Genomic DNA, 251,914 nt, shown 5'->3' with positions numbered 1-251,914 from the left:
GAATGGTGCTAAGTATGCCTCAGCTGCAGGAGCTGAGTGGAGGCGATGGAGGGCGATGGGATAGTGCCAACCTATTGGCTGCCTGCGGGTAATGCACTTCACTTTGCCCCCAAAAACATTCCCCCATTACAGCCCCCGCCTTTCAACACAGCACCTGCCACAGTCCTAAAATGTCCACCTGAAGTACAGGACCTCCACTTTCCTAAATAAAATTCATGCAGTCGTACTGCAGCAGGGGAGTGCAGAGGATGACTAATAGATTGTAATAGACTGCACTTTGCTGGAGTGAGGTGGATTTTCCAAAATGATTCAGGTTTAGATCACTTTCACTGTAGATGTCCTGTGCAACAGTGAAGCCAGTCTGTTTTATTTAAATGTTTCAAACTTTCATCATGTTCGTATATTGTATAGGTATTTAGGCTTCTTGATACTCATCAAGTACGTCTTACAAAAAAAGTATAACTGGAGTCACTCAGCATGAAGAAGTACAGACCCAGACTGAAAACTCTCAGAGGTACTAATTCAGCGTCTTGGCTTCTGCAGGAAGTTTGTGTTTAGAGCAGGATTACAAAAAAAGATTGTACAGGGCTGAAAATAGATTTGGTTTTGAACATACAGACAGCTTATCCCAATATGTTTCTTATCTGGTAGTTTACTTAGCTTTTATTCTCTGGTTATATCTTAGTGTATTTATAATTTCATTGATAATTCCAGTAATATGAAAATGACACAAAGTGTAAAGTAAGTGCCATAGCTGGTCAATGAGAAATTTCTTATTTAATGTTTTCAAGCTTTGTACGCAGTGGTAAGAAACTTCATGGAACTTCATGGTTTTCTACATTAATCTGTCATAAAACATGAACTGATCTTCATCTAAGTCAATTTAATATTAACAAATTAATTTAATATAATTCTTCCTGCTTTATCTCATATTCTCTGGACGTCTCGTGTGTGGCTCTCTTCAAGTCGTTCCAGAGCATCTCTGTTGGTTTAAGTTCTGGGCTCTGACTTGGTCACTCCAAAAGGTGGATTTTGTTTTTCTGAATCCATTCTGTTGTAGACTTGCTTGTTGTGGAATTATTTTTGTGTTATTATTTTAGGCCCATCATATTAGTTAATGTTCTTGACTTGAAAAAACAAAACTTTTCTTGCCACTGTATGTAATCTAGTACAGATACAACACTTTACTGAAAGTGTTGTATCTGTACTAGATTATTTTTTTCTCTAATTTCCAATTTTCACTACAAGATACATAGAATAACCACCGGTCCAACACTTCCATTCAGAGACACCTTCCAAGAAACACACATTCTTATGTAGTTAGGCATTGCATTTAAGCACATGACTGTAATCTGACTCATACTTATTGAATAAGATGCTCTGAACTGTGCTTTAATTCTTTTTTAGCATTATAATCAGTATATCTAAATGTAAACCATTATTAATTCATTACAGCTTTGTTGTATATGTATATATGTATGTAAACACTGTACATTACATTGCTTTCAATAACATTATTGTGTGGTATAAACCATTTATTAAATGTTTGCATACTGCTTCTAAATGCTAAATAGAGAAGCTTAGAGTAAAGTGCTAATGGAAGGCATACTTTTTTGTTTGTGTGCACAGCTTTAGCTTAGCTGTTACTCTAAGGCAACAGTGTAAGTGAAGGTAAGAAGTTATCAAGTGCACTCTGATTTTAGTGATGTCATCATGCTGCATAATGTGCTTTAATTACTTTTCAAAATGGCTACCACAAAATGTCCACTTCCTGTCTAAATGTCACATGATTGTCTGCTCTCCTCATGCAGCAGGACCCCAGGGAAATCCCTCTGGACTCCTGCGCTGCAAAGCTGAGTCTCCTAACCAAGTTTAATATTTGATGAAATTAGTTCTGCTCACTGCTTCTGCGCTCATACTCTGCTGAATGCCTCCTCGTCCATAATTGTGACCTGAATATTCCTTTATAGTTAATGGTTAGTGTGTTTCACCTGTAATAAGTAACGATTTCAAGCTACTGAATTCTATTCTATTCTATTCTATTCTATTCTATTCTATTCTTCCTTTGGAAAATATTGATTCTGGCAGCAGCCTCATTGTTGAACTGATAACAATTATTGTGAAACATTTATTCAACTTTCACAAGAGGTAGCTTCAACCTGAGCAAGTGTCCTGAAGGAGACAAAGTATGCCACACGTGTGTTTGTGTGTTTACCCGTGTGCAAGAGGAAAAGAAATCAGAAGAAAGGTTTCTTAAAAAGGCACAGAGCAGCTGTTAGTCAGGCGGAAATAAAAGAAAAACTAATAAAAGCTAATGAATTTAGCTGTTTACAACAAAACAGAAGAACAGAAACGCAGGGTTAAATACGTCGTTTCCACTCCCCCAAAAGGCTGAAGATGCCTAAATGTGTCTTTGACCTTTGTAGAGGTAAATTACGGTTATATAACATTTCAGATAAAAAGTTAAACAATGGCTCGGATTTGTTAAAACATTTTTTCCATTCATATTCAATCAACATCCTCTTCTGCGTGCCCCAGCTGGTCACTAAAAGAACACACTAAATAAAGCCACAAAAACATGTGGTTAAGGTTGTGGGTTTGGTTAAATGTTAATTAACTACACCATGTCTCACACTTCAAGTCAGTTTTTTAGTCTTAAATCAAACCACAGTCATTTCCTAACCTTAACCATAAGTGCTGTCTATGCCTTCACATAATCATGAAACATTTAGGTAGTTCTTTATTTGCTTCAAGTGGATAATATCCAAAAGAATTACAAATGTAGGAGAAATATTTCTAACTAGACATAATGTAGTCAGAAATATTTCTCCTACGATTTTAATCAACATGGCCCTCCAAACTAAAGTTTCAGGATGAGTAAGTGGCCTAAAAGGCTGATGTTTATTTGGAACAGATTGATTTAGTGTCTCTGAGTGGGACTGAACTACGTCTAGCTGCTATTAACTTCCTTGTTATTGTCCATTAGATGAGAGCCATGCCTCGGATCCGCGGAGCACAGAGGGAACAGGAGAATGTGAGTCTAACTCATGTTTGGATTGGAGTCTAGTGATTGATGCTCCGTAACCTCTGATCACTGGTCTGACTGCACTGAAAACCGCTCTACAGGAAACAGTCAAAAAGACATTTTCTTATTTAATTTTCTCAGTTTATCTGTCTATCTATGCACATACATTTACAAGTTGAAATTAGGATTCAAGATCTGCTGTTTGAGCATCTGATATAAGATGCAGCCTAACATCATCATGCGAACCTGACAACAGTAATGCTAACATATGTCATCTTTACCAAGTTCATCATGTTAGCTTGGTGTGGGTCGAGTTATGTTCTCTATTTAATGTTTCTCGCATGTTTCTGGATATAAACCATCGCATCACAGGTTAGAGTCCACAATGATTTGCTGAAACTTTAATATTGTCTCCACTGTTGCCTCATCTCTCACACCACAAAAATAGCATGAGGCCGCTCTTAGCCTGCACTTATTTCCGGCAAAAACATGCTTAACTGTCGTTGCAGTGCTCTGAAAGCCTCTTATGGTCAGTCTATATAAAAGGAAAATCAAAAGCATGACGTATTTCTGCAGCACAGTTGCAGTGTAGGTCTTAGACTACGCCGAATATTTTGGTTTCCTTCCATTTCTCATAAAACGGGCCAGTTGTAGGACAAATAAATCATTAGTGTTTTGAGGTTTGTTTGGTTTTAATCTACTGCACAGAGACAAACAAAACATGTGGAGTCTATGAATCTGTCCTCAGGTGAAGAACAGAGGAGAGAAACATGTTTAGAAAAGACTGGCTGCTTCAGGCCAGTGGCTGAAGTCTGTAGCACGACACACTTGATAGAAACATAATGAACACACATCTGACTTCGAATGTCTGTGTTGATAAAAGCTTCACAAACACACACTGTTAATCCAATAAGTGGGAGTGACCATAAAGAAGTCCCCATGAGAAATAAAGTCCGGCAGCACTTAGGACTCAAAACAGAACGTGCAGAACTCAATCACTTCTATGAATCACATGATTTGGGGAGTTTCGCATGTGAAAAAGTAGCTTTTCGCTGTTTTTTATTAGACCTAGCATCACTACACAGTTGTTATGAAGCTGTGTGTTTATAAGTGGCTGGAGGGTAGTTTACATTCCAGAGACTCTGCCCAAAAAACAGAACATGGCCGCGTCTCAAAGCTGAGCAAAAAGTGTCCAAACACAACTTAAATTCGCTGTAGAGGATTGTCTGCTCTGTGGGTGCCACTGAAAGTTCCTGCAGGCGCAGGGCGTCACAGTCACAGGCGAGTCTGATTGTTATCTAAAGGTCTTCCTGTATTTGAAATCCTGGCGTTGGTTGAATCTCTGCAGGCTGCTACACTTTCATTGTTCCTCATAATATAATTTATATATTACGGATTTGTGCGATACAATAGCACAGAAAACTCAGATTAAAGCAACCAGCAAGAGAAATCCAGTTTTTCGCTTTTACATTCTTTCAATCTTTTTAATTTAAGCTGCAGAGATTTCAGTTTTATCAAGTGCATCTAGTTTATTTACAGATCAGGAATCTTGGACAGAGGAAGCAGCAAAGTGGTTCTTTCCTCTGTCCACATATTCAGCACTGAAGTCTACGTTTCACAATATTTTCACCGTTCAGTTATGTCTACTGAGGAGGTTTGGTTTTGGTCCCAACTGTTTATCAGTTTGTTATTCAGCACAATATCTGTTACATTATAGGATAACATTGTGAGACATTTTTGGAAAGTGTTGATTGTTTTCCCGTTACACAGAAACCACACTGGCATCACACAACTGCTTACAGTCACATGTATTTTGAAACATTTTCTAAAATAACATATTCAGAAGATTGCTCTGCCTTAGTACCAAAGTACTTTCTAGTTTGTAGTCCTTCTAGTAGTTTCAATGATCTAAAGATTTTACAGTATGGGCCGGGTGTACTTGAAAAATGAAAATATTAATACCAATCTATGTGTAACGTATTTGAATATAATATTATTTTGAAGTTGTCATCCGCTGTCCATTCATCAGTCCATTCATCCGTCCAGCGCTTTTGCAGCAGCGGCAGCATAGTTTGCTTGATACACTCACTGATTTTCATTATGATCTGTGTAGAAGCACGCTGAAACCTCCCTGTGACGACTTCAAGAAGCTGTGCACAGGCCTCGTGCCCAGCAGTTAATCACAACAAACAGTGACTATATGACTCCTCCAAAAAACAAATAAGCACACGTGGACATTTTAAATCTTTGTCGGACAACACACAACTTTTTAATGGGCTTTAGACATGTCGGTAAACTAACTGTTCCCTTTTGCTTTCAGTCTTTCAGTCTAAGCTACATTGGCCACGTCCTGATTTTAGTAGAACACTTAAAGGTGCCATGTTGAGATTTATTTTATTTTATACTAGAATGCAGTCTTCTTCTTCTTCTTCTTCTTCTTCTTCTCACTGTCTTTGTTCAGGCATTGCTGCATTTTTATTTTTGTGCATTTGCATTACCGCCTCCTGTTGAACAGTGGAATCATGTAAACACTTAAGCAGCAACGTGCATTGCATCACCCGCTTGCATGTGAGAGACACACAAAATGGAGAGCCTCTGATAGGGGCCAAAATGGTCACACACACCTTTTTTTTTTTTTATTTTTTTAATCTGACTCTTGGGAAGAAAACATGTTAAACTGTTTGTGTAAGTGGCCTTCTATCAGAGAGGAATTCGGTGCTTCATGACGTTTCTTAGTAACAACAAAACTGCAGTTACTTCAACACTTCTGGCCTTTTTGGAGTCTGTCATGGTCAATAAGTCATGGTAACACATCATAACTTATTAGTAGATTGTATTTTGTATCATTATCCTGCATCTACGAAGCAGCTGGAGTGAAATTTTCAATGTTTGCCTCCAAATTGTGGTGGAGTAGAATAATAACTACATGAATATCTCAGGATTGAGCAGTTTAGACTTTGAGGGGTAGAGTCACATCATGTCTTGACTTCTGGATCACCGTTGCCTGACAAGTCCACGTTCCATGTTCTTTTCCATTTTCTTCTGCATCATTATCTCTTTTTTCTTTCTTTACTGCTTTCTGCGTTTTCCCACCCACTTCAAGCCCCCTTGAGAAACTGGCAGCAGACTTTCAGATCCCACTGACCTCTGGTAGCTGGGAATCTGCTGCCCTTTGGTTTAAATAGCATAACCCTCTGTGGCCCATATTCCATACACAAACAGGAAGTGAAGACCTTATTGCAGAGGGAGGTTGTTGTAAGAGTGTTTATTTTTGTAGTTTGTAATTACTTTCATAGTACCCCACATCAGCTGCTTTGTTGTGTTCATTTCTTAGTTACTTTAATTCTTTATTACATTAAATACACTATATCTTTGAATAATTCCTTTTTTATTTTACATGACTTTGTGCTTTGGGGTTTCTTTATGCATGTTTTTCCCATGTTGAGAAAAATCTCTGAGGAGTTTCTTTTTTACATGCTAGTTTAACTTATGAGAAAATGAGCACTCAAATAGTCCCTTTGGGTCTTCAGCATTTCCTCATGGTGGGAATGTTCAGAGTGGGAGTGCTTCATTGTAATAGGACACATAATACTTTGATATTAAGTCTGACTTTAAGTCTCAAACTCTGTCATTTTGTTTCTCCAAGATCCAAAAGAAAGTGTGTGAGAAAGACGAGATTAAGATTGCCAGAAATAAAAGAAAGATTTGTTTTTATTTCTGGGCTGCAAACAATATGTAACACCAAATCTCACAGTAGTCTTCCAGTCTGGCAAGTCGTTTGGAACATTTTTTAGCTCATAGTTTTGTTTTCTGCTTTGTATGAAACAATAAACACAGTCGCTGCTGGCACTGACTCTGTTGTCATTGTAGAAAACATAACAGTTCTGAGATCCAGGAGTGATGAAGGCAATGAACTAGGGTTACTGTGTTCAACAAATGTCAGGAAGGCGAATGGAAGATATTTTTGTCCTGAGTCAAGTTTTGATGCAGCCAAGACACTTTTTTTTTTCTTTACAAATGATTAATGCTGATGTGCAAAACACAAACACAGCCTGCTTGCATTCAGTGGTTTATATCAACGGTGTCACTGATAAATATCATCCAGAGGATTAGAGAAAGTGTTTACACAACGTAAACAGTTCACATTAAAATACAGAGCTCAAACTCTTGGAATACTGTGATTATTGTGCTTTTTTCTACAAAATGTGACACTTCCTCCAGGACTGCACTGCGTAGATGCAATTTAATTTCCTGAAGAGTCTGGTCTATGTTTCCTGACAATGTGTCGATGGTGAAATGAATTGGCCTTACTCTCTCCAAGCTGGTACTGGGCCTTGTGTACAATCTTCTCGACTCTGCGACCTTTCACAGTGGAGCTTAGGTGAAAGCTGTTTGTGATGAGCCTGTGTTATCTGTACCTCAAGTAGAAAAGTAAGTGGTTCCTGAAGTCTGTAAGTTTTCTAGATGTTCTTTCATACTCTTGCACCAGAAGATGCTCAGTCATTCACGGGAAATGAAATCATGAATCATTGCCATGGTTATGAATGACAGAGAATCTTCACAGACCCATAGAGCACAAAGAAATCATCATGTTATGGCCCGTAAACATATACATAAATGCTGATTTATTTTGATTTGATTGTTTAATCTTAAACATTAACTGGTTCAGTGTTCTCCAGTCCACATATTTGCTTTAAAACTGCATTAAATCATATTTTTCTATCAATGCTGAATTAAGTAACTTTTTGTAAAGTGAAAAAAGTTGCTTTTGATTACAAAGATACTTACATTACAAGACACCAACTGTTAAAGTTGGGATAATCAATATTTTACAAAGTGTCAAGTGACAATAAGAAATAACATGACTGTGAAAAAAGTTATTCATAACCTACAGAGAATTATCATCTGAATCTGCCTTTGGCTTTATGGACCTTTATACCAAGTTTCAGCTCATTGTTTAGCTGTCTGATAAGTACATTTATTGTTTTGGTTCATTGTCATTGCTCTCATTGTTTTCCACTGCACACTACATGCTCAGCACCAAACAGCAGACAGACACAGTTAGCAACCAGCTGGTGAACATATTAGAACATTTAACAGCTAGATCGAGACGGATACAATACTTAACAGACGATTTACACTATTTTTAAAAAACTATTTCAAATGAATGATTTTGGTCTGCAACTGCTAGATTTTTAAATAAACAAAGCTAACAAATTTACAATGTCAACCTAAAAGGTGCCAATACTGTATATTAATGTTTGCAGCCCTTTTCTACTGCCCCCAGGTGGTCAGAAAGTCAATTGTTGCAGCTTTAAGGTTAAGTTTTGACAAAACAACCTCTTCAAAATGGCAAACGTTGCTGTGGTTGTTATAATTGCATTGAGTGAGTGAATCAAGGAGTGGATAATCACTTCACTTGCTGTGACCTATGGTGACTATGGCCAATTATGCAACAGTAATACACATATATGTTCTACTAATAACCAGAAACAGGGCTGTGTTTGATGCCTGTGTCAGCAGTGCAGTATGTGAGTGCTGTCACAGCAGGTGTGACACTGTATGACAAGTGTTAGCAAAGGGCAACAGATAAAATGTGACAATCAAATGGACAAATGGTGCTAGAGTTTCACAGATATTATTAGTTAAAACTCTTCCAATAAAATAACCCAGTTGAACAAAGACAGATCTTCTATCATGACCATATAATCCAAGCTGAGACGACAGCTACATGTCTTTGATTAGTTTTAATGTATTTATAAAGAGAGCTATTTATTGGCCAAAGTATTCACAAAACATCATAAATGCATCCCACACCTCCCTCACTCTGTGTGTGGGTGAAAAAGCTTCAAAGTTTCCTAGGACCTCCAAATGGATGTTTGGCTGTACCACAGAGGATACGGAGAACACAAGCTAAGTGCTTTAGCAGCGGGGTGATGCTAACGCAGTAGGACAGGCTCAGTGTGGCGTGAAGCAGAAGAGTGCTGTGCGAGGTGACTTATGGGACAATGGGGCCGCTTTTCGCAAATAAAACATGAGGCTTATCCAGAGCCTCTGAACTATACAGTCTCAGTTTCTGTCAGGTGTTTGTTGGTGGAAAAAACGGAAGAGGGGAATCTGATTTAATGCTCCTAAACTGTTTGGATTATCTGGGTAATTCAGTGAAATATAAGGTTTTTGTAATATGCACAATCCCGTTAACTCCTTAAAATCCTCTTTTCCCACTTTTACTTTCCTCTAAAGTAGTTTAAATGGTGTTAAAACCATCTTGTTCCACTCTAATAGTAGTACATAATTCGTTTGAGCTTCTAGATGAACGTAGATGTTTAGGAAGCTTTATGTGAATTTATAAAATCATAAAAAAAACTACAAGAGACATCAGGGCAGGAGAGTTAACAGAAAATCAGAAATTCTGATGTTTTCCATTAGAATCATACATAATAGTATTTTATTTTGAAATACCACGATTCTATTATGAAAACTGGTGGATTTACAGTGTTTCCAAAGTGGCAACAGTGATGTTGGAGACATATAGCACTAGTTGTGAGGTCAAACATATTCAATCAACATATTCAAAGAAACACCTCTTGATTATTTTCTAGCTATAACGGCCTCAGCCCTCGATTATATAAAGCGTCTATGCGAACACTTAAAAGAAAGATGCTGTGAGTTTATCTCCAAACAACATGAATAAATCCTTTAAATCCAACCACAGAGACGTAGTTTGCACAGTACATCTACACAAATCTATTTTTGGCAGTGAAGATGTCACTGACATCCATAAGAGATTCAGAACTTCAGTGACTCATCTTTGGTTTTTAACCCTTTTTATACCAGGGCTTCATATTTGTTAACAGTTGCATTAAAGAAGAAACAGAGAATAAACAAAATATAAATATATTTGTGATGCTGGAAATTTATTTGATATTAGATTTTTATAGATTTAATAAAAGATCTAATTTGTGCAAAATAATAAATTAGATTTATTTATGGTGTACATATATATTTTTCTAATGCCAAACAATTTGAATAATCTGCCTTTGTTTCTAATAAATCCTTCATTAAAGTGGCAAAAAGAGCTGAAAAACATTATTTAACACTAACAATATTATTTTCTGATATACAAAATATGGACAGTGTACTCAAACATTAAATAAACTGATATTTAATTTAAAGTAATGAACTGTGTTTCACTGTAGTACAAAAGCAAAAATACACTGTTGAACTGCTCTGGATCATTCATTTGGAATACATGACAAAATGTTGGCAGCTGCAAAAACTGGCTAAGATCATATTATAATAGTGTCACATGTTAGAGTAGATGCAGTTGGATAAATTGTGAATCCATGGAGGAGGATGAGGGCCTCCTGCAAGTTACAATCTCATGGCACAGACTGCACAGGCTGTACGTGAATTAATTTATGATCACTCAGCAGCACAGTCAATATTTCATAGGCAGCGAGTGTAACTAAAATGACAAACAGAGCGTAATATATGTCATTCTTTAACATTCTTAAAGCTCAAGTGTAAAACAGCTGCTGACTGAAAGCAATGCACTCCCAGATCTCTGCAGATTTTCTGTATTTTGGGTTATTTACTTTCAACTTAAACTTTACCGTTCCCTAGGGTCATGTGTGTCTTGCAGCACAATGACTTGACATAGCATATAATAAAACATGTGAAACCAGTATTAAAACATCATCCGGCCATCATCATGTATCCTTAAAACAACATCACCATTATCAGCACTCTTATCTTTATTGGTTCAACAATGCTTACCTCAATTCTGAGGATGCTAGTAGCACAGCGGCTGTTTTTCTGAAAGAAGGCCTTCCGCTTCCCCCCATCCTTCAACAGACAGACAGGTGTACAGACGTGCTTTTAAAATTCCAATCCAGCATTATCTTATAAAATCATTTAGATGTGTGTATAAATCTGACATTAGTGAATCTAACTGAGCTGCTTTTTCACATAATTTCCTGTTGGACTGCATCTGACGATTACTGCTAACACGTGTAGTCATTGCTTTGACTTGCATCTCCGAAGTATGAACTCACTGCTGCAATCAAATACAATTACAGGTCAATAATGCTGCAATATTAGTTAGTTTTCATTGTTTAACGCTTTGTCTGAAATTAAAGCCTTGTGCATGCGTCTGCTTAAACAGATTTCCTCTCAGCAACTGACTCAATCACCCTTAGTCTTTGTATTTACACAGATTACACCACTTTGGTTCACTATGTACAAAACATGTCAAAAACACAGTGGACGTCACTATTTTTAGCTCCGACTGCTGAAGGAGTACACTGAGAATATGTCTGTTCACTCAGCTGCTTGATTGTGTTCCTATACAAAGTCAGGAAACTGCCTGGCCTTTGAGACCTGCCTTGTTGTGAGGAAACACACTGCGTGCTGGGCTCACGTCCAGAGCCTCAATACACAACACAGCCCATTTCTCCAGCCGTGGCACATTATTATTATTATTATTATTATTATTATTATTATTTGCAGTACATTTAAAAATGATTTCTCTAATTTCTCTGTAAATATCACTGTCAGCTGACCTGTCACATCCTCAAATAAGTAAAGCATATGTTCTTGGTTTACAAGTACACTTTGCAGTTTGGGATGTTTTTGTGGTACTAAGTGATGTGTTTTGTATTTCTGGGTGTGTGTTTATTGAGGATGTAAATCCCAGTTGGCTGCAGATTATCAAGATGAAGCTTGTTTTAAAATGAAAAAAAAAAAAAAACCCTAAATGCTGAATTCTACTCTGATACACGAGGAAAATCAGCCAAAATGCAAATATGATTTAACAAAATACACTCAATTCTAATCATGTGTGTGTAATTTCTGAGTCTTATTTATATTTATATTTACTGAAGTTAATATTAAATTTTAATATATTTAGTTATAAGTCAAAGTCCTGAATTCAGAAACATTCAAAAAAGGCTGCAGTCATATATGTTATAATATTTGGATGTTTACTATTAATACGTGAACAAATACGTAATTTAGGCAATTGCGATGTCAAACATTACCACTTAAAATACATTTAAATTAAATGAACAGAAACAAATAAACTACCGGTACTTCCTCTCATATGAAATATCACATAAAAAACATATATATTAGGCTTCTTATTGCAACAAAATACAGTTTGATGCATATTTGGCTGCTCTGTGATAATAATAATAATAATAATAATAATAATATAATAATAATAATAATAATCATTACTTGAATATTGTGTTAAATGACCATTGGCCCTTCCGGGTCCCATAGAAACGGTGATGTAGCGGCGCAGGGGCCGAGTCTTCCTGCAACAGCTGAGGCGGATCTGCAGCCTGATTAGGGCTCACAGCAGACTCCAACATAATTGATGACCTAATTGAAAAGCAGCAGGAGGAGGCGGAGGTGGAGGAGGAGGAGGAGGAGGAGGAGGGGGGGGAGGGGGGGGAGGGGGGGGGGGGGGGGGGCTCACACACGGACAGGAGGAGAGAGAGAGAGAGAGAGAGAGAGAGAGAGAGAGAGAGGCGCTCCAATGAGAAAAGTTTACTTGTTCTTCCTCCTCCGCACTCTCCCACAGCTGAGGGCATTGATGTGAGCGCAGAGGCTTTTCTGGTTTTTACGCGCACTTCTTTCCCCCCCATCTTTCACCCTCACACACGGAGCACAAATCCACCTTCTCACCTTTAGTTTAGTGCGTGTACGTGTTTCTTTTCTTTTCCTCCTTTCCTTCCTTTTATGAATGATTCTCTCTCGCAGTCCTCCTGCTAAATTGTCTGCGGATACCTCGCCGTCATCGTCTGCACCACGACCTCACCTCGGCACCTCTTGTCTCCTGAAGTTCAAACGCCACCAGGACTCTCACTGTAGCTTCAGACGCACTTGGGGGAAATTTCACACGACAAAGAAAAACTTGATAGTTTGTGCAGCAGCAGCTGAATCCACCGTCAACATGAGTCTCAAAGCTGACGCGGAGCCGAACAACAACGTTTCCATCGAGGAGGAGGTGAGTTGGGAAAAGTTTGATTTGGTTCCAGCGTCGGACTTTCACCCGATCTTGCTCATGTCCCCTTGCAGCCTTTCCAGCCATACATTACATTTCTTTGTAAGATTTGTTTTCCAGCTGTGTGTTGTTGTTTTTTTTTAAATATTGGCTTTTCGCCCCTGAAGCTGTTTGTTTTAAAAAAAGGAAGACGCGACTTAAAGGAGGAAACGTGGGCGCATCTCCTGTGGAGTCTCTCAAAAAGTTAGATCATGAGTGACAATAGTCTGCGGATATCTCAAAAAAAAAAAGCATTTCAACGTGTGGGTTATTAATTTCTTCCTAAATGTGTCAGCGACGTGTGTTTTTTTTTAAAGATTAAAATGAGGAGCTCCAGGTGCGCGTTATTAGCTCCAACAAGCAGCCATGAATATGGTCCCGTTCAGATGTCACACTTGTCTTTTTCTGCAGGATATTACTACTAAACTGAATATTCAGCAGCTTTTATTTATATCAGCTACATACACACACATGCAGGTTAAAATGTGCATTTAGTAAAAAAAAATGTTCTTTTAAATGCTTTAAATGAATCAAATCGTAGGGAAGAAATGAACTAATGTTACACACAGAGCTGCTTCTTTTACAATTAGAATTAGTTTTTTCCTCTTCCTGATCATCCTCAGGTTGTTGCCGTGATATTTCCCGTGTGTGTGTTTGCATTAAAGTGCCCCCCCCAAAAAAATAAAATAAAATCTGCAGGTTAAAGAGTGTCTGTGCTTCAGATTCAAGGATATTCATGTCCTCATCATATTAAAACCTAAAATGGATGCCACAACTGTTAGGAGACATTTTTTTATTTGCATCTAAATTATCCTCAATAATTATTAATTTCATTAATTGAATTATATCCTACATTGATCTATTTGTTTTATTTCTACACAGCTGTCACTCTTCATTTCTATGTGCCCAGCTATATTTCCTCTTTAATAACTCCTTATTGGGAGACACTGAGGGGAGTACTGGGCCTTTTGTTGGTCCTCCTTTGTTCCATTATCTTGTACCTAAGCCTTGTGTGGCCACTTGACTTTATTAGTTTCATTTGCTGGGGTCTTTTTTTTCTGCATTGTAATTAGGAGCAAAGATCAAGCAAACAAACCAGGAATTTAAAAAGCTGAGAGTTCCCCTACAAATCTAATGCTGTTTGTCAATAGTAGTTTTAATTGTTTCTGGAAATTCAAAATATGAAACTCATGCATTTTAGATTTTATTAAACGAGCTGCACCACTGCTTCAGGTTTTTGCACTCTGTGCCAGAGCGGCTCGATCAATGAGTAGTCGGAGGACAGATTAAGACGTCTCCACTGAGTTTGTGTATTGTTGTATGTGCTGACTTTAAAGGCTGAGAATTGCTGCTGTGCTGCACCTGAAAATTGCCGAAGGGCCGGCAGGGTTGGGGCTGTGGGTCAGAGGAAGGAAATGGTGTCACGCTGTGCACTGTTGTCCAGTGCTGTTCCTCTGGCAGCCCCATTGTACTGAGGGCCTCACCACTGGCTGGGAACTAATGGGCCCCGCGCCGCACTGTTTATTTCCGCAGCCACACTGGACTGTACACAGCACTGGTTCTCATTGTCTGATCGGGGCAAACCCAGGGGTCCCCAGCAAGATGAAGGGTTTTCATCTTCACCAATTGGCTTGTAACATGTTTTATATTACTTTTATTAAATATCACAGGTTTCACCATAGATGACGAGTTGTGCCGAGTCGTGACAAATGAAATCAAAGGGGACAGAAATCAGTTTTAGCAGGTGGTCGTCTGTTTAGGTCTGGACAAAGGGTTAACAACATGGGGCTCTAATAATATTTAAAATCCTTTTAATTGCTGGATAATTTCACTCTTTATTGCTGTATTCAAACTGAGCGACGGCATAATCACTGTGCAAACTGAAGAGTCAACAAAAACACTGGTTCTGAATGTAAGGTGCTTTAAAGGGTCAAGTCTTTCTGCACTGTAGATCTTCATGGTTTCAGCTCTTAGCATTCTTAAGGGCTCAGGAACATTGTTTTGAAATGCGTCATCATTTACGAGGGAGGTAAATTCTAGCTGCTAACCACAGGTTGGTGTTCTGGTTTTTGACAGGATGACAAAATAGAGTTGTCCTTTGTGTTTGCAGGTACGAACCCTCTTTGTCAGTGGCCTACCAGTCGATATCAAACCACGGGAGCTTTACCTTCTCTTCAGACCTTTTAAGGTAAGTCACAGCATGAAAGAAAAAGACGTACATCTTAACAGATGGTAAAGCCCTGTATGGCACAGCTTAAATTTTTGAGGCATAAATAAATGAAATGTGTTTTTCTCCCTTCTTAAAAATAAAACAAAGGTAGCTACTGTGTGTCATGTTGAAAAAGGGTCATGGAAAATGTCTCTAAAAGGATTATCTGCACAGAGAGGAAGACCTTCAGAGTTTGAAGGTATCGATGAAGCCACTGTAATACACTGTGCAGATAATCCTTTAAACCGTTTTGGCTTCAGCTCATAGAGTAGGATGTTTGCCACTGCTCCTTTTTATTGTTGTTGAAAGTCCAAATATTTGCATATATGGAAATGAGGCCACTTCATTATTTGTCCATTACTGTTTTTCGACTGTACTCCGGTTCTACAAACACCCCTCCCACCCGTGTCCTAACTAACCAAATTGAAAGTGGTATCTCTCACACATGGATGATCTTGTGGAATGTGTAAATGAGTAGCCCTCACGATTGGCCAGCCAACCCTCTCCGTGACCCAGCTCGCCAACACGTAGGGAAATTTGTTTCCTCTCGTAACAGTCGGCCCTTGTGAAACCATTGAAATGTTTAAGTCATTGTAACCATGTTACTTTTTATTCTAACAGTAGGCAAACACAGCACTGTGTGTGTTAAAACGGGATTAAATCTGATTCACTGAATCACTGTTTTATTTATTGCTGCTTTTATCCTCCAGTAAAACCTTTTTTTTTTTTTTTTTTTTCTTCTGTTTCTGAGACAAACCTTTTTAGTATTTTATAAAACTATATTTTATATATACTACTGTTTTTTCCTGAGTTGAAGCTAAACCTGGTCTGGACTCTAGCAGGGACTTTATCACAGCCAGTGGAAGTTGTTTAATTTTCCATGGCTGTAAATCAGGATCAGGACAGATCCCATCTATCAATACTCTGTTCAGGCAAAATTCAACTTTGTTTCTCAGGAATTCACTCATGCTTTAACTGATCCATGTGCTGTTTTTAACTTGGTTTAAAAGACTAGTGACCAGAAGTTAATCTGGCCCTCACACAACTAACATGTGCTGGTCTCCCCTTAAGAAATAGTGTTAGGTAGGTTTTATTTTCCCACAGCTGTGAGAATAATTATACTTTTTAATCTGTTGCTAAATCAGTAAAAGCTTTATTGTTGAGATTGCGCAAGCTTCACCTCATTTAACTAACTTAGACATGTAAGTACCACACTGTCACAGAAGGATCTGTGATGGTCTGCTGTAAAACTTAAGCTGAAGGTGCACACAAGCAGGTTTCTTTGGATATAGCAAGAGGCATTCATGCCTGACTTCCTGCATGTGACTCCAGGGCGGATAACGGGCTGTCTTTCTCCCTGCAGGGTTATGAAGGGTCACTGATTAAGTTAACATCAAAACAGGTGAGATTCCTTCCACCACTTTAATGTTATACTAAAATACTAAACAAAGGGCAGAAAAGTGATTTATTCATTTTATTTGTTAAATGGTTTTCTATATGCGTCTTAAATGTAGCCGGTTGTTTTTGAGTGTTGAGATGAGCTTCCTGTTGGTTGCTTGCAGTTTATTTCTCCCCTTTGTCTTCCAGCCTGTTGGCTTTGTAACCTTTGACAGTCGGTCTGGAGCTGAAGCTGCCAAAAATGCACTAAATGTAAGCATTGCCTTGTTTTATTGATACGTGTCGTCTTTGAGTCTATTGTCATTTCCCCCTTTTAAGAAATCCACTTAAAACATGTTGCTTTGTATTTCCTAGATATGTTCTAACCTTTTGTTTAAATCTAAACCTTAAATGATTGGGAGCGTAAAACATTCTTCAGTCAACCCATTTTGTCTTTTATAATTCAATGGCAGGGCCATTTTTGGAAAGAGGCCAGAATCCCGTAGCCTTACGGTAGTTTACTTTGACCTTGATACACATCCTTCTCAGTCTGGTATAGCTTTCACTGCTTTACTGTAATACTTGTTCTCTAGCCACATGTGTAGTGTTATTTGGACACATCTTTAGTAGTATAACCCCCTATTTTGTCACCAGTAGCCCACGTTGGCAGTATCTAACACTTCTCTCTCATAGTCTAGCCTTCCTTATTAGCATCACCTCTTAGACACACCAGCAGTCACACACACAAACACAGACATACACCAAAATACTACTCACCTGCATGTGGGCACAACGCTTAGGGCACAAGAACACAAGCAGGGTTAAACCACCTCAAAGAAATTAGTCGGTCTCACCAGTGGCCCTTTTCCTCGTCTCTCTCTCCTCCTGGCTTGTGAGCCTGGGTGAATTCCCCCGTCGCCTGTGCTCTTGATTTTGTCATGAGGAAAAAGAGATGCAAGCGAGTTGAAATATTTCATGAGTGTATCCTCAAGTCTGCCTTCTGTTTGTCGACCTTTATGGACAGTTATGGTTCAGTGAACGCAGTCAGGTGGAGAAGGTGTTTGTTAACCTCTCCCACAGAAGAACTGAATGGCGTTTTTGAAGGGAAGCTTGAAGGATACATCCTGAGTATTGAAACACAGCTTTAGGAAAGGAGGCCACAAGACTACTGAGCTTACAGCTACAGCCCCTCAAACTCAGCCCACCTCCCTTACGATACTCTGTCCCCCTCCTCCGTCTCTCCCCCAGGGTATCCGTTTTGACCCCGAAAGTCCCCAGACCCTGCGCTTAGAGTTTGCTAAAGCCAACACGAAGATGGCAAAGAGTAAGCTGATGGCCACACCGAACCCCACAAATATCCACCCTGCTCTAGGAGCACACTTCATTGCACGGGACCCATGTAAGTTGTACGGCTGCACCACTCTAGGCTCTCATCCACTCTCACCTTGGCAATGCCAGTACTCAGTTGCCCTTGTTTTTAATCTTAGGATCTAGTGGTATTAAAGATAAATGGGCAGGGGTTTAAAAACCAGTATCTAACAAATTAAGACTAACTCACCTCCACATGCATGTGTCATCTTGACTCTGATGCTGCTTTGCTTCTGTCCAACTGGGATATTTCCATTTTCACAGGGTTTAGTCAGCAGTGACAGCCCTGCGCTCTTTGCCGTAACACCTGCGCGATTCATTAGATTTGGTTATGGTTAACAGATCTTCTTTCAGCCTAGATTTAGTTTGGCAAAATTTACTGGTGTGGTGTGGCAAAAAGCAGAAGGGGAACCAGATAGGGTGGTAGACAAACTAGCAGGCTAGAAACAGGAGTATAGTAAATCGTAATAGTAATTATCAGACCTTCTATACACTGCATCCAAACATTTTTTTTGTACAGAAGAATATAATATAAATATAATAAAAATGTAATGTTCAGCCTGAGCGAGTTCAGATCCAGAAGTAATTGTCACTTATGCATGCATTTACCTCCACATAAATGCATGCAAGTGAGATCTGTTCTGGCTGTTTAGGGTTAGAAAAAAAAACTTAGGTAACATATAAATTGTATTTTTCCTACAATAAGATTAATTACTAGTCGGTAGTAAACCAGAAAGCCACACTGTGGTAACTCACAGCAGTAAGAAAACTTCTATGCAGGAATTTTTAATTACACATTATCAAATATATTTAGCCTTTGTACATTACGAACCATGCAAGCCTGTATGTTAAAGTGTAGGTCAGTCAGCATTCTGTCTCCCACCCCCGCTCTGTACTTCCCCAGATGATCTGACAGGGGCAGCACTGATCCCAGCATCACCAGATGCCTGGACCCCTTATCCCCTGTACACCACGGAGCTGACCCCAGGCCTCCCCCACGCAGCCTTCACTTATCCAGCGGCCGCTGCCGCTGCTGCAGCCCTCCACGCCCAGGTGAGGGACCAACCGGTGTGTGTTCTCATCTTCTATTTTTTTTAAGTATCCTTTAGCACACGAAACAGGAAACCTTGATAGGGGCACTAACTTACTGTCTGCAACTGGGTACGCTACTTGAACACATCATTTCTGTAACCGTGTTGCAGTATTTTATTTTTACTTTATCTTTGTCCTTCGAAGCAACAAAACTCAGGATATTATGACTTTAACAAATGAGATAATTTGGTATGCACCACTGCACTGTCAAACTTGATAACATGGATTGCTGTTGAAAGCAGAGTTTCAGATTCTTGAAACAGCCCCAGTGTTCCTGAGGTATTACAGTAACAAAACCTGTGTTGCTGAAGCCAATCCAAATATCTCGCCTGCATGTTGCTGTGGGCTGCACAACCCGTGGCTAGTGTTAACATTATGAAACGGGAGCTTATTGGCAGATAAAATTACAATTTTATCACAATACAAAGATTTGTCATTTTGAAATGGAAGGTCTTGACATACTCCGATGTGTAGTGTAACGTTACTGTGCACTTACCTTAAAAGTCCAAGACATGGACTCTGTGCATCACTATCCTGTCGGTGTGCTGGAGATAAAACATACTTGTTGATTTAAAAAAAAAAAAAAAAAAAATAAAAAATTGCTGTTTGGTTTACGCCATCTAAAGAGGCAGAAACTACAAATTACAGGAAAAAGTCTTGCATGGAGTTTGCATTTAGGCTAGGTGCACTTCAAATGCAGTTTTACTTCTTTCAACTTTTTGACATATTGTCTTTTCTTCATTCATTTTTGGTTTGCAAATATACAATTCATTTTATTAATTTCATCAAATCATTAGTCAGAGCCATGGGCTTACACTGCAAACTAATTGCACTCTAAATACTACAGCAAAAGTGCAGCTAACTCTGAGGCAGTGGACGGGGAATTTTGTAACAATAGCAATGGAAAATATTTCTCTCATTGGGTCATTTAAAGTTCATTGTGAGCTAACTTCCTCCTGCAATGTAGGAGCACAGGAATACTACAATGAAAAGTGGGCAGCTATGACATAGGACATTTTATCAGCCACAAGAGGCAGGAATGTGAAGTATTTGCTTGGAGAAATTGTCAAATGTGATGGCCTTTTTTGGAAGTGCCAACTTGCTGTGCATGTTCCTGTTGGAACGTAAGCTGACTGTGTAGCCACACCAAGGGGGCAAAAGCCTTTTTGATTACAATCTGATGAAAGATCCTTAAAATACCCTGAGTTCTCCTGCCACTTACCCTTGTCTTTGTTAGCTTGACTGTATGACACAGCAGTGTCACATTAAGAGTCTCCAAACAACTGTTGATAACCTCCTGAGTATAATAAGCTCTTTAGCCTCTGTTCTGTTTTAGTGCGTGTGAATGAAAGGCCTCATTCTGCCACAGGGTTTAGTCACTGGTATGGAAAGGTACAGGCATATGAGCACTTACCTAGTGGAAATGTTTAACGCAAGGAGAAGTCCAACTCTCCACATTTCCATGCCTGTTAATTACTCAAGGGCTATTGTCCTCAATGAGCTGCTACGCAACCCACATTCTCATGGCTTCAGTGATCAGGCCTTAAAGGGACAGTCATTCTAAACCTGCTGGTCAAAGTCAATTTCCAAATGTTAATGGATGAAATCTGCAGAATTGAGGCTTGAAACACTGAAGACTTGGTTTGGTCTGGTGTACGTGACAATGTTTATGTTTCTTTAGATGCGCTGGTACCCTACTCCCTCTGAGACTTCCCAGCCTGGATGGAAATCCCGGCAGTTTTGTTAGATATTTAGTGAGTAACCTTTGGTCCAACAATGTTTATTTTTAATATTTGCTAATAACTATCTGCTAGCGCGATGTCATGCAACCTGAAATTTGCCTAATAACACCAACACAATGGTGAACTGCAGGTTAACAAAACATAAATGAAATTGACTCAAATGACAAGAACTAACATGACTTTAAAAAAAAAAAAAAAAAAAGAGATATTAAACATGTGACTGGTCTGTATTTTCTGACTTCCCTGCCAGTCTGTGTCACTCATCCAAGACAATTTATTTGCACTAAAGATGTAAAGAAACAGCTGTAAAATGGCTGAATGTAGTTTATTCCTGTGCCATAGACAATGTGTTTTAATTCACATCGGAAATTAGTTCATAGCAGTTTAGAAATAAGTGTGCCCAGGTGTTCAGGGAAACTTGTGAACCTTGTTTTAACATGAATTTGTGAATTGTACTAAGATTTACATCTTAAACCAATCAGTTTGGGGCTGAGTGCCACAGCAGAGGGAATTTGCAAAGTACTCGGAGACCAGCACATGGTTGGTTTTAGTGCTTTCATAGAATATGACAGTAAGAAATATCCAGTATACACAATAAGCTTAGTTTAACTTTTTTTTTAATCCTTAGAAACCTTTTTCTAACTCCTTTTGTTGTCTACAGGCTTCTGGAAACCACACCTATGTCCAGCTGAAGTGAGGTTTGCCAAGCTCATCATTAATTTAATCAGGTTTATTTAATGGACAAATGTGCATTATTATAAACAGTATTTATATCTCCTTCCAAATGTCTCTGGGGGGAGTCTGAGTTGAAACCATCTTGCTGTCGACAATCTGAGCTTATCCTTGGCAACTGTTGCGGTACCATCTTGGCACTTCTAAAAACCTCATGCAAAGCCCAGTCAAACACCACGGATCATAATTGCTGAGGACAACCGACGCATTGAAGTTACAGTTATTAAGCTAGTCCTTCCATGGATTATTATTCCTGGGAGGTTTAAAAGCATCGAGTCATTGCATGTTAAAGTCTTTTTGGCATGAATTTAGAACGCAGAGTTCTGTGTATCCTAATTTTCTTAGTGTTTGTGTTGCCTCTTTACCTTGGACTAGACAGCGAAATGTTTTGTTTTCCTGTAGAACCTTGGTCTTACCTCTGTGAAAGCTAGGCTGTTGTGTAAATGGCTTATCTCGCATGGACCTTGTGAATGCATCCCTACGTTCTGACAATCCCAGACCTTTATGATCATATCAATGTCTGTCATTATTTGAAAAATGGAAAAGTACAAATATTTTTGTACTTTTTTGTGTAATGTATATTTATGCATTTTTGTGCAACTAAATAATGAACCTGTATAAGTTGGATGTTTAGTAGTCTCTTGTGTTTTTGGTGTTAATTTTTGAACCTATAATCCTGTTGGAGTAGTTTTAAAAAAAGAAAAAAGTGCAATTTGTTTAAAGGGGATGTAGGCATCTGTCAAAATTGAAGTATACTGAACGTGGCTTGTGCCATTCTGCTAAAATGAGATTGCTGTAAAACGATCTGTCAGAATGTGAAACTGGACTACAAACGTATAGGGTTGTTTTTGGGGGGGCCATCTTGAAATGGGAAGCAGGATTAGAGTAATGGAGGAATTTAGTTTGTGGTTTAGAAAATGTTTGTCTTTGTATCTGCTGTGCATAAGATGTAAAAAATAAAAACGTAAAAAAAATAAATAATCCCATCTTATGAATAAAAGAAGTGAATGCATTTCTGTGTTTGTGTTTTGTCTTCACCTGTGATGTGGTGGTTTGTTTTGGTTTGTTTTTTTTGTTTGTTTTTTTTTGATTGGTCACAAAAAAAAAAATTGGCAAGTGCTCAGACACTGTATTCTAACTCAAAGAAGTGAACTCTGTGGACATCAGATGTTTGACATCAATAATTCAGTCAACCTTTCATTTGTAAGAATCTATTGCATTAGTGTCTCTTTGCATCATGTGTGGCGCTGACCTCCACACTCTGCCCTCATCAGCTGATAACGTGCTCTGTTCAGCCAACTGTGTCGGCTCCTCCAGGGACTCTTAAGTGACTGTTCTCAATACAACCAGCTGCCTAATTGTAACTGTGACGATCCTGGTGGTTCAACATTTGTCCATATTGTGCTAGTTAAGTTATAGCATATACTGGATCGATGCTGCATCAAGTGTTGCTTTTTACACATTTCATGAATAATTTATATTGCTCAAGTCTACATATTGGTGTATATTAAACATTGACATTGAAGATAAAAAGCTTTAATATTGTAATTTTAACATCAAACATCAAGATTTGAGAATAATATATTTGCATCCCTTAATGCGTCACTGGAGGTCGAACAAAACTAATAGATACAGTGAAGCAGGATATACAGTGGGTAATAAAAAAAAAATGGTTCCAAGAATTAAGAGGAAAATCAAGAAATTTGCCCTTCATGGGAAAAAACAGGTCATTTAACATCACTTTCACACAGAACATTTGGATTGACATAAAATCAATACAGTGTGTGAAGATGGGGGTTGCTATGAGTTGGAAGAAAAAACATTTCTTTTCTGCTGTTATGTGTTGAAAGAACAGATATATCAGAGTCAGATATAAACCTAAACATAGTACACCTTCTGTTACTGAGAGTATAATATTTGTTCTCTCAGAACTGGGAGTCTGGGGTATTTTATTTATAAAGCAAAAAGATAAGTATTTCCTATAATGTCTTTATTACAGCTGCCATTTTCCCAGGCTGTAGTGGCTCTAAATGAAGACATCAAAATAAATCGGCCTCAAAACCAATAATTCAGGACTTACAGCAAAGTCAAAGAAAAATTAGTGCATGAATAAGTTGGCATTTCTATATTTCTGTGTTTCTGCCATTAGTTGGAGACATTATTTAAGGATGAAGCCCCCCTTTGTAGACACAGGAGGCATCGGTTTTCTCATCATGGTATGAAATAAAACCTTACAGTAATTTTCTGGATTGTTAATAATTAAAATAGTCAAGGTCATTGCCCTTAAGAGATATGAGGAGGAAAACAATAGATTTTCTTTTGTATTTAATTTTTTTTTTTTAACTAATGCTGTCAGATACATATCTATGAATTGTGTGTGTGAATTTATACTTGTATGCTTCTCAACACATTGTGTCCACTTCACAATTAACTGTGCTTCATGTCATTGTTACGGTCTCAAAAACAGCAAATAAATAGTCTTTCCAGTTTTTTTATAATGCCAATTTGGTGTTTAAATATGGCTGAAAGAAAAACATTGCTTCTATTATTTGGCAATAAACCAAAAGGGAGATCCAGCATAGAGGCCTGGAGATTTCGTTGTGCAGTACTTTGTCTCCCTCTATGGGCAAAACATCCACATCAACAGCAGCTGGAGTGAGCCAGCTGACCCCTCATGGAAATCAACTGGAAATTCAACTAAGTTGAAGACAGCAGTGACCTCTCAGATGTGATTAATGACAGAAATAATCCACACCCTTGTTGTTCCGCTGAAAGTGCTTCTAACTTGTCTAAAGCAACTTTCAGAGTGTCCAGCTCCGTAACAACTCTCAGCTATACAGTGTAGTTAATGGATGGAGGGATGAAGCTCATACTCATACATACCTTCATTTTTCCATTGAGGGCCAATTTTAATTCAAGTTTGAATAAATTTTAGGAACCATCTTGGAATTATAACCATTTTATTTATAATATATATCCATCCATTCTCATCCGCTTATCCGGGGCCGGGTCGCGGGGGGAGCAGCTTAAGCAGAGATGCCCAGACTTCCCTCTCCCTAGACACCTCCTCCAGCTCTTCCGGGGGGACACCGAGGCGAGAGACATAGTCCCTCCAACGTGTCTTGGGTCTTCCCCGGGGCCTCCTCCCGGTGGGACAGGACTGCATCAGGAAGTGAAATGCAGTTCATTTATATTTAGATCTGGTGAGTGACTTGGACATCGCAGTGTTCCCCTTCTTTAAAGAGAGTAAAGGAACACAGTGGTGAACTTAGAGACACAAAAAACAGCTGAGGTGTATGAAAGAAGAAATACCCCTTTATAACAGTGGTCCAGATCAAGAACACCACCCAGGAGATATATGTATAAGTGTCAGAGTCAATAGCCAAGAGGAGACTTCAAAATACAGAGGGGTTAACACAAGATGTAAACCACTGGTGAGCACCAAAGAGCATGAAGACCAGGTTATGGTGTTCAGATGGTGGAGTTCAGACCGAACTCTGACCGAACTCTGAACACCATTCTATGAACAGATGAGACCCACATCAACTTGTACTGCAAAAATGAGAAGAGTTTGGAGAAAGGAAGGAACAGCTCATGATCTGTGAAGCATTAGGAAGTTTGTGCTGTGGGCAGAGGAACTGGAATCTGTTCATGATGCCATATGAAAAAGCAGCGAGATGAATTGAAGTATTTAAACCTATGTTATCTATATGATCTGCTTAGATTCAACCAGAGGCTTCAAAAGGTTGGCAACAAGCATCACCAGGGCAGAAACCCAGCTTTTGGTGATGTCTTCCAGAGTTCCAGCTGTCAAATCTTAAGATAAGACCTGATGTCCAGGAGGGTAAATTAACCTGTGTGAAGTTTAATAACAACTTGGTTGATAGTGTTTGGAGGCAACACAGGAGGTGGTCTACAACACCACTCATTATCCTTTTACAATGCAGTCCTGACACCTCCCACAAATGTTCACACCTTGACTAACGACCTTAATGGTGATGTCTGGGTGGGACAACCACCTCAGTTACTGTGATAAGTGAGAGTTTCACTTTGTTTGAATCCACAGGTTGGCTGGGTGACCTTTTGTGTCGAGTTTCCTTCGTTTCCTTTTTGTGTCTGTGTGCGTTTCCACATGTGATTTTAAAGAGTGGTATTAGTACTTTAATTGAAGTAAAAGATCTGAATACTTCTTCATGTGTTTTTCTTCAAAACTCCAAACACCAAACATACTAAACTTTCGCAAATAACCGTAAAATCATTTTTCTTGTAGTCTTCTTAAAAACACATTAAGAACAATAACAGGCAGCTGAGGTACCTGTAGGCAGTACCTGGGACTAACTGGATGTATGTCAACAGCTCAGTTGATTTACCTATAACCAGCAGCTTCACATGTATCTCTAGTTCTATACCTCCCAGAGGCGGTGCCGCCGTTTTCACAGTAGTAAAAGCTGTAAGTCAATGAAAAAAAAAAGTCTTCTTCATCATGTGTCTTACGTATTCACACTGAGACAACAGCATCATCATGAGGTCAAACTGGAAAACACAACCTGTTATCAACTGGATACTGTAAATTCATAATGCTGTGATTTGTAAATTCAAAATGATTTCAGTGTTTAATAATATAAGCACATTTAGAGTGTGGTCTGTGCAACAAAAAGTTGTGACATAAAACTAAAAAGTTACCAAAAATATTTATGAAGGCACTGTTCTGGATGATTTGTAAGTCAGTAGGTTAACTGATGACAGGTGAGGGTGCATGAAAGAATTGTGGTTGTGAAATGTTTTTTCACTTTTTCGCTACTGACATTACAAAAAAACATGACAAAAAATAAAATAAATATATATATATATATATAATTTGCATTTACATAACGACTAAGTAGCTACATTTACATTTACTACATTTTTATTTATTATAATGTGAAATTCAGTATTTAAAGTAATTAGAATTATCTAGTAAATGTTACGATTCAAAACGATGATCATCAAATAATTAACTTTAGTTTTTTTACAGCTGCATCAGTAAATATAACATCACAGTCACTGCAGCTGCTTTGGATCCTGTGCTGCTCCCTGATCTCTGATCCCTGATCTTTGATCTCTGATCTCTGATCTTTGATCTCTGATCTCTGATCTGGGTTCAGGTGAAGATGCTCGAGCACGTGGTTTTTGACTCTTGCGGCCTGTTGCTTGATTTGAAGGCACGTGAACACACCGTGGGCCGCGAGCCGAGCGCACGTTCTTCGACTTGCGGCTAATTAGCGGCTGCTGCCGTCTTAAATATGAGCTCCTCGAGCCGCTGCTTGTTGTTGTTGTCACACTGAGCATCATGGCGTTTTCCCTGGTGAGTCCCAAACCAAACCAACGAGCTGAATTCATGCAATACTAGGAATAATAATAACAGGAGCTCGTCCGGCGTTGACCTCTGGTGTGTCATAAACCACCACCGACGTCTTATTGTTCGTCTAATTTAACTTTTTAACTCATAACCGTCGAAAACTTCCGTTTCATGTTGCTAAATTTAAACGAACATTCACCCTGACCTCTTTTCTTCTTAACTTCAGAATTAATTGTGTCCTTTCTTCTGGGTTTCTCCTGCAGAGAAATGATCCCCGCAGGCCGGAGAACCCCGACTCCGAGTCTCCGGCCCTGTCCACCTGCAGCAACGCAGACATCTTCCGCAGGATGAACACGATGCTGGGCAACGCTCTGGACTTCACCGGGGTGTGCACCACACCGAACACCAAAGGAAAGCCAGACCTGCTGTGTGGTAAACTCTTTATTTATTTATTTAGTCTTTTTAAATTATTTTTTTTTTACACTTGTGTGGGTGAATTTGGCCTAAAGTCAGTAAATGGTCATTCAGCCCTAAAATAAACACATTCGTTGGATTAATGTTTATGCAACTCACAAAGGAGTGGGCGCCATGACATGCACTTTAATGCTGACTTCAACCACTGAACATGGAGGATTTGGTTACTACAGCAAAGTGTGTATGCATAGTTACTCTGATACTGCTGGACAGTCCCTCTCCTGAATCTGAACTCTGACCAGGCCCCAAAAATGAAGTGATTAATTACTTGGAATTTTTTATTTAGTAACTTTGTTTTAAGTTAAGTTTTGGCCCGCACTTAGCAAATCGTACATAAAGGTAACCTCTGCAATAAATGTTGAAATCTTAACATGCAGTTAAATTATATTTCTCTTTACTACAGGGTTTTTATTTACAGATTAGCTTCAAAAATTAACAGTAATTTGCATAAAAAATGTAAAATAAAACTTTGGTGAAACAATTGCAATATACAATGTCATTAGTGTCATTGTCTAGTTTTTAAAGTGTTAAAATTATTTTTAAAAATGCCACTCAACTTCCAAGAAGGCTCATGTGGCATCTTTCTTTGTCATCGTGGATTACTTGTAGTCAAATTGACTTTAAACCGGCTCAATGTTTCTTAAATTGTTTATAAATGTACATCCTCCTATAGTTTCCTTTCCCAGAAAAGACAAGTTGGAGTTATATTCCCCAAGTCTATTGTTGCATTACCCAGCAGAGTTTTACGTGCACGAAGTTGTCTGTGTTTTGAAGGCTTGAAGAAGACACTTCTACTTTCTCTGCCAGAATTGGTTACACCTCTGCCACCTTGTCATTAACATTTGTTGCCAGCAGCTGATTCATGCTGCATCACTGGCCTGCAGCATTGCAGCAATTTTAAGTGTTGCTTTTATGCCTCATGAGCGAGATTTGCCAAGACTTAAGCTCAGCACAGTTCCTGTGTCCTTCCTTTGAATTGTTAATTTGCTTACAGCATGTCTGCACTTGTGACCAGCAGAAAATGTAATTGGTACTGTGCAGCGGTGAACTGTGCTCAGTTTGACATGAGCAGCAGTACAACCCAAATTATTTATCTTGGGTGAGGCAAAAGTAAACTGGTTCTTAATGCAGATAGAGCTAAACGTCTAGTATGGCCTCTCTACCCCATCCACCCCAGCTTGGTGTTGCTGAATCAGGGCTGCTACTGGCAGTTGGATGCTTTCCAGGCCTAGATAGGGAAGGGAGGAGCTGGTGGTGCATATTGCTCTGTCGTCAACATCTGATCAGTCAGCTGCTTCTCCCATGAGGTGCCACATGCCGGTTTCATCACTGTATGTGCATAACATCAGGAGAATTCTACAACCAAGCAGTGAAAAGACTTTAAATTAAATGGAGTTTCTCCAAGTCTGAAGTACTTGGAGTCTGCTGAGTCATTTACTCCCATCTCACATGCTGCCTCCCACCATGCTGCTGTAGCTCTGCCCTTCGCTCCCCCTCCCTCTTGCCTCTGTCAGCTCACTCAGGAAACAAGGCAAGACACGGTGTAAGCAGCAGCAGCAGCAGCAGCGGCGACTGTTTTCCCACTGAGTCAGACGTGCTGTGCCCACCAGAGAGGGGAGTACTTATATCAACAAGCTAACAGCTCCGACAGGAATTTTTCATTACACAGTTGTTAGGCAAGGAAGCAGGGAGGTGGGTGGGTGGGGGGGAGCTGATGTCATTAGCAGGGGTGTGTGTGCATCAGCAGCCATGTCACGTGCTGTTAGGTGGGTCAGTGATGCGGACGGAGATGCATGGCAGTTGCACCGGGCACAGAGGCAGCAGGTTAGCTCCCCTGTCAGCCAGGGAAGGGGAGATATGATGAGGGAAGTTACTCTTTTTGAGACGGGCGAAAAGATTTGAGATTTCTCATCATTGAAATTGTGTTGTGAGAAAGATTTTCCTGCTCTTCTATGTAACGCAGATTGAAACATTTCTTTTTTTTGCTGTCTAACACTACTTCTCTTCTTGCTACATCTGTGAACTGGATCTTGGACCGAAAAGAGTCAGAGCTGGCTGCTGTGGGCAGCAGGAGGATGCTCTTCCCCAATTGTGGTGGCATGCCCGGCTCCCAGGAGATGCCTTCATCCAGGGGCCCACCAGGTGTCACAGACCTGGGCCTGGGCCTCCAATCTCTTAGTCTCTCTAGCTGGGACAGACCATGGAGCAGCCAGGAGACTGATACACATGCCTCCCCTTCCCAGGTTCAGACCAGCTCACCCTCCAGTAAGTACCAGGCCTCTTGTTTACTTAAATGTGTTGAGGGTTTGCAGCAAAACATATGCTTGGTCTTCTGTTTTATACATGTCCCAGTGTGATTGGGGTGATAATTATGTATCATGAAGTGTGTCTCCTCGTGGCACAATTTATTTTGATATGACTGTAGATATTAGAACAGCTGAAGCTGTGTCTTGATTTGTGTGACCCTCATTTATATTGAAATGTGATGGATGGTTAACAGTGTCGGTCTGTTGGAACAATCTGTAGCGCCACTAGGGAGGATGATGTGGCAGTTTTGCTGTGCTGCATCTCCAACCGGCACAAACAACCCAGTAAAGCTACTTCTGTTTTCCCAGACCTTAACCCATTTGCCGTTTAGTTAATGATGACAGGATGTTTTTCAGACTGAATGCACAGTTCTGGCTAAAGGCTACAGAAACATGACACATAGTCAAACAGTTCAGAGGTAAGTGTCTCTGTAGAGACTTAGGACTGAGTATAATCACTCCCAAATTTGTCCTGACCCATTTGTAGTGCTATAGTTTTGCCCTATGACTAAACTAACTTGGCATACTCATTTAGAGCTTTCTAAACTGGGCTTGCAACAAAGTGGGACAGAGCTTTGAATGCGGCCTACAGCTGAATAATCCCCTCAGAGCCTCGTGTTCACTATTGCAGGACATGTCAATTACCAGCTGACTCACTTGGTTATCATGTCTGAAGGTGTTTGTTAAAATAGGAGTCACTAGACTTTCTGAATTCATCTTCAGTAACTTTTTCTATGGGAAGTGTGTGTGGCTTCTTTTGGCAGGATTATGTTTCAAATTGTCTTCAAATGTAAAATTGAAAATGCTTAGCATTTGACTCAAGCTTTTCAGTTTGCTGTTGCAACTAGTTTACATTCTGTACCATCTTCTACAAGCAAATTTTGGAAGCTTAAGTTTACGTTGCTGCGTTTCACTTCTCACAAATCGATGTCTGACTCAGCATGCGGACCCAATTTCCTTCACTTTGCTCATTTAATTCATTTTGGAAACCTGAATTTGCAATGTAGCATGCTGCAACATTCTTATATGCATTTTTTTTTTTTTTTTTTTCTACAGTGCTTGGTATACTGAACAGTCCCATCAGGAGCATCCTTGGGAAACCATCAGGCTATCTGCACCCTGAGTCCATGAGCATGACTGCAGACTTCCTGGAGAAGTTCCCCAGCATGGCTCGCATGGCAAACCGACTGGACTCAAGCTCCTTTCTGGACTCTCGCTCCAGCAGTCCTGAAGACTCAGAGACCAGCGGCTTTAGCTCTGGCTCAGACCATCTCTGTGACATGTTGGTAAGTCACGCAATACTTATTCTGTTACTGTTTTGTTTGCAGGCTTGTTAAGGGGTGGTGACTGTTTGCACATCTACCCACGAGGTGCATTTACATACACTTAAGTAACCAGGCTACATCAGCTTTTTACAAGCATGCCTATGCATGATAAAGGCTGCAGACACTTGCCACTCTACTTTCAGCAGATGGAAGTAGCTGGATGAAGGAACAGATCATTATGAAGTAATGCTGCCACCCCCACCCCACACACACACACACACACACACACACACACACACACACACACACAATTTGTGCAACTGCATTTTGTCAGCTTTGGTTTTTGGGTTTGACACTTTCTCATTCTCTGGAAATGTTTCTCTCCAGTCGACTTTGCGGATTTCCCCTCCCCTGCCTTATCTCGCATCAAACATGCAGAAGGACCTTCTGCGACTGGGATCCCGTCTGGACCCCCAGGACTCAAGCTCTCCAATGACCCCACCATCCAGTGCCAGCCCCGCTTCATCAGCCATTTCCCGCCGCTGGCGCACCAGTTCTCCATGGCCTGGTGCAAGCATGCTAGACCAGTCAGATGATGCATTCAGCATTGAGAGAGAGGCCCGCCTGCACAGGCAGGCTGCAGGTACATCAATCAAAAATACTTGCCATTTGGCATAAATTTATGTGGATAGAATTGTGCTCTGAATTTTGGCTCCTTTCTTTTTCATCAGCTGTGAATGAGGCCACATTCACCTGGAGCGGTCAGTTGCCGCCCAGAAACAACAAGGATCCTCTGTATTCCTGCAAGGTGTTTCTTGGTGGTGTGCCCTGGGACATCACAGAAGGTAACTTCTACTGCAAACTTATGGTTTTGTTTTGATTTCAGTGTTGGGTCACCCCCCCTTCTTAAAGCCTAAATTAAAAGGGTAGTTTGTAGTAAAGAAGACAACCTTTTTGTGACAAACTTTAAATCCATGCTCCCTTAACTTTAGTTTTTTGGTTCGAGGTTGTGCCCGATATTGTAGAGCGACATCAACAAAGCAGGGACATGCCAAAAGACTAGCAAGGCCACAAGTTGTCATATTTGGAGGACACCTGACTGAAAGTTCAAACGGCACAGACCTGAAATTGCATCTTGTTCCAAATATGGACAACAACAATAACTTACACAGCTTATATTGTGGCTCCATGGTTTTATATTTAGTGTACTCAAATGGATGAAAAAATACAAGGCTGGGTACAATTTGGGTCTTGGATGAAGAGATGTAGACATGACAGCCTGTAGCTATATAGTTGAAACTGTATTAACTTTAGGAAGTGAAGTTACCTTACAGGTGGTGATGTGGTTACTATAGGTTTCCCCCAGTGGTAACATCATGGTTTGACCTGTAGCAACTGTCATAAGACCAAGTTATGCAGTTATAACAGCCCGGGCATTTTATAAAACAAGTTCATTTCATATTCATAATTGAGACTACACACTAATGTAAACTATGGAAACTGATTCAAATACTTGTTTGTTGTGGCAAATATAAACATCTACATATACATCTTTTGGTTGCGTCATCCTTTCTCATTATTTCAGCTGGTCTGATCAATACCTTCAGTGGCTATGGCCCACTGACAGTGGAGTGGCCGGGTAAGGATGGAAAGCACCCTCGCTGCCCTCCCAAAGGTAATGTGGCCAAAGGTAACAACAAGCTGGTAGGATATTTTTTTTTCTTCATGGTTTCAGGGTGGCACTGTGGTGAGCACTTGGCATGTTGGTGAGTTACTGTAGGACCGGGGCGCTAGGTTGGTGATTTTTGGGCATAGCTGGGACACAAAACGAGGAGTGGAACACAGACACGCCTCACAATAAACCAACCCTGAAGAACATGGAAGTTTCTTGGTTTACACTGGGTTACAATCTCTGCTGTTTGACATTGACAGCTATCTCTAAAATACCTGAATAGTTCTTGTTTGTGTATATACGATCTAGACTCTATATTCGGAGATCATTTTGTGGGAATTACTAGGTCACATATTGAGCCCATCTTGTTTTAATTAGGAGATTGTAGCTAATGTTTCTGTTGTGAATGCAGTGTGCACATCAAATGTATAAACATAATTTAACAGCACCTGGTGTGTAGATGCCCAGATGTTTTTTTATTCTAATTTATATTGGCTTTGGAATCTTTGTCCCAACGTATTTTACGTAAAATACGTATTTTACGTAAAATACGTTGGATGTTATAAATTATCTTGTGCAACAGCTTTTTTTGTAAGGTGGTAATGGGTCTTCATGCTTTCCAAACATCAGGAAAGCAGTTTTGAAAGTCTAAATTAGGAGAATGACACTTGGGTCAATTGTGGTGCATTATTGGCCTTTGCATTCAGTGTCATGTGGTGATGTGATGCTACCCCTGCTGTCCAACCTCATCCATGTCATTGCACATGAACACAGCTACCTACAAATTCAACTTAAAATCCCAAAAATATGAATGTTTGGCCTATTTATTTATTTTTGCAGCTTTTGACTGAGGGCACAGCATGAATGGTCAATTGTATCTCTGAGGTGTTCAGGGATAGTACAGTACAGTACAGGGTGTGGACCATCAGTGTTTCAAAGCCCCTTTGGAGTACAGTCGGTGCTTAATATAGCAAATGTTTGGTGATAAAACCCAGCACCAACACAAGGATCCAAATGGAGGGTGGATCTGGAGAATCTTTACCTTTAGTTTAAATAAACTACATTACAGGGACCTTACTGCATTTTTCTGTTTGTAGGCTATGTTTACTTGGTGTTTGAAAATGAGAAGTCTGTGCGGGCACTGCTCCATGCCTGCTCCCAGGACCCATTTCACCCCGAGGACAACAGGGAGTACTACTTCAAGATGTCCAGCCGCAGAATGAGATGCAAGGATGTAAGTGGAAACTACACATGCAAGAAACAATATGCACTGCAATATGTTTGTCTGAGGCATTTATTTGCTACTGACTAATCCTGTATTTTCAGTGCATTTGCTCATGTGAAATGGATCTGAAATCTGTTAAGACTTGTGATTTTTATTTTGTCCACCTTGGTACAGGTGCAGGTGATTCCCTGGGTGATCTCTGACAGCAACTACGTGCGATGCCCTGCCCAGCGTTTGGACCCGAGTAAGACGGTGTTTGTTGGCGCGCTGCATGGTATGCTGAATGCAGAGGCGCTGGCCAGCATCATGAATGACCTGTTTGGAGGAGTCATGTATGCTGGCATTGACACAGACAAGCACAAGTACCCCATAGGTGAGACTGTAGGCTTAGATGGTCCAAAATACCTGAAGCTGTCATGAGCAGTTTCATATTAACCCGCTATGCACACTGTTTATACAAAACCTTTCTTGCAGGCTCTGGTCGTGTCACTTTTAACAATCAGCGCAGTTATCTGAAGGCTGTTTGTGCAGCATTTGTGGAGATTAAAACCCCCAAGTTTACAAAGAAGGTAAGATATGCATTATGTCTATTTCTAATCTGACTTCTGTGCAGCTGGAATGAGTGTTTTAACTAAAACAGCATAATTTAAATGGTGAAAAAACATAGAAATCTGCATGAGGGGAAACCTGCAGAACAGCTTGTAAGCACTGTTAAATGAAGGCTGTATTACTTTGCAAGGCACTGGAGGTTTTAAAAGACAGTTGACCTTTTCTAACTCTTATGCAAGTTTCATGCATCTTACAAAATTGACCTCAGTCAAGCAAAATGGCAAAGTTTTCTTGCTTGCCTGAGGTGGGTTCATGTATCAGACTAAATACAACAGAGTGCAACTGAAACATGTTTGATACTTCAGCTTCAAACAAGGGGAAATTATGACTGAGGACAATGGCTGATCTGTTTGGAGTGATGAGATCAGTGTCCCCACAATCTGGTGAGATGCTGGTAATCTTGCTGAGCCCTCTTCTGGTTTAAAAATAAGTGCCTTCAGTATCTGAAAGTACCACATGGAAACTTATAGTAACCTGCAATACTTGTGCTTTTGTTAATCTGTGCTACATTAGCGTGTAAATGTGACTTCTCACTAGAACAGCTGTAAACATGCTTTGTCTCTTCTCTCAGGTCCAGATTGACCCCTACCTGGAAGACTCAATGTGTCAAGTTTGCCTTCGTCAACCTGGGCCTTTCTTCTGTAGAGACCAGGTCAGTGCAAACTGTTGCAACAAACCTTATCAACAAGATGATTCTGATCAGTCCAGGGCATTAGCCAGTAGTTTGTCATTAAGTCTAGGTTAATATTTTCAAAAATCCTTTTTTTTTTTTTTTTCTGTTTTTGACACTAAACTTGTGAGCTTGACTAGACTATAAATGGAATAAACCAGTGATCCAACAATTTAAATGCATTAATGGAAATGTGTGGTTTAGTACATGTTAAATGCAGTTAAACGTCTGATCTTGTTTCAAAGAAAATGTCAATTAACACTGGTTAAGTTGTGGTTGGATTACAGCTGTAATCTTTGTAGTTTTGTATATTAATGCTAACTTTGTACAAAGTTGATCTAGAACAGTGACGTAGCAAGCAACTAAAAGTGATTCAGAAACCATCAGCTACAGTAGCCTATAATACACTAAGTCACTATTTGTTGACACTAGGCCTGCTTCAAGTACTACTGCCGCTCCTGCTGGCACTGGCAGCACTCCATGGACATCTTGAGTAACCACCGGCCCCTCATGCGCAACCAGAAGAACAGGGACTCCAGTTAGAGCAGATGGATCTAAACATGCTGAAGGGCACAAGGAGGAGCCCCTCTCTGTGGGGCGAGGCCGCCCGCCAAGGAGAGCACGTGTGCCGGACGGCCCTCGATACGAGGGCACCATGGCACTCTACCAGGCACTGGGGATATCACTGTAGAAAATGTTCACTTTTGCACTTGCTACATTTTTGCTGTTGTTCACAGTGGCACTATGCACAGTGACCTTATTGGGACAGACAAGGGGCCCTTCACACTTATGCATTTTCCAGACTTGTGGCCAGACAGAAAGATGGGAGTCAGCCTAAGGTTAAGAAGTGGATGAAAATGCAATTTCCTTTTTTCCTTTTTGTTTACATGTGTTGCATAGTGAAGAGCAATCACGCAAGTCTCATTGCCGTTCATTGGCAAACGCCATACAGTGCCTTTAAATTTTTATTTTTTTTTCCCCCCTCCCTCCCCTACCCCCGTTGGCATCTGTTTTTCCTGTGCAAGCCAACCGGTGTTTCTTACTTTTGGGAGTTGAATGTTGGGCTTCATTTAACCAGTCGCATTTCAGACATTTTACGCAGTTTTTTACTAATTTGTACACAAACGGTTTTAAGTCTTGACATGACAATTTTGAACAGAATTCTACCAGGCGGCTGTTTATGGGAAACCCCCTTTTTATTTTTCTTTTCTCATACATTTTTCTGTGGCTATTCTTTTTAATTTGCCCTCCCAAATCTCAACTGAATGGGCACAAAGTTGGAAGTACTTAAACTTTTTGTCCAGTTATATTAAATGTAACCGTAGTACTGGATATGCTTCAACTTGTAGTTCATCACTTCTCAAGTATCTGATGGATCCTGTTGACTGGAGTGACTGAACATCTAATTGTACATGGTTTGATTTTTGCACTTTTTAATTTGCACGTGTGGAGAGGTGGCAGTGGTTTTTAATCACTTTTGTACATCAGCAGGGGGACATGCCTATGTTGGAACAGCTGTTTGTTTCCTGTTGAATGTAAGAACTTCCACTTAGCTGATGATAAATTAATCTATCCAGAGCTTGAGTAGACCCCAGTAAATGATTCCATGCTTTCTTACCCCATTTTTGCCTACTTGTTCCAGTTGGACATAAATGCATAATAAGCTGTGTGCCAAAGACGAAGTGTCTTTTCTTTATCCATTAGGTTTGTCATGCTGAGCTTGTTGTCCCTTAGCCCAGCTGCTTTTTAGAGTTTTGAAAGTCTACCTCATTGTGGTCTGCCAAGTTTGCTGCTACTTACAGTTGTGGAGTATGTTCAGATTGGGCACAATAAAGGTGTTTAAGCATTATGGCAGAGTGTGGATCTTTAATTCTTCTGTTGTATTGGGGTTTACATTTTGAAATGTAAGAATTAAATAGAAGTTGTCACTTTAGACATTTTTCTAGTTGTGTTCTCAAGCTGCTTTAAAGATTAAAAGCATAACAAGAACTTTAAGTCAAATGTGATGTGTATGCTGGGCCTGGACTGATTTGGCTTTGTGCCTTGTGACAGTTTCAGCTTTTTAAACAATCTTATTAAATTTTTACTCTAAATAGGCCTGTAATGGGAAACTGACAATTTGAAGTCAGAGTTCAATTTTAATGTTAAGCCATCAAGTCTTAAAGCTTTTTACTGCATACAGGACATTTTTATGAAGTGAAGTTTTCAGATGTTTAGAATGGAATAAGCTGTGTTTAAGGGGACTTGAGTTTTAGTTTCACACCCATAAAGCTGTTTCAGTTCTGGGTGGTGCAGTAAGACACTTGGTTTGACAAGTCACAATTCTAATAAGCTCTATATTGAATATTTAAGAATGGCTCATTAATCTGAACGGGTAAACTAACTTGGCCAAAACTGTGGTTGACATCTGCAATGTGAACTCTAGATATCTTTGATGAAATTTAACTTACGAATTTCAAGATATTTGCAATTTTGACTAATTTCAGTTTGAGATTAACTGAATTTTAACCAGTCAAATCTTTAAATATTTTGGATAAAAGTGAAAAATGTCCAAATGAACTCAAATATGACAAATAGCTGCAATGTATTTCTGACTAGTCAAAACTAAAATTTAAGATACATGAAGCTACATTTTGACTAGTCACAACTTCAGTTTGATAACTGAATTTTGAATAGTATTCTTTGTATACATCTTTTAAATGTGCCAACTTGAAGGTATCTGCAATTGAACTGAACTCTGTAATTATCTGGAATCCACTGCTGATAGGAAAACTAATTGAAGATATCTCAAACACTAATTCAGCTGGTACAACATGGCAGGGTTTATTTTTCTGGTAACTTTCTCACTCAGCTTGATTTAAAGCCAGGGCATGCACCATGCATGTTTGCTATAGCACGCAGCTGACTGAAATAATTTAAATCCTAAATTTCATTCAGCTGAATTCAGATTTAAACTATTCCAAGTAGTGTGTGTATGTTTACTCTGTATTTATATTAGAGGAAAATATACTTCACATTTGTCTGACATTAGCACATGAAGCATCCGAGTATTTTACTGCTGCTAAAAGTATCCCTTCATCAGTTTGACACTCGGCTTTGCTCCGTGCACCATCTGGATGTGAAAATGTCCAACACCTGCCACGTAACAAAATAAATCCAAGCCTGCTACCATCTGTATCTTTATTGAAGTTTTTCACACATGATTTTACAGTCCTCGCGGTGTTTTGAAGTTCATTCCAATAGTTGGCTGAGTGACTTGAAGGTTGGAAAGGCCACCAAAATCCTACAAGGAAAATAAATTCATGATTCATGCAGACAGAAATATTAAAAGTCACAAGCAGTAAAACACAGTTACTGGTCTACAGTTATGCTTGGTCTTAAATGATCAAAAGGCGTTTTGTTTCTCAAACCACCTAAATGTCTGCAACAATATCAAAACAAAAGCAGCTAAATATTCAGATATTTTTCCTCATTTGTTTTAAGAACCAGATTATATTATATACATTACTCGGTGAACAAAAGAATTGACACCTATTTTTCCTGGTGATCCATTTATCACCAGCTGTTTCAGCTCTACCTACAATAGTTCCAAATATCTTCCATTTGAGAATTTACTGCATCTCCTTGCTGTAAGATTACAGAAATTTGAGTATGTTTCTTAGGTTTTAGACACTGGTATCATCTTCAGAGGGTTTTTTTTAGGTTATAATTTCCTCTATTTCCTTGACAGTAACACAGAGAATTTTGCACTTAAGTCTGTAACGAATCCACTTAATGTGACCAATTTGGGAGGTGGAAGCTTTATGTTGTCTCCAAACATCTGAATGTGTATTTGACTACCAACATGAAAATTTGTGAACCTATCCTTTAATGTAAGAAGCTATACATTAAATTTTTATGTTTATCTCGTAAGAATCAATAAAAAGATCTCTTTATGTTACAGGACAACTTGAGTTTTCATCCTTACACCTGTGAGTAAAAGTGAGGACTTTTACTCTTATCTACTTTCTCTACTTCCCAAAATTGTACTTGACAGTTTGATATTCTGATAGAAAATTTCATTAGCACTATAAAAAGCAAAATAAGTTTTACACGTACAAGCATCTTGAGCATTTCCTTTGTGTCTGGATCCACCTCGATGAGCTCCTGGTCTAGAGCAGAAATCTAGAGAATGAGATAAAAAACAACAAATTAAGCATAAACCTAATCTTCTCTACCATGTTCAATCTTTCATAAATGTACATTTAATAGCCACATGTGGAAGATTAAAAAAGTGCTCAGTCTGTGTCAGATACACCAAAGCAAAAATCATTATCCAACTGCCACAGCACTAAAAGAAAGAAATACACAAGCTTTTAAACCAAAGTAAGACTTTTGCATGAAAAAATAAAGTGTGATGAAACCTCTGGGACGTAGTTGTCCCTCCTCTCTCTCTCCTCCTCCTGCAGCTTGATGGAGATTCCTCTGACTGGACCCCGCTGGATACGCTTCATCAGGTGTGTCACATACCTGAGACACAAACAGGAACACATGGTTATTTTCAGCACCTATAAAAGGGTGCTCACCCCCTTGGATGTTTCATCCTTTTTTGACATCAATCAATCATGGTCAATAAAAGTTGACAAAGAAATGTCAGAAAAATACCCTTATTAAAGTCAAAGTGAAAACAGGTTTCCACAAAGTAATGCCAATATAAATAAAAATATGTAAAAAGAAAAGCATAAGTCGGGATGGATACAAAAAAATCTCGAAGGCACTAAACATTCCTTGGAGTTCAGTAAAATTCATCATCAAGAAATGATGAATATATGAATATGGCACGTGTCTAAATCTGCCTAGAACAGGCCGTCCACACAAACTGACCGTGCAAGAAGGAGACTAGTGAGAGAGGCCACAAACACACCGATGACTACTCTGAGGCAGTTAGAATTTGTGGATGGACTTGAAAAGGGTTGTTCACACCTGATCCCTACACAACCTGACAGAGCTTGAGCAGTTTTGCAAAGAATAATACTTTTTATAGACACTGTATGAACAACTGAGCTTAAAGCAATGACAGGTCTTCCAACTACAAACCTTACTAGAAACTCTGCAAATGATGTAGCACAGCAATGCAGAGCCCCGTGAGCTCTTATTCTCTTTACATTATATAACTGGGAAAGCATCAAAAGATTATTAAGAGGCAGAGTCATTTCCTGCCCATAGGCACATTGGCTCAATAGTTAATTGTTGTAGCTCTAAATAGTGATCAGGAAACAAAAGCTCCTCTGCTCTGTGTTACTGTGACATGATCACAGTCAGCCAGGTTATCAGCGAATCTATATAAACTTACAGATAAAATTACAAAACCGCCCTCACATGATTATTCTACAGAGCTGCTGAAGAACACTTTAATGTTTCATCCAAACCTGAGGTGAACTGAAAAGGCAGAAAACTGTTGAAGTTTCACTTACCCTGCAATTTTGTTGCGCAGTGGCTTGCTGGGGATAATGGCGATCTCCTCGCACACCCTCTTGTTTGTGTGGAAGTCATTGCCCAGACGTGTGTAGTACTTCTCAATGATGACCCTGGCGGCCTTCTTGACTGTCTTGGTCCTGACTCGACCCTGTTAAGAGAGAGAAACAATGATAAATACACAACTGGCAACAGGAGGCATGTGTAGTGTAGTATTAAAAAAAAAAAAAAAAAGGAATCACGTTATCTAGTGGACAAACTGGAAACCTTTTAATGTGAGAGAACATTTTACAAATTATTTAATGATAAAGTGCCTCTGCCCCATGAAAAGACAGATAGTAAAACTATCATCATAACACGTTTGAGTAGAGACATGTTGAGAGAGTGTGTGTTTGTAAAAAGTGAAAGGTTGAAACATTCATTTATTCATTTTCTGCTACTTATTTGGGTCTAGACCACATTTCCATTGCTAGGAATGAATCAGTGGGGAGGAACAAACTAAAATGTTAACTGATTCACATACTTAACATAAGTGTCAATATGTGACTCAAACAGGTTTTCTGCGGATAAATGTGTTTAATTATTGATGAATAAAGACCTGTGTGAGAGGTAAGTTAGACTTTAATCCGAACACAGGTGAGTGCACAAACCTGAGGATCTAATCTGTTCTCCTCTGCCTACGACTCCACTTAATGTATTTTAATACATTTTTCATACAAACTGAAATTCAAATTAATCACGAAATATTACAAGATCAGTTCAGTTTCAGTTATCCACAGTTTTCTGAGCAGAAAATCACAACACAGAAACATTTCTAACATTAGCCTGATAGCGACAGTTAACCCGAGAGAAGAAGACGCTGCTTTTTATCTGACACCAACACATTAGAGTGAAATGTGAAAAGCAGAATATCGTGACTGGACAATCTCTGCACATTAAAACATGTGTACCAGAGTCTCTCCGACTGTTCGAACAGACTAGTGGCCGGGAAGCTAACGTAGCTAACATGGGAACATTCAGCCTGTGTTTACATATATTAAACTTCAACCAAGTGCATCAAAACCCAGCGTTTAGGATACTTTGCGCCGTTTGTGAGCAGAGGGATGATTGAAAAAGCCTGTTGAACAGACACACAGTGATGATTAAAGAGGATTGTGCTCCCAGGTGAAGTGAGATGTTCTCTGTGTACCCACCATGTTGGCCCGGACCAGTGGAAGAGAGGCACCGGAGCGTCATACCGGAAGTTTATAGTAAACAGGCGGCTCGCTGGCGCCTCGCAGGCAAACACCGCCACCCGGCGGCGGGAGGTGAAACTGCGTGTGGTCAAAACCAAAGCTCAGCCAAAATATTTCCTACAAATTGTATTGAATCAAATATTAAAGTCAGTAATTATGTAAATATCAAGCATCAAATGTGAAACATCAAGACTGTTACTTATTTTATTGAATGTAAAACGATAGGCAGTGATTGGATTATCCATTAGCTGGTTTAAATAACATTCATTCATTTTCTAAATCTATCTCTCAACAATGTGAGGATTTTTCTGCTTTTCTTCGTCTTAGATGATAAAAATGAAATTGATTTGGTTTTTAAATCGAAAGCCAAAACAATTATATCAGGCGGCTGGTTAGTATAGTGGTAACATGTGGGAGACGGGGGTTCAAATCCCACCCGTGGCCTACCACCAGTAGGGGTCCTTAGGCAAGACCTCCTCTAAATGTAAATATCAAATTGCAAATGTTTGAGATCAGAATCCGTGATTATTGACATTTTAAAGACCAAACCAATAGATGAATCTGTGATTATAACAATCACATGCTCATTTAAATATTTGTCTCTGATTTGTAGTCAGGTAAATGTGAAAGTTATCACAAAAAGTACAACCAGTATGTATATCAATACACTACAGGAGGGCACCAGCTCATTACTCAGGGATCACTGGACAAATAATCACAAGTGAATTAAGTATTTACTGTGTCTACACAACATTCATATTTTTATATTCAACCTGAACTTCATGCGTCACTGTGCATTTGAATCTCATATTGTAAATCTATTCCAACATTTATCTACACCAGCTATATCCATCATCGTTCAATAATGTTAAAGCTACAAATCTGTAACTCAAATCATTATAAAATTACAATAAACAAATTCTGACTAAAAGTATTTGAATAAAGTTAACCACTGTAGCTTTAACATAATCAGGTTTTACATGTGATCAGTACAAAAACGTCGCACAAAAGACACAAGGTGGAGAGATCTTTTATTTTACATAAAAAAGGGTGCAAACTGGATTTTCCCTTTAGGTGTGGAGGGAATAAAAAGTGATTTTATAAGGTTCATGTGTGACACATTGTATTTTATGAGGCCAAAAAGGAGAAAAAAAACAAACAAACTGGCATTTCAGATAAAAAGGACCTTTACCTTTCTGCAAATTAAAAGCATGAAACCATAAAAAGAGGAAATGTGGGTCCTTCATTCTTGAAGCCCTTGACTAACTCATTCAAATACATTTTTGAAGTGACATTCATATTTCAACACAATAATATTTATTTACAGTTTTAAGATTTCACTTAATCATAGCTCTGAAAAAAATGCTGAGGGGAGGATAAACTCTTGGAGCTGTACAATTTGATTTTCCACAGTCTGAGAGAAAAAAAAAAAAAAAGAAGAAGAAGAAGAAGAAAAAAAAAAAGGGAGAATACATCTTTTATATGAATCCCAACAGAAAAAAAAAACAAGGACTACAATTGTGAACGCTGTACAATTTACAATTTTCAAATAATCACCACAATATTGCAGTAAATGTCACCCTAAACCCCTCTCCCTCGAAGAAAAATATACAGTAATCCAAGACAATTCTACAGTACAGCAACAAGGAAAAAGTGCCAGAGAACCCAAAAAGACCTAAGCCATTCATTCACACTTGAACTGTCCGTTCATCTGCACAACCTTGACACAGGAATGAATAACACACAACCTAAGCCATAAACAAGTCCAACTAAAGTAGTCTTAAAAAAAATTATAACGGGAACTGAAATGGAATGTGCTGTGAGAAGACATGAAACTTATTAATTCACATGAAGACTGGAAGCCGTAATGTCTCACTGACCCAATGGAACATGAGCCGTACAGGTGAGAAAATTCACTGGAGAGAGAGACCGCTTGCTGTCGTCTCCAGAATAAGCCATGCAGATACAAATCATACAGAGTGCTCCTACATGGCTCTGTACAAGGCCCAGAGAGTAAAAAGTAGGTACATCAGAATAATATATCTATATCTACCAATTCAGCTGCGAGCTAATGAGTGAGACGACCCAGTTTGAGGAACAAAGCAGATGATGCAAAGACGACCAGCCACAAATTCCAAGTAATAAATATTGTTGATGAAATGGCATCAGTTTCTTATGAGTTATAACCAAGAGAAACCATCAGAAATGACTAATAAAACACTTTTGCCAACACTTCCTGGTACTGGATTGAACCATTTTGCTGTGAGATTATGGACATGTTAAGTAAAGGTGGAATGCAGCGGTCAAAGAAAAAAAAACAAAACAAAACAAAATAAACAAAAAACATTCAACTATGTTTTCCTGGCACAGGTAAAAGGCATGGGCTAGCAGTAGTCTCAGAAATGGCACTCGGGGAATTGAAGAGGGAAACATTGAAGGCTGTTTAGTCCTGATATTCATCTCACTACACAGGAATACTTTTAACTTTTCTCAGTTGGCTGGAATGAAACAGTCCAGGTGCCGCTGATGCTTTATAGGGAGAATCCCAGGCAGCAGATGTCACAGGTCTGGTGTCAGAAACAACAAAAAAAAACACGCATTATAATGAATGTTTCACAGAGATTTCAACCTCCAAACCTACATCTAATTGTACCTCTCCTGGGTAAAGCCAATAACCCAAAATCTGTCGTTTCTACCAGCTGGCACAGGACTCAAGAGGTGAGCGAGACAAACCTCACCTGTCCAACATACTCACGAGGCACTAAGACATCTCAAAGAAACGGATACCAGTCATTCAAATAGCCATTCAAGAGGTTTCCCACCATTCCCCTTAAATCCTATGTGAGGAATTACCATGATAATGACCAAGAAGATAAAAAAAACAACAAAAAGAGTTAAACAAACAGACAAGGTCCCGTAGATTTTTATATTCAAGTACTTTCAATAACACAATAACTTAGACCCCGGAGCAAGTGACATGTCAAGGGAAAGAATAAACCAAAACCTATTCAGTGTAAATACACACAACAAGCAGGTTTACATACTGATTCATTGAGATAGTTTGCAACATCTACAACATTGTATTTCCAGAGATAATGGAGCAGGTCCCCAAAATGCAGAATCGACTGAGCATCGATTCATGTAGGACTTACTTGCGTGCGTGCGTGCGTGCGGGTGTGTGTGTGTGTGTGTGTGCGCGTGCAGACAGGGATTGGGAGGAGGGTGTCATGGCACAAAAAAAAAAAAAAAAAAAGCAGGTGGGGATAAAATCAATTTAAAGTATTCCCTGCACCCTATAGGGAAGGCCTAACACACGAGGCAGCTACACTTAAAGTAATAAGCACGTTTAAAGTACAGTATTAAGAAGGCAGGGTCTTGTCAGGGAAAGCCAGGGTCAACAAATGTAGTGCAGACATGGTTTTGAGCTTTTTTTTTTTTTGTTACCCTCTCTTTCCCCATAAAACCATGGCTATTTGGAATGGAGAAACAAAAATTGCATTCAAGAAATTCACATTAGCAAAATACAAAATAAAAAAATTAAAACACATGTACGGTGATTCACTCGCTGAGGATAGGCAAGCTGATGTATTGAGGATATTGTTTCAAGGCAGTCCTCCATGACACTAAATAATAAAAATGCTATGGACACGTTCACTTATCCGCCATCACTCACACTGACATTAGGTTTCCTCTCTCACCATCCAAGAGAGAGACCCAAACATCAAACATCGCTTTGTAGCACAGGGGGTCTTCAGACTGGACAGGCAGGGGCAGGGAAGTCTTAACACCGTTACAGATTATTATTACACCAAATTTTCCCATTTGGCATTGCTTTCATGTAAATACATCTTCAGAGTTACAAGGGAAGTCATTAACTGCTCTGAAGCTAGCTGGGAACAGTCCACAACCTTGGGCTTTCTGGATACCCTATAAATTGCGCTGTAAATGACCGATCATGCTACCAACTTTATCCAACTGGTCATGTGATGTGGTGGTCACCTGGTTGGGGTTAAGGCAGTGGACAGTAGCGTCAAGAAGCTGTGATTCAATCGCCAAAAGACTCTTCGCCAGTTTCTCTTGTCGCTCCAAAGCATCATCCCCCGATGTCTACTGGTGTAGAGGCATAGTTACCCATCACATTATTAAGATCAATGTCACAGAAGATCCACCCAACATACAATCCCCTTAGTTTTGGTCTTACTTGTTAACTTTCTTTAAACATTGGCCTTAAACTTCTTTACTGCAATCTCCTTCCCATGTGCACGAAGGTTTAAATGAATGCTCCAAAATCATCTACTTTTCTGTCCATACATTCAGTGTGTATGTTTTAGAATTAGTAAGAAAACTGGTGGCAACTAAGAGATAAATAGCATAAATAGTTTTTTTTTTTTTTTTCAGCCCCATCTACAAGTGTCAGGTCGCCGCTCATCATCACAAAGCCAACAGGAGCAAAACTGCATGAGAGACTGTAGTGTGTCTGGAGAGTGGTGTGGTTAAGGGGAGTGATTTAACCAAGCAGTATGAGCAGAAAACATCCTCAGAGAACACAGTGCAGGAGGCATCTCTGGTCTTCTGTTCTCTCAGGCATGGGTCCCAGTGCCATGGTTGACCTCTTTGGAGGAGGAAAAAAGGTGCACGAGCCAAATGGCAAACGGATGCTCTCTGCGCCTGTAAGTGAATATAGGCTTTTGCACTCTTGGCTCCTCGTGTGTTCAGGTTTACATTCAGTCCCATGTCAGGAATGACCAAAAAGAGCTTTGTGTCAAAATGAGTTTGCAGGCTAACAATGGGCAAACCACTTCAGACTGGGACTTGGAGGGGAAACGAAAACTATTTTGTGAGTCAAACTAAGGAAATCGTAGCACAGAACATGTTGAAGGTGGCAAGGTTCCACAGGAAGATCTGTCTCTTCCTTTGCAAAATGACAGAAGAAAAAGATGAGCAGAAGATCTGCCAAAAACGAAGAGAGAAAAATTACAAATGCTGGGTGTCTTCAGGATTATCCTCTGCAACAAAAACGTTCCCCGTTTGGCAGACTGGCCTGCAAAACATTCCCACACGTCTTGGAGAAGGGGTAAAAAAAAAAAAGAAAAAGAAAAATGACTCCCATCTAAAGACAAGTGTCTTGTACATCTCAACAACCCATTTTGAACTGGTCCCTCCAGAGGACAAGTCAATCAAGATCTTTCAGTTGTCTCCCTTTATAATTCTGAATGGGACCTTATTGATTTCTGAAATGACAATCAACTGAGCCGGTCACTTGGAACGTTCAGGCCAGTGGTGGACGATCATTTGTGCCTCTGCGTGTTCTTCTTCCGTTTTCGCTTGAAGAAACAGCAACACCTGCAGACAAGATACAGACATTAAATCGATATGTAGACGAGAGAAGCTTCAGATGAAGCAAAAGAAAGAACAAACACGAGCGGACTGCTTATGTTAAAAATCACAAGAGCTTAATTTGCGTCTTCCAAATATGGACAGATGCAGGTTTTGAACTGCAGCTGCCAAAACATATAAAAAAAAAAAAAAAAAAAAAAAAAAAACATCAGCAGTTTGTATGCCTTTTCCTCATACAGTAGTTTGTGATCAAGTCCTCTGACATTTTTCTGTACTTAAATACAAACTACTGTGGTAGTAGACTGAAGAATTTGACCTATGCAAACAAATTAAGCAGTGCAAACAAAGAGCACAAGACATAGTGAGCCTCAGTGATTAATAAAACATACATAGACAAGAAAAAAAAAAAAGCTGTGGATGAAGACATAGGACAGTGACTGGATACTCTTCGATTTACTCATCAGTGATAAATAACAGTTTACCATGCAACAAGAGTGTAAAAACCTTGAATCTGAGGCCAATGTGCTGTTGAAATGGGGCAGTATCTCACTGCTCTCAAATACTACAGGGGTCACATTAAAGACGGTTCGCTGCTCACATTGCAGTACGGTTTACAATATTCTTTACTCATCTGTTACTTAATATTGAGCGATAGTAGGAAAATAGGGCAGAGACTTGATAGTAAACATAGTACACAGTGTTCTCTGGGGTATATGGCACTATTGTACCAGTGAGAGTCAGTTAAATTTTGTAAGTAACTCCACTGGGCCAAGCCTAGGCTGGTCCACTCCCTGTCCCATGAGTCTGATGTGGACTAGCAGAGAGGGACTCACCACAGGTTGAGCATTTTCACGCAGCTACAGAAGAAGAGAGAGGAAAGAGTGTAAAGAGAAAAGAAAGATAGATTAATACAGCAAGACCAAGATGATGGGACCGGGCACATGCCACACGAACGTGCATACAAACACACCAACAGGAAACGGGTGGACACAGGAAGGAACAAATCGGAGAGGTTAAAAAGAGAAAGGATTATAGTTATATCATCTACTCTGCAGCTTATTGTGTCTCCAGAAATACATGGGTATGAAGGAGTTACACTGTTTTGGAACGGCTGATACAGCTGCAAGGTATTTTATACTTTTACAATTGAAATAAAAAAAAAAAACAAACAAACAACAAAAACAAGAACAACAATCAAAATATTAAGGATCAGTGTGACCAAGATATGTGTAAATCCATTTGGGTATTTGTGTGTGAAGTCACTATTAAGCTCTTAGCATCTAATTTAAAACAAGCTACAGTTATTGAATCTGGTAGGAGCACGAAAACTTAAGTCTTAGCTGATAAAACTTTTAGCAATATGATTCAAATTTACCTGTGAAGTCATGACGCTTCAAGTGAGAAAAAAAAAAAAAAACAACTACCTGAAGAAATAAGAATTCAAAAGTGTTTTTTCAGTGACTGAGCAGACAGTGTGAAGGACACTGCATGATGTCTATAGACGGTGTTCATAAAGAAACTATTGCTCACAAGAGAAATCAAAACCATACACTCTACAGTGCTTCCCAAAGAATTCGATTTTACTGGTGGTGACGACGGTAGGGCACTGCTCTGGGGTAGGAGGAGTGACAGGGTGACAAGCACACTACAGAGTCTTTGCTTACTTGATCAGCATCAATATTAAGTAAAATAGTAGAAATAAATAATGTAAATGATTTTTTTATTTATATTATTATATATTGTAATATATTTTATGTAAATAATGAGAAACATAGAAGTTATTACAATACTACATATGAAATCGAACCTTAGTAAATAGTAAAACTGAGTTCATTTTCCTTCACTTGTTTTAAATTAATTTTCCCTCATTTCAAGATCACCAGGTGCAGCGATGACAGATCTGCCATCATTTGCTGAAAAGACCACTTATTTAATTTCTATTTTTTATTTATTCCATGTAAATTCAGCTTACAATTGCTATAGATAAACAAATTGTCCAGTATTTTATTTCTTTATAACTTGCAGGTTCACAATAACTGGGTTGATCTATACTTTTATGGTCTTGCTTGGTAACAAAGTTGATGGAGCCAAATCAGGACAGTCCTCTCCCTCAATCGAGGTCTACTCTTGGAATAACAAGAGGAGTTTAGACAAAGTGTTGTTTTAAATTCAAATAAACTATCTGCTTATTGTAATTTTCAACAGTTTTAAATTGTAACTGCAAAGTATTCTACTAATATATTTTGTCGCAGAGCTCCACTCTCTCTGCTGACCGACAAGACATTCAGCCAGCAGCGCAGAGGGCAGCCAGCCATGCAGCATGGCATCACTCCAGCGACTGGTGCTGAAGACTGGAAACAACAGTTAAGATAAGCTAAAGCTGAGTTAATGAAAGCAGTGCTATAGGAAGTGCTTCTGGCCCTGTCCTTATGCGTCATTTATTTGTTTTTCTAGTTTTGTTTGGTGTGCCTCCGTTTGGGTGTGCAAGTGAGAGACTGTTTTATATGTTTTGCTTTGTGTGGCAATCTACAGCTGCTTTCAGACTTGCACTGGAACCCTGAATATAGATCCAGGGTGAGCTACATGTCAGAATGCAAGTGTCCCAGGCAGAGATCGCCCAAAGATTACTGTGACTTTATCCTATGAGATCTCTAGTATAGTACAAAGTCCACATAATGTCAGATTATAATCCCCACTGTGTGACACTATGCGTTGTGCACACTAAGAAGGATTTCTGCCCATGTGAGAACACATCTGACTCAGACAATCTTGTGTGTGTGAAGCACAGCTCCACACAATGCCCGGACCCGATTCTCCAGAGTTTGTATGTGAAAACAGTTTAGGTCATCCTGCCCGATTAGAGGCCTAAGGAGAAGCCCACCAGCCACTACTTGAACTGCTAAATCTGGTATTTAGGGTTTAATTTGGAGACCCTTTTTTCTATCTCATGTGGTACACTCCTTGTCCCTGGACAGTGGCATAACAGCCCTCACTATGTTTACTTCTTGTGGGGGAGAGGAGCATAAGTTTTATATAGGAGTCTAGAATATGCACCATTACAGTTGAATAAACTGGCGTCATGCTAATGAACAGCGTTGTGGTGTTTTTCTTTAAGATGACAAAGGACATCCTCAGCTGCTGCGAGGGTTTCCTAAGTGCTCAAACTACAGAAGCTGAATTTAATCTATATTGGCTTTCTTTCTATAAAAAAAATAAAAAATAAAAAAAAAATCAAATTGTGAGAACAGCATAGACACAAGCAGCAGTCAAGATCAAAAACCCACACAGTCAGAAGATAATAGAGGCAGGAGCAGGATGACAGCTGGGGGTGGGGGCTGTCACAAATCCACAGCATAGCAAAAGGTGGTGAGAGAGAAAGAGCAGTAGAGAGGACGGGCGAGAAAAGAGAGGAAGCGACAGATGGACACAGAGGAGAGGTGTGGCGAGTGTATGACACGTACTTGGCCTCGTCGACCACCTCCACCTCTGCCTGAGCTGTAATCGGAGCGTTGGAATGAGCTGCCAAGGGATCGTCTGCATTGAGCTCCCCGTTGGTTGAACTGACCACCTGCGGCACAGACAGGTGTTAGCTCAAATCAATCCACAAATTCTAGTATCAATCCACACATCAGATGCATGTGAGTCTGTTGGCCAGAAAAACAAGTACTGCTGAGATAAGAAAGCACGTCTGGGTTAAATCAAATGTTAGGTTATCACATTATTTCTCACAGTAACAAAGAACATGTAAACAACAGAAATGGAAATGTTAGTGGTTTGTGTTTGCATAAAATGTTAAAAAAAAAAACACTGCTGATGCATATTCTTGTCAGTACTTTTTATCCGTTACTAATGAGCCAGTCTGTCATGATTTGCTGGATGTCACAAATGCTCAAATACTCCACACTGGGGTTTTACAGCAAATGTGTGAAAAGGTTCATTTGAAATAACAAGAGGTAGAGGGAGTTTGAGAAGTCTAGAAAAATGCATTAGAATATCAGTAAATATATCAACTTCTCTCAGCAAAAACATTTTCAGGGTTATCCTCAGGTTCAGGTCATATGTTGTGGATTGTTGGGTTTTCGATATAATTCTGTATTCAGTTAAATAATTTAAGGTCCTAAACACTGTAAGTGCCATGAGATGACTTCTGTTGGGACCTGGTGCTATACAAATAAAATTGAATTAAATATGTAAGATTTTGGTTTTGGACGTTAATAAATTAGCACATTTATGGGTTGTCTGGTGTAGACTGAAAAACCTAAACATTTTATATGCAATGCAATGAGTTGTAAGATGTTTAAAGGGTCATGGTAGATTTTGGAAAGACTACTTACATAAATACTTTGCATCTTTATTTTATTTAAGTTCAGGATTTAAGGTGGAAATTATTTATAATTCAGCCCAAGTCACAAGTCTAATTTTTCAGTCTAAAATATATTGATATTCAAGCTGTTATAAGTGAAGTTACTTATCTATTACCATTTGCTCTTTTTATGAATAAAATTTCGATTTGAAGCAAACTTAACACTTAACATAAAAAAACAACTGTAAAACAATAGGCCTTTTACACATTTGAATAACACCATCAACACCACCTCTACAGCGTAAGACAAAAACAAGTATCAACAATCTGTAACAATCACAATATGTAAAAAAATTACTAATGAAGGATGGACATGGAGGAATTCACCTGTAGAAGAAATGTCACTGTAATTACTCTACAATGCATGTTGTGCTGTGTGCATAGGTGTATACACTGTACAACTTTACAATAAACCACTGTACTAATGCCACTATCTGATACAACTGAAACTGTTAAAATGGCCATAGCATGCCCAATTTAGGGTTCATATTCTATTGCAAGGCACCACTGATTCAAGATATTATTGCTACAATCTTTGTAACAAGTTGAGGTGAAGTCTTTTTGGGCCACGACCTATAAAGTACTGATCCTGCAGTCAAAGTATAATCAAACCTGGAGAGTGGATTTGCTGTCATTAACATCCAGGAATCATGGCCTGGTATATGGAAATACTTACCTATGTTGGGCAACTTTTAAATCTCCACCACACAAATGGGATTTAGTAGAATGAATAGGGATCTACTAAAGCATACAGTGTACACACCTGTGCAAACAAATTTTGTTGAAGACAGAGACAATCTCACAAAATTACACTAGAAAGTTCCTTTAATGACCCTTTAAAATATCAGAGCATGCACTAAGCTGGCTTTGCCATTTTATCCTGCCATGCAAAAGGCTTCTTGATCTTGCAAGGAATTTCCAAGCGCCATGAAACCTTGAGGAACCTAAGTTCAAAATGCCACAACTAGGCGTAAAGCTAAAAATCAAATTTTCACCATCTGAAGTGGGTGGCACCAGATGACATGCATATGGTGGTGCAGAAAAAATAACATTTCCCAGCCAGGGTTAAAGGGGTGAAGGAAGGTATATGGTTGCAGATCTGTCTCACCCACAAAGCTAAAATACAAAACAAGTGTTATGCTCTTGTAAAATGCCTACGTGCGTACAGAAACCTAACCTAAGTAAAAGTTATTTCAGAAATATCATTTTTTTATGTCACTTTTCCAGTAAAGACTTAATTCATTAGAGATCATGATAAGTCTGTATTGTTATTGTTCAGTTTTGAATACAAATGATAGGTAACTATACTAAAATTCATACAACACAAAAAGCCTTTGTGCTCTTGGCCTGTAATAAGACCACATGTGCAAATGTATTGATTGAGCGATTGACTAGATCCATGAGACAGATCTGACTCCATAGAGACTGGGAGGGGGCTGCTGATTGATCAGGTGAGGGATGTATACCTGTACTGAGCCCCCGTGCCTGTCCGCTGCTAGGTGGGAGGTCAGATAGGAGGAGTTTGCTTGGCGTGTGGGCTGCACCTCCCATGCTCCTCGACGATCTGAGACCGCTGTCTGCTTAGGAGTCGCGGGGGGCGGGGCAGTGATGAGAGGAGAAGTTGGATTGAAGGTGCAATGGAACAGGGAAGGGGTGTGTGTGATGAAATAATTGTGTAAGGAAAGATGGGTATTTGGGGGTGTGTGGCCAGGTACCATGCAAAGCAGCATGAGAAATGAAGAAGAAAAATAAAACGTAACAAAACAAAAGACTGAATCAAAATCAAAGCAAGGCTTCAGCCAAAGAACTGGAACTGAAACTTATGTGCCTGAAGCTACATGGAAGTACACTTCAACTAAATCTGAGGTAATCTCAATAACATTTAAATGACACAATGAATTAACCTAAATTACAGAGCAGAATTGTTAACCTTTACAAGTTTAAAGTGTTTAAAGTGTTTGTGGAGCAACCAACATTGACAGTTCACAGAAAAAGTTACAAAAGTCCTTCATTGGCAGAAATGTTCAAATGTTATTGTTTTAACTTAAATTTACATGTTATTTAACTTAAGTGGGGCAAAAATTTAAAGCAGAATGTGACAAACTTTGCCTTTAGGGCAACTGCACAAAAAGATATGCAAGGATTGACTGGACCATTGATATACCACAAAGCACATAGACTAACAGCTTCGCCCGTTTCAGTCTAAATGTGATCAAATCATTTCACTGGTATGATGAGTATGGCAGTGATTATAAAGAAATATCTCAGCCTATCAGTTAGAGATGCACCGAAATTTCTTGGCCGTTTTTTCATTTAATCTCTGACCTGCCAATTCTAAATTGAGCCAATTCAGATTTCCTGTCTTTTGAAGAACTATAATTAACAGTATACACAAATATTCTTATTCTACTTTTACATCACTTTTTTTAACAGAGCATGCGAGCAAAGCTGACTTTGGATATTGCTAAACCCAATCCAGAATGATAGCTTTGCCAGCTTCACTCCCCTATTCAAACGGCTCCATCAGCGAGAAGAGGAAATTCTCACCACTCTACTGTACTCTTGGGCGCAATTTGAAGCATTATATGCTTGTAAATGTGATCAGCCAGTCACATAGCCCAACAAGATTAAAACCAGACAAGTCTGACCTCCAGCCACTCGATCGGTGCATCACTAATATAAATGCATGTATGCTTTTGTCAGTCAGCAGAAAACTGATCTGAAATCACAATAATATAACTATAACACACAAATAATTAAAATTAATGGGGTCAGGGCCTATTAGGGGTGGACGAAGCGGCCAAAAAAGATCAATCATGACCTAAAATTGTCCAATTACCCACCGCTATGTTGACACAGACACTTGCCTCTTAATATAAAAAAATAAAAAATAAATACAAAATGGCCCTACCTGATTTCTGATTGGTGGGTGCTGTGAGGGCCTATCTCTATGAGGATGGCTTTCTCTTGTGACAGCAGATGCTCCAGAGTCTATGTGGACAGATCCTACTGGTGTAGGCTGAGGGGAACAAATGAAGCAGTCAAGCAGCTTGCTCAAAGATTTCAACCTAAAAATGTAGATGTTAACTTTCTGTACTTACTATCTGTCTGCCAACCCAGTCGTAAGTGTAGTCAAAGGTGTATCCTTTTCTCTCAAACAGTTCAGTGAACAGAGTCCTCAGATATTCATAGTCAGGCTTTTCAAAAAAGTCCAATCGTCTCACATATCGCAGGTAGGTCGCCATCTCCTCTGAACAGAACAAACAAAACACAATGCAAATGGTTTAATTTGGATGTGGATAACATTTTTATATTATTATCATTATCATACATTATTATTTTATTAAGCAACTCACTAGTAAAATAAATTAGACAGAGAGAGAGAGTAAGAGACAGAGACAGAGATCACAGCCAGCATCCAGATGTACAGTCTAATCAGTATACCTGGGAAGTTCTCACAGAGGACCTCAATGGGAGTATTTCGTTTTGTATCGCCAATTTTCTGGTATCGTTCTTTCAATGTGTCAGCCTGTAGGTGATTCAAAACAGAGAAACTTATGAAACAATTCCATTGTTATATTTTGCCTTTATTGGACAGGTCCCTGTGCAGTCCCCTGTGGATAGCACTCGTGGCATGCGGAGTAATCATTTAGCTACCAAGGTGCTCCTTAGGTGTTGTTCGAATCAATGAAGAGATTCCAAAAAGGATAAAAGTGATTCTCAACAAAGGTTTGAGCATGTAAACGCACCTTTAATCCTTGCCAAGGTAGACTCCCACGAAGGAAATACATGAACATGTGGCCTAAGGCCTCCAGGTCATCTCGCCGGCTTTGCTCTATATTAATAGATTTGATAACATTGTAATGAGAAACTTCAAGAGCTAAGAGCCAAGCGACCTTACATAATAAATATTTCATAACAATATATAACCAAAACCCAAGACAAAGCTATGAAATACTGAAATACCTTTGCCTAAATGTGTGTTGATGGACATATATCTGGCGGTGCCAGTCAAGCTCTTGTGCTCCCGATATGGAATGTGTTTTTTGGTCTCTGGGTCGATGTACTCTTTAGCCAGGCCAAAGTCAATGATGTGGATAATGTGCTCCTTTTTATTCCCTTGCCGTCCAATGAGAAAGTTTTCAGGTTTTACATCTCTATAGATTAGGTTTTTAGAGTGCACATACTCCATTCGAGAAATCTGGTGAAAAGAAAACGATAATGTCAGCAGTCGAGATAAAAAACAAACCATAAACAAAAACAAAAACAAACTCAGTACTGGTATTTTGGCTGCACAAATTATTGACAGTGTTGTAAGCTGCAAATTTAAATAGGCATTCCACCCATTTTACACATGAAGATCAGTTCGCTGGTCACAATAAGTACTAGGCAGCCATTTCAACCTTTATAAAAAGTCTTCTGCAGCCCAAAAGCTGGAAAAGTTGACAAACTAGTCTACATATTTATGTTGCCCATACAAATTTTAAACACTAACAATTTAGAAAAAAAAAAAAACAATCATAAAATCTCAGTAGAAACCATTTGTAATGTATCATATAATGCTCTACGCTCACCAGTTGAATTGCTATCATTAAGACAGTCTTGAGTGAAAAGGTTCTGTCACAAAGGTCAAAGAGGTCCTCTAGACTTGGGCCAAGCAGCTCGAGAACCATGGCGTTGTATTTGCCACAGGGCCCAAAGTAAAACACCTGGGGCACACCCTCTGCTGAAAAAGAAGAAATAAAAACACGTATAACACATATGTTAAATATACTATACCTGCCAAACTATAACTACTATCACAGCAGATACTTATTACTTATACTGTATTTGCTGAAATAACCCCATGTTATCTGTTTAACTACTGTATACATCTGCAAGTATCTGCAAAAGATATGCAAGATCACATTTAATAGCTTAGATAACCGCATAATGTCAGCAGGAGGAAGGGATATACTTAGGAATCAAATTCGACAAATAGGAGGCGGCGCACCAAAAGGTTACTGAAGACTAAGAGCAGAGAAAGCTGCTGGGTAAATATTAACTCTCAACTAAAATGCAACACTGTCTGCAACTGCATGACAGTCACAACATTTTTGGTGCCTCATACCACAACCGCCCAACTGAATAGTCTCCTTGCTGCTCTCTTAAAGTGATCACAAGGTTGGTGCTCTGATCTTTGCAGAGCTGTTCGTAGCACTGTTAAACGTCTAGAAAATTGTGTGAACTCGATGTGTAAAATTTGTAACGTAAGGAGACAGGCAGGCAGGATACAAACTATTTTAACTTTGTGCAAATTCTCATTTTCTCTTTTACTTTGCACAAGTAAACAATCCCTTTTAATTTATAATTTAATATATAAATAATTTTATACTGTATATTATTATTGGTTTGTTGTGTTCCTGACCACATGATTTCAAAGAACAGAAAATCAGGTCAGACAGGTAATTGCACGATTCAAAGTTTTCCTCTGCTTACTACAAGCCACAGTCCTATTTGAAAGAAAAAAAAGGTCCTCTTAGGAAACTTCAAAGAAATGCTGGTGCTTCACATCATACAGGCCTTGCTTTATCAGACTGTACTCAGTCTTCAGAAATATTTAATGGCATATAAGTTACAAAAAGAAAGAATGTAATAACTGCGTTTCATGGTCCTAGCCAGCCCTTTCACGTCTGCTGATTCCAACATTTAAAATATCTTTGGAAGAAAGTACTACTGTATATAGAGCAGCTTTGTTTGTCCTGCGTGTATACTTGGAGACATGCCTCTGTGCCACTGTATACATTTATGTACACGTGTCGAGTTTACTTTTATTAACTAAATACACCATATCCTCTTCCCCTCTGGAAAGATGATTACATGGTAAAATCTATTAAATGTACGCTCATTTTAACTTATCAGAGAATACTAATCCTAATACAATGTATTAACATATTTATATTGAATATGCTGCTGAAGACATTTGCCTTGACAGCTGGGTAATGGGAAATACACTGCAGCACGAAAGGTGGCATAAATGCTGTCAGCTAGCATATGGGCTCGTAGGAGTCATGCTGTGCTCCATCCTGTGTTTCTGGACACCATTATGCAGTTCTGTGGGTTGCTAATTGTACCATAGGAATGAGTGCTTTGAAACCCAGAGTGCCAGTGGGAGGCCTAAAAATGTGTCAGATTGGAGAGATGCTGTAAATAAGTGGATAAACGGTTGTTCAATTGAAAATAAGGTTGGTCACGCTTTTTACTTGCAAAAGGAAAACCAAGGGCGGCAGAACCATAATTTTCTACAGCAAAACAGTTCTTGTAAGAGATTCAATCTGTGTGTCCTGTACTGCACAGTATACCCTAATTGTAAAGCAAGACTCAAACTTTGATGGAAGCTACCAATTTTGACTTCTCTCATTCAATTTTCACAAAAAATAATGACAGCACTGCCTTGGTGTAGTACTGACTTTGACTACAGTGTTGTAAGCAAGTGACCAGCATGTGGCAAAGACAAACAAAGACAGGAGTTCCAACAGTATATCTTCATTGACATTCCACCGAGTGAACGAGCTGAAATGCAGAGTTAAATGAAGTGAAGACCGATTTACCTTTGCAGTTACAAAGAATGCTAGTATTTAGTTCATGGTGACTAAAGTTAGGCAATATAGACTTAAAACTGTATCATGATATTTTCTAGTATTTTTGCAATAATGACAATGAATGACAATTCAACAATATGTTTTGGGCCACAAGTTACATCAGCATACAGTCTCGGAGACTGGGGAAACAATTAGCAATCAAGTTTTAAATGCATGAAAATGCAGATGTTCCACATAGTAAAATTTGAATATTTGCTGCAATACATCACATATTTATCACAGCAGAACTGTGGTGAGAAAACAATAAAATATAAATAACTCATAACTCCAGATCTATAAACGTATGTTCTTTCAGCGACTGAATAAATGGATAAAAGAATGCGTAGTCTTACACAGCTGTAATCTAATAAAGTGCTGGCTCTGGACCTTCGCAACAAAAGGAGAACAAAATGAGTGTGATGAATGAATATGAGTGGTTTAAAAACAATCGTCCAAATCTCACTGTACAATACTATGTTTGGGTGCAATTTCTCAATCAGCTGAAAAAGGATCAGATCTTATAATAAGACCAGTCTTAAGCATAGATGTATGATTTTGACCATCTGCTAGAAGCCGTGCTGTTATTAATAATTAATGCACCACTGTGACAAAGAAGAGGGTTGCAGAAATGTACTACACTACAAAGTTTATTTTTACTCAAAACCATACTTGATTTCTTTTGTACCAAATATCTTGTGCCTAACACAAAAACAAACAAACCAAAAACAAAACATGATCGATCACAGAAATTAGACTGGGATTTGTGTGCGGCGTCTCTGTGTGTCTGCATGTTCTGCTCATGCCTGTGTGGGTTTCCTCCCACAGTGCAAAGAAATGGTTAGGTGAATTCGTGACTGTAGGTGTGCGTTCGAATACTAGTTTTGTTTTCTTTTTACTGTCTATGTGTATGTAAGCCCTATGATAGACTGGTCACTTATCCAAGGTTCACAGCAGCCCATTATTCACAGTATGCTGGAGCAGACAAACATAAATCATTTAGAGATTGGTAGATGAATTTTCGCATAGTAAAGCCATCGCTGCACCTTTTTAAATTTAAAACTGAAGGATGGAATCAGAGATGTGGAATAAAGACAGACACGGGTAGTGCCTATTAAGGAACAACAGCCAGCTCTTCTTACCTCACATGAAGTTTAGTGTACTGTCCTTATCGTTCCAGCCTGATTGGTTGCTCAGTTCTACACTCAAGTAAACATCCAGCTGACCGCTTTAAATATCCAACAGACATATTTGCCGGCTTACTTCAGTTCACCAGCTGCTCTCCCTAAACCTGCATTGTTAATTATCAATCTGCTTGTTTGTTAGGTCGTGTCTTGTGATTACTGTGCCATTTTGTTCGATTTATTTACATTCTATGCATCACATGTTTTTAGTTTTACTAATTTCATTTGGAACTATTAATTATTTTAAAAGTAGCTCTATTCAGTTGTGTTACTTGTGAACAGTTTTTGGGACTAAAATGTTTAAAGAGCTCGTTTAGTGTTTCATAATGAGGAATGTACCTTTAACAGTCTCCACCAAGCTTTGAACAAACCCTCTTCTGCAAAACTTTTTGTCTGTGCAACAGTATCTCATTGTCTGCCGTCTTGCAAAACCAAAGCAGCAATGGAACACTTACTGCACTGACAACAACTGTCACATTATAATAACAAAGAGATACTTGATTCCTTATTGAATCATCCTCATTAATATCCAGTGATGGTTGGTTATGCATCAGATAACAACACCTGATTAAGCAGCTGAGTCAACCACATTAATTCATAAAGACCTCTCAAATAGACACTGTGACGACCACATTGGCTGAGAGGAATGTGGCACAGCACACAGCCAAGAAGAAATGAGGTCACGTTATCCCATCTGGAGGAGAGGACAGAGGCAGGTTAGTGCTAAGAGAGGCAGACCCACTCTCTAAATATTTAATGAGTTTCCGTTGGCCTTTTCCCAGTCCTTGCCTTTGCAAAACAATATAACATTATACTCCCAGTCTGGTTTTCATATATGCAGGTAACTCCAAAAAGCACATAAAGGACCATAAATCCCAACAAACGTGAGTTTTTATTTTCCACGCGACCTGTAAGTAGCTCTAAACTGCAACATCACTGTTGGTAAAGAAAATATCTGTTAATAAGTTCAGCATGTTAAAACTCTGATCTCAGTTCCAGCTTAGGCGTATTTAAGTGACTACCACCACTATAAATATATACACACACATTATACTTTTACCAGAAAAGCAATGAACAACTATTAGAGAAGATTTTTCTATTGTCTCTGGACTTCCCACCCATTTCCTCTTGAACCGAGTCTAAAAAAGTCTGCCTTTAATTTAATTCTCTGTTGCAGTCATTTAACCTCACAGGATTCTTGTCAGTGGCTGTTGTCACAGGGATGTGTCACCATACCCTGACTAATCTTTTATGATGAGAACATTCTCAGGGGAGCAGAGTTAAGGGAGAGCAGCCCGAAAAGCAACTATTCTTGCATTGTCTTTCACTCTGAAGACTGAAAAATAAAGTGTAAAGGCAAAGACATATAAGAGGTTTGTGGAAAAGGCAAAAATGGTTATGTCAGTGTTTGTACTATTAGTGTTGACATAAGTAATTAATACCATGAACCAGACAATATAAGGTAGAAACTGCTGCCACAAGCCACCATGTGTGATCAGACATAAAATAAAAATTCAAACAATAAAACAATCCTTTATATTCTGTCACAGGTCTGGCAACTAGGAAGAACAAACTGTTTAACACCTTGGTGAAACCTGACCATCAGAAGCAATAAATGATTACTAGATGGGTAGTAAAATGACTAGCTTCAAAATTGTATGGTGTGCATGTTGGAACGAGATCCCCACTATACCATGTTGTCCCTACCACATGCTATACACAAGTGCCCCGGCCCCTTGCTGAAATCCAGTAGAGTTTCTCCCCAGGTGACAACTTGTCTGACAATCTCCTGCTGTGTGCTACACGTGTAAAGTCAAACTCAGTACAACGTCCAGGCCTGATTCTCCCGACAGTGGCTAGAGTTTATACATGAAAACAGCTATATGGTGTCAAGCTTACAATCCGCAGAACACTCTGCAGATCACATCAGACCTTATGCACACTGTAGAAGCAAACAATAAGGTACAAAAGGGACTAGCTCCTAGTTTGGTTTGCCAACATGTCCATGCAGCAACAGCTAGTTTTCATCACATGACCAAAAAAAAAAAAAAAAACCAATAAATGTTTTAAGAACAATTGAAATGCAATTAAATGCTTACATTTGGAAAGTCATTTAGTTTTTCACTGTGCACCTACACACTTTCCAGAAACCTTAAAAACCATACAGATCAACACTGAATCAGTAACACATAAAATACATCATATTTAATATAAGCTCAATCAGACCTTGGCATTGAACACTGTATGCAGAACCTAGTGCACACAGGCCACTACTTACATAAGAAAACAACAGAATACAGCAGTGAAAGGAACATCCTCAAATATAGCCTGCAACGCCTCCTGCATATTCTGCCTAGATAATGACAAGGAAGTCTTCCAGTGGATCATAAAAAAGAGCTTTATGTCAACTCCTTTTGTCTCCTCTGCACTACTGGTAAGTCTATTTTCAAGCAAGGTCACTGTTCAACACACTCCATGCATGTAAGCCTCCACACAGTCGTGTACACAAAGTTCTGCAGATTAAAGTTGCTGGCCTATCTTAACATCAATATGCAACCTGAAAAGATTAGTCACCTGTTGCAATAATGAAGCAATCTTCTGATCTGATCCTCCAAAACAGTCAAATTATTGTCACACTCACAAAGACACCACGAGGAATGGCAACCAATTCTATGAACTTACCTGTAGTTCCCAGTGTTTTGTAGAACCGATACTCTAAATGCAACTGTGGTGCCCTTGACTTCACTGGTTCCTGCACAGGGGACACAACCAAACCAGTTAATGACAATAATCCCACAAACAGGAAAAATACAGAAAAGACAGAAAAACCTGTGAAGGGTCAAAAATTGTATGGATGTTTCACCTCGCACCTAAGGACATATACAAACATGCCAGCCAATAAGATGTGATTACAGAAATTTGGACAAAACCAGGGAAACCCTATAATGTGCAACAGTAGTTTCTCTGCAAAACTAGCAGGCATTAGAAGAGCAAACACCGTCTTAGGTACGCATCTCTTGTAGCTCTGTAAAAAAATATGTTGTGTCACCTGGAATTAAAAAAACAAACTGTAGACGGTGAACTCCTACAGTACATTAAATGAGTCATCTTCAAATACTACATTCAGTCTCCATTTCTCCAATTTCTGTCTCACCTACTTCTGTATTCTCTGAAAACTAAATGTACAATCTGTCCAAGCATCTCGTTAAGTGAATAAAAATGTCAAACCTCATAAATGTTATTAACTAATAACATACTCCCTGATTTTGATAGTGCCCAAAAACATGTATCCCATATTTCAAACTCAATACACATGTGAAACAGTTCTTGGTTCTACAAAAACACCACAGTGTCAGCACACTATATGGTCGAATGAGCAGCTGAAACAGTTTGCCTTGGTGAGCTTAATACTTTGATACTGAAATTACAACTCTCTAGTGAGAAATAAGAGGCATGAGTCAGGAGGCATGATTTCCAGTCTAGCAGCCACTGGAAAGACACACCTAGTCAAGCATCTACACTTCATACACAGTATTCTCTCTAAGACCAGAACAGCTCAGTATGACACAAGCTTACTGTACTGGCCGGAGGCATGCGATGAGTATTCATTTGTAACACTACAAAATCAAAGGCAAATAACCTCGTAAAACATGCAACTGTTCTAACAGAAGCTGTAACAAAAATGTGTCTAAATCATTTGGTAATTGCCAGACAAATAACACAGCAGTGCATTATAGCTTATTTTAGGCATTTCTCTAAAATCAAGTACACCACGTTTACTCATGATTTTAAATGACTGTACCACTTGCACTGAACCAACTTCCACTGTCAGTTTACAAAAGAGTCTTTAATTCGCACAGGTGAAAAATGAAGCAGGGAACGAAGGTGGGCACTTACCAGTTTAATAGCTACATACTCGTTGGTGTAAAGATTTTTACCTGAAATAAGACAAGAAAATGAAGTATATCACTTAAGGTTTTACAAGAGATAGACTATGCTCAAATATACACTAAGCAACCAGTTTATTTGTCACAGCTGACCAAAGAGAAATGATCCCAAAACTCAACCCTGAATCAGTTAATGGTATAGTTACATTAATTTAAATACATATAGTACATATGCAATATGTACTATAGTAAACACTACAAATTACAGCCCTAAAGAGAACAATAACACTGAATATTATAATTTCCATGAATACAATTTATTGCAGAATTCACAGTATTCAGTAAACTACTGCTTTAGCTTTGATAAGGTGTGCCTAATAAACTGGCCATTGTGGATAGTTACACACAGAACAACAGGTAAATATTCAAAACTCACTTTGTGTTGAACCATTTCACACAGGATTTACACTTAACTTACCAAGCTTCAATTCACCAAAGTTTCCACAGCCAATTTTCTTGCCCACACGGAAATTTGGCCCCACCATGAGGACTCCAGAGGAGCTGGAGGAGCCAGATGGTCGGGACGAGTGTCCACGGCTTCCCTGGGAAATCTTGGTGCTCCTGGCAGGCCGATCACCATATTTATCTCTTTGTGGATCCATGGTGTGAGCAGCACAGGACAGTGGGAGCCGCCGGGAGTGATGTACAAAAAGGCCTCCTGGGCCAGGCCCACCACAGCCCTGGTCACTGGCAGTGCCTGGATGGCACAGTCACTCTCATGAGACAAAACCTGGCACAGCTGACCAACAGGCCTCGCCGTCCTCACTCTGCCACTGTTAACAGCTGTTGTACAGGCTGACCTCTGACCTCAACATTTGTTAAGGAAGGAGAAAGAGGAAGACCTGCAACAGAGGGAACATAAAAAAAGTTAAGACATTAACTTTCAACAGAGTAATAAATAAAACATGGCACAGTTCTAAGGAGTTGTCCTGTATTGAACTAATAAATTTTGCCGCTCCAAATATTATAGATATAGAGCAACTACAACACATAGGCTGATCTTGTTCAGTGAGTCCATTCTTTAATAAATAGGTTAAAACTGTACAAATATCTTACAGAATAATAAGATTAAAAAATACACAACACTTGATATTGAAATTACAATTCCACTTGACAGAATTCAATATCACAGTTAAACTAATAAGTGTAACTAGTGCCTCATGAAAACATCAGCTCTGCAAATATTGCAAATGTCAATTTAAAGTGGTTCTACATAGACATATAGGACATTTCATTTAAACAATGTTTCTGTGCGTCAAGAACAAATATATGCAAGACAATAAGGTAAAACAAAGCAGAGACTGTCACTGAAATGGCATTAGAATATCAGGGATATTGCAGATATTTTGTCATTTATATTTTATTGTGGATAATATGTAAGAAAAAAATGTAGTAAAATCTGAGAACAAAAGAGCTGCATGTTGCATGTGTGCACTGTTAAATTAACTTCATTCACTTTTGAAGGTTGGGAGTCAAATATACACACTGACAAGTAGACACAATCTCACTGCGGCTATAGAGATAGTCATCAAGTCACAGTGGTCACAGAAAACACAGCAACCAGCCTGAGCATCAACACAAACCTTAGGTCACAGTCTGTGCTCATGATGGCATCTCTCCACCACCCACAGCTACAGCGTGGCGGACAGTGTCAGCGGGGAATATTATGTAAACAATTATATAAAGCTACGTCTGCTCACAAGGGCGCCAGAGCTTAACTTGATGGACACCGATAGGATTTTGTCATGGGCTCAGTAAAATAATTGTTTTGTTTAACCTGCACCCTTTCTACTTTTGGCAAGAATGACTTAAACTATAAATGATGAAAAGATGCTTGTAAACTGCCTCTTTGGGGATTTCCTATTCTGTTGATCATCTTCAGCAAGTTAGTGACAAGATGCAGACCAAGTGTTGACTGTTAATTAAGCAGATCATCGTTACTATTAATTCATACCAATTCATCCTAGAGAGAAATGTATTTTTTAAAATCATGGTTTGTTTTCTAATAACAAAAACATATATATTGCACTTTCAATAAAATGTTCCTAATGTTTTCATGACAATGCCGTTATTCCTGAGCATGGAAAGGCTGCTGCTGTAAGTGTGTGTGTGTGTGTGTGTGTGTGTGTGTGTGTGTGTGTGTGTGTGTGTGTGTGGGCTTCCGGATGACTCATGCTCAGTATTGCCTGCACAGATCTCAGCATCAAAGACATCTAGTTTGCTCTCAAGGGCAATAGTGCACTGTTGCTATTACATAAAACCAGGAACAGAACAACATGCCTATAAAACAGGTTTGCAGCAAAGACCATTGGTGAGTTGTAACAGTTTCCATTGTGCAAATAATCAGTTGTAGGCCTCTTTAATCCAGTGTGCGCCAGTGTCGAGATTAGCTCAGCTAGGTGTTTTTCCTGACTGAAGGAAAGCTTACCATCTTTGCACACAGACTGTGTGGTGGATGCAGCATAATAAAACACTTTGTGTTCATTCACACCACATCATTCTTACTGATTATTTACTAGTTGCTGCCATAAAGTCTGGTCTAGACCAGACTCTAGACTGATCAGACTGGATTTAAATTCACAATACTGCTAAAGTACAGACTTTTACAGAACCCTACAATACTGCTAAACAGAGCTCTAAGTGCAATATTAATGTTACACAGATAATTTGATAATATTGTTTTAACTATATTTGAGTATAGGCACTAGTTCAAAGAAGAAGGGCATGACTGAATCAGACGCTGTTTCCGCTTGTTTTTCCTCTGGAAAGGTTTCAGCACATATGTAGAAAACTTTTACTTTAAGGTATTATGATGGCAAAATCTGCTATATTAAAAGCCTCCCTTATTTTGAGTACACACTTGCGTGTGTATATTGTTTAAAATGATAATGCAACACACAAGGTTTAAGTTGACTAAAGTTCTTTCAGTTTCAGTGTAGTTTTTTGCAGATCACAAACTAGTTTCACTTTAGAAAGGTGTTTGCACATTAAAGTCAGGGAGCTGTTTACTAATGTTGAAATTCACAACACTTCTGTTACAGGTGCAGCATTGTCTGAGAGAGAATGACCCATTTTGTACCGAGTGTAAAGTGAATAAGGCCAACATGTTTTTCCTCTTTTGGATATAAAACTGAACGTACAGTTTCTTGGCCTCCTTAATGCATTTGTTATGTTTTATGCACAAGATTACATCACCACAGCCACAAGGAAACTTAAAGACAGACATGCCTAACCCAAGGATTAGGGAAGAAAATAAAACATTAAAGTTGGATAAAAACTTAATTCATACTATAAAAGGCATCCAAACTACACTTTATGAAGAGCTGCAAAACATCTAAAAAAGGTGCATCACACTATGTACTTTCATGATGGCTCTACTTTATCTAGTTGTGCATCATTTCCTCCATCTGACTCGATGTGTGGATATATTATCACACATATATATTTTTTTTTGGAAAAGTAGTTAATCTTATATTTTAGAATAAGAGTCATAATTAAATGTTTTATTTAGCCGATATGGGTGAGCAGAGTAAAATCTATAGCTGCAAAATAATAATACATTAGTAATAGTAATACAGTCTAAACTAACGTAATCCCACAATGAATACCATCTTTGTAAATGTTTTCACCTGAAAAGTGTGTAGTTAACTCTTTAGAACACATTTTTGGGGGGGATTTACTAAGTGGCAGTATTGTTTACAAAATAAAAGACTATGGCATAAACCAAAAAACATCTATGCATTATATTTTACATGTTGATGCATGCTGTCCATGTAAATTCATCTTAGTTCACCACCTAATTAATAAAGTAAAGAACTATCTACAGGATTGTTCCTGGGGAACAGAAAACTGTGGGCTGCTTCAGTTTTGTAACATTGGGAATCCCCAGACTTGTTGTCACGTCTTCTAAAAAAAATTGTGCATACACACCTTTTGGCATCCTATAAAAGGTTTCTCAGAAGTATGCATGAAATAGTTCAAAAATGTTTTTGACAGCAATAAAAAAAGATTGTTTAAGATTGCTTAAAATTAGCTTTGCATTTACAACATTCTGTACCTGTCTAGTTTTGTGAAAATATTTTCTGCATATCCTCACATTACAATCCTGTGAAGTAGGACATGGCTAAGAATTAATAAAAGGACCAATTTTGTCAGAGCAGCACGGTTTTGTGCAGGAATAAATAAGTGGTAAATGTGACTGAGGACAGCATAGACTTATGGTAGCGCTGCTAACTCATATAACGCTTAGTTTGACTCTGATTTGACCTGCATGAGTGCTCCAGAAAAAGCATCATCATCATCATCACATGCATAAATGAATGCACATACGTAACATGTTTAAAATGTTTTGCATTCTTATCATTTATACATTAGATTTTCACTCATTTGGCTGCCTAGAAAACTGCAGTAATAACTAGCAAATTAACCTCACACATGCGCACAAGAAGGTGTAAACAAAAAATTCCATCCAATAATACCACTGCGAATTTTCTACAATCCCAAACATCTTTCTGTTTAATTATATCTGCCTCTCCCTAAAGTGAGACTATCCCACTGCTTTACACTGCTAAATGAAACTTATTCTTCATGAACAGATGTGCCTGTGTCAATCACCAATTACTTTAGCTGAAGCATCGCACTTTAATTTTATGGGAGTAAAGTCAATTTTAATATTTATGTTCCATTTGATAGCAATAATCAGGGGTATTTTCACAGTGCCCTTATAACGTTATAATCAAATGTGGAGAATGTAACAAAATGTAAAAATAAACAACTATTAATTACGCACAAAACCACAACACATAAACATCTCAAGAGCAAGTTAATGTACCTGTTAATAGATTTTGAAATCCAGCACTATTTGCTGTTATACTTCTTTCATTAAAACACTAAGGTTGCTGTGAAAACGTGTTAAAGAACCCAAATACCACCATTACGGTCCATAAACTGAGATACTTTTAGCTGATTAGCATCTATTTAAAATTACTAATTTGTTGACATATTTTCATTTTACAGAAACATAAAGGTTCTGAGGAGATGATTAACCTTCAGTGAAAAGATCAGCCTGAGAGGGGGGCCTGCCAACAGTGCAGACTCCTACTGTGGCAGTGCCAGCCAACAGCTGCCGCTTACCTCAAAGCCAGTTCTTATGACATGTAACTGTTGGGAATTTTGACTCCTCAGTTTTCCTTTTGCGTCAATTCATAGAAAACAGCATGCATGTATCTTGTTTGTATCTTTTAGGAATACACACCCATGACACTGATCCCAATTTTCCACCTAATGGTCTGATATGTTTGTTAGACAAGTTATAGCTTACTTGAACTTGACTTAGTCTAAATTGTGGAGTTATTAAGTGCAATTGGTGAAGAAGAAGTCTGTCTGTAAATAATGACTAATAATAAATATTATATTTATGAATAAAATGCAATTGCTTTACACAGCTAATACAATTCCAAGCTAATGCATGTAAACAGTAACATTGTTGAGGACTACATTTAATAAAATGTTAGCAGCCAGATATACTTTGTATCAGCCTATTCTATCATTTAGGACTTAAAGGATGACAGTAGTTAGTTCACTGTGGATGCACTTTAACCTATTTTAGGAAAAGGACCAACTCATGACATTTAGTGCAACAGTGCAATCTCCACTTCATAATTGCGATGAGCCGTTCTCGTCACAGCAGACATACTCTATTGATTCAGCTATCACGGAAAGCATTGAGGCAAACCTTATCTTTTCATATTTGACCACAAGCATGGAGAATGTTTACTGTACATAGACTAGTACTTTGACTTGGTATTACTCCCAACACCCGCACCTTTCAAAATCAATCTTGAACCAATTAGATAAATGCTTTATTAAAACTGTTCCACGGTGACCAGGCTGAAGAAGGCCTAGGTTAAATTAGCTAATTTTATAATCTGTCCCATCCTGTCTTTGCATCACTAACATTGCACAGGCACTTCTAACACCGTGTTGAGGTGAGGAAGTGTTGGGCAGAGGCAGAGGAGGCTAATATAAAGATAATCGATCATCTTTATGCAGGCCCTCGGAACGATCAAAACAAGGAGGCGAGTTGGCATAAATGTTTCACGGACAAAGCCAGCACTAGCAGCCCAACATTGCTGATGGTCACATCGATTAGTGAGCGAACTGCACCGTTAGCCACGTTAGCTTGCCAGCTTGCCAACCTACAACACAGAGCCATGAACGCTAACGCTAGCCAAACATCACTTAGCCACAGTGACTGCTCCGGCTAACGTTAAACACATTTTGTGCGAAAAACGCGCGACGCGGACATTTTCTTGCTAATTATAATATATGAAGAGTAAGCGGCAGCAAATTAAGTTAAACGGCTCATTGCTTGTTGTTACCGCCTTAGCTAACACATACAAATCGGTCAGCTAGGTGACAGTTGCTCCGAGCGCAACAAGGAAATTAGCTCCGTTAGCAACAAAAATATTAGCTACTAAATACAAGCCTACTATCAAATGTAGCTAGCTCATCCCAGGGAAACACACCAGGCTCACCTTCGATGTGCTAAATCCTGATGCTCCGGACACAGCGTATGAATTTGCCACGCCAACTGCACAAATCTCCGGAGCCTGGTGTAAGGTTTTCGGTGTTACTTGTTGTCACTGATGTTTCACGCTAACAGCGGAACATCGTTAGCAGCTCTCTCCATTCTTCGCTGCACGTCTGCCTTCGCTATCCGTTAAAGGTTCGAACACCCCGGATGTAGAACGACGGCACCGCCCGCTTCACCGCGGTCACTTCCAGGTCAGAGCGGGGCCGCTAGTTAACCATGAACCTGTGCCAAAACACATCACACACACAAACAAAAATAAAAAACAGTAGTGTAAAGTCATAAAATATAGTCCACTCCAACACCTACACTTATTTAAATATGATATAGTTTTGAAGTACATGTATTTAGTTAGTATTGAGCTAAATTTTACTTTTTTGTATTTCTAATTCTGTACTTTTACTCTGTTGTGCTTATAATAGCTTCGTTTCCTTTCAGATTAGGAATTTAAATAAAGAAATAAGTTTAAAAAATGCCACAACACTGACAAAAATTCCCCACACAGCAAGAAAACAAGACAATCTAACCTAAATCATATTACATGAACCTCAGATTTCTCTTTTTCGAGGTCCAACCTTTAGCGTTCATTTATTTATTTGTTATTATTAAATTAAATTCCTAAATAGATCTTTTTATTACTTGTATTTGGCCAGAACTCAAGGAGGTGCAGAGGATTTTAGTTTGTGGTGCAAGTGTTTGAAGGTTTTTGTATAACGTGGATCTTCTGGAAGAGTTGAGTCAGGTTTATCAGCATCAGCAACATTTCAGATGCAGTTTTCATCCAGCACTACCAACTTGGTTCAGGTGAAAAATGTTACATATACACCTTGAGATCAATGGCACTAGACCGAAAAGGGAAATCCCAGTCACCACAATCCATCCCTTCAAAACAAAAACATCAGATAGACAACTGTTCCCAAAGCTTAACCAATCATATTTATTTTGTAAATCTACCTGTTTAGCATTTCCAGGAAAATGTGTGTGCTAATTCAAAGTGGTTACAAAAATAAAGCACATTCTTACAGAAATATGACGTGACAGAAAACAGACATTTACAAATGCTGAATAAGAAAATAAGGGACCATGTCTGTGCCTTTTTGTTGTTGTTTAGCCAATTTACCAACAAATGTATGGTTAGTATGAAATCTGATATTAGTTGTATGATTAAAATACTACTAATGTACATTGGTACATACATGTCAAGTCATTTATGTAGACAGTAAACATTTTCTTCAGCAGGCCTAAATCTCTGACACCAAAAGTACTTAAATTGCTGTGGAACAAACTGATTAATAACAAATACAATTCTAGCAAATACATTATTGTAGAAAATATCAACAATGCAGTGATTGCATTTTTACAACTTGCAGTCACCGTAACCCAACATTTCCTTTTATTATTTTGTAACAACTTGTCTATGATCTATTAAGTATAGTGTAATACACAGTAACAATATGCTAATACTACTGGTAAACGACTTCAGTCATCAATAGTGGTCTTTCATTTTTTTAAAAACAGCTTTTCCAACAATGCATTTTAGTGCATCAAAACATTATCTGACATTCATCCATCAACATGAGCTGTTCGACTAGAATGGCTTACATATGTTTATCTTCTAATGTAAAATATAGGCAACATTAATGTAGGGCAGTACCTTAGTGTTAATACTTTAATAAAATGTATTTATGTAAACATTAATATATATCCCACTGACAGACAGTGGATTTTACAAATACTATGGCGGGGTTAATCTCATTTGTATTCCTGCTTTATTCAATAATAAAGTCAAGCACATAAACAAACAATTATGCCAAAGAAATGTTTTGTAAATATGGCAGCATATCATATCAAAGGACTGTACAAGATAAGAGAATACACTATGATTTAAAAGACAAAAGAAAATAAAAATGGATGGAAGTTTCTTGTGTTTCTATATCGTCCTCTCAGTTCCTGGTCAAGAGGTAAAGTGTTCAAAAAAGGCAGTTAGGGTCTTTCAAACAGTCACCCTCTTCATTAAGCTATTGCCTTTGCCTCAGGCAGGAATGCCTCCCAAAACTTTATAAGCTGGAATTCAATTTGGACAAGAATGAAAAGCTCGTTAAAACAGTGATATGGTCATTAAATTCAATATACAGAGAACTTTAATAAATACTAAGTTTAACCCATATTTATTAGCCTCTATCATAACAAAAAATATTAATAACATTTAAAGGAACACTTTGTTGCTCAAAGTAGAGCTGGAGGTGAACAAAGTAAAGCATACAGAATAAAGTGTACATGTTGAATATAATGCTTGATATAGTTCAATGATTACCCGTTGTTGAGATTGCAGTATCGCCTCCAAGTATTTGATTATCTGGCTCTTGAAGTCCTTGGCTTTTTCTTTCTGAATAGACAAAAGTTACATATCTCAAGTGGTGGACCAAATAAAGAGCCTGGGCATGTAGAAAAAAAATGTTGTCCTCTCTATCTGCCTTTAAACTAAACCTACAGATCCAATGTGTTCTTGCTCTTATAATAAAGTTGTTCTTGATACTTCAAGAAAAAGCCACATTGTACAACAAGGCCAAACATACAGAGCCCATAAAAAGCAGAGTTGAAATAAAACTCACAAAAAAATTAAACTTTGCAGTAAGATGTTTAAACATTTTATAGCATGTGTAGGTACATTAACATACCTCAAACCTGAGAACTTCCTTGCGTACAGTCATTGCAGTCCTGTCAAAATCTCTCTCGTACTGAGTGACCCTTGCCTCCCACTGAGGACACGCACAGGGAGAAATTAAAAAAAAAAAATAAAAAAAAGGATCAATATCTTGATATCCTCAGTTGTTTACTTATAGTAAACAATAAATAAATACACACATTTGCTGCTTAATCTGAACTACAGAAGTATTAAAAACTACACATTAACAACCAACTTTTATTGCCATACTCAAGGTCATTGTTGGTGGAGCTGTTACGGTGCTTCTAGTTCATTTGTCATGAGCAACATGAGCAACATGAAGAATCTGGAATAATCTCCAACAACACTGTATTTTTAAGAAAGTGTCCATCTTCTTCTCACTAAGGATTTGGCTGCAACTATAAGGTAGCTAGGTTATAATAAAAGGCTCCATAAAAGAGTTTACATGGAGTCTGGGAAATTGAAAAAAGACTTTCAGTCCTACAAATAGCTGTGGGGTCACTGTTACCTCGGTGATCTCTTCTTTGGCCTGCTGCAGTTTGTCCGGCTTGTTGGCCCACAGCAGCTTGGCCTCGGCCTCTCTCTTCTTCTGGAGCGTGCTCTGAGCCTCCTGCCACCGTTGCCACGCCCGCATGCGCTGGTCAAAACAGCCCTGTGAAGTAGTAGTAGTAGTAAACACAACTATCTGATCATTTAACTACCCACACAGAGAACAGGTAGCATGCTGACAGTGAAACTGTGACATAACAGTGTTTTTCTGGTTTGGTCAAGATCATTGAAGAGTGTCTCTGCTTCCATCTCTACTTTGCTCTGTAAAGATGCAAAGTTCAGGAGATGGTTGAAAATATAGTGCAATTGCCAAGACGAATTTTAGCTTATATTGAAGCATTAAATACTGACTCAGTTTAGTGATATTAGAATTTTAAGTGATACTGTGCCATTCGTATTCTGTATTTTGATGTCGTACACTGTACATGTACATTTAAAGGTCTGTTATGATTTACTTTTAACATATATTTATATAGGATAATAACATATTGCTCACTCAATTTGTTTTATTTTTTTTTAATTATATGAGATTGATTTCCAGATTTTGGTACCCAAGTTTCATTTTATTTCATTTTCTTACAATACGCGGTTCTACAACTGTTAGCTTACCCGCACTGCACCCAGAAGGCGGATGTAGTCAGCCAACAGCTCTGCAAAGATGAAGAAGTCACTAGCTGCCTGCTCCTGATGCAGCTGCTCCATCTTATCCTCCACCTCTGCCAGCTGTGACAGGGCTCGAGACAGGGCTGTATTGTCTTCGGAGTTTCCCAACATGGCCATACTTTTGGCAAATACTGCCGTATTCCCACACAGCTCTGGTGAGGAAACAGAAAACTTATAGTGTAGTGTCTACTTCGTAGATACACAACTGGAGCTGCACTCTTCTGCTTCAGCAGTAGAAACTATACGATAAAATCTGAGCAGACAAAGGCAAGTGAAAAAATGCACGTGTAGCTCACCCTTCCTGTGACTGACCAGGGAATCAACCATGGCATGAAGCTTCCTCAGCTGCTGCTCTTCATTCTCCACCTCCTGGAACTTGTCCTCAAACCACTGAGACCAAGAGCAAAAAGAGGACATATGAAGAGAATTGTTAATCCAACAATTCTTCTACAAAGAAACATAAAATGCATCTACTGGAATGTTTTACAACAGCTCATCCAGAATGTCCTCACCGTGTCAGACTCATTCATCTTGATGGTCATCTTGTTGACAGCATCTGACGCTTTATTGATCATTTTCAGGAAGCCAGCTCCACTTAGCGCCTGTGTGTTCACCGCCCTGGGCAGCTGAACACACACACACACACACACACACACACACACACACACACACACACACACACACACACACACACACACACACACACACAATTTCTTGAATTTATTAATCAAAAACCTTATAACTATAAATAAGAAAATATTTTTTATTAATTTAAAGTACTCACATCTTCTCTCTCCAAGAATTCACGGACGTCAGGATCTTGTATTAACAATGGGTGGCTCACTACTCTCTGAAGATATCTGAAAACACAGTGGCAGCAGGTTAAAGTGCGTAGCAAGAGGGGTCTCAAACCTACCACAAAGAGCATGCAAACAAAAACATAGGCACTAGTAAAAACAGCTAATATAGTCTTTTAGAAGACTCTATTAGGGTTGGCAACATCCAGATGAGAGGAAAGAAGCTGGCAATTTATCCCTTAATGATAATGTCTCTACCTGAAACACATCCTGATGCTTACCTCTCCAGAGCAGCTCTTCTTCTCTCCACAAACTCTACTGATGATGGGTCATCCATTCCTACCTTCACTTTGGTCATCCCTGTTGATCCCCAGTACATGTATCAGTAAATCATAATCATAAAACATAGAGGCAAAAAAGGGTGCAGAACAACCTCACAAAGACATAAAAGACTTGGGCACTCACCCACAACACTTTTCTCAGGTGGTGGTGGAATGATGGAGCCTTGGAGCGACTGCTTCACTGACAACTTCTCATAAAGACCCAGGAAGTCACTAAAACGCCTCCTGACAGAAAAAGCCTTACCCCTGAACATGGGCAATGAAGTCTGACAGCAGACACAGGGACAGTACCAAAAAAAATTAAGAACATGGAAACAATATAGAAGATTTTAACATATTAGCGTTATTAGGTGAAAAGTAAGTAAACAATAAAAACATGTCAACACGAGCTTGACTACAAACCCTGGTGGATACTTTATAGGCCACATATGCATTCATGCCATCTCCTAGAGGACAGAAACATTGATGATGAGAATTAATTAGGTTTGAATCTAAAGTTGATGTTTCACCATAGTTAAATAAATAAATTGCTATAATGAGCAGTAAGAATTTGAGATAACTTCTTATAAATAACCAGCTACTTTCCAAATGATATAATGTAAATGAAGTGGAAATCACCAATGTATCAGCTGAAACAAAGAGGCGATAAGAACCAGAGACTGACCAATTTTCTCAGGGTTGGTGACGGCAACATCCACATCAAAGCTATCCTTGCCTTCTTCTTCCTCCAACTGTAATTAACAACAAGATAAGTAACACAATCTAAACTCTGTAAACACAATTTAGACGGTCTTAACAGAACAGATAAATTACTTTGCGATTACAGAGAAGGTTATGCAAAAGCATGCATGCATTTAATTGTTTTCAAACTAGCTCAGCTGAGCTGTGGCCCTCTACCTGCTCCAGCGAGGCTGTGTGCACCACTGCAAGACCTGAAGTGAAGGTGGAACCAGGATGAGGGCCGGAGGAGGTGGAGATTTGTTTCCTATCAGAGCTGCCATGCTTGTCTGTGCTCAGCTCCACATGTGCATCTGAGGAAAGAAAGGGCCTTTAATTAATGTATACCTGCCTTCATCCAACAATAAAAGGAAAACAAACAACGTGTGTCAGACTGGCTCACACAAACTACTCTCTAAAAGAGAAGAACCACAGCTTTTATCTAGAAAAGTGGCGCTTTGGCAGTTATGACTGCTGGATCAAGGCTATTGCTGGTAAATACTTGCACAGCCCTGAATATCAAAAAGAGAGAGATTATGTGAACTGGCATTGAATTCTTTGCAGATTAAATATTCTAAACTGAAATCTATCACAACCGTGGCCACATTTAAAACTATAAACAACCGTTGTCATATTTTTGGGTTGGTGGTTGATTTGTCAATGTCTTTTTTTGAATGTGGGTAGATTTCTCTTTATCTGTCTCTCATTTGCGCTGCAGTTTCTTGTTTTTATGGATTTTACATTGTTATTTGTTGCTGTGTACGTTTAATCTAAAGCACAATGCATTTACTAGCCTTGTTTACTGTTTTCCTAAATACCCCATGATAAGTTCCTAAATCCTCCTCTGCCTATGACGAGTAAACTGAACATGATGTGTGAAGTCAGTGGGACACTCCTTTATGATCTGCCTTAAATAACATCTTTTAGGGCCTATAAACAAAGAAAAATGAAAAGTAGAATCTAATGGATGGAAAATTGTTGGCAGAAAATATCTCCAAACCAGCAAACAAGTCGTTATCATCATCAGATTGAACTCCATTGGATTTGGCGGTTGTGTTGCTGGCGTCATCCTCACTGAACAGATCTGGAGGTTCTTCGCTGACGTGGTCGGGTTGAGAAACCCCTCGACTCACAGCCACAGGGTTACTCTGCAGACAGGTCAGACATTTAATTAAGGAGCCACAGAAACACCAAAGGGAAAGGGTTATAGGGTCAAAGGACAGGTTATGTTCATATCTCATTACTGTTAATGTTTTACAAAAATATAAAGTGTTGGGAAGTGAGTTTCAAGACATACACAACATGTGTATTTTAGACATCGCAATCATTATATATTTCCATAGGAATCTGTATGCATCTGTAATAGGGCTGTGCTGTATTGTATCGTTCATATTGTGATATTTTTTTTTTGTGTGTGATTTTCAATTCAATTCGAGTTTATTTACATATCATAACAGAATCATCTGGAGGCATTTCACAAAAGAACAATGACAATGTAGCTACACAATAAAAGGTGATGCTGGGACAAACTGTGGAGGATTCAGGTGAATAATAAAAAAACGGATCACAGATACAGTTATAGAAATAAATCCCACTGATATCCTATTTAGCTACTCTTTTATTTTAGTGTCATATTTCTACATTTGTAGGTATTGTATCACTGATCCTTTGACTGTCGGGACGAGGAAAAACAACAGAACAAGAAAAGGCTGAGACCAATGTTTGTCTATGTAAGTTTGCGCGCAGCAAACTTATTCAAGTTCGTGAATGCATGTCGTTGCTTTTCTATTGACGTTTTTGCGGATCCCAGATTTGTCTGATTGCCGTGAATGCAGGTCAGATCAGATCAGATAAAGAAACTGACTTCTTTGCTCTGACTGCTTGACTTCGTGCAGAAATAACCATCACACGCTGGTCGCTGTTGACAAGACCCAGCTGTAAAACACACCTTACTGATGAAGATGTCCTCTCCCTCGTCGCTGTCTCCATCGGCCATGCCAGACAGTCCAGCTTCTGCCTCCTCTTCTGCAGGGAAAGGAGGAGGATTCCGATCTGAGCTGGCCGCCATGTTCCGTGTGAGGGCGACGTTGCCGGAAGTCGGGGGCGTAAGTAAACAGCTGCAGCGACACCCAGCGGCCACCGAGCGACACGACACCAGGCTGTCCATCCATCCATCCATCCATCCAGCTGTGCTGACCAGTTTATTAGGCATTTTTAATAATATAAACAACTGTAGAGTAATTTATGTTAATATCAGAATCTCTGAAGTCACTAGTAACATGTTTTTGTTGGGAATTTACTCTAATGACAACTGGTGACTCTGTTATGCTGTGGGAGAGATTTGTAGAATCAATACCTGGGAAAACTGAAGTTATTCTGGTTGAGCATCGTCGCCCAAAAATCTTTATATTATATATAAATATTATATTATATATACCGTTAATATGAGAACCTCTGAACATGTATTGTTGGAAACTCAATCAAACGACAGTTTGATGTATCAGTCTTTATTTCTCTTTTTTTTCTAACCTGCACCTCCGTTTATATTTATCAGTCACTTGTTGTGTTTACTTACCTCTTTCAGCCTTGATAATGCTTGTTGCTTCTTCATGTCTATCTTTTCCGACACACTGGTATTGTTACTCTGTGTAATTTCACTGAGAGCCGCTAGAAACCAGAGTCAAAGGTGATGCACAGCAATCACAGAGAGTTCCAAAAATGATTGTAAAATAAAGACGCAACATTACTACCAGTCTGTTTTGTGTTTTTCATGCCTGTGTTCAGGAGCACATTGTCTTGAAATTTGTCCACAGCCAAAGAGTCTTTTTGATTTTTAAACAGCATCTATTCATTAAATATTATTTCACAAAAAATGAAATGATTGATAGTCAATTTTACAAAAGTAAAATTTGAATGAGTGTTGCCCCGTCTATCTCCCATTTCAAATCTTTACACATCCACCTCTGCTCATGACTAGTAAGCCAAATGTGTGTAAAAGTGGTGTTCATTATTAAGCCTACCCTCATTGATAGGAACAGGGCAGACAGACTGTGGAAAATCATAGGGAGAATTGATTTAATATATATTATATTTTTGATTCGAGACACCATCATGATGTGAAACCAAAGTCTACATTGACCTGAAGCCTGAGCAACACACTGATGTGTAGGCCGATAGAACACGTCTAACTTTAGAAACATTAAAGCCCCTTTTCTAACGCCAAACACGCTCACCATACAACAAGATACTAAATGCATTTGAAGAACGTTTTTCCAAACGGTTTCAACTATTTCATGTGACGCACCATTTTCAAATCTCATGGTTTATTCAAATGTTTTGTGGTTTAATTCAACATCCCGCTACGCTTTCAGCAACATCGACTAGGCTTTGAAGCCACATGATGAGCGAGTCATCGTCGTCAAACACTCAGAGAGAAATGCAATTTTTATCCAGTCTCACATGAAGAAGATAAGAATAACAGAGCTGGAGATCTGATCAACAAAGGCTGGTTAGTGCAGTGCATATAAACCTGACAGCTGTTTGTTTACATTTCAACTGAGCGATGTGAATTTTTACTTCAGGGCTTTTCACTGTTGAATAATGGGGCAATATTTTCTCAATGAGTGAATCAACTGTTTGTGAAAATCTGAAATATTTAAATGGCTTGTTGACTTTAATGTCATATGTACTAGGTATTGTATATATTATATTGTATAAATATATACAAATATTGACACATTAGCAGCTGGAACTGGGCATTTTGTGACTTAACCCTGTTACTATCAGGATAACGTTGCAGTTCACACTTTAAATTGTGTATTATTAATGACATATTCCTGCAGATTTCAGTGTTCATTAAATACTGATGGTGTTGGAAGAAAAAAAGACAAACAGCAATCTTTTACTTTGTTAGTATTCATAATAGTTCGTATACACAATGTATAGGAGCACCAATAAAAAAAACATTTTTTTTTTCCAAACATTTTTTTTTTCAACATTTTTTAAAAAGCCACAGATTTTTTTTTCTACAGAAAGCAAAGAAGCTCTGTACATGAACAAGCAACAACAGAATTCCTCATCATCATCATGAGCTGCAAAGGAAACAACTTGGCTGCTCAAATTCATATCATCTCTGAAGCAAAAAATAAACATAAAAAACAAGACCAGCTGCCTGCTGCTTACCTAGGACACTACGTTACACAAACAGCTTTTGATATTTAAAACACAAGATATGTAAGAAATGTACTTTTTAAAAATTGTGAAAAAGTGCAATACAGATTCAACTGTTTACAACTAAATAGATCATTTCCCAAATGGAGTCCGGTCCTTTTTCTTCTGCCTTTGTTTTGAATCATTTTTTCCCCTAAAACTTGTTCCTTGTTTGTATCCATAGTTAAAATCTCATACAGTTATATTGACATTCATGACGATGTACATTTATGAGAAACATGGTATTCACAAAAGTAGAGCAAATTACTATGATTGCAAATGACAAATTTCTTTGGGTAAGAGGGTAATGAAAAACTAGTTTCTTAGATGAACTTTTTTCCTTTTTACATCAGATTTGTGTGTAGAACAAGCCTCGTTTTTCTTCATACAAAAACTACCATTTAAAAAAAATCTGGGAGTCCCATTCAAAAGGCCAACATCTTTGCATTTTTATAGGATTTGCAAAAGAACCAGGGTGTGGCGTTTGATGAAGAAGAGCAAGAAAAAAATACAAGAAACAGCAAAAACACCCTGCTGCGGGAGAATGCACACTTGGTTCAGCAGTACAGATGTCTGAAACCAAATATTGGTTTTTGGAAATGACACACACATTCGATCGAACTTCTTGTATAAAAGATAACTCGTCTGTTACAGGTGATTGATTGACTGAGTGCCATGTGAGGTTTTCTCTCTTTCTTTTTAATGAGAGGTGGTGGGGGGGGGGTCAGCGCCCTGAGTCCTGGGTACCTCTGACCTGTGAGGCGGTACTGTCAAGTCCCACAGAACATTATAGAAACTACAATGGCAGCAAGTGACAGCACAACTCCAAGCAATATCCGCGGAGAGCCGGATCATTTCAATGTACAAACACGTTGGTAAGGCTTTTAAAACGGAGCTCCCACAATAAACAACAGACCGAAAAAGAAGACATTTTAATGTACAAAGTGGGCGACACAATACCAGAGAAGAATGCACGGTAGACACACATGGGCGTCTCTCCTCTGTTGATGCAAAAAAACTGAGCTTCAGGACTCATTCCTAGTCCCACTTTCATCCAAAATAATAATAATGAAACAACGGGAAACATGAAAAGAATGAGGCAGTTTAGAAAAAAAAAAAACCTACACACAACGTATGTACATGTTTATAAGGATATGTGTGTAAAAAAATAATACAATAACATAGAAAATAATAAAAAGTCATGGCACAATATATGACACAAAGGGATTTAAAAAAAAAAACATGACCGCATTTATGAATAATGTAGGTTTGTAAAGGGAGATTGATATCCAATGTTCACTTCACTGAAACGGCCCAATAGATATACAAAATGCACAAAGAAAACACTAATCAAACAAACACTGTGTGTAGACTGCGCTGCATGAGCACCAACATCAAAACCAGCATATTTTTGGACTTTCTCCTTTTGACTTGACATTGAATCAACCGTTCGCTGCAAAAACCTACTGTATGCATTTTTGCTGAGGAAAAAATTCACAATCTTCCGGTTGAAAGCGACCAATCTTTAAAAGTTCATTGTCTCTGAGAATGGATCTTCATAAAAAGGTGAAGCGTCTCACTTTTTTTTTCCTCTCATGGCAATCTCCTTCCTGAGATTGAGCAAGGTAAGCCGAAAAAAGTTCCTAAGTTTCAGTCTGGAGTTTTTTTTTTTATTATTCTCTGCAGGGGAACATGAGAGTTTTCTTGGGCACAAGAAGCCATTTTGTGTCCATCAGCCGCTGGCTCCTGGCGTTTATGTTTTAGTGTGTTTGTTTGGCTTGAGTGTGTGTGTGTGTGTGTCTTTCTGTATATATGTGTGTCTGTATGATAGAAGGTGTGTCTATGTGTCTAGCTGTGTGTGTGTTTGTGTGCATGCTCATGGCGCTGTAGTGATGGCATTCAGGTCCTTCATGAGGCCCTCGAGGTGGGCCATCTCCTCAGTCAGCTCATCAGGCTCGTAGCTCTGAGGGAGAGGAACAGGGTTACTGCGAGGGGCAGGGGAGGGGCAGGGAGGGAGGGAGGCAAGCACCTGGAGGAAGGGAAGGATAGGGAAGGTGGAGAAGAAAGGAGAGGAGGAGAGGGTCAGTCAGGGATCTTTTGCGTCAGACGGGGGGAGTCATATGGATGGGGTGAGGTGAGCTGGGAGATGGGTCAATGGGACTGATGCATTGTATATGACAAACACAAAAGAGGCAGCAGACGAAAGCAGAACATCCATAACCAAAGAGAAACCATGGTCAGCCAGTCAAGGATTAGGGCATGGAGAAATGATTCGGTGGTAAAAATAAATATATATATATATATCATTCCAGTTATGAGTTTTGTTAAGATCAGTTGATAAAAGTTAAATGAATTGATTAAAAGGCAGCCAACAACACCACATAACATGACCAAATTATATTGGAAAGAATAAAAAAAAGAGAGAAAGAACAAACAGAAAAGGTGGTTACAACCAAGTAACTGTATAAACCAGTGCCCAAAGAAAACCTGACATGGATTTGAAGAAATGTGTCATTGATACAACTTCAAGACTGAGTAAATCTGAAATATTCACCACTAGTAGTAGGCCTGGCAAAAACCGGCTGCACTGCTACAAGCAGCCAGTGTGGGGCGCTATACTTACGCTGTCTACATCTTCAAGCATCTTGCTGGTCTCTGGCACATCAGGGGGCGTTGGGCACGGTGACGGCCATTGGTGTTCGTGTCCTTCCCAGTGTCCCAATGGAGGCTGTTTTAACAACGTGAGGGTGAGTGGGGGGTCCTGAGTGAGGAAAGGTCACACAAAATCCCCAAAATACAGCAGTCAGTGAAGGCAACAAATACCTGCACCTTGGGATGACTTAACCACTCGTAATGAATAAAATCCGCAAACTGGATTTTTCCAGTTTCTCCTGGTTTCTTCAGTCACACAAAAGTTCCCGACTCATCCAAAGTAAAGACGAGGTGAGAACTCGAGAAGACGAGATGACAATGAGGTGTAAGAAAAGCTCATTCTCACTTCGATTTCTTCATTCACAATTTTTAATTAGTTATAGATATTATTCATCATATATTGATTTTATATATATAAATTAAAAATACTCTTAAATATAGAATGTAGAAATTGTTGCATTATCTCATCATAAGTTGAACTTTACATTAATTTTATAATTATGCTAATTCCTTTCCAATGATATGGTCACACAATTAAAAGGAGGAAGACGTGCTTAAAACCTCTGGAACCACTAGAGGAAGGAGTTCGTGGTGAGAATGTTCTGTCAGCTGCTCAGAGTTGGAGCAGTATGACCCTGCAGCCATTTACCTCCTCTTGAGTCAAACTACAGATCGGTTGGACTTCATTTGAAATGTATAGACATACTCTATTTGAGAATCAATGTGCTTCCTGGTCCCACTCGGAAAAGCTTGTTTGTCATGTGGTCAGATTCTCACCTGATCTAAGTTTGTGTGTGTGTGTGTGTGTGTGTGTGTGTGTGTGTGTGTTTCCGCTCACCAGTCTGAGCGAGCAGGGGGGTGCTGGGCAGGGCGGGCGACTCATATGTTGGATGGCTGCTGGGTGGGATTGCAGGTACAGCGAAGCTCTTGAGTGGGTGGGCGTGGGTGTGCGGGTGGGCTGAGCGGTGTGGGGGCAAGTTGCTGGAGTAGCTGGGCTCCTCTTCTGTGGTGGTGGAGCCGTGGTAGCTGCTCTCAAGGTCGGCCATGATCTCTGAGGGGCAGGAGGCCTGGGAGGAGGCGGTGGCTGGGGGGAGAGGATCCGAATTGGGGGTGTTCCTCACCGACTCTGGAGAAGGGGAAGAGTAGTTTACAGACTTTCAAATTCAGTCACAGGCCCAGAAACACCAACCGGCTTCATAGAGTCTTCATACATGTAGTAAAAGAACTCTGTGTAATGAGATGTGCAGCGTTTAGTCTCATGACAGCAATCTACAGATCAATCAACTAATATAATAAATGAACTGAAGTCATTTTTTTAAATGTTTCAGCTTCCTCAAATGCGAGTATTTGGCCAAATGAATCAGTTTTATTGAATTAACCATCAAGTGGGATGGACACTCCAATCACATGTATGAAAGAAATATTGATCTCTCTGACTGATTAACTATATGTGCAGGATTGCATTATTATAAAAAACTAAAACCAGTCAAATATTAACATTTTAAAGCTGCAAGTAAACCGTTAATCCTGGATCGAATAACAGCCATAGTTCAATGGCTGGCACGTCTGAATGCATTCCTGGTTGTAAAGTTAATTTTATTTGTTTAACTGCTGACGTCAGTGCACCTGACCATGAATAAACCATGTGAGAGGTCAGGGAGGTCAAAGAGAAGAGGTTAGAAACACTTTGGAAAACTAAATAAGAATGCAAAAAGATGGTGGCGACAAGTGAATGTATGATCAGATGACAACTCAATGTACGACTGTCACAGTGCCCTGCGCGCCTCGCTACTTCTTTTGATGTCCAGCAGGTGGCAGTGTCTCACCTGTAGAGTCCACCCTGTCTAGATGAGAGATGGGGGTGGCACAGGCATGAGGGCGTAGGTGACCACTGCCCTGGTGGTACAGATAGCTGCGTGTTGGTGACGCCAAGCTGCCCATGTGATAATGGTGGTGATGATTATCAAGGGAATGGATGGGGTGAGCGCTAATCACAGCTGTGAATGGAAATGAACATGGATACACACACACACACACACAAACAGGATGAAATGTTTAACCAGTTGAAATCAAGGTGAAGAATGTGGAAGTTTTGCTGGTGGCACACACACACACGGATTCACACACACACACACAGATTCACACACACACACAGTTTTTGGTAATAAACAATATTCTTGCTGTCACTCAGTCACCAAATTAAATAAAAAAGAAAATCAGAAATGCAAACAATGAACATATTGTGGGAAGCATGAAATGGACTTATTTCTGTGAACAGTATAACTATAGCATAAGGTATATTTGAAAAGTGGTCATTAATATAACCCTAGTAGCTCTAACTGCTGAATTTTGACAAGCTTATCATATGGACCCATTCACTCACTCTCTCACACACACACACACACACACGCGCACACACACTTACGCTGAGGTGGCTGTGCGTCAAAAGGCATCATCATTTTAGGCCTCATCCCTCGTCGACCTGCTAGTGTAGACATGTTGTCCTCTGACTCGTGGCCTAAAACGTACGGTGAAGACCAGCCAATCAGAAAGAGCTACTCTACTGTTCTGTTTTTGTGAATGCTCCATCTGAAGACGTCAGCATCCTTAATCACTGGGTCTGATTGCATTTCTAAACGACACTCAGCATACCTTTGTTAAGAACTAATTACACTAGGTGGATCTCTTGAGTATGTGCTTGCAGCACTGCATCCATGAAAAGAAGTGGGCATTGTGTGTGAAGAGCATGAAATGTATTGCATGGTAATCACAGAAAACACACACAGCAAAGACAGCTGTTGACTTGAGAAAACAAAAACACCATCTCAAATTCTGCAAGACTTGTACTCCTGGAAGCAAACCTCATAGTACTAGTGCATTTCCTACCCACAAAACTATTTTATTAGTCAAACGATCGAACTGTGGTGCCCTGTCTGTCTGCCAACCTCCCCGTTTTTGCTCAGTGTTATTATTATGCATGCGAGCTCATGCAGCAAGGGTGAAATTTTACTTTGATCTATTTCCCATAACATCAAACTTTAAGTCTTTGCCCCTTGGGCAAGACTGACCACGGTAGGAGTTGCGCCTCTGCTGCAGGTGGGGATTGCTCTCCAGGCCGCTGTCAGCCGGCGTGATGTCCTGTGATGTGCGGGGGATGGGTGTTTCTGTCATGACCGGGTTGGGATCTGGGGACTTATCCATGGGTTTGAGCTCCAGCCTCTCGTGGTGAATCCAAAGATCAGGAGGCTTCAGGTCTTTGGAGTTTCCCTTGTATTTGTGGGAGCCATTTGAAGACTTTGAGGCAGCCCGCTTTCTGCAGAGACAAACACAGCAGTGATGGGGACGGGCCGGTCCAATTGATAGAGAAAAGGTGGCCGAGAGACATAGAGAGAAGGAAAACCAGATAGAATATCTGTTTGAGAAGGAGAATAAAGTATGAGAATGAGCTTCTTACTTTTTCTGGTGGGACGTGGTGCGGCGTGTGCACAGGAAAGCTCCCACCACCACCACTATGATGGTGAAGGCTCCCACTGAAATGATGATGACTATGACCAGGATGTGATTTTCACTGTTGCTTCCCACCCCTGATTTACCTCGAGGAGAGAAAGATGAAATTAGAGCAGATACAATAATAAACATCTCTCAGAACACGTGACATCTTTATTTTAGTGTCGGACTGCAGCTGAACAGAGCCGTTCAAACGGTGGGCAGGAGGAAAATCTTACCAACTGAAGTTCCAGAGTCCTGTGGATGTAGGTTGCCTGAAGGGCCTGGCTTCGGTGGAACGTTTGAGGCTGATTCAAAATGGAAGAAAATATGTTTTATTGAAACGTTCATGAGATACGTTCCTATCTGTCCATTTCTACAAGCACAAAGGGACAGTGATGCAGCCCAAGTCTTAATCAGCCCAGAAGATGGAAATCTTTTTAAAGACACACACACACACACACACACACACACACACACACACACACACACACACACACACACACACACACACACACACACACACGAGGTGCAGGGTCAGTGAAAGATAAAGTGTGAAGGGGGAGTTTACCTTGGTCATTAGCCATTTTGTCAGAGGACTCAGCTTAACAGGCCAAAGGAGAGCAGGGAGGGAGAGACAATAAAAAGCAAAAAACAGGTTAGCTGAAAAGAGCAGCAAGGGAGATAGAAATAAAGCGAGAGACGGGGACTGTAAAGAGGAGCAGAAGGCCAAACTAGAAGAATGAGGAATAGTGAGAAAACCAAACAGCAGGCAGTTCTACAGGCACAGCCAACGTTATTTCTAAATTAGAAATTAGGTTTCCTACTAATGATACAATCAAATTTATATTGTGCTAAGACCCCATGACTAAAGATTTAAGTCCGGTCACAGTATTTAGATTAAAAAAAAAAAAAGGTGCTCTGTTGAAAGTTTAGGGAGAGCAGGTTTTAATCTGACTATTAAACCTGCATTTCAAGATTTGAACATATTATCGTATCCTACAGCTGCTGTGGCATCCATTAGCTGTCAGCTAATAGTTACCTATTCACACATCCAGTAGACAGGGAGTATCATTAGTATTCATTTGAAGCTGAGTAAGCAGCTACCTTATGAATGCAAATCCTATTATTTCTATTCTATTATTACATTCCTATTATTTCTCTTTGTAGAGCTAGATGTAGAGCTTTAGCTGATAGATGTTTGAAATTCTCCACCAGCCAGCCCCTAACGTGAAGCATATATCACTGGCCCTCATCATGAATACTTACTTTTTGGAGTGCGAAAATGTACAGCTTCAGACATGGGGCCCATGCCTTTCGAGTTTCGGGCCTGGATCTTGAAGTAGTAGGTGGTGTCCAATGTCAGCTCCTGGATCTGGTGAGTCAGTCGGTTGCCCACCACTGGTTCAATAACCCAGTCGTGGACCTCGGCGTTTACATCTGTGCTGTAGTAGATGATATAGCCTACGACGGAGTGAGGGAGGAGGTCGGAAAGAGAGAAATGATTCAAACTCTAGTGCTTTTAATGTTGTGCAATCTGAGATTAGTCAGATCTATAGAATTTACAGTACATACATCACTTTCTAACTTTGTGTAGATCAATTGAAATGTGTCAGTGTAAAAAGTTATTACAAGATCTTAACCAGCATAGATTTATCTGTGTGACCACGAGTGTGTAACTTGTAAAAGACTCACCGGTGATCTTTCCATTGGCCTCAGACGGCGGCTGCCAATTGACAATGATGGTGCGAGGTTTGTTCTCTTTGCTCACTACAGTCACATCTTTTGGAGCCGAGCTGGGAACTGTGGAGGTTGTCAAAGGGTCAAGGTGTCACATGGTTTTGTATAGTTTGTATTCAATAACATGGTGGATGCACTAGTACCCTTTAGCACAAACCATGAGCAAACAGTGTGTCTATGCATGTGTGTGTAGCCTAGCACTTATTTTACATAAAAGATTTTCTCTCTATTTATATTTATGACTGTGTGAAATAAAAACTTGCTGTTCCCCAGTCTATTATAGAAACAGCTCTGTTTTGCTTTAATTTCAGGTTTATTGCGAAACATCTTTTAGATCAGCACTTACACTTGTGTAAAATGATTTATGGGTGCCGACACATTCCAGCTCGTAAATTTTTGCATCAATTAGTTAGCAGGACTGCTGGGATTCTATCCAAATAATGAGAGGTCTGCGTTTTCAATACTGAATTGCCGATGGATTTAAGAGGATGTCATGTTGCTCGAGTGACAGCCCTAAGAGATATTTTAAAACTGACATAGTCCGTTTATGCAATTTTGATCCAGCAGACTCAGGGTATCAGTAATTATTTACGTTCATCCCTCAGATACTGTGCCAAACAAAATGAACCAAATGTGCCAAACCAAGCACCCAGATAACACATCCAGCCAACCAGGGGCTTGTTACACTGGACATGGAGTAGGTTTAGGCCCCTTGTAGTGACATACTGTATATTTGGTGCGTATATATTTAGTGTTTTGTGGGTGTCTGTGTGTTTGTTTGCTCCTACTTGTCTCAAATGTGGTGCCCTGTGCAGTCATGCTCCACGTGCTGGTGCGGCGGCCTTTGGTCACCATGACAGAGAACTCGTATAGCGTGTTGGGCTTCAGACCAATCACCATGTGGCTCAGACTGGTGGTGTTGGCCATCTAGGGAGAAACCAGGAAAACACACACACACACAACATGATCAAAATGTCAGCGTGTATGGTGGCAGATTATATTCACTCAACACTGACAAAGTTGCTGTAGGAGTAAAATTATTTATACAATATTTTATACACTGGTGATTTTTTAAAATTAGTCTGATGCTTATTTTTCCTAATTAAGTAATACGTGTTCGTGTTTTTTAAAATGTCAGCAGTTTCCTAAAACCCAAGGTGAGATCTTCAAGTGTCTTCTAAATATGACTCCAGCAAAACACTCATAGATCGAAAGTTCAGTATCGCATAAGAAAAAAAATGCAGCAAATCCTTAAAAGTGAAAAGCTGGAACAAGCAAATGTGCAAACTCCTAATCAGAATAGTTAAAACCTTCTTAAAATGTCTTTCAATAGAAACTTATTGTTTTTGTTCTGTACTGTAATTACCTGTCTGAACATTTTGCAAAGTTTATAACACATTACATAAACTGACCACTGAAACCAGAACCTTTTACATTTTGTAACTAGGGTGCTCTGAAATACAGTGCCACACAAAGACAAGTGAAGCCGTTACAAATATGCTGTAAAAACAGTAAAAATATGACGAGCATGAACACTTTATTTGTTACACAAAACCACACTCTCTTAAACAGAGTCAAGGCAAATTTCAAATCTTGAGCAAGGTAACAATTTAACTTGGTCTCCACAGGCCCGAACTGGCAGGAGAAAATGCTTTAGCAACGCAGCATCAATGAGTCAGGTCTGCACTACAGTCCTATCTATGACATTGCGTGCTTTGACAGGAGTGTAGTTCTCCGGTGGGGGCTGTCAAACAGAGGGCAGTAGGGTAGGAAAAGGAAACACTCTGTTCTTTAGATACATGCAGCCATTTTGAGAGCCGTCGTCTCTTCAATAATGTACAAGGTTGTCTAGTTTGTCGAGTTAGATTCACTCTCAGAGAAGAGAGGACATGAAGAACACACAGCTGTGCGAGCATATACACACACACAGCAGGATGTGCGCGGACGTGGTTTTCAAAGCGTCTAGTCTGCTGGTAAAAATACCTCTCTAATAGACTTGTTAATATATTGGATTTTGCTAATGGGACACAAACATAATAACAGTGGAGCCCTTTAATTATTGTCACAGTGTGAGAATCCAACCAATTTGAGCATCCACTCACTGCAGCAGACTCAGTAGAGTGAAGCGACTTCTGTTTATAGTAGTAAAGTTGGATGAAAATAAATTATTGCTCGGTTACAAATACCAGCTTTGTGCTGCCACTGTGCTCTGGAGCTACTGTGGGAATACTTTATTATACATCATCATATGACATTACTTTTTATTTCTGGCACATCAATACTTCTCTCTTGTAAGTATAGGCCTGAAGGGATGTACTAAGTCCCACTGCACTGCAATACACAGAAATTGCACTGGATCAAATAAAGGCGCATCACTAACGTTTGAGAGTGAAATGATTTGAGATGTACTTAACTGAATCAAAACAAGTGAAAATGCTCAAACCAGAAAAAGACGAGAGCGCTTCAGCTCTACAAGGCTTCAACTCATTCTGGGTTTAAAAATGAAACTGGAGCTTGTTTTGGAGAAATCACCCTCATTTAAATAAATAGATTTTAGAACAACAACACGGTGAATCAAGTTATTGAACAAATGAGTAAACACATATCAAACAAGAATCTCCTACCTTCACTTTAGTGTTGGCCGGGATGTTGGTCTTCCACCGCACAGTGTAGTAGCGATTATCTGTGATCTTTTGGTTCTTGGGCAGTGAGTTGTCAGCCCAGGTCACCTTGATGGTGTCGTGGCTCAGCACAGAGGCCTGAACACCCACAGGAGGCATCATGGGGGAGGGGTCTGGTACTGGGGTGTATGGAGGATGGAAGAGTTCATACAGGTCAACATCGGGGTCTATGGGGTCTGCGCATCAGGCAGTAAACCCGCATGCATGCACACAAATTAAAATGACCAAAATTAAAACATAAAGAGCAGCGTGGCGTGATGGATCAGACAGTGGAGTCGAAACAGGATGTGGGGAGGGAAGGAACAGGAGAAAATAAGGTTAATGAGTTAAAATGAAGGACGACAACGAGGGAGGAGGAGGAGGAAATAGCAGGAGTGCCACAAGGATGGGATTGGGAGGAGTGAAGGGAAAGAGAGAGAAGATTTTATTAGAAAAACAGACACTGACCTCTACAATAAGATGAATCTACAGACTTGGCTGCTATATTCAAGCTGCTGTACAGTATGTGTTGTTCTATTAGTAGCTACTGTAGCACTACAGAGAGAGGGGAAGAGATCCTCCATTCAAAAGAAAAGATTACAGTAAATGGAAAACTAGAGTGAAAGCAGATACCCACAACCCCAGACCACACTTTCAAACTTGCACATTAGTGTGTTGGCCGAATGTTTTCAGAAAGAAACAATCCTGAAATGGAGCTTTTCACAAAATTCTACTGTGAGGTGGATAAACGGGACACGAGACACAGAGGGACATTTCCTCATTGCAGGGTCAAGTAGACAAGGTGCATTATGTCCTTGAAAAGAAAACTGAGGCAGTAAGTAATGGAACCTACACACACAGAAGAGGAGAGGGTCATGGATGAGCGTTGGCTCTGGTCAGATGCGTGTGTGTGTGTTTTCTAAGGCACTCTGTGGTCTATCTGTGGAGATACATCTTGGTCCTTCTCACTTTGCAAAGCTTCCACAGTGACTCTTTAGATGAATACGTGATAATGAATACTTTATTATCCACTAACAGAGACATAAAATTAACAATGTAGTTTGATTTATGACCACATTTGGCTGCTCTGCAAAAGAAAAGTAGTAAAAAAACATCGACATCAGTGGAAGTAGCTCAACAGACTCTGAAGACAAACCATACTTTATTTCACTGTGTATTTAATATTGCCATGTTTGTCTATTCAGCAAGTAAGCACCAAATTCGATTGTGAAGTTTAGTGCTATTCATTGTGAAGGGCCTCATACAAAGCACCAGTGCAGCACTTGAATATGATAAATGGTATGTTGTGTAACAACAACCTGTTGCTTAATTACCTATTTATGTAAGAGCGACAGTGTGCATATGTAAAGTACTGCACAAAAAAAAAAAAAAAAAAGACATAAGACGCCTGCTCGTTACATCCCATAAAGGCCAGCAAGTACATACTGGATGTTTGTCTAGAAGAAGGAAACAGAAGCTGAAACAAGCAGTTTCTAGGCAGTAAACTGAAGAATAAACACTTCAAGATGACCTCTTGATAATTGGTTTCACTGCTGCTGGTTCCGTACTTGGTTTACATGTCATGGTAGAAAATTCTTTGGTTAGTCACCTGCGATGACACCCCCCGACCACTTGTTGACCCTCTCCTCCCCGCCTTGCTCCATTTGACACCTCTCTGTACAGGACTTCCCCTTTCATATTCCCAAAACTCAGTCAGAGTGTATGTGTGTGTTTTAATGTGCATGCTGAAGATCCAAGCATTCATGTGGTTGTGGTGAGGTACTGAGGTTTTCGGAGTAGCGTGCAAGCTGCATTTCTTTTTACCCAGCTTGGGAGAATACAGTCTCCAGTGTTCACAAGTAGAGTACACTGCAGTAAAGAGGCTAACTTGTAAGATTTTACAGACGGGGTGAAATCCCTAATTTTCTCCTCTCCAGTTAAGATATTATATTGTAACACATTCAACCTAACACTCTCCTAAGTTCACCAAGTTTTCTCTTAGTTTCTTTTTTCCAAAAGTAAAAGTACTATGTAGGTCAGCTCATCTTTTTAATCCCAACTTGAACAAACTGGCAGGAAGGGAACACACCCCCGAGGATTCAGCAGCAGACGATGGTGGTGGGCTTTGGTTCTGCTTTGAGAGGAAACGTTTGGATCTGACGAAGGGTTGCCAAAGTCACCACAGGGGGTCTGTGTATGTGCAGAGTTGTGTGTATGTGTGAGGATGTAAGGAAGAGCGAGCTTCATAGAGAGAAGTGTGCGATATGACAGTGTGCGCGCGTGTGTGTGTGTGCGCGCACACTCAGACTGCCACCCTTCCTTGAATCATGTTGATGCGATTCATGTCATCGAGCATCCCTCCCCTCTCAAGCTCTGCAGCGCAATAGTGCTGCGACAAACTGGAGTGATCAAGGCTGAGCGGGAAGGTGGGGAGCTGGATGGGAGAGGAGGTGGTGCAGCCCACATTCTGGGACACACCAGGGAGCACGCGCTGGTTGTCTTAAAGTGTGTGAACTCGGCTAACGCACAGTCTAACAGGCAGTGCTTCACATTTTAAGATCATTTGTCAAACACACTGGATTGGGACTTAACTTCTACTTCTAATTGTTAACAAGATTGGGATCTGAAGCTGAAAGAATTATGAAGTGTCTGGCTGGCACTCGAACTGGATTGTCCGTGTTCTTTTGTGAACGCGGCGGAGCTGTCTCATTCTGTTGAACTGAGATAACTGTGAAAGCTGCATCACAGAGACCGATAGTTGGTTTCTGAGGCCAATGCAATATTAAAAAGATCAAATAACCTTAACCTTACATAACAAACTGTTTTGAAAAAGGATTTCTTACAGATGCTTGTGAAAGAATTGGGAACAAAAGCATTCTGACATGTGATGAGCTAAAATCACACAAAATCCCAGAAGGGTCAAAATGTTGCTTGATCCATGCCATAAAGTTCAGCAGCAGTTGTATAATCTGTGGATACACTCTGCTTTTCCTCTTCTGATCCTACTATGTTGGATCTTAGTCTAAATATAGGATTGGATATACCCATAGCTACTGTTCTGTAGTATATTTTTCAATAATGTGTGTGACTGACTATACTTTAAATGATCAATGCATGACCTGTGTATCCTCTGTAATTTAATATCAGGACAACTGGTAATCTAGAGGAAAAACGTGAGGGTATGGCACATTTGATTAAAAAGAGATGTATGAAGTATGAGGAAGAGAGTTAATTAGAGCAGTGAGACGCCCCAATGACCCATTATCTCCTTAGTAATTTGAAATCCAGACACATTCCATCTAATAATGATTTCAGGTTAGACAGAGCAAAGGATGAATGTCATGTGAGTGACTACACCCATACAGTCTGGACTGTATATCCTATAATACTGGATGTGGTTTCTGTTGTGTATCAGCTTCAGAGGCCCCAGTTAAAGGGATTATTTACTACAAACTGTATAAATGCACATGTTGAATTCTTACTTTCCAGTGTTTTAAAAAGTAAGACAGCTTCTGTTTTATTTCTTTCTTTCTTTCTTCGGGTAAATGTTGATCAGATTTGTGTGCAGATTTCGATGTGTCCAGTTCATACCTGACTGAGGTCTTGTGATGGCGCTTTCATACACTGGGATCCCCTCACCCACGTTATTGAAGGCCTTCAGTGTGATCACATAGTGGGAGCTGTGATCTGGAAGAAGAGAGAGACGGAGACAGAGGCAGAGTAATGAGGGAGATGGGAAGGCATAGATAAATTGATGCAGCTATCTAATCAAGCCAAAACTCATGAGACTCTCAACTCATAATTGCGATATTAGAGTGAGTATTTGAATACAATTATTTCTCCTACTGTGATTGTAATGAAGGCCTCAATTGGGCATATAAAGATATTTTGCAACAATTTGTAGCCCAAATTTCTCAATTTCCTGAGATTTTAGGCTTATTCCTGACATTCATCAAAAGCAGAGTGTGACCTACAGTATGTTATGGACACAAAAGGAGAAAGAAACATATTTTCTCATAGAAATAAATCTGTGGTTGTGCGTTTTTTGAAAGGTCGCTGATTGTTGATGAAATAAGAATTATTACAGCAGAATGTCTTGACTCCAATTTGCACTAAGAGCCATTGGAACATTTTAGTGAGGCAAAATCTAATGTTGATGTTTCCTTTGGTTTCATTACAGCAAGTACTAAAATCACCAAAACAAATTAGTTTTATTCAAATATTATGACCTTTAGCCCAATCTGTGTAATTAGCGTCTCAGTCTTGTGGTGAAGAGAATCTCATTAACTCTCTAAATACTCACTGTGTCAGTGTGTGTGTGTCTGTTTCTTCTCAAACATGATTACACTTTTGATGAGACTAGTGAATAAAGTACCAAGTCAGATATACCATTTATATATATAAGACTTTGTCCCACATCAAGATTTGACCAGTGCTATTGGTAAATTTGAGATCCACCAATGTGACGTGAAAGAAACACAATAAAACACATGCATCAGTACAGAATGGACAGCAGTGCTTGTTCTTACCGAGGTTCTCGATAGTGTAGTAGCGCTGCTTGTAGTCCACTTTGATGGTCTGTGCGTGGGGACTGCCGAGGCCATAGCCGATGGTGTAACCACGCACCACGATGTCCTGGTTCTCCGGTGGCGTCCAGCTCACCACGATACTGTTGACCAGAGGGCGCACATGGAGAGAGCTGGGCTGGTCTGGTACTCGTGATTCTGGTGAGAGAACATACGGGGAAAAGCCTGAGGGGGATTCTTCAACTTCAGGGAGAGAAACCGTTAATCAAATGCTGACTTGTTAGATAATAAATGCTGACGTAAGACCAAGTCCCTGAGAACAGAGTAAAGCAGGTGTTTTTACCATCCAGGTCACTCTCAAACGTTTCTGCTGTGATCCACTCGGTGGCTGGTCCCGTGCCGTTCACCGTCATGGCCGACACCCTGAAGGAGTACTCTGTCCCTCGTTCTAGACCTGAAAAGGCAACACAATCAGGTCAAAGCTCAGTTATTTATACTGAGCTGTGGCTGAACTGAATTTAAACCAGAAATAAAAACTCTCTTTCTCAGACTTGATTTTATAGTTTACTGGTGCTCTCCACTTGGCTAGTCAATTGGGGTTATGAGTCACAGATAGAATTTTAGATTTAAAAGCACAACCAAAACAAACATCCAATACTTCTGTGCAAAGTTAAAGAATATGATCTTGAAGTCGTCCTTTGGAAGTGAAGGTTTGTGTGGTGCATTCAGTAATTTTCCACTCAATCTTAGGCAAGTGGTGGAGACTTGTTTGTCACCTTTGATTAGCTTGTTCTGGTTGATAAAAATGCATTTACTGCTAAGAAAGAGTTGAAAAAGAATATATGTAATAGCCATAATAAAAAGTGTAACACAACAGGGCTACAGTGGCAAAAAAACAAAAACCAAAAAAAAACAAAAAAACAAAAGTTGGGTCTGTATTCATACATATTTTAAAGCCATGTCTCCTTCAGAAAGAGCCGTATCACTGGGTGCCAGCTTTGGTATTCAGAAAGGAGGGGAACGCCTGCTGACAAATGATTTGTTGTTGTATTAATTTGCTGCAAAATTTTTCATCATCATCATCACATCATCCCATTTGCACGCTACATGCTAATCCTGTCGTCTTTTCTTTCTGTACCCACTATTCTGGGCCACCCTTGGGGGTAGCTTCTGAAGACTGCCTAACCATCCATGCCTCCAAGGCTACAACATCTCCTTCTCAACACTTCTGAACCAACAAACACCCCTCTGCTTCACCCCCCAGAATGTTCTCAAAAATCAACTTTTAAGTGTATATTCTCTTTGATGCAGCACACAGCGTGAGGCCGGGCCACTTGAAAGTTGCTGAGACAACATCTAATATTAATCATTGCTCTGTGTCTCTGGTGATATTGTGCATATTTTGGTGGTAGCAGCGGGTGATGTTATGGTACAGTAAGACGTGTAACGCCATCTCAGGGTGTTTAGAAGAAATTTAGATATTGACTAAATAAACAGAGCTACAGCCAGACTGTCTCCAAACAGCGACTCCATCTTCAGTCTCAAGATCATGATTTTAAATATTGCAGCATGTCTGATACAGTGAACAGTATCAAAGATACATCCAGCAGGAATAAAACTGAGTCAGAGCATAAAAGTTTTAACATTCAATTCAGTAGAACAAAGAACACTGGATAGACCACCTATCATGTTCAAAGTGTCCATGCCTCCATAAATGCCCATGTCCATAAATTAGTTTGAATGTGTGGACTAGAGCTTATTCGACTGATAAAAAGTATTCTAACCATTTTGAGAGCACATTGACGCTCCACAGCAGTTTTGGCAAAATGTTTTGTGGACCGATAAGCTATATTGAACCATTTGGAAAGAACTCACAGCACTACATTTGAACGTAAAAGGGCCACAAGCAATGACATTATAAAACATCATCCCAACTGTATGTAAGTATGGTGGAGGACACATCATGATTTGGGCCTGCTTTGTTATTAAAGGATTCTTCAGGATGATGTGAGAATGTCTGTACGACAGCTGAAATCTGTAGAAATTGAATGAAAAAACACACAACAGAGTGGATTTAGAAAAACATAATCCACCTTTTGGAGTGGCCAAGTCAGAGTCCAGTTATTAATTCCAAAGGTTCAGGTACAGCTTGATGGTCACATTTCCCATATTTCCACATGCCTGGGAACACAGCATTAGTTGTGTACACTGCACTGGAGCACTGTAACATCTGATACATCAGGACGAGAAGTAAGAAATGTGTGATTCTGAAGGATGCTAATTTAAATCTGTGTATTTTAAAGAAGTTACCACGCTTTATGGTATTTAGGATGATTTAGGATTTTCTGTTTTATTTAACAAAAGTCACCATCGAGCTGGTAGGAGGCTGGTGTGAGTCCACACTGAAATGAAATCTGACACCAAGTGTTGGCTAAAGACAACGTCTAATGCCAGTTGTGAACTGCAGTCTGTGTGTGCCTGGATCTAGATAGAAAGTGGTTGTAACTAGATGTTAATTGCTATGTAGGAACACGGTCTATAGCTTCTCTCCACCTACTCGTGCACTAATAAATGCTCCACAATCACACCCACTTGCAGGAGATAATTGCAAGTATGAGAAACTGCAATGAAATCCAACAAAAGCTGAATACAAGTCTGTCAAAAATGACTATAATCAGCATGCAGGTAGTCAGAAAATACAGCGAACATCTCAGACTGATGATTCTGCTGACTGAGTTTTATTCTAACATTACAGTTGAGCTACACTAACTGCCAGGTCCCTGTCCATTACCGTCAATGAGCTTGTTAAGCTGGGTGCCTCCGGTGGTCTCAGCTGCCTCACTCCTCCGGGATCCTTTGCGGTATCGGATCTTGTAACCTGTGATCTCTCCGTTCTGGCTGTTAAGTGGAGGGGGCTGCCACCGAAGCAAGATGCTCTGAGGAGGGGAAATCAGGGCATGAGTGAGATGAAACAAAACATCATGTTTAGCACACACGAGACCACCTGCTTGTGGGTCTGCAGCTGTAAAGGTGACCTTGGTGTAGCGGGTAGCCTTGCACCTTCCCACACACGCCTCTGTTCGCCAGAGGCATTGTCTCACCTGCTCTGTGACAGTGGTAGAAATGGTTGGGCCCAAAAAACACACACATTGATGCATTAGGAAGAAATCCACACATGAATAATAAAACAAGGTGTCCTGATAAATGAGGTATAAACATGTGCACATGTAGATGTGTGTGTGTGTGCGTGTGTGTGTGTGTGTGTGTGATAAGGTTAACCCTGTAGAGACACCGAGGCAAAGAGATGGATGCAGGGTTTTGGTTTTTACTGGCAGGCTGCCGCACTGTTGTGGGATTCATGCTTCTGAGTTTTTGTGTGTGTGTGTTTAAAGAGATAGGTGGGGGGTGGCTCAGTGTGGGATAAGAGTTAATTAACGCTTCCCCACTGTCACACTGATGCACAAAAGCCTGAATACATGTCCAGGGCACACAACCGCTCCCTCCCCACCCGAGTTGAGGGAATTGCGCAAATTAAATTTGTCTTAAGTGTGTTCAATTATTTCTTATTACAGTGTCGGCCTTAGCTCGTTACATGTGTTGTTTTTTCGTCCTTATTCTCCCAAACTCTGAAAACCCGTTTAATTGACTTTTTTAAAATCACAAGGGAAGGCGAGAAAGCAAATGCCAAAAGAAAAAAAAAAAAGGTGCAAAATAAGATCAGAAAAACATGACTGTCAAGTCGCCTTGCAGGTGAAAGATGTGAGGTTCAGCCTGACAAGACCCAGAGAGGAGACTGAATATGAATAGCATGTTAATTAGTGTTTTTTTCTCCCTGTTCCATTTGGCTGGGTGTATCAAACAGCTAATTACATAAACGCTTTGTATCTATATAATTGAACCACAATTTCTGACTTAACAACTGTTTACATACGGAATTAAAGGAGATGACAAACAAAGAAAAAAATTAGACGACTAATTTTAATAATGTTTAGGAAGAAAGGATGCCAGATGCTTATTTCACAGCTTGAAATTGGGTTTGTCTGGGTCCAATTGGGGAGGGACAGCTGGATCTACACTATCCACCCAGAAAAACCATTCTTTCCTCAGAGTGGGCCCTCTTCATTTTGCTCTTAACATTAGCATGAGAGCGTTTTCTCTCCGCAAATCTCAGCTAAGATTCCCTCAGCATGGGTGGCCAGTTCTCACTCAAGCTGGGAGTGTGTGATAGGATTGTCTACCAGGTTTTTTTTTTTTTTTCTAGCCAGCTTTGACAGTTCTCGCTCACTCAGGCTCTGCATCAAGCAGGAAAGGGCTGCGAATGTTGGATGTAGTTTTTGTAGTCAATGCACATACCCTGAGGTTTTCCTATCTTCTCCTCTTGCTGTTCTCTGTTTGCGCTTCCTGCCTCACGTGTCATGAGTGAGAAACATCTTTTGTAAAATTTAATCCATCACTGGGGTGGGAATATACAATAAATAGGCCCATAGCTCTCTCTTTGAAGATCAAATGACTAAAAAAAGACAGGCAGCCGAGGTCAGTTTCCTGTTGGAATCTGGAGCTTGTTGTGAGCCTGCAGCCACCTCAGCAACTTTATCAAATCAAGAGTGTTATGTGAAGACTACAGTTTGTTTAACCGTAATAAATCTGACTCAACAACAGAACATAAAGAGTGGAAGAGACCAGGAGTTGTTTCCTGGGCTGTGAGAAATGTGATCCTGTTACCTCTGATTAAGAGAACTTGGATCTATTTATTATAATGCTTAAAAACTATCAAAATAATATTAATATACATCTAAAGTTAGTTAGTCTTCACTTAGTCATTCATCAGATACTTTAAGAGATTGATTTAAGACGACTTTAAGAATTAACTTTACTCCCTTGGAACCAAAACATGCCTACAAATCCCAGGTTAAAATCAATTTAATTTCTTACATGTGGCAACCGAGCTCTAATTACATATTAAGAAAATTAAAGCAAACAGGATGCACCTGACTACAGATAGGTTTTTCAGTGCTGATCTGTAAATGGCAGATTTCAGTTTTGGTTTTTGATTTCAAGCATTTCTAAAAACATGGTTTCACCTTGTCATTGTAGGTTGATGGGGTTGAGTGTAGACTGCTGGGCCCAAATAGCAGTTTTGTCCATTTAAGTGTGCAAAAATATGTTCTTTAAGTCACTCTCGATTTGAGCTGCAGGCATCTTTACCAGATACGGAGTGATGCAGAAGATAAAACCTTCTGACAGGCAAGTCTCCTGCCAATGAGTAGATCGATGAGGGTTCACACACCCTCTTAACCAGCTGCGGCTACAGGCCTCTGACACAGCTAATCACACAGAGAAACAACGGTGTTCTGACCTGCAGGCTATGTGTCTGCACAGCAGATCCTGTGTGTAAATCAGTGAATGTTTTTGGATTTGCAGAAGTACATATATAAACATATGTGTAGTTGCATTTATCGTATGTGTTGTATCTTTACAGAAATTGTGTGTAATACATGCAAACGTCAAACTGTGGCATCCTGTTCAGTCAGTCTTACCTTTGAGTTCTGCACCTCCAGAGTAAGGTTTTGAGGAGGACCACTAGGCACTGTGAAACACAAGCAAACAAACAATTTATTCAGTATAAAGCAAAAAAAATTTTTGTACCAGATATTAAAGCAAAGATGATGAATTTGATCTGAAAATGATGCGCACACATGCACATACTACATTTACATTACATTTACCATTTATCCAAAGTAACTTAAAAGGTACGAGGCAGAATAAGTAGAAGGAAGTCCTGCCTAAGGACCCCTACTGGAGTAGGATCATACATAATACTATACTATAATACATTATATATATTATAATGGTAAAATCAGTGACTATGTCATCAACCACAAGCAGTCTTGCTAGATTTCCCCTTTATCAACCAACTGACCATCAGACAGGGTGCGAACAACAATGTCGTCAGTGGAGACACCTGGACCGTGCTTGTTGTTGGCCACCACCCGGAAACTGTACTCTGTGTTCTTCTTCAGCCCAGTCAGGGTGTAGGACAGACTGTCTGTGTCAACGTCCTGAGAGATAGAGGGAGCAAAGAAGTGTATATTGTTTTATTTTCATCTGAAACAGGAAATAAATAATAGTGTTCACTGGTAATTCAAAATGTAAAAAAAGACACAATGAAAGAACAAATGATGTAAAGCTCAACAATTCAAGGTAAATGTGATATTTTTGACATTATTACCAACACAAATGGAAATAAATGTGGAGTACTTCCTTCCTCGCAGCACTGAATGCTGAAATACTACTGCCACTATACAATCTCTCAAAATGGCAAAGCTACAGAATGTGGTGCTTTGATCACACTTGCATCACACTAACATTTCAGCTTGTAATTCTGTGTAAAAATGTCATCTTCCACTGAGACACAGATTATGCCTTGTGTGGTTATGACTTTTTGCTTTACAAATTGGGCACGCTGGCACATGTCCAATTACTCAAAGTCGATTTGCATTCAGATCGCTGCCGGTGACATTACTGAATAAAAAAGCAAAGACTTTGTGGAAATCTAATCTTTGCTTCCAATGTGGTCCAGTATCAACCTCTGAACTAGGGTCAGATGATCACCTGTGACCTCATCACCCTTGAACAGGCATCATATGTTGTCCCTGACTGTCTTTCTAACTTCATCTCTGTTCTGCTCTTCCTTTCTTTCCACACCTCTCTCCATCTCTTTCTTTTTCAACCTCATCTCTGGCTCCCTTCTCTAGGGAGATGAGGCATCATTACTCAGTGCGCTGGCTGACGTTTCATCCATTATCATATTAAAGACTTTTTAATGCCTCACTGGTTTGCACACTGCTACTGCTGGAGCTGACTCAATATGTAGGCAGTGAGATTCCACTGCTCTGGCAGAGTTGGACCTACAGAGAAGGACCGGGGACTAAATCCTATCTGCTTTCTTTTCACACATTTCCCATTTTTGTGTGAGATGCATAATCAAGAGTATGCCCATAAAAAAAAAAAAACGTCTTTAGGCAAATGATTAGGAACCCCTTACCTCATCACAAATTACATTAGAATACACAGTCATATCCTTCCTCTAATGAACCCTACAAAATCAAGTGTCAGCTACAAGCTGTACTTCTTCTTTCCATTAGATAAATGTGCGAGTGCAGCGAGACAACGACATAAGCTGAATGCTTCTGGCCCAAATTAAAATTGATTTCAAGTGAATTAAATAATAATGTCATCAATACAATCACAGGAACATTGTAATGTAGAAAGTATCAAATATATCTGGTAGTTGAGTCAGTATCATTGTTTAATGCCTTCTTTTAAAACCCTGAAAGCTTGTACAGGTTTTACTCGGTTTATCTGCTTATTTAAGGTGGTCATTGACCACTCAGACCAAAACCTGTTTCGGCTTATGATACCTCAAAACCTTGGTAATCATAGTAACTCAGAGGGACGTGGTGTTTCCTACCTGTTCGTTGCCAACACTTTTGTCTGTGTAATACAACTTGTAGGTGAGGATCTCTCCATTGCCAGTGACGGGTTTGTCCCAGCTCAGAAAAACAGAAGTTGGTGTGTTTGGCACCGCCTGCAGGTTGGGAGCGGGGCCGGGCACTTGGACTGGTGAAACAAATAAAGAAGACATTAAAAAAAAAACCCTTCCCATTCTTGGCTACTTCAAAAGCACATTTTCCTGCATTAGCCCGAGCTCAGACTGCTGCAGCTCTGTGGAGAGTAAGCTGTCCCCCCTGGATTGAGCTGCAAGCCATGTTGATTTTCTTGTTATTCCCATGACAAACAAAACAAAACAAAATCATCAATGTGTGTCTTGCATTCCACCAACAGGTGCCTCTAGCTTATATCAAGTGTGGCAGTTATTGAATTTAGTTGAGACATATGGTAGGATCAGAGAGAGTATTACAATGTGTCCGTGCACCAGACTTAAACTACGATTGTTGCTCAGCTCTGTTTTTGATGGATAGGCAGAGAACGGCAGAGATGTTGATCTCGAATGTTTAACAAAAGCGTATAATATCACAAGAAGTCAAGCTGCACATCTGGCACTGTGTATTAAACCTGGCAGCTTGTAAAAATGTCATAAGCATAAGCATACTTGGTTATCTATATAGTGTATTAATACAGTATATGAGTTTACGTGAGCTTGTCTAGTTCATGCTAAAAATATGATATAAACAGGGCTATAACTCCTGCACTGTTCAACTAATGCAAACGTAAATACACTTAAATTGAGGATGGTAGTCAGCACTTTAACCTCAGAAAAAATATTTCATTTCAGATCCAATGTGCTGGAAGTCAGAGCCAACATGACAAAATATGTATCGGTGCCCTAATAATTTGTGGCTGTTGTATGGTGCATACAGCACGCTCTATGTCAGGACGAATACGGACATTTCTCTACTGTGGCACATTGGTTTTCAAATAAAACAATGGCTCTGGGATTAAAGTGTAGGCTGTCAGACATACACACAGATATATGTCTGCCCTGTATGTATCTTATAACCACTAGCTGCAGGTGTTCCTGACAGAAGAGACAAGCTCCATTTGTCAGTGTGTGGGTTACAGTGTGTGTGTTAAGTCAGTCTCCCAGGACACACTATACAGGGCAGTGTTGTTTGCACATGCCTGGGATTCAGACCCAGGTCAACAGTTTAAGCTCCAATTCATAGCATGCACTCACACTAAAAGTGCACATACACGACAGAGATATACTGCACAGGTGCAGCCCGCCCTCGCTGTTATCCCCATGAGTGGCTAGGCTCCTGCTGGCAAGCATTAAGGTGTGGTGTGTGTATTTCTGTGCGTACATCTGTCTGCCCTCCAGCCAATGACACAGGTAGAGACCGGGCAGCTGACCTACATAGTGACAGTGATGGAGCTATAGCCGAGTGTGGAGGTGAGGGCCGTCCACCGTGTCAGCGTGTTGGGAAATCCCCTTCAAAAACTGTGAAACTGAGAAATTTGGAGAAGGGGCGACTGGGGGCGTATACGCCGAAACACAAAGAGGAAAAGCTGAACCGCTTAATTTGTGTGTGTGTGTGTCCTCCACAGACAAACTCCAACTATCGTAATTAGTTTATACATAACATCTCAGAAATCTTGAAGACTAATTCCGCTCAAAAAGGCACGGTTTGAATCACCCGATAAAGACACACAGAGGGCTTATAGTAAATGTTGAGGAGTAAACAAGAAGCGGCTTATAGGAAGACAACGCTGCTTTCTCTGGTCTGCTGTTGGGTGGTCCACCTTAACACACATCTCTAAACAGCCCCTCTGTGTGTGTTTGGAGGGGGTGGTTCTCTGTTTGAAGTAAGGATATGCTGTATGTGAGAGGATATTTTGTTTGTGTGAATATTTATTTGCACATTTGTGTGGCTCCTTTTGAGTGCATCCTGTTTGCCTCAGTGTGCCAGCAAGAGCTGGATGCTTCCAACAAACTGGCTGGAGTTTCGCCTTATGTGTCCTGTTTATCGAGTACATATGAATGAATGGCTGTGGGTGTGTGTCCTCACCTTCAGCCTGGGTGGCCACTTTGAGTGCTGCAGAGCTCTCGCCCTGGCCGTTGCTGTTGTGGGCCACAACCCTGAAGCGATATTTGCTGTCTGGCATGAGGTTCTGGATGGTGACCTGCATCTCCCCTGGACGGCTCGTATTCACAACTCGCTCCCTGATGTGGACACACACAAGCAACACACCATTTAATGACTTTAATGCCTTACTTTACTTTACTTAACTTTAATATCATTTGCTAAAAAATGTGCATTCAGGTTTGTAAGAATTAAATTAAATTGACATTTCAACATTTTAATGAATTGTTCATTCCATTTCAGATAGATGTTCTCATATCAAGTGTGCAGGTCTAGTGCATTACACTAAATTATGTAGTATGTATGTCTGTTGACTCAATTTTTAATTTAGCAATTCATTCTTTGGTGTATAAAATAGCTCAAATTGCTATATTGAAATTGCTTCAATTATTAATAATAATATTGTTCATTCAACAATAGAAACACCAAATGTATTAAGTTTACAATCACTGAAAAACAGAAAAAAAGCTAAATGAACTATGAAAAGCAAATGTGCATTTGTGTTGATAAATGTCTCATCTTATTTAATCAGTTAGTTAACAAATTGACTAATGATAAATATAGAAGAATTTATCTGTGGTTTGTTGCACAGTATTAGTATGCTCCACGCCTTTTCACCTACAGTATAGTCATGTTTGCAGTTGTTCATAAAGCTCTCACACTATGCTCTCAATAATGTGGAAAATGCTTCTTAAATCTGCGTCTCAGTCATATCTAGTAAATCCTCAGCACAAGAAGCTGGTAAGAATCACAGTGCTACTAAAATGAAACTACTGGGTTTGAACTTAATTTCTTTGTTTATACTTCAGTCTTAAAAAGGTGATCCTTTGAGGAAAGAGGTTTTTTTTTGTTTTTAATTAATACACATTCACCACAACTTTATGTGCTTTAACTGCTTTAATTGATATTTTCGTAGTGATCTGAGACACTTACGCAGGCATGTGTGTATATTAGTAACCTGCTGATGCCGGTTCTAATGAGTGTGTTAGTACCCTCCCGGTAGTACCTGCTAGTTCCCTCCTGACTGTAGAAAACTGAATAGGTTAACTCGTCCCCATGCGGTTCGGCTGGTTGGCGCCAGGTCAGCTTGATGAAGCGGGTAGAGACCAGCGAAGCCACAACATCCCGGGGGGCAGAGGGGGTGGGTCCTGCTGGACTGGCTACACCTCCGAAGCCTGGCGTTACATGGTCAGTAGTGTTAGGAGTCAGTGAGGGGGGCGGGGAAGAGGGTAGGGCTACGTCTTTGGGTTGGGAGGAGAAAGGAGGAAGGAGGAGAGTGGGATGGCGGAATGGGTGTTGGGAGTCGGGAAGGGCGACAGCGGGACAGGAGACAGTGACAGCGTTGGGGGGGGGGGGGGGGGGGATGAGAGAAATGTCACGCAGAGGCGTCCGAAAGTAACAGGTGAAGGAGAGGGAATGGGAATGACAGTGAAACGAAAGAAAGGAAGGAAACAAAAAAAGAAGAAAAAACAAAATAACAACGTAACAAAAAAAAGACTTTTGGTGTGACAAGGAACCACAGAGATAAAACACTCCTACTACACTGACAGAGCTGACAAATAAAAGCACAATACAAGGGGGACTACACATGCAGATCTACACACAGCTTTCTAATGTAAGGGGAGTGGGGGCAGAACATAGAGTCATACATTTTACTTTCATAGACGGCATTCCCGCCAATCATTTGTGATTTAAAAACAAAATGATTGGGCGGCATTCTTGAGACATTTTTATTAACTAGGAAGTGGACAAACACACCTGCCAGCCCTAGAAAATACACACAAGAAAAGTGTCTATGTGTTGGGGGAGTTCATTTCAGACAGTAAAACAACTCAAGACTAACCCCATCTCCAAAACGCTGATTCAGTCTCTCAACTTACACACCATGATGTTTTTTATAAAAATAAAACTTTTGCCATCACATTCCACAGCCTCGCCACATAAATGTTTGTGATTTCATCTGGTGTGTTTTTTGTTTTTTTTCTTCCTTTTTGGAGGAACAATCTGCGGTTAGACTCAGAAAGATCTGCTTTCCATTTGCCTGGCAAGTGGGCGAAACGAAACCATCTGGAAAGAATGTCAGTCTGTATGACATTTCCATTTGTTTGCAGGTCAGGGAAATTGGCTGGAGGGCAGAGCTGAAATACAGAAATGGAGTGTTGTGTGTATTGTAGTGTGAAAACGCTCCATTATTACTGGAGGAGCTGTGTTGAAATGCAAAGCAGCCGCTGGTGTTTCTTTCTGTCATAGCATGCGGACTAACCGCTAATTTGGCCTTCAATATTTGTTTACGTTTCAAATTCCCAGAGTTCGCAGACTTTTATGATTACAGTGATGGGAGGGAATTGCAGTTTTTTTCTTATAAAGAATGATATAGTCCAGTCTCCTCGGTACATAAACGCTCACATACCCTGTTTATGAAGGACTGACACCCTGCAGTTTACACACACCATAAACTTCACACACTTTTTTTTTTGTTTTGTTTTGTTTTTGTTTTGTTGCCTCTGTGCTTCAGCCCTGTTAATTTTAACCGGAATAATTTATTCTGGAAGTATTGAGCTAACTCCCCCCACTTTGTGCTGATGGAAAATTAAAAAATCATAGCCTCTGTTTTCCAATTGAATCAACTGATACAATCATAAAATAAAAACTCCAACAAGCCATCATATCATATTCAGTTATAAAACATAAAATGTTGCTGGAGCTTTAACTCGCTTTGAATCTCCACTTGTGATGCTCTGCTGGCCCTGAATGCTGGAAGTCGACACTTTAACCTCAAAACCATTTCAAATCCAGTTTACTGCTTTAGAGCCAGCGACAATGAGCAACATATTATTGTGATACTTTCTGACTGCAGAGTAAATTACCAGATGCTGAACAATTATCCTCAGCTAGACAGTGCTACGCTGATATCGCACATCACGCTGGTGACAATGTTCTCACAACATGAGCAACCATAACCAGGCTTACAGGACAAACAATCGCCTAGAAGTTTGAAGCCTGTTCGAGCTACAACCTGCATTACTGAAATGTGAACACACAAAAGAACAAGGGGCTCGATGTGAAGCGAGAACACACAGCAAGAGTCACAAATGAATGTCCTCCATGGCAGCACTATCAAAAACAACAGCTATATAAAAAGCCTACATTTCTCTATAGACCCAAAAGATATATAATACAGTAATAGCTCTAACACGGCTGTTTACACACAGGAAAAACAAGGAGCTTTCCACAGGTCACAGCAGCTCGCAGACACTCTGGTCTTCACTACTGTAGCTCAGTAAATGTGTCCATCGGTACGGTATCTCTGCCCTCAACAACGAATGAACTGAAATAAGAAACTGAAGAAAATAAAACAAAGAGTACATCCACACGCACACACACACAAATAACACTGAAATCTGTTTCAAGCACTCTAAGAAATGCATTGTGGGAACGGAAATAAAACCATCAGACGCCGTTTACATTTTCTAAACCTTGTCAGCTGTAGATAATTGACATGCTGGGCAGTTTTCTGTGTCCTTCTGACAATCTGTCTTGTACATGCATGCCTAGAATTGTTACAGTAAGGAGGTGTCTGCCGCTGCCAAGCTCTATTCATAGCTGATTAATAGTGTCATTAGTCTCTGTGCCAGAGGTAATGAATGGCTGGCATTAAGGCTTAACGAAGGTTACTCTAGATCTGCATAATAAATCTGGGAAACCAATACGCAAAACAGTCCGGACAAAGGCATGCACTGTAAAGCATCTCAATATGCAGTAAAAGCAAAAGCATTTCTGAAATTTAAATAATTTGAGTGCCATTAAAATTCAGATTGAAGCCTCATAACCTCAAGTTTTATCTTGTGGTGCTAACTCCATAACCCTTTCCTGTGCTGCCCAGTGTGTGTAGCTGTAAAATGAGTCCACAGATAAAGAGAGTCTACCTCACTGGCTCAGACTATGCCCCTCCACCAAGAGGACATAAATCTACTGAATGCAGATATCTAGCAAAAGCACCCACTGCACTGCTACTACAGATAGCCCTTTCAAAGAGTATTCAGCAGCCATGCCAGGCTCTTAGAAAATGGATTTTCTCAGGACTAGTTTCCATGTCTAATGTGATTCTGCAATGATGACTACATAAGAGACAGATCTAGCACAATGCTAATGGACCATTACTGAGTCACTACTTTTATCTGCTGTAAAAAAATGAATGAACAGTGCAAGAATGAACAATGTGCGAGAGAACCATAGAACAGAGCCTTTAGAAAATCACCACAAAGCGGACTGTCAGTTAAAACTGGCAATGTCGTCATACGAACAAACAGCAGTCGCGTAAAAAAATGAAATGAATGAATCAATTAAAAGTACATTTCTGGGCTTGTAGTTTAAGTGCATGAAAGTGAATGCAGCGAAATCAAAGGTTCCAAAGTAAGATAAAAACTTTAATTGTTTCAAATGCGGTGGAAAACAGTTGGTTCCTTAGAGCAACTTCTGAAAACGATGACAGATTTCTTCCCCTGTGATCTTGTTCCCCTCGCTCTCTCTCAAGATAAGACAAGCAGACCTGACGGCTCATGACATTTAAGTAGCTCCTTAATGCGCCCACAGAGGAAACTGAGTCAGAAAGTGAAGACAAATGTTTCAAGTGAAGACACAGCGAGAGGCGAAGAGTGAAACGGTAGGAGTGCAAAAAAAAAAAAAAAAAAAAGTCTGAGCATGGGGCCTTTTTTTTTTTTGTTCTCCAGCTTCGTTTGAGCACCTTGTCGACAACAATAACAAAATCCATTTTTAACGCAATTTGCAACACTTACTAAGCAAGACAATGATACATGAAAGGCAACAATATAAACAATAAAAATCGGAACCATTCATCAACAGAGAATAAAAATGCTTTGCGCACAAGGGGAAAATAATTATACCCCTCCTCATTTCACTGCAGGGACGATGTTTGTTAGGAAATCTAGGTAAACTTTGGCTTGAGACCTCTTATTTCACTCTGTATTGAGTCCAGACGTCTTATCACTGGCCGTGGGGAAACAGACAAAGATATGGGATCAGATTGCTGAGGGGTGGAGCGTATCAGCAACGACACAAATTCCCTCTCACTGTAATAATCAGACTGTCAAGATTAAAGTGCAGCTCAAGCCTCACAAAGGGTTTAGCTGACGAGCTGTTCCAACTCACAGATGTAGTCTGAAAAGAAAAAGAAAACGTCCTTGCATCTCAAACTGATTCTCCAAAAGTGTCAAACAGTGACTCCTCCACATTTCTCTCTGCGACTTTCTAGGCCATTTTCACTGTGATCGGAAAATGTTTGAAATATGGCACGTTCCCCGGGAGAGAAATAAGTTTTAGTTAATTTAACAAAATACATGGCAGCCTCAAAAATGTATGAATTTTCTCCTCATTAAATCCTGAGTGCATTATATTTTTCTGGAACAGAAGTATAGACAACGATGAGCGCTGGTGCTGACGCCAGAAGAGACACATCAGAGTCAGACAAATGAAGAGCGATAACTTTGAGAGGTCAGTGCCTGTATGGTCATGTAGAGAATATAGAAAAATGTCACTTTGATTGTAAAATACTTCAACATACAGCGTGTAGATCCACAATTTGACAAATTAAACATAACACAGCTTCTCTGCCTCGAAGAGCACGCACCATAAACGCTGTTAGAAAGGGTTTAAAGTGGGTCACAGATGTATTCATGCCTCCACACTCCCTTAACACTCCTATAACAACAGAGACAAAATGGGATGTGTGACGACTCATCTGAAAGATCCATGGGATTCTTGGATGCCATATGGTGACGTGCAAATGTTTAAAACTACTTTGTTTTACAGCCTCTGGGGAAATTCAGGAGGCAGCTACACCAATGGAGGTGTAGAGTAGATGTGAATTTGTCAGGCGCTGGGGCAACTTGGGGTTTAGCGTCTCTTCCAGTGAAACTTCTGTGTGAGCCAGGGATCGAACCGCCGACCAACTGACTCAGGTGTGACTCCCAGCTGAGATATAAATGCTTTAGTAGGAGGCATGTGTTTCAAGGACAATACCTTTATCAAGCAGCTAAAAGAGCTTGTTCATGTTCGTGTTTATCAACTAGAAAGCTGCCCCATTGAAGCAATTTGCTCTTAAATGGCACCGTTCATTCTATTTCAAATTTATCTTCCTTTTCACATCCAAAATAAACACTCAAATTCCCTGTGGGCCTGCATAAACAAGTGGAAGGCATTTGTATGGGGTATGTTTTGGATGGGTTGATGGTATGTCTCTGTTTGCATCCACTCTTGGCCCTCCGGCAATTTACTTTCTGGTAATTTGGTTTTCATAAAGTGACAATCCCCGCTCTGGGTTCTCAAAATCAACACTGAGGAGAGGGTTTCATTTATGGGAATGTGTAAAATGCCATAAACGGAGACAGAAAAAACCCGGAGGATTCACAAATCCCAACATGTAGGGGAACACAAACACCCCTTTCTGGAAATCACGAGTGTAATTGAATGGGGTCGCACGTATAAAAAATTAACCATCCTCTGTGTATACATACAGCATCCCTTCAACATCAAACACATGTACCCCTCTGATCCACGAGCCACTGGTGACTTCATTTAAGTGTCATTGCTTTGTTACCCCATCGTAAGGCCAACAGCTGCTTGCCCAGGCCATGTATGCAAATGAAGCTGTACAGCTCCGGTACACCATGTAACCCCCTCCCCTCCCACTTTGACAAATCTGCATCACATGCTTCACTCGCTGGCTGTGAGTGAAGCCTCATGGGCTCATCTATCAAGCAGATCCAAACAGCCTGTGATGCTGCACATCTCCAGAGCATTTTGCCACCAATGCCCAACACTGGAAACATGCTTTTTCTTTCCGCATTGCCTGCCTCTCTATCTTTCTACCCTGGAGGTACACAAATACAATTCAACCTTTCCAGGGGAACGGAGCAAGCTTTGAATCAAGTAATTGATTTCAGAGAAAGCTCTGTTACACTGTTTATATGAGTGTATACGTGAACTTCCAACATTTCATGTATAAAGCCAGTGGAGCTGAACAACAGGAAAAGGGCTGAAAATGTCAAATAGGGTGTTTGCAGAAGTGGGAACAGCCACATCCACCTCGAAAGACTTCCTAACAAACAGCCCAGCTAATCAGACTCACACCAATAAAGCCGCCTCACTGGGTTAGACCCACTGAGCACTACGCTAGCAGACAGCAGGGTGCCCACAACCCACTGTGATGTTACTCACTATTCTACTTTTAGCTTATGGAAAGTGGGAGGCTCAGAGGATGGGATGGACGCTAACAGACAGAATAAAAGTTCCAGCTTCTGTGGAGCCACTCGCAGGGGTCTGCCCCGCTGCAGCTAAGGACAGGGTGTGAACGGAAAGCTGTGTTTTCGTGCCATGTCGCACTTCCAATTACTGCACCCAGAGGACTGTTCGCATCCAAAAACATCAGACCAGCATCCTGGATAAGTGTGTGTTGGAGGCGGACAGTGTCATATGATAAATAAGGGCACGTGTTAGTGAGCTGCGTAAAATAGACTGTCAGGAAAAAGCAGATCCCACACATACGAATGCAGTCAGGCCTAAAACTGGTGTTGATAACAAGACTGACCTTCAAAAAAAAAACAGCACTGACGCAGGTACTGAAGGCTATTATAATCCTGTTTTTTCCTTTCCTGTGCAAAATAACAGCAAAATTGGCACCTATAACATTTTGCAGTTAGCACTTAGACGACAGACCATTTATAAAAGAGGCAAAGCCTTTCACCATGGTTGAGTAAATACAACCCGTAGAAAAGTTCAGCCCATTCTGTGAGAGCCTCAGCTTATAAACATGCACATGCACACCGAACACCATCCCTGAGAGACAGAGTCACAACACAAACACTTACTTTGCCATCAGCGCCCGTAAAGACAGCAATTTGTGGAGGCTGATTTCAGTTCTTCACAATCAATTTAGGCTACAATCCCTCTGATCAGCTTCCTACAGCCCCCAGTGGGGGAACACACTCACTAATCGCTATCACTAATATGGTGTGGGTGTGCACGTCAAAGAGATTTCGTCTCTGTGCGTGTCTCAGTTGAAGAAGCTGCGTGCACATTTTAGAGTTTTCTCCCCAAATTTGAATTTCAGTATATTTTGCTACGAGGCAAAATTCTGTGAAATGCATTTCTATTTACATATAATTAATATTCTCCATCACCCCTCAAGTGTTTTGACATTGCCTTTATTGTGATCACAAAAAAACGAAACTACTATGTTCTAAAAAACAACAACATTATCATATTTGTTAAAGTACTTGACTCCCTTTTTTTAATTTTTAAGAATAAAAAGCAACAAACAGCAGGTAAAGTAATTGTTGCAGGACATCTGAAATGGACTGCTTTATGCTGTCATGCTGCATTTATCCAGCCCTTAGTGTCCATACAGTAGATGTACAGTGAGCAGTGTCTCTCTAATATAAGACACAGAGATGCTGTAGCAAACAAAGAGGGTCAAAGCAAGACAGAGCAGCAGCACTGACATGATCAGTACAGGTCTGAAGGAACAATGAGAAACTGTTTAGTGGACTCAATCAGTAAACATCATTAGTTTATGTCCCTGTGACCTCATGAAATCCTCCTCGACACCACACGGAAAAAGAAAGTGTGACCATATGTGCGCGCGGTGTGCAATGTACATCCCAGCAGCACATGACATGTTGTTTAACTGTCGCATTTTCACACCAGCACCCGCTGTTGAAGGTACACTTACAATGCCGCCCGTGCCAACAGAAAACACGGCGCGCCGCTCTGCACTGTGCTGACACATTCACATGCTCACAGCGTTACACGTTCGCTCCTGCTGGCCTGGCCGTGACCCTGCTAGCAGATGATGGAGCACACTGTATTCCCTGAAGTGGGCCGGGGCTTTTATTTAGTGCTGGTGAAGTCTGGCTGGAGGGAAAGGTCTTTTAGCAGCCTATTCTCACTTCTTGATTTGAACAGGGAATATGGGCGGTGCTGCGATGTAGTGGTAGAATCCCCCGCCTCTGGTTCGTCTGTTACCAATGTGTTAGGGGGATTTTCTTAAACAATTTTTCATGTCTACCCAAACTCAGTTAGTTTCTTTGCTTTTTAATCGTGATCTAGTTACATTTTATATTACACAGATTCACAATAAAGTGAATTTTCTTTCTTCAACACCAGCAAGAATGGCTGCAGTATACCACGCTGCTTTTGGACCGCAGCGATCCCCTTTTCAAGTACGTCTCTTTATCTTTCCCTCGACTTTTCCTTCAATATCGATTTGAGCACGTCTTTGTTTGTTTTAGAAGAGGACAACAATTGGCATCAGCATCAAGATATATTTGAACATAAAAGCCCTCTAGCATGCTTGTCTGCACACAACCGCAGCACTGGATCTAGGCTGCTGTGAGAATAGTCCATATGAAAATAATTGCTGCTTGTGTTGAGACAATACAGTTTCAATATTTGAGTGTCTCTTTGTGTTACAAAAGTGCTGCAAATATGAGTTCTGTTTGAATATTTGTCTCTTGTAGGCGTTAGGTGTAAGATTTTTGGAGCTTTTCTTTGCTCTTTGTTGTTCGCACTGTGAGCAGAGTTATTCCTGTAAACCAGATCGGCCCTTGACGACTGTGGTCAGCAGACAGCAGGCTGTTAGGGGCTTTTGAGTAATAGACTGTGTTTTTATGCAGTGGTTGTTTCTTATCAATAGTTTTCTCACTATATATCTGACAGATTTCATTAATTTACAACACTTGTAACGTTACTTGCCTTCTTTTTTCTGCATTCTGCATTATTTAGTGTTTTTGTTTGTTCAGACTTAAACCCTTACAAAGGTACTCTGAGATCAAATTTGTCTAACACCATTCTAGAAAATGAAGTTGTTATTACAACAGTAGCTTGTCTTTGGATCCCTTACACAGTGTTAAATTTCCTCTTCATTTAGTTCTAAATTAGAAACATCTAAATAAAGTTTGTGTGGGTTTTCTTGACGTCTAAAAACTTCCTGCAGCCTAATGTTTAGTAGGTGTTAAATGACTCGACCCAGGCCAAATCCAATGAGAGTCAGTGACTGCGTCTATTTTTGTTTATTTCATAATTTCCATAAAAAAACTCAAATAATTGATTAACTTATGAAGTTCAGATATGTGCAACTCTCTAAATATCCATTCCATTATCTCCCTGTGCCTGTCAAGCTACCAGGCTACAGCTTTGGGGACAGCACACATGTCAGTTCATCATGCCAGCACCCCTGATGTCTGCACTCATAAAATACACAGAGTGATGGAGGGAGAGGAAAACCAGGGTGCACAGTGAGCACTCAGGCGGTGATGAGGCATCTCCATCTCTCAGTGGGGGTCTGGGTCCTCTGGTGGCAGGGGAGGACAGGATTCGTCTGTTAGCTGCCACAGGTCTATGGTGTGTGTGTGTGTGTGTGGGTGGGGACTAATGGCAGCACAGACAGATAAGGGGGAAGGTGAAGGGAAGAGGAGGAAGGATGCAGGTAATAAGAGAAGCGCAGAGAAAGGGACGATAAAAGAGATGAAAGAGGGGGATGGATTGAGGAAGACTGCTCGTCTGTTTAAGCTTTTAACAAAAGCCTGAGTAAAACCATTTGCATCAGAAAGTGTCATCGTATGTCTTTATCATACAAAGACCTGAATTACAGATAGTGAAACCAGCCTACATGGAAAAAAAAAATCTAAATTCATACAGCATCGGGCATCATCAAGCTTTGACTAATGTCTTTAAATTGTGCTGTCCCTGATCCAAAGTTGGTGAAATATTTAGTGAAATGTCTCTCTTATGCGAAATTCACTTGCAACAGTTGCGGCTAAAACGGCAAGCCCGTACATCCAAAGGAGCTTTCAGACTCTTTGGTGAAGTACTTGACTTAGGCACTAGGAGGCAAAATGTCAAAACATTATTCCTGTGAGCTGTGGGAATGGATAGAGAAGAGGAGATATGGAAAGACAGACAAACTCAAGAGAGTGGATTTCCACACTGAAGCCAGCACAGCATATGGAAAAAGTAAAAACGGGCATTCACATGCAAATGTTAAGTGCATTTCTCTGATTTATGCAAACACACACACATATAAAAAGCGAAAGAAACATACACTTACAGGGAAATAGCAAAGTGAGAGTATCCAAATCTCTTTTGTTTTCCAACATCAAATGTAGATTTATTTATCAGGCTTTTTAGGTGCTTGAATCTTACAGTCCCCAGGCTGGTACATGGCTCTGAATGTTTAAATGTGCTGGATGTTTTTTTCTTGGGAATGTTTGTTTCTAAAATGTAAATTATTATAAGCATTTAAGCATCTTTTCGACTCTAAAGGACAACCCATGCCAGCTATCTTCAAATTCAAATATTTGTCTCGGCTCTGCTCTTAATCTGGCCGCTATCTAATGACTCAAAAAGCAACCGCAGTTTAACGACTTCAAACACAGTCTTACGTTTTTGCGCAGTAAATGGAAAGATGACAATCACACAAGCTTGGTGCTTTATCTAGGCGTGTACGACTTCAGAGTTGAAAACTGTGACCCGTTCCCTCTTCAAGCTGTAATTGCTGCCCACTACAGAATGATGCATGAATGTTTATCATGTGGAAAGGCTGCAAGCTGTTGCTATATACTGTCGATAGAAGACATGCGACTATAATCCCTTGAATGGCACATCCTCTGGCACTGACTTACCTCCCTCATCACCAATGTGATGACACTACTAGCAACACAATGAGAATCATCACAATGATTATTAATTTACAGTTCATTAACAAAGGTATGGGCTAATCTGCTGCTCAAGTCATAAGGCCTCTGCATATGTTGAATAGAAGTTGTTACTGACAACATTTGCTGATGTGATCAGTCACTTTATGTCAAACTGTAGCTGGAAGCTGGACTTGATGCAGTTACACCAAACAAACCACTTACTTTTTTTACATATGGTGCGATTTAGCTTTTATCAGAAATACCAAATTTAGCCGTTCCCTTTTCTGTGACAACATTAAATGACTACAGAAACTTACACACTTATACAAGATGGCAGGACTGAATATAGCAGCTTTACAAGCACCATTATGAGGCACTAACTTAGTCTCCATTACACTACATAATTATGTCCCCTTGAGGTCCACTTTTGGCATTTTTGCTCCTATTTTCCCCACATCTGTTTGCAACTAGTTGACCCATATTGCACATGACTGTGGAACGTCCAGGATAATTATCTGGGACTGTAAGGTCCTATTTTTGGCCTCCACCCTCCAAAAATTAGCAGCTTTCAAGGTTCTTAACATTGCTAAATCAAGAGTTCAATTAACTTTTTTCTGTTTATGCAGTCTGCTGGGTTTGCTAACCTATTGCCACCTACTAGAGTTCAAATGTGCATTGATACAAAACACCTATCACTATAAATAACTACCAAATTACTGTACATATGCTAACTGCTGACAGCTGACCTTTTTCCATTCCAAACATCACAAGTGGGAATTATCAGTGGAGCCACATTTAACTGCAGCTGGCAGTGTCAAGATGCAGAGATTATGACTACTAATGAATAATAGCCAACTTGCAGCCGCTGGGTGTTTGGATGCAGTTCACCCTCATTGATTTCCCTGTTGGGTGAAGACAACTTTATCCCTGTGGCAAGTCCCAGGCTTATCTCCACCGACTGCAAGGCAGCTGACAGACAGACACGGGGTGTTTTCCTGGCGCTGTTTCAGGATGATTCAAGCCTGGCAGGTGTGAGCAGAAAACCTGACTGAGGTGAAACACACAGGGGCACCAAAGAGCAGGGGGAGTATTTGTGAAGTGGACAAAGATGCCCAGCTGTGAGGGTGTAGCCATATAGGGGGAATATACAGGTCAGCACAATTACAACAAAAACCCAGTGTGTTGTATTATCACAGGGAGCAGGTGGTCGTGAAAGACAAGTGGAGAGGAGGTGGAGAGAAAGGTGGCAGATGGCCGTAGAATTGCATGTGTCCATACTCAGCAGCACAGGAGCGAAGAGAGGGAACTGAACAGAGCATAACCTCTAAAGGAAAAAGATATCACTCCACTAGCACGTAAAGAGTTTCATTTCAACCTCGGGTTACAGAGCCATTCCCACGAAACACAAACAGATGTAGAAAATGAGCTGAATCAAACATGTTCCCATTGATTCACCATTTGGAGCCATGAACTGCACCTTTGAGAGAGGAAATTACTTTGACACAGTGAAGTAAGCGTTTACGGAGGGTGCCGTAGTAGATGGGTCAATACGAGCCCTAAATGTCAGTAATTTACAGAACGAATAAACAGCATCATTGCTCCTTTCATTTACTTTTTATATCTACAATCAGATAATAAACTGATTGATAAACTTTCTGATTAATAAACTTTCTTGTGGCGAATGAGAAGAAAGAAAAAGATTCCTATTGATATTTAGAGATGAAAAGGGGAATTATGCCGTCGAAGCCTCACTTGGGGCAAATGCTGTGTACAGTGCCAGCTGCCGTAGTAATTCATCTCTTTTATTGTCGACTCAAACACAAAGGAATAGACTTGGGGAGATGTAAGGTGGCAAAACCCCTGTCAAGGGTATCAAACACAAATACACAATGAGCTGCAGGTCATCATTATTTCTGACTTAATGTCCTCCAATCAGAGGGGATGACACAGCTGGGGGGCCACCAGTTGGACACCGCTATGCTAATCCATTAGCCACCTGCTTCGAGCGAGGGGGAGTTCACGCTTGATTAAATTTTGTCATCTTCGGCAACAAAATGGGAGAGTCTGGGTCAGCAGTAAAGTAGTGATTATAATGTGAAGAACGTACATAAAATACCCCTTCTGCTGTGCTGCACCTTCATTTTCCTTGCAGGCTTATTGTTCCTCCATTTTCCACCTTGTTGTTTCATTTAGATTATACCTTTCAGTGTGTTGTGCGTATCATCTTGAATGCTTTGCTGGTTTCTTGTTTTACTGGCCCCACGTGTCAGACTGATGATGACTATGACTGTGCAACTGCATTACAATTTCTGCAATGATCAGATGTAATGAAACAAAAGTGCTTCAATAGGATGCTAAAATTATTTTTCACATAGGCTTCCTTTTTTCGGGCACTCAGTTTTGGCGCTTCTCGTTGCACTCTGCACTCAGCTGCTCCACTCTGGCAATTAGCGCTGAAACCTCTCCTTTGACTTTAGAGGAAAACACACCACAAGAAAGGCTCTGACTCAGTCCTCCAGGCACTCTCAATCCACCAGCAAATGGCTCATGTTTAGGTGAAGCTCCTTGCTAAAAGATGGCCTTGACCTGTTTAAGGATGCTGCAACAAGACACAGGTTGTGCGTCTGCTGTCCTGAAGTCCTCACAACATTTCTGTTACACTAAATGTGGAATGGACTGTGTGCACACCAAGCACACTCTGCCCCAGATACATTTCTGTTCCCTTTGAATCACCTCTGGTTTAAAAATATCCCAGTGGGTTCATTTCACTGTTCACTACACATTCTCATTCACTCCTCACACCTCTACAGATGTGCACAGCATATGGGTGTTGACGAATACGAAATACACCCTTGCTTTTACAAGTCTTTGTTGAAAGAGTATTGCTGAATATTTTTGTGCAACAGAGGATTTACTGTATCTTCAATTGTACCTCATAGTAATCTAATTTTAATTGGCATTTTATCAAAGATAAAACAATGGTGGGTTTGTTAGCCTCTTACAACTCCATCTCCATCACTGTAATGTCCAAATGGCTGTGAATATGTGTGGATTGCTCGCTGTCTGAGCAAAACTAATCAGACATGGTTGATCTCCGAGTCATTCCCGACCATTTGTGAAACATCTAATGATTTATGTGTGTCATCTTTTCAAACGGGAAATCTGGGGAATCTAGTTAACTAACATATCTGATTTGCACACTAGCAGGTGGTCCTAGTGAGTGGCGTACCGTGATCCAAGATGATGAGCTGTGCACTAGACTGAATGTTTCCTGCATCGTTTTCGGCAAGGCACTGGTAGAAACCCTCATCTGACTTGACCAGACCCAAAACCTGCAGGTTGTGCTCCTTCTGCAGAACAAGAAAGAGAAATGTTACAAGTAGTATTTTTAACCAATCTACGACACAGTGGTGAAATCATGTAAATGCTAATTAAAGTACAACAGCAGAAAAGGTAGAAATGAACCACTTCAATGAGAAATGAGATGAACTTACAATTATTTTAAAGTAGTCACTGGGGATAACAGCATCTCCATTCTTGACCCATTTGACAGTGGGGGCTGGTGACCCTGAAACCTCACACTCAAAGACAATGTCCATGGACTCATGAGCATAAATGTTCTCTGGCCGCTTGACAAACCGTGGAGGAACTGTGGAATATAGATGAAACAGAGAAGTCAGGGATGTTCAAAAATAAATGTGATATCACATCTGCTGTCAAAGTTCAGAGAAGTTCAGGGAACTGTTAAAGCAAAGCAAATTAGAGATGACTGAAAACGTGTAGGAGTCATATTTTCCTTATGAAATTTAGTAACTAATTTGTTAAAACTAACCTGGCACATCAAAGGACAACACTCTGGACTCTGCCAGGAAATGAACAAGACCAAATGATGCCATGCCTCCCCTTCAACTGCCAAATTGCCAGTTAAGGGAGGGTGGAAAGAACAACAAACAGCATCGTCTAACATTAACTTATCCTATTATTTTCATCACACAACTGTGATCTTTTTAGACAACTGTAACACTTAGATAATACACTGCCCGTCCAAAAAAAAAAAAAAAAAAGTCACACACTTCAACACTTGAAACATCTTTAGCTTTGATTACAGCACAGCACTGTGGCATCCTTTCAATAAGCTTCTGCAATGTCACAACATTTATTTCCGTCCAGAGTTGCATTAATTCTTCACCAAGATCTCGTATGAATGATGGGAGAGTCGGACTGCTGCGCAAAGTCTTTTCCAGTACATTTCATTTTTTGGACACATAACATCGCTGAACCGAGACCTAACCAACTCCAGCAACCCCAGATCATAACACTGCCCCCACAGGCTTGTACAGTAGGCACTAAACATGATGGGTGCATCACTTCACCTGCCTCTCCTACCATGATGCTCCCATCACTCTGGAACAGAGTAAATCTGAACTCATCAGACCACATGAGCTTCTTCCATTGGAGAGTTCTTAACCCAGTTTTAGTAGTTTCATCAATCTCCTTAGACGTTTTCTTTGCTTAATTCACAACAATAATTTGACTCTTTTGAAACAGATTAACATCTTTTCCACGACCACAGGATGTGTCTTCAGACATGGTTGTTTAAGAAATGAGAAGCTACTCACTGCATCAGTTAGGGTTAAATAACTTGTTGGCAGCTCAAACATCATCCACACAGTAATTATCCAATGGAAGGCTCTTACCTATATGCTTAGTTAATTCAAGGGGGTGACGTCATTTTTTGGACGGGCAGTGTATGAAGCATTTGATATAAAGGCCCAATAACCTCTGTTATCACTTATTCAGGCATAGGTGAAAAATAAAAGCTACACTGGTACAAACACTTGCAGATCTTCTCTAGTCCTGGTAATGAGGACCAGAGAAGAGTTATTTGATCTGCTGGGGCGATAGAGCGCCTCATCAATCTGTCCTGGAGCAAGGTCACTGGGAGTGCAGGGCTCAGGCCTCATCCTCTCTCTCTATAATTGGACTGTACGTGTTGTGAGGAGAAACGTAGGAGTAAGACAGACTGTGCATGTGTGTCTGGATGTGTATTTCTGTGCAAAGTGCCTCTGCTGCCTCTGATAAGCAGCGACCTTGCTGACCACCGTCTAAATGCTGCATTGTTAGTGTGTCGCTGTGTGTCAAGCTCTGCCATTAGACTCCTGGGATCTGTGAGCTACTTATTAGGATCTATTATGTGGCTATTCACATGGCCTGATTGGATACCAGTAGCAATTGTTGTGGGGATATTTTAACAACAATAAGAGAATTAAGACTCCAAAATTGATTAAATTAAATTTAACCATGTCCAAAAAAAGCTTTTGTTTGTGAAACCTGACGTGGGTGATGGCCGCTGTGCAGTGTAACTAAGGGTTGCAAGGCATAGACATACAGTATTCTTTCATAGTCCATAGGTTTAACTTTTTAATAGCAGAAAATTCACGGACATCACTCTAACAAAACAGAAAAAAAGGCATAATCTCAAACAAAAGTCAGCTGTACAGTCCTGATACATCAAAATATCTGTTTTCCAATCACGCAAAGTAGGAGAACAGATCAAATACCACACAGGTGGTTAATACAGCGGAGTACTGAAACCTTCCCTCGGCTTGTTGCTTAATGATTTGTGAGCTACTTAAACTACTGTGGTGAATATTGACGACTGAGACAAGGGTGAAAATGAGAACAGTGATGCTTGTAGACCGAATCACCGTATGATTGTAAAGGAAGCAATCACCTGCTCCGTGTGCATGTGTTTTGTGTGTCTGTGTGTGTACATGAATCTACCTGTGTGTTCCCTGCAGGGTGATATGTGAGCTGTGAATAATGTATTTCACAGTGTGGTGTCCCCTGGATATTTGCCTCTGATAGCTGTGCAGGTTAGGCAGGAGGAATCCTTGGTTTGCTTTGGCGTGTCAGGGACACAGTGTTAAGACACCAGTGAATCAGTGTGTGTGTGTGTGTGTGTGTGTGTGTATGCATGTCTGGGTGAAGCAAGTATAAATATGAATAATTTTAAACACGTCTGGATACTTGTTTCATCCCATCATTACTGGTGCTATGTGCCGTGCATAATTTTATTTGCTTCCTTCTCTGCAGGCCTGGGTGGATTTTGTTTGTGTAGCGCATGTGTATGTATGTATGCAAGTATGTGGGTGTACGCATGCATGGGTGTGTGTAATGCGATTGTGAGTAATGTGTGCATGCTCACTCTATTCATATCTGTTTTTGCAATACATCACAATGTCTGTCTGCATAAATATACACAGCATGAGTGTGTCTGTGTCTGTGCAGAGCCCCCTAGTGAGGTTTGCTGGTGACAGGTTTTGATGGCGACTGGTACCCTGCGGCTCCCTTTATCTCTCTCTTAGTCTCCCATTTTTTCCTGACTCTTAATCTTGCTTTAACTCCCTGTCTATCTCTCCATCTTCACCCTCCCCCTCCCTCTCTACATGCACCATTTTCTCTAAATGGAGTTCAGACATTTGGAACCTATTGGACTGAGCAATGAGTAGAAATGTCTAAATATACCAATAAAGCATGGGCGATGGGGTACGGGGTGGAGAAAGCTATCAGGACTCAACAGAGGGTGACGTGTGTGTCAGGGTGGGTGTGTGTGTGTTGTGTGTGTGTGGGTAGAGGCAACTGTCTACATACCTGATGACCTTCCTTAATTGGCTCTTTGTAGTATGAAACATGCAAATGCAAAGTTCAACTTTATTACATTTGCAAAAGGATCCAGAGAAGGCAACAGATTCTAGTTAATCACTTACTAGTGATGCTAGTTCACAAGTGTGAACCGGATTTAAAATCTTATCAAAACGGCAAGGTTTAAGCGCAATTGTGTTTTTTCTTCTGCTACACAGGACTGTTGCATAGAGCAGGTATGCATACATGCAATTAGATTATGTTTTCTATTCACTGATGTAGGAGGAGAGAATGTGCTACCAGCTGCTGGTCAACTCAAACAAAACTGAGGTGACTGTGGAAACATTAAATGTCTTTCTCAAAAATTAGCAGTTCATTAGTTCATTACCAGGACATTATAGAAACTCAGTGTTTCTGACCACTACTATTGCAGTAAAAAAATATTGTGTGATCAGTAGGCTCCTGCATTCTCTGTATAATCTGTTGAGTGCCACTGTGATAATAAAATGTAAACAAAAGTAGGACATATTTGGGGTCATACAAATGGCTCATGTTCACATTACATACAAAAATAAGGTATTCTGGAGGCATTTTTACTTGATTGACAGCTTTATTAGCCTATCACACTGCAAAGCTTTTGTTGCTTCAAGGCCCAGCTGTAAGTCTCTGCCAAATATGGATTTTCTATCCCCACTAACAAACAAATATTATTAAATCCTAAACATATGGATGAGGTCACAGACGGCACATCCATGTTTTCCTGTAGCACACACTTCACCAGATGAGTTGAATCAAAGCAGGCTGACCTGTATCGGAGCATAAATTGCACTCTGTAATGTTAGAACCTAAACAGAGACAGAAAACCAACAAGAAACTGCAGATACAAAAAAAAAGAAGGAGTGGAAGAACTGTGATGCCAGTTCTCTGTGACGGGTATTATCTCTCCAACCTTTAGCTTAGTAAAAGAAGCTTTAATGCAGACTTACACTGACTCTAGTGAACCACTAAAAGAGGGCCACAAAAAGGTCATGTGTGTGTCTTACTCTGAGCTTGTTAAAACAAAACCCCACCGGATTCCTAAAGGGATTTTGGGCAGATTACTTTACTTAAAGCTTCACTGGCAGCCAGGACTGAACTGAATACATGCATAGTGAGCGAAAAAAAAGAGTCCACTCTCGATCTATTGGTACTCTTGGGCAAATATTCCACAATATGTAGGCTACAGCTCTAATCTATTAAGGCTTTATGGAAGATTGTTGATGTTGAAGAAGCCAAATATGAAAGCCACTTGCTGGAGTCCAGTAAGCTTCATAAACAATAGCTGTTGGAGAGTCAGGGTTTACCCGGAGGTCAAGTGGAGTTCGGACGGCACTAATTACACATCCTAATCTTCCAAAGATAACAGGTTTACTCTTCATCCCGGCCAAAACAAACAGCTTCAGCAATTCAGCGGCATGAAAGATGCCCAGTGCTTCTTTTTGTTTCCCGAGCTCAGAATTACACCCTATTACAGGAAGAGTCATTGAGGAGGTGTTTATTTGTTGATGGTTTCAAACATTAATAAAAAATTGAGTATATAGCATATAGAGGAGTTTGAGGCAGTTTGTCTGAGGATCGGGGAGAATTAATTAAAACTAACAAACAAATGAATTGATCAATGATTATTTTACTTTCAAATTTACTATTAATGTCAGTATGTTGTTATACTGTAAGAGAATCTTTGGCAATCAGGTGCGTCAGTCACATGAATAATAAAGACATAAATACATTTGAATAAATCACCAGTTATCGGTGTAACATTTCCAAATGACTACAAACTATGCCTTCACTATAGAAAGGACAAATCATTGTCAAGAAGTGTGAAACTGAATTTTACAGTTGGACAAACTGAGTGATGACAGTCAGAAGCTGCTACTGCAACTAAAACACGTAATAAAAAGGGTCGAGCTGGGTTACTCAGAATAATGGAGTAACATGGGACAGACTAAGACTCTGGGAAAACAAAGCACTTACTGCAAACACACACGTACAGAGCACTTTCATGTTCCTGGTGTCATGCAGATCCGCCTCTATTAGAAACAAACCTCTAACCCTACTGCTTGAGATAATACCCCATACGGGAAAGGGAAAAGGTGTGTGGCTCAGAGTGCTGTTGCTTATCAAATTACTATTCTTTTAATAGCTAAACGGAAAGTTTCCGCTGTGTAACACTGGTGGAGAGAAGAAATATGGAGAGCAGCTTAGTAAAAGCACACCAAAATATCCATCCTATCTTATCAAATTCATCTGTTTCTCCCATGCACTTACCAAAAACTATTCCTGTAACTAGCTGGAAAAAATATTTGAGCACAGTTCAAAGAAAATCCCCCAACAGATATGTCAATATACGCTGCACATGCTTTGGCTTTTGGTAAGTTGCAGTCACCTGCACGTCTGTAGATGTGACAATACCTCTGCAGCTTACGTTCCTTCCTACAATTCTTGTGCTACAAAAGAGTAAAGACGGTGAAGTGGAAGTTAGTCTGTTTATGGTTATGTCTATTTTTGTGTATTTCTATATCAAGGTAAAAGCACTCCTGCTGTCTGTGGTTGTAAATTTAGTCTAGTCTAGTAAAGACATGAAACTTTTACAGAGGGCAGGGATTTCCTGGATGTGAGTGCAGCACACGGAAAGAACAATTAAGTTCATGATACGATAGCAGGAGGCCATGATAGATGAGGTTCAACTGCCCCGGAGCCCCGTAAAACTAAAAACATACATGTTTGTGGAGAAACTATTTCTGTCTTGCAAACACACGTACAGAGTCCGGGTCTGGGAGGTTCTCCTGTCAGACGAGAGCATAATCAAAAGCTGCCGTCTCCTCTGGCCTAATTTATCATCTATGCTGCCTCTAATAGAGGCTGAGAAGTCGCAGCAAAGTCACACTGATCGCCACACAGACTCGCAGAAAGATTTCCACTGTGGTAAAAACACAAGTGTCCATTAACTTCGTTAAAGATTTGGTTGTTGCTTTAATCCGCTGTCTCACTGGCACTCTGAGCTCGTGTGCCATTATTCTGTATGCACAGTTGTGTGTGTGTGCACACACCTGCTGCAGCCCTCATGCATCTCTCCTCCCACAGGTAAGCACCAGGTGCATCACAAACCCTCAAGCTTTCTCCAGGCGTTACCGAGCAGTGTTTTACCACATCAACTCCCAAGCAGGCTTTCTGCATCTCTTTCTCTGCACAAACTGTCCGGGGTTTATGAAGAGCCACTAGTTGTAAATGCACAATTTCTCCTGGTTACAGCAGCAAAGGAGACCCTAAGGTGTTTTAGAAGGACTCCGTCATAGGAAAATGTGTTTTGATGTTGGTATAGATTCATACCACATTGATTTCTATGAGTATCTTTTAAAGTGTTACTACTTCTTGAAGGAATCAATTGACCCTTCAAGTGTCACTTCCCTTGTCAGCGGAGCAAATCAATGCCACAATCTGGTTTCTTCATGAGTGTGGACAAAGCAAATGCAATTAGCTCTGTGAGTCCGAAACATAGCGACAAACAATGTTATTGTATTACTATAATGTCTTTCAAAAATATTTCAGAGGTCAATCCATCTTGTCACGTGGGACGTGTAGGCTGGCAGAGGTCGTGTCAGACATATGAAGGATATGAGAGAGAATTCGATAGACAAAGTTTAGGACAGAAAATGAGTGAAGTCAGATGTCTTCCTGTGAGCTGATGTGATTTTACATTACTGTCTCCTTTAATCACAGTGAGCGACAGCAAATGATTAAAGGGGGCCGTATGGGTGATGACGGCTGCGTGTGAAATGCAATGAACCCGAGAATGAGCCTCGGGGTGTTTCCTCACTCTAAAGTTGCTTCGCATCAAATACTGTGACTGGCTTACTTGACTTGGGAAAAACATACAAACACCCGAGAGACAGGTGTGTTCAGGTGCAGAACATGAGAGCGGATCATTGGATCCAGTCCAGTGAGTTCACTTAAATCAGCAGAACTTACTTTTATTATTGGTTATTTACATTTACTACTGGACCAACCACTGTGTTGATGACATCAGACAGATTTTTATTTACTGAAAGGATTTAAACTAAGCAAAGTAGATATTTTTTCACAAAATGGGAAATAAACAATGATGAAACATTTATACATGTAAATGATATATTTATGTGTTTTGTTAAACTTATAATTAATGATAGGCCTGAACCATCATTAACAAAAGGTGCATGTTGTGTCAGATACAGTGTTTAATGACACTAGGAGAAAGAAAGAACTATTCAGTAACAGTTTAATCCTTTTTCAGAGTGCTTAGTCAAGGTACTTGTAGCCTTTTTGCTTCAAGTTTATATGTTTTACTATCTTTACTATCTTAATGTTTGCATTTTGCACCAGGACTGTATTTATTATAGACCGGCCCTGTGCAAACAAGGATGCTACTGTCAAGTGGGACTTAGAAAGTGAAGATTAGTTGGTTTTCAGTCAGAAAATAGCAGCTGTTGCTTCTGAAAGAGTGATAATCAATACAAAAAAAAAAAAATCCAAATCCAAAATGTCGAGATTTCAAATGTGCTTATCAACGCCGACTGAGTGTTAAAAACGACAGCACAAGCTGTTTCTTTACAGAACTAACCCTAACAATGATGAGAAGAACAAACACCATTTGCTTTAAATTAAAGATGTAACACTATAGAAACAGTTGTTTGTGTAGTGCTGCTGTAGTGTTACTATGTGGGGAGTAAAACTAACGCACCAATAACAAGCTTTGTTTTCACTGCAGTGGCGAACACCGCACACATTGTCTGTCCATTTAGCTGCTGACAACACAGTCTACTGTATATCTCACTTTTTTCACGGTGCGCAGCACACCTCCATAGATCTGCCTATAACCACAGCCTCATTAACTTTTGTGCACCTAAAAAATGTGCATGCAAGTAGCACATCTTGTTCATTTCTGCTTTGTTTCAGGTTTGGGATATGGGCCCACACTGCATTTAATAAGCACATTTCCAAACATAATCAGCTGAAATTAGACTGGTTTTTGGTGGTTTGCAAACGCAGTCTGAGATTAAGTGTCCCCCTCCACTACGCTCTCCTCATAAGCTAATGCATCCTCACTTATCCCCAATTTGGGCCTTAATTTTCACCTATACTGTCATTTTGTTTCCAATTTACTGTAGGTATCGTAGTGGCAAATATATTTTTACAAATAGGTTTTATGCTTGTGTAAATTGTTTACACTGCATATGCTACGTTGTGAATCTGATCCTACAACAGATAATAGATGACGGGGTTGATAAAAGTACCTTGTACTGTGAGTTGGGTCTGGGTTTCAATGGTAGCATTAGAGTTGTCCGCCACACAGGTGTAGGTGCCAGCATCCTCTTCAGTGAGATTGAAGATCTGGAGACTGCCTCCTCCCAGAATCTCCACACGGCCCTCACTGGATCGAGAAAGACGATGAAGAAGCAGAAGAAAGAAAATGTAAGTGAATGAACTGTGAATTCTAGGACTAATTTAACAAAAGAAAACAATGTTTGTTTGGAGATTTGATACATGTAACTCTGTCTACATCACATGAAGGAGCTCTAACACTGCTGATCCTTTAACAGCATCTGGACAGAGCCGGAATAAAGCCGCAGTGCCATGTTTTAAGCAGACTTGTAAAATATGTATAATGTTATTATGGCACATTTCCCTCCTTCAGTACTTATTCAGACTGCTGAGTGGTAAAGGTTGCAGCCTCTGGAGCTCCATGTTCTCCTACTGACCTGAGTTTGACTCCACATCTCTTCATTGCTTATTTTGCTCTGTCACCTCTTAAAAACTCTGAATAAGTAAAAATATGCTAAAAGCAGAGGAGCTGCCCTGCAAAGAATGCAATTAGTATTTTCTCTCATCAATTATTATTTATAAGCCATCTGGATTTGGACATCTGGTAATGTAAGTAGCATTAGAATAGAATAAAACCTGATATTTAGTGAGCTTGTAGTGGAATCCAGAGTTTTTTAAAAGAGCTATTTCACAAGGTCTATGTAGGTAGGAACATATATTTTATTTATAGGCACCAGTTTAGACCATACATCAGATTATTGATTCTATTGAAGCTATAACTTTGCCTTAACAGTTGCTTTCATTTTCTTTCACGAGCGTTTAATTAACTGGGATGACATTTACAGAATAACAACAATCTAATCTCAAGGAGAAGTGAATCTGAGTTAAAGAACATCTGAAATAATCAAATAAAAATGATCATAAGGCTACTGAAAAACAGATGTGTTCACAGTTTATTTTCAGTTTACATTTACATGCAGCAAAGTGTTAACACTAGATGACTGAAGGGTAACTTATTAGACATTTGAGAGAAAGAAAACATAAATATTCCATGTTCTGAACTATTTACACCCAGTCCTAATATAACCACACATCTATTTGAATAGCCTCGCTCTGAACCAGCGAGCCTCCTCCATTTTAAACAGTCCCAACTTTGATTTTCCCAATAGGCCCAGGGGAAAGCAGCCTGTGGCCAAGCTCTGGCTTGATTCAACAACCGCTGGAGCACAGGAGTAGGAGGAGGCTGAGAGGAAAGAAAATAAAAATCAATAGCACACAGAGGGGAATGCTGCATTCAGAAAGAGAGGAACAGAGAGGCGGGAGAAGGGTAGGAGCAGTGGGTCACCTGAATGAGATAAAAAAACAAAACAAAGAGGGCCACAGCAAGCAAAAAGCAACTGAGCAGAGCAAGATCAGTGCATAATGGTTTTTCGAAGAGAAGTGGGGAAACATGCAGAGGTAAAGAGTGGACTGAGGAAAAACAACCCTACGCTGAAGGTTGATTTCGTTTTAAACAAACTGCTGACTAGCTAGAGCTTCCACTCAAGCTCATTTTTCTCTCTCCCCCCGACTAGTCGTGGATTTTGGCAGCACCGGCTTTTGTTCCATCTGCCCGTCTGTCTGTGCTGGAGTGGAGCATTCAAGTGGCGCTCCACCTGCTGTCACCAAAATGACATCATAGTTACACCAGGGATTAAATACACTATTAATCAACAATTATTTAACAGTTTCAACAGCTGCAGTTTCAGGTCACATGGGAAATCTGTTCTACACCAGATTAGGACTCGATCGCCCGAACAATTAGATAGAGATTAGAAAATATACTGGTCAAAGATTTAAATACAACGACAACGTTCAACATCAGGTTGTTATGATAGGTTAAGGCCATGACCCACACCTGAAACTGTACTTCCAAATTTTACTGATTCATTGATTCATTAACTTCTTAATTCTATAATCATCACAGTAATACTGACAACGCTCTCTCTTTTGTAACAACTCTGAGCAGTAGGAGACCGAGACCCCGCTCCAGGCCAGGATCGTGGTCATGAAGTCAGGTCAGAAGGGCCTTGTAGACCTGTTCAGACTGACACGTTAATCTCTAATGTGGTTTTTAGTGTGGCATAAACAGCACGCTGTTTTTTTCCTGACAGCGGTACATTTGACAATGTAGAAAAAAATAAACCTGGCAAAGAACACCGTGGGTCTTCAAGGTAGGGAAAGGTGTAACATGAACACAGCTTCTCTTTTGGTTCTGAGGGTGGAGAAATGCCAGATACCTAACTGGACATTGATTGCTTCTCTGAGCACATTAGAGAGTATGGCTGATCCTGTTGGGAGGCTCTGCATGTCAGATCCCTGCTCAATGAAAAAATTCCTCTGGAAGATGTGAGTGAGTTCATTGTGCCAGGCATTCCTGCAGTTCGCCTCACCAGGACAACTATTCAGACTCTTTCGGCCCTTGGCGCCGCATGCAGCATAAAGAGCTCTGACAGCTTCTTCGTGTACTTGAAAGAGGAACGTAGAGCACACAGGAAAACACCAGGCAAATTCTCATGCTGTTCAGAGTAAGACAGTCGTAGCTTTAGCTAAACTAACTAACTGAAGCAGTGAAAGTGCTCCGTGGAACAAAAAATGCATTAGTGTTTATTAACCACAAGAGAGTGAGATGACGTAAACTGGCTTGAGACGCTCTCTCTCTCTGCACACTGTGGTCATTTGAAGGAAGCTGCAGCAGCTGTAAGGATATGCCATCAGGTGAAGAACACTGCTAATTAAAACCAAACTACTCATACTCACCTACAAAGAGCTGTCAAACTGCTTTGATATCTCCACTGTCACATTTAGGTAGTGCACATGCATACGCACGAAAGTACCAGCAAGTAAAGAATACAGTATCACTCAGTTTCAACAACAACATCCTCCTGCTGCTCCTCTCTACTGTGCAACTGGCCCAGAAATGCGTTGAGAATGTCCTGTCAACAAGCAGAGGTCTCCAGCACAATCTTTTCCTCTGTTCTGCCATTCAGTTTTGAAGGCAGTGGCAGCCAGGGGACACCAGAGAAGGGTTTGTGGAGGAAAAGGACACATTCGGTGTGTGTGTGAATGGTGACTAAGCCTTCTGTAACACACGACGGTGGCAGGGTCGGTACACCTGAGTGCGGGGAAGCTGCAGCTCATTGAAGACCTGTGTGTGTTGATGAAAGCAGTGCAGTACACTGTCACAGACTCAGTGGTGCTCTGACAGTGGTTGGGCATGGGTCATGCTATCTGCAGCTCAAGGAGGAGACAGGTAGAATCACAACTGTCACAACAAAAAAGGCTGATTCATTAATAATGGATAGAGTGGCAATCTCTAAACTTTACTATGGAGATTTTTTTTCTTGGCCCCTCTTTTCTCATTATTTTCGTGTGTTCAGATCAAATTTATTTTCACTTTCTACTTTCCATTCAGCATCTCAAACCATCTCTCGCTCTCCCCTCACTGCCATGGACCTTGAATGTGAATGAATGAATGTTAACTACTGTACTGTTGAGGAGGTGTTGTGGTTCAAAGTAAACGCAAATTGAACCCCCCCCCCCCCCTCCCCTTTTTTTTTTGACCAGAACATAATCATAACAGTTCCATGAATTTTAATCTTGCTCAAGGTGTGAAGAAAGGGCTGGGATTTCATTTTCAGCTAAGGGTGCAGGGATGGGAATGGAAAGATTTGTCCTGCTTCCAAAATACATTTTTTCAGTCTGTGTTTCTGTTCCCATATGAACTATATGGAGAGGCATACTGTGAGGAGAGAGGAGAGAAACCAGACTAAAAAGGCAAATAAATGAATGAATAAACGATTAAAAATGAATGTGGAGCAGTCCAGGCTGGGACTTCTCAAGCGACTCAGCCATGAAAATGTTTTAGTTTTCCTCTGGCTCATAATGGAAAGCTGCAGGAACTTTGTGACAATAACAATTTGTCTTAAATACCTGACTTTACTTACCCCCACCTCCTACCAGGGTCCCCAAGAATAAACTGATTGTTTGATTAGCGAATATTACAAGGATGCCTGCAGCCTATAACTCATAATATACTTTTAGATTGGCCCTTCTGGGATGGTTAAAATAAGCTGAAGCCAGTGTGCCCCATGCTATACCAGGTTTACAAAACTACAGTACTCCTAAAGGTTTTAAAGTCTCTGAATAGGACATATAGCCACTTAATGTCTGGGAAAGAGCCCTAGTAATGAGCTGCAGGTAAACTGAGACAATGTGCAGATCCAGGCTAGCAGTGAATCATCAGGTCTATGAAGCTGCACAGTTTTAGCTTTTAAGGCTTATTTACAGTATGTGCATCTACAGGTTTTCTATAGATGTTTTAGAATAAACAAAAACTGTCACTGCATGTAGATGAATTCACTGGCCTCTCTGAATAATACACTAGAATGCAACAAAGTACAAGAGAAACTATGACAGGAAGCATACTTTGAAGAGAGCCAGTGAGATTGTGTGTGTGTGTGTGTTTGTGATGTGCTGGAGACTGAGGGACATCCATAAAACAAGACCTCCCACCCTACACTGCCAGAAAACCATGTTGCTTGTCTTGTTTTCTCTTCCCCACACACCAGCAAAGCCACTCCATTTCCTTAGCCCACTCTGCTGCCATCTATCATTTCACGATGGCCGAAGAAATTTTAGCACCTCAGCAGAACTCTAATCATATGGGCTTCCTGTGCACCAGAGAGAACGTGGGGCAATAGATATCTACGGCAAATGACAACATCTGTCAAAGGGCCAAGAGGAGTTAAAGTGACTATACATACCAGAACTTAATCATTTAATTCAGTTCTTTAATTCTTTGTGGCGTAGATACAACATACTGGTGGAAACAGAGATTTTGATAACAGCATCACTCTTCCACCACATCCTAAATATGTTCTATTGAACTGAGATCTGGTGACAGTTTAAGTACACTGGACTCATTAGATCTTAGCTTTGTGAGATGGTGCGTTCCCCTGCTGGGAGTAGCTATGCTAAAAGCATGGACATGATCAGCAACAATGCTCAAGTAGGCTGTGGTATTTAAACCCTTCTCAGTTGGTGTTTGATATCCCCCACACCATTACACTACCACCACCAGCCGGAACCACTGATACAAGACAGGACAGATCCAAGATATTGTGTTGTTTATGCCAAATTCTGAGCCCAACATCTGAATGTCACAGCAGAAACTGACTCATTAGATGTGAAATTTTGTCAAATTTATTGAACGTATGCAAATTGGTGCATTGATGTTTCCTGTTCTTAGCTGACCGGATTGGTATCCAGTGTGGTCTTCTAAGGCTGCTTACATGCCCCAAGGTTTGATGTGTATTTGTTTGCATGCTATCCTGCATACCTCAGTTGTAACAACTAGATATTTGAGTTACTGTGGCCTTTCTATCAGTCTGAACCAAAGAACTGCCTCTCACTGGAAAATTTCTCTTTTTCAGACAATTTTCTGTAAATCTTAGATACGGTTGTATATAAAAATCCCAGTAGATCAGCAGTTTCTGAAATACTCAGACCAGCATATCTGGCACCTTTAATCCCTATTCTGACAGTTTGTTTTATACTTCAGCAGATCGTCTTGACCATGTCCACATACCTTCAGCATCACGCTGATTAAACATTTACATAATACAGTGGTCGGTCAGTCCATAATTTAAGGGACTTCTTTGATAGTTGAAACGTTTGATAGTGCTGCACACATTTTTACTGCATTACCCATTCAGTGTGCTGTTTAAAAACAACATGTAAACAGGAGAATGCTGCGGAAAGTCTTATAATTACAAAAATCTGAAATGAGGTATAGAACAAACATACAGACAATTATAGATTGCATTTAAAGGATTGTTATCTTCAGTGAAAATGTAAATGGCAATGGCTTTTGCTAAGCCAAGCTGTATTTCAGTACGATCACTCGGATTATGTGTGCATGCACTATTGCCAGAGCTATCAAACTCTTCAAAATATTCACACCGGTAACCGCAGGTATTGTCAAATTAACCAGGGCTGTCTTGGAGGTGGGATTTTCAAAGCTGTGTAAAGGGTTTTATCATTTGGACTTAATTAGATGATGATATAGAGTTCTCTAAAAATTTAACTAACACCAATATCATGCTGAGCTTCTGTTGTTAAACAGTCATATACTATGGGCATCAGGGTAAAAAGCCATTTCGATTTCTGTCATGTCACTGTGGGTTCCCAGGCTAACTCACTAAAAATGAAGATTTCCCATGGAACCTATGCATTTATACGTGTGTGTGTATTCATTTTCTTCTCTCGCCCAGCCAAGTGAATAAAATAATGTGTATGTAAAAGGGTTACACTGCAGTCCAATAATAGTCCAATTGCAAACAAATTTCCCACACCATGCATCTCTCTTTATACACAAGTAAATGCAATATACACAATCATATTTAAATGAAGGCAAGAAGACAAGGAGGAGAGAAGATGGATGGGTTGGAGACTTTGGAAGGGGGTTGATTTACATGCTCTGTCAATTCCCTGTTGCTGGCCGACATGCATAATTCATCCATTTTATTGACTGCTGGGGGATTCTATTAGGTGAAAGAGTGATACTCCCAAGAACAAAAGATGGCTGTCCTCGTGAGTGTTATAAGGACCAGTATGTGTAAGAAATCCAACGGCATATTTCTCTGTGCTTCCAAGCACCTAGGGATGCAATCGATGACACACAGGGCATTTGCTATGAATGTATTTTCAAAATGTTGACTGCAAAGCTCCAAGTGTTGTTGCTGAGCTCTAACAGAATAAATGGTGAGCTTGGTGTCCTTGGCAATAGACTTACTCCAAGTCTAAATGAATTTGAGACTAGGATCAGGACACTGGTAAATGAATAAACAGAGTGTTTCAGCAGAATAAGCTATAGTGTCATAGGTACTAGATATGTCAGTCTTTTCATTCAAATGAAAGACGATACAGCATGTGGGAGAACAGTCTCAGAGGTAGGAATCCCATACTCCTCTATAAAAATACTATATTTAGGTTTATGAAAAACCATTATTAATTTCTAGCATTACAAATCATTGGCTTAGGATCAAATGCAGTGATTTAGTCCATACAATATCAACGGGATGACTGTCTAGACCAGCAAATGTAGAGCAGACAGCGTGTCTTAGGCTCGACAACTGCTAGTTTTTAATCTTGTGTAAAGAGTCATAGAAGAAGACAACCGTAATAGTGTGGGCACACTCATGCACTCTTGTGAGAGAAGCTGAAAACATAGCAAAAGCAAAATTATGTTGGTTTATAGCTCCTTCCCAAACTTGTACCTTACAGATTTCTAGATTTATATGACAATAGGGAATTGGCAAGGTCATATAAACTGGTATGATGTGCAACTATAATTGCCAAATCAAGTGGCAGTCTCACAAACCATCACTGTATAGGATGATCCTAGAATACTGGACAATTAACAGATACAGTAACTCAGCAGAGAAAAATTAAGTTCTCAACCACGGAGAGTTAGACAACCACCTGTTCTAAATTTGCATTTCAGATCCTGCTCCATCCCCATCTGTCATCACAAACATGAAAGAATTTTATAGCAGCCATTAAGTGCTACATGGCAATATGGACAGGTGATACAAAAAAACCCAGCAATCTCTGTCGTCTGACAGGTTATGAATAACATACTAATGAGATTCTTCAAAGACTAGCGACAGAAATCCAACTTATGGCAGAAATCTTTTATATGGCCTGTTTTTAAAAGTCTTTTAAGGGATTCAGCTGTCTTAAAAATGATCCTAAAGTACTTCTGAGGAGTCAGTCAGCTAGAAAAAAACTAACAAAGAATTACTAGGGAGGATTAGACATCCAAGAATCACTATTTCTAAAACTACCATACATCAGTTCATGTTGCACTCTGCATTATTTGTGCATCAACAGCAGAAGTTTAATATGGTAATCCTTGCTGTCAATGAGTCACTGCCTTCAATTGATAGTTCTGGCATACAGCATCTTCATAAACTTTCATCTCATGTCTGTTTCTGCACTGACACTTTCAAGGCCCTATTTGTGCTCCAAAGACCAATTACACTCTTTGCGGATACCCCTACACTGCATGCCACACCAATTTTTAATTGACAGCAGCTCTTCTATCTCTCATGTAATGCCTGCGAGGGACAGGAGACTCTCATGAAAAAAAGAAAGCTCCAAAAGAAAGCTATTCTTTTTTAATTGTCAATGTCGTATTAAAATCAAAAGAACAGTGGTAATGTATTCGCCACACAATCCATTTATTCTCCGAAGGCAGAAGCATGGGGTCCACTTCAATATCGCAAAGAGTTCCCTGGTTGTTCAGCGTATGCTTGCTAATTACCAATGGAGACACCCCAGAGAGGCAAGTATGCACACTGCATAGTGTGTTATAATTGATACAAGGTACATTAATAAGTACCTTTTCAGCCAGCTCCCACTGGAGGTCAGAGGTATTCACATACAATTCCATAGGTGTTAAAGACATTTAACTTGAGACACAGTGCTGTGCTGAGAACGAAATGTTGGAAAGTCTAATGATATTCTAGCTCACACCACACTGGAGCCTTGTAGTTACCAATGTGATGACCTAACATTTAATTTCACTGAAGACAGAAATCCCATTCTAAAGTGGATTTAGATGAATGGGCCCTACTTCAGCTATTTCTGTTGACCCAGAAGTTGCAAAGTTCTTATCCTACAGGAGTCCTAAAGAGGGGTAAGGTAAACAAAGTGCTTTCTTAATTGGGGAGAATCAAACTTCCCATGTCCACTGTAATTCTTTCTGAGGGATTTAAGCCGCTCTGGCTGAGCTAATGAGAGCCAGAGGAGTGAGAGCACAGGCGCTGTGACACTGTCTCTTGGCTCTTAATTTGTGAACTTCCCCTCAGCTGGCAACCCTGTAGCCTCAAGTCCTGGCTGTAGTGGCTCTGTAGGCACGTCCAGTGATCTCCCCCCAGGGCTCTCTGGGTAGCAGTGGCAGAAAAGCATTAACAACTTGGGAACCAAGCGCCAGGACAAACAGGTTCGCTTTTGAAGGCAAGAGGCACCAGGTAAAAAAGAAGCAGTACATTACAATCTGTGCTGCTTTTCAAAATGTTAGAAATGTGTGAGCAACAGGACTTTCAGCACAGCAGTGAATGACTTCAGAGTAACTACTGGAGACTTTGATATGGGCAGGTGCTTTTGAAAGGTGGGTTTTAAAAAGGAAGAGCACACAAGTTTCTACATGAGTAAGGGCAGAAAAAATTAAATATATTTTATTGCTAAAATGGTTCAAACAGGTATAGTAAAGCAAACTTCCAGCCAGACTCTATATTCTTACCTTTCTTCTAGCAGCTTGTCTCCAAACATCCAACGGACGTGCGGTGCAGGGTAACCAGTGACCACGCAGGGCAGCAGCACGCTGGTGCCCACCACCTTGGTTACAGGCCCAGGCTGCACCAGGAACTCCAGCTTCCTCTCTTCTCCAGTTTCTTAGATGGGAGAAGAAAGGTCAGGGTTAAGACAGAGGTTAAGGCTGAGGTGAGTAAGTGAAGCAGAGCAGCAGCCTCCTACGTTAACGGGGGCCATCTGTCTTGAGAACTTCAAAGGAAGTCGCGTATGAGGAGCAGTTGTTTCTGACACCCAAACCCTCAAACCAAGCATGGTCAGATGAATAATGTCCATGATGACGTCTGAGACAGCTGAGACAGCAAGTCTCAGCTCTTAAGGAGTTCAAAGTGATCCCACATAATTCCAGCTGCAACAAGCTGCCTGCAACAACCAGCAGGACGTGTGACACCAACACACAGGGTACGCAGTAACAATGGAAACGTTTTTTAAAATAATCAACAGGATTTTAATTACAAAAACATATATGAATGAATTTGTGTTGAATATCTTTCCTCCAAACACCAAAGTTACATTATTCTCAAGCTGATTTATGGTGACTTCTTTTTGTCACTTGACTACACATACTGTGATAAAGACTTTGCTGACCTTTGCTGTCTTTTTGAGATCTGATTTATGACCTCTAATATCTTCTCTGTGCCACCAGGAGCCTGGTGCTTAACAGCTCAGACAAATAAAACTTGTAGAGGGGTGCAAAGAAACACTGCCAGTCTGGAATTCAGCTCCCTTTTTGAGCAACAACTGAGTCACCACAGCATCACTGATAACTCCAATGGGAGCTCTCCCAGTTCTTCAGGCGTTCGACTGTCTCCCACTACAGTCAGTACTAGAGATAATGAACAACCCAGAGAGTGCACCTTGTACCTTTGTAACCGTATGATCCAGTGATCTACATATATCTATATCTATATTAAGAGGTTCTAAGATAACCTAGAAGCTCTAACCTAATGGCACTGTAATCAAGGAGGTAACAAGTAAGAACAAGCAGGCTGCTTTTTAACTGAAGTATAGTGCCCGACAAATCGTCATCCTAGGACTATGTAATCCTACATCAAGCAATTTCCTGATTCCAAACGGACAACATTTATTGTTTAACTTTATTTCCTCAAATTACCTGGCAGTATCTGGAGCTGGCCTTCATCACTGGACTTGGATGAACCCACATTTTCCACCAGACAGCGATAGAGGCCAGCGTCAGCTTCGGAGGCGTTGCTGATCACCAGGGCCCCGCTGGGCAGCTGGACCAGTCTGGTGCTAAGCTCTAGCGGCTGACGGTCTTTCTCCCACCTGGTAAACGGAACTAGATCTGAGTTGATCTCACATGCCATAACTTGACTGTCCCCAAGATGTACGGAGGTTGGTGCTGGTTGGCTGGTGAACCTTGGCATCCCTGAAAGAGAATGACAAGAATGTAAAAACCAGGGTAACAAACATTTAACAATAACATAAATATGCAAAGAACAAATAGGAATTTAAACAATACCAAATCCAGCCTGATAATGTCTTAGTTTTTGATCACGACTTGATAAATAATACTTATTTTTTCTCCCTGTATCATTTTCTGTTGCTTATTTAGTCATGAATATGTAATCTGGCAGAGAAATGCAACTTTCTAAACTGAAAATTTTATTTTAGAAAATTGTTTTTTTTTCTAAATTTAGTAAATAAATTATGAAATCAACTGAATTTAAAATGTAAAAATCTACCCATTTCAGACTAATTGTATTAAGGACAGATTTGACTTTGAGAAAATAGCAAATTCTGTAAACTTCTTCAAACTTGAAATTGAATTTCTTTTGAAAATGATTCTGGACCTTTAGCAGAGCAGCTGTTATCCAATCCTCTATTTTCAACTATGACAAGACATGATGCAGTATTTGGTCTAATATTTAGAGCGGGAAAACATTAACAGCATTGGAAAGCAGGTTCTCCAGAGTGCAAGAGCAACCTACCCTCTCGGACACACAAGTCCTAAAGCGCGCGCGTGCGCACACACACACACACACACACACACACAAAATCACCCACGCACAGTTGTGCAGCATAATCACTTATCCTCGATGGTGAATGTTAATTTGCCACGCAGAGCAGCAGACACACAGCACTAATTAAAAAAGGCTGGATCCACGGGCTGTTTGTGCTGCTGTACTCTGACTTTCATCTCAATGCAAAATAATTATTTCCTGCATTTGAAACCATTGATCTGAAACCAACACTAGCGGGCTGCCTTCGAAACAATCACACACAATGACTTCAATTAAAAAGAACTTACAGTGTGTAAATAGCAAATGGTATTCTTGAGTTTATTAGTGAAGAAGGAGAAGTTGTTTTTAAAAAGTAAAAAGGCCACTCCATCAACAATAAAAGGAACACCATGCTGTGTTATTACCATGGAGGGCCTCTTGAGTTTTTGGGCTGACTGTGGTTGTCTCCTTGGTAATGTCAGTGTGCGAGAGAAATGAATGGATAAAAATATGTGTGACCAAGAATGAAAGAAGGAGGTTGGTTCCTCTGTGTGTTTTTCTATTTATGAATGCAAGCATGCCTGCTGCAACAGTGCTTTTATGCAGCAAGCGAAGCTGAACACTTGCTGAGTGATGATTTGGCAACTCCCTCCCCTCTCACCTACAGACACTTCTTCAAATCCCCTGCCAAGAGGGGCTCTGGGGAAAATCACACTTTAAGATAAGGACCCAAAACCTGGCCCCAGTGCTTTTCTGACTTTATGTGAGCACAATAGTTTAGCTAATATGGGCTTAGCTGATGGCAATACGGATACATTTGTATGAAAGCTGCCAATCATTGCTTTATAATCATGGAGCCATAGAAAAAAACAATCATTTAGATTAGAGTCACTGAACCTCTTCATCGAATCAAATACCTGATCTTTTTTATAATTAGCAGCAATAGAGCAATGTGCATAATCAGTACAGCTAAAGGGAGAATTATGGGTAATACAGTGACTTCACAAAGTATTTGCACCCTTTCATATTTTGCACACTTTATTAATAATAATAATGATAATTATTGTGTCCTAAATTGGTTAGATTGCCTGTCAATGTATACTCGATAACTACTAATGTGAAATGAAAAGTGACAAACTTTCTGTAATGGCCTTGAGACTTGGCATTTGGCCTAAAGCGGTGACACGAGAGAGCCCTGAAATTAATCTAGAGACATGGCGAGGAATCGTGCTTCCACAAAGACTGAACCTTGTCCTCTTGCAACTTCCGTTCACATTGTTGTGAGCACTCGGACTCATCTGCATCACCTCTGCTGTGTTTCCAGCTCTCAATCGACTAATCCTTTGTTCCTCCAGCCTCGTTACACCTCTCCAGGCTGAGCTCAGCATTTTGCAGTGTCTAAGGGGTTTAATGCGTGTTTGTGTGTGAATGAGAGTATGTGGGTAGTTTAACTCACACAAACACGCAGTGTGTAGCGATGCCATTTCCTAAGAGCCTGTATTAATGAAGGGGAGGCTTCACGTTATGATGTCCCAAACATGAACATATTTGTGTTCTGCACACAACCTAAAGTGTACATCAGCACATTAGGTGCCAGGACAGTGTAGATGGGAAGTGGAGAGTGTCGATGCAAACGCTATTGATTCCAATTAATCACAATTCCCCATTTAAATCGACTGGATGGGAGGTTCATTTTCCACACCCTTGCTCAGCACCATCTATTGAACAGAACTGCTGTACTGCCAATCTTGACACTTATTAGCAAAGTGTGATGAGGCCAAATGATTCCAAGAGAGCAATAATGTCTCAGTGGTCAACATGCAAGAATGGGGAAGAGTTTTATGGTAATGAAAAGCCATTTTCAAACAGCATAAATTACAGCAAAATGTGACACCCACCGGTGATCTTACTGTGCATCCAGCCAACATTTTTGTAGAATATGAAGCAGTTAACCCAGTAGCGATAGCAAATGCCTCCTTTGTGAAGTGTGGTTAGTTAGATTCACCAAACTTCGTTTTTCTAGCAGAGCTTATGATCATATGAATGCTAATGAATGAATGTGTCCATCACCGAATAGAGATTAGAAAAGAATTGTGCTGCAGAGAGCTACAAAACAGAGTGTAACCATGCATGCACATACACAGACATACACTTAAATCACACAGTTGGGTCCCTTCTATACTTAATTAAAATCAGGTATAGAATAACAATGAGTAGCTTAATGCAATATGCAGAAGGCTTTAAGGATTTCCCTCTAGACTCAACTGAATAAGTAACTGACTGCTGAATGGCTGTCTTTCACCTTTGGTCAAAAATACAACTGTGCTTGATGTTACATATTTTCAAGCACTGCTGTATTAAGTAATTAAGGGAAAAAGTGAAACTGGCCCTGAGGGCTGTAACTTCTCATTTTGCTCCAGCCTGACAAAGTGTTTGTTTGTGTATGTGCGTATGCGCCCGGACTGGTAATATGAAATAACTGTTTATACAAAGGATATTTAACGGACAAGTCCTGACAAGATGAATGCGTTTGGGAGAAATGTTTCATTATAACCACCAGTCATGAGTTTTCACAGATAAATCTGCATAGTTTAACATATTCACGCAAATTTGTTATTTTCTTAAATGTTGAATGTAGTTAGAATATCTAGAACCCCTGATTTAATTCAGATTAATCCATGTACAACATTAACAGTCCAAATCCGTTCACCTTCATTTCTTCAAAGAGGATTTAACATTTTGCAGTCATGAACAATCACGAGGAAAAAAATGAATCTCAAAAGGAGGGAACATCCCAGTTTCTACACTTAATAGCAGAATCAGTTGACCAGACGGTAATACGGCCACAATTGGGACTCTCATTCTTGTCACGCTATTATTTCCACTACTGCTCTCCATCTATCTCCTTCAGTGAATTCAACAAGTTCACACCCATTCTCTTGGGACTAGTGAAAGTCATTTTGGGAAATGTTAAAAATCAATACCTGAAATTGAAGTACACAAGTCAGGTTGAAGGAAAATAGGTACACTAAAAAAGTAAATTAAAGCCCTTCATGTCAGATAATCCCTAGAATGCACTGATTGCTACGAATTGATATTTCATAGTGTATGGCCATCCAAAAGGAGCGCCTTTCTTTGCTTTAAAGCACAATAATGACAATCTTTCTAGCTCCAACACCCCATTTAACATTCACTTTTCAAAACATCTATAACAGCAACCCAGGAACAGATATACACAGTACATTAGCAGCACTATTGTTGGTGCATTTATGTATTTCACAGTGAAAGAAAGAGAGAGAAAAAGAACCAATGATTTTAGTCAATGAGGTAATAGATCCGATGCTGGTTGAAGAACAAATTAAACAGTGTGAAGACATCCAATTAATGGCAGTAAAAATCTGAGGCACAGAGTGAATAAGGGGGCAACAGGGTAATCAAGCAGTCCACAAAAGACAAAAATGTCTATTAGATATATGGGCTTTGAGAAGCGTATGCTTGGCTAAAGTCTAAATGTGTTACCCTGCTGTAAATTTTCTCTGTACAATATGTACTTCGCTTTATTCAGTTCAATGCTCCTTTCTGTTCGTTCACTTTAAGGCCGGCTGCAGCCTAAGCGATAATTAATTCCCTAATTGAAGGTTTCAGGGCTTCAGGGGAGAATATTTGCAAGAGCTTTCTCTAATGCAACATATCATGCTTTTCAGCTAACATACTTTGAGATACGTTGTTAGAGTAAAACAGTTAAGTATTCACATCGTATTGATATCATGTAGTTTTATTCTCACGTGTGCAATTTAAACAGAAACCCTTTTGTTCAAATGCAAAAGTAAACTTTAAAGATACTGACACTTAAGTTTAATGTTTAATCAACATTAGTGTCAACATAAGCTCAGCATTATTAGCTCTACAAATATACTGTCTGGTGGATACTATAAAGGCATCTCACACCTTGTTCTGTTAATAATTAGCTTTTGTGCAGATTTTATGGTTTTGTATGTGTCATAGTCGGAGTTGTTCAAATGCCAGACTGAATCTTTAGAAAACTAGAAGATCCACTTAGAACGGAAACAGCATCGAATTTCAGAGTTTTCTTTAAAGAATAGATTAAAAAGCCTGTAGAGGCCAATTCCTTCTGGGTTGCACTGCTGGGCATAAAAGAGGTTGTTGAGTACAATACACCTCCCGTTGGTAAAGCGTTGATTGTGTGTGATTATTAATACATTAATGCTCTTAATGTGCATACAAGCACATGTGCATAAACAAAGTCAACACCATGGAAGCTGACGAGTGCTGAAAACAATCACATGCAAAAAACCCAAAAAAGAAACTCCCCTGTTGGACAAATATTTATATTTCTCCTTTGGTTTGCACCTTTTCAAACTTATTTTGCATTGCATTGCAAAACTCACTCAAAGGCATAGTCTTGCTCATGTTATCACTCTTAATAAAGGCACTTCAGAGTATAAGGTAGATCAATCTGAGCAGAGATCTTTGTGAAAGCTGGGTGGTGCTTTGGAGATGTTCTTAAATGACAGAACTACCTAATAAAAATAGTATGAATTCTTTATATCCTACAACAAAAAGAAATTTGAATGAACTGTTTGTGGTAACGTGGTCAAAAATATAGATATAATAAATGCATATTCCTCAATTAATCTGAGAAACTGTGGGTGTTCATCTAAAAATACATATAGGCTTGTAAGTTCAAAGATGTACAATCAGCTAGGAGAAAAAAGGAGTTCACACCTTTCATATTAAACAAACCCAAGAGAAGTGGGGAAAACATAAACTTTGAAGGTCCTGTCAGTGTTGGAAAAGATGCTTGCTGATGTTTCTCACTCGCTCCCGAGTTTAAAAAAGAACAGGTAACAGCAACCTTTATCTTGCCAGGGGCTGACAGGTGGGAGGGCTCCCCAGATTGACAAGAAGGTAAACAGGATTAATTAATGACTATGTTGGAGTCTAATAAAGAAGTCACTGAGGCACTTCATCATGTATGAACCCTGACAAGCCTGACACGCCGAGGAAATGATGAAATGCACAGTCTGGCTGCCATCATAACATATTTGTCTCTTTCACCAACAGGGTGGAGTGACTGGGAGTGACTGCCATAACAGAAGAGATGTTGGACCATTAAAATAGTCCAACTTCATACATCAATTAGTTTTCAGCATCCAAACAGCTGTCTGTTAAAATAAACAATTAACAATGACGCCAGTTTACACCTGAGCTAAAAATACTATTTACTCCCAAAGACCTTTTGAAAGATTCAAACATGTTAGTAAAACATGTCAGTGTGAAGACTGTAGCTTGACAAGGTTGGTACTTTTGAACTCTGATACATGTGCAGAACAATGGCAACCGCAAAAGCACACACTCCCCCTAACACGGAAATACCTATGTTGTGTACACACATCAGAAGGATAGATGGAAGATGAATGAGTGGCGTTCCACAGGAGCAGGACTCAGATAGTTGTTCTTATTTTATCTACAGAGCTGTAAAAAAAAATGCTCTTGGATGCAGGATTTGACAGAACAAGCTTATCCTGACCTTGCAGCCAGACCGTGCCCTAAGAGACTACAGTAAAAAGCCTTAGAAGAAAGCCTGTGTCCAAGAATGACACACAAGTACACTGTTCAACATCTATTATGAAAACCCCAAGACAATGGCGGTAGGAGGCAGCCGGTAACACAAAATACAGCATTTCATTGTTGGAAACAAAGGTGCAAACAGCCTATTAGAGACATTTGTGCATTCAAAGCACCGATCCTGAGCCAACAGACACCTTTCAGTAAGTTAAACCAAGTCTGCGGGGCTTAACATCTTAACATCTCCGCTAACTCTCACCAAGGCGAGGGATATTTTATCTGCTAAACCACTCTGGGTGCAGACCAGATGTTGTGAATAGAACATCCTTCTAAACATTTATGACTATCAGCGGCTGGGCCCTGAGGCGCAGCTGCTGTTTAGAGTACAACTGAAGTATGCCGAAGTCACATCCACCTGATTACTACGTTTCTTACTCTCTGCAGAAGCAATTTCTCGCTTTGTTTTATGCAACTAATGTGTGCTTTAGAAGGCAATCAGGGAAAATGTCTGGCCCAGACAAATATCAGTAGCCAGCCTCACTACGCACAGTCTGACAACCTGCAGGTCTGATTGTTGAATTTCTACGCGTATATGCTAGTAAGCAATAAAAAACAGATCAGCCTACAATGAAATCACACACAATCAACTGTGTCTAGATGGGAAGTGACACCTCAGGATGAGGCTGCTGGCACAGTTTGCACTCTGACAGCTCGTGATTGTCTGTTGTACGAACAGACAGAGAAAGACTACAAGGAAGCTCGTGGATGGTGATGGATGGAGAGAAACACATGACAGGGCCTGGTCAGTTGCCATGGAAACATCAATGAAAGGGAAAACCCAGAGACCCTTTTCAAAATGTGTGTTTCAATTTCTTAACTGTGCATTTTTTTATTTATGTTAAATCATGTTTAGTAGTTAAATGTATGAATGCATTTTAAAGATAGCGGATTCAAAGATAAGCAGACCCTTAATCTTTGGGATCTGATTACATTAGGAAAGGGCAACAAATATAAGAATGTAAATATAATCCTCTGTCAACAGGACACAAGATGCAGTGTATTGTGATATAGTAAGTCTTCTGGAAAATAAACTGAAAGACTGTTTAGAGTATTAGTTGTTTTGCTAACCCAGCAAATGAAATGTCTGATAAATCAATATTGCAGTAGTAGTGCCTGTACTGTGTCATATTCCCCTATTCCAAATATAATTTACTAAAAAGATGCAAACTACAAAAACGACTTGCGTACACATGCAGAGCGTGCTTGCTCTAACAGGCAAAATGTTTCTGAGGAGTGCCTCCTTTCCTTGCAGACAAAAACTGTCAATAGTTGTTACGATCCACTCAGCCAGAAACCGCACCCACACAGCAGGAGTCCTTTGTCAGTTTTCGTGGTGTTACTGTGAAGCATGGCCTTGCAGATAAAAGCATAAATATATATATATATGATTTTTCTAAATGATATTAAGTAATTGGCGTATGAGAAAGATCATTTTTATCTGCTGTATATTGTTTTTTCCATTACTCATTACGAACATTTAGACTGTCAAACATTTCCATCACAATTTCCCAGAACATGAGGTGATGTCTGACTGACATCCAAAAGATATTCTGTTTACGATCACAGTCTGAGAAAAGCAGCAAACAATCAATTATTTATTGGGCTAACTGTTTTAGCGCTACTGGACTGTTTGTACATTCAACATCAGCTGTGTGCCCATCTTCACAGCGTACTTGTGTGAAAGCCGAGGATGTGGCTGTCTGTCTATGACCGGCTTCACAGATCTGCCTGATCTTCAGTTTGTGTGTTTCACCTGTTCATTCAGACCTCCAGCCAAGCTGACGCCCCCACAGTATCTAGAGGAAGAGAGCCCCTTTTCATTACAGGTAACTGAGTTGTAGCTCAGACAATAGTGATTACATTAGGGTCCTTAATCATGTTGATGTAGTTTATTTTATCACTGGGAATTTAGCTAATTCTTGGCCCATTTTGAGGCTAACCTTCTGCAGAGGTCGTTGCCATGGGAGACCGTGGCAGTGGCTGCTCCCATTACCCAAGTGCAGATAAATGTGTTGGCACTACGGCCGCAAATCCACTCGCTCCCTTATCAGGGAGAGGTAGGAGAGAGGAGGTGAGAGGCAAGAGATGATGTAGAGAGAAGCTCCACAGAGCGCCCTCCGATGTCAGTGGAGTCACCTGTGAGATTACGAAGGAGATGTCAATCAAATCTAACACAGGTGCCACATAAAACCGCAATAGCTAGCCATCATCATCGCATCCTTCATCAAGTGCTTGTTTCCTTAAGGCCCCCTCCCCTGGAATGAAGGGCCCCTCCACCCTCTACTACAACAGACCATCCAGATAAAGGTTCCAAACGCTCCCTTGTCCTGCTGTTGATGGACACAGATAATGAGATGAAGGGATAACCTCTCTCCTTCACCCCCTCCCTCCCGAAAGCACCGTGCATCTCTCCTTCCAATTTTTCAGCCTCTTCTCTGCCACTGGGCTATCTCTTTCTCATTCCTTGCATTACTCTCCGAACTGCATTCATTCAGTCCCCACCCAATCCTATCACCCCTCCCTTTTCCTTTCCATCTTCCCACCACACATTTCTGTGGGAGCTCTATTGTTTGCTAGAGAGGGGCATGCTGCTGCTGGTTCTTATCTGGGACTGTTGGCGGCACATCTGTAGATGCTATCGGCAGCCCTGTTGCTCTGTTTATGCTCAAGTCTTGCAAGTGCTGCTCGAAGGGAAATGAGATGGATGGAGGATGGGCCAGAAGAGAATCGAGTATTTTCCAGAGCAAAAGTGATGGTGTAAGGGGCAAAGAGTGAAGAGAAGGGGAAAAGGAGAGCGTGTGGAATGTGCTGTAGACAGTGAAAAGCAAAGATCTGGTCTGAAAGAATAACTACAACCTCAGCAGGGTAGCATTTAGTTTGAATTCTTCCCCCAATAGTCCACAGCAGAGCACCTTCTCTTGTTAGCCCTAACATTACTAGGTATATCTATTTATTTTACCACAAGTCTGACCTGTAGTTTATCATCATGATGAAAGAGGACACATTGTTAATTCTCCATTGATCTGTAAAAGCAAAATGCAAATGTCAAAGACTAAAAACATTCAGCAGATTTATTATTCAGCACAATTCAGTACCTATCGTTAGTGTAAGTGTGTGTCTACCCCAGGGAAGTGGAGTAAGAACAAAAATAAAACTGCATAGCTGATATTAGAAGTGACTATTGAGTACAAGCATTTGCACAAACAGTCACATTATGTTAGTTTAGTTTATTAGTATGGCCGATGCTATTGTATGTTACATATGTTATCTGTAGAGGCTATTTAGAAAAAAATACCAACATGCGTTTGTGGTATTGCTGAAAGTGAAATGTGCTGCAGACACATACATCAGTGTAGTTCCTGAAGTTGCATGTATGTATACTGTACATGAGTTAGGTTGGCAGCCTGGAAGAAGCAGATGTTTGTGAAGACACAGCTGTAGCGCAGGATGACACGCCACTCAACACAACCAGGCGCATTCATCATCGTTTAGCTCACTGAGAGGTGTGACTGTGCGACATATTAACATCCATAAGAAGGCCTCCATTCCTCCTCCACACTCGTGCTAACTACTACTACTACTCTCGTTTTGGTGACAGGCTCAAGTTTAATGAAAAGAATGGAGAACCTTTAAATCTGAGTGATAGACTGCTGGAGTTTAATCATGTCTGAGAAGCTAAAGGCGGAAATTTAATAGAGAAAAGAAAGAAAGAAAGGAATGATTAAAAAACGGTGTTACTTAGGCGCCGATAAGCCAGAATAAATTATATAGTTTAGTAGTTGAATACTATCAGTGACGAGAGCTGATTGCTTGTTACTGTCGGGGTTGATTCTTTTCCTGTTTTCCACGTTCATGTAAACATCTTTCCGAAATGCTCCAGTGAGCCTCAATAACAGGCCAAGTACAGCTGCTCACATTTCAGCAAGGGATCTGACATGATGGGAAGACCAATCTCTCCATGTAGACAAAAAACACAGCACAGTTTCAAAGTTCATTAGCCACGTCTGGGAAGATGCAGATGCCATGTATAATACAAACTAAACAAACCACAGCAAACACAGACATCAAATACAGCGCAACACACAGCACATACTGAGTAGGCTACAGGAGGGAAAGATATGTATTTGAATAAGGATCATGCAACGTGCAGCACTTATACTTTCACTGGCCTACACTACTAATAGATACACTGTTTATTTTGCTTAATTAAATGTGTAAGCAGGAAATGAATATGTTTACTGAGGGCAAATGTGCAGTAGCAGCTTTTCTCCAAATAGCAAACAGTGGAAAGCGAAGCAGAAGTACAGAAAGGATCATATCAGGCGGAGGGAGGAAGACAAAGTAACAATTTAATCAATAACTCCACCCTAATGGAAAAGGAGGCAACAGATCTCTAGAACATCTGGACAGTCTGACTGTGTGGCATTAGCCATTATTACTCCAGACAATCAGCAGTGCGTTACCTTCAAATAGAGCAGATGCTAAGCCAAACGACTACAAAATCCAAACTCTGATGAGTCTTAACTTTATGTCTGTGTTTTTCTACATGGACAACAAAGAAAACTTTTAAAGATTTGTTCTTGAGCATTTGCCTGACTACTAAGATAATGTGTGCCTGGCTGTGCCTGTGCAATCCATGTGTCCCTGAAACAAATTGGTAGGCATTTTTCTGTCCTCTAAGGCACAAGGTTGCCCAATATTTAATACATATATCCCAAACATCAAAGACAAATGCTTTGAAGCAATAGCTGGAGCTACGTTTGCTTTATGTTGCCTGGTTGTAAGTGTAGCACGAATTGAGACCTGAGTGTTTAAATGCAGTGCGTGCAGAGGCGAAAGGAAGCTAAAAGGTGAGGAAGAGGGAAGATAAAAGCAGAAGTGTTGTCAGTGTGTAGAATAAAAGCATGCTGTTGTAGTGCTGCTTTGCCTCCTCTGTCTGCCTGTGTGTGTGTGTGTGTGTGTGTGTGTGTGTGTGTGTGTGTGTGTGTGTGTGTGTGTGTGTGTGTGTGAGAATAAACAATAGGGGAGATACTCATCACTGACCTTGGAGTTATTCTACAGCTTGGAATAATGCGCATACACAGCCCACCACTCTGATACAGGAAGCAGTCAGTTGTACAAAAGGCAGTTCCATAATACCACACATCAACACTAACAGCAGGGAGTCTCTATTCGAACGCTGCAAGCCTTTATTTTTTTAATCATCAATCAGGCCTCATCAGACTCAACTCAGTGAGTCAAACGCCTGCTCGCCGCCCTGAAATCACGCATGTGTGAGACACACACAAAACCCCAAATCCCTAAACACCTCCGCTCAGTTTGCATCCACCAATCAAGGAGCTGTGAAGGTGCTACATTGTGAGGAGATGAGACATCTGAATGCAGCCCCTAGACGTGGATATGTCTATACGTGATACATTTGCAGGTATGTTTATGCCGTTCGTCTGAAGCGCTGTGTTCCTGTCTGTCTTGGCCAGCACACTCATGCAAAAATTCTTATTCCCAATGAGTTCTTCCTGGTAAAATAAAGGTTAATAATTAATGATAATAAATGGAGTTCGGGGTAGCTCTGTCGAGGAGACACACTACAGACACACTCATGAACCCTTTCACAGTTTCTTTACATTTACTTTCCCTACAAAAGCTGGTGCGTTGAAATAACACATCACTTTTTTTGCTCGCCATCTTCCTTGTTTGTCACCTTCTCCTTTTTCACACTTAGCTCTTGCTCACACAAGTCCCGTCTGCATCACATGTCATTCTCCTGCACATAAAGACAGAGTCTGTGCTTAAACAGGTCCGAGCAGGCTCCAACAGATCCCCAGTCTCAAGTCCAGATGAGGAACACATATGGTGCCCAAGCTTTTATTCCCAGCTTTTATTTTCATCCCCTGTCTGTCTGCAGATCATATAGGAATACCTGGCAAGCAGCACCACCCATTCATCCACCCTCTTCCACCCTCACCCTAAAAGCAACAAAATCCATTAAGGGCTGTCTGTCCTGGGATAAAAAGCATTTTGTTTGTCACAAAAGAAAATATATTGAATCAACCATCATTAAGGAAAATGGGGAACTGGAAAAATAAATGCTCCTCCTTCTTTTCCCACCAGCTTAAAAAAGCATTTTGGAAAAATCCAGTCGCCTGAAAGAGAGCGTGTGGGATATGCACCGAGTTGTAGCAGAGATAAATGTTTCGGAGGCGTCGCCTCTCACACCTTGAACATGTCTCTTTCAGTGCAAAGCCCCACCCCTCTAGTGCCATCATAATGTCCTCAATGCTTATAGAAACCTACACAGATGGTGCAAAAAAAAACAAAAAAACAAAAAAAACAGTTAATCTATAAATAACATTGGTCTCTAAAGCATAAAAAAAAATCCAGGATGCAAAGATGCACACCGACTGAGCACTTCACACTTTGGTTTCTTCTGTACACGCCAAGATGAGGCGTTCCTTTCAGTGAGCCGAATATGCAAAGAAACACTCACTGTTGCCCCCTATTCAAGCCAAGTAGAGTAAAATATGCATTTCAAACATATTTTATTTACAGTATTGAACATATTTTATTTAGAGCTGCAAAATAAATCCCAAATCTGTCACTCTGGAATCACACATTTTTTTATCCTTCATCTTTTAAAGGACGTCTCACATAAAAAATATGATGTGCTTGTCACTGTGGTTCAGAAATCAACCAAAAGAATGGATGACTTGAGGACAAAGGGGATCATCAGTATAGGAATGTATTTTTTCCTTTTTGTGAAACTAATCTCTGTAAAATCTTTTCACAGAACAGATGTCGAGTCTGGTGGCCTTGAATATCAAAAATCAAGGCTAGGTGGACTGTATCAATCTGGAATAAAAAATTTACCCACTCAGCCTCACTTTTCTTCCCACCCTGCGTGTCTGATGAACAGAGGTCTGTTTGAAAAGCTCTCCCTGAGGCATGGGAGCCACCAAAAAAAAAAAAAAAAAACAGTGAGCGTCAACTCTTTCAGGGTTCAAAAGCCCTATGAAGCCCAATTTAGCTTTGAAACATGGGGACATTTAAATATGAAAATCCAAAACGGCCTCATGCATGCATGCCTGGACCGACGCTGGGAGATGAAAGGATGCTGTGAATGAGCATATTGGTCTGTAACAGCACAGGTATCTCTATCTGTAGAACTGCTAGGAAGGAAACATGGACAAGGAATGTCAATGAGAGAGGAGATGATAAACAGAATTCTCTCAAGTGCAGTGTAGCTCCTTTTTATGCAAATTGAGAGAAACTTAAATGTATTTATGCATTTTAAGTACCAAGAGTGATAGATTGTCTGCTGCAAAAACTTTTCACCACTTTGAATAAGGCTCTCTCCAGGTAGTAAAACTGTGTGTGTGTGTGTGTGTGAATGTTTCCATGAATATCCACCCTGAGAGGTCTACTAAAGAGAGCACTGACCTTATGTCCTTAGGGCAGGACTGGATAATGAACCTTGGTTTGTGGAACTGAAAAGCAGCTTTGCTTAACCACTAACCCAACCATTCCACCAGCCCCAAATTAAATGCTATTCAGGTTAAAGTCAGAATGGCACAAGTAATTTGTTAAGATCCGCATAATTCAGTGGAAACTACTCTCCTTCAGATTATTTAGCGAACATTACATTCAGTCTTTGCCAAAACACAATGGCACAACATCATTATCATGCAATTGTGTTCAAGACTGTGAAGAACAGGAATCCGGCAGACTGGAGAAGGCTGTGGAAAATTTCAGGTTTGACTGCAGAGCAGTGAATCACTGACTAATGGCTTCATTTTACTCCAAGTTGTAAATGATCCATGTGTGCAAAGTTCCTAATTTCCACTTGTTGGGGAAGATCTTTGTGTTTTTTTATGGTTAAGTCCTGATTGTTTATTCCACATGGCTGGTTTATTTAATGTGTTGATATCTTTACTGGATTATTTTAGTAGAATGTGGAGAATGTGTCAATATTTGGAGAAAATCTCATATATTAACTGCAGATGCTGAGGGCAATTCAAAATTGTATTAGACCCCAAAATTATGCTACTCACGTGTAAGTGGATATTTTAGAACAGATGGCAGCAAGGCATTTATAAAGTACAAAATACTCGAGCTGATTAACATGTCATGCTAGCAGCCAAATTCTTACTGATGCTGTGACTCCATCCTTTGGGTCTGAAGTGAAAATGAGCGCATTTAAGGGAAATCTCTGAGGTTGTGTGGAGAGCCTTAAGCGATGAAAAATTGTCTTAGTGTGCAGAAACCTCACACATACTGGGACTGTGTACTGTAGTGAACAGAAGTTCAGGAGGTTGGGGAGTGGAGGTATGGTATGGAGCTTAAAAAAAAAAACAAAAAAAACAAGAGTACAGCGAGACAAGGAAGTCATTATGCACCAAGAGTTTATCTTCATCTGCTGACTGCAGCAGTCAATAATCACTCTCATTAGAACACACTAATTGCAGCAGCTCAAGCATAGTACAGAAAAATGGAAAAGGGTCTGAGTTCAATTGGACAGTGTCCCTTCATTTTAAAATCCTAAAGCAGCTTCCTCCAGTACTTGGATTTCTTAAACATAGACACATAGCACATAAGCCAGCACAGGCACTTTAACAAACCCCATATAAACCTAGAAAACTCTTAAGATATGAAATTACACTAGACATGATGCAGTTAAAGAATCAGTTTAATGGGTGATTAGTCTGGTTCCTGCTTGAAGCTGTCGTGGCATTTAACCAACCCTACTACATCACACAAACTTGCTTACCTTTACTGCTACATGGTTAACACTGGCCATTTCTGAACCTTTTAGCCATAACTATTATAAAATGATAATTTCACATGATTGTTGATCACAGTCTTTACATTCATCTTTGGCAACCACATGAAGAATATAAATCCTATACAGTGACAATATACGGTACTGCCCACTATTATATACATATATAATATATAATTTAATATATACATATAGGGTTGTATTAATTGTCAACAATTAATTGTTTTCCTATTTCATCACCCATTGGATTTCAGAGGTAATATTGGCCACGAACAAAAACTTCCAAACCAACAGTTTAAGTCATGTAGAAACACATTTAATATTACAACCTGAATAATGTTGAAAGACGACATCCCACATTCACTAAAAGTCTAGAAACATACAGAGACAATTAAAAGACATGGGTGGGCATTCCCACACACACTCACACACACACACACACACAAGGCACAGAGGTGTCTGGAGAGTAGAGATAGGGCCGTCTCCATCAGGCTCTCCACCTACCCAGAGGACCTAATCAGTCAGTGAATACACGTAAAATGCAGGCTGTCATCTACCTCCAGCCCCAACAGACTCCCTGTCGACACTTCTCTCCTGCTGTCGTCCAGAGAGGAAAAAAGATGGAGCCCCATCCTCAAACCCACGTCATATTTTCTCTGTACAAACTTGGCGTTTGAAAATCCTGTTTCTGTCTCCTTCAACATCTTATGCAACTGAACACAACGGCTCAAATACATGTTTTTAGTTTTCAACATATCATCAAGTTCGGAGTGAGTGTAGGATTCTCTTTGTTTTATCCACAGCCATTCCCATCTTGTCATCCTCCATCCCTCCTCACGTGTGCCAGAGACAGATGGAAATCAGGGTGATGAAATACTGCTGTGACCCCAACCCTGCTTCCAGGTCAGAGCTATTCGTCATGGCAACGACCCCAGTGCGCAGCACCTACACCTGGCCATATGCACACATTCATGGGCTTGTCTTTAAGCAATGTCTGCACCAAAGTGCATGTTGTAAATGTGATTATGTGCTTGGTCTCAGCAAGTTAAACCTCCATTCAGCTGCCTCTTGCTTTCCACAATAATGTGCAGTATAGTGTGTATTATTAACGGAACTTATTTGTTCTTAGTTGATTCTGTTGTCAGATAACAAAATAAGCATAACGCGCATAACACAGTGATTTGTTCACGGCTCATAAGTGGGACCTGTTATCCAAGTCGAGCAACAATTCCTGTGATGCGGCAGCCGATAGATCATATCAATTGTTTATGCTTATAAATGCAGATTAAAGACACCTGCACTGTGTGACCAACTGTACAGGTATTAAAAATACACATAACCATGTTAATCCCAGAGTTTGGATCTGAAGAATATCAACTGCAGCTGACAACAGTAACAGGACAGGAAGAGGTTACCTTTTTTAATTCAGCCAGCTTGTTGTGGACATAGTCAACACATCCACACACTCACAAACTAAAGATTACATGTTTTAAAAGGACATGGTTGGTGTATTTCTTTCTGGGGGTTCCTTTGAGAATGAGGGAGATGGTTTTTGTTGTTTATGAGATTTATTACTGTTTGCCATTTTGGCACTTTATGACTTGGGTGCAGTCACTGTGAAAGTGCAAAACGCGTGAACGTAAGGGTGTGTGTGTGTGGTTGTGGTTGTGGGTGTGTGTGATCAGTGGAGAGGCGGATGGCAGAAAGGATAATAAACAGAAAATGGAGGGCTGAGAGTGGTAGTAAAGAGGGTATAAAGAAAGGACAGGAAGTTGATTCAGTGAGAAAAGATATAGAAAGTAAGAGGAAGAGAGTGAGAAATGAAGTTAGAAAGATACCAGAGACTAGAGGGATGACTAAACATGAGTAGGATGAATGCTTACAGCTCAGTGAACTGTTCAGTCTTCAGCTCAAGACGAGCTAGTGTGTGCGATTGGTTAGACATCGTCTGATTAGGCACCATCTCCGTGTGGAGTTGGAACCAGATCAGCTTCTAAAGGGGTCATATCATCTTTTCATGTTCTGATGTCACATACAGTACAGTATATACTTTTTTAAAGCTTGGTGTCCATGTTACACATGGACGTGAAGGGATGTAGGACGGTGCTGTTCCATCTGTACCTGGTGGACGAGATAGATGCACTTTTGTATTAGGTATTTTATTACATGGCTCATGAATTATGTTATGAAACCAACAGGTGACCTGTGTGTTATGGTACAATGTGGCACACCTAATTTACGGAGCTAAACGCTAAAATAACAGATGTGTAGCACAGCACACGTTTTCGACCTTGGTCAGCATGGTAGCAATTAAGCATAATATTGCCACTATCACATCAACTGTGTGAAATATAATAATTATAATTATATATTGATGATGCTGAAACAATATCTATGCAGTGACCATTTTCTTTGTAAATTGTCTGAATTTCATATTTTACTGTTCACTTGTGGAAGGAGACTTCATTTACTCACTTTTCTTTTCATTTCAGTTTTTGTTGGAGTGGCCTGAATAATTGACACAGCTCCAAGTAACAATCTTGTTTCATCGTGCTGCATTGCAGCCAAAACGAAAAAACCCTGTTAGGAAAAAAATAAATACTCTAAGGCCCAGAAATTCTGTTTCTTTTTCTCTGTTGTCCCTCTTAAGTGCATAAGCGGATAAAGACAATGATTCTTTTTGTATACGTGACATTTCTGAAATCAGATGAATGTAAGAAGCACAACAGCATTAACTTCCTGGGCTGTTGATGCTGACAGGACCAATATATGTAACAACATCCTGTGTCAGTATTTTGTAATCCTGTGTGTGATTGCATGCCAATAATAACAGTACAGATATTAAACTACATTTGGCAGCATTTACATTTATTCTGAGTTACTGAAATGAGTATCTGATTACACTGAATGTGTAGCCATGCTAGATACTTATAGAACAATTTACTGAAACTCCCTACTAACAATATCAACCTGTATCTTTTATCCTTTCATGTCTGACATCCATTTTATGTAGTCAAAACATAATATTTGGCATAAAGATGCCAAATTAATTAATCAACTGTAAGCCCAACAAAGTGTCTCTGACAAAGCAACAAAGCGCTACCAATGCAACAGTGACGCAATCATCCTTTTTCAGATTTTCAGGCTGTCATGTCCTTGGGGGTGCGACGCCCGTCACCCAAACACATTAACATACATCAAAAAAGGGATTAAAAAAACTGCCGACACCCCTAAATCCTTCAAAGGGCAGCCGACTCTATCAAAGGATGAGCATGTTTAAATATGAGTCGACACACATGACACACAAAGCGTTCACTTTATATTTTCTACTACTGTGGGAAGGAGAAATAAGATTACAGAGAAATGTGATATCAAAGCAAAGTGACTTTGGTTATCTTTATGTTCCCCAGTAGCCTATATAGGCGAGAGGAAGAGGCAGCAGGAAAAACAGAGAGGAACAGATAGGACAAAAACCTAGAAGGTAATATATTTGAATAAAGAACGACCTCATCTACATATGAAGAGGTCACAAAGGAAACAAAGAGACTGCAAGATAGAGGAAGAGAGAGAGAGAGAGAGAGAGAAAAGGGGCAAAATGAATTCTCTATCTTCTCGTTTGGGGGTTTCCCTGTTAAGTAGCAGTGAGGTGGGGTTAACCTCGAGCAATTCTTCCAGAGGGCTGAGTTCAAAGTGTCCCGATGGGAGGGGGGAACTGCTGTGTGGGAGAACAGCAGACAGTTAAGATGGGATTTCTCATTACTTGCATCTCGCTCTGTGTCCTGGCTATCACTGCTGTTTACCGCTCAGCGCTGTCTGCCCCATCACTTCTGTCCCTCTCCTTTTCTCTTACAGAGACGCAAACTGAATGCATAAGGTTGGGTTCCTGAGTCTGGTTGTGTTTCCACGGTGGTTGCTTGTTGTGACTGCGCGCACACACACACACACACACACACACACACACACACACACAGGCTAAAACACACGGATGCAGACTGGATGACAAAGGACGAGTGAAGAGGAAACACCAAGCAGAGAGAAATGTTACCAAATGAATGTAACTTCAAATGTGATATCCTTTTATACAGAGATTTGATATTTTACACTTAACGCTCATATTTGATCATCTCAGTTTCCTGGACTCCAAGGTCATGCCTTCAACAATATTCAATTTACTATAATTAAATGTGAATAAAAGAAACATCTGAGAACCTGGTGCCATCTAAAACTAATAATCAATTATCAAAATAGCTGCAGATACATTTTCTTAATTACTACAAACAACAACAAACTAATTTGAGACTAGATCCTGCTGACATACTGTGCTGCGTAGTTCTATGACCTGTAATACTCAGCTCAGAAGAGAGCAGGGGTCTGGTGGGGTAAAAAGGTGAAGCTGAGGAGGAAATTGTTGTGGTTTTGATGGTGATGGCGGAGTCATGTGGAAGTGCAGGGGCTTCCTGAAGAAGAATGAACCGCACGTCGCATAACAATCAATCCCAGGTATCATCCCCATATTTGTCAGACATGCTCCCTGCCATGCAAGCCATCCGTGACTCATTCTATCATTAAATCCGAGAGGTCACGCCCACTCCGCCTCCGCCTGCACCATCATTCTTGGGTCTGATGGCGGCCTAATGGCCTGCTCGCTCTACACTGCAATTAACCTTTTTATTGGCCACCTGCCAGCCAGCTGGAGATACATCAGTGGTTGTGTACGTGTGTAGGTAAATGCAATAACTTAATGTGCTCAACACATACGTGTGTGTATGCACTTGCACTGTGGCTGAAGCTTTTATGCCTATTAATGTTCATGGAGACATTGTATCGGTGTGTGTCTGTGTGTGTCTGTGCCTATAACAGCTGATAAGAGTTCACCTACTCTACATTTCAAGTAGAAATTGACTGCATCAAACATCCCATCAAGGTTGACCCAGCAGTTCACACCGACTATGAGGCTGTCTGAGAGCAAAGCAGCTTGTGCAGCTTTAGGAACAAGTATCGGTGAAACGCTGGGACAGAGTGTTTTATTGTAATAATATAAATAGAAAATTGAACACAGTAACTCCTGTCTTGTTTCCGTTTCCTCTGTGTGCGCCGACAGTGAATCTGTTTTTGATTAAGGTCGGGAGAGTTGCCATGGTGACCAAGTGGCCCAGCAGAGTAAGAACAAGCCATGAAAGCTACAAACCCAAAGCCAGACACTAATGATCTACCGTCACATCAACATTAAGATAACTTGTGAAAAGGGCTGAAAATGGCCAAAGTGTGTGTTAATATGAAGAATTAAATTGTTTTTACAGCAGACTGATCACACGTTTCTGGAGCTGCTGGAAATGAAGAAAGTGAAGCTGCCATACAGAAGCACATACAGTAAACATATGTTCACCAAACCCCAATTGAAAATATTTTTTAAATGTTTTTTAATTGGAATTAGCTAGCTGCAAAGAAACTAATTAATTAGACATTTAAATGCCTGACTCATACGTGTCATCAAAGCTGGAAATATAAATATCAGACCTTTCGTTTTCCCACTTGCTGTTTTTTTTTTTATTAACACATATTGATATACTGCGATGATATTGAATGCATCTACGTTTGTGGAGAAAAGTAGCGTCTGAGGTACCATCATGCTGTTACACAACCGAGAAAGGAAAAATCTTCTCAATCTCTCCAGCGGTAACGTACTGCCTCATTAACTTGTAATTCAAAAGCCTATAAGAAACAGAATCTCAGTCAGACAGCATCTCCACGCAGGCACTCAGTATTCAAGAGGCTTATGCTGTACTATCCCATTGTCAACAAGAGGTCTCTCTCAAGCGCCTTAAAATCTGGCAGAGTGCTGCTGAGCAGAAAGCGCACAGTAGAAGCGTTCTGTGACTCCTCCAGCTGCAAATTGAATTTTGGGGTACAACTCAAGTCAAAGCACCTAATAATCCAATGCAACTTGCTGTTCTCACACCGAGGTCACATTGTAGGACTAGCACTACACAAGCGGTGCCGTTTACAGGCATTTATCCAGTAGGACAATGTGCTCAGGTTGCAGCGAGGTGAGAATGTACAAGTAGCTGAGCAATTCAAGGACAAAATACATTCAATAAGGGAAAACAACTGAGAAACATGTTCACACCTACAGGTGCTGGGTAGCTATTTTCAGCAAATTTACATTTCAAGGAAAGACATTTACATTGAACAATGTACTTTTGTACTCAGTGAAGTGTTTCTTAACGTAAGAATGAGAACTTGTAACAAAGCAACCACAAGATCTAGAGTTGTTCTTTCAATGGTACTTTTCTAATGCAATATGGTGAAAATGTAGCAGTAAACAAAGTTCTTAAATACAGCAGAGCTTACCTGCTACAGAGAGGCGTGCCGTGTGGCTGGAAATGGATCCCAGGTTGTCGATAGTGGCTACGCACTGGTAGGTGCCCTCGTCGGGCTTGTTGTGCTTAGAATGGACCACGTGGGTAAAGAACAGAGAGCCATCAGGAAGTATGCGTCGCCTCTCATCTGAAACCAGGCTCATGAAGGTGCCGTCTTTCTTCCACTCTATGCGTGCCGGTGTGGCCGCGTCGCTGTGGGCCGAGCAGTTGAGGAGTGCCGCGTTGCCCCGAATGGCCAGTGTGTCCTGGGGCTCCACTGTGAACCAAAAGGGGCTGAAGGGCTGAGCTGATGAACCTAGAGGACGAAAGGTAAAAGGAGAGAGAAGACATCTTAGTTGATGCTCTACACAAAGATGCTACGTATTGTTTTAAAACAGGACCAACATAGCAGAACTACTATAACTGCTTTGCACCAGCACAAATGAAGCAATTTGCTTGCTGCAAATGCTGTCTGAAAAGCTTTTTCATGACCTGATGAGATGCGTTAACTGATTAAATAACATAACTGCTCAAACAGATGGGTTCCATCAATTTAAAAAAAACAAAAAAACAAGCGTTAATTCTGTAGTTCATGAACGCTAGAATACAGTATGTTGACTATTAATCTGAAACACGTGAGACTATTGACTGCTTTCTGAGTTCGACCACATGGCAAGAAACTGTGAAATCACGTCTCCCTGACGTCATCAGCTTCAAGGGCACATTTTAAAACTCAGTCACACAAAATGTTCGGAGCTGAAAGGACACTACAGTGACCCGAACACTCAGTGAAATGTCCCTGAAGCAAAACATCTTTTTGTTCATTCTGTCTTTTCAGCCACTGTGCCTCAGTCAATCTCAGAGACTCCAAGAGCCTTTTCATTTTGAAACCACAGGCCCCACTGGAATTGGACGAGAGGAACTGATAAATTTAACCCAGTCTAGCCTCCCTGGCAAGTTAATATCACGTCTTGCTTTATTATAAGTAGAGTGTGCAGTGAAGGAGTAAACACTTTGGAACACGGTTGCCATTTTCTTTCCCTGAGCATAAATGGCAACATCGCACTGACACGGAGAGTGCCAAAGTCAGACTAAGTGCAATTGCTTTGCATTTATCCTCATCCATTATTCAAGAAATCCAACAAGAGAAATAGTCACACGGAGGTATTGTTTACATAAATAACACCAATTATCAGTTCTGCAGGGATGGGGTAGAGCTAGAAAAATAATTAAGAGGGTATGAAGGTATTTTAATAATGCAATGAATGGAGTGAAATAAGTGGCTGAATGTTAAATGCAGTTTAAAATATGCCTGATCTCTTCCAAGGAAATGGCACATCTCCAGGGGAGCACGAGAGCAGAAAGAGAGAATGAGAGGAAGACAGAAAATCTAAGAGAAAGAGAGATGCTATGTCAATGGTTCGGCTATTTAACTACTAGGAGGTAATTTCTCTACCTTGCGGCATCAAGTCCCCAGTGTGAGATGCAGTGAGAAGCAATATAATGCATGGCCCATTACGATGGCAATATGGCTGCTTGTCCTCAGTGCACTTAGTTCTCTTGAAAGCGCAAACAATTAAATCAAAACGCTGCAGAAAATGACTGAATTAAATAGATATTTTCCACTTTCACATTAGGGAATAAATGTAAGACAACATGACAGTCCAACTAAGCTGTGCAATTGTCTTCACATGAATTCACTAATTTTCGAGACAAGTGTAGACAAAGAGGAAAGAACAGCCTGAATGAACAGTTATGGGCCGATTTCTTTTCTTCACTGATGATTTACTTATCGTATCTTATGGCTGCAACAGGGATGGTTTTACAGAATTTAAAGGTTTTTGCAATAAACTAAATTTGATTTAAGCGTAAGAAATGTGCAGCTGCAGACGGGATGCAACTAAAGCAACAAGTCAGGATACCAAGAGAGGTTCATTAAATGCGCTAATGCAAACACCACCTTGTGCCCCAATATACAATATTTTTTTTGCTAATCCCTTCAGGCAGAAGTAAAATTAAGTGAATAAACAGTAGGAAGGAAAGTGATATCACACAGCCACAACACATTTTCAACTGTATCTCTTAACAGTAAGCGAGTGGTTTGACATTAGACTGCAGTAAGCAGCTGATTTCAGGAAATCAATAACTTCAGAGCCGCCCGGTGTACATATTGGGCAGCAAATATATTTTACTGATGGTGTATGTGACAGATGGAGAGAGACCAGAGTGGAGTGGCAGTGGGGGGAATTTGTCACTCCTGCGGACCAGAGGCATCATGGCATGCTTAATCATCTCTGCTTTACGCTGCTGGAACAGTGGGTGTGTGGGTTGGGAAGAGCTTCGATGCCCAAGCCTGGCTGGCTCCTTTCCAGTCAAAAGACCATCTTCGTCCACCCTTTATCTGAGGAGAAATGTGAATGGGCTTGAAGGTCCTGCGGCATCCTATCAGAGCCAAAACAGCTGCCTTTAGCAGCTTTTTATCCCTTTTTATCATAGGAGCAGTAGGGGAGGGCTTAGCTTCAGCTCTACTGTTGGACAAAATGGCGAACCATCTGCTTTCAGCTGCAGACACAACATCCACTGTCAGGGCAGGGGAAGAAGATTGGACTGGAGATGGGGATAAACCAGGCAGTGCAAAGGCTGATGGCAGCCTAAAAGACTGTGTATTGCTAAGCTACTGTCCAATTACTTTATTTTTTTTTTACAACATCCACATCATCTCCATTTGGAATAATTTCTCTTAAATACTATTAATACCAGTAGTAGTCAAAGTAGTGAAACTGCAGACAGATAAACAAACACACCAAGAAAGCAAAGCAACAACGATCCCACTGATAGTGACCAAAGTCCAAACTCCAATAAAAAAAGGAAGGTGATAGTGCATAATCAGTGCTGAACCCACTCCGTGCAGACTAAACAAATATTTTGATGAAGAGTTACGTCATATCCTAAAATGCATTCGTATTATTTCCATTTTTGGAGCATGCAGCGATACCAGTAAGGCAAAAACATCAAAGAATACATAAAGTCATTTCTAATGGCACTAATCAATATAGGTGTGTGAACTTCAATAATAAGAATAAGAAGATAAATAAGATATTTTAAAAGAAAGAAGAAGCTAGAAATTCATGTGCAAAAAATGTTGCACAAATTCAAAGTCTGTTCTTAGTATTAAAAGTTTAACGAGCTCAAGCTGCCTGAAAACAAGCAGGCAGGGTAAATAGGGACAATATATTCAACATCTCAGAAGGAAGGTCGGTTCTTTTTATCTACAACAATTAACTGGAAGCAAGTGGTTCTACAAAAAGCAGCCACCAGCTTCACGTTTTATGTGAGAGGTACAAAAAAAGTATAGTTTTGATGGCTATGAAGGTTGTGAGTTATAGGCCTGGAAAATTCTTCTGATGGTATGTAAGCACAGAATGAGCTGTGTTGTTTCTGAAACACTCACTGACTCAGCAGAGTGTGTGTTTCCATACATTATGAAAATGCTGAGAAAAAACGAACAGAACATTATGGAAAAATTAAAAGTGAATTTTACAACAAAGGAGAATTCTCTTACATAAAACATTTCGGATATGTAATGTATTAATCAAAAATATGCATGCGTCCAGATTACTTATTTACTAAGGAAGACAAAGTACACTGGAATGAAAATACATTTTCCCTTAAATGCTGCCATGGAAAACACACACATCTTTATTCCAGAATTTATTAATGCTGAAACACCGCAGGCATTTAACAACGCAGCTGCAGAGCAAAGGAAGGAGGTGTCAGAAAAACACATTTCAGTGTGGGAAGTCTAATCTATTCAGACCCAGCAGTGTGGGAGCCTCCGTTTGTCTTTGAAAAATAAGAGCCTCCACACCAGGCAGCCAGTGAGAACGAGGTAACGGAGAGCAACTGGCTAGAAAATGAGGTTGTCTGCTTGATAAGTATAGGCTGTTACCTGTGTCCCAAATCCACTTTGCTCAGCAGTCATAAAAGGTTTGGGAGCTCAGCTTAAGGTGGTGCCCCGACATGCTGCCTTGATCTCTCTCCCTCTCTCCCAGTTTCTGTCTTGCTCTCAGATGAGAGGGACAAAACGGAGATATGGAACTAGTGCTGGATTTCCCACCTTGAGAAAGTGCTCAAACCCACTTTTCAGATGTCACAGAGCTTACTATGAGGGCGAGGTGTGTGTATGAATGTAGGTAATGTGCTCACAGACTATAGGCCTCTTTGCTTGAGGGTTTGGAAAACGGATAAAAGAGGCTGTATCAACTGTGCCAAGAGCATCTAGTAGTAAACTCATTTTTGTGACAAGGATCAATTTTTGTTTCAGTGCCAACATAGCTACAGTTTACACTTCCTGTGGTGTGTTACACAGCCTTTCAATGTTAGGTGTAATATCCCAGGAAAGGCTGTAAAGATGAGATGGGTGAGGGTCTGCTCTCCACATAAAGACCCCCTGTTCTCTCCTATTCTACACTTGGCCCAGCAGGAAGCATCCTTCATTATTGCAAAGAGAGCCATATTGACTACTCTCTATTGACCTGCTCTTGAGACAGAACAGACCCCTCTAACAACAAGTCACATTTTCAACAACAGAGGCCCTTATGTGGCTTGGACTTGAGGACAGGGAAATACTGGACATGCTGAAGTAGAAGAAGAAAGAAGAAGTAAACACACTTGAAATGCATTTAAAACCATTGGAAAATGATAATTATGCTATTATGCATTAAGATTTCTCCAAGATCTTGTTTTGATGAGAGTCGGGGCACTGTACAAACTCTTCTACAGCACATCCTAAAGATTCCAAAGATTATGGTGGTGGTGGTGGTCAAACTATGTTTAAAAATTATGTGTCTGAACCACTGTTTCACAATTTTGAGCCTGATAAGTCCTGGTATTGTCATCTTGGAATATGCCTGTGCCATCAGGAAAGAAAAAATCCACTGATGGAATAATCTGGTCATTCATTATATTCAGGTAGTCAAGTATGTGCGGTAGGAACGATGGATACATCACTTCACCCTCCTCTCTTCTCTCCCTGATGCTTCGATCACTCTGGAACAGGGTAAATCTGGATTCTTTATACTTTCACTATTAAACATATCCGCGAGTTCTACTGTTGTTTTTCTACAAAACCCTGACCCTTCTGAAACACTTTGAACCTTTCCACGACCACAGGATGTGTCTTCCGACATAGTTGTTTAAAAAATGAGAAGTCACTCACTGCACTGTTGGGGTAAATAACTTGTTGGCAGAAGTATAATCATCCATGCAGTAATTATCCAATGGGAGGCTCTTATCTATTAGTTCTTATTATTTGCTTAGTTAAATCCAGTTGGTGACTCTTTTTCTTGGATGGGCAGTGTATTACTACATACAAGAAGGAATACTAATCTCAGTACTGGGTACTGTACTTCATGTTTTATAATGTATGACTGGATCTCTGAGCTGAAGGGCCTTGATAAGGGAACAAGGTGAGTACAAAATCATTAACAGCACATCAAGGATGAATGGAAACCTTTCACACAGGTAAAGACAGAGGCGGAGGGAAGACACTTTGTAACGAACCTGAGCACTTCATTCGCTGATCTGCTTATCTATTATTTCCATTCCCCCACTGTTTGTCCTTCCAACTTCAGTATCGGGGTCTCTTTAATGACACTAATGAAGAGGGTTGTGTCCGTTTCCCTCCCGCACTTTTCCCTTACTCTCCTTCATATTTAGATTCAATTCTGTGTCTGTCTTTCTCTGCAGAATACTTCACCTTCCCATCTCTCAAAACTCCCATCTAGAGCCCAGCTGTGCCCAAGAAACAACTGAAGGAAATAACAATGATAATTGTAATAGGACTTGAAGTCGTTAACAGAACAGGAGATGGAGCTGACTTTTTTCAGGTATGTATCTATTTAGGAGAAAAACAGAAAATCTGTCTTTTTCTAATCAAAGGACAAATACAGAGGTCCCCCTTAAGGATTCTGTTACTCGCTTAGCTCCTTTGATTTAGTTCAAATTAACATTTGGGCACTTGACTTGAAGTGTATCAAATAAGTGAAGATTTGAGTGGAGCCACCTTTTTCATTACGAGGCAATAAAAAAGAAAGGAGAAGGGGCAGATTGATTAAGATAGATAATGTTTTTAAATGTTTACTAAAAGACATCTATATTCTCTTTAAAATCGGTCAAAGAACTAATTGGTTTTGTGAGAAAAGACAAAATCCCAGGCTGGAGCATCAACTTAAAAGTCACAATGACAAACTGAAGTAAAAAAGATACTGGATGTCCTTTTCTTTCTTTTCTGTTAGCGTGGCCACACAAGTATTCTTCTAAGGGCTGATGGAAGATGTAATGCCTGCCATGCCTGAGGGAGGCAGCTATGATCAGAGATACCACAACCCACCCATTCTGGTGTTCTCAGCATTCCCGTCTGCAGTTGATAAAAATGAGTGGCTCAGGCCAAGTTATAAAGGGATGGACAAAGTGATTGGGATGCCTAGCTCACACTGGCTGTCCTGTGCTGGCGCCCACTCAACTGGCAGATTAAAAGAGGAAAGGATCCAAATTTGTCACCTCACAGTGCTCTGTCATTGCTGCTATCGCAAAGCTCTGGAGGCCCAGAGAAAACATGACAGGGTCAGAGGCGGGGCTGGGTCACTGCAACAACATCAGCTTTACTTGCACTGAATGCTGCAAGAAATGTCGTTCTAATACAAATGTCAGTCTCTTTTTAATCAGATGAAGAAATAGATCCCACTCAAATAATTAGCTGGTTGACAGGATTAGAAAGTGCTTTGAGCTCAAGAGTCTGGCAAAATATCAGATTTAAACAACTGTGTCTGACGTGCAGACTTATGGCTTTGTCTTTATTAGTCATGGTGACAGTAATTAATGAGTATCTAATCACTACACACGATTAGCAACTGTCCTACTGTTTGGTTACGTTGGAGACAGACTCTTGATTAGAGTAAAAAAATAAACTGGACAATAATGTAGAAGCTGAACCACAAGCATACAAGAAAGCAGAGCTGTAAAGTCAGACCAGAAAAATCCACAGTGCACTAAAGTGACTGGTCAACACTTTTTTTGTGTAAAGTAAAAATCCATGAGTGACTGTGCTGTTTGTTGAACTGGATCATTTTTCTTACTCAAACTCACTTTCTTTCTTTTTTTTTGACATCTCTGCATGTAGCACAAAGACCATCATAAAAGGTGATACGACATATGGCTACTCTGGAAAATAGGAAACAGCAGCTCCCCGATGCTGAGAGCTTCATGCCTTGCACTCATTAGTGTAGCATTAATTTTTCATCAGTGTTTGCAACGATTACATTTGGAACCCATGTTACAGAAATATGCAGTCGCATGTCTGTGCCACACTAGTGCATGTAAACATGTTAAAACCTGTGTTCTCAATAATGAGTCTACAAATACAAAACTCTTAATCAAAGTTGATCCCACTAACACCTACTAATTGGGCTAAGTTAGGCTACTGTCAGGATACTATTAAAACTGCAGTTACATCAGTACGTCTGCATATTTGTCCTATTGGATAAATAGTTAAAATGGTAAAATTCAATGACAAAGAACATGATCAGCTATATGAACATGTAATAAAAAATGCATAAATAAAAATGTTAAGGTTCATACTTCATTTAAAGTACTGCAGAAAATCTCAACAGTTATGAAAATAATGAATAAAAAGGAATAAATTATCATCTAAAGTGAAGGCCAACAAAATGTTTTAAATGATTAAACTCATCATGAAAGGATAATTACACAGGCCAGTAGAGTTGATTATTTGGAGTAAGACTGCACAAAAACACAGGGTTGCACCAAAACAGGGGAAAATAACACTTCAAAATTGGAAACGGAGACGGAGCTCGTAACAGACGAGTGTGTTTGAGAGGAAGACACAGATCCAAGAGGAGTTGGGAAGACAGGGAAACCTCTCTCACCTCCCTTGGTTGTGATAATTAACCAGCACTGATTGAGGCTGGAATACCCCTTCTTATCAGCCTCCCCATGGGCCCGCGATGAAGGATTGGCCCGCTGAGATGACAGCAACACAGACGGGCATACTGTGAGAGCTGGTTCAGAGATGGTACGAGGGTACAGTGTGAGAGGACGTGAAAAACACCGCCTCATGGTGAATAATTGCAAAGCTAAATAGCAAGAAACAGCACGTTTCTCGGGCTAAATGGAAACCCACAGAGCAATCAGACTAAAGGTTAAAAACATCACTTAATGTCAGGATTTCAGAATTGGGCTAACCTTTTCTGCTTGTAGAAAGTCTGACTATGGCAGCAGATGACATTATTGAGCAAAGACAAGGAAAAAGAAAAGGGGAAAAAAAGTCCTGAGAACTACTCTACGGCTCAGTTTGAACATGGATTATAGAAAAATGCTTTTACAGACAAAAATAATAACGTCGAATTTAAGTTTTGCACATGACTACATGGTCATAAAGTCACCGAGCAGGAAGTCGTCAACGCGCTGAGCCGAGTTACTCTATTCTCCACGAACAACAACAGATGAGATATGAGACATGAAAGCACATTCGTCTTGTCACCCAGCAGCTCCACCCCGTCCCCACTCAACCTGATACCAAAGAAAATCATGTGGCTGTAATGAGATATACTATAGATTTTTTAATGAAACACAATATTGCATTCTCTTGCCCCTGGTTTTTTGCTATCATACTCACTCACACAAACACATACACACACATAGAGGAAGGAAAATCAATACAATCCAGTATGCCTTGCAAAGTCAAACACCCAGCAATTTATCAGCATTGGGTTTCAAAGTCAGGGTCTTTGCCTATTTTGGCCTTGACTGCTGTCATTTTGTCATTTCTTGTGATTTCATTTGAAATCACAGAAGAAATAAATGGAAAAGAATGCACAAAGCACAATTTGGGCACACAGAGTGCTAACAGTTAAGTGCAGCATTCACTATGAATAGCTCCGCACAGGAGTGCAGCACACATCGGACAAGTCCGCTGGAGGTCACATTCAGCCGCTCAGTTGATCACAGTCTCTGGTTCTGTGCAGTCAAGTGTGGCCTATGTGCTCTCTGATAAGCTTGATGCCATTTACCACCCCTAAGGCACAAAATCCTTTCAAACTATCTCAATTTCCCCCCATTGTTAAGACAAACATCTGCATGCACATTCTGCTGCTCGCAAAAAGAAAGCCGAGTTCCACTCACCCCCTCTTAAACTTCAAAAGAACATTTTACAGACGCTGGTTAATTACTGTTTTTCAAATGTAACTCACAGAATTACTGTCCTCTGAAAAACAAAAAGTGAAAAATGAAAAGCCGTCCCTCAACAGCTCCTTCCTGTACAGTAATCCCACCCATCTGCCTTTAACCTCGAACACAACGCCAACTCTTGAAAACACACATACATAAGCAGTGAGAGGACAATATGTCCTGCATGATACACAGGATTTCTCATCATTTGCTCTTTTTTTTTTTTTTTTTGTCCCTTTCAGATTGATCTTCAAAGTGTGTGGAGAGAAGGTGCTGTTAGCCGGTTGCCAATAAAAAAAAGCAGCCAGTCGTATGTTCACAGCAATTTGGAGGAAACTATTTAACACTGGAGCACAGGAGAGATCAAAGCTTTGAAGCCATCACTGGGAGGGAGACTCAATTAGTAGTTTACTTGAAACCGGATGTCTCCACACTAAAAAAAGAAAAAAAAAAGGAAAACCGTAAAATAAGTGGACAAAATATCCAGAGCCACTTGGAGAAGCAAAGGCTCAGGAGGGAACGTTATCTGAAAGCTGAACAGTAATAATGGCGGAGTTAAGTGTGGCTACAGGGGTTAAGTGTTTGCACCAGGGGCATAGTTAGATTACAAAATGAAGAGGCTGTGTGAGGCATAAAGGGAAGTCTCTTAGATATTATTACTGCAGTGTACAAAACTGTCAAGTACCCTTTGAAGTAATAAAAATGTGTTTTTTTTTTTTCTGGATAGAAGCATGTTTTTGTGAAAAGGCTGCACTTGCATCACCTTCCACCTCCGGCACTTAACAGCACATCCCCTGGTCGGTCCACAAACGTTTCATAGTACGTGTTTGTTCTGTTTTCAATTTAGTTTGAATACTCACTAAATGCATTTGTGAGATGATGTTTTCTGTTGATTTCTACAACATGACAAAAGGATGTTAGACACCAATATGGATGAGGAGAAATAACATTTACTTATAACTGAACAAGTGACCTTAGCTGGTCTCGGTCTAACACACGTTTGAGCAGGTGAACCAATATGTGTAATGTGTTCAGAAATTACCATTATAAACTAAAGGGCCGTGTGCCCCGTCCTGATTTGGCAGACGGGCAGGGCTCATAAATCAGGCTGGGCCGCAGCGTAAAGCTCATCTAAGCTGAGTTAAGAGCCGAATCATTTGCAGGAAGTTGTTTGTGCTGATGCTATCTGTTGATCCTCTCGTCCCTCGTTTCCCGTCGCCTTCCTTCGGGACCGTCTGCCGTTTCATTCAGCAGGTCTCGCTTTTCGCACGTTGGTTTTCATACAGCTCGCCTACTTCTGTTCAAACCATTGCGCTTCTTTGTTTGCACTTTTTGTTCTGCCACTGCAGCCAGCTTTTCTCCTCTTCGCACTCCATCACAGTGTCGGGCCTGTGCCAGTCTCTGAGGGTGTAACAGCAACAAAGGAGCTTGGAGAGTGTTGTGGCGCTGGTGGCACAAATGGGAGGTGAAGTATGGCTAAATATCACCCATTAACAAAGCTTCACATCAACACACATCCTAACAAAACTGCATTCCTGGTCACAGGGACTGAGTTTCACATAAATACATGCATGCGGCTTGTGTTTATAGCCAATTTGCACTGCAGCACGATAGGGTCTTTCTTTTTCCTGCCCAACAGAGGCTGAACACTCATTACGGAGCGAGCTTATCTCTGCTCTCAGTCCTGTCGGCTCGGACAGCGGGAGCTGCACGGGCTGTTGTGGATGCTAATGTGGATCATATTGCATGTGAAGGAGAGGCACAGCGATGTGGCATCAAGACAGAGTAATGGGTTTTTTGTTGTGCAGTCAAGACATCAGTGGGAAAAACAGCAGGACACAGCAAGGTGAATGTCATTCACTGTGTGTGAGTGCATCCCAAGGAGAGGAAAAAAAAAATCGTCTCATTTGTTTACAAAGAGAATTATGGCTATGTGGCCTCAATCAGTCTGGCTTAGATAAGAGCTGAATGAAAGTCTTGTCTTGTATCCCGGCAGCCACAAAAGGACAGACTCAATCCCTGTGGGTATCATCCCTCACTGCCCAATCATCTTTGCAATATATATATGTACACATGATCTTTCTTAAACATGTTTTGGCGACATATTACTGAAAGATGGAACTGAAACAGGAAGACGAAAGAGCGAGAGTAACTGAATTCAGCTGGAAAATGTCCTGTATTCTGATGATGGTCCAGTAGTTTGTATTAATATTCATGAGTATGGATATGCAGAAGCTCCACATTTGTTTTGAGAAGCAGATATTAACTTTGTCATCCGTCTTTACTAACTAGCTGTAAGCTGTAGCTGTATGTACAGCTTCGTGTTGCTGCTCACAGCTCACCACAGAATGAGCGAAATAAATGTCTGAATGCGCTAATTTGTCCGAAACCAGGAGAAATACATTTCTGTCTCCTGAGTGGTAATAGTTGCTCATTTGTCTGCAGCAATTATACCATATTATCAGCAACAATTTGGCAGTGATCAACCGACAACATGGTGTGCGATTGCTGGTGTGTCTCAGAGTCATTGAGTTAGACAGATGAATCCCATTTCCTGTACATTGACAGATTGTATCTTGGCTTCATTGTGTGATGATTGTGTGTGCGTGTACAAAAATCACAAAGCAAGAGATTTTGCCCATCAAAGGCTCCCTCCCACCCTCCTACCCTTCCTTCTTCATCTATCTGTCCCTCACACAATAAAAAACACAGGAAGCACAGACCCTGAACACTTGACACAGACTTGTCCTGTGGCAGATTTGATCAGCGTGCAGCTGAAATTCCCTCTTATCTGTCAGCCAAGGTGTGTAAACAGTCAACCACTGAGTATGAACAGCTTGTGTGTTTACAGTGTTTGCAGCATATCGTAAGCAGACATAATCTTCTTCAGAATAGTCTGTAGTTCAAGTTACCCCCACCCCCCCTCACACCTCATTTCTGAAGTCAGCTGCATTCTCAATAAGGCTTGGGTGAAGTTTCATCACTATTGGCTCAAATGTGGCAGGCAAATCAGCTTACTGGTGTACATATTAAGCTCTCTTATCAATCTTAGCAGTCAGACTGATATCAAAGGAGCATCAATAAAAATGAGAGGATTATGTGTTTAATATGCTACATATAGCTTACGAGGTATAGTGGCCATAAATAATTCACTGGGGAGGTATTAGATAGGCTCCTGGGTACTGCTGAAGCAACACTTTCCTGTCATGTTGAGGTTCTTGTCCCAAATGAAATCTGCACCCTGATATGAGTTGTAAGAACTTTACTGAGAATAGACTTTGAAGTTATGATGAATTGGCTTTATTCAGCTCGACGCATGGACCCACTCAGTGCTCACAAACACGTTCCTCCCCAAACAAGTGTTTGTCAATGATTTCTTTCCTACAGTCCTGATGTATAATGAGTGGTGTTGTCCTGCGTGTGTGTGTGTGTGTGTGTATCCACAGCTCAGCCAAGCCAAGCTGCTGAGTAAATAAGTGGCTGAGTGGCAGCAGCTGATGAGCAGTAATGATTTGTGTGCAGTGCAATCTTTCCCCCTGAGGGTTTCATGCACACCCCACCAGCTCACTCAAACACCAGACCAAGAAGAGAGCTGCAACCTGGGGGACAGCCTGGCCCTGAACCCATCTAATCCTCGAAACAAGAATAAGGCCCCAGTAAGTGTGGCTGTGTGTGTGTGCGCGCGTGTGTGTGTGACTGTGTGTTTTTCATCGAGCATGCAGCAGCACCCCATGAATGTATAAATATAAATGTAGCTGCTGTCCCCAGTTGCCCAGTTGTGCGTGTGTGTGTGTGTGTGTGTGTATATATATGGGTATATGCTAGGCTTACAGAGGTTAAATAGAGAACACATTTGTTCTGACATGTTTATTTCAGCGATGTAGCCTTTGGCAACAATGAAAAATACACATGAACACTAAACTAAACTAAAATATATTAATTGGGACTCTAGCTCTGTTTACTTTAAGGTAGAGTTCATCTGTTGCTGAACGGAGCCACACAGGCTGCACGGTTACAACAAACACGGAGATTCAATTTACATCCAGACTGAAGTCACTTCCAGCCTAATCTGTCCTGATCAAACAATTTACCTTCTTCTCCGTCTGAGCGTAGTGATGCTGCAGTACATGAGACTTTAAGCTCTAGGAAAACAAAAACAATATTAGTCACCACAAATAGTTTTCATATTTAATAGCCTCTCTCTCTCAACCAGAGTGCTTCTTGCTGGGTTCCCTTGTACGCTCCATCACGTCTGAGTGTTTGGTTAAATTATTAATGTTGCCCTTACAGGCTGCAGGTTAGACAAAAGGCACGGTGGTAGTATGTAGTGCGCAGAGGCCACTTCAGTCCTTGTTTACATGCTTGTGGGGATTGTGATTGAGTGTTCACCTGCTAATCGCCCACAGTGATGTCAGTTGTGCTGACATTGTTGCTATGGATTTACTTGTGTACCCAAAGCATTTAATATACATATGTGTCCTGTATGAAAACGTAATACAGGCACAAATCCACATGTGGCATGCACCCAAGTGGATTGGAAATTCGAGGCTGTGGCTTGCAAAGGTTCTGTGATTAAACCGAGCACTGCAGGAAAGCTAGAATTGCACATGGTGCGACCAGCTGTGGTGAAGCGATATGAGGAGCGGTCTGCCCATTGGAATTAGCTCAGAACATAGAGCATAATTATCTTCACAGGCAGGTAACAGCTCCACTCTGTGCTGCTGGTTTGGGTCACTCACACAAAAGTAATCTAATCTTTTATTAGAATTTAAAAAAAGAAAAAGTTTTAATTCTCCGATGAGTTGCTGTCTTTCAAATCTCCCATAAGCTGACACATAATGACACATGACAATTTGACTGAGGAGGAAAAGAGGGTTGTATTTCATCTACGTCATACCGAGGCCACTATATAGGGCACTCAATTATTACCAAGAAAAACTGATATTTGGAAACCGAGGTGCCATAAGAGTTATGTCCCCTCTCTGTGCAGGCGAGAGCTCCATGCTGCACACAAAGAAAGAAGCGAATGTCCGGGCAGGGGAAAAGGGGATTTTAATGGCTTCATTTGACTCCTGTCAGGACTCTGGGTTGACTCCAACTCTGCCTTTGATGGGTGGTAGGGATCCAGGGAGCACCTTTGTTCAAGCGCTTAGGCTCTGGCACTTTAGAGAAAAGTGAAACTATGAGTGTAATTTGGCGAAAGCAGTGTGTGTTGTGTGTAAGTGTTGTAAGATGGGAAGGGTGGGGGGGCATGGGGGGGACTACTTTTATCCACATCCATTTGGTTTCCTGTCATGAGCACAGACAGCACAAAGGGGTAATGGAAGACCCGCTCTGACGGGGGATTATGGTAATGGGCACCTAAGCAAAACGGAGCAAAGCTAACCCTCGTTGCTTTGCCATGTATGCACACTCTATTACAGCAACATGCAGAAGAAAAACAATTAAACCGCCAATAATAAAATGACAAATATTCACAAACATCACCTGGAGGCATGGAACCATTGTTTTTAGTTTCTCAGTCTTTTCGACTGCCTTAACACATGCTACATTTTCTGTCATATGAACCTGTTTGTTCATGCCTCTGGGACTGGGATAATTAGCTCTGATGCATCTATTTTAGGGACCAGCCGAAGCACTGGCAACAGTGCACCATCACTGCTTAATACTGTACATGAAAGGCCTGAATGAATGATGAATTCATCCATTAGCGTGGGGCTTGTGGAGTGTTACAAGATGCCGGCGCTCTGTGTTCTCCTTTTCTTTCTACGTTTGCGGGGAGGGAGGAGGAGCGGCTGTGGTGTTAAAAGGCAGGGGTGATAATTGGACTTGGCTCTTTTGATGTGCAGACAACGCCATAATCCGCCCTAATCATATTAAGGGGACCCTTACTTGCGTGGCCAGCAAGGCCCGTCCAGCTACAGCCCAGATACACTCCTTGGGTTCCATCTGAACATGTAGTTAGAATCAACAAGCTGTCCCTCTAATTGGGTGTGATTAAGAAAATTGCCCTCTATTCTGGCTCTTGGTTGCTATTAATGTTCATATTACCCACAGGTGTACTGTATTCATGTCTGACATCATCTCAACGTTAACCCCCCAGCATTTATCATTATGTGTTCAGACAAAGAAAGCTAGGATATCCATCCTAAAGGGGAAAGGCTTGTTTTAAAAGGATTTCTTGGAGACATGCGGTAGGACAAAGGACTGAGAGAGGACACTGAGGCAGTCTGGGACCATGTGTCCACACCCCGGAGGTCCAGCCAATGATCTCACAGTCCTGGGAGGCCAATATGGCACTTCCTGTCTGCACCCTGGAGCTAAGCACTGGGCACAAGATGGGCTGTGTTGTGGGCATATGGCAGTAGTGGTTTCTGTTTTCTTCTATCACGCTCGGGATTCTCCTATTGATTTTCACAGCAGCAAATCTTTACAATTAGATGTTTGCCCCATTTTCTGAGCACAAATTACCACTTGCAATTATGTTTCATCAGCTCACGAGGGGAAAAGAATCTAACTGGCTTGATAGTTGGTAGGCATGTCGTGTAAATTAATTTTAGACACCTGCAAGGGACTTCAACACCACATTCACTGGTATCAGCTGTTTTAAAAACTAAAACAGTAAAAGACATAAACTGTGAAATACATCTTCCTAACAGCAGTTGTAAATAATGTTAACAAAGGCTACAGAAGCTGTCTGCGTATGTCCATGAGGAATATTCCTGTACAGTGCTCGGGCACAGTGGTGTTAATTCCTCAGCACCCCTCACATATCCCCTAGCACTGAAGCATGCAAGTCACAGCTACACACAGACAAACACGCAGGCACTAGGAGACTGGTGCAGCATTGTGGTGAGAAATGACTCCTCTTGACCACACATGTTGTCTCAGACAATCAAGCTATGAGTCTACTTCTCTTCATTCTTTTCTTTATTCTGAGATAAGCACAGGCAGACATACACACAGCCTTCAGAGAAAATAAGACTTCGTGTGTTGACATCTTTTTCTTCTAGCAAAACTATCCACAGAAAAACATTTACACTGTCAGTTAGAGTTCGGCATTACAGGTGCAAAGAGGTGCTCTCTGATCCCATGCAGGCAGTATGTGCGTGATTGAGCACCTGGCTTTACAATCAGCATCACAACAGAGCTGCTAAAAATACTCCTTTTGCTTTATCTAATATTGGACACTTTAATAATTTGTTTAACATGGAATCTTCTACAACATTTAACATAAAGACTGATGACTGCTTCGCTGCTGTACAAACAAATCTTTTCCATAAATCCACTGTCACTAAACTCCTGGATGGGGTATATAGTTTTCTACCAATAAGGCAGAGAGCCCTCATTACTTTATGTTAATGACTTTATTAGTTTACATTCATTACGATATTCAGTATTTTTTATTATTATTGTATTAATTATGAGATTTAAATTCATTTGCACACTGCCTTTTAATTACACAAGAATTAGCGTTTAATTCACATGGGCATTGTTAGACTCTTAAATCGGCTATGGCGATCACTTCTCCGAGATTACCCCAACGTAATCGTCTAGTTACACGGGCCTTGTTAGGACGTGTGTGTGTGTGTGTGTGTGTGTTTAAATGTGTGTATATGCATGTGGAGCTCAGAATAAGAGGAGGATGGGGGAGTAGTCGTCTGGCATTGTTGTAGGAATCAAATAGTGTTTCCATGGCGACCCTCTGGCAGTGGCAGTCTCTTTGCAGTAACCAGAGAGTAAAGACCCCTAGGGACCCCCTCACCTCCCTCCCCTCACCCCTCTAGCCTCCGGCACGTTTGTGAAGGGGTCGCAGGGATCCAACTGGGGGTGTCTGGCACTGATGAAGGGGATGTCCTTTGAACACACATCCACAGCCACCCAACAGCCCCTCTGTCTATTTGTAAGCCCTCAGCATCTCAAAAACGAGTTTCAATTTTCATCTCTGAGTTTGATTTCAAACACCAGCGTCCAACACAATGAGCCAAAACAAGAGCTGGAGCCTGTTGACAGACATTTGGTTGGCTAGAGGACGGAGAGTGGAGGGTGTAAGGGGTGGGGAGGCAGAGGAGGAGCCACACTCTGCCTGTTTGAGCACAAAATAACTAGCTCCGTGTGTGTGTGTATTTGTGCACATTCAATCACACACCCCAACCCCCTCCTCTGCCTAACACAGGTGGGTATTGTCTGCAGCGTGGGGCACTCCTGGCAGTCAGCCAGCTCGGCGCAGTCACTGGGCTAGTCCTGCTTCAGTCGACTGGTTGCGCAGGTCCAGCATGGCAGACTGACTAAACGTTCACTGCATAAGCAGCTTTTAACTGTTTCCTAACCTCCAGGGCTCGATTGCAAAGACTTTCAGGCGTGACTAGAATTTTTTTTTCATAGGTCAGAATTAGAAAGGGAATCCCATGTTGATATTGGTGCATAAACAATGTCTTTCAACAAATGTCCTAAAGCAGCCAAGAGCACGCTTGTTTGAATACTAAATTACATTTTGATGATGGCTCCACCGTGGAATTTCCACAGCTCTACATTATAGAGCTCGATCCTTTGATTAACCAGACTGCAGGGAGAACCCCGTATCTGTGAAAAGCATCTTTGATGCCCTTTTGTTCCTTTTTTGGTGATGTCAGGTCAGTATAAAAAGAACAGTCAGCTAGGGACAAAGTGAAAGAAAATGTGAGAGAACAAGAAGCAAGACCAGACAGGTCGCCCATTAACCCTTTAGATGACACACACGACACAGAGGCAAGTTTAAATAGCAAAAACTGACATATAAATCATTTCATATAGGATGATATTCTGTCTAGAAATTTTTGAAAATGCGTTCAAAAGAGTAAAAACTTTGAATGTGCTTATGTGATTCTGCCAAAAAAATCCACAAAGGTCCATGCAAGTCACTGAAATTAACATGTCAGAGGCACAGTAAACAATACTGTACATCTTCAAGTGGCTTGTAAGTGAAACAAAAATGACTCATCCTGCTGCGGCGCAATTATATTCATTATTTTACAGTGAGACTGGCCTGGTAACTATCTGTTTGCACACTTGTCTCGCCCATTTAAGGATCGGTGAAGCTTGTTGCTGGGGTGATGTTTTTGTGAGTATGAATATTCATCTAATAGCCACTAAAATGACTTTTGCTGCTGCAAGACAATGCTTTGGAAAAGGTTGTCAGAACCATAGCGGTCCGTAAATGATACCAACTATTTTAAAACAAAGGAAAATATTGAATTTGAGAGCATAAACATGTCCAAGTACCTAACCAATGATTTATTACTGAACCCAAGAGACCTGAGCTGTAGCTCAGGAGCCACAGGCTGTTTGTACCAAAAGATTATTGATGGAAGCATTGATTAACTGTCAAATTTAAATGTAAAAGGTTGTCAGACCATAATTTCAGATCAATCAACAGGACTCAATGTCAGCCTATAATGTGCGATGGTATGTGGACAACATGACAATCATTTAAACTGGTAGGAGGGTTAAAGATGCTTCAGGCTACAGGCAGTAAGACGGAAAAATAGGAGGCGGAAAAAGAAAGAAAAGCATCTTGATGATATTTCCCAGTGCTTCTCTTTGTACAAACAACATCCCAGTTAGAAGCAAAGAAGCGTTAGTTGATTATGTTTATTATACTTTGACAATGCTCCCTTTAGGTGAAGTTTGAAGTTGTAGGAATTACAGTAGTGACGTTTAATGGGTGAGTATGAGTGAACAAAGGAGATGGAGAAGCTTTTACTTCCCTCAACTCTTCCAAAAAAAGAAGAAGGAAAAAACTCTAGGCAGGCATTTGAAGAGGGTTTTTTTTTTCTCTCAACTTTAATTACAGGCTTCTTGTCAGACAGATCTCTCTCCAAGAGCTATAAATTGGAGGGAGGTGGTTGGAATAGAGACTGAGCAACTCTTTCCCAGTCTCTGAATCTCTTTCACTTTTCACAAACACATAACAAGCCGAAGCACGCAGAAGGAAATACATGTGTGCTATGACTTGAAACAATTCTTACATACAAAGAGCACATGTAACATGGTAAATGTGACATAACAATGGAGCCACTGTTACACACTCAAAGGGTTGATGTTGGTTCATTCAATAAAAAAAAAAAAAAAAAAAAACACCATGTAGGTTCTTTAGAGCTTCATATTAAACATTCACTCACACAAAACTAGGCTATTTTGTGGCAACAATCAACATCACTTACAAATTATATATTTTAAGAGCTGAAAACATTTAGTGTTTATGTATCCAAACAAGCGCACACCCATCAGACAATGAAAAATAGGCACGATAGCAAACAAGAAATGCAGATCAAACAGCAATATAGATCTCATTAAGATTCTCCCTGCAGAACCAAACAAATACTTGACGGCTCAGATCAAGACAAATGTCCAGACTCCTGTGCAACATTTGCCCCATGGGACCCTCTGTGCTCTTCTCTTCCATCAAATAAGGCTGCAAAATGAATAACAAATAGCTGAATTGCTATTTTCTACAACAGAGTGACACTCTGTGTGAAGTGGCTGTTAAATAAATGTGTAACTCTCGACATTCCAGTGTCATTTAACAATTTCTTCTATTTACATATGTCCAGTGACATGCTGTGTGTATAAATGCGACTGATATTAAGATCAACACTGAAATTGGAAAGGAGAACAAACATAAATCTCACACTCACAGCCAAGTGGAAAAGAACAGAATGAACCAACACTTGGTGTAGTACTAAGGTGTAGTCACACCTCAAATTAAATAGTACCAAGTAGTCAAAATAGTACTCGTCAAATTATTTGTTTCTGAATAATAGTAAGACAACAAGGTGACGAGCTGTCAAACTGCTGATACTGTGAGAAATGCTGCAATTACTAATTTGCTAAAATATATTCATTTGCATAATAATAAGAAAAATCCATTCAGAAAGAAGGACTACCACAGTGGTCAAAAATAGGCCTGGATTCGTTTTTCTTCCCACAATCATACAGGCTTCTCTAGTTTCTTCTGCAGCTCTAAGCTGTTTGTAACCAGAGGAAGAAAAAAAACCTGCCGCACATTCGCTGAGATCATCCAAACTGCTCTGTGGATTCTAGGAAAAATTATGGCACATCTCTGCTAAGCTGGTAGGGGGCATTTTTGGAGCCCACCACAAGATTACTGTAAAAACAGCCTGCCACAGTCCATCCCCTGAATGCGCCGTCTGCCATTCCAGTAGGTCCCAAAGCACCAAGCTGCCAGCCTGTTTCTACGCATGCATGATGATGGGTGACACTGAAAGTCAAAGGCCCTGTCGCGCCATTACAGCCATTGTCTGGGAGATTAGACGAAGTTAACTTAAGAGCCCACACAATGGACACTTGAATGTCAGTGTGTACCAGGCAAACAAAGAGGGTTTTTTCAAATGTTAGCATAAATACCTCTAATAAAAGTCTATATAGTTTTGTTTCACCTGCAACTAAAGGTAAAAACTTTACAATATGTGGTTTAAGACCATTTCTGATATTGAAAGTTTTATAAAATATGACTGTGGCTGGTTTTCATTCAGGCCTGTGCAACATGGTTGCCTTTTTACACATTTAAATACTATCCATCCAAATACACGGAGCATAATTCAAGCTCCTGAGTGAAAATCTGTATTTAAACATTTTACATTCACACTTGACATTTGGGGATTTGAGGGTGTTTTCCCTTACTTGTAGCTCTTTCCCTCTCTCCTTCACTCTTATGGCAAAACCAGCACAGAAACAGCCAATATCCTACTTACAACAGCCTTTTAGCCTGAAGCTACGGTGTTAAAAGTAGAGAAGCTGACAAGGTTTCTGCTTGCTCAGTACATTGCATGCCAAGGCGTTCATGGCTTTACCTGGTTCTTTGTACCCCGAGGTACATCCTCAATACTGACAGGAAACAGGGGCCCAGGTATCCCAGTCTAATGTTATAAGATGTCAAGAAGAGCCCTGTGCCTCCATGCCTGCTCATTTTTCCACCAATAAACTAGTGTGATATCTAATTTTGGCGTGACACCTTTGACACGCTGTGTAGCTCCCCGCCGTGAAATCTGTTTGTCTGCTGGGTTTACTGGCTAAAAATGTCCCACTGCGCAAACATGCGTGTCACATCCCTTCCCCCCCCTGACATTCTCTCCTGTGGCATGGGGTCCCAATTCCCCATGCATGATAATTTGCATCTCATTATCCACTGTGAAGCAAACGGTGTGTATGGTGTACAAGTCTAATTTCTGTGTCCAAAAGGATCATGTCTAAGAAGCAATTGCATATAGGTGTATGTGTATAGATGTCTCTTCCTGTGTCAATGAGGGTTAAGGCACCTGCTGCGCCATTTATTACAATGTCTAAGAGCAGCTCAGTGAGGTGTAATCAGGACAATGCAGGATGGGTGTGCTGGTGGTCTTTCCTCGCTTCGGCTCAGACGCCAACGCCATGTCAAAATCTGCCTTTTACCTGTATGTGTGTGTTCTTTGGCTTTCCACAGCTCAAATGCTCTCTTTGAAAACTGTCTGACTGTCCAACTGAGAGCAACATTATGCATACAAACAGACATGCAGGCATTCAAACATGAAACTATGTGTGCTGACTCTGGAACACAGGCAGACACAGACATAACCATGCCCACCCCGTGCAATAATGAACACTGGGATCTGAAACTCAGGAACATATGTTCGATGGCTTTATGCCTTTCACAGTACTACCAACAAGGTCACCTCATGAGACGTTCACAGGGACCCCCCTCCAGCCATTCTTGCTCATCATCTAATGTTCAATCAATAAAATGTTGTTGAATTACATTCAGGGGGTCAGTAAAACAAGGATACCAGCGAAGCAAGGTAGCGCCAGGCTGTCTATATAAGAATGCCATGAGTGTAATATCCAGTCTAACCAAAATGAGTTGGTAAAACATGGCAGGCATTGTGCCTTGTGAAAGTCACAAGAGACTCATCCTGGCATCGGCATGCTGCATGCTAGTTACACGCCAGACAATGAGAAAAAGCAGAATGGCGTGTGGGGGAGATAATCCGCCCTACGTACAAATAACACCGCCCCTCTGGCTTCCGGGGCCTTCCTTTTGTTGACAGGGGCCACAATGTCGCTCAATATTCGACCTGACAAGCAGAGCAAATCACCGCAACGAAGCTGAGTGTGAAGAGGAAGTGGGTTTGTTTGCTTATTGAGCTGGAGCAAGGAAGGTGGGAGGGAACGTAAGAAAAGGAATGAGGAGAGGAACTGATTGGGCAACACGGCAGATTAGAATAGGATAGCAGATCCTGGAAGTAACGCATACGAGCAGAATCTGACAAACAAAGAACAGAGGATTAGGAAAAGTCCAAGGAGCGGCATTCTGTAACTCACAGGGTTGTTTGAGTTTCAGAGAATAAAAAATCTGTCCAGGTGGTGATGATCTGAAAAGGAGCTATGAGGCGGCTTCAGTTCCTGGAGAGCCTCACCAATGCTGAGGGTGATGCCTCAGACACTGCTTCTAGAAGCTGCTCGAGTGGGCGTATATACAGTACGTGCTTAAGGACAGGAACCATAGATTTCTTTGTCACTGTACAGTCGGGAGCTCTACGTTTCATTTCTTTTCATGTGAAAGCCACAATCTCTTCAAATACTCTTCTCACCAAGGTAGGAGGAGCGCAAAAGAGAAACTGCGGATTGAAGGAGACCCCCACTGCACAGCAGTCTGCAGGCTCTTATGGGGAAGTTTCCAACTGACTTGCACAGCTGTCAGTTCAGGTCCCTAAAGGGAAAAGGGGGGTGCAAAGCCCAACGGGACCCTTCTAAACTCTCAGCGAAGAGGCTAATCACTTTACAAGAGTGTCAAGAAATCCAAATGTCCCTGATAGCCCAGTCATGAATACTATGATCACAGACATAATCCTTCTCTGCTTAAAATAATTTTGACGGTGTCATGGCATCAAGGGAAGACCAAAAATCAATGAGAGCGGAGTGACGTAATCACAGATGAGCTGGCCAGATTCTGCAGGCTGCTGCTGCTCTTAACTGTCTGACTGTTATGGCACCCCCTTACACAGTCAATTAACCAGATTCATTAACCAGCCGGTATGTCTCGTTCAGAATCAATTTGGCCCTCATCTCACTATGCCTGTTTCAAGCCAAATAAAACCAGCACATAAAAAAGCTGACACTAATCACACATAAATAAATGGCATGCATTAGGTGGACATTTCATGGTCTATGTCAAACCGTTCATTTTCTCATTTCCTGGGCCATTATCAGTTTCTCACTCCCAAGTTCACCAGCCAGCTCAAAGGAAGAAACATGGCAGGGATGCTGCATAGCAGGGAAACAAGTATGAAAAACATTTACATCGTAATTTCACAGAAAAATCTCCAATTTTTTAAAATCACGTTTTTCACTGAAAGTGTCACAATATTCTTATTTTCAACAGACTGTGAAAGACAAGGCAACATTGTGTTTGGTCACATTCAGTTTTTAAATGTAGTCTTGCTTAACCAGGGGGTGAGGTGCACATTAATTCACTTAAATCTTTACTGGGTTTACCAAGAAAGACCCTCTGTAATAACAGAATGCATATTACAAGGTATAGGACAGTCTCTCCTACTGCCACCCTTGTGCCTCCCCTCTGTAAGCATTTTTAAACTTGGCAGCTAAGACTGTGATGATGGAGCCTCTCCAGGCAGTAATGTGATGGTGGGAGACACTTCCAATTTGATAAGCATTTATCACTGCTTGTATGCTCAGCTCCTCCACAGCACATTCACTGGTTTCACTGAATGAGGCAGTACACACTGCTAAAATTATGTTTAAAACATATTAAAAGTATTTACAAATAGAAGACTAAAAATATACTTTAAAGGAATACAAATAAGACTACATTAACCTAATCACAATCAGCAGACCTGTGAATGTTACAGGATCATGTGCTAATGCAATAACACCCAGATTTGTAGCATCACATTACAGTAACTGATTGTGCACCAGTGCAATCTGTTTAGCCCGTATTACCTTGTCAAGGCTTAGAACAATCTCTTTTGAGGATTAAGTCAAGGCCTGTGCAATAGCATTAATCTAGCCTTCAGGAGCTGAGCTCTACACTGCAGGTAGACAGAGTAGGGTCAGAAAGAAACAGCAGCAGATGATAATAAGAGAGGGACCAACCTGTGCCATTTCTCTGAACTCTATTCCATGGTGGCCTGCGGGGCTGAGGCTGACTGCTCGGGTTATGCTGCCATCAGGATGACAAAGGCACGACTAGCCAGCCCTGTGACATTACATATGAGCAGTCGTTGTGCACAACAGGACACACAACTGGCCTATGCAAGCCAGTATCAAGCAAGTCAACTGAGCCAACAGGCTCAGGTTCTTGTTTCCCTTTGAATAGTAACGGGGTCACCTCGATAGCCCCACACCACCAGCATCCTATATATAACCTGCTGCTAGCCGGTGGCCAATAACAGATTAATATAACTTCAATGAAAGCCGATTTGCGTATGTGTTTAACTGATCCTCTAAGGAGCTGTTTGGTTTTTGTTTCACATCAAGGTGACTTACTAGAGTCTAGAGGATTTATGCAAAGGCTCTGTTGGTCAAAATACAGGAATTTCTATGTAAGAAACCTCTACTGTCCACCAGTAATCTATGCAATTGCCTGCTCATGCCTAAATATCAAAGGCTAAGCTGAAAGACTTCTTTAAAAGGGCATATTTAATTACATAAGACGATCGTCTGCTTGGGATTGACAGCAAGTGTAGCCCCACTGGTGGGGAAATATGTGCTTGGATGAAGGATAAGAGTAGGTTGACTAAGAGATACTAAGAACTAAGAGATTAAGACTTTTCAGAACATTTCCAGACCAAAGCCTTCAACAAACTCACTTAGCTTTGAAATCAAAGGAGACTGGCTCAAGTAGTCAACTAAAGCAGAAGATACATGTATACGGCATCTTTGTTTAATTTTCCTTTAAATCAACCCTTGAGGGTCGGCAGGGGTAGGTGGCTTGCCCATGCAAATTACACACAAATTGCACATTCTGCTTGCAATGGAAACATCACACCCATTATCCTCTCCTATAACAGAGACAATAGTGCATGGGAAGGGAGCAAGGATCGAGCATCCTATTTTCTGGCAGCCTATTACAAGGGACTGTTTGGAGCTTGATGATGAATAAATCATTTCAATACGGCTTTGGTGGAAGGGGCAATTAGACGCTGCAGCTTGAGGCTAATCAAATCCAAGACTCTCTTTCCATCCTTGGCATTCATTAGAATGAGTTGGGGGTGGAGGGTGAAAATGAGACGCTAAACATTAGTGGCCTCTGCCTTCCTGCAGTCACAGTGCTCATCAGTCCTTCCTATTGCCACATTTGTTTACAGCAACTCTATGGGGCCTGCAGTGTGTGTCTTATTGAAGTAGCACTCATTCAAGCTTAAGACAAACAAGGAAAAACTATTGTTAGCACAACCAGCGGGGCCAGTGGTAAGCATGTCGAGCAAACAATGGTTACTGTAACAGATTCAAAGCCTGAGATCACAAGCTTTTGTGCAGAAATCACAACAAATCATGTGGACACATGGCTCAGCTGATAAAGTTGTGCAGCTGTTAAGATGTTTCATTGGCAGAAACACTTGAAAAATCGTTGTACATTGTAGTGTTTCACCTAAAGTAATCATACACACACACACATATATACACTTTAAAAATGAATTATCTGTATGTTTGCCATATTACAGCAGAATTTCTCCAATGCCAGCTGTGATCTTAGTCAAAGCCTACTTACAGTCTACTTTCCTGTCTGCCTCTTTCTTTCTCTCAGCCCTCAGATAACTAACGATTGGCATTAATAATCCCAAGGATCATCAATAAATCAGAGCAGAAGTACTTTAAGAGGGCAGGTGATGGTCCATACAAAACCCCCAAGAGCAACTGAATTTGGCATGCTGTGAACGTAGCAGAGAAATGGAGCAGGAACTGGCCAAGAAAGATGTACTGTATGTACAGCAGAAGGAGAAACATTCTGCTTTGCTTGACCACTGGTTAGTGAGGAGAAATCAATGTTGAAAATTGATGGAGTCTACACCTTCCACTAAACCATTTCCATTCTTTGTATGAACCAACTGTGTAGCTTTGTCATATACACTATGTAGACTGTATATTTGTCTGTATTATCACCATCACGTAACCCCCCCACCAACACCCACACCACAAGCCCCTGTGCTTCAGTGTAGGCATACTCATGCTGAATTCCTAAGCAGGGGAGTCTGCCTGCCCTGCACCGAGGGAGTGAATTATTTATCGTAGGCCCTTTGCAGCGTGTCAGCGGCTCCGCAGGATGAAATGATATTTATGGAGCCCCTTGGGCAAGGGTGGGGAGGACAGAGGGAGAGACAAAATTAGGGGAGGGCATGGGGAAGGACTGGTGAAGGTACTAAAGCATGCATGTGTACAGTATATATGTAGTACACAGAAGATGGGTGGTGGTTGGTGGTCAAGACAAGTGGTGGTTGAGGTAGAGAGATGAGAGAAAAAGACGCAACAGCAGAGAAAACTGTTTAGTGCAGAGAAGACTATATGCTAGTAGGACATACAGAAATGGTACATTATGACCCACAGGAATTAACTTGGACTAGGACATGCTGTGTACTGCCTTAGTTAGTTAGTTTATTCTAAACACTCACAACAGGAAATATGTAGACAAACAAAGGGTTAATAGATAGTTAATCCTAATCTGGCAGGGTTCATTTAAATAGCATTGTAAAATGTAAACCAATATCAAATCCTTGAATCAGGAGCACCTAAAGCACAAAATGCACATAAAGCAACCATATTTTATTTGTAAGGCGATTGCAGACAGGAAAGGAAACAGAAATCTTGTGCAAAAACTCAAAACTTACTAAGCTAAACTAAACTTATAAGGCTTAGATACTTCGAACCAATAGGCAGAAAATCACTCTTTGGGATTCAAACACCAGGGAGTTTGTCCCTTTCAACCCCCCAAGCAAGATCACTTTCTCCACCAGTCAGAAAGTCATAACAAGACCACTTGGGTTTCAAAATGGAGTTGGGTTACTCTGCATCATAGCCTGCTATGTCAGAGATCATTGTGGTGAAAAGAGGAGAGAGCTACATAGACAGACAAGGGTGAGCGACAGGAGGTAAATCGGTATCAGGCATGAGAGGGTTCAGGCCACACAGCAGTTCCCTCGAAAGGAAATGAGCTGGTGAGTCTATGGTAGTAAACAGCTTCACCACTAGTCCCTGTGAAGCCCAGGGGCTGCAGCAACACATCAGGAGATGAGGAAGTAAAAAAAAAAAAACAAACAAAAAAAACAAATGGAGATGTGTGAAGACTCCAGCTCTATTTCTCTCACCTCATCTCTCTGTGGCATGTGCTTTCTTATCACTTAATAACCCTGCTGCTTCTCTTTTCTTATTCCTCCCCTATGCTTTCTCACCATGCCTGTCTGCATCCCTATCCATCACCCCTCCCCTCTCTTCCTGGCCTATCTGGTGGCAGGTAAGCTGCACAGACCGAAACAGGCTCACAGCGCCGAGCAAGGGAGAGTGAAAGGTCACATGATCGCACTGTGGGATTTCCTTCTATCATTAGGATGTCAATGGATGTCACTAAGAAAGGCATGGAACTGGTATCTGTACGTGTGATGATGTGTGTATGTGTGTTTGTCTGATGGCATTATGTGTGTGTGTGTTGACAATGTCTACAGTTCATGAGGGTGGGACATCGTGGCATTGTAATGGCAGCAGGAGTAATGGGATTCAGTTAATGACTAAATTAATTAAGGGTCTGATGCCAGTGGGCGCTGATAAGTCTTCTCTTTCTCTTTGTGTGGTTACTGTATGATAGTTGCAGTGTGTTCGCATGTGTGTGGCTTGGCTGCATTAACCTAGCCAAGGAAAGGATGGTTCCTAGGTGATAATACTCTCCACAGAGAGAGAGAGAGAGAGAGATAGGAGGGGGCAGGAAAGGTAAAGAAGGTGCAGCCCAGGAGAGAGAGGGAGGGAGAAAGACAGGAAGGGGGAAAGAGGCGGATTAAGAGAGTGTGGACATGCATGCCTGTGAGAGGCTGAGTACTGATAGCGCCTGTGGGATGAGTTGGTGGGTGACAGACATGCTAGAATTCACCACCATGCCACAGAGGATAATGCATCCCTCAGCAGGAATGTCTAGAATAACAACAACCCCTGCCTTTATCACTAACTGGACCTACTGTATGCAACAATGGCATTAAAGTGAGACCTAAATCCCCATTCGTCCTGGCTAATGTAGAGAGTGTATGCATTATAAAATACTGGCTTTGCTAAATACTTATTTCCAACCAGGTCAGGGATACAATATAATAGTAATATAATTTATGAACTTGTTGCCTTGCCTTGTAAAAAAAAAAAAAAAAAAAACTTCAAAAAAAGACAATTAAAATATGTTGCTATCACATCTCTGCCTTCACCTGCATCTCCAACTACTTCAATTCCTGTTAATCTATCCAGTGCGGTTGTGTGATCACAATGTGCTGTCAGTGCAGTGTATGAGGGTTGTGAGCCCAGACTGTGGGAGCACACATACTCGCAATGTGCTTGTCAGGAGGAGTAGAACCAGCTCGTTTTGTGTGTGGAAACAATCTCTTGTCCATATGCCACAGAATCCTCTCTTTTGTGTGCGTCTTGTGTGTTAAGTGCGTGTGCGCCGTGCTTTTGTCTATGCTGATCAGCATGCTCAAACATGAGCATCCGTGTGGCATTTGTTTGCATTTTTGTTTGCCCGCTGAAATGCATTTGTATCTGAGTGTGCTTACATTTGGTTGTGCTGCATGGAGAGGGTAGTCTGGTGTGCGGGCACTTCAAAGCTGCTGAGGATGGCTGATTGGCTGCCTGGCCTGTCGGCTGACTGAAAATCCCCACAGGCAAGCAAACCTCAGATTTGATTACAAACCCAATAATGTGAGCTTCATATTCGCAATGTGAACAGCGTTCATAACTCGATTAGACAAGTGATTATCTTAGCTCAGCCAGATAGACACCAGTCAAAGGTGTCAAGTGAGCAAAAGGGTGAAAGGGGCGGGTTTTGTACGTTCTTCTTGTCAATTATTCTGTCCTTCAACAAAAAGAAAGAGACTTATGTGTAGAGGGATGCTTATGCAAATGAAAAACTATTATTTCCCTTCACACATTCCCTCCCATCCATCCTGACTATAAATCACTCTCACATCCATTATTTTTCCCCCTTGGGCAACATTATAGTTTTTAAGGCATCCTGTCACCATCTTCCAACCATAGCAAAAACCATCTCAGCTCCCCTCTCCAGTGCTCAGACATATTTCTTGCCATTGTGACATTTGCTCTCAGAGAGTGAGCTCTGTGTGTGTTTTTCTCTGGGCCCTGATTTCGAGCCAGTGGGATGATCATTAATTACCATGGAATGGGCTCCTAATGGTTGTCTGCACCACTCTCCAGCTCCAACCCCCCACCCCACACGCCGTTCCCTGTCCTAGGTCTCCATGGCGACCTGTAGCTGAGTGGCTAGGGGCCTTTTACTAGGAAGTGGATGAGGTATAATGATTGGAAGGCGGGCTCGACCCCTGTGCCTTCGGTGCCACTTGACTAGGCATAGCGCTTATTAACAGACAATTTCTCTGGAACCTCACAATGGCCTTGATTTACTAACAAGTTCAGTAGGGGCTGAATGGAGAGATCTCGTCAGACCTTCCTAGGTTAAAGATTGGGAGTGTTTTCATGTGCATCAGGTAAACTTTCAGAAAATTACTGACTCTGCCATTGCTCCAAGGACCACATGCTTTCCTTCTGTGATTTTCACTGGGATTTATGCAAATTGTCTGCATCTTCTGAAAGACCTCAATATATCTGATTAAACACCGTATGCACTGGTGCAACATGGTACTGGAGGAAGACCTGTTGGTTGTTTGCATACTGTATGTCAAACTGAAATGGAATAGTGGAAAATGTTAACACTGTGGTTTTATCTAACATTTACCCACGAACTGAGGAGCCTTCCTGGCTTATCTCATCACTTAAAACAAATACAAATAAATGTGCTCAGCTGCCTCCAAAAAGGAAATGATGAGTCTACCCGGTAACCCATGACAACATTGGGGAGCATATGGCACACAACAAATTCAATATCAATGTAAATGAAGCTCAAATTAAAATACACTGGGTGGGAAAATGGAAGATAAAAGAAAAATTCCCTGCAGTTTCTCAAGGGTAGATGTTTAGTTTTCAGCCAACTCTACATATCAGAATTAATCTGCAGCAGCGTCCACCTTTCCTTTTTATAAGAAAACCGCGTGTTTGCAGCTAGATAGCAAGTTGACATTCACTAGATTGATTCTAAGCTGACTTCAGCTCAGCAGGACCACTTGATGGCAGGAGATTAAAATCCCTTGTTTCTATGTACTGTCCCCTTGAAAGGGTTTTATCATCAATGTGCACAAGGTCAACCATCTCAAACACACATCCATGACTGGCTGCACAGAAATGATACTGAAATTGTATATACACTCATATCCCAGTGGCTGCCTGAGTGTGCGGCTTTCATGAAAGTGTGCTCTTCCCTGTGAGCCAGACATTTTCTAAGCGCAGATGGAAGGAATCTCTGCTCTGAGAAAATATTTCTGGGCTAGATGAATCATTCCCCTTGTTCCATTTACACACTTTCTCAATGTCAAACAGCAGCCACTGGGCTCCCATCTCAGGCTCAATGGTCTTTTCTCCATATTAATGAGCGTTGGAGGGGATCAATAGGATGACAGGAAGACAGATCGCCTCGGGTGCGGAGGAGGGATAGCTCCCGTGAGGATAAGAAAAACAAATTCCGATGGGCAATGCTCCCAACTTCTAAAGCCCAAATCCCCCAACTGCTAAGTCCTATCTTCACAGCATCCTTGGTGTGGTGCTAACTTACTTTACTGGGAGCATAGATCCATCTAATAATATACCAGATAAACAACATTTTGGTTTACTGTGAAGAAAAAGGCCACCAATTATTAAACTGCACGTCAGAAGCCATTTGTTTATAGATTGTTAGCCTGACATTGCTCCCAACAGATGTGATGAACAGGGAGCTTATTTATAGGGTTAGCACAGTGTGAGGTCTCCGTTTTTAAAACCTAAAACCATGCAGACCGCCACGCTACTCTTTTTATTTCCTAGGCAAATCATAACTTCATCGGGGACTGTAGCAGATGAGAACGACCCCACAGAAGTGGACAGGAAATACGACTCCTCGTCTAGCAGCGCTGTAAACCTGTCTTTAATCTGTCAGCTGGGAGTCGTGCGACCCTTCACCTCTCTTTTTATAATCGATTTTTTTTTTTATTGTTCTCTGGTTTTGACTGTGACAATCGATGACGGGGGGATCCAGCTAGTCCTGCTTTCTGGTGTTATGAGCCTCATGTGTTTGTTGGTGTCTTTGAAGAGGAATTCACGATTTGCCACAGAGACACTAAACAAACAATGAGACTAAGTGACGTGAGACACAATGTTTGCTTTAGAGAACTACCACCTTTTCAGAAAGCCATGACAGCAGGCACCAAATGTGAGTACGCTGCACCACAACCTGAAGGACCCACAGTCTGCTCTGGTACCTCTTTCCATTCAGAACCCGTTCTTTGCGCATCGACAGCCATTGAATCAGCTCTTGTCTAGGAAACTGGTTCCAGGGTGAGCAGCCTTTGCTTTTTTAGAACCTTTAGAGTCTATAGTCTATATTATCATGACCAACAAGAACTACTACAATACATCTTCATGTCATTATTTGTTAGATTTGTTTAACTGTACAGTGATTGATAAAATACAGTTGATGCTAGTTGATGATTAGCTAGCTGAAGGCTAAAGCAAACAAGGGCTAACATTAACACAGAGTAGCACTTATTGCTTTAGCGTTAGTGGTAAAGCACAGACGTACACAGACGTATATACATAATGACACGGCTCTGTGGTGGAGCCAAACCAGTTCTCAGGTTCTTAGAGGATCTGCAATTTAAACCAACTCTGAACCTGAACTAGCACCAAGTTCATGTTCATTGAAAAAGGGGAAGGGTGGCGGATCATTCATTAAGATCTAAATGGATGTGCTCACTGCAGTCCTAATAAAATTATGGAATATATCCACATTAACAATGTACTGTAATGCCTGTTCAGTCCACACATGACCGGCAGGGTTATATGTACTAATGTGGATTTTCAAAACTGCTATATATAACGTTGCAGGTATTGTATTACACAAAGAAATTGAACCGAAAAGGACATATAGATAAGATTACTCTGTTTACTGCTCATCTTTGCTTTGTAAATCCTTCCTCTCTGTTATTTCCTCACTGATTGAGTCTATATCAAAATAAAATGTAATAGATGAGTCTGACTGATACATGATAATGTTTCAGCATTTTTAGAGAAACCTCCAGGGTTTTCCTTTGTGTCGATTCCTGGACTTGCTGCAGATAAAACTTCAGATAAACCAGATGCTGGGCGATGCATATTTACAATGTGGTAAAGCCAAGAACATTAAACGGTTAAAGCTTATGAAAGTTTATCTTAAGAGACTGTTATCTCATATAAGATGACAAATACAATGCTGAAGTGACAATCAAACAGGAAATAATATTAATAAAACATGCCTTTTCCCCACTGTGCATGCAGAAGAGTGTCAACAATAGCTTATATGCACGCCATCTCTTTCTCAGTATCTCTACAGAATTTATTTGTCTTTCATTTGTCATTGTCTCTGGGTTTCTGTCAGGAGAAACAAAACAAGCGAACGTCCTCATCTAAACCCAGATAACACCAACAGCTACAAAACAGCAAACCAAACACGCACAACTATTCAACAATGTTGTTTTCAACAATGTTGTTTCTCAGGCAGGTGGATCTGTCTGCCTGATGACTGTTTGGGTGCTGTGGGCTGTGTGGCCAGCGCCATGATGATGTATGCACACCTGCCGTGGCTCCTGGCGAGTAGTCTCACAGCTGAAACGGCAGGGGGAAGGGGGAAGGGGAAAAAGAGAAGGGTAAGGACGGGATGGAGGTAGGGAACATGGGGACAGGGAAAGAGGGGTAGACGCCTTTAGAGGCAATGCTTGGGGGGGAGGGGGAAAAGAAAGCAAAAGAGCCAGGGAGCTGTATCCATTATTAATGATAGTTTGGTGTACGGAGAAAGAGATCTAATGTGGCCATCAAGGTCTAGTGCGTGTGTAATTGACAAAGACAGCTTCTCTCACTGTGCCTCTTATTGCACATCTTTCCCATTCCCTACCCTTCTCTGTACGCCATGTTTCCTTTCTGCCCCACTGTTTCTTAAAAACACAAAAATGTCTTGAGATTATCCTCACACAACAGGCTACACAGAAGAGCCTCGCTAAAGTAAATTAGAGATCGTCAGTTTATGAGTGAATCAGATGAGACAAACATGAATATGACGAAATGGAATTAGAGCTTCACTTTACTGTATATCCATCACCTGAGTAAAACCATACTTCTGTCATTCTTTCTTTCTGTCAAGAGCAGACACACACTTAAAAACTATTCAGTCACTAATGGCAGTTTTCTTTGTGGGAGCAATAGTCAAATATTCCCACACTAAGGACATTCTTTAATAAATAAGCTGCTAATGAGCACAAGTGGGAAAAATGCTCAATAAAATGTTCAAGAAATGTTTCACAGCACAACTATGTTGCAACAAATGTTTATGTGTATTAGTTTATCTGTCATTTCCACTTATCTCCTACAACAGGCCTACTGTTGAGTTTGATTTTCAATGTAATCTCTACACTCGTGCCTCACATCCTGGTAAAAATAGAAGGATGCTGGCAAGAATTAGAATCATAAATAGGAAAATGATCTAGAATAAAGTACACTACTGAGAAACCAGCTGAACCACAACTTTGCCATGTCATATGGAGATAACTTAAACACTAAAGATACTTAAAATCAATGACTGTGCTTGCAGGTACATGAACGATGCCCTTTGGCCCAATACCAGCTGGGTCAGGCCAAATAATCGCGCCACCATGACGAATCTAATGCAATTACACACATTGAGGTGTTGCGGGGTTGACAGAGAATGATGAAGCCAACATCAAACACAGTGTTGATAAATGGAAGGCAGGGAGCGGCTGACCAAAGGAGGAGTCAGATGGGGGAGGGCGGTGGAAGGAGACGGAGGCTGGAGCTGTTATTGATTGTACTGCCTGTGTTTTCGTTGTGAGGAGGATGACGGTGGGCGGGTGTGAAGAATGGAGGGCAGGGTTCGCCCTGCGGGCAGCAGTTAAAGCCTTGTGCCCCCTGAGAACACACCAAGTAGCATCCAAAGAGCAAGCCATTGGTCACACTGAATTTCTGACTGACACTCACAACTGGTTACTACTACCAAGACCCTATCAAACCCATCCCCCTCAAATAAACACAACAATGCAACCAGGGCTGATTGAAATTCAAAAGCCAGCCTTGACGCCACAGGCATAGACAGCGATTGGCAGAAGGAGGGGTGGCAGTTGAGGCTCACTAGGGTCCTATAAAAAACAGATGCTAAATCACTTAACAACTCCTGAATTAGTTGCTTACGAATCTGCTGGGACGTGAGGAACATGACAGTCTGTGGACATGGTGTGAATGGGTAGTGCAAAGACATTTGGTGTGAAGTTTAACATATCACTTGCCTCTAAATGGACTGCAAGAAAGGTAAAATGGCTGCACCAGAGATCATCTCTTCATTTGCTAGTAAGCAAGTCACCACAAAAATGCATCAAATACAATTAGAGGGAGGGCGGCTGATATAGATAATGCATGGACTAAATGACATTGGCATTAGGTGACAAAGCAACACTCAGAAGGACTACCCCACCTGCCATTGCACGCAAAATCAATTTATCAGAAAAGAGGACATGAGCAGCTGGTGACTGACGATGCCAAGTTCGCATGTCATTTTCTCTCAGGGAGGCTTTGCTGTGGGATTTGTCACCACCTCTGATCTCATTTATTTTTCATATGCTAGTAAATCCCAGGTAAGGCAGATGTTTGGGATGGTACAGGGAGAGTGGCCAGAACACTCAAATTGGACTGAAATTAATCCAGGAAAATCCTCAATGCTAACCTGCTTAGTTGTCACTTAATCTAGGGGTAAACCAAATATCAATTACACTAAGCACAAAATGTGGGCCAGATAACCACTGATCCCTTACCCAACAATGAACCAGAAGGGCAATTTAGAAACTGGTTCATTTGATTCTTGATGTATAATTGGCATACATGACATTAAAGTGTAGCAGATGCTCAATAAAGTAAAGGCTAAGCAGGTGGGCACTACTACCACACACACACATTGAATGCTGTCTAATGAGTACTAGGGCTACAAGTAGACATAACCTCAATCCCAACTACATTATCAATCTTCTCTGAATGCAGGTCAGCTCAAATACGCTTACACTCAAGGACAAAAGGACTTTCCCCTGGAGGGTTCTCGGGAGACAACTTAAGTAGTACTGTCTGGCTGTGAGTCACACCTGCATTCCACAGAGAAACATAAGGATGCTGCACCCTGGTTAGCAAATAGCAAGTCTCACACAGCAAATACAGTACCACAGCAAAAGGCGACATGTTTGTTCTTTCCTATTTATATGTGGGCTACATGTTGCATGTGAGCATTGCAAAACTGCTTCAGGGAGTCAGATTCAAAGAGTTCCAGTTCAAACGAACTGGGTCAGTCAGGACATCACCAAAACAGCATAAACAATTATGCAATTAAATACTGCCTCGTTAGGAGCTTTATCTAATCACACCTACTGTATGCTATTTTTAAAGACTAATCAAGAGAAAAGTCTGCTTTTATAACCCAACCTAGTTTGGTCAATTAGGAACACAATGAGCATCCTGCATGCTCCTGTGTGAGTACAGTTCATTTCCTGCCTTTATTGTTACAAGTGCTGGGCTCATTCAAAAGTGGATGAAATGGGGGGAGGGCTCAGACAGTATTTACCCAGCAGGGAGAGACATGAGTCCCTGGCTTCCTAATGGCTTCCTGCATCTCACACAATTGTTTCCCCTCAGGAAATCTTATCGATACAGACTACCACTGTGTTGACCAGAAAACCCACAACACACGGACACTGTGCCTTAATTAAGTATCTGAATGGGAAGATGACTTTTTTTGTTCCTTTAACTACACATGTAGTTGAAGATATTAGACAATATAAAGCAATATGATTTAAAGGGGTAGCTGACATAAGTACAAGTAATATGTGCATATGTAACATATGTGCAGAATGTTGACATTATATGTAAAATGTGAATATATACACACACACATTATATATATATATATATATATATATATATATATATATATATATGTGTGTGTGTGTGTGTGTGTGTGTGTGTGTGTGTGTGTGTGTGTGTGTGTTTGTGTAACTGTAGCACATCTTGATAACTCTTAAAATAACAGCTGATTCTTTGATCTACTGGTAAATAATAGATGATAGGTAGCTAATAATGTTTACTTTTGAGAAAGACCTATACACAAGTGTATAATCACATAGTAGATTATACTAGAACTCCATATTAAATGCATAGAAACAGTATTCCTGTAAGAGCATTTTAGTAGCGTGGTAAATTAGATAAGACCTGTGAACACAGAATGATAATGGAACAAAAGCCAGCTGTATATTTGGATAACATTTCCCAAACACTGGCTGATGTGTTGTCATCGAGGTCAAGAACCACCAGCTGCATGTTTTTGTGTTAAATACTGCACAGGAAAGGGTTAACACAGTTAAGCTGTGATAGTATGCATGTGAACCGCAGGTATGCCTGAGTCTAGCAGGAAGACAGCCCATAAAATCCACCCTCAACCTCAGTCTAGCACGTGAGGAATGTTCTTGCTGCACTTCACTATCAGTGCTGAGCCAGGAGGGGTGATCCTCGCCTGTCCTTTGAAGTCTGTGTGGGAGAAAGGCAAAATAGGAAAGGGGCAGTAATAGTGAGTAATACGGCCAAGAGGCTAGATATTGCGAGGTCAGCCAATTTCTTTCTCATTAGAAATTAATTATCGTCGTAGCCAGTGCGGGAGCCGAACCGTGGTGTCGCTAGGCATCCCATGCATCGCCCCACTGGGAGCACTTGAACCCCTGACCCCCCTCACCACCACGGTCGTTTGGGGCCAAAGAGGGTGCGTGACATGGCCCTGGCCCAGAGACACTGCCCCGCCAGGCTGGGAATGCAGTGGCACTGTAGGGGGATTGGGAGAGAGACAAAGAAGGGGAAGAGGGGCTCCACTGGTTCAGGGCTTATTGGGTTAGAGAGCTTCATTATTAAGTCCCCTGTCACTCTGCAACAAAAAGCACCCCATGGGCTACCAGTGGCTAATAAAACCACCCTTTATAATCCAGGCTTGCTTCTGACATCTTCTTTTGAGGAGAAATCAAAGTGTGCAACTTGGTCCCCAGCTTAATGAAAGTATTCACATCTTTCAGCTGAATGAACTGTAGCGTCATGCTGAACATGGGCCGGTGAGAAGTGCCAAAACTGACTTGAATTAAGCTGCTTTCACACCTGCTTAATTAAATAATGTTGGGTGAATTTTCATTTAGACTTGCTACACTTCACTACGATATTACACGGCATATGGCACAAACAGACTGCAAGACATATTTTAGGATCTTGCTCTGTGTGTGTGTGTGCATGTGTGTGCTTTTTCAGTGAATCTGTTCAGCAGGTGTCCTGAAAGCTTGAATGCCATGCTTATGCACTCAGGACTAATTTAGACCACTTCAAGTAAATTAAGTATGAAAGCAGAAAAATCATTTTGCTTTTCTCCAGAACCAATAATTCAAGCAACTGGATTGTTGGTTGTAGAGAAAAAGCTATATGAGAATTCGATGTCTGTCACAAAAGAACCACATTAACATTCTGAATAATGATCCTTTCACATGGTTTTTACAGCTCAAATTTGTGGCATTCATGTTGCAAACAATGTTTGATTAGCAGAGATTCACATTTTACACAATAAAATAATACTTCTGCTGAATATGTATATCTTTGTTCGAAAAAGGTCAAACATTTTAAGTGTGTGGCCACAAAAACTGATTATGACAAACAATGCATCCACACTGTACCACCCATCCATGTCTTGCACTTCCCTTTGGCTCTATCGTTACTTAAAAGTGCCGAAACAATCGGCCAATGAGCCAAATTAACAAAAAGTCAACAATGTTGACAATTCATGAATAATTAATTTAATAATTATAGAAGCAAAAACAATTATAATCTGACTAAATTTAAATGTATGTTTAAATTAGTGGACAAACCAAAAATCAATCAATTCTGACTTTATAAACTAAAAAATTATTGTTGTTGTTGTAAGAAACTGCTGTATTACTTGTAAAAGGCAATTCAGACTAAATTGATAGGCTAAACTTGTCTCTCTTAATTACTGTGTGCCCCAAACCTGTCATGCACGTCGTCCTAGCATGATTAAAAAGGGGAGAATAAATGAACAGACAAGTTTGACTGTAGTCATTAATGTTCATCTCACTGTGTTCTTGATGGGATACCTCATTAAGAATCTGTTGGTAGCAGCTGGCTTGCTATCCCACCCCATTACTGCCCCACCATGCCAAAACCTCTGCCACTGGCCATCCCCCACTCCAAACATGTCCCTCGTGTCTCATATGACATCTGTGTCTCAGGGCCCTGTGATGGAATGCCGCTCGCCTGCTATTCCTCCGCAGGTGCTCCCTGCTGGCTGCCATCCATTCAGCAGCCATGCTGGTGCTGCGGCGGAACAGAAGTAGGGAGGGCGAGTGAAGTCAAGGTTCAAGGGACAATGCTTAAGGAATTGGAGGAAATGAATGCAGCTGCTTTCCATCGCTGCCCACTGCATATCCTTCAATCTGGATAAAAAATCCCCACCTTCTACTGCACTGCCTCCACCTACTTAACCTCCTAACCAAGCTCATCCTCCTCCCCGTCACACAGGAGAGGACTCTCATGTCTGTATTTAGACAGAGCTCAAGAGACTGTGTTGTCCCAGGTGCTGCTCTCAGGTTGTGCATGGCCTCATCAAACGGCAGCTCTATCTCTGTCTTACTGTAAAATACTTTTAGGAAAAAGAAAGTAAAAAAAAATATCCTCAGCCTTGTAGTCATCTTAACAATGTGCACACAAGAGAACTGCTCATTCATACTGTCACAATGTGAATATTGTGCAATCTTCTGCTTTATTGTACAATCGTAGCTGCTTCCCACAATCTTAAGTTTCATATCACAGTCAAACTTGATACTTGATCAGACACCAAAAAAGATAAAACTAACAGATTGTTACTGTATTCTCTCTGTTCAAGAGATGCGGGGTTCCATGTCAAAAATATGAACCACGCCGAAGACAATTCAGTCTCTTTAAAATGAATGCAGGCCTGGCTGGCTTTTCGCTTTTAGGATTTTTACAATGCAGAAGTTAGCTGGGTCATTTGCATTGACCACTACAGAGCTGCTATCAGAGTGAGTCTCCTCACTGATTAACTCCTTTAATCAGTGCGAAGTGCACTGACACAATCCAGACACTTGCTGCACAGTATATGTATTGATACATATAGATAGGTTATCGTCTGCACACCATTGTAATGAATCAATTAAGACATGAAACAGAACGACAGCGGCACCGGAGATATTTCTTGCGTAATAAACTTATGCCACTCGAGTAATAAGTACATTTAGAGTCCACAGGATCTTTGTCATAGGAAAAATTCACAACACCCAGAGTTAAATAAAGTGTAAGACTCATACAGAAGCTCCTCATTTCTACATCATAATAAAAAGACAAGCCCAAATACTTAAAGTTTAACAGTAAATATTTTCACCACAGCTGTACTATAAATACAATTTTAACATGAAATTAGCATTGTATATGGAAAAGCTGTGCAAGATTTATATGAACGAAGAAAAGCAATCACCTTTCATGCAAGTGCTGCTGAGGGCTACGCTTATTCAACTGTCAAGAGCCAAGAAAGCTGAATCAAAACGGCCCATTCCATTACATCATGTCAGTGTATTACAGGCTTACAGCAGTCATTTTACCATTTCAACTGCCTCTTCTGACCTCCGTCTGCTTTAGATGAGCTCAGAGCTAAGGAGGAACTGGTTCCAATAACACGGTGAGAAGTCAATGCAGAGAACCCAAAGCCAGAGGGGAGCTTCCAGAGGCACAAAGGAGCCTCTGTCTAACGCAGAACGTTTCAAAGAATCGTTTCAGCTTGGACTTAGCAGCAGAAACGTCGTTAATACCAGGAGAATTTTTTTTTTTCAGGGTCACCATAGCAGCAGGTGAAACCAAAATAAAACCTGGGAGGTTGGCTGGAACAGCGCCAAGTAGAACTGGGACACGAGTGGATGTACACATGACTAGCACAGAGCCTCCGCTGGTCTTAACTCTAAACCCGAAATTGTTTAAAGTTAATGTCTGACATTCTACGACAGTGTGCTGCTGTGCTCTGCGTGTTGAGACAGTGCCATGGAAAAGTACCGTGTCGAACTCACTGAACACACTGCACATTAAGTGATTTCTATGAATTTCCACTACAGAAAGCAGAGAAGCCAGATTCTGACTTACAGCAACTTAAAACAGTCTTTGCATCTCAGAATATGTGCTCAGCACTAAATACAGAATGAGAGACATCAAGGTTACATGCTGCTTCACAGGAATGGTCTAATTTTGCATCTTCAATGTGAAAGTAGGAAAACACTTTATTTTTACAGGGCAAGTTTAAAACTCTCTGAACCTTACTGATGAACAGCTGTTCGAGCCCAGATGGGTGGCACAGGGCTATACAAATACTCACCCAAACATACACACACGCACATCCCACCATGTCTAGGGCTGCCAAGAGCTACAAGGCGGGCACAAGATGATGGCAGCCAGCTCGACTGAGCAGTGCTCACAATTCTCTCTCTGTGACTGACTGCCCCCACACCCTGTCAGCACATGAAAAGTTCCTTTGACTGAATGAAGGCTGAGAGGTTCTATGTGTGTACACGGGGGTGATTGAGACATGGAGCTCGTATGCCACATGCACGTACTGTCAAACCGAGCACCAGTAACATGACGATGAGATGATTAGAAACAATAATATCAGCTAATTTGGTAAATGAAATTAATCAGCCAACAATTTGGACGTGTTCTGCCAGAGCGCAGAAGGCCACGTGATGCACGAAGAGGGTGGCGAGATGGGATTAACCAGATTCAAACAGGGCTGCCGATACTGTTACGATGAATTTAAAAAAAAATCATTTTACTGGAATAGATGGATCGACTCTTGTTAATCTCTGTTCTCTTTAAAACACAAGTTACTTAACACCAAGAACTGCAATAAGAAGACTTTCAGGTTTAGTCATTACACCCTTGGACGTCCTCCAAAAAGACGACGGAGTATAAATTTAGGTTGGAGAGCTGCAGGATGTTGGAACTCCACGTACAGCGCCACCAAATGAAGGTTATTAATCAGTCTTTCAAGAAGGATATTAGTCCCTCTTAATTTACAACTATTACAACAACTGCTTCCAGGAATGAAATCTACCACCTTAGAATTACATTAAAAAAACTCCACTAATTATGTCTAATTTTCAATTTTAATTTCATTTTCTTTTTTATTTTATAGCTCACAATCACTAAATAAAGTCTGTTCTACATCCAAGAGCCTGAGGGGCTCTTGATTCCTATCGTTTGCTTTCCCCTGTACAGTGAGGATTAACAGTGTTCTCAAACTATGCTTCACATTTATGTACCTGTCATGAGAAGCCACTGTACGACAGCTCCTCAGTACAAAATCCCTTTGTCAATATTGAAACGTCCCTCAAGAGATCCCATATCCTTTTCTCAAAATCAAAGGGAAACGCAGCTGAGAAACACTCAGACCTGCTTACAAACACAGACTCTCTTTCAACGATTTCAGCCAAAACAGCATATTTCAGGTTTTCATTGTAGGTTTCAGACTTTACATTAAATTTATCAATAATAATGAAACAATAATATAAAGTCACCTCTATTCTTCAACTGCTCATTGATGATATAATTTAAACTATAAACTCATACTTATACTGCAGAATTTGAAGTATTTAAACATTAAAAATTGCTTAAGACATCTTATTTTCATAAGAAAATGCCTGCAATATTCCCCCCAGGGCTCAAGAACCTTGCACTTATTAGTCCAGGCCCACCTGTCAAGCACAGCATGCACGTGCAGTAAGACTATGCAGCTGCCACTATGAACAGGAGACGCTGTGACACGAGCGCAGCAGCAAAAAGAAGAAGTTAGAGGAAAATTTATCATGGAAGAAAAAATCTTCACTGTCTTGAGCTTGTATAAAATGTTCATTTGGAAGTCCATTCCCTAAAGGTTCTTTGTGAATACCAGGCCAGGGGAAAATACTTCCTTACTCACAGTGCACTACTTAAATCGAACAGCATACACACACACACACACTCACTGCCAGTAGCTGTTGTCATGTTTGAGTTATAAAAGACATGCACTGAATCACAGAGGCTCGGCTTCAGTAGCTCTTCCATATGCTGTGAATGACTGGGTACTGCCACGCTGTCCGGAAAAACATGTCCAACTGTGATTGCAGCCTAGCAGAACATAAATATTATAGAATGTGCCATGCTGGAAGACAACTTTCTACCTATACAACCTTGACTTACTAGTCATTTTGGATATGGTGGGTTCTGCCCTGATAAAAGATTCAGTAGATGATGAAGCTACCAATAGCAGAACATGTATGACACAAGTCATCTTATAGCTGAAGGTCATAGCAACATAATCACACGGGCAATCTAGACTCTTATTGACATGGAGCCATTATTTCAGCTTCCTCCTCATACACGCTCTCCTCTCACTGCTACTCTATGTGTCAGCTCGGAGGAAACTGAAAAGACTCTGCTCTCCCAGAGGTCATTAAGCCTGAGCATCATTCAATCACAGCAGAACAGGAGAGTACAACAGCACCACGGTGAATTGCAAATGTTGTGTTTTGTTCTAGTTTTAAAAAGTCAAGGAAAAGTGGAAATCGGTGGCACTTATAAGAAGATTTCAGCAACAGCTCCAGCAAATGATAAATATGTCGCTGTAGTTCTCCTTGGGTTATCATAAAGTCTCCCACAGAGCGATATGGACAGATTCATGGCTGCTAGACATTATTCAACTTTTTTTTCAAACTTCCAGGAAGTTTTTTTTTTTTTTGCACTTATCTTTGTTTTGACATAAAAGGGCCAGTAGACACAAAGAAGGCAGACAGCAGCCAGATTGGAAATGCGCGTCTGACATCTTCTTTTTTTTTTTTTCTTTCCATAGACACAGCAGGAACACCTCTGAATCTGAGAGAAGTTCTGCTTTTAAGAGGAGTGCATTGATGTGAGCTGCTTTGTGTCAAGTGACCAATCATAGCATGGAGGAGACCAGCTTTCAAAGTACAGAGAAAGCTCGTGGTTCGGGACAACACCTACACCTCCTTTGTACCACATTAAATGAAAGGCTTTCCCCCAGGAAACCCTGGTCTCTGGACACATTGAGGAAGTGGTTCAGCGTGTTGAAAGAGCCCTTTACGCTATGCCAGTATGTACAAAACATCCCGATGAACTCGGTGAACCAGGAACTACAGCAATAAACGTGGATCATCTGTCGTTAAAATAGCAGAGCTGTGAATCCAGAATCTGGCCAAAGCTAAGTGAAGGAGTTTAGTTACATTTTCTGTTTTTAGTCCAACTCAGTGACATAAAACTCTGAAAAAATTATTACCCACAAATGTAGGGAAACTTAACACTGCCCCCAGACTTTGTTTCAAGTCCTCTGAATGTGCACCAGAATCAGAGGAGCTACAGAGACTGGTACACAGGCTGCAGTGGAGAGACAGGAAAGGCACATTTCATTCATGCTTCTCTGCACCAGGCTACTAGGAGCTCCTCTGATGGAGGCTAGTTCAACTTTACGAGGGGCCACGGAGTTGTCCATGATCCGCTCTGGGCTTTAGACCATGATGTAAGCTTGGCTTTCGTCCACTCAAAACAGGCAACCAGAAAGCTGGTCCAGTCTTTGCCTCAAATACACATGTGGCTCACTAAGCCAGTTTTAAACAGCATGCTGAGTAGCAATCAAACCTAAGGTAAATACTGGACTGAAATCTATAGAGCATGGAGAGAGAATTCAAGTTGCAGGAATTAAAGCTGCAGACTAAGAGCTGATGCACTGTGGACACTGTTTTAAACCACAGCAATATAAGAGCAAATTAACGAACTGAAGAGTCAGCGGTTTTATTGGTTCGCCAGGACACTGAACCTCTGAAAGATAATGGGTAAAAGTGAAATAAGGGGCGATTACACTGACCCCCCAACCACCAAAAACATGCAACAGCAGATGTCACTGCTGTCTATTCAGAGGATATTGATCCACATTGGCCTCAATTACAAGTGATAAACTCATGTGACAGTTAGTGCGAACGATTTCAATTATTGCTGCCATTTTAACCCCCACAAAACCTGCACCAGCAGATTCAGCTGCTGAAATAGCAAACAAACTGTTATTTTCAACTGTGATCTCAAAGCGCTGGCATCGCCGCGCCTTTTCTTATACACAGGAGCATCACACTGCAGCACAAGTCGCCAGCTGATCAGTAGCGTGGTTTCGTTAGTGAAGCAGATGAATCAACCGCTTGGCAATCGTCTCCGCCTCCACGGATGGAGGTCATTAGGACTTCAGGAGAGACTGGTGTCCATAAATAAATGATCAGTAAACAGCATTCTCTATTTGGCAGGGAGACCAGGTGACTCTGCGTGACGTCCCCTCACAAGTCATCACAAGACGCTGCAGACATGTGGAAATGATTCAGCTGTTTTGAGCCAGATCTAAAATGAATGTGTGTAAAATGCTAGATGAGAAACCTTTTGCTGAACTTTACATACAGATTACACGGTGAAATGAGGGGGGCGGCTGAATTATTCTTGAAGTTCATACGTAAGTACAGATCCAACTCGCAGGCTTCCAACTTCTTTTCCCCACAAACTGGGACGTCGGACCACCAGGGTTTCCAAAACACAAAGGTGGTAAATTATGTTCTTAGCGGCAGAGCCTTAAGAAAAGACCTTAAATGCTCCAACGAAAACAACTATTGTTTAGAACGTTTGGGCATTCTTGCATCTGAGGTGGTCTGTGAGGATAAAACCCTGGAGAGTGGTCCGTAAGAGCAGCGAGGGTTGCCAAATGTTTGCACGTTTCAGCAGGTTATTTGCATTGTCCGCTGGGAGACAATCAGCACACAACCTCCCAGCGGGATTGCAGAGATAAGACAGAGACTAAATGGATTTTACACTCCTCTAACAAGGACTTGTTTAGCAAAGACAAAGTCAGAGGCATTCTTTAAAAGTTTTAACAACCTGTGAGAGCAACGCAGAGAAGGACGTGAAGTGAGACGGCATTAAGAGCAGACCTAACTTTGACAGGTTATTCTGTCTCCACACCGAACAAACTCCGACTCTTTAAGTTGGAGCTGCAGCTCTGCAAACTTTGATAGGGAGAAGTTCTGGCCGCAGCCGGGACCTCAGAGAAATGTGTTTTGAATAAACAGATATTTGCAGAGCAGGGGACCCCACAATTAGTAATTTGAGACTCTCTCTGCGTGTGGGTCCCAGTCCAATTCTCTGGAATCAATCAAAGCTCCCAAAGGAACTCCCCGCTCCCCTTAATCTCCTGGTTTTATTACTTTCCAGACAGTCGGCCTGTTTCACCCTACCCCCTCTCTCTCTCTCTCTTTTGTACTGATCTCCAGCAAAGCCAAGGAGGGGCTTTTCTCTCTCTCTCTCTCTCTCTCTCTCTCTCCCTCTCTTTCTCTCTCCCCCCTTCCACCACTGCAGAGCGCTTTTCATGCAGGAGAGGGTCTTTCATCAGGCTCCACACGCAACAGAGCCCAACAGCTCGCAGAGGCCCGTCACTCCAAGGCCTGCCTCCTTTGCAACATTCATTCTTTAACCAGCAAGATACACAACAAGAAGCCTTCAAGGGCACATGCAAACCACTACTGACACACACACACACACACACACACACAACAACTATTTTGCATATCACAAGAATAAAACTGGGCCACGTTGCACAACAATAAGTCATATTCACATTTTTCCAGACCACATGCTGTTGTGTTTGATAACGTCCGCGGCTTAAATGATAAAGATGTGACTCTGCCACAATGGGGAGTGTGATAAAAGCTGGAACTGCACTCCAGTGACTTGCTAGAAAGACATTTTTCCCTCATGGCTCTCCAATTCATCTCAGGCACTCATGACTCGGAGGGTTTGTGGTGGCTTACGGTGGAACGCGTGGTCGCCTCTAACATCATGGAAATGTCTAAATACACAACACCACCATTTGGAATAAGACAGACACTGAGCTGCACACTGCAGCACAATGCCCTCACATCCCAACAATTACCTGAAGCAAATGAATTAGGATCTGTTTATCCATCAGCTAAACGTGTATTGACGCCCAGGTAATGAGATGTCTGCTGGACTGATGATACTAGCTTATTACCTGACAGTTACCTGACAGTAATGACTCTTCGCTTAGTGCATTTCTCACATTCAAGTTACTTCCATTGCCTGCATCTGCAGGAGCACTGAGCTCATCGGATCAGCCACAGATAGCAGGATGGCATCAATCCACCAAAGCAAATGTGTCATTTAGCCCTCTCAACCCAAAAGGGTGCCTGTGAATCAACTACAGTGTCTGTGTGGGAATCATGTGAAAGAGCTGCCAGCAGTTCTGCCTCAACAGATGCAGACAAAAGGTCTGGAGTGGAGAAGCATGTTGCTTAAACCAAGGAGGGCTGGTCTGGGGGAGAACAGTGTGCCAGATTCTGGAGAAGTGGGTTCACTGTGAAAGTTAAGTTAAAAAAAAAAAAAGGCGAAAGCGCAGCACGGGGATCTGCACCTATGGCCCCGCGTCTGGTTTCCAGCTTCTCTTTAGCAACTGGCGATTCAACATAGGTGAGTTGTGCCCTCATGTTTTCAGTCGACTCGTGAAAGGAAACAACACAACCAGCCGGGGAACCAGTGTCGGACGCGTTTACCTTTGTCGCCATGCTTCGCCGCGGAGCTCTGCGTGTGGAGAAAGGTGAGACAGAGGAGAGAGAGGAGCCACAGAGCTCCCCGCTCGGCCATCACTTTTCACAGATCAATCTTTGCAGGCTTCAGGAACCCCGGAGAAGCGTTCAAAAACCAAAATCCTTACAATCCACCGCCGCCTCCTCTAAAATGCGCAAAGAACCAAATTTATAAAAAAAAAAAAAAAAAAAAAAAAAAAAAAAAAAAAAGTTCAAAGTCCTGTAATGTGTGGAAACATCCGGAGCCAGGTACTTTTAAAACTGGCCGGATGAAACATGTAGCTGCAAGGAGAGAGCCGCAGGTTAAGCACTGTTTTCTCAACTTGGGTGAAGCAGAGGTCGGAAAAACCACTGAAATCAATCCATGGCCACGGAGGCGCAGCGCAAGGACGAAGCGATCTGCGGCCGAGTGAGCAGCAAAGCGCCGACTTTACTAGTCCGATGTGTGCCAGGCGCGTAAAACACCGGGAACCAGCTCAGTCGGAGAAAAAGATAAGGACCCAGAGCAGAAGGAGAAAATCTCCGTCGTAGCCAGCTCACAGCTCACGGACGGGACGTAAGAGAAGCAGCGTGTTGAAGGGCTGGATCTCCAGCGGCTCCCCGGAAAACAGGATGTGGAGTCACACGGAAGTTTGGATCGTGGCTGCTCGTGTAGTCAGGCTGAAACTAAAATACGGTGTGGGATTCAGTCCCAGGTCAAACACCTCAGCTCACAACAGACGACTGCGTTTATGTGACGCTGAATGCAGCACAAACACCAGGTTAATACCGAGTCACCGTCTGCACTAATAGTTCAACAGCTTCAACAGTTTCATTAATCAACTGAGGAACACTGATCAATTCATTCAACGTCTCTCTTTCTCTAATTTAATGATCAGTGTACTTCCTCTTAAAAGGTCTTTTAATTTTAAATGTTTTTTTTTTAATAAAATTAGAGTTTGAAGTGTTTCAACATTTTCTGACTTTTTACAAACCAAACATCAAGTCATTAAACAGAAACACTAATCACCAGATTAGTCGACACGGAAAATAATTATCAGGTGGAGTCTTACACACATTACATCAAAATGAGCTCCACTTCAACCAACTACAATAGCAAAATATTCCTTACACAAGAATGAAGATGGGATGTGAGCATGTGATGATGCAATGATGTATTATATTATAACACAGGGGTCATTGAGTAATATGGCTTTTAATACTACATTTTTAATTATACTGTATTTATGTAACATCATGGTTGTACTGTAAATATAAACCTTGTTGAATGTAAACATTCTGCTACTTTATATATCAGTGTGTAAAGTAAATTTTACATATGACTTGTCAGTCTACACCAATAATTAATAAACAACTAAAATAAAACAACTAGTCAACATGTCTAAGGTTCAATCTGCAAAGTATCTTTGTTGAGAAATACTAAAACTGAAAAGCTTCAAAGTTGGCAACACTTAGCCCTATTTTGAAAAATGTCCACATCTGGATAGATTTCTGTCAAACTGGCAGAATGACAGATTGTGACTTTTCACAATAATAAGTGTATCTTCTTCTTTACTTTAGTACTTTAGTACTTTCAGTATAAGTACGCTGAGCTGCACTAATAGTTGGTCTCTTGCTACACACTGACCCTCACAGCTGGATTCAATAGGTGTCACAACAACACATTTTCTATTCTCTACAAGGACAGTTCTATGCTAAAGGTTGAATAGTAAATAGTTGTATTTATATAACAATATAATAACAATGTGGCAAGCTAATGCTAAATTCTCATTACAGTGAAGTTTTTCTGCCCTTATGGTCAAACATTGCTCAATGCTGCTAATGATTTTTAACATGGTGTCCTAGAAACAACATGTTTTTTTTTTATGTTACTCTAATCGGACCTATTTCTAGAATAATAATGTTAGGTTAAATTAGAAGGTGGGCAGACTCATGATAAAACATACATCAAAATTTCAAGTTCTTACAATCGAATCCTCTGATTAAACAGCTTTCATACAATAGACGTAGAGCAAGCTGCAGTGATGCACTCATGCCCACTGTAGCAATCCTCCTAACTAGTTTATAGCCTAAATAATGTGGAAAAATCTTTTCCTGTTTAGAATAATGTTCACAAAAATCCAAACAGATGCAGAGGCCAACATCTGTAACTCGATTCCAACAGATGACGTCACATGGTGGCTGGAAATCAGAAGATGAGATTAAGTCCCTTAAGTTTCAGATCAAGATGCTTAAAATAGTCCTGGGCATGATGTGTATTGTTATAGGACGGTGAATGAAGAGGGAGCTAAAGTAAATACCCTTGTTTACTGAGGATGGGGAATTTAAAGAGAATTCAACCGTGGTGAAAAGTCTGGCATTTGTGACACTCCCTTTTTTTGAGGAAGCCTATGTGGAGCAGCATTATGAAAGCAAACAAAACGTCCTATATTCCCCTTCACCTTGTGACTAGGCTTTAGGGATAAGTCAAAAAAGAGTAACCTGTTCTGTCCTCACTGACATGATAACGCTGCTGTTTCTCCCAGGAAAACAAAACCTTTCTCTCAGATACAGGGAATTGCTCCCCCCACTGGTTTGAGGAATTCATGTCATATTAATCATCACCATTTCCCCCCATGGGCATGAATGAGCCTCTTTTTGTTTGGTATTTCTGTGGTTGGCTTGGACCTGGTCTAATTTTAACTGTCAAACAAAACATTTTCCTTTTCAATTAATTATCCTTTCGTTCTGCTTCACTGATTGCATGGTATGCCTCAAGGCTCACGTCTTGGACCAACGTTTTTCTTTATTCCTTTGTCATATTTTTCTCCGCACTTGTCATTAAGCTACAAATATAATCATTCATAGCCACTGAGTAAACCAAATTATCCCACTAAACTGTGAGTATTAGAGCTATTTGGCTTTTGTCACAGACGTCTATAAATACTGCAATGATTCGGTGCGCAGTAGAAGGTGTAAATGAACAAATGCACCGATGAAGGAATGAACAAATTAACAAATTAAGAGAGGTCACATTTAACAACATTGGACTAGACCTGCAAATGTTTTGTCATGAATTAATAATATTAATAAATCAGTTAATCTGTGAATCACGGCATAATTATTCAAGAGATTGTTTGTCCTTCAGGATGAGCAGGTTAATAATGAGCAAACCTGGGCTGTCCAGTGCCCTAGTGATTAAGGTGCAAACCATATTACCACAAAAATACATATTTGATTCCAGCTATGGACCTTTGTTGCGTGACATGCATCTCTCTCCCCATTGTTTTCTTGTAATGAAGGAAAAACACACTCACAAATAAACAGAAATACATAAACACAAACACCAAGTATATTCATTTATTTTTTCCACATTGGTTACCAAGTCTTAATAATAATTTTGAAGGCTTAGCTAGAGAATAAATGAACTGCAGATACATCTCCCACTCTGTAATTCTGATGAGTAGGAGTTAGGTTGCCGAGCACAGTAACAAGAGAAAAATAATATTTGCATATAGTCTCTTCAGATTTACATATCAAGGGTTTCACTCCAAAAAACTGATAGATCCTTTGTAAAAGTGCAAGTTCGAATTACATAATGAAAAACAATTAAAAAAAAACAAATAATTGGCATGAAGGTTCTCATAATATTAACCCCAAGCACTAATTTTGTTGAACTTTTGTTTCAGCAAATAATTCTTGAATTATTACTTGTTCTTTGTCGGCATAATTGTAATTATTGTTTCATTACACATGATTGTACAGGGAGTCAATTAGTAATTATGTATATTAGTATGTATAAAACACATAGTGGAGACAGCCTACTGCACAGTCTGACAGGTTATCATTGTTTGTCTTGTGGCTGGGTTCATGTGTCTGTAATAATAATTTAATGGCCAAAATGTATTCCTCTGAAAGACATATTCCCAGCTCACTGATGAGAAACCAAGACATTTATTCCAATACTACACAAAACCCCGCCACAGCTTTTTATATGCTTATAATGAAGCAATATATTCCCAAGCAAAAGTGCCTGTTAAATTGAGTTCACATAGGGCCAATTATATTATGTACATGCACACAGCTGGGCTCAAACACACGTCTAATTCTTTAAGAGTGTTTTTCCCGCACACTGTTGTTACTCTATGTTGTCAGAACATATTTTTTCAGATTAAAGAACAAGGTCATACAAAATCTCAAATCTCCAACATTAAAGAGAGATTCACATCATAAATCAAGTAATGGCAACCATGCAGGAGAGGAAACGGCCATTAGATGACTGCATGGAAAGGATGGTGGATTAACTGGCACTTGATGCAGCTGTTAAGTGTAATATTTCAAACGTCTTCTAAATATTTTGACCTCTGTTAAAAGCAGAAAGCTTATAGAGCATAACATGTTTAGGAAATGGTACGCTGTGTGGAAGTGAGACTGAGAGGATGCACAAGACTGGCTTTGCTATTAGTTTACACTGAGAAGAACTGAAATCAGATTAACAGGAAATCTACTCATGTTGTAATATTACTTACGCATTTAATATTACCTTAATGCCTTAGTATTTAATTTTATGTTGCTTTCTCATTATTGTAAGTATTATTTAAATATGATCACAAATCAGCTGCTGTCTTTGATGATTTGTGTGCTACCTGCACTGGTTTGGAGTTGAATGTAATCCCTCCTTGATCCTTATCTTATTTAGAACCAGATTAAAGGCACAATGCTCAGATCATGGGTATTGGATGAACTGTCTTTAGCGTGTCATTTGTTTCATCCTGAGGATTGTTAACACTCTGAATGAAATGCCACCTACTTACTGGCTACTCAACACAAAAGAGCATGTCCACTGCTAAATAACGACAGGATTTAAATTAACAGTTGATTAACTGAATAGATGAAACAGTCCTGGTCAACACAGTGGTGCTGGTTGAGCGAATTAATGAGGGCATGAGTGGTGCAGTGCTGTGTATGTGCAGCTGTGTGATTAAATTTAAAATTTACTAGACCCAAGATAAAGGATGACATTTCAATCCTGATCCCGCAGAGACATTTCCTATTATCAGACGTATCTGACTGACATGCACATTTGTGTATTTGTGTCTGTGTGTGTATAGTCTGTTTGCTCCCAGAGACAAACAGCTGCTGTGTACCTGGCTCAGACCCTGGGCTAAAGATGGCAGCAGCACATGTCCTCATGGAGCATTCTCACCTGCCATTGCACAACACATAACTTTTGCAGTATGAAGCCAGTGTGCACTCAGGCACCCTGATCATACATGTGCTTGCCTGGGCAGATTCTCAGGGCCTGGCACAGTTCACCTCATACATGTCAGCACTTTCTCTCCTTGTCTTCGCTCTGTTCCTCAGTGCTGGTTAATCATCGTTCTAATTACCTCTCACAGTACGTCTGAAATATTCTGCTGAAATCAGGGGCTTGACTGACGTCACACATTATGGAGAGGATAGAGAAGGCAGAAGAGCAGCAGTCACAATGATTTATGACAATCTGAGGTCCTATTAGTTCAGGTAATGGTGTGGATTATTTTAGATTACTTAAAATTCAAAGTGGGAAGAAGCTGCAGGAAGTAATCATTAAGGAACCAAATCAAATGTCAAGTACTGGTCCGTACTTTTATATGATACCCCATGAACTGAGTGAAGCAAGAGATGGAACCAATTTGATCAAAATTGTTCTGCTGAGCGTGTGGAGGTTACATACAGGTGTTTCACTGAAATAGGGAATCGAAGGTACATATACGTAGAAACAAAGTACATAGTTCATAACAGTATGAGGAACAAAAAAGTAAAAAGGCTTAAATTAAACAACAACAAAATGAAAATGAGGTAAAGGTGAAAAAATAAAGTGCAGATTAGAGGAGTGAATGACAAAAAAGGACAATGTGATCCAGTATGTGAATATGTACAGTGTGAATGCAAAAGCTTATAGATTAAGTTACACAACTTTACAGGCAATGCTTAAAATTCAGCAGCTTAAGATGTGTTGACTGTGAGGGAGAGAGAAATAAAGTCTAGAAACATTTAAGTAACATAATCACAAGTAGAAACAACTTAACAAATGTGGTTGATATTAAGTAACGCTCAGCTAAGCTAGAGGTCTGGTAATCATTACTTTGATATATGAGGTTTCATAGTAACCTAAGCTCCAAAGTGACCAAAGTCTCAGTGGCGAAAGTGCAGGTGCATCTGTGGGAAAAACATTTCATCTGTCAAGAGCCACAGTCGGATCTGACGAGGAGCTGTTTTACTGCAAACATAGGCCATAAATTCCACCTAAGCTAAGGAGATGACTTTGTGAACATTTTGATTGATTTTAAAGGGAACACTGTGGAAAATCTTAAGAACATGTGGAGAACATACTGTAGAGGAGCATAAGCTGAAAACAGCCCACAAGAATGTGAAATGCCGGCTACTGCTGCTACACTGCTGAACAACATCAAACCAAATATGACCCATCCCTGTTTGCATCGTTGGTTTAGTTACTTCAAAGTCCTTTCTCTTGAGGAGCTTACATTTTTATCTTCCTTTTTCAGGTCTTTTGGGACCCTAAGCTTGACATTTATGATGCTCTATGTAGTATAAAACTATCACATTGTATGGATATGGTTGATGCTGCTTTGAAGCATCTAACACTAAATTGTATGTCTGTCTACAGACAGATGAAATGCTAGAATAAACACTTGAAATGAACCTTTTATGTCGCTTGGAATCGTACAGATTGAATTATTGTGCATTACTGGTGACTTTTTAAACACCCAGTGCATTATTGGGCTTTCTTTTGTGATGTTTCTCCTCATTATTTAGTTTTGTCTGTTTTAAAACTAAGAATTGTAAAACAACCTAAAAAGAAAGACGGTCTCGGTGTGACAGTATTTTTTTTTCCGGGCCTTTGTCTCTTCAGGAAAGACACGTCACTCTTCTTTTTAAAGGTTAGTGAGAGACAGTAGCATACATGTGTGCTTAAAATGTCAACCGTTTCTAATGAAAGGAAAAGAAATTTAAATCAGAGCCATTAAGCTTAACAGCTCTTTGGTTGGCAAAATCTGTTCACCCTGCACACAATGCAGCGTTCGTGCCCATTTCACAGGCAGGCTTGAGTGATTCTGTCTCCGGTTCATTTGTTGAATATGTAAAGTTCCTGAACTCCAAAGACTTACAGTACGTTCAAGAGCAATACTTGAAAGAGAAAAGACATTTACAGGGAGATATTAAGTTGAATAAAGGTGTAATTTGCCAAAGACGACATTTCACACAAATTTGACAGTGGAAGACGATGCGGCCTCAAGAGTCATCTCCCTATCTTCCTCTCTTGTCTGTTGGACTCCATCTTGTAAAGGCAGGAGCTTCCTTAACATCCCAGCATGAACCTGCTGCTTGGAGACACTAACGCTTGTGAACCAACCAAAGTAAAGACGGGCTTCAAAATGAATACTCAGTGCTGCGTGGATTTGGCCATGGTGCCCCACTTTGAACCATGATCACTAAAATATGATTAAAGAAGTAAACAGCTCAGGCACAAGATCTTTCTCTTTGTGGTGAGTAAATATTTAAAGATTTTATGTGGACCCCATCAATAAAAAATATACTGTAGTAACTATAACAGCAAAGAGTGAGTGGAGAGTGTAGAATTAATGAGACCATTAAAAATCATAAGATGTATGTACGACCCTATTCCACGCACGGTATTGTACAGAAGTCCTTGTTGACACCCTCTTGTCCTCCCTCCAGATGGGACGGAGGACATTGGTTTGTTTTATTCTGCTGCCCTGAATGGATGGCTTTCTATCTCTCATAATGAACATCATCGAGAAGAGGTGAAGTCACTTAAGGGGCCGTCTGGGCAACACATGCAGCCTTCCTAAGATGTACGACCGCAAGCTGCCTTCCTTCTGGCTCACCTCCCACCTCCCCCATTCCCCTTCCAGCCCCAGCTCTTGTGGTTAAGGGCCTTCTTCCTGCCAGAGGAGGTCGACTGTTGTTGTTGGAATTGCCATAGCCACTTAAAGGGTCTCTCTCAATCAACAGGGACTGCGACTCCCTAAGTGAGGCACGGGGATCACCGGAAAACACAAAACAAGAAGCAGCACCTAATCTTACATTCTCCATACTCTCTGAGTCCAGAAAAAAAAAGCATTCAATTTGACCTGACAAATAGGGCCGAGGTTTCCTAAGTGTTTCATTATGATAGTAGGTGACCAATTTCACTGGCATATTTTCTGTGCTTATACCCCCATTTCCAGCCTAAGCAGGAACCTGTGGCTACACTGGTGTAGTGTAATGTTTTATCCATGATGGATGATCATACGCCTTCACCAGGGAGGTGGTCAGCGGGCTAGACACAATGTAAGCAGTCCATGCTACAGCAGTGCTGCACAGACTTATGAAATGGAGAGTGCCATATTGCAATAATGGGAAAACGGGAATAGGGAGAGAGAAAAGAGAGGGAGGGAGGAGAAATACACAGCACTCCAACCGGGAAGCAAAATACCGCAATCTGTTCTGGCAGAACAGATTGAAACGATTACAGTGAGGAGAATATTCAGTTTTGGGTTGTTTTCCCTCCACCCCACCTCATCTGTCATGAAGTGCATGAATGCTCTGACCACAGTGGAAGACAGACAGGAGATGCAACAGTCAAATCACGCCGTGGTGTTTGTAGCATCTTGGATGTTTTTTGTTTTTATGAATTTCATGGGTGAAGAGGGCAACATCTTGTGATGAGATTAGTACTGGACAGGAATCTGCTATTGTAGCCTACCCAACATCAGAGATTCAATTCAATTTATTGGTGTAGCGCCAAATCACAACAGAAGTCATATCAAGGCACTTTACAGTGTTTAAGGTTTAAGACCTTTCTTAATTTTACAGAAAACCCAACAGCAGCACTTGGAGACAGTGGAGAGGAAAAACTCCTTTAGAGGAAGAAACCTCCAGCAGAAACAGGCTCAGGGTGGGTGGCCATCTGCCTTGACCGGTTGGAGTGAGTGGAAAGAGAACAGAGAAAAGAACAGCAGGAAACAAAAAACAACAACAAGCAGCAAAGACACTGGGCAGGTCAGTAGGACCAGTAACTGCACTCTGGAGATATACAGCTCCAAGGCCGAGGAAACCTGCAGAGGAGAACAGAGAGAGGGAGACAGAGAGGAGGAAACACAACTATGGGAGAGGGAAGACACAAAGTTGATGACATGCAGTGATAACATTTGAATGGATAGACGATAAGAGAGGAGAGGATTACTATTAGTACTATTACTTTTACTGTTTTTTTTTTAATGACTTATCTTACTTGAGAATATATTTTACAGTGGGATATAAAAATGCAGAAAAATAAAATCAATAAATAAAAATATTAACCAAAAAATGTGGCACAAAATAAATAATACAGTAAAATGCATCCACATTAAATGTAATAAAAAGTACCTCCTGAAGCAGATGAATGGGATGAGAGATAAATATCCATCCATCCATTAATCTAACTGCTTGTTAGGATCACAGGAGTGCTGGAGCCTAACCCAGCTGTCATTGGGTAAGTACACCGGATACACCCTGGACATGTCCCCAGTTCATCACAGGGCATAATAAATATCAAGTTTACCCAATATGATTAGGTACATTTGCTTTCTCCCTCTGAACAAAAAATTAAACATTAACAAACAAAGGTTGTGTTTTTATTTTGCGACTGAATCTTAGAAAGATTTTTTGTGAACATACCGTATCGTGTGACCCAAGAAGTGAAGTCACATGACCACAACCATCTCCACACTGCAAAGAAGGCCACAAGATTTGGATCAAAGCTTTTCTGAGGAAACATTCAAGCTTATGACATGATGGCACCTATGTCTAATACAGTGGAACCATGATAGAATTTTTTTAGGAGTAGATTAATATTAATTATTTTATTGGAGTTATTATCAGTGTTCAGACTTAAAGCTGCCTTTAAAGCAGAGTAGTAAAGTAGGTATAGGTGTGTTAAGTGTATTTTTGTTTGTTTCCTTATTGTTGCAACTTAAATACTCTATGAAACATGCTCATTATAAATTATTGTGAAGGCACGAGATGGTGTAACTGTGTTTCTACCTGCCACCTGTGAAGATCACAAAGAAAGTTGAAAATGATTGTGAATAATTATCACATGGCTGCAACATTATGTTCGCACATGTTGAACCCTGAGTGAAGGAAGCAAGTGCGGGGCCCCACACTGGATACTGAAAGGCATTTTTGGAAACAGCAGAAGTAGAAGAGGTGGTTTGAGGTTAGGTGCATGTGCTAAAAAAAGAAACTCCAAAAATACACTGGACCTGAAAAACCAGTGATGATACGACGTGCCGGGGATGTACCCATCTCTTATGACATGTTTTCTTGGCTTTTTTCCAAAAATGCATAAAAGTGAAAATGTTTTCAACGGTTCCAGAGCTCATCAATGTGACATTTGGCCAGACAGCCTCGGGGCGCTCGCAGCCGTTTAGCTCTGTTACGGTATTTTTGCTGCAGATACATCTGTAGCGTGGCATCTCTGTGTGATCCCCACCTCTGAGGAACATTTTCCCTAAAGTTAAGAGGATCCTCCCCATCCTACTGTCATTTAAACGCATCAAGACTAATAATAATAAGTTAAATATGTGATTACCTTTATTGTCCTTTTGGTTTGAGTAATTGCACATACGTTAATTCGCTGTGAGGAAACCCTCCGTCCAAATGTAAAATCTAAAGCGTCTTAGCATGCCGGAGCAGCAAAACATCTGTGTGACTGGAGAATCTCACAGTGAACTAAACATGCCACAGCAACATGTCAGCTAGAGAAATGATACATTAGCTCCCCATGGCCCATTACAATGCATTACACTAGCGTGCATGTCTCCTCTCCAATAGTTATTTATTCCTGCCCTGTAATTAGGCCTGGCTACAAAAAAAAGTCGATTTGTTTACCCCAATGTTTCTTTCTCATTACGTCTGGAATACATTCCCCCAGAGAATTACTCTGCATGTAGCCTACAGAGCACAGGGGTAGCCAGTGTTGTTTTCAGCGATGATGGATCGTTCTTCCTTTGTTCTCCTGAGGAAACAATTACAGTCAAATATCTCACGAAATGTTACACTGGTGCCTTGACTTGGTCTGCACGCTGTCCTACAGCCTCTTTATTTCAAGGCTGCTGGTAAGACCTGCAGGACGTGACTGACAGCATGACATGCCTGTCATATTAAAAGTGATGAGGACATGTTCATGTTTGCATATTAGTATGTGGTGAAATGGATATTAAATGCATCAGCATAGACATATATAAGAACGTACACCGCAACAGCTGCTGCTGCTTTAAAGGGTGCCGTTACTGCAGATTTTTAATAATTTTAATAATTCACTTTAAATTCACACCTGCAGCTTTGTGAGACTAACATTTACATTAACAGGCTAATATGCTCACACCGAACATGATAATATGCTGAACATTAGCAGGCATTTTGTTGCCACCATCTTAGTTTTGCATGCTCACATTCATTAACTTTCACCAGCTAAGGCTGATGGAAATGTACCTTGTTTTGGTGATATTTGACCAGTATTGGATAATATGTCATTTGTATTGGTGCTACAAATGCAGTGGTATTGCAGTTGAGCAAAGGTTTATAGCAATCCATCCAACAGCTGTTGAGATACTTCAACCTGGTTGCAGTTATATAATTGGTCATTATCAGTATAAAAAGGGTTAAATCATTTGTAAATAGAGAAATAAAAAATAAAAAATAAATAAAGCCCAAATTATTCTGTCTTCTCTCATTTTCACACTTTGACTGTTTTGACCAGTGTAAGCAATTCGAAAGATAAGTCTGCAACAAAGGCACAGATCTATCTACTGAGTCAACATCAACATTTTTAACACTTACTTTTGGTGCCTCTTATATTTTCTCAGGTAGTTTTCCTTGACTGCCATATTAAATGACAATAAGAAAGGATATGATACGCAGATCACCGTCTGGCAATGGGTAGGCCTTGCTTGAAATCACACATCTCTGAGCAGTGTTGCTTGCAGCTTGTCTCAGCAGGCTCCTTGTTAACAGGATAGCGCCTCCAAATCTGCTCCTGCAACACCTCCCAGCACGGGTCATTACTGCAGAGATCACTTCCGATGCCCAATCAGATCATAACACAAAAGCATTTCCTCCAATGAGCGACCAGTGAACCCAGGGATTAATAGACTTATATGCTGGCAGTCAACAGGCATAATATCAATACCCTTAAACACCATGCAGAATGGCTCTGAGGGAAATAGGAGGTAGTGTGGTGCTAAAGCAAGCATCATTAACATGGACTGCAAATGAATAGATTTGGTGTGATACTATGAACACACCCCAATTCATGTGTGACTGTGCAATTACAGCACATTTAGTGCACCAGCTGCTGTATAAATCGAGGCGTTTGCGCAGTGTAGTGTGACAAACGTTCCCAGGAGATTGAGCAGTTGCTGGCTTTGAAGGTGAAATATAGCAGAAATATATTCACACTTGAAGTTATGTTAAGAGAAAATTCACTGGTACAATTGGAAGTCACAGGAATAAAACAAGAAATCACATGATGACACGAATCCTCAAAATCTACTGTGTAAAAGGCTGGTACACAATATTAATGTTGATTTATGAAATCTTTGGTTTCTGCCATATTGTGGGAGAAAATGTGAGTCTAGAAACTAACAGAACATGAAGATTAGTTTTTTTTCTGCTAAATCAAATCAAATCCTTTGGATTAGTGAACAACACCGAACCAGGCGTTACACAGTTCCTTGGTATGAATGAGCTAAGAAGTACAGGAGCAGACATGAAAAGTAGGTAGGTTGACTTTACCTGGATCAATGGAGATTAAATGATCGTCTGTCATGTTACAAGGAACAGGTGATTTCTCCAGAGGAGTTGTTGTAGTCAGGAATGGCACTGTGATGTTCCTCTGGATTCTTGGCTGACAGCCTTTCTTTGTGAATGGTTTGAGACAGGAATTAACCATACGTGTGATTATCTTTAATTCTCTCCAAAAACAACAATAACGTCTAAGCAGTAAAAGCTGAAACTGTGATGGAAAGTATATTAACATACATTTAATACATCTACAACACTACATTTTCTACTTTAGGAACACAACATGAATTATTCTAAATATAATTGGCCAAGAGGATATAAAGTGAAACTAGCTCCAGCCAAACATACAAAGATGACATGTTTTCCCCTGAAATCTGCACAGGTTTCCTGCAGGTGCTCCAAATTCCTCCCACAGTTCAAAGACACGAAGGCTAGAATAATTAGAGACCGTCAAACTGCCTGTAGGTGTAAATGTGAATGGTTGTCTGTCTGTGTAAGCCCTGTGATAGACTGGTAACCTGTCCATGATGTGTTTTGTAATACTCTTTGGAGTCAGAGGGCCAAGACACATTCGGCAAGGAGCAGTACACACCCTAATCTAGTAGCTCTGAGTTCACTCCAGACACTGGAAACAGTTCATTTATTAGCTGTTCTGGAGGTTTCAATTCTGTTACATGATTATTAATTATTCAGCAGTTATTACTCAGTTATTATGAAATTGTATAGGACAGATGATGTATATATAAGCTGCCACCAAACTGATTCATTTCCCAACAAATGCCAGTAATTGTATAATAATTACTTTCTTCACTGTGTGTCAAGCAAAAAGATCTGAATACTTCTTTCACCGCTGAGCTGCACTACCCTCTTTTTTTCACAGTGGCATGAGTTGGAAGTAATTACGTGCCTGCGATGACAGACTCAACCCGCACTGTTCTCTGAGCACACAGTGTCTTACAGAAACTTTCCTTTGATGCTGTCACTACACTGGGGAATTTGTTACGGTAACCTCTCTTTCACTGGTGACATTACATATGTGACACTTGGAGATGCTACTGCCAATTAAACCATTCAGAAACACAAGACACACAAAGGCTGGATACCGCATCACTTCTTGGAAAACGTGGAAATTTATTTTTCTCTATTGGGGAACATTAAAATTCCTTCTGTTGCGTATTAGTGTGAAAAGAACAAAAGCCTCTTCTTTTGATCTCAAAAAATCATTCCACCAACTTACGGGGAGATGTTATCAAAAGCATATGTATTTTTAAGATTGGTTTTGTTAATTCATGCTCTGGAAATGTTTAATTATTGAAGTGACTTTAAGTGAGCATCATAAACACAAGTCACCCTGACAGAGAAGATAGCAGTTCAGTTCAGACGCTGATGTGAGGCACAAAGAGAATATTTCAGCAACCCGGTCTGATCTTTTAAAATGTGGGCGTCTGCTGTTCCAAAATGGATGATGGTCTTGAATCTGTCAGCAGTGTTAAAGGACTGACAACCACTGCCATGCGGTATCATGAAAGCTCAGAAGGATGGAGGGAAAGTGACAACAGAGACCCTGCATTTCAATTTGTTTTTAAATGTAATTTAAATATCCAATATATATAAGACTTGATGTAAGATTTAATTACTGTGATTAGACACACTGGTCACTGCCAAGACTTCAAAAACCATTTCAATCACATTGTGATTAATATTTTGTAAACTTAATTTTTCCTAAGATAATAGTGGTAGTTAATATTTAATGTAATATTTTATTTATTTGTTGGGTAAGGTCCCGCACTCTTTGAGTACACTAGTTTCTATCACCGAAATTCAATTAAACTTTACACATCAACAAATACAGTTGCACAGGATTCTATAGTTTTTGACAATTAAAATGTAAATTGGAAGTTTCTTCTTGCCTGAGGCCTCACAAAGTTTATTTTTGTTTGTTTTGTTTATTATAATTGTAGCTACATTGTTGTGCCACAACTGTTTACATGTTTTTTTAATCTTGTATGTATAGATAAAAAGACATATAAATGCTTTAAAATCCTGAAGAACCTAATCACAGTTGAAAACACTGCTAGAAAACAAAGTGATATAGGCTTTATGCTAATTATTAGAGATTCTCAGCCACAAAAAATGTCAAATAATAATAAGCATTTAGCTATTTGAGCTTTCAAATAACACGACAGAGCTAACAGAGCGTTGAAGTGACAAAACTGAGCAAAAGCGTGCCAGTAAACAGCTTCTATTTAATATGTCAGATACAAAGTGTTGGTTCAGACTGAGCGTCCTTTTAAAAATATTCAGCAAAGTAGTTTCTTTAGATTTTAACCTTAACGACATAAAATGTCAGGACAACACAGATGAACGTGTGTAGATCAACAGTAATTACATGTGTTACTTTTCCTATAGTTTTAATGTATGCAAAGCTGTGAATTGCAGGGTCAAACTGAAAAACTGAACAATTGTCTCACCTGATTTGCTGCCAAATTATTATGTTCATGTAACAAATGGCTACACAATAGCTGTTACTGTACCCATGTGTTTTCTTTAAAGTCACAATAACCAACATTTTCATTAGACTTTGTCTAAAATGTTGCTAATGAAGACTCACCTGTCACCGTGCAGTGAATGGATGGATGGTGGGACTCTGGGTGACATATGGAGGCCACTGGAGGGGCACTTCATATTCCCATTGAACAGGTGGAAAAGCCCCCCCTCAGGGCATCCAAAGACTGGACAACCACAATGATCGGAGGAGCTCCAGTTGGCACAGTCCCATCCCTCAGTTCCACAACGAGAGGATGTGCCAGGGAGATGGCATGTTGCATGCCAAGGCACAGAGCCATGCCTCTGACAGCTATGCCAGGTGCGATGGGGAGGGTGTGGGGGAGAAGGCCTGGGCCCTCAGAGAGGCAGCGGTGTGTGTCTGTCGTAATACAGGAGACAATTGTCTAAGAAACAATCACACAACAGACTGGAATACACAAACCAGCAGTGATCCCTGGAACAAATCTCTCTGTGAAAATCTCTCACATGCAGACAGGTCTGTATGAAAACATGCATCCAGACTATAAACCTCATCATGCAGAATACAACTATGTTTTTGTGGATTAAAAAGTGCTCAATCATCATAATTAATGATTCCCTAACTGAACGCAGCGTCATCAAGCACTTTGCAGTTCAAGATGTTAAATGACACAGACAAGCATCCTGTTATGATTCTCGTTCATCAATCATAAGTCATCATCGCTGTCGGCTCAGCACTCACCAGCATGCTTCAGAATGATGATTCACAGTGAGTATTGAGAAGAAGAAAAAAGGTCAAGCTCAGAGCGAGTGTCCTGACATCACGGCAGACATCCATCAAGAGCCTGAGCCATTTAGTGATCACAAATCTGTCGCCTGTGCCGACCTCAATCATTTTTTAAGTATGACTGCAAACTGGTTTATTTAAGAGGGATTCATAACGTCCAATCCAATCATATGGTAATTAAGTGTACTGTCAAAGTCCAGTGCATGACAGTGGAATGGTGCCCCCTGTTGTCTCATCATCTCTGCACCACTGGTTTTGTTTCCATAATGATTTAGTTATTTATTTAATATCATCATGATAATCGACACAGTTAAAAATCCAATAATAATATTTTTATTCTGTTGTGCGTAGAAACATGATTAGAGGTATATAAAGGACACAAACTCAATACTCAAGTAAAAGTGCAGGTACTTTCCCTGAAAAATACTCATACTAATAGTAGTACTAGTACTATGGCAATACCCTTCTAATTTTCTAATTAAGAAAACACAGCACATGGTATAAATTTTACATTCAGAGCAATAAACAATATTGTATTTGATGCTGTTCATACCATAAATATAAGGAAATACTCCAGTAAGTAAGTACCTCAAAACTGTACTTTAGTACAGTACAGTATTTGTAAATGTATTTCTTTACTAACCACCTCTGAATATAATAGTAGTAGTAACTATCGTATTCATATGCCAGAAGAAGAAGAAGGAGAAGAAGGAGAAGAAGAAGAAGAAGGAGAAGGAGAGGTTAGAGCTACAAAAGCAAAATGAATATTGGTGTTAGGTGACCAGCTGTGATTTTAGATCCACTAATAGTCCCTGATGATTTCAAGCAGCAATTAGACTCTAAAAGTACTAGTAGAGTACAGAGTACAGCAGAGTCAGAGAAAAAATGTGGATCTCTACATCTGGTCATGAAGGGCATGAGGCAATGGGTGAGATCTTAGTTAAATATCTTAGTTGAAAGAAATAAGAGCGTCCCACTGCACTGCACACTTCTCTGTATCATGCTTTAATTATGAGCATCTTATCTAAAAATCATCTACAGCTGCTTTTCACATTTACGATGCTGTATTTATGGTTTGTTATATAGATGTGTGTTTTCAATATAATGTACATCTACACTGTATATGCTGTGTGTGTGTGTGTGTGTGTGTGTGTGTGTGTGTGTGTGTGTGTGTGTGTGTATGTGTGTGTGTAGAAAATCAGTGCGAAAGAAGGATAGAGATTTTTCTGAGCTAAGTGTAAACATGCAATAAGTGGTTTAACCTTGAACACATCCATTCTGATGCAGCCACAACAATAGGAGTCATTTCTACTAAACAACACTGGTTTGTCGACATTTGCTTTCCACTGAATGTTTTCTTCTAGTGTGGCCAGATCACATCGTCGTGAAATACTTAACATATGGATTACTGGAAAAAGCTTTTTGCATGTTTGTGTGCTGTCTTCATTAGCATGAAATATGTGGTGTGATGATGATATGGGTGGAGTGAAGTTGACGTGATTTACATTATTTCAAAGAATTCAGTTCACTTCAGTGGATTAAAAGGGTTACTTTTAAAAATAGAAGCATGCCGACGCTTCTTTAATCTGTGCAAGAACATCATACTGGTCATCAGCATTAATACCACAGCAACAATACATGTGCTTCAAGATAAAATCCAACAGCTTGAAGTTTTAAAACCATCAGCAGCGTCTTCCACCAGCACAGACATGCAGAGAGCACAGGGAGAGATAAAATGGGAGCGAGCCGGAGCAGAGCCAGTGGAGTTGTTTGTCTTCCAGACAGAAGTGGAAGGGGAAATGTGCTCCTCTCCACTAAAGACAGCCATGATGATGAATGGGACTCCATGAGACCAGTTAAAAAGCTTGTCATTGTGTGAAGGGAGGGTGTGCACTGTCCCTATCTGGCTGTACAGCTAGTGTGCTACCAGAATTTTCATATGATGGTGGTCTGCAGGTGAGTTAATGATTAAGGGCCAGAGTTTATGAATCATATTACATGGCGGTACTGCAGCTCACTTTGTGAAGCTGTGCAGACGGTGTGTGAAGAAGGCAGCTTAATTCTTGGTTTTTGACAGTTTAAAATGTATTTTAGTAAAAAGAAATGTGCTGAAATCCAGGGTTGAACCATCAGAGTCATTGTCAGGGGACATTTACATACTGTGCCCCAGTTTCCTCCTGCAGTATGTAATATAATGAAAACTGTCAGCAGTTGTTGAAGTTATTGTATAATAATTTCATCTATATAGAATTTACGATGAAGGCAATAGGTGCACTGATGGACATTAATCAAAGTGCATCTTGGGATGCTTCTGCTAATGCGATCTCATAAGGAGAATGCGAGAGAAGAGTTTTCCAAAGATTTAATACTCTGTTTTTGTGTTTGCTTTCCCATATTATCCTTGAGCTGTCTTACCATCTACCATCTACAATTTGTTTGAATGTTTTGCAGCTGTTTTCCTGTCGAGCTACTTCTTTTTATTTGTGCACTGCACTGAAGGACAATAGTGGCCATCAACAAGACACTCAAAATTTAAACACAGACAAAACATTGCTCAATATAAACCACACTCTAGTATCATGGCGAAAATGAACACACTCACTTCCAGGCCTGTCGCACTACTCTCCTCAGCTGGCTCCTTTTTCGCAACCATCAGCTCTTATTCAGTCTGTTTCAGTTCTCTTCCTGACCCCATGTTTCCCTTTCACTATCATCTGGTTTCTCTTGCCTCCAGGCTCCCAGTCTCATGTGGTTTCTTTTCAAATGCTTTCCTCTGGGTTCTGCTGTCCCCAGTTCCCTGTCGTTGTGCTTAAGGTGGACAAGGTCTTTGAATCCTTTTTTTTCCCCCTGTCTTGTTATTCTGTCTCTCCTCTCTCATTTAGCACAAGACTCTCCTATCTCCTCTTCTGAGTGACACTATTGCCTCTAATTATCATCCACACTATTATCATCATCAAAATCCCCATCGCTGTCATCTGGTTTCCCCAAGTCACGTTCCACCTGATGCATCCTTAAGGCTCCTTGGGACCTTTTATCTCTCTGCACAGCTCTCCATTGTGTCTCATAGGTGAACAGCTCAGTCTGTCCCTCTGTGCAGCTCTTTATCCGCTGACCTACCATCACCACGAGAGAGATGAGCCTTCTAATTAGGCAGAGCTGAAGGTAATCCCAGCCCCTCACCTTTATTAATTCAGTGAAAACATGAAAGGGGCATACAACACAAATACAACAACAGTATACAGAGTAAGTACACGAAAAAAGTGAAAAGAAAATGACTGAGAACAATAACACATAGCCAAGATACGCATTAAATTATATAAAGACTTGCTATGCTGCTCAGAAAAAATAAAACTAAATAAAAAAACACAACAACTGAACACTGAAGACTCATCTCAGTAACTGTTCTGTTACTGATCACAATGTACTGACAATTCAACACAGACCTGGTAGATGATTATCTGCATTATCTGCATTATTAATTTAATATTATTGATCATTTAGAGACAGACAAAACTCAATACAATAATGAAAAACACATATATTCAACAATTTCTGACATTATTCCATTATTGAGGGGGCTACGCCCACATATTAAAGTTACAGTCTGAAATTATAACCTTTCATCAAATTCAATAAAACTTTCCTTAAAGTTAAAACAAAGATTAACACAAAGCAATAGTAGAGGGCAGGAGATCCTTATGTATTTAACTTCTGTGAACTGCATGCTTTAATATGTGACATTGATGGATAGTAAGTATCACATATTTAGACTTTACTGATTTAAATGGCATGTGTGGTCAATTACACAGATGAGCACATCATTTGTGAGCACCAAAAAGAAAAAAGGTGGAGTCAACACAGGAGGCATATGGAAGCACTCAGGGAATGTTCAGTGATTAAACTCATGACTGGCAACATGTCTGCTTGTCTCTATGACTCGTACCTACAGTGTGGAGCCAATGTGTGAGTGCCTTACAGGTGAAACCACTTCTCATGTGGTCCTGAAGGCCATCTGGAGAAACATAGTACAACACAGATTTGATTAAATAAGCCAGAGCACATTTCTCTGACCGTGCTCGGTGAACTTTAACAATCCAGTGGATTTATGACTTTCAGCAGAGGGATTTCTTTCTTTGACTTGTTGTTAAAGGAGAAACATAAAGGATGCTAAAGAACAGGCTGTTTCAAAATTGAAGCAGCAACTGGCCAAACTCTCAACCAAGCTAGGATCCATCTCTCAACTTCCCATCCACACCATCTGGACGTAACCCAAGACAAAACACAGAGCCAAATTTAAACAGTCCCTACTCTGGGCTGTTGGGCTGACTGATGAGGTGCTACTCAGCAGCCATGACCCTGCTCGGCTCTCTGCTTTTTCCAATAACAACATATACTCAGAGTGGCATGTCCGTGCTGCCACAGAGCAATGCCCCTGATATAACTGTCTCCATTACACAATGTGTCACTATGGTTGTATGTGAGCGCACACATACATAGAGTGTTATGGTGCATTCCACAGTGAGGCCCATTGTATAGAAGCCACAGGGCCCATAATAAAACCCAGCAGTTGTAAAACATGACATTTGACAGTAGCAGAGTAACCTGAGAGATCTGACTCCAGGTCCTATGAATGACAAAGTTGGAAGTAATTGCTGTGCTCTAATGAAAGCTGGTGTTTATTTTAGCTTTTTAAAGCGGTAAAACAAACACTTAACCACTGTCCCTTAACGTTACTTTATGTCTTGAACAAGTCGTTAAAGCAGTGTGAAATTTTCATTATGTTGCTCAAAATCCTGAAGGCAACACCATGAGGAATGGGAAAGCTTTTATATTTCAAGCGTCACCACAGTATCTCCGTATCTTGACTTTCTTACCCAGAGCCTATTTGTATTTCTCCCTTTGCTATGACCTTGAAGACTGCTCACCTAATCTGTCTTGAATTACCAACTATGACTGAATAAAACCACACAAACCCTGCCTTCTCCAAATCCACATTTCTCAAAAAACACAAATACGGCTGAAGAGAAAGCTGCTCGAGCTCAGACAGCCTCTCAGTATCTCAGGCGTTCAAACTCTACCATGGCAGCCTTTCTGCTGGCTGCAGTGCACCCTGTCCTTGTTGTGCCTGAAGGACTGCCTCCTCCTATATGGATTAACACAGCGATTTTATTCATGGGAATCAGCCTAAAGCAGGTGCTGCACTGATCCAATTATCTCCGTGTCAGATGGATTACCTGGCGTTTAATCAATGATACGATGGACACATCCACATCAGAAGTACAGTTTCTATAAGCAGCATCAACGTCTGCTTTAAACTGATAAAAGTGTTTCACAGTAAAGCAAATTTAAATGTGATTTTCTCTTGCTTTCTCAAGTCAAGGATAAAGTGAGGATCTGCTCTGTTCTTAATGGTACTTTTCTGATTTTGTTCATCCTATTCAAGCAGTTTGACAGCTCAAAACTTCAACTGGCTCATAAAAGTTGATCATTAGGAGCACATTATAACTCCATCCATCATTCATGTGAACAGCTTCACATCCCCTAATTTCTGGCAGCTTCTTTTTTTGGATCCCCCTCCCTCTATCTTTGCTTGTTCTGCCCTCATGCCGCCCTGCTGCTATAATGACAGCAACCTGTGGAGCTGTGCAAGCTGCAGATACGTTTCCAACGCCTTGCTCGCTGGCACCAGAGGAGGCTTCTGTGTGATAGGCAGAAAATGATTAATGAGCCTAAATGCAGCACAGGAAAGTCTCCAAAATATTGTCCACATTTTGAGCTTACTAGAGTGACAGAAAGGTTGAGGTCCAAGAATCGAGCCTGGAGGGACTCCCCACTGCTGTTTGCAAGCATATTGTTTTTCTATTTGAGCTTGATGGTAGACGGGCAGACAGTCCTGATAGAATATAGTCTTCTTAGTTTTGAATCCTTTTTTTATAGTCTTCTTACTAAGCACTAATCTAAGACATCAAGCATTTGGATCTCTTGAATTAACAGCAGTGAGCTCTATGCTGTATCAACACCCCTCTGTGACTCTATCAGATCTGTCATCGTTCATCAGATAACTACTTCAGCTGTACATCTTCTTGCTGCTATTGCTACTATCACCTGCTGATTGTGTCAGATTAGAAATTGCTTCACATCTCTAATAATGTTTTGGTCTTGGTCTGCACAATAACAAATAATATTCTCTATCAAATGTCATCATCCTGTTTCTCAGAATATTGACATATGATGTTAGGCAGCTCTAATGAATAATTAACAAAACACTTTATTCTGTTCTGTGTTGTACATAATTAATTGTCTGTTTACACAGCAGTAACAAATGCATTATAGAGTATTTTTACACACATAAAAGTGAACAAATCTGCTCATGTCTGCTCACATCTACACTATACTGTGTTTGTTTTCTGTTGACAAATAGCATATGGGAATGTTTGAAGAAAAGTCTTACCGCTTTATCTTTATCTTTTCTAACTTTAGTCCGTGAGGTAAGAATTGTTTTGTGTTTTGGGGTTTTCACGTGCCAGATGTTGCTGTGTGTGAGCATATTTTCAGCAGCTTAACATCTCAGCATTATGAAAGTCTACCTATGCACCAGGATTTGTAAAATCTATGTGTGCTCCCAGTTCCGCCTCCTTCTGTATTTGCTTTGACCTCCCATTCCTTTTTGCCAATGTTGCTATGCTGTAGACACACACACACACACACACACACATATACACGTCAGTTCCATCAACGTACCTGCTGGGCTCAGATTACAAAGCCTTTACCATGGCAAGGGAAATGCCCCTCAGGAAAGCTGCAGTATGGGAGGTAGTGTTACTGGCTGCCTTTCCAAACCTTTTCACTCCACTATATGGTCTGTAATGATCTGCAGTGAGGGCTGTGGTAGTTAATAAAAATGTGGAGCACATGGGAATGGACAGCTTAGCTTTTTCTTTTTCACCATTGTGAGGTTTTGTGTGTTCAGATATGTGGGAAAAGATATGCTTGTAGAGATTTATAGAAAATAAACAAAGCCACTTTTCAACTTTGTATGACCGGCTCTGCAATAATAAACATGCAATGTTTTCTTGTCTTGTTGATTTATCAGAAACTGTCAAAAACGGAATAATAGATTAATGTATGTGTGTGTGTGTGTGTGTGTGTGTGTATGTGTATTCATGAGAGAAAAGGTGATTAGAGACAAACAGCCACAGACAGAGGGAGAAGAATGTGACCCTTGTGGCTGTGACCTCCTTTCATCATGACCAACACACACCATCAATCACTATCTACTAACCAGCATCCTGATGGCTAAACACTGTTTCTATACTGATGAAAGGTGCACAGAAGACGCAAAACGGCAATGGCATAAGCAATATAGAAAATAGATGTGTGATGCTACAATGTGCAGTGTAATGTTTTCTGCAAGATTCAGTCAAATATTTTTGGGAAAAAAGTTAGTGCTAAGACACAATGTATTTAAATTTGATAAGATAAATGTATTTCAGTGGGGTGCAACACAACATTGGTATATTTTTAATCTACCTTAATGACAAGAAATGCTTATCAAAATAATCAATTACAGCGTCTAGATATAAACATGTGTGCCTAGAATTTAGCCACCACAGTAAATCACAGCTACATTTCCAGATAAACAGGATGAAAGAGCGATTTAGACATCTGTGACTGGCCAAGCAGATTCAGAGGGTTGTTTGATATACGGCAGGATGTTTGCAGGGTTTTGCCATGAACCACGCAATGTGAGTAACAGATTGTTTCATAATCAAAACCATTCAGCATGCAGGGTGTGCATTATTCTCCTGTGGGTTGATTTAGCTTGGTCACCTAAATATAATGTTCCATTCATACAAACACAGTCAAGTTTAGAAGTGAGGTAGAAGCAGATTTAAAAACATGTTCAGTTAACATATGCTGAAAAAACAGAAATGTTGAAAGACGTGCAGCGCTGCAAACCCTATAAACCACACTGACTGGCCTGGCAATCATTTGCAGGCTGACTAACTATGCTGCCAGTTTTCGGTGCATGACTACTGACAGCACTGCCAGAGAGGACAGTGAAGCAAAGGCTCATCAGCAGGAAGGAGGAGATGTGTGCAGCCCCCAGTGTGGCTCTTCACTGCTTGGGGTTTAATACCTGTTGAGAGGACAGAGATTTAGTGAGCCTGAGCGCTACAATCCCAGCTTAATGTTGTGCAGGTGCATCTCTCCTCTCAGGTTAAACTTGCCTCAGGGCAGCTGGCAACATTAACTGGAGGAGCTTCAACTAACTAGGGTCTGCAGGGGAATCAGTTTGACACTGTGGCATAGGAAACAGTGTCCCTTATTAAAGCTACATACAAACATATATATATATATATATATGTATATATATATATATATATATAGAAACTTATATAGAGAAAGACATCAGATAGAATTTCTACATGAATCTATGATTTTCTGAGGACATAATATGCAACCAGACCAACACCTTTTTCTTCTTGCATTTGCATAAAAAAATATGTATTTTAGCTCAATTGAAATGACAAATTTGCATTTCTACTCTGTAATACTGTTCTTCCCTCTTCCCAAGAGGCCAAAACTGGAGTGGCCATGAGTGTAATTATTTTTATTCTTTGTTCTACTGATTATTTCATAATCTTGACACAGCAGCTTTTTAAAGTATTTCATGACCAAAAAGATCCTGAACTTCTCTCCTACCTTGTAACTGTTGTGCTCAACAGCTACTTTACAATGTAGTGATCAGTGTTATTATTTCAAAAAGGTCAGATATTGTGCTTACCAACTATAGACAACACTATGATTATTTTATATTTTACTATTCATTTGTTGAGGCAACAAACTATTATCTCAAAGTAAAGCTAAGTCAGAGCTTGTGATGATCACATGAATGCAAAACAGAAAAGAAATACTACATCTGCCTCGCAGTATGTTCCCACATCTCCAGCTATTCTGAAAGTCTAAACCCCAAACCAAAATAAGTCCTCCTGAAAACATAACATTTGAAAAGCTGCTGTGAATATATACATATTTAAATTTTTAAAAAGCTAAGTAATACATCTAAACAGCTGACCAGCTGTTCTAGCAGTAAGATCGATGACATTAAATCAAACATCCTCACATCTCCCACTTGAAACTGTTTTGTGGTCCTATCCACTTCCCTTGATGAACCCAATCTCTCTTCATACATCATCAGTGGCACATAATGGCCTCCTGTCACATGAGGTTTTCCAGTTCTGTCATAATTAAGGGAATAATAACAAATAACAATGGCAGATTAATGGGGAGATAATGTTGAATGATTGGTTAATAAGAACAAGAGAGAGAATTATGAGTAACACACACACACCTCAATAAGCACAATTCTGAATTTGCCATAAGAAAAGCACAGAAAAAGCATTTTAACAATTTTAACCACTTTGATTGATATTGAACTGTGTGTGAACCCAAAGCAGCTAAATGGAAAAGCAGGTTTAGCAGCTTCCCAGCTCAGGTGAACCCTTCTTTACCGAGGACCACTCTGCTCCAACTTCCTGAAAAGGAGGAGAGAAGAAACCAAACCAACCAGGTCCTGCAGAGCGTGGAAGCAGGAGTGTTCACTACACCAGACATCACATATTTTATCATTTACGTCTGTGCTTTTCCTACTGAAACGTGTCAAAATGATTTATGTGAAAAAAGCCTGTGAGCTCAGATATCCTCTTCTGCTCCGTGTCTTTGCTTACAGCTCAGAGGGACAGTTCATAATTGGCCTTACCTGCTACTCTCCTTTTCACTGTACTTGAAAACGACGTGTTCTCCTAATATTTCATAGAATCTGAATACAGAGTCTTTTCTTTTATGTATAAATGGAGAAACTCTCTTCCTCATAATCCAATCTACTTTTATTCACAAAGGCTGTAAATATTTTATAGGCCCAGGATCAAATTTCAAATTCGTTGCCATGGGCCTTATGTTTTATGAAAAGAATTTCTCGAACTTCTCCACAATTTACATCTCTCTATGGACTCTGCTGGACTTACCTGTGGTTGGGTTTCACCCAGGACAGCTGTGTCAAAAATATAACTTCCACTGCAGCACAACGTAAGGTAATGGAAACATAGCTAGAACTACTGATGTCATTACAGCAAACAAGTCCAAACAGTTTGGGGCTGGAGCCTGAAGTCATGTACTGTGGAAGATAGTTAGTAGCTCTACCTAATAAGACACAAGCAAAGAGACGGGAGCTTTAGAAAGTCCATCAGATTTTCATCTTCCTAGTATTTATAGAATTACTATAGTATTGTGTCTGATGGCCTAGTGAGATCCTTAAATCTCTTTAGGTTTCCCTAACACAGGAAATGCACTAAATGTATGTGAGATGGAACCAAACACTTTGGAAGCCAGAAGCCTTTCACACACTTGACCCCTCTCTCCTTTCTGACCCGACCTCACGTTGCCCTCTACCTTTTAGTTTAGCTTCCTGACTAATGTTTACACCAGTCTCCACTTTAATGAAAGGCAGCTTTTAATGGCACACTGCTTCTCTTCCATCAATACAGGCCAAGCTGATATTCTCACAGAAATATTTAAGAGCCGGGAACACCGTGGTGTCTCCTGCTAGTCTGGCCATTCGAGAAATTCCTCCCCTTTTTTGGTCAAGTTAGACGTCGTTTACACATGGTTTAGTCAGATTCATGGAACTGGTTGACTTGAGCACAGCTTATGTATTTGTGTATGTGTTTAAAAAATAAAGAATGTTAAAATAATCATACATTTTAATACAGATCAGTAGCCACTGTTCACCCTGACTAGGAAACAGAACCATGAAGCAGGGAACACGGGTAAACAGGAGTCACAGAGTTAAGTATCCTCCTCACATTCAACACAGGAAAGTGATTTAACACAGTTTCTTCACGGGGCCGAGACACAATATTCACATTTAGTCATTTGGCACATTTGACACCTTTACCCTTAAAAGTTGTACACACCACAGGAGAAGCTGGGAGTTCAATGTCTTGCCCAAGGACACTCTCACATGTGGACCAGAGGAGCCATAGATTGAACTGCCAAACCTGCAGCTAGTGGACAACCAGCCTAATGTCCTGAGCCACTGCTGGTCCCCATGAGAGAGGCCAATAGTTAACTTTCACAAAGAGGAGGGCAGCAACTTGGTACAGGAACTTAGTACTAAATTGTCTTTCAAGCTGGCAGACAAGGCAGGCAGATAAGGGCAAAGGCAACAACAGCATGTAGAATAAACTAGTGCGTTCTTATCAGAGACAGATGTATTAGTGGTACGCAAGGATGAGATCCAAACAATCAAGTGGAGGTGGATATACAGGCAGGCAAAACAAGAAGGCTGAAGGGTCACGATGTGGCTCAATCAACAATCTAGCAGAGAACGGGTCGGAGAGGCTGATTTACAGGGGCTGAGGGCGCAAACAGGCTGCAGGTGTATGAGAGGGGAAAGGAGAACAAAGGCAGTGAGGAGGGGAAGAAAGAGAGGTCTGATAGAGAGGGACACAACAAATGAGAGAGAGGAAATAATCAATGCCACAGCAATACTACAAAGAGTGAGAATGTGTTTATTAGGCCGTCTTTCAAAAATCATTACGGATTCTCAATTCGGAAAATAGACGTTCTAGCTTTAATTGCTGAAACCTGGATGAAATGTTTGTCATCACTCTTAGGTCAGTGTTGTAAATGGCCTGTTAGCTTAGCTTAGCATAGAGAGTGGAAACAGGGGGAAAGAGTTAGCCTGATCCAAACAACCAAATCTACAGCCACTGTAGAATAAATGAAGAGTATATGACATATGGAGGTAAAGAATAACGTATATGTATTCTGAATATAATGATGACAAGAATCTTGATGTCTGCTCTGTTATCAAAAGAATTAATATAAACTATTCTGTATCGTTTTGAGGTTCGTCTTATATTCATCATCTGATGAAACTTCTGTGTTGAACACGAAACTAATCAAAAAAGGGAATCCATAATAAGACTAAATGTAATGTAATGTAATTCCCATTTCTCCTTTCATAAATTAATCCAAAAGCACTAAAACGTATGTAACACTGCTCAGTTATAAACTGTTAAAAGAGAAATAGTAGAACATTAAAAATTGAATTATTCAATGGTGAATTCTCACAGAGATAAAAGCTTTGTGGATGAGCAGCATAATCAGTGAACTGAATTTCTCAAATCATGGGATTTCTAGCTATTCTGTGTTTTTGATTAATGTCTCAATGATGTTCCAGATATGATTATTCACTCAGTGCCAAATAAAAGGCACGCAAGAAATGTGTTGAGTTCTACAATAATGTACAGTGAAACTGAGCAATCATTGGATGTCCCATCCGCTGAAGAGTTATATCGTTAGTTTTAGTTTTATATTAAGTGTGTGTGTGTGCGTGTGTGTGTGTGTGTGTGTGTGTGTGTGTGTGTGTGTGTGTGTGTGTGTGTGTGTGTCGGGCTGTGTTTGTTAATTCTCAGAGCATGAGGCAACCTGCTGGGGTTCACCCAAGATCCTGTGTGTGCTGTAGTGGACATGAGCTGTAACAGGTGTGAGGCGGTGAGGAGGGGAGACGTCCACAGCTGTCCCTGTAGATACCGGTCATGTCCTCTCCCATCTGTCTTCTCCCATTGTAGCACCAACCTCCTAAAAGCCTGGCCTAAGTGTGTGTGTGTGTGTGTGTGTGTGTGTGTGTGTGTGTGCTGTATATTTATGTATATGTCTGTGTAGCAGCCGGTCTATCCCTGCTTACCGCAGCCAAGTGTCACCACCTCTCTATCCAGCATCCCACAGCACCTCCCACTTGGTTCAGCACTAATACCCCGCGGGTACCGAAGGATTGTGGACACATGTAGGTTTGGCCATGTGTCCATTTAGCAATGAATTATCACGCTTCGCAGACTTGCTTCAGCCAGCATCAACCCAACCCTCATGCCGAGCATTGTGCCGAGGTGAAATTTAAATTATATTTCTCAAATCGAAAGCTAGTTTCAGAGTGTGAATTAAAATCACTCGCAGGGAGAAATGAAATTAAAGGTAAGGTGTTATATTTGACTCCTCTTGATGTCCTTGACTTTCATGATGGCTTATTAATTTTCTTTGCCTGTCACTGAAATGTGGTATTATGTTTATTATCTAATTGAAACATTATTTGACTGTCAAAAAGGGCCTCAGTAAATGGAAGCTCAATGTTTTCAGGCAGCCGACAGCTCTGTGGTCTGCCAGTCCGTCACTTTGGTCCAGATTGAAATATCTGAATAAACTATTGGATGCATACAGTTAGATAATGCATAATGTGAAGATGGTAAGAACAACCTAAGCATCAAACTGTTTCTATGTTGAAAATTGCACGCCTGTAATGATGACATGGATATTTTTCTTGTGGGTTAAAATCCCATTAAAAAATAAAACATTTCAGCTTAGTTATGATGGAGTGAAATGGTTTTTATTGTCACCGCTCTGTTGAGTTATCAGTCACAGTATGACAAGCTGAGCTGGTGAAGTGTTGGGGGACACATTGGTTTTAATGTTGTTTAATGTAGGTGCATGTTTAACCATATTAAATGAGGGATGGGAGCAGTCTCAGTATTATGCTATTTGTGATAAAGGCATTACAAAACGGAACGTGCACAAAATCCATAACAATGTTTCTTGTTAAACATTTAATTATTCTAATTATCTATTAAAATATATTAAAACAACTCAGTTATAACACAGGCGTTCCTTCATTTCTTTGAACAGCATTTAAAATATCCCATCACTGAGCTTCGTCTAAGCTTCAGCTGTAATTCTTCCATTCATTGGACAGGAGAATATTGGGTTTTATTACCCTAAGGTCAAGGACAACATTTTGACTGACAGCTTCACCAGATGCTTATATCCCAAATAGAAATCTATTAAAGTCTGGTGACAGATTAGTAAAAGAGGTTACTTGTCCGTGGCAACACAATACCCTCAGGTAATCCTAAAATGGGATGTCATGAAGAGAAAATGAATCCGCAAAACTTCCTGCAGAACCAAAACAGGCTGTCACAAGGGTGACTGTGATTTAGAGGTGACCTGCAATGTAATGTAGGATACTAACACACGTGAAAAAACAGAAGCACGAGGGTTTACGGGAGGGTTGATCTCATTACCTACTACTGTAGACTGTATAGTGATGAATCTGAGTCATTCAGAAATTACCCATTCACAAAATGATTAACTGGTCCTTCCTCAGGACTTAATGTTTTGGTTTACTATATTATGAAGTGTTACCATTTTTTTGAATTACATACAAGCTAAGCTCAGCTCTTCACTGGCCATGACTGACAAATGGTTTCAGACAGTGATGTGATGTGCAGTATGGGAGCTGGGAAAGCACCAGTTCATTACAAGCCCGACGGGTGTGCTGCATTTTGACTCAGGACTCTCCACATGGTTTCTTCTGCACATCAAGTAATTGCTGTTAGTCTAAGTGCACTACCACCAGTCCCCAGACTAAAACCCTTATGGCACATTGTTCATCGTCCACTCTCTGTGTGTGTGAGTAAGACAAAGGGAAAAGAAAAATGCAGATGGAGGTAAAGTGTTTGTGTGTCTGTGTGCTTGTAGGCCCATGGATTTAAAAGGCAGAGCGAGGCTGGCTTCGTGATAATGATGTATGAAACATGAACCAATATAAGGGGAGCGCCTGGCTTCACAGGTTATGGTCTCATTCCTCTGCCACACAGACAACTGAGGGGTTAGTTTACTGTCTGTCTCTCATTTTGAGATGACACTAAAAAGGGGGGGCAAATACAGAGGGGATGAAAAAAAAGACAAAGGAAATGCAAAAAAAAAAAAAAAGCATGACAGAGAAACACAGAGAGACTTCAGGTTTCCAATTAGTCGGAGGTGAAATGGGATGTGGAATATATTGAAAGGGCTGTCCACTTCTAAGTGTCACTGAGCTGGGTGGGGAGGTGCTAGTGGCAGTGGAGGGCTGGTGTGGGGCTGCTGGATTAGGAGGAGATGAGACGAGAAGCGCTGCATTTTCCTCTCTTCAGACAGCTCATCTCTGCTAGCTGCTGGAGGCTGGCAGAGAGAAAATACACACCAGGGGGTCTGGCTTTGGAAAGTTGCTGCAGCACTTCCACTTAAATATGTGACCTCAGTACTGAGTTCATTTTTGGCTGCTCACACTTGCCTGTTCTGAAATGTCAGTGAAGAAAATCTGCGACTGTGATGGACACTGGTGATTTTTAAGCCTTTTTTAGGTCGCCGCTGCAAAGAAAAGCACAAACATTTTTAACACTGGCTGACAGTATAACAATAACAATAACAATGACAATAACACACTAATGCCTTTTGAATAGTATTGTATTCTATTACATATACAGCACCATTGATTTGCATTTTAGGGAAAATATCCGTCACAATCATGTTTAGCATGGAGGGAACTCTGTGACACGAGAGTTTCTATAGAGGTGGTTGAGCTGGATAGTGGGCACACAAAGTAGACGAAGAATTGTAGTTTAAATGTTGATTAAGTACTTTTAACACATATTGTCTCATGGTTCAAGTCCCTGTTCATCACCACATCACATTTCTCTAATCCCAACCTGAACATAATCATAATGAACTTTATTCATGCTTTGGCTGCTGCAGGAGCAGATAATGTGGCTGATGTGTCAGACGTACAGAGCACACTGTCGTCCTGTAAAATAGTAATGTGTCATAGCTGAGTACAGAAACTAGTTTGTGGCTGTAGTTGTTTCCAGTTATGTGCTAGTATTGACTGTCTGCTGTTTGGTCCTATGCAGGTATCCTACCATGAAAAACTAAACCCGGTTTTTGAAGCTATGGTAGTAATATTGAGCTGAAACAAGATGTAATGATTTATAAAGCTGAAGGAAACAGTTCTCTTTGGGTTCATCACTGCTAGTGACACTATTCACATTAATCATAGTCATTTAATCCATTGTTGATAAAAACAAATAGCATTATAGCACCTTTAAACTCCTTCTACTCCTTCTTTATGTATTTGCCTTAACACATGTAACCTCAGGTGCAACATCGAAAATCTTTTTTTGTTTTGTTTTGTTTTGTTTTTTTATTTCCTTCATCATTCACTTAATGTATAATATACATGTATAATTCATGTGAAGGCAGCTTGAGAGTGGAAAAGGAGAAACAGACAAGTTCAAAAGTCCAGTTGTACTGAATCTTTTAAGATGCTGAAAATGAAATGAAAAACATTTTTGTCCTGGTCCACTGTCATTTTGGTAATGTATGTTTAGAGCCGGACGTTTGTGAGCCAATATTTACTTATGTCTAATAAGGAGTAAATGAGGTGTGGGAATGAAATAATACTTTAAAGGATTTTTTACTTGCTTGACTGGATAAGTAAATTTAAAAAAATTAAGGCTATACTTTCAAATGGACCCATTCTCTTTCATCCATTGATTCTTATCCCCCGGATAAAAAGCCCAGGACGATGAATAAACATTGGACCATTTTAGTGCTTAGAAACAGTCTCTGAGCAAGAGGCCTAATTCAAGTAACATCCTTTCTGAGGGATCGATTCCGTGAAGAAGCATAATGCGATGCTTGGTTGTTCAGCTTGTCTCAAGAAAGCAATTCCAGCACCACCAGCGGCATTTGTTACTGGGTTGTCTTAAAAACCTCCCAGCAAGAAGTTATTGTTCTGCCATGCCATGGTGGAGAGGCATTTAAAACAATGAAACGGCTGCTCAGGGTGCAATTAAACCCAGGTCAAGGCTGATTTATGAGCCATTTGAATGGCATGACAAACTGATGTTTTCTATGTGTGCATGTGCACGCAGACATATTCGCATGTCTGCGTGCACATGCAAACACTAATAACCTACTTTGTGTTTGCCAGGGTTATTTATTCTCTATAGTAGAGGTGTATGCAAACAGAACGGGTTCACGTTTTTTCAAGTTTTAATACAACAGCCTTCTGCCCAGTCATGAACAGTGGTAATAAAATGTCTATGATAAGAATATTTAAATCAACATGTAAAACTATTATTAACACTAACAGAACTGAACGTTGTCACCATCACACTGCAGCATCCTCCAACTCTGCAGGAAGCAGGAACAGAATCCACAAGCTAACAGCCTAACAAGCCCCAAGTCTAATGACTGACTCTGGTACGTGAATAAATCTGGCGAACTCAGACTCTCCCAAGCCGTCTCTCTGGCATTCTTCCGCATACGGTCTGCAGTTCAGCATGTACAGGAAGTGCAAAGCAAGACACCGCGGTATCGGCATCAGCTGAATCAAACTGAGTATACAAGTTTGTAGTAATGAATGATGTCAGCCACAAATCCAAAAACTATAATGAACCTTGAGGGAAGACCAGGTCTTTAGTTCACCAGCTGGTGTAGTAACAGCGGGAACATCTTCACAGTACTAATGGGAGTTTTTAATAGAATTTAAAGTTGTATTGGCAGTTTTCTATTGGTGAATAGAAACTGAGCAGAAAGATAAATTGTCCAACAGAATGTGACTATTTCCTGAAGAACAACAGAGCTGGTATAAAGAATTTATTTGGTCATTTTCCTTCCAGCACTACTAACTTTAATATTGTCTCCAGCTGAACTTAAGCGCACAAACAAAGTGGATCTTTGTTCTCCACCGTTTCCAAAAGAACAGTATTAACAAGGGATTTTTAAAAAAATTAAAAACATAACTCACTAGGTAAAGTTGGAACGTACACACAGGCGGGTGAATCCAGCTTTAGGAAAGACTTGGAAAAAATGTGAACCTGTCCCTATAACCCATGTAACTCCCATCCAGAAAGTTAATACGCCTGTCACAATCTGCATCCCAGAAGGGAGCCACGGTGCCGTGTCACCTGTACACAACGTCAGCCGGCGATTGATCTCAGCGGTGGAAGCAGCATGGCACAGCCTGGCAGAACTTTTTCAATTATTCACCGTCCCTCGCCCTTGGCCTGGGGCTGTTCAACTCTTTGACTGTTGCGCTCTCTATACCTCATCACTTGCTGTATTCATGAATAAAAAAATTACAAAAACACGGAGGAAGTTATCAGAATTCACTTCATGCAGAGTCAAACTTCCCCAGTGCCTCTTTCTCAAACTGCCCCAGACAGGAGCAATTTAATCAAACCTTCGTGTTACTTAATCCCCAAATACACAGTGATATGTAATCATTTTGAAAGGCACACACCGGTTAAATATCAGAAAACACATATTTATTCACCACAAATTATGTGTTTCGTTATTTAATTTTAAGGACTCAGTGTTGTCTAAAACGCATTTGTTATGCCAAAAATCACTCACTAATTCAGTTATTTTTACCATTTCTAATAATTTTCTCTGCCTACGTAAGTGTATGTGAACATATTGGGATCTTATTTACTGTGGTAATTGCTATAAGGGAAGGTTTAAGACATTAGTTATGTTTTAGACAAACAGTTTGGCAAGACCAGGTCCACAAATGGTTAATGGATTTCAGAGTTGGTGTGGAAGAATTTGACTGAACTCCGACCTCGACCGCATGCAACACATCTGGGATGAAGTAAAATGCTTACTGTAAACCAGCCAACACCGGAGCTCGATGTCACTAATGTGGTTCAATGGGACTAAATCAGCGAAGCCAGGTTCCAAAATCTTGTTGAAAGCATGAAGCCAGAGGAGCGGAGGCTGTTAGAGCATGTAGAGAAGTGTACATCTCACTGGATTATAAGTAGGACACTGCATATCAGACTTACGCAACAGAACCCCTGATCATATGCATTAAGCCCATAGCACATGGTGGAATAAAGAGTCGCAGCACTGCTGCAGACCAGCTACTGACTCAGTTGTTTCACTGCTTGTAAAACTTTAATATAATGTGATTGGATATCAACAGGAAAAAAAAACCCTGATGCTTTGCATGTTGCTGTTTTAAAGGTTTCTGTCTGTATGATTTAACGTCCTCTTTTTCCACCGAGTCTCCCCTCTTCACTGAAATGAGGCTGAGGCGCGATGAACACATCCAACTGAGCCTCTGATTTCAAGCTCTATTTATCAGCCTTCCCAAGACCCGTCGCCATGTAGGAAGCCTATCTCGTGTGTTCAAAAAACATTTTAAATGCAGCCCCGCTTCTTTTGGTGAATTTCCCGACTTTGATGTCCCCAGGTATAAAATTATCTATGTAATCTATAAGTGACAGAAAGCTGTTTTGATGTGCTATCTGCCCTTCTCCAAACCAAATGCTGATTTGCTCTTTGAGATGTCACCTCCTGCCGTGTCGAGCCGCAACACAACTGTTGCTACAGGTCATTTTAACATCGGCCACTCCCAGGTTTTTGATTAATACAGTGTCTTCATTTCTAAGTTGTGGCTTTAAAATCCATGCTTGAGCCTTTGATTTTTATTTTCACACTAAGTTCGAGTCTCACAGACGGTTTTCTGCCAAGGACATTTTGTCTTTCATCATGATTCACATTGCTGAGATGACAAGTGGTCAGTCCTTGAAGAATTACTTTGATCCACTGCTTCAACTTTAGTTAACTTTAACTTTAACTTTAACTTTAACTTTAACTTACAGTGGATGTTACTGCAGGATTTCTGCTCCTGCTTGGAACAACATTCCTACCAAGCTTGAAAATCTGTATGCCAAGGAGAATTGATGTTGTTTTAAAGATTTAAATTCAACGAATGGATACAAAGACATTGGTTTCATTTAGTTTGTCTGTTGTTGTTTTGTGTATTTATGATTACTTGATAAAATACACAATACATAGCATTATTTCTGTTCACTTTAGGGTCTAAAAATGTTTGCACAGACTACAGACTACTACTGTATCAACAGTAAAAGCTCCAGTATCACAGCTTTATTAGTCCAATGGGCTTTTAAGAGTCAGATGAGAATCTCAATACCACTCTGACATGTGTCAGTTCAATATGACGCCTGAGCCAGATAGGGTTTCCTTGAAAACTGGTATCAGAGGGAAACTGCGTCTCTGCCCGTCTCCATAGGTGAAAACACGTCTACCACTCTAAAGCTCAATAAATAATATATATCGTGTGTTATGTGAAGTGTAAAGTTCTATGATTAACTGTCAGGAAATAGTCCAGAAAACTACAGCTTACTATTTTCTGGATTTCAGTGTTTTGTTGATTTAGTTAACTTTTGACTTATGTTTTGAATTAGAATATTAAACATTTCAGATAAATCATTTGTCTGATTTTGAGTAATAGTTTTCATTGAACAGTGACAATAAAGGCACTCAGACTCAACAGTTTTCAGTAGTTCTGGACACCCTGGGAACAGACTTTACAAGTAATTTCAAACTAATAAACTGCAGTTCACTTGTTTCAGGCCACTTTAAGTTTGGAGATAGTGCTTCCATCCAATTTATACAGTCGTTATCATTTAGACCTTCTAGGCATCCATTAACACTGTGCATGGGATATATTTTTGGACCCTGTCATTTCTTGGTATTCCCCACAGGATAAAGTACTGCAGTGGGATATCAATTACATTTACCTGGTCTTTTATTTCCAGCCAAAGCCCTGTGGTGCTGGGTAATCCCACAAACTATGGGAGTGATCCCTGATCAGTCTCAGGCCTCATCAAGTGTTGACACTATTTTCAACTTTCAGTCAAATTCTACCAGATACCTTTGAGGCAAGCTGCACACAGGTGTTCCCACACCTTATATCTAGATGTACGTCTCACCTTTCTTTTACAGCGAAGTTTTCCACTGTCAGGCCCATGAATAACATTTTATAGAAATGGGAAATGTAATCTTTAACAAGGCTAGTGCATGGCTTTAGGGATGGCAACGCGAGCCTGTTAGTGGGGGCCAAATATTTCCAAGAATATTAAAAGTATATCCATGAAATGTGATATAATGTGAGTATCCTAATGACCTTGTTGATCTATATTATCATTTCAAACGTTCACTTTGTCTTTGGTTCAGGGCCAAACATCTGCTAATACTTTTTACTCTAATATTTGATTCTACAAATGTTATATTAAATGCTAAATGCTATAAATGCTACAAATAAATTTGATTTAAAACTCTGCTTTGAGCTGTCCAAATGTACCACCTCACGGAGCAGGTAGAATAGCCGTGGGCTAAGTCTTGTTAGTTATTCCAACACTATAATTTCCCCGCCTTGTCACTCTTAACCTTCTAGAAGTCCCTTGGAATAACGATAACTTCGTAATGTGACTTCACAGTCACTGTCCTGGTCCACAAATAAAAAAAAAACCTCCCATGTCTTTTTCAAACCCGGTGAATCACCCAACACTTCACTGTGGTTTGGATCGCTGTATCATGGTGAGAAAACAAGAGATCTGTTTTTAGAAATCTTTAACCCAGTTATCAAATACACCAGTAAAACATCCATGTCAGGAAGTATTGTGTTTGAAATCTATTTTAAATGTGCTCATAGAGGAAGAGTGGAGCTTATTGAATGACAGGACAGCTGACATGTTTTACGCTGCAGGAGTCCAGCCTACCTGCCTGTGTGGACTCTGAATGGAATATAATCTCACCACAGGGCTCAGATAGCTCCACAGATCAATACTGCCAGAAAGGAAATGAAATAAATAGTCCTTCTCACCAGATTACCGCAATGACACTATTTTACTTGCATGTGTAAAATTAATTCTCTTAAGCTTTTGGGGAAAGAGCTGATAAAACAGTGAAGTGGAAGAAATGAGTGGACTCGCATCACATTTCATAAAAAACTGGGGCAATATACGGACAGAAATGGGATGGAGGTGAAGGGAGGGATGGTTAACCTGGTGATATATGTACAGCTCCCTTTTTTATGACTCAGCAAAGTAGGTTCATTCAGTAAGAGGGCAGTGTTTTATTTTGGAACTTGCTTATTAGAGGAAGGAGTTCGTTTTTTAGGCAATAAACATATTTCAAATGGTTGTGTTTCCTCCGGAGCTCATAATTTAATGATGCCTAAATGTCTGCCTTTGCTACAGGAGTCTGGTTCATTTATTCAAGTGGAAAACCACATTAGAGTATATTATAATGTAGGAAAATAATAACTTTAAGGGACTCTCTGACAATTCCTGATAAAGTATTAGAAATACAGCAGTGTGTTTTGAAGAATCTAGAGACATGCAATAAAAACTCACTCCAAGTTGTTTTAAGCTGTGGTTGGTAGTTTGGAAGCTAATCTTTTTTTTCATGGGAGCAACAGAAGTTACTGCACCTTTTGTCTTCTGATTTCTGTCATTAAGTATTAATTGTTCTCTTTACAACAAGGTCTGACATCAGTAAAGTTTTGCCTAAAGCCTAATTAGAAGTTCACGAGGTTTCAGATAAGGTCTGGTTTTCATTTGGCTTCAAACGTATCTCCATTTACACTTGTGATCAGGTTCCCTGGACTGAGCAGCATTTGTTATAACAGTGTAATCTTAGTTAGGCCTAAACTCTCATCAAAGACAGACTTCCATACAACATCTAAAACACCCAAGAGGGGACCCACATCCCTTCAGGGCAGCTGTTAGAAACAAAGATCTAAACAGCCACTAATCTGGAAGTTTCAAAATACGATGACTTTGAAAACACAAGTCCGTGTGATTCACCAGCTTGAACTTCTACTTCTACTGTACGTATTTCATACAGGTATGTGGAATATGTTGTGTCTTAGCTGTGCATGTTCGCACAGTACACACCTTTTTTCAACAAATCCCTTTTAAGACTTAACTTTAAAAACGTGTTTTGTTGCTCTGCACAGCAACTGTTGTCAGCGACATTCAGCTCTTTATTTGTATTAATTTACATGCATATGGAGCGATGGGAGATGAAACAGTGAACCTTTGTTGAGAGAGCTGCTGGTGATGCTCTAATGAATGGCTCTCTCATCCCTGAGACGCACACTGTGACTTGCAGCTTCTGGCTGACACAATGGGGTGACACAATGAGAAGAGGCTTGTGGAAAGACGGGAGAGCGAAGAACCCAGATAAAGCTGCTCTGCTCAGCTGCCAGCAGGGGGTCTTTGAGTTGTCTCCACAAGAAGGGCGGAGGGAGGAATTTTGGGAGGCAGAGCACAGAGTAAACAGTATCTGCTGAAAAACAACAACAGCAACAACCACACTCCCTAATCAAGCGGTTTTATTGAAATGCAAAGCCTTACTCCTCCAGTTCCTCACGAAAACACATTATATGCAGAGTTTCTCGACCTAAACTACATTTAACAACATCACATAATTAGGCTTTATTAATGTCTCTGTGAAATATGGCATGAAGCTGGATAGATTAATTACATGAAACAGCACCTCAAAGGCACAGTGTGCACGAGGCTTGTCGCCGTCTCTCTGTTATATTCTGTCTGTATATGCTAATCCATCCATTGCTTCCCACTTCCTAATCTCAAATACCGGTTTGTGTTGAAGCAGCAGCATTACAATTTTAGGCCACAGTGGGATTTTAAAAGGGCAAACGTTGGAGAGAAAGTAACAACGTGATTTTTAAATCTCAGAAAGTTTAGCATCCACTTCCTGTGGCCTAATAAATGAGTTCAGGGACACAATCAACCTTAATAAAACACTGAGGACTGAGAAAACCACTGTGGCTGGATCGTGTAGTGGTAACATCGCTGTCCTCCACGTGGGACACCTCCAGTAGGCAAGACCTCCTAACGCTTACCCTGCCTTTTCCTTGTACTGTGGACACATTAGACCAATGTTAATAACTTTACACTCGGTCAGTGGCTCTGAATACTTGTCTAATTTCTCTAATTCCTTATAAACATACTAAACATTAAGCACCAGTATACTGACTGTTCCTAAATGTGACACTGAGCATGGAAAAGCAAGTCTTTAGTTTTCAAGCTACAGTGCAATGTAGCTGCAGCGTCCCTGGTTTGAGTGCGTTTAGGGACCTTTGCTGCATGTCAAACCCCCCCTCTCCTCTCCCAGGTCTCCTGTCCGCCTTCTTACTAAAAGACTATAGAATAAAAGCACCCTGTCTACACTCTTTTAATTAAATGGCGATACATTCAGCATCAGACCTATTTACAATTTGGGCTGATCCTTTTCTTTGAAGCTGTTGTAACAGTAAAATCAGGTCAGATCTCCAGGCTCTGCTCACACAGGGTGAAGTACAACACTAACACAGTATTTCACAGAGAAAGAAATATTCTGCCATGTCTGCTACACAGCATGTCAGTTAATAATATATTGTTTCTAAAGTTGCAGCACTGAGGTCTTATTTCACTTGTTGGCTCAAAATAATCCCAGCTGTTTACAGCCTGCCAGATACTGCTGAGAGCAGCACTCAGCTGGGGGGGGTTTCTAATGGCGTTTGTCCCTGTCCACAGACATGATGCATCCATGCAGAGGAGGGCAAGCAGTTCAGCCAGCACCATAAACACGTGTTCCTGGAAGTAAGAACAACCAGTTAATATAGGAACAAATGTTTTTCACCAGAATCGTGTCTGGAAAAACAAATATTCGTGAATGAGTGGGTTTAATCATCGATTGATCACATATTTGCAGAGCTGAACAAATCAAGTCTTGGTCTCCTGTGCCATGCCAATAGGTTTTGATTGCAACCCTCTGTATGTCCTCCTTGATCAAACAGATTGATGTGCCCCGCTACTTTGAACTCTCCAGCCTGACACAAACTCTAGTTACTGTGAATCGGCACTGAAGGTTACAGAGAGAAGCCATGAATTAATAAAACAGCTTCAGAGATACTGAAAAGTTGGATTTCTGGAACTTATAGTTCTGTGATAGTTCTGAATGTGTTGCCACACAATGCTACAATAAACTGTATTCATCAGATAGTCACTTTGGTGCTTGAAAAACAGCCTGCAGTTAATGTATCACAGCGTTCTCTCCTGTGAAACACCTCTCAATTGACTCAACCGATGAGAGCAACAAAATATGAACCAAAACAGCACAGGTGAGGGACAGAAAGCCTAAGGAACGAGCCCAGATACTGTATGTTGAAAGATAGACGATATTTTTCCCATGAATATGACGGCAAGTGACTCCTTTCATGTCTGACATCGTCATTTCACTCATTCTTATTATTGTTATGGAAATGTTGAGTGCAGCTCAAGTCAAACTGTCCTTCACTCTTTCGTGCCATGTGATGTGTTTGAATCGCTGCACTTTATTAATTTCTCATAAGCAAAATCTTTTCAGCCTCTGGTCAGGTCACTCTGTCGATTTGAGGTTAAGTCCCAGCTCAAGGACGCCTCAGCCTTGAGGAAAGTATCTACAAATAATAATAAGTAGACACATGGACGTCTCTTCTCTGCTTACCGCTACACTCTCTGTCGATGGATTGACTGGTCCTCTCCTCCTCTAATCTGTAGGTTTTCATGGATTAATCGTATTTTAGCATGTACTAATGTTCTATACACAATTATCCGATACATAAAATGCTAACCTATGGCACATGCTGATAAAACAAGTAAACCTATGATTGGCTGTTTCCCCTTTTCAGTAATGATAAGACTACATTTGCCTTATATATATGTATATATATATATATATATATACGACCAGATTGACAGCCACTGAGACTGAGAGGATTCATGCCCATTAGTGTCAGTGAATATTTACAACAGCAGGATTTGCCTGAAAATCAACCACAGTGCCAATGTGTTCATGGTAATGAAAGATTATGTCAGCCAGAGCACAGGCGAGCACACGGATGTGTTTTTGTTTTTGTTTTTTTGACAACAATGGAGCACCACAAACAAAAAAAAAACAGAGAGTTTTTCCATCCTTCCATGTGGCAGAGATCTATTTGACTCTCGGTCTTTGCACTGATGTTGTCATATTTGTTGTTTGTCATTTTGGCCTCCACAAATCAAAGTTGACTTCATTTAGAGAAACTACAAAAACACTTAACGACATCCGACAACAACAACTGTTCTTTTTGATTAATAAGCGAGTCACATGATGCAGGGAAAGTGCTAGAAATCACATCCCTTGCGTCATGCGTTTCAAGGAAAATTGCCTTTCCAGCCTATGAGAACTGAAGTTGTTTAAAGGCTCCTTTTGGAGGAAGGAGTCAGGATCATATTTGATATTAAAATGTGAGCAGGAAATAAAGTCGAAACTGTTCACTGCAAAACATCAGCTTGACATCTATCAGTTCTACCCTGGTTTATATCTGACATGTTCCATTATATCCCTGCTGTGCTGAGGATTCTCTAGGCTTGAAAACCACATGTGAAACCCCACGGTGAGCTGCATGCAGGCTGCATAAATATTTTCATGTTTTCAAAGTGGCCTAAAATTGTAATTCTGCTGGTATTATTTCTGAGAATGTTTAAAGAAAATTGATGAGCTCACGATAGATTTCTCCATTTCTACACTTTTGCATTAAGATACCACTGATGCTGCACTGGAGTTGGTAAATTGATTCTGTAAGAAATGTGAGATTTATATCAATTCTCACGACAGTTTAAATTAGACAGGTGCAAAACACGTTTTCTAAATGGGCAGACTCAGCTCCATTCAGATAATCTCATGAATCAAACTCATGCACAGAGTGAAAAATGATATTAAGATATGTTACAGACTCATTAGAGTATCCAACTTTTAGAAATGAGGATCCAGGTCATTTCTGCACATCATATCAGCTTTCACAACATGAATCCCGTAAATGAAATGAAAGGCTGAGTACTGCTATTGAGAAACCAATAAATCATCTTACATCCAGTTTAAAAGATGGATAGTATCACTTAAGGGTGAGCTTAAAAATGTCAGGAATGCTCACTTTGGTGAGGTAGAAAGATTTTGGCAAAAGCACTGTTGACTTTCTCTTCACACTGCTTTTACTGCCTCTTCTTCTTCTTCCCAGCATACTTCAAACTGTTCGTCTTGTGACCTGTGGCTGGTAACAACAAATATCACACACATCTCAGTATCAGACGACAGATGAACATGGGATGCTGGCAGGTTTTGATTAGGCAGTATTTACACTTAAAGCAGTGTATTGGCAAGAATCTGGTGATACAATACATAGTATGATACAGGGGGTTCGATTTAAAATATTGTGATCTATTGTTACACTTTACGCAGAGTGGTGTATCACAATTTCCTTAAATGTAGTTTTAGACAATTGTCATAGTATAAAGAACAAACCATATGCCTAGATTCTGAGAAAAAAACAATAAATGACACACACAACACTGCCATCTAGAGGTTTGGAGGTTAAACACAAGACTGAACCACTGTCACTGCCATGAATGTTATGCAAGTTATAATTAAAAATAATTAAGAAAATCAGTCCCACAACACAATATCATAACACTCAAGTGTATTCATATTTTCTAACACATCTTACACTAAACATTGTGAAGAAGCTGTCTTGTGTATGGTGGTGAAACATGTCTAGATAAACCTCAAGAAAACATTAAACTGCCCCTATCGTAAGTTAAACCAGTAGTGGTACAGCATGTTTTTTATAATTTCCGAGTAAAAAGGGCAGTATGTTGCTTTGTTGTACATTAAGCATTGAATATTTTATATAGTATATATTGTACACAATTAGTATGGACCTGTATTATGAAGTAGGACATGGCAGGCGAGGACAACTGTGCTGTTTCAGAGGAAAGTGAAAACAGATAATGTGCCACTGATGTAACTGCAGAGACAAAGAAAAGAAGGAGGATGAGTGTGGAGGACTACTCTCAGCCTCGCTGAGTGGCCAGCACTGATCTTGATACTCGAGACCTTATGATTATCTGGGGAACTATTTAACAGAGCCAGACAAGCCTGGGCGGAGACTGCATGAAGAGCTGCAGACAGAATTACAGGAGTTTTATGTGAAGTACCAGTTAAAAGCTGAAGTCACACAACTGCAAAGAAGCAAAACGAGGGGGAGGATTTTAAAGATACTGTCTTCACAAGAAAAAGTGCAAAATCTGAAGAGCAATTAGAAATTAGCACAACTTAACATTGCCTGGAGGCAGAGGGCTTTAAATGAAACTTCCACAAGATGCAGAGATGCGAACGGTGAGAAATGGAAAAGCACTCTTCCACAGCTGCACTGAAAA

At 40.4% G+C, this 251,914-nt stretch overlaps 6 protein-coding genes across 12 annotated transcripts; 2 read left to right on the top strand and 4 right to left on the bottom strand.

The window, feature by feature from the left end:
- Positions 1-12,580: 12,580 nt before the first annotated feature.
- On the top strand, positions 12,581-21,809 carry LOC113174398 (RNA-binding protein with multiple splicing 2). Of its 2 annotated transcripts, none has more exons than XM_026378379.1 (8): positions 12,581-13,040; positions 15,187-15,264; positions 16,649-16,687; positions 16,873-16,935; positions 17,911-18,061; positions 18,935-19,083; positions 20,804-20,876; positions 21,526-21,809. In XM_026378379.1, the coding sequence occupies exons 1-7, from the start codon at positions 12,777-12,779 to the stop codon at positions 20,867-20,869; spliced, it is 810 nt and encodes a 269-aa protein (XP_026234164.1). In that variant the 5' UTR covers positions 12,581-12,776; the 3' UTR covers positions 20,870-20,876; positions 21,526-21,809. The 2 variants fall into 2 exon arrangements, with proteins under 2 accessions (XP_026234164.1, XP_026234163.1); XM_026378378.1 differs by having other exon boundaries at positions 18,935-19,098.
- Positions 21,810-26,806: 4,997 nt separating this feature from the next.
- cpeb1b (cytoplasmic polyadenylation element binding protein 1b) lies at positions 26,807-37,939 on the top strand. 3 transcript variants are annotated; one of them, XM_026378897.1, is made up of 12 exons: positions 26,807-26,940; positions 27,198-27,366; positions 29,452-29,673; positions 30,771-31,000; positions 31,367-31,622; positions 31,711-31,824; positions 32,565-32,654; positions 33,749-33,885; positions 34,051-34,249; positions 34,351-34,445; positions 35,057-35,137; positions 35,588-37,939. In XM_026378897.1, the coding sequence occupies exons 1-12, from the start codon at positions 26,926-26,928 to the stop codon at positions 35,696-35,698; spliced, it is 1,719 nt and encodes a 572-aa protein (XP_026234682.1). In that variant the 5' UTR covers positions 26,807-26,925; the 3' UTR covers positions 35,699-37,939. The 3 variants fall into 3 exon arrangements, with proteins under 3 accessions (XP_026234682.1, XP_026234681.1, XP_026234683.1); XM_026378896.1 differs by having other exon boundaries at positions 32,565-32,669; XM_026378898.1 differs by lacking the exons at positions 26,807-26,940; positions 27,198-27,366 and adding an exon at positions 29,214-29,335 and having other exon boundaries at positions 32,565-32,669.
- A 382-nt stretch (positions 37,940-38,321) lies between these two features.
- LOC113174615 (40S ribosomal protein S17-like) lies at positions 38,322-41,841 on the bottom strand (the record flags this gene model as incomplete). The annotated part of the gene is made up of 5 exons (XM_026378694.1): positions 38,322-38,438; positions 39,254-39,319; positions 39,559-39,664; positions 40,609-40,760; positions 41,803-41,841. Coding segments are annotated over 5 exons (441 nt in total), but the record flags the coding sequence as incomplete, so codon positions are not given.
- Positions 41,842-42,858: 1,017 nt separating this feature from the next.
- Positions 42,859-70,018, bottom strand: csnk1g1 (casein kinase 1, gamma 1). 4 transcript variants are annotated; one of them, XM_026378302.1, is made up of 13 exons: positions 69,829-70,018; positions 63,711-64,134; positions 63,243-63,283; positions 62,028-62,097; positions 56,119-56,270; positions 55,511-55,745; positions 55,294-55,379; positions 54,989-55,073; positions 54,646-54,794; positions 54,456-54,563; positions 53,011-53,121; positions 50,643-50,749; positions 42,859-47,187 (listed from the first exon to the last, which is right to left on the bottom strand). In XM_026378302.1, the coding sequence occupies exons 2-13, from the start codon at positions 63,892-63,894 to the stop codon at positions 47,133-47,135; spliced, it is 1,383 nt and encodes a 460-aa protein (XP_026234087.1). In that variant the 5' UTR covers positions 63,895-64,134; positions 69,829-70,018; the 3' UTR covers positions 42,859-47,132. The 4 variants fall into 4 exon arrangements, with proteins under 4 accessions (XP_026234087.1, XP_026234088.1, XP_026234090.1 ...); XM_026378303.1 differs by having other exon boundaries at positions 56,119-56,267; XM_026378305.1 differs by lacking the exon at positions 53,011-53,121.
- A 779-nt stretch (positions 70,019-70,797) lies between these two features.
- On the bottom strand, positions 70,798-77,724 carry LOC113174364 (sorting nexin-1). Its single transcript, XM_026378301.1, has 15 exons — positions 77,586-77,724; positions 76,638-76,785; positions 75,818-75,951; positions 75,585-75,651; positions 75,323-75,366; positions 75,045-75,186; positions 74,861-74,939; positions 74,567-74,642; positions 74,295-74,408; positions 74,079-74,172; positions 73,729-73,934; positions 73,079-73,222; positions 72,563-72,643; positions 72,199-72,270; positions 70,798-71,948 (listed from the first exon to the last, which is right to left on the bottom strand). Exons 1-15 carry the CDS (start codon positions 77,703-77,705, stop codon positions 71,898-71,900), a joined length of 1,572 nt encoding a protein of 523 aa, XP_026234086.1. The 5' UTR covers positions 77,706-77,724; the 3' UTR covers positions 70,798-71,897.
- Positions 77,725-79,536: 1,812 nt separating this feature from the next.
- Positions 79,537-208,395, bottom strand: neo1a (neogenin 1a). The gene is given in 29 exon segments (XM_026378300.2): positions 79,537-81,809; positions 82,470-82,514; positions 82,516-82,607; positions 83,337-83,624; positions 84,325-84,495; positions 84,924-85,016; positions 85,567-85,811; positions 85,953-86,091; positions 86,224-86,292; positions 87,254-87,448; positions 87,680-87,787; positions 88,513-88,651; positions 90,349-90,524; positions 93,976-94,071; positions 94,914-95,108; positions 95,254-95,364; positions 97,702-97,846; positions 100,448-100,497; positions 100,831-100,969; positions 102,382-102,530; positions 104,441-104,595; positions 105,522-105,756; positions 119,459-119,579; positions 119,724-119,878; positions 128,184-128,320; positions 137,561-137,711; positions 138,743-139,018; positions 160,369-160,692; positions 207,737-208,395. Coding segments are annotated over 29 exon segments (4,377 nt in total). The 5' UTR covers positions 207,828-208,395; the 3' UTR covers positions 79,537-81,722.
- Positions 208,396-251,914: the final 43,519 nt, after the last annotated feature.

This window comes from Anabas testudineus, chromosome 3 (assembly GCF_900324465.2).
Source record: "Anabas testudineus chromosome 3, fAnaTes1.2, whole genome shotgun sequence".
Taxonomy (NCBI): domain Eukaryota; kingdom Metazoa; phylum Chordata; class Actinopteri; order Anabantiformes; family Anabantidae; genus Anabas; species Anabas testudineus.
This window is presented reverse-complemented; position numbering and strand designations above follow the sequence as displayed.

Bases quoted from the DNA above. Each gene is read 5' to 3' on its own strand.
- LOC113174398 (XM_026378378.1), top strand. From the start codon at position 12,777: ATGATTCTCTCTCGCAGTCCTCCTGCTAAATTGTCTGCGGATACCTCG. The intron at 15,265-16,648 runs GTAAGTCACAGC...TTCTCCCTGCAG, and splicing joins TTCTCTTCAGACCTTTTAAG to GGTTATGAAGGGTCACTGAT. The intron at 18,062-18,934 runs GTAAGTTGTACG...GTACTTCCCCAG, and splicing joins CTTCATTGCACGGGACCCAT to ATGATCTGACAGGGGCAGCA.
- csnk1g1 (XM_026378302.1), bottom strand. From the start codon at position 63,894: ATGGATCCACAAAGAGATAAATATGGTGATCGGCCTGCCAGGAGCACC. The intron at 55,074-55,293 runs GTGCGTTTACAT...AATCACCTACAG, and splicing joins TACCTTGGCAAGGATTAAAG to GCTGACACATTGAAAGAACG. The intron at 54,564-54,645 runs GTAAGTACAGAA...TGTTCCCCTCAG, and splicing joins ACTGGGTTGGCAGACAGATA to CCTACACCAGTAGGATCTGT.
- cpeb1b (XM_026378896.1), top strand. The intron at 31,825-32,564 runs GTAACTTCTACT...TCATTATTTCAG, and splicing joins GCCCTGGGACATCACAGAAG to CTGGTCTGATCAATACCTTC. The intron at 34,250-34,350 runs GTGAGACTGTAG...CCTTTCTTGCAG, and splicing joins CAAGCACAAGTACCCCATAG to GCTCTGGTCGTGTCACTTTT.
- LOC113174364 (XM_026378301.1), bottom strand. From the start codon at position 77,705: ATGGCGGCCAGCTCAGATCGGAATCCTCCTCCTTTCCCTGCAGAAGAG. The intron at 74,409-74,566 runs GTGAGTACTTTA...GTGTGTGTTCAG, and splicing joins AATTCTTGGAGAGAGAAGAT to CTGCCCAGGGCGGTGAACAC. The intron at 73,223-73,728 runs GTAAGCTAACAG...ACTACTTCACAG, and splicing joins GCCTTCTGGGTGCAGTGCGG to GGCTGTTTTGACCAGCGCAT.